Below are 265,866 nucleotides of genomic sequence, written 5' to 3' on the forward strand. Positions count from 1 at the left end.
AAATTAACTATGAAATTCGACGGTATCGTGACACCGTTCTTTAAAAGTTTCATAATGTTTAAGTTAAAAGCACGTGAGTTTGATGGAAATGATTAAATAGCAATGGTAATTTTATGGTAATAATGATAAGGATACAACCGAAGAAAGGAAAACGCTTTTGATCTGAAGTAAAACGAATTGAAAGTCAAATATCACGATTATTTCAGCGAAAATGAATGCAATTGTGAATGCGACGTCATAAACAGCTGAAAGAATCCTTTGTAATACATTTTTTTCCTGATTCATGATGAACGCGCGAAACGAGAATCATTGCATCAGTTTATTTTTTTTTAACTTAACAACATTTAGAAGGAAGGAACTTCCAGGAAATATAGTTAACTGCCTTTAACGATCGGTGTTGATATGATATTCGATAATTAACAAAAGGTGTAAATATTCTAGTAAACAAACAAGTGTATGTGGGAAAAAAAACAAATGGAATTACTACTTGTGTTTGGGACCGTATACATATTACCGCAACTGATTTTTTGTTATGATATTCCAAAAAATATAAAATTTCAAGGAAACTATACTTATGAGCCAGATATATACAGAAATGTGGTAAGTTGAAATTTTAAATTTATTCTGAATTAAGTTAAAGTTTCATAAATCTATTTTCAGGTGTTTAGAAATACCTAGTCAAAAGTTATTCTGTAATTTAGATCTTAGGTTTCTCAGCTGTAAAGAGAAACTTTTTAGGCGATCGCATGTCACTTCTCATAGCTCCTACACAATATCCGACGACTTGTTTTGAAATACTTGAGAGCTTTTTTATTCTTTGGATCAACGTTGCTCCAAAGTAAAGACGCAAATTCATTTTTGAGTTTAACTCAAGAAATAATCAAATCAAGTGGAATTTTGTTTGAAAATACATCAGAAGCAAGACAAAAATGATGATAATAAAAGGTAATGGCACGGACTAAAAGTTACGAGTTAGTAGGCATAACAGCAAGATAGTCCGAAAAGGATGGAATAAAAGGATGCTAGAGATGTGTTTAGAATAAGCAAGATGATGCAAGTTTCATCAAAAAGAAAAAAATAACTCTTATCATGTTGTTTATAAGGTTGAAAAATCTTTTAGAACAATAAATCTAAGATCCTGTACCAATAAGTCCCATTCCTCCATTTAAGCAACTCCTAGCCAGGAAGATTTTGGGGAGGGAGAAAAACAATCTACTATTGTTCTTCCTAGAGGATCACAGACATATTCTACGAGATTCAAGCCTAGAGATCTACCTAGCCTAGTTATTCTCTGAATCTTCGACTTTAAGGTATTCAACGACCTGTTCTGTTCGGCACTGTGTTGACGTATGTTGCCATTAATAAAAATTAACTGAAGTCCAACAACGCCTCTGAACAATGTTATATAGAGCTCTAATGTTTCAACCCTATAACTCAGAAAGTCAAGGAGCCTTTCTTAAAGGCGTGCAACCTTTCAATATCATGCTAGTTCAGACCATAAAATCTTGATCTTCAAATAGTGATCAACTTCCATGATATTTGAGGTATAATAGTGGGTCCCTTGCTCTCTTTGTATGAGATCACATTAATGTTCGTTGTTCAATATGGTTTGGTATTCGTCAGTGAAGACATTCAAAGTGGCCAGTCAGATCTCCAGATATGACTACCTTGAAGTATCTCTTGAATGACTTTGGCAGAGTAATGGCTCTTTGTCTAAGACGTTCGCTTTATTGTCCCAAAATATTTATCATCTTTTTTTATGAATGTCCGTTGTGAGACCTGCAATGCCACCAGACCTGGTGTCATATATCTTATTAAATTTCCTTTGGCATACAATTTCTTGATACCAACCTTTGACGCTCATGAACTCATATTTATACCATAGCCTTTTGTCAGTTTCGTTTTTGTCATGCTTTGATATCTTTTCTTTTAAAATTTCGTATGATTTTGTTTATTATTTGAGTTGCAGGCAAAAATGTGTTTATTCTTGAATTTTTGAATATGAGTGTATTTAAGGAACAGCTTGACAATTGTAGTATTCCTGATAATTGAATATGAATTTCAGATATATTCAGAGTAACAGTCACTAAACACTCACTAATGTGAGTTAAGTTTACAAAAAAATTATAAATTTCAATTATAATTAATTAAGTAATAAATAAAAGTAATAATTAATAACAATTCATTATAGTAATTAATAACAATAATAATTAATAACAGACATTAATAATAATAATAATAAATTATAAATTAATATTTTTTTGCACCAGTTCCGCTTATTTTAAAAAACACAAAATTATAAATTTTCAAATAGTTTCATGGCAAAAAAAATCACTTCGTTGTAAGGTTATTTGATTATTCAATTTCTATTGCTAAATGGGAGATTTTTTTCAAGAACAAAAAAATTTTGTATAAAAAATTTTTTGGTTTTCATTTTAATAACCAAATTTTTCTTCTTTAGAAAATGTCTTTCGTTTCTTTACTTTTTGGGTAAAAGAAGTTATTTAAACTACCTAGGCATAATGTAAGGGATTTTCAAATAGTCTATCTACATCAAAATCTGAAATAAAACCAAATTAAAAAGCGAGTGATAATCACCAGGACCCTTGGGCCATCAAATTATCTGTGCTGCAGACTTAATTTCTAACTAGTCAAATTTCCTCGACTAGTGTTTTAGACCAAAGCGGTTCTCGATTTCTTTCTCCCCGACTTTTAAAAAACGTTCATTAGCAGGTGTAAATATGCTAACTAAAAGAACGATAATTTAATTTAGAGATATTTAATGTGAATGAAATTTTTTTGTGTTTCATCCTTAAGTCTTTAAAATTAGGATTTATGTTAGGCATTTGAATTCGCTAGTCTGCAGCTGCTATGTTTCCGTTGTATAAGCTAAGTCTAGTAGCTTTTGCCGTTTAAGTTGAAACTGAACAAAATTAATAAGCTTAATCATGATTTTTGGAAAAGAACTGTTCTAAGACTGGTTATCAGAGAAAATTGATACTTATTCTTGAAGTTGTTTATTTTATTTTGAATTAAAAAGTTGGATGAGAAATACTGATGAAATCATTTGTAAATTCATTTTTAAGTATTTATTCAATTTATTGTTATTGAAAAAAAATTTTAATTTGCTATTTTTTTAAATAATTTTACATTTATAATTTCATAAAAATAACTTAATATTGAAAAAGTAATGGATTAGTGATTGGATACAAATATGTTACAGATTTCAAAAATCATGACTGGTTAAAAAAAAAAAGTCCCAATTCATGAAACCCTTGTGACCTTTCCACGGAACACTAGGGGTCCACGGAACACTGTTTAAGAACCTCGTTTAATACTTTCATTTCTTTTGGCTAATTTATTATATTTTATCTCAAGTCACGATGGACATAAGTAACTTGATTTTCTTGTAAATTTAGTATATAGTTTTGCAAATACTTCTTTATTACTCTTTTATATTACTTCTGTATTAACCTCATTATTTTACTAATTTCCATTTTTGTACCTGGCACCTCCCTTCCCCCACGCAATCCCCCAATCTAGAAATCCTTATTTCATGTCTTAATTAAATCGATGAATCAGTCACAGAGGTATTCGTTATTTCCAACATTCCGTCTAAAATAAAAATGAGCAATGTCTATTGTTTACGTTAAAAACAGGTTAAAAATTGCTATTATTTGATGATTAAAAAATAATTTTTTTTAACTATTATGTTTCAATCAAAAAGTTTTATAACTTTCTCATTAAAACGTTGCCGCACACTTTTAATTCTGGCTCAGAAACACACTTTTTACCCCAATAGTTTTAGACTGATGTGAAATTGCACGTTTGAATAAATTCACGTTTTGACGTGCAATTTCATGAAATTGTACGTCAATGGGGAGATCAGAAGTGAAAAATTATCACATTTTGTCACAGTTTTTCATGAAAACTGTCGACGTCTGTATCCATCATTTCAACGTCGTCTCAACGTTCTCATTACATTTTTTTGCTCACACACACAAAAAAAGAATTTTCTTTTTATATGCTGTCTAGAATATTACATCTCAGATGTATTAAATAATTAATAAATAAGATGCACTGGAGTATTAATAAAGAAATACATTAACACACTTTTTAATTTTTAAAATGCAGTTGTAGTTCATTTACGTCGCACTACAGCTGCTCAATGGGCTATTCGCGACAGTCTGGGAAACATCCTTGAAGATGATCCGAAGACATGCCATCAGAATTTTGATCATCTACAGAAGGGATGGCACCCCCGCTTTGTGATTGTTGACATTCACCGGTGAAAGTCGACATTCTCTCATTCACGGTAACATTAATATAAAATTTTTAAAAACTAGTTCATTTGTTTTACTATGTGTAAAAACTAATATTAAATCTAGCAACAACAAAAAATATTATTATCATTTTTTTATAAATAGCCATTTTTAGGTGAAAATAAAGCCTTTTTTGCATATGCGTTAAACGCTGTAAAAAATTTTATGACTTAAGACAAAAACTCCTTTGGTTATTTTATTTAGAAGGCTATCAACTTTGTTTTGAACTATTATCTTAAAAGAAGGTGCATATATTACTGAGTTAGTGATCAATGTAGTTAAAACAGCAAATTTTTAAAAGTTTCCGCACTTCTCTTAGCGAAAAAACATGAACATAGTTCACATGTTTTGAAATACAACTTAGTCTGCATTTCAAAACAGGTGAGTCGTAATCATGAACACTCATGAAAAATTGTCGACAATTATTTTAAAAACAACGTGAGATATTGTGTGTATGGTGGTGTAAAATGTGAAAATAATCTGATTTTTAGATAAACGCATTCAAACACTTAAAATTCCCTATCCACTATCTATCCATTGTCTATCCACTGTCTATCCTTACACAAAAACTGCTATAACTTTGTAAATAAATGGAGTAAGAACGAAAGTAAAATATTTTTAGAAAGCTAAGATTACAGGAATTCTAAATTTATAATAAACTTAATTTCGAAAATTTTGCCCAAAACCACGTTTTTGCACTAGTGCATGTATGATTCTTGATTTATTAAATTTGATTTATATACTTTTTATCACAACTACTTCAAAAAAATTTTTAATCTAATGTGATAAGTCACTTTGTTACAACCGGGATGCCACGGGCGACTAAAAATCTGAAACGTGGTATAAAATCAAGTCATTTTTGCTTATTTATAATGTCTTTTAAATTTCAATTATAACTACCACTTTCACTTGCATTTCAAATCATTCATATTCAAATCAAAAACATTGTTTGCATTTACTTTCATTAGTAAAATGAAAAATATTCGCTATAAAAAGTTCCTAACTTTAATCTTTTTTAATAAAATTTTTAATATTATTAGTCACTTTTTTCTGCCATTTTAGTCACCCGGGAAACCCTTTTACAGTTAATCGGCCTTTTAAAAAGTTGGCAAAAATAATCGAAAATCTGCAAATTTTAGTTTCTAGTTCACTACCGTTTCTTAAAATATTTTGAGGAATCCGGAGCAGTTGGCATCTATGGTTATTCAGTACCGGACATGGTGGACTTCCACTGATTCATCGGATCGGACATGAGTCATAGAGATAAGATAATAACATGGTCAAGCCTATAGTCTGGTATATGGACAACTTCTATCTATGGAATTAGAACAGAATTTTTTAAAATAAAAAGTATGCTTGTATTTGAAAAAAATTTAAATTTTCACACCTCTGCTTAAAATAATTCAACTTCGAAACCATAGTCACCGACAGTGCTCTAGACAAATGACGAGGGAATTTTTCAAATCAACAGACTATACCTGGTTTATAAATAGCTAATGTGAAAATAATTTTCGTCCAGTTATTAATATTTATAGGGATGTCTGAGGTCATTTAAGGCCTGTTTTTATCAATCTTGTAAATAGTGACATTGAGGTAGTACTTTTTAGTGACAAGAATGAAAATTGGAGTGAAAATTTTTTTATAATTTTCTATTCTAGATGAAGATGCATGCTACATAAAAAGCAACCATCAACCTGAGCTTGATTTCTTACTCTTTCAATTTTTCAAATACAAAAATTTCATAAAATCTTGCAGCATCACAATTTAAGGCTTTATCAAAGAATTTGCAATCAAAATTTGCGATATGATGATCTAAATCAGGGATTTCCAACTGGCGGCCCGGGGGCCGCATTCGGACCGCGGAGCCTTGTTTTGTGGCCCGCAAACTAAAATATATTAGTTGTCATTTTTTGTGAACAATTTTCGTAAAAAAATCTTTATGGGTTTAAAATACTTTTCTCGATAATAAAAACCTAATTTCTTCGTTTCTGTAAAATTTAACATACCAACGGTGCAAAAAAAATAAATTATTTCTCAGGTTTTGCATCCAAGAAAATATTTATTCAAATAAAAAAATAATTGTGTATGCTTCTCTCCTTTTATTTAATTTTTTTGTATTTTGTGAATATAATTCAGCATGTGTGTATCAGAAATTTTCTCGAAGAAATTCTCCAATTTAACTTTTTGAGACCATTCATTTAGGCTGAAAATATTTACACACACATTTGTAAATTTAAAATGTAAATATCTATTCTCTGGTGGTTGCAGCAGACAAACCTCTTTTTCTCATTGAACATTTTGTGTGGCACTGTGTAAGTTTTAATACCAACTTTTTTAAAGTTTTATATCTTAACAGTTAGATATCTGTTGCACATTAATTGCTTAATGCATAGGTGCACATTAAAGTTATTGTAGCCCGAATTTTTATTATTTATTTAATATTTTTAAAAATATTATTAATAACAATTAAATATTTTTAAAAATCTCCTTCTTATTTTAATTTGTAATTCAATACTTTTGTTTTGTACAACTTGGTAAAAATCTGACAGTAATATTTAATGTTGCTTCCAACATAAAAGAGTTCTACATAAAATTTTGACTAAGTTGCCGCCCGCCATTTGATTTGTGTTTTTAATTGTTGCCCCTGACCTCATGTAAGTTGGAAACCCCTGATCTAAATAATCAATGTTGAGATCATTATGCAAGTTTTTTTCCACCCGTTAACAGGTCTTCCAACTTACAACGCTTTTTTATAAAAATTTCTTCTAGTATCGATGTTTATGCTTTAATGCATTATTCTTTATTTCGTAAATTTGATTATAATTTGATTTGATTATACGTTATTTTACTCACCACTACATGGAAATGATTTAAAAGTATAGCGCTACATTGTTACAGCTGTCTCCTGAGGAGGTGTTTAAAATATTGACAAAACTACTTGAAATTATGAAAGCTTAATTAGTTTTGAATCGTCTACCACTTTGAAAAATGTTAAGCAGAAATCGTAGTATTTGATTAGATCTACGCACGTGATAGGTTTATTAAAAAATAATTACATTACCAAATAATGCCGGTCATAACTAACGTTTCATAACAACTTCTTGATATCAAGAAATACTTTTAATAACATAGATTTAGCTAACACAATAACTTTTTTGATGAAGTGAAGCAATGAGGTGGACCGGGTTCGAATCCAAGCGATGGCTGGTCGATACGAATTCCTCATCCGGCTTACACCAACTACAGTGCTGACGTGAAATATCCTCAGTACTAGACGGATCATGAGTTAGAGTCCTCTTGCCGTCAAGCTAACCGTGGGAGGTTCTCGTGGTCTTCCTCTCCATGTAAAGTAAATGCGGGTTAGCTCCATCAAAAAATTCCTCCACGAAGGCAACTTTCTTCCAGTACTCGATCCAGGAGTTCTCTTGTCTTCTGGATTGGGTTCAAAATGACAAGGCTACGGAGTTGAACATTGGTAGTCGTAAACCCAAAAATTGAGTCGGCTATTCAACGACGGTTATAAAATAAATATAAAAGGAAGAACTGAGGTTGGGGTCTTATTAAAAGGTTAATTAAAAATTTGATAATAAAATAACTTTGCTTTCAATGAGATTTTGAAAGAAATGAAATTGCATAACACATTCGTTATCTCTACAACATATTTAAGATAAGATATTTATATTAACTCATATTAGCCAAAAACTTTTTTCAGTTATTTACGATCTAATATCAAATAAAGAATATCGTTTATCAAGGTTAAGTGATAAGATAAATAAAAACAAAAATGTTATGAAATGTTTCCAATAATTGTAAATTGGTGTTTTTTCTTTATCGTTCGTATTTGATTATTGCGCATTCAATGGAAGTTGAGTTGAGTTGTCAAAAATATTGAAATGTTTAATGTGAAATGCATAAACAATGGGCTCGTTAAAATATAATCAGTAGGCTCGATAAAATTGTTTATTATCTATCCAACAAGATAAGGTATCTATAATGAATACAAATATAAAATTGAGCGAAAGGAATTTCAAAAATTATGTAAAAATATTTTGTGTTATCGATTTGAGAAAAGGGCAATGAATTTTATGCTAAAGACAGTTGTTTTATTTGTGTGCACAACTACGATTTTAAGTTATAGAATTCCTAAGAATATTAAAGATTTTGGGAAAATTGATGAGCCCGACATATACAGAAATGTGGTAAGATTTTATGAAATTTCTATATAAGTTAAAAGTATGACATCAAATTTATTTTCTACTTTTATTTTCATGATTATGTTATTATATTTATGCTATTATAATGTTATTATTATTATGTTATTATTATTATGTTATTATTATGTTATTATTATTATGTTATTATTATTATGTTATTATTATTATGTAATTATTATTATGACATTATTATTAAGGTGCAAAATTTCCACTTGCCATTGGCGACCGAATATTTAAGGCTGGCGAGAAAATTTTGTCCAGTAAAATAGGTTCACAATTAAACTGATTTATTTTTCTCATACCTTGAGTTTATGCGAAATTGATCTCGACACAATTTCAGCAAAATCTTCGAGGCTGCCCGGAACTCAAAATTTTCTAGAATGATTTGGTTAGAATTTTTATGAATGAATTTCCCATTTTCTTCACCAATTCTATTGGATAATTTAATTTCATATTCGTTAGAATGTTTTGATATCGGAGTCTGACTTTGGATATCACAAGAACGTGGTTCGTGTCGACATTCGCGCCTTTAAACTTCTCACGTCCATCACATTGCTGCGGTGTCTATACAAAACATGTACTAACATGTACAAAATTATATTTTGCATCTTATAAAAATAGGCAAAATTATTTTGTGCAACATATAAAGATATACAAAATTGTCTAATGCAACATATAAATACATACAAAATTATCTTGTGCAACATATATACCACCATCCAGCTGTTGCCAGAGCAGAAGCACTTTGATTTCAATTTTAATAATTTTCAAGAGAGAACGTTATAGTCCAAGTTCTTTGTGCATTGACTTGTAGTAATAATTAAAATTTGGTATTCAGCCATTAAATCAGGCAAACCATTGTAAGTATGAATTTGGGACCTTTCAGCATAGTATAAGCACCAGAAGTATTAAAATTATTTCCATCTCTGTCTTCCTCACGCACCTCTCGAGTCATAACTTGAGTATCTTATATTATGCTCGAAAAAGACAAGTTCCATCAACGTCCGTTGGTATGAAAGTATGTGATTCCACAGCACCGTTTATGTTTAAAATTTCTACTGACATTTTGAAAAGGATCAAGAATAATCTAAATAATTACCTCGTAACTAAGTTTTTTTTTCTTTGGAAATACAAAATTATTCTAAATAAATACTTTACCTATAAGTAACTATTTAACACTACCAAAGTTTTTACTTAAGGCAACTTAACAAGATGAATAATAACTATTATGTTGCCAATAGATAGAGATATAATCAAACTTATTATGCCACGAAAGCAAAATATATATAAGTTACTGTGAATGACCGAAATTGGTGGTTGTCGATTTTCACCGGTGAATGTTCACAATCACATTGTCACGTTAGTAAATGTCCAACATATATACTAGGTCTAGTTAAGTGCCATTGCTCGGTATGCCCCACATCAATTTTTTCTGAAGGTCAAGTACCCAGTATGCATTTAACGAACACTGATGTTTCTCCTAATTTGACCTCAGCAGATATTAAAATATCGAATAAATATATTAATATCAACTAATAAATTAATATCAAATCGTATATAACAAATATTTCGGACATTCACCGGCGAAAGTCGACATGGTACTACTTATATATATATATATATATATATATATATATATATATATATATATATATATATATATATATATATATATATATATATATATATTATGTAAGGTTGTATGAATGAAGAATAAAACCTATAAACGGTTTTCTATTCCTGTATGCAGGCTCTGATTTTTAAATAAGTCACCCTATGAAAGATGGATATGTGTAATCTGTAAAATTATGTAAGGTTTTATGAATGAAGGATAAAGTCTATAAACGGCTTTCTATCCAATTGTACAGACTGACTTTTAAATTAATTTCCCTATGAATGATATTTTTTTAGTCTGCTAATTTAATCAATCCGTTAAACATTTTTATTATTATTTCAATTTTTAATTTTTTCTCATAGATGGCAGCACTAATATTTTACTAAAAAAATTTTTTTCTTCTTCTTCGATCAAATATATATATTTTTTTAAATTTTATTTTATTCGATTCAAGCTATAAGCACAACTTCCAATATTTTACATCTTCGCGATTTTTTGTTAACTGTTTTATTATTGTACTTTTAAACCTAAACCGCGCTTTAATTCCCGCCAGTAAGTTCGATTTCTTTTTACATTTTTGTTTTATTTCATAATTTTTACAACATAAGGTTTTTTGCGATATCGACACATATAAAGAATAATTTTTATCTTAGGATAATTATTCTTTATTCAGAAATATCGCATTTATAGCAATTAGATGTGTCTTGATAACGACTATTTGCTTTTACCATTCTTGTTTCTCTACCATTTAGCTTTTATTTTATTCATGTTTTTCATGTTAATTTGTGTGTATATATATATATATATATATGAGAAAGAGACGGAAAATAAACTAAACAATGAAAGTCTTTCTCTTCTAGTTTTTAAAGGAAAAACGATGACACTATGATATTATGCATGGAAAATAAAACTGATAAAAAAACTATCTTACGTTTTGTAACAGTAATAAATGCAATTCAAATTTATTTATCATTTGTATGCAATCTTTAGAACAATCAAAATCTTTTTCTTATCGCAAAATGTGTTATCTTCGAAATGGCTCTTAGTAATCAAATTAGTAATCATTAATGGGAAAAAAATGAAATGGATAAAAAAAAAATCATCTTTCGATTCTGTCTTAAATATACAAGGGTTCATATTTGAAGGTCATTTTGAGAGATAAAAAATGAAATAACAAATATTTTGTTTGAACTTGAAAAATCTATCAATATTATGGTTTTACTTCTTTGTCATCACCCAACAATATCTCGTTAGAAACAAACTTTTCTCTTTATATCAGATTATCATAAGAGCCGACGCTGTTTCGGATGCGTTACTCTTTGTTATACTGCGCAAAACCGTTATGATTGCGTTATGATTTATAATGCGTTAAAGATTTTAAATTACGAAAGTGTGCCCGAAAATAATGCAGGGAGTAGAACCAGGAAATAATAAAAAATAACATTCAATAATTATTCTAAGAGTAATAATTATTTGGGTTACTCTTTGTTATACTGCGCAAAACCTATAGGTGTTAGATATTTTAAATTACGATAGTCTGCCGAAAATAATACAGGGAGTAGTACCATGCAATAATAAAAAATAATATTCAATATTTATTCTAAGAGTAATAATTAAGAATTATGTGAATTACTCTTTGTTATGCTGCACAAAACGTATAGGTGTTAGAAATATTAAATTACGAAAGTGTGCCCGAAAATAATACAGGAAGTAGTACCGTGAAATAATAAAAAATAACATTCAATGATTATTTAAAGAGTTATTAAATTTGCAATAAAAAATATCATGCAGATTGATCCGAAGCCCGCAGAGATGCAACTTCAAAATTGAAATTCAACATGCTGAAATATTCATATTTATTTATAAACTAAGCAACCTTTTTTTTAAAAATAAAATCTGAATTGTTCGAAAATTTTTTGCAAATTTTTTTTTCGTGAATATTTTCTCACTTGTTTTGCTTTTGCTTTACCTTAACGTTGTATTTCGCTTTACATATCTTTACGTTGAATTTTGCTTTACGTACCTTTACGTTACATGTTTCTTTGCATACCTTTACGTTGCATTTTGCTTTACTGCGCAAATACGAAAATACTTAATCTAGAAATTACTGAAAAACCTGTAGGGAGTACGATGCGATAGAAAAAAAATACATTAATTAATAATTAGCTCAAGAATTATTAACAGTTAAACTTGTAGTCAAAAATAACTCGCAGAAAGGCAAATACTGAATTAAAATTTGAAAGTTTGGGATTAGAAATTTTGCTAATGGTGACAATCAACTTTTTTTTTTCAAAGTTTCAATTTGCTTGAAAGTTATTGCAATCACAAGTACTTTTTTGCGAATTTATTTTCATTATTTTCCTTTAAATAATGACTTTATTAATAATTCATTGTTAAATAATTGTTGTCCAAAGCCTTATTCAATTCTCTCGAAATCTTTATTTTATACCCTCGAACTTCAGTTGATATCAAAAGCAACGAAAGAAAGAAAGATTAAATGTTGCCAAATATAAATCTTAACATTTATATGAACATTTAAAAAAAAAGAACTCAATTCCAGGGAGGTAAAACATGTTTACAATATGAACTGTTATGTTATGACTCTCGTTAACCCTTTCCTACTCAGTACAGCCAGTCTAGCAACACTAATTCAACAACAGTTACGAACAACCAGAAATGTAAAAGTAATTGCTTTGAAACATTTAGCAATCACTATTCTTTAAATCAGCTGTTCTCAATTTTTTTCAGCTACGGAACCCTAAATGACGGTGCATTTTTTGGCGGAACCCTGACTGCAAAAAAAAAAAAAAATTATTGACAGATATGAATATTACATTTAAGAAAATCTTCAAATTGATTTAGAAACATTTAATGTGAAAAATGATTTTTTTTTTCATTGTTTCATCAATAAGTGTTTAAATTAGGTTTTATGTTGGCAGTTGAATTCGAAATTCACCAACTGCTGTAAGACTATTATTTTTTGGCATATACATAAATCGAATTGAATAAAATGAGCTAAATTATGGTTTTTGAAGAGCTGTTGTAGAATATGAAAATGGTTATCGAACAATAATAATTCGTAATTCCTGAATTTGGTTATTTTATTTTGAATATTAAATTTCGATGAGAAATACTAATGTAATAATTTATAAATACACATCCTTTCAATAATTTACTCAAAAATTTGCTTCAGAAATGTTGTCATTTTTACCCATGCAAAATATACATTGTCCAAAATGAGCACATCAGGAAGTAAAAAGCTTCTTCCTTTCTTAATTACCACTATAATTTAAAAAAAGCATTTCAATATAAATATTGCGATCCAAATAACATAAAAGAGGTACACAAACTAACACAATTTAATTGCTTTAATTTAACTGTCACTATTAACACAACTTTTTTTTGCTATTTTATTGATTGGCTCATTTGTGATTTATTTTGTAAATATTTTTCATTTTAACTTAACTTATGTTAACGATTAACTTGCTTTCTTAACTCTTAATATTTTGTAAATATCTCTGTAAATAATTTTGTAAATAATTTCTATTTGTTTTGTTGTATATAATTATTACTGCATTTTCATGTTATTATCAAATTATTACTATGGCAAAGTGTCATTTTCTTTTTTCTAATTTATATTGTGCCATTCCCATCCATTCAAACTGCTTTTTTTTTTTTTTTTTTAATATTTTATGTATCTCTAATGCAAAATGCGTGGGTAAAGGGCCATTCTTGGCCTCAGGAGTCCAGCTACAACGAACAGACCAGACTAAATAATAGTTCAGAAAAATTCGAGTTTCGAAGGGATCGAAACTCGATAATTTTTGAGAAGTTATATGAAAATCTTCTATAATCATGGTGAAAGTTCAGAAATTTCCACTTCAAACCTATATAAATAGGACTTTAACCTATAGAAGCCTCGCCAAGCCTATATAGATAGGATTGTCCTCGTCAGAGGATTAGTCTGTTTACGACGACAATAGTGTTCAATAGTGTTCTAGTGAGTCTCAGGTTTCTAAGTCTTTGTTTTGTTGTGTAATATACTGTTATTTGAGCTGAAATTGAGTTCAAGAAATTGCTGTATTTTCAGGAAGATTATAGATTTATATTCTTTATAGATTTTTTGATGATAAATTCATTTTGGAGTCTAAGTGGCTGTTTCATTCATCTCCAATAGAAACGAACCCCTGTGTTCCGTTAAGCAATTATGCTTTTAAGTGTTAACGAAGTAGCTCAAGTATTAGAAAATTATTAGTACGTTAAGTATTATCATACTACCACTTAGTAAAATTTTCTCAACGACCATACATATTGCCAGCTATGTAAAGGTAATTCATTTTCATTGACAATAGGGCTGCTCTATCTTGGGGGTATTTCTTGGCGACAAAATATCTACTACGTTTTGAGGCTTAAAATGCATTAGTAGGACACGAGATATCCGAAAATCCGCTAAAAATTTGGCGACTTTCTTTCAACAAAAACGGCTCGTGATAGACTATTTTGATTTTTACTTATTTATCAAGCACATTTGGTACAGTCAGCAAAAAAAAAAAGATATCACCCTGAATAACTTTTGTTATAATGATCGGATTTTCACGATCTAAGTGTCAATCTTAATGGTTCCCGGGGGTGACCTCAAATATGCTAATTAATTAGTGCTAACTATTAATTAAGTTATGAAATCAGACACAAAAACGTACTTTCTCTGAATAAACATGTATTTTTTTTTACATATTTGGAATCCTGACCCTCAAAATAGGGGGGGTAGACAAAATTTCGAAAAAAATGGGTTGTAAATTAGGTCGCAATAGGGATTTATATATCTGGCGATGGTTTAAAAATATGCCAAATTACCTCGCCATAGAAGGGGAAATAATTTATAACAACCATAAAGAAACTGAATGAATGACAAGATGGGAAAAGATAGTGCTTCTCGTTGCTAAGCAACCAAAAGAATTTTTCACGTTGCTTTCTGGGCTTTTTTTTTTTTTTTTTTTTAAATCTCCTTTAAAAAGGAAATTTAAATAAATTAATAAATTATTTTTGATTCTCCAAGATTATAGAATCTTTGAATTTTTATCTGACATTATTTATTTTTGTAAAGCTGTTTTAATGTAATTTGTATAACAGTTTTGAATTAAAACCAAATTTTCATAAGTTATCATAAATTTATGAAGAGTTGTAGGGTTAAATGCTTTTGCCCCGCACTTCGAGTTTCTTAGGAAAGGAAAAAAAAGTTATCAAATGTGGACCTGAAAAAAGATAGCTATTCTGATGCATAATCGCAAAATTTTACAGAAATCACGGTATTTTATTTTCGATAAAATTGTAAAACTTAATAAATGTTATAAGGCATTTTAAAAGCATTTTGATATATATATATATATATATATATATATATATCATAATAAATAAAAACAAAAAAAACACGAAGAAAATTACGAAAAATAATAAGTTTTATTTATTGCGCATAAGCTGCAAGTAAATAGAACTCATAAAATAAGTAAATAAGTTCAAAATGTAGAAAAAACTTGGGAAAAATTACGGAACAATAAAAAAGGGGGGAAGAAAAATAATAATAAAAAATAAAACAGCAAGAAACCAGAAAAAAAATTCTAAAAATATCCGGAAAATAAAAGATATAATCTTTTCATCAGCTTACACGATTATATCAGCAAAAAAATAGTACTTTCTATTATTGTATCAATATAGCCAAAGTAAAATATATCAATGCAATAGTTTGAGAAGCACTCAAAAAAATTTTACAAAAAAATTACGAACATAATGGAACACAATAAGTAAAAATATCAAGCGAAATCAGAAAATTAAGTATAAAGAAGAAACAGAATAAAACATGAAACGAAATGTATAAAGCGAGCTGCGAATTCAAATGAACTTATTACATGAACGTGAAATTTTTAAAGAATTATTTAAAATATTTTCGAAAAAGATTGCCACATTACAAAATATGAAACCAAAAGCGGAAATTGAGCTAAAAGCTTAAATAGAGGGGTTTTGTATTAAAGTGCGTTCTTACTGCAGTGTTTTGGTTATACCTATTTTATATAATGTGATTATAATGCTTTTTGAATTTATTATTCTGTTTTTATCGGAGAAAATAGTAACTTCGTTAAATCATGAAAATTCTTGGAATTAGACATGAAAAGTTATGAATTTGAAAATCTAAAATGTAACAGATACCCTGTATTAAGGAAAATAAAATATTTCATTTGAAATCTATTTTTTTATTCAACATTATTTCATTTTATGCTTTATAGAATATTAAAACGGTGCGGAGATCAAGGAGGTATGTAAATAGGAAAATATATTAAAATCCATATCTTAAGTTCAGAACCTTTTTTCATGGCACTTGTTAACCAAAATGCTGTAATGATATTGTCAGCATTTCAATTAAAAGAACTAATTCGTTCTGTTTAAAACTATCTCTATCACACGACTTTTTTTTTCCCGAATGTCGCATACCTCCCTTAACTACACTGGTTATCATAAATTAAGGAAAAATCACAAAAATAGCGATAACTCTTTCAAAAGTAAGCCAAACCGTGCAAAATTTGCATATGTTGTCCACTAAGAGTAGCTGAGTAAAATTGCAATATGCAAATTAGTGGCGCTGCACTCGGCTTACGTCATCTGCCTGGAGCATAAAAGTCCAAGTTTGAGAGAAAGCACACAAATTTTACTGTGATTGCGACATTGAAAATCTGAGATAGCCAATTCGTAATAATGACCTCTAGGCATCATTTGCCTGAAGAACTACGATGGAGAGCCATCGGGAGACTAGAGGCAGGGCAGAGTCAATCAGAAGTGGCCAGATGGCTAAATGTGAGTCCATCTGTGGTTCATAGACTTTGGAGGCAATTTCAAACCACAGATTCGGCATCTAGGAGGTTCAGTCAAGGACGGCCAACTGTTACGACCAGTGCCGATGACCGATATTTGACATTAAGTGCACGCAGGAATAGAACCGCTACTCCGACACATCTTAGATCCTCTCTTGCTGCAGCCACCGGAAGGTTGGTGTCAACGTCAACTGTGCGCAGAAGGCTCCACGAAGGTGGTCTGTATGCGAGACGACCAGCCATTTGCGTGCCGCTCACATCACGCCATAGGAGAGACCGTTTGCAGTGGGCCCGACAACATGTCCACTGGACGTCAGATCAATGGAGGCCTGTTCTCTTTACGGATGAGTCCAGGTTTAGTCTAGAAAGTGACAGTAGACGTTATTTGATATGGAGAGAACCTGGGACCCGTTATCATCCATCAAACATCCGTGAAAGAGATGCATACGGAAGAGGCAGTGTCTGTGTTTGGGGAGGCATATCCTTAGGAGGGCGCACATACCTCCATGTCTTTCCAAGGGGAACCGTGAATGCTCAGGTTTATCGAGACAACATCCTTGATGCTTATGTGCGCCCATATGCCGGGGCAATTGGTGATTGCTTCCTGTTACAGGACGATAATGCAAGACCACACAGAGCTCGCATTGTTGATGATTATCTTCAACAGGAAACAATTACTCGCATGGAGTGGCCAGCTCGATCCCCGGACTTGAATCCTATCGAGCACGTTTGGGATGCTCTAGGGAGGCGTGTATCTGCCATCAATCCGCCCCCTCAGACCCTTGCCACGCTTGCAACTGCTTTACAAGAGCAATGGCTCTCACTTCCTATTGAACTGATAGACCGCATAATTGAAAGCATCACACATCGCTGTTTGTGCTGTATTGCTTCTAGAGGCAATCATATTCCATATTAAAGGTACTTTTTCTATTGCAAACCGATACTTCCAATTTGTTTATTTTATACATGTGCTAATTTCTATACTACTATTAATGTCTGATAATTTCTTTTTATGTTGTTTAATACCTTACTATGTGTTGTATATTGTGGGTAAGTTTCATAAAATTCCATGTGTAATTTCTTGAGTTATCGCGATTTTTGTGAATTTTCCTTAATTTATGATAACCAGTGTATATCCGTACTTCTTCAACTACGATTAAAATAAAACTTTATTTTAAGGAGCAAGTCAAGAATTTGTACTTCTTAATATTTGCAAATGATATTAAGTAAACTTAGTTTGCAGTAAAAAGAGTTGATGTTATTTACACACTCCTTTCGTTAGTTCTTTAAAAAACATGATTAAACTAAAATTAGGTTTATAATACCCTTAATTAAACAAGAGTAACAATTGTTACAGTTTTTACAATAATTTTTCAACTCTGACACTCTTTTCATGAGATAACTTCTTTTGCCAACGATTTTGTCCCTTTTTTTTTTGTTAGTTGAAACCAGCTTACGCATTCTTGTAATTTTTACATTTTATCTTTGAAATTTCAATCTCGAAAGACATGCATGAAGTGACGCCTAGTCCAAAGAATCTAAGTTAAATAGTTGTAAGGCCGATTATTACGAAAACAATTAACTACTCTGGTTCAATGAAACAATTACAGTAAAACTTGGGTAAGTTGACCACTTCATGTGCATTGTTTTAGTGGCCAACGTAGACAAGTGGTCAACTTATAGAAGGGGTGGGACATTGTTTACTTTTTCGTTTCCTACATGTTGCTATACATTAAAATTTTTTTTTTTGCTTGACTTAAAAATTTGATTTAGCAAATGGCCAAATGAATATCTCAAGAAATGTGTTTAAACCTAAACGAACTTCAATTTGTTACACAGAAATAATTTTAATATTTAACTAAATTTTAAAAAAAAATTATTTTGTTAATTATGCATGTGAAGTGTTTAATAAAAATAATTTCTTAAAATATCAGAACACGAAAACATTGAAAACTTTAACAAAACAAAATTATTTTAACACTTTAAAATTTATTCTGTTATTACTACGCATACAAGCCTATTTGCTCACTATTGCAACTGGAAGAGCAACTTTTCAACTAACACACCTGTTTTCAATGAATGAATGAAAGAAATGGTCAAAAGCTGACTCCCTACAGTTTCCCCAGATGGTCAACTCACAAAAAGGTATAGATTAGCTTTTTACACTATTTCACCAAACAAGTGAAATATTAACATACATTGCGAAATGACAGAAAATTTTCTGAATTTTTTTTTCTGGTCAATTTATGAGGGTTTTAGAATAGAATTTCATAATACTCCTAGACAAAATTAACTTATTTCAGTGGTCAACATACAAGATAGACAGGTGGTCAAGTTACAAAGGTTTTGCTTCTTTATTATGTAGGAAAATTTCCGTTCTTGATAATTGAGGTCAACTTATTCAGGTGTAAAACTTACAAGTGTGGTCAACTTGGCAGGTTTCACTGTATAAATAAATCATTAATATTCTTGTTTTTTTATTACGAAATATTAGGAGAAATTTGTATACATAATTTCTTCAAAACGTGTGTTAAAACTATGATTATAAGTTATTTAAGAAGAAAAAAGTCAAATGTAGTAAAAGAACAATTTTTGAGATGATGATTCTAAAAATAGCACATTTTTCAAATCTTTTTGCAATTTTTTATTTTAGTAGTTGTTTAACAAAACAAGGCATATCGAACATTTTCCTGATATAGCAATATTTTTTTGAACTGTGCAAAAGTTGAGAAATTATACAAACAACTTTTAAAGAAAATATTTTCAACTTTTTAAGACAAAAGGGTAACTTAAAAGGGTTAGCGCACAAGATTAACTTTGAATGTTGAATTAAAATTGCATGCCCATAGTTTTTTGTTCATTTAAAAAACAAAACAATCTGTTAAATTTTTCCCCTGTGCGCACATACGCATTTACTTTTCATTACTCGAATAAATAAGAAGTAATAAAAAAAATAAAATTAATAATTTATCTTCATTTTTCGTAAACAATAGTATTTTTAGTAAATAGTCAGCTGTTCTGCTTCGAATGATATTGAGTGTCATCAGTAGAATATTTTTAATTTCTTAACAAGATTTAATTCTCAGATAGCTGGCAATAATTTTAAGTTTTCTTTCAATAAGAACTTAGCAATAATTTAAAAAGTAATTTTATTTTAAAGAAAAACATAAATTAAAGTACTTAAACAATTGATTAGTATATTATTGGAAAAAAATATACATAATAGAATTTTTAAAAAAATGCATTAAAATTCAATAAAAAAGTTAGAAAAATAATTCTGCGAAACACGCATAGACAGGTAATTTATAAATTTATTTTAAGATTAAGGCGATATATAAGATGTAAAGAAGTTTTAAAAAACTCTACTCTAAACTCAGCTGCACGACAGCCCATGGAGGGCCAAGGCCTACTATGCCCATCTCAGTTTTCTGGACCTAGGGCTCTGGGGTGCAGGAGCAGATGTTCCGGTCAGGTGGTCAGCCGAACGCGGAACCCCCAGTGTTTAGTTCCTAATCATGCTTGGTACTTATTTATCGACCCACTGAATGGATGAAAGGCTGAGTCAGCCTTTCCCGGCCCGAGGAACGACAGGGCGAAGCGCTACCGCTCAGCCACCGGGGGAAGTTTTAAGATGATTAAAAATGTTGACTACGCATTCGTATTAATAATCATAAAATATATATTCAAGAAATTGATAAATATATTATTCCAAATCTATGCATACGTGTGTATATTATTGAAATTGTATCAGTTATTGAAAAAGAAAATCAAAAATTAAAAAATAATCACATTAAGTAAGCACAATCTGGTGCATAATCATATTCTATCAGAAGCACGCCTTCATAAAACTAGACATTCGTTGAATAAAGTGTTTTTTATTCAAAATGTTTTATTCATAATTTTTTTACTAAATTACAAATACATTATTAAATGACTAAAAAGAAACATCGTATTTTATAGTTTGAAAGAAATAAAAATAAAAAGATTAGCAAACGATTATTAGCGAAAAAAATATGAATGAAATTTTACACTACGCGCGCGAAGTCAAGTTCCTCGCAAGTTTATCACATTTTAATATTAATCGCCCCATTTAATCATTTTTTTATTGTCGCCAAATTATTTTTTTAAAAATAATTAATTTTAATTTTTTTCAGCTTCTAATAAATAAAAACAGTTGAAACTTTAGATTTTTCTATTGAAAAATATGTAGATTATTATGGTATAAAAAAATTCATACCTTATAATTCAAAATTTTTTCATCCTCAATTTAATTAAATAATAAAAAATAATTAATAATTATTAAAAATTATTTTTTTCATGAAATTATCTTTGGGTAAATGAGTTTTATGAGTGGGTGCAATTTTTTTTGAATTGCTTCATTAGTTTTGAAAATATGACTGAAAACGCAAAAAGCGAAATTAACATTAAGGGGTACGAACTTTGGATCGCTCTCCTGACCAAACTATGGGGACCACATTTCCCAGATTGCGGCTACCCCCTATATTTTGAAGGTTAGGAATCCAAATATGTAAAAAAAAATACATGTTTATTCAGAGAAAGTACGTTTTTGTGTCAGATTTCGTAACTTAATTAATAGTTAGCACTAATTAATTAGCATATTTGAGGTCACCCCCGGGAACCATTAAGATTGACACTTAGATCGTGAAAATCCGATCATTATAACAAAAGTTATTCTGGGTGATATCTTTTTTTTTTTGCTGACTGTACATCCTCCTCAAATCTGATATATTTTGACCAACTACAGTTTGGAAATTGTTATAAAGTAGTATCTAAAGTTTGAGAAATATACATACATTGAAGCATTCATATCTACTAAAAATATTTTCATTTCGTTTTACGTGGTATGAAAAACTGATTTTGTGAAACTAAATTTGAAGTGGACTTTATGAAATCTAAGCAGTCTTGAGAAAAGTTCGTCATCGCTCTTTAATTTTTCCATGTGATGGGTACCCTGTATTTGGTGAGTTATCACGATTAGTACCTTGGACGTAGAATGTAGAAGTCCAGCTTTTCGAATATGTAAATAAAGCTAGAAACTGCTCGGTGTACTATGCATACCAGAAAAACAACTTACGGGATGAGCAACATACTCAGATTTAGCAGAGTGTCATGTGTACCCAACACATGCGCATAAGATGCGAAGTGACAGGAGATACGTCACCTAGGAACCAGTCTTTGGAGACAACTCTACATGCATGGTTGGGTACACAGAATACCGCCACGTGCCATTTTATTCCTTCTTTATAGGTCAAAATGTCTTAGCATATTTAATCAACATGGCTGATTTAAATGTATTCTCAAAGAAATATTTTAATTAATAGTGCAGTACTGTTTATCAATCGTGTAAAAATGCAGAACAAACCGACAATAAATAAAAAGAGAAAAACTCTTCTTCGCCTGCTCTACCCCAATGGTGTTTGGGAGGAGGGAGAGGTGCAAATCCGTTACAAGAACCTGTGTCCCTAAATGTTGCTTTAACCTTTCTGCACAGGGGCCACATTAAGCCTTGTAGGACTGGTTTACAGGTGTGTAACCGGTTTGTTATGTTTAAGGAAGTAACCTTTGTCTCCTAAATATATTCTTTAGATGCCTGTATAATATGTTCCCCTATGTATAAAGGCCTGTTTAGACGATCCAATTTCTTGGACAGAGATTGATTGATATTGATGGAAACTTGTATTGCTCTGAGCTTGGATCGTGTAAACAAACATCCAAAAACTTGGTCCAACTTCTTGGACGATAGTAGAGCATGTTCTACTTTCCATCCAGGTTTTTTCTCCCTTAACCAATCAGCGTCTTAGGTTTCGCGACGTCAACAAGCAGGCAGCAAATTATGTCATTGTGTTGTCTGTTTTCATATATTTTAATCCAAATAAATTGATCTGTTGCGGTTTATTTGTGTTATTATGATTTTATTTGAATTTATTTAGTAATTTTAAACTAATGTAAGTATTATTTCATAATGTTGAATATGAACAATGCCCATGCGCAGGTTTTTCTTTCAACGAATCAGTGACATTCGAGAACTTGGATAGTGTCAACGAATCATCCAATTTCTTGGACAGAGAAATCCGTCCAATTTCTCGGATTCGAGAACTTGGACCGTGTAAACAGGCTCAAAAAGTTTCATCTAAGAAAAAAACACACTCAAACTTGTTGTAAAGTGTATTTTTAAATGTATTTTTGTATTGAGCAGGGCAATATTTTTTTTTCAGTCTGAATTAATCGTGTCTAAAGGTTATCCTTTGGAAGAACATACCATCGAGACTTCCGATGGGTATTTGCTCTCAGTACAAAGAATACCCAATGGTAGGAAACAACTGTACAGTCAGAAAAGCAAGCCAGTAGTCCTTATGCAGCATGGACTTCTGTCAGCTGGATCTGATTGGGTACTCAATTTTCCCCATCAAAGTTTGGGTAATTAAAAAAAACTTTTTAAACTTTAAATAGCTTTTAAATTTTTTAAAACTATTAAGTTATAAGTACCGAACGTTTTAAACTGAATAAATGACATTAAAATAACAAGTTGTGCATATAAATCAAAATTGAAAAGAGAAAAACTAGAAAGAAAATCATTTCATTATAGCTTGTTTTCGATAAGATAAAATTATCCATGACTATAAAAAAATTTCTTTACAGTTTATTTAGAAGTGAAGTGCAATTCATAATTTTATAAGCTTATTTTTACGCCTGACGAAAAAGAACAAAAATTAAATTATTTTACTACCAGTTATTTTTCTTTTCCGTCCTACTTTCAACTCTGAGCCAGATTTTGACAAAGACAGGTTTCTTATTCTCGAAAAAGCAACTTAAGGATAAAATTCATTTTGAAAAACAAAATAGCTCTATCTAGCATAATATGCTAGCAACATGAATATTTATATATAACAATTATGAATATTTATATTTGACTAATAGAAATATTTATTTTTGACTAAGAAAAATATTTATATTTTACTCACCAAGCAGTGCTCTTAAAAATTAAAGTGGTTGGCAGCCCTGGGGCAATACCTTCTAGAAGGGAGAAAGCCTTTGCACAGGTTACTATAAACGAGAAATCCGATAATTTAATAGTCCGATTATTTAACCCACACTGTACAGTTTGTGTTCATTCTTCCGGACTACTATAGAGATCCGTGCTTAGACCATCTCTCTTCTTGGATGAGTTGTGATATTGCTCGAAGAACTGACACTCGTATTAATTATCCAATTATAATCTTGTTATCTTGTTCTGGCCTGGCATCATTTTAACCAATATCTCTCTCTATATATATATATATATTGCATCATTTCTCTCTCTCTCTCTCTCTGTATATATATATATATATATATATATATAAATATATATATATATATATATATATATATATATATATATATATATATATAGAGAGAGAGAGAGAGAGAGAGAGAGAGAGAGAGAGAGAGTAATTAACACGTCGAACGCCACGCTAATTTTACATGACTTGCCCATCTGGCCATGGTAAATAACTACGAACTAAATTTGCAAATATTAGACGGATTTTGCTATTTTTTTTTAGAAGGTTTATCATGACATATCTGACAAAAGTGCTGAATTATATAAGCCTACGAATTGTTTAAAAATAGTGGTTTATAAAAATCTACTAAATTGAATCTGTTAAACCAAAAATCACAATAATTAAATAAATTTTGAATAAATTTTCTGCAATTCCATAAAAGAGTTAAAATTTTATAGTTCTATATCATGTTACACGCTGTCAGCCAGCTGTTTTTCCGCGGCCTATGAAAAAGGTCAGTATCAGCAAGCGGTGGCAGACGCAGCCTAAATGTAATTTCAGTGTCAGCCACCGGTGGTTGACGCGGCCTAAATGTAATTTCAGTGTCAGTCACCGGTGGCTGACGCAGGCCTAAATGGAAAGTTCAGTGTCAGCCACCGATGACTGACGCGGCTCTCAACGTGTTAATAATGCATAATTTATAATTAGGAAGAGCAAGAGTTTACTTTAATCCTACGAAAACTAGCGATAATTGAAATGATTTTACAACAAGTTTTTTTTCTTCACTTTTACGTCTAACTTTCAGGCAAGATCTAAGTATCAAACGTCTAAGAAAGAGACCACAAACATGAATATCAGCAGATTTCAGTTTGTTTGCAAAATCGAAAAAAAAGTTTACTCTATACAACTATCTCAAAAACTATTCCCGATTAAAAGTCTGAGTCGGTTTGCTGTAATGGAAATAAGAACAAAATCATTTCTAATGGGAAAAATAGAATAAATGACGTGTCTCTCCCATCTAAACCAATGCGAGACGGATGACCGTATATCCCCCCCATTCGAAATTCTAACTGTAATGTCAATAATCTTCATGTCAATAATCGCCATCTTGTGAGTCTGATGTCTGGAGGTGTTCTAGTGACAGGTGGACAGTAAAACTTAATCTAGCAGTGGGTTGATACTGTTTGGGGATTTTATAAATGCTCATAAACCATTTCATTTATTCTTAGTTCTTCTAGTGAGGATATTCTGATTTTGACATAAATAATACTATTGTAATATTTCTTGATTAACATAATTGTGAAGTTTTATTAAAGCTAAATGAATGTTGAAATCAGTGCGTGTTTCTGTTATTTTAATACCATAACTTATCGTTTTAATTTCAGGTTTTATATTAGCTGACCTGGGGTATGACGTATGGATCGCCAATTCAAGAGGAAATTATTACTCAAGGCAACATAAAACCTTGAAGCCAAGTGAATATGCATTTTGGAATTTCAGGTGAGCAGAATCCAAGATGCTTGAAAGAAATGAGTAGCATACCAGAAACAATCTGAGTACAGCCTTTAATTACTTTTTCAATGGTTTCAACTTACTTTTCGTTTCAAAACGGTATTTATGTTTGTGCAAGGGTATATTACATTTCATTTGAACCCTTCCGTTACGAGCGTCGTATTCAACCGTCATACTCGTGATGACTTATGTGTACGAGCGTCGTATTCAATCGACATACTCGTGATGACTTATGTGTATGAGCGTCGTATTCAATCGACATACTCGTGATGACTTATGTGTACTAGCATCGTATTCAATCGACATACTCGTGATGACTTATATGTAAGAGCGTCGTATTCAATCGACATACTCGTGATGACTTATGTGTACGAGCGTCGTATTCAGTCGACATACTCGTCATGACTTATGTGTTCGAGCGTCGTATTCAATCGACATACTCGTGATGACTTATGTGTGCGAGCGTCGTATTCAGTCGACATACTCGTGATGACTTATATGTACGAGCGTCGTATTCAATCGACATACTCGAGATGACTTGTGTGTACGAGCGTCGTATTCAGTCGACATACTCGTGATGACTTATGTGTTCGAGCGTCGTATTCAATCGACATACTCGTGATGACTTGTGTGTACGAGCGTCGTATTCAATCGACATACCCGTGATGACTTGTGTGTACGAGCGTTGTACTTAGACGGCATCAGCGTGATACTGTTTGATAATCATTACCTATGTTAGCATATTTTGAACATGCTTAATATGTTTAGCAATTCAATTGAGTTTTTATTAATAGTACTTGTATAGCCGTAGTGGCTTAGGGTATAGAGCGCTTCCATTCCAGTGAAGTGAACTGGGTTCGATTCCCAGAAATGGCTGGTTGATATGAATTCCGCCCGCGGCTAGCACCGATCACTGTGCCGATATAAAATATCCTCAGTGGTACGTGTGATCATGGGTTAGAATTCCCTTATCGTAAGAATAACCGTGAGAAGTTTTCGTAGTTTTCCTCTCCATGTAACGCAAATACGGGTTAATTCCATCAAAAAGTCCTCCACAAAGACAAAATTTTTCCCAATACTTCATTCAGGAGTTCCTTTGGATTGGGATTCGATTAGTTCAAAATTACAATGCTAAGGAGTTAAACATCTTTTTTTCTTTCATCATGCATAGCACATCAACGCTACCTCCTAATTTATTTTTTGAAATTTTGAATTCAGTAAGAAATACTATTGTATGTAAAGAAACAAACTCGTCTTCCAGAAATACTATTCGAGTAAAATTAAGAATTAAAAATTATATTTAATACCTTTATCTTTAAAACCTCTCAAGTTTACTCAACAGGGATCCTTTTTTTTTACAATTTATAACAGAAAAGAAGAAATAATTGGGAAAAAAACACATAAAATTACAATAACTTTTGTAGAGTCACGATGCCTCAGGGATCGAGCAATGAAGTGACCCGTGTTCGAATCCCAGTGATGGCTGGTCCGCACTTGGCTCAAACTGACCACAGTGCTGATGTGAAATATCCTCAATGGTATACAGATCATGGGTTAGAATCCTCTTGTTATCAAGCTAACCGTCAGAGGTTTTCGTGGTTTTTTCTCTCCTTGTAGCGAAAATATGGGTTATTTCCTTCAAAAAGTCCTCCATGAAAGTGAATTTCTCCCAATACTAGATCCAGGAGTTCCCTTGTCTTCTGGATTGGGTTCAAAATTATTAGACTACGGAGTTGAACATTAGTAGTGATAAACACAAACATTGGGTCGGCTGTTCAAAGACGGTTAGAAAATAAAATAACAATCGTAATAATTTAAATTCCAAAAAACATTTAATGCCAAATAAACCAACTAAATCACCAAGTAGTTTTATCCCTGTAAAATCATTTGACGTTCGTCTGAGCTTGCCGAACGGTCCGCGTGCTATTTTTAAGTACAAGCTTATTATCTATGTTGCAATTTTTTATCCATCTTTTGTGTTACAATTATGAAACAATTTTTTATCCATTTTATTCAATGCACCATAATTTCAAATTTCTAAGTCTCACAGAATAGTGAGTCCCTCCAGTTTCAACGTGCTATCGTTTAAGTAATACAACCTGATACAATAATACTGCATTCAAATTACTTATATTGTTCTTGATCTTATCATTATGAACAAATCTTATTATTTAGTATCAAACAATTATCACGATATAATACGTAACATATGTTGCAAACTAACTTTTTTTTACATTTCAGTTTTCAAGAAATGGCGGAAAAGGATTTGCCAGCGATGATGAATTACATGTTAAACAAGACAGAGCAGAAACAGCTATTTTATGTCGGTCATTCTCAAGGCACGACAGTTTTATTCGCACTTCTGTCGGAATACCCAGAATGGAACGAAAAGGTATCACTTGTTTTATGTTGAGTGTCCTGTTAAAGCTCTGTCACGTCCCTAATTTGTTGACAGCGGGAACATACCAAAAACCTGGTCCTGTCAAAATGGATACTGACCGATTATCACGAGAACTCCTCCAGACATCAGACTCGCGGTTACTATAGTTACGAAGATAAGCCTTTTTTGCACTCTTGTTCCCGCATAAACAGACTTTCAGATGGGAGTAGTTTAGACATTAAATGCTAATGAGTAAAAGTCACTGAAAGCGCCACCTAACGATGAAATGGCAATCCATAGAATAAATTATACGTTGCCATAGGAAAATATTCATTTCAAAACTGAAAAACTATTGGTTAAAATTCACTCTGATCATGACTAAGCGTTTGACGTACCGTAACGTCTGTTCGTAAGTTTGTCCATAAACGTATGTACATGAGCAAACGTTTCAATCAAAAATAACTATGACGAGGATACTGCAATTCTTAATTTTAAAACTGTTTTGACATTTTTAATACTACTTAATATTTTTTTTAATATTATTATTTCATTAATATTGTTTTTTTATATTTGGGCATTTTTTATAACATAGTATTATTTAATATTATTTTTATAAATCTCTACTTCTCAGACTTGCCTAAAACAAATGTGGTCGTAGCATAAAAATACTATTGCCAATTTTGCACAAAACATTTTCACTTTTGATATATGTATTTTAATATGCTGAAAAAGTTGAAAGTGGAAAAAGAAAAATAATTTTCTAGATGTAGATATCATCCTAAATATGTTTTCAAGTTTTCCTCTCCTCGCTTAAGTGGGGAAAAAACACGATATTGATTTCAACAATCGAAAGACACCTGAAATAAAACATTTTGAAACCAAAATAGTCACTAATCATTGAAACCATTTCTAAAATTGGTTTATAATTCCAAAATAATTTCATGAAGAAAGAATTTTTTTCACAGTTATTTATAACTTAAATTAATTTTAATAAAACAAAATAATTGTAGGTAAAAGTAAAATATTTCCGCAAAGTTCGTTGTAGTTGAAGGCCCACAATTTCGAGACCAAACGTGATTGTGGCAATTTGTTCGACAATGTGCTAAACAGCTCTTATTTCCCAGATAAGGGGATACCTTCCGATTTAATGCAGGGTGGACTTGACACCACTACTAAGGATCGAAGCCAAGTCCTTCACCAGATTTTTCTTGTGGGCTTAATTTGGACCAAATTTTAAAAAATACGGATATTTCAAATTATATATTTCTTTTTTTGTTTACAATTAGATTAAAGGTTTTTTATTTAAAATTTCATTTTATATTATAACACAATAGTTGAAGAATTAAAATTTAACTTTTTGGAAACTGGAGTTAAAGTTAAATAAACTTTTTCGACTCGAACTCCAGCAAAATTTTCTTCAACTTGCCTCTGACCTTATAATTACTCAACCACTGTGTAAGCAACGAAAAAATAAATAATAAATGATATTTACATTAGCTGATATGATAATATCCAATGTTGCTTTTTTTCCGAATAGTCTTCCAATTATTAACTCATAGTATAATTATCGGACCTAACTAATTAGAGAAAGCCTTAAATACCTCATCTAAACGTTAAAATTGAATTGTGAAGTTAGAATGTTAAGTGCACTAAAATTTTTATTTAATGACATTTGCAAAATCAGATGAATGTTTGAAATCGGATTATTAATACAGATTGGGGTTTGAAATGTCAGTATTACTTGATTGAAGTTAAAGTTGCGATTAACGAAAGAAAATATACATTTAATTACAACATATTTATTGACTAGCTTTCGTGTCTGTAACGACGAAATCTTTCTATCATATGTTTGATATCTCTCCGACTAGTTAGAGTGCTCCAATTTCTATATATTCTATATATTTCTATAGCACTATGTAAACAGATTACAGAAATTGAAACAATTAATCATCAATCCAAATTTCGATTCCTATTAAAGAAATAGAAGAATTCAGTAAATTCATTCCCTCTCCTATTTCGTTCGAAGCGTAATCTATGTGGACGCCATTCATTTCTTTGTTCTTCTACATAAGTGTGTCCCGCAGTGGACTGATCATTAAGACACGGTTCCCAGCAGATCACCGAAGTCAAGCATCACTGGCTACGGTCAGTGTGCGGGTGGGTGACCACTTGGATCAGTCTGCGTAGGGACCGAGGGTGTGCGGTATTGGTCCTCGTTAAACTGTGCTACCGTAAAGTGCTCGACTTCGCGCGCAGGTCGTCGGGCTACCGAAGCGGGGGTGCCATCCCCTCCGCAGAGGATCAAAATTGTGATGGAATGTCTTCGGATCATCCTCCGGGATGTTTCCCAGACCGTCGCCAATAGCCCATTGTGCAGCTCTAGTGCGACGTAAATTAACAACAACAACAACAAATCTACATAAGTGTTGTGCGTGTTTGCCCTATGTCTGTAGCAAATATACACAAACACTTTTCTTCAATTCTGTATATTTTAAAAGCTTAGTTCTATTGAAGGGACTTAAAAGGGGAAGATGTGAAGGGAATTTTCACATGGGTCAGAAATTAAATACGCTTTTCTTACTTAATTTGGGTCTAAGAAAAAAAAAACACGTATGACGCAGAATTACTTTTGAAAGATGTGGAGGGAATTTTTACAGGGGATAGAAATTAAGAACTTTTTTTTTTATTTAATTCTGACAAAAAATTATTTTCTTTTCAATTCTAGAAATGAATATTTCTCAAAAAGAAATTATTTCATTTCTTTTAATCAGTATCTTTTTTTTTTAACATAAACGCATTGACAGTTCTTTCTTATTCTGCAAAAATACATGAAAAGTTGCGAATTTAAAAAAATCTCACTTTTTTTCTTCCAATTGTTTTATTTTTAGATCAAACTTTTTATTGCTTTGGGTCCAGTGGCCACCGTAGGATACATCACAAATGCTATTAAATATCTATCTCCTCTAGCTATAAATTTCGATGTAAGTAAAATTCAAATTTACTTTGCACAAAAATTATTCTTAAAAAAAGTAGTTAAGAATTTGCTCACATTCCACATGTCCCCAATCACTTTATTTTTTATTTTTTTTGCACTGAAGACTCTGTCAAGTTCACCGCCCTTGAAACTTATTGACCACTACTCTAAAGTGACCACTTTTATCAAGAACAAAATTTATTCTTCATAATAAAACGAAATCTTTGTAACATGATCACCTGTCTTTCTCGTATCTTGACCGCACAAATAAGTCAAATTTGTCTGATACTTTTATAGTTTGTAATAATGTGACAAACAAAGGCCTCCAGCGATTGTCCTCTTGCGAATTAAGTCAGGGAAGTGCTCCTTTTTTTTAACAGAGTAGTCACCGCAAGAATGTAAGCTCAGAATCCCACGGATAGATGGCAGCACCAGCCATTTGTGAGGCAATTTTCTCAATTTAGACATAGATCTGAAGGGGGAGGAAATTTTAACCAGATCTCCGTATTCATGGTTCAGTGACGGATCACAAGACTCTCGATTCCACAGATTTTACGAACACGTATATCGCATGCACTCGGTGAGTCATGCTGAGTCCAGGATCGAACCTCACCCCCTCCAGACCAGAGTCTGATTACCTCACCACTGGACTACCACGGCTCTAATAGTACTACTGTAAGCCTTTCATAAATTTATCAACAACAAAGGAACATTTGTGGAAATTTTCTATGGATGGTGTTTTCAATTGAAATGCGAACAATAACAATCTCGAGCTCGGGACCTACTCTAGTTCCGGTTAAAAAGTTTGCAGCTGCTTACTACATGTTATTCTGATAGGCGATGTTTTCAAACGGATAATTTTGTTTTCAATAAAAGAAATAAACTAGATAATTTCTGAGCTCAAATCTGCCGTATTTCATAAGAAATTAATGTTATTATGTAATTCTAGGGAGTTTGGAGTGAAAATTTGTTTTAGTTATTTTGTTATTTATTATTAAAAAAGGTGACATGGTTGTTAAATTTTGAATAACTCGCTTTTTTGGCAGTCTTGATTTGACCTCTTTCCATTTGTTTATTACTGTTTGTTCGTGTTGCAAGCTGTGCACCATCTTACGTTAGTGTTAACACTTTTAGTATTGTAAACAGTATTGTTAGCATTGTAAACATAAGTAATAAGTAATCAAATGCATTGTTTGCAAGAATCTCAAAACACAATGATGCCAAATGGCTTTAAAATACAACTGAAACAGTAACCCGGAAATTTAGACAGTCCCGAGCTTGCAGCGCTCCCTAGTGTGGAAAACACCATCCATATTATTCTCTTATCGAATTTCCTTAAATTGGTAAAACAGTATTAAAAGCTAATCTTAACCCTTTTGTGAGTTGAACATATGAGAAAACTATTAACACCTTTCGTAACACTAGGAGGTTTGCCAACCTCTGCTATGGCTTCTCATTCATAATTTTTTTTTCTCTTCCAACGTCAAAATTTTCCAATGTTTTACCGAACATTTTGTTTTCGAAATATATAATTATCGTAGCTTCATTTGTGAACACCTTGCTAGTATGAAAATCGTAACGAAATAGATGATTACCTAATTTTGAAAAATAATCATCTGTACTTGGAAAAGAAATTTAACCTGAAGAATACAGATTATGCAAAGGAATACGAAGAAATAAATGAGAAATAATTTTATTCGTTGATGAGATATATAACACTTCAATAAGTGATCGCTTGTTATATACACGAGAACGAGTTTTTAAAATGAAGAAATAAAGATCTGGTGAGGAAAAAAAAAACTTTCGACAACAGAGGATAAATAGTCAAAGTTCAAATCTAAAACACTGAAACAGATTTGCGAAAAAACTCTTAAATTTGCATTAACTTTCGAACAAATTGGACAGCTCGATATAAAACAATATCTGTCCAATATATATCGTAATAATTGCTGTATATTGGACAATATCGATCGAAATAAAATTCACGTTAAATTCACAAATGAAAATGATTCTTTCAGTACGTCAAAATTTTAACTTCGTTGTTGCATTTTAGAGGGTTACAGATTATTCAAAAATGGTATTTTTCGACGCAACAAGCTGAATAGTTTATAATTGTTTAATAGTTTATTATATATTAATTAATTATATTAATAGTTTATCTTCCTTGAACTACATTGTCAAATTTCTTTTTTTTTTAATTTCGTCGTACTCTCTGTACTTTTTCTACATACCTTGGTAATTTCACGTTTCTAAATCTTATAGATTTTGTGCAGCATAGCAAATTGTTACAAAAAACGAAAAAAAACGTGTAAAAAATTCATGAAAAAAGTTTTCTAACCAAATAGAATTTCGAAAAAAAAATTGAGCTAAGTTCCTTAAACAAATAAGGCTCCTTTAAGCATGCAAAATTTCAACTCTGCAGTTGCAATCCTGAGGCCTACAGAGCAGGCTGTATGGTAATTTTTACGTCAAATATAACAGTTAATAATTCTCGAACTAATATTCGAATTTTATTTTTTTATTCTATCCTGCACCCTGTATACTATTATATAGTCTTACAGTTTTTTTTTTTATAATTTTTGTTATTACTAGTACATAAAACAAAATTTCAAAATGTGCAAGTGCGTTTAATATATTATAACTAAAATATACGGCACCCCATTCTTATAAAACACTTCTCCATAATATTTGTTATTTGTATATAAATGCACGTTTCATGCGTATGAAATCCATTTAAGTACTTTCATTATAATTAATAAGCACATTTTTTTAACACTTACGAATAATAATACTTAAAATCATAGAATCTAACAATATTAAATAAAATGTAAGTAAGGAGAAATTACCAAGCTCACCTGAAGGCATAGAGATGTCTAACCCAGTGGCAAAACTATACCAAACTATACCACTTAATACTTTACTACTTACTATACCACCATACTTTGTGTAATATTGTGGTTGTTAATGCCAACCAGTTTTTTTCGCTATTTTACTTTGAAATGAATCGTATTCAATTGGATGCCTACTAGCAACAAATTGTCTTTGATAATTTTTTTTTCTGTAAGCATGTAAATCAACTTAAACACATCTCTACAGGGAAATTAAATGACTGCAAGCGACGTCACGCGTATGCCGAACATGCTCGACACACGCATGACGTTGCTCGCAGGTATCCAATTAAATCTGATCCTAAAACTAATTCAGCGTGATAGTAAACCTGAGCCTTAAAACTGTGACGTTAACACACTATGCGAAACCACGAGATTAGTTGCAAGTACCCAATTCATTTAGTGGGACGGATAAGATTGTTCCATATTACCCAGGTTTTTAAATCGTGGTATAAAGTTATTGATATAGGCCCATCTCATTTCTTTTACGATATTTATTTTCGAGCAATATTTATTCTTTAAATCAGCAACTGCAAAAAAACCAGGTTCACACTAGCTTGAGTATGAGAAATATTAAGATTTTTTCCACCCGATCGGTTACTCATATCTCACATACATTCAAAACTCAAACAACTCCACCTAGAGCCATTTTCTTTTACTAGCAACCAATTACCATTTTATGATTCATACTAGACTTAAAGTCATGCACATCTCGTGACCCACTCGCGTCACAGCGTTGCTCCCTGGGGTGCAGTAGGAATTTTAAGAATGCATTTTGGAAACATCTGTATTAGACTCCATGTATATGGCTATAGTTTCAATTCGTCAGCGTCAAACAGAATTTTTATAGCACCTTATAAAGCAGTTCCATCTGCATTAAACACACTTTCAGAGAAACGTCAGAGCTGACGTCACTTCACTTGCCTGTCCACTCGAAGTCCATCACTGATCAATCAGTTGCAGATGCAACCAATAGGAATACGTTTTTATTGGGATAAGAACACAATTCATCCAATAGGAATAATGCGAATGAAAATTGATTGAATGATAGTGGAACACTGATCTAGTTCAATCTCTGACTAGGACATCTCTATAGCTATAAGGAAAATTAAGTGGGAGATTCGAAAATTTAGTCAGCAGCCTGTATATTAAGAGTGTTTATTCCGAATAGCACTGTATAGAGATGCCTAAGCTGACGCCACTTCACTCACCTGCCTGTTGAAAGTTTATCACTGATCAGTCAGTTTCTAGTCGCAGCCAATAAGAATACGTTTTATTTCAATGTAAAATAGTGTAAACTGCTGCCATTAACGATCAACAAATGAGATAGATTGAATGGTGAAAGTCAAATGATGTAGTTCTGCCACTGGTTTGGACATCTCTGTACGAAAACTTATTATAATTGACCAGTAAAATTCTTGTCAAACATTAATGTTTAATTTTTTTCATCAGTGGTTCTTAAAACTAGTGGGATACAATGAATTCTTGCCCACTTCTGAACTTATGAAATATCTGAGTGATAAAGTATGCGAGTCGGAAGCTAAACCAATCTGCGATGAGATGCTCAAATTGATATATGGGTGGGAGCCAAAGCAAATGAATGAGGTAAGTTATAATTTTTGTTAAGTTCAAATAGTGCGTACTCGTTACAAAGCTCAAAATAAAGCAAAAATTGAACACCTCTAAGATTTCTGACCCAGTGATTGTGATTTTAGCGTAGAAGTAGGATTCAGTCTAAATGGTTCAAAGGTCTAACCTTAAATATGCTAATTACTTTTTGAAGATAATAATATTTAAATTAATGGAATTAGACACAAAACGTCTTAACTTTGAATAAACCATACCCTTTTTTTGATGATTTTAGAGTCTTGACCCTCAGAGTCGAGGGATAATAATCCCTATCACTATCTGTACCCCGATCCAAATTGTCATAGTGTTGTATGCGCATGACCCCAGAACATCGTCTATAGCCAACAAATTCAAACTAACCAGATCTGGTCAAAATATTCCTTAAGTCTTTTGTGAAGATTTTAATCTGTTTTATTATAGTATTTTACTTTCATGGAATTATTTTAAATTTTCATTGAACTAACATTACTTAATAAAGAAAACACTATGAGTTAGGTCGAAACTATTAACTGGAATTTTCGGAAAGTAGGTAATCAAACTATTTGCTTTATTTAAAAAGTTGAAGCAATTCGAACTGGGTCCCCATTGGCTCCATTTCACGAAACTCTCCTCTATGTTGCACGCTTAAGATATAACTATAGGTTAACTACATTACATGTTTATTTCTTTTTTATTCCATTTAGACGAGACTTCCAGTTTATCTGTCACATTATCCATCCGGAACTTCAACTAAAAGTATAGTTCATTTTGCTCAAGTAAGTTTAATAATTTTGTGTGCTTTATATCATCACATTTAAACGATTTTCACACTTTATCTGACCAAAAACATCCAGGCCCCTAAATAAAGAAGTGGAAGAAGCATCATGGCTGTTTTCATGATTCGGCCTGGGTCCGCTAGCTCCTGTGGTTGAAAAGATGAACTCTAATATGCATCTGGAACTCTTGAACGGTACTGCTCTACCAACTCTACGGCAATATTTCGGGAAATGCCCATTTTTTTCCAGCAGAATAACTACTGTATACACACATATGGAGACTTGTGCAGCCATGGTTTGACAAAATAGTTGTCTCAAGAACTGGACTGGCCTTGTCAGAGACCCGATCTAAATCTCATTGCACACCTTTTGACGAATTAGAACACGAATTGCGTAAACCAGCTAAATCATCGTCACTATTCTGCAATCACGTCAGCTGTAATGAACGCCTGTAAGTCAATCTCTATGGTCACCTGTCAAAAACTAGAGAAAAGTCTTCCCAGGCATTGCGGAGGCTGCCATCCATGAAAAAAAGGGAACCGGCATTCTATCAATATATGTATGTCTCAGGCATGAGTGTCGGTGGCGAGGGAGACGATCGGCATATATGGCTCCCTCATTAATTAGAAATCTCTAAAATTCACCCTTAGTAATTCGGACCAATAGAGAAAAATCTCATGCATATTCTTCGATTTAAATTTAGTTAAGTTAAAAACAAATTAAGAAATTTATAAAAAAATAAATAAATAAACTTCTAGCAGATAAGAGAGAAAAGAAAGATCGATCTGCCATTTTTTAAGTGAAATTTAGAGACACATTCTAATTGTGTATTTGTCAAAATCAGAGTCAAAAGTTTTCAGTTTTCAAAAACTAAGTCAAGACCAAGTGAGATATAGGTGTCTCAGTCAGAAACTGAGACACCTATGTCTAAGCACTCTTCCAACTCATAATATCCGGATACTTATGGTCAAATGATGTTCTCTCTTTAGCTTGCATAATTTTAAATTTGTCAACGGCAATGCGTGAAATGCCCGTTAGAGTAATGCATTGTATAGAATACCTGACATTTTTAGAGGCTAATTATATAATATCACAATTATTCTTTATTTAACCTAGGCATTGTATATAATGATAAATGAGCTTGAAGCAAAACATGACTGTTTGGTGGATGTAAATCACAAAAGAATGAAACAGTGTACTATTATTTTATTTTTATTTCAAGAAAAAATAATGAATTGATGATCAAAAACGAATTTTATTTTTCAATAAATAACTTTTTTATGAAGCAAACATTTTACTTTAACCAGCTTATTTAATTGTTATCAGTTATGTCCGATTAAGAAAGATATCAGTGTAGAAAGTACCAGGCAATGGCCCTTAGACTTGAAAAAAGCATCAGCGTAACAGTACCAATTAGGTTCTTCACCTTAAGCATCAATGTAGCATACTCCGGGAAATGTCCAATATATCTCTGCCAAAATTATTTTCTCTGTTAATTTTTTTTTATTAATGCATGGTGATTACTACTAATTTATGCCCTTCTTATTAAAAAAAAATTGTATAATATGAACCTATTGAAATATATAGATGATAGATGATTTTCATAGGTGAATGTTGACATTGTCAATATGCATTCGCCCCTCGTTGGTGACCTGGACGTGATCTGAACTCGCCTACCTCGACAGACACGTCCACTTTTTGAACACACCTACTTCGATGAATGGTCCACAATGAACAGTTGACTTGGGACTGCCACATTATCCACCTCCTCATGCTGTTGCTACTCAGTCTCCATGACATGCAACATCGGCCTGTATACACTCGACTGCTAGCGGCAACACGGGAGAGACCGTGAATTTAATACAGCTCTCACGATCAGAACTCTAAGTCCGGTGACCTTAATGCAAAAAGAAAATTTTCGAGTGACTTGTAATAACAATTAATAAGTGACTTGTAATAACAATTATTTCTAAAATTCATTTAAACTATCCCGAAAATGAGGACTGTCGTGTGAAAATATGGTACTATTTTTTTTAGATTCCTAATTTATACTGGTTTTAAAATATAAATTTTGAAAATCTTAATCTTAAAATATAAAATTGATATTAATTATTACATATCGATTTCAGATGGTGGAGTCGAAAAAATTCCAAAAATACGATTATGGAAAGCACAATATGGATCATTACAACCAGGTAAGTAAAATTAAAATATCCACCAATTTGATATTTTAGCGTGCCCCACTTAAATAAAATTACAATGATTTTATGTCATAACTGCACTCAAAGAAAACCAATGAAGAGCAATGTATATTATGTTAGTCTCTAATCTAAACTATAATCTATATCTAAACGATAGTCTGTATCTAAACGATAGTCTATATCTAAACGATAGTCTATATCTAAACGATAGTCTATATTTAAACTCATATTTTATATATAAACGATAGTCTATATCTAAACGATAGTCTATATCTAAACTCATATTTTATATCTAAACGATAGTCTATATCTAAACACATATTCTATATCTAAAAGCATATTCTATATCTAAACTATAGTCTATATCTAAGCACATATTCTATATCTAAAAGCATATTCTATATCTAAACACATATTCTATATCTAAAAGCATATTCTATATCTACACGATAGTCTATATCTAAACACATTTTCTATATCTGAAAGCATATTCTATATCTAAACGCATATTTTGTAGCTAAACGCATATATATCTAAACGATAGTCTACATCTAAGCGCATATTCTATATCTAAACGCATATTTTATATTTAAATGATAGTCAATATCTAAACGCATATTCTGATATTCTGTATCTATACGCATATTTTATACCTAAACGATAGTCAATATCTAAACGCATATTTTATATCTAAACGATTGTCTTTATCTAAACACATATTCTATATCTAAAAGCATATTCTGTATCTATAAGCATATTCTATATCTAAAAGCATATTCTACATCTAAACGATAGTCTATATCTAAACACATATTCTATATCTAAAAGCATATTCTATATCTAAACGATAGTCTATATCTAAACATTTCTATACCTAAAAGCATATTCTATATCTAAACGCATATTGTATAGCTAAACGCATATATATCTGAACGATCGTCTACATCTAAGCGCATATTCTAATCTAAACGAATATTTTATATCTAAACGATAGTCTATATCTAAACGCATATTCTGTTATTCTGTATCTACACGCATATTCTATACCTAAACGATAGTCTATATCTAAACGGATATTCTATATCTAAACAAATATTTTGTATATAAACACATATTCTATATCTAAACGATAGTCTATATCTAAACGCAAGGAGCGACTCATTTCCTGCTCCTCCTGGACAGGAGAAAATCGAATAATCAAAAAAGGAGAGGAAAAAATGTCCTGTTCAAATAAAACAACTTCTTATTTTAGCTAATATATCCACCATGTTTATATATTACTTGAAACATATAATGACGCGCTCCATTTACTGAACCCTAGAGGACATTAGCATCAATATTACCCCAAGTTTCAATGATGGCAGTCTTAATTCTGTCATAAACTGAAACTGCTACTTGTTAACATATGCAGTCCTCCTGAGGATGACCTCCACGTTTTCTTGGGAATATATATAAGGTAAAAAAACAGCCTCTTCATGGCGTATACATCCTATTATCCAGAAACCATCACTGTGAAGATTTTGGAAAGGTAAATTGACATTGCCCTGCTGAAAAATCTATCTTGAGCCATCAATTCTCCATACAGCCTTGGGGAGCAGCTAGGTCAAGTTTACCACCATATCTGCATACTTCCTATTATCCAAAAACCATCACTGTGAAGATTATGGCAACGTAAATAGAGACATTGCCCTGCTGAAAAATCTGTCTTGAGCCACCAGTTCTCCATACAGCCTAGGGGAGCAGCTAGGTCAAGTTTGCCACCATATTTGAAACCTTCCTCCACAAATAATGTGCCTCCACCATGGAGAAGAAATCCTTTTCTTTTCTCATACTATTGTAATAGCACACAAAATTTTTTGGGTCATCTTAATTCTTTCATTTTACACCATGGGCATCGTTGAGGGCGGGATGTTCCCCTCAGTTATTACAAATCTCTGCCCCCTCAATTTCTCAAAGTAAATTTTCATGAATTATCATCCATGTAAGCTGATAAAAATTAAAAATCAAGAAAGAGATCAATGTTTCCGAAGATGTTTAGCAAACTTAGGAAATATTTTTTGTTGGGTGCAAAAATTTTGGATAGCTAGTGTGACTGTGTATTTTAATCAAAAATTCATCTCCCTCAAAAATTGAACACTCTCAATGTCCGTGTTGTTTTTTTACACTTCTTTGCATGATATAGCTTTTGGCATGGACTACTGCTAATTTTTTTTCCGCAAATTTCTTGTAAAATATATGAGACAAAGCAGTGATAATTGACAAAAAGAGAAAATCGTCTCTAAATGGACAACAATCTAGAGGTTTATAAATGCTGTGGAATGGCTCATGGTTCATGGTAGTAAATTTAATATGACCTTTCCTCCAGGCCGCATGAAGACTGCCGATTACCAAAGAGAAAAAAAATGCTAAAGGCTCATTTACTCGCATTTAGGGAGAATTGTGGGCATAAGCCGGATTTTCGACCAAGAGAATGCACTCGTTTACGTTGCAAAAAACTTCAGAATGGTGATTCTTGGATAATAGGGTGTGTATATGTCATGGGGCCGAGATAGCCTGGTTGGTAGGACGTTGGAATCGTGTTCATGAGAATTGGAGTTCAAATTCAGCTGGAAGATGCCCAGTGTATTAAATGGTGACTGGTGCACGTTATATCTGCCTGAGCCACAAAGTCAAGAAGTTCCCATTACAAATCAATACCACTGGGGGAGAACCGTAGGCGCTCAGGGGACAGAGCTCGTGTGTCCCAACGAGGTGAGCCGGGTTCGAATCCCAGCGGTAGCTGAGATTCGAATTCCGCAGCCGGTTCGTACCGACCACAATGCTGACGTAATATAAAGTGGTAGACGGATCATGGGTTAGAATCTTCTTGCTGTCAGGCTGAACATAAGAGATTTGCTTGGTTTTCCTCACAATGTAATGTAAATGTGGGTTAGTTTCAACAAAAAGATCTCCACGAAAGCAAATATCTCCCAATACTTGAACCAGGTATTTCCTTGTCTTCTGAGTTGAGTTCAAAATTACAAGGATACGGAGTTGAACTTTAACAGTTTTGAACATAGAATTGGGTTGGTTGTTCAACGACGGTTGTAAAATAAAATAAAAATAGCTTTGAAAGCACTGAATTGGAGATTGATCGTTCTCTGTTCCAGGGCAAAATTACAATCTGTGGTTGGATAAAAGGTGAGTCCTCCCTGTGAAAAGGGTTGTGACGCATGTGTGTGGCTAAATCGTATTCTTGGCCATAGATGAAGCATGAAGCCACTGAAACAACAAGAAGCTCATTCTGTGCCTTAAAAATTAGCTTGATTTCAAGCAGGCCTGTTGATGTTGGCAATTGACACTAGTAGTAAAGCCGCGATGGCTCAGGGGATAGAGCACTCGCCTTCCAATGCGGCGAACCGGGTTTGAATCCCAGTCAATGCGAATTCCGCTTCCGGCTTCCGCCGACCACAGTGCTGACGTGAAATATCCTCAGTGGTAGACGGATCATGGGTTAGAGTCCCATGATCCGTCCCAAAATTACAAGGTTACGGTGTTGAACGTTAGTAGTCGTCAACCCATAAAATTGGGTCGGCTGTTCAACGACGGCCATAAAATAAAATAAAGTGACATTAGTAACAACAACAACATATGCCATGAATGGTTTGCCCTTCCTCATGATCTCAATTCCCAAGAAAACGTGAAAGGCTATCCTCACAGTAAGTCTGTAAAGATAAACAAAATTAAGCAGTTTCAATTGTGGCAGATTTGAAGACTGTCATCATTGAAGCTTGACAGAATGCTATTGTCCCCTTAGAATTGGTAAATGATATGCAGCATCATATATTTTAGTCATATAAAAATATGGCGGGTGCCTTTTCTATAATCAGAAGTGACTATTTTTCGGTGGGACAATATTTTGAGTCATTTTTTTTTTTTTTTTACTCGTGGGTGGTGTAGGAAGAGTAGGAAGTAATAGATATAGACATAGATATCCAAAGAATATTGTTAAGATATAGATTTTCTTATTTTTAGTTTTCAAAAGTTTCTTTCTTTTCTTTTCTTTTTTTCCTTCCAAATATGAAGTAGCTTTATTTGAATCGGACACATTGCCTGTATCTACTTGTTCCATACCACATTTCGTTGATAATATTTTTATTTAATTCGATTAAATTGTAAATTGTCTCCTAAAAATATTCAATAAAAATTAAAACTGATTGATTTTGGTAAGTTTTGACTATTATGTGTTGGCCATGAGCAATATCCTCGAGTCGAATGATATTGAATATAGTAGTTAATTTTTAATTTGATGAAATGAACCTTTAAGAACTTGTTTTGTTCAATCTAATAACGTAAAGCCATCAGTAAGTCAAGCAATTTACAATAAATAAAAAGACTGTAATTACTTTTAGCTTTATTGTGTCAGCATTTGCCTTTTAATTACGTGCATGATTTCGTAGTATGAATTAAAACGAATTCATTGATTAGTTATTTATTTTTTTATACAAGTAAAAAGAACGGATATTTAATCATAACGGGCAAACTGAAAGTTTTTGCGATATTCTCTAATGATATGAATTACTATATCTCTAATAAAATGGGTTATTTTACCTCCAATGAAATAAATTGCTATGTCACAAATGAAATGAATCACTATGTCTCTAATACAATGAATTATTATGTCTCTAATGAAATATATTACTATTTCTCTAATGACCTAGAAATATACTTTTATTAATTTCCATTTGTTAGATTTATTCATTGTTTTATTAATCCGATATACCTAATTAATTACTTCCTTCGCTAATAAAAATTGTTAGTATTCGTCTCTAATCTCTTGATTCAGATTGCTAGAATTAATTTTCTAAAAATGTATAGTAATTGCAGAAATCCCTTCTCCGTTTTAGGATACGCCTCCTGAATACAACGTCACAAAGATAACCACTCCCACAGCCCTTTTTTGGGCAACGGCTGATTCATTGGCCGATTTCATTGACGTCAGCTTGCTCGAGAGGAGACTGAAATGTCTTGTATTAAGCTACTGTGTACCCAACCGGGACTTTATCCATGGAGAATTTGTGTATGGTATCCATGCTCCTGAACTTGTATACGATGAAGTTATTTCATTAATGCAGAAATATCGTTGATTTTTTTTGCGAGAAGGGATTGTACGAATTGCTGAAATAACATATTTGTTGTACTAACGCAGGATACTCCGCAATGACCACCTTTATACATATATTAAGAACCAAAACCAGTTTGATTACCTGGTGTAGCTTGAAGGGCCATTCCAATATTTCGGGTTTTGTGATTTGCTAATTTCTGCTGACAAGGTAGGAGAATGACATATTCTGCTGACAAATGAGCATTGCTTACATAAAACACAAAAATCTCCGGTTTTTTTTCGCTTTTTTTTTTTAAGAAAGAAAATTTAAATGCAACAAAAAAATTTGGAACACTGGGAGCATTTAAATTAAATTAACAATTTTTTTTTTTTTTTTTTTTTTTAGGTAACTTCAGTAAAATTCAAATTTAAAGCGAAAACTTTTTTACGTAATCCTAAAAAGGTTTTTTTAATTTTTTTTTTAAAAAAGTGGGAGGGGTCATCAAAAAATACTAAAATATTCGTGATAGCAGCGCTGGAATACGCCATCTAGGGAGAAGACCTGTTCTATGGCTTGACCCTTCCCTCTCCTCCTTTTCTCTGTTGAATAGGAATGTGCTAAGACATTTTCCCCTTTCTTAATATTTTTCGTATTTAATTGTCACATATATTTTTTAAAATTTCCTCGACTCCCTCTTTTGAAACTATGTTCAATGTAATTTTGAGTTCCATATAGTTTCTTAACTTAAAAGTTTTTAATATATTTGAAAATCAAGACAGAAACTAACGTATTCTTTCTCCCATGACTCTCCACACGCTAATGGTGAAAGCATGCGAAGTGTTGCTTAATATGGAGAATTCTGCTCTAAGCCACCTGTAGCTCATTTCAATCGGCAATATTTAAACGGCCCCTTTTTAATCTTTTTTTAACTCATATCTGTTTCATCCGGCAATCAAACAAATTTCTATGTTTTCAGTCCCTCCATCCACTGTAGTGATTCCTTAAACTTCGATAACCATTTCGTTTTTTTCTCGTTCAACATCTTGCTGAACACTCACATAATTTTAATGTTTCCTTTCTAGTCACAAAATATTTCAAATCTAACAGAGATTTTTACAACAATTAACTAAAGAATGATGTTAATCTTAGTTGAACAATAATATAATGAAAATATTAGTGTACATTAAAATGCAACAGCCCTAAGTGAGTCTACAATATATTCATTTATGACCCTAAATATGCATACTGTATTTTCACTCCATTTTGAAAATTGAATTCTTAAAATATATGTGAAGGGTGGTCATTACCAAACACTCTGTACCTCATCCATGTTTTACTTGCACTTTGTATGTCCTATTATTGTCTCATCATAAATGTCAAATATCATTTCCCATTTCATTATGAAAAATATTAAAAATATGTATTGTTAAGTCTTATTTTGTATTATATTTTTTTGGAAATAAAAGTATTGTTTCCGCTTTTAATTTTATTTTAATGTATGTTCACGAAGGAAGTATGGAACAAATAAATATTTTTCTGCGGAGTTTGAAACGTTGTAATATAGCTTATTATAAAAACGTACAGTGCACAAAAAAATGGACCACTCTAAATAACTTTTAATTTATGGATCGGATCTTCACGTTCTAGGACTCTGTCTTAATGGTTGAAGGGGGCGACCTCAAATATGCTAACTAATCAGTGCAGCCGATATTTTAAGTTACGGAATCCGACACAAAAACTTACTTTCTCTAAATAAACGTGCCTTTTTTTTTTACGGATTAATGTCTCCCAAAACATAGAGGGTAGCCGCAGGACAGCGGTCAAAAGTTTGATCCCCTTAATGTAAATTTTATCTTTTGCATACTTCGTCGTATCTCGAAAAGTTTTCGCACCCAATTATAAAATCCGCTTACCCATAGATAATTCCATGCAAAAAATAACTTTGAGTAAATATTTGTTATTTTTTATTATTTTATTTAATAATAGTAATAAAAAAAATTTAATTGTGAGGTACCTATGCAATTTTTGTTACACAAACTGTAAGGAATGTAATTCCAAAAACAAAATTTGTGCGAAATCAGCGACTGAGAAATAGAATTTTAAAAATATTACTTACAATTATTATAATTAACTGTAGTTAATGTTAATTATTAATATTATTATTAACATTAAGGGGATTTGAACCACTCTCCTGACCACACTATTGAGATCTACTGTACTGATGTACAAATATTTTGTTTCCTACTTACTTTTTATCATTCTCACGTACAATTCTTACTCTATCAATTTTAGTATTTTTTTCATCGTTAAACTAAATCAAATTTTAAATTCCTATATGATGTACTTCTACATAAGGCTCCAGGTTGTTGCAGTTGAGTAAGAATTTTTGCCCAGGGCCCTTAAATAAGACCAGGTCATTATACTCGTGATAACTTCCCTTACTATTGATCAACGCGTAATTAGAAATTGGTACAAAGTCACCACTTGAATATCAATATTCTCGGTCGGCAACATCGAATTTTCAACTATAAAAACACATTCCATTTTCTGGTGGTTGTTTTGTAGATGACCCACATTATCCACTTTTTACCTTATTCTTATTACGTTTTCCATTGCCGTCTATGAATTAAATAACTGAACCCCAACCATCATCAAACATTTATGATTCAGCTAAAAAAATGTGTCGGAAATTCGTCTATATTTGATCTACGACATTAATTTGTCTCTATTGTAGAAATCTAGACGTATAACCGAATTTTGCTTTTTGTGTTTTGTTCTAATTGGTCGTTTATGAAATATATAGACCTCAAGCAGCCTGGAACATTCATGATTGAATTACCAAAAAATAAAAAAAACAACGTGTCGGAAAGTCAACCATTTTCATCTACGAGATCAACTGAACTCTGTGGTAGAAATCTGGATGCCTAAGTAGAATTCCAAGCGTAACAGGGGAAATCACACAGGTATTTTATCCTAAAAAATGTATTAAATATATGTGAAAACAAAAAATTGTGCTATAATGTGCTACTTTAAAGTGCATTGTTTAATTTAATTGCGTAAAATAATGAAAGAGCCTCACCATTTAATTGCCAGGTAATTAAAAGCGTCCGTAACAGAGGGGACAAAGGAAATCCCACATTTTTGACATGCACTGTTATTTCCGCTATATTCTGTGATTTGGAACATCCTAAACATTATTTGTAATTTTTTTTAATGATCACATTTCAAGGTAAAATAAATTATTATAAGACTTTTTAAATTGCTTGCACATTTTTATTGACTTCAAGAAATGCAATGTAACAGAGGGAACATTTTGCAAATTTGATAATAAGTTACAGGGAAATATCACGCCATTTAATTAAACATTGTACCTTAAAGTAGCATATTATTGCAAAATGTTTTGTTTTAACATATATTAAATACATTTTTTATGATAAAATACCTGTGTGATTTCCCCTCTGTTACGCTTGGAATTCTACTACTGTTTCCAGTTGGCATGGAATTCAACTTAATCGACGAAATTCAATTTGTGTGTTTTGTTCCAATTGGCCGTTAATAAAATGTCTAGACCTCAACCAGCCAGTAACATTCATGATAAAGCTCCAGAAAAACGTGTCGAAAATTCACCATAGAATGTCAACTGGACTTGGTGGTAGAAATCCGGACGTCTAATCAACGAAATGTGCTTTGGATGTTTTGTTCGAACTTAATATATTTATTTCATTTCGTTTAACCGTGAAAAAATTTATCTTTCACTTTCTTTAAGATAAAAAAAAAAGTACGAATGGATGGTTGACTGAATGTAAACAATAACTAGCTTCCTAAAACCGGAAGAAATTTAGAAAACTTCCGGTGTATCCCTCCGCTTATGCTTACGAGGCGATGTGTGAACAGGCTTAATATTCTTGGAAGCTTATTTTTGTGATTTGTGTTTAAATTTACTCATAATTTTACCATTCGTAGGAGTTTTCTGTAATTTATAAAATTCTAACAGGCTGTGAGCCTGTTAGCCGGATCATAGCAAGCTAGCTGTGTCTTCCGAATTTATTTGTTGTTTGTTTCGTTGAAAGTTAGATTTGAAGAACGTGTTATATTGAAAACACACTACAAGTATAATAATATTGTATGGTGCGTTTTTTCAAGCTTATAGGCATTAAAATAAGTCGGAAGTGGTAACCCGGAAGTCTTACAACCAATTTTAAACCCCTAGCGCCATCTGCGCTTAGCTTTACTCAGTCAACCATACATACGTAAAGGTATAAAGAGATAGGTCATTTTTAGTGATATATAAATAGGTGGGTGTAATATGACGGGTAATGTAGTTTAATCTCTAAAGCAAAAACAACTAAAATCTTCATAACGTATTTTGACTTTCTAATACCCCAGAAAAATATGCCAGGTGATAAAACATTTGTGATCACTTTTATTTAGCGAGCATGACTAAATATTCTTATCTTTGAAAAATGATCCTTTGTTTTATGAATGTCTTCCGAGGATTTTATTTTCAAATGGGTGGGGTAAAGATAAAACGTGCCTATTTACTTATGACGTCAATGATACTTTTATTTTTTGGAGAGAAAAAAATTTAATTTTGTACATCTACCATTTTTTGCACGTTTTGAGTGAGATTTTTACTAGTCGTATTGCGACATTTGATTATTGTGTAAAACCTTTTTATACCGGAGCATAAAGAGTCTGCAGTGAAGGGCAACCAAAAGCATTGATGAACCTATAAGCTTAAATCGCATGTACCCCAATAGTAGGTCCCAGGGCTCTGGCCACAAAGCCACATGGGAACCCTCTAAAAGGGTCGATATGTTTCAATTAACATGTATGGTTTTTATTCACAATATCAAAAGACAATCTTTTAGGCAAAAACAGATAGTAAAGAACCTAATAATTTATTTAGAAGTACATCATTAGTATTCAGTATTTAATTTAGCTGAAGTATGAAAAAAATTCTTAAAATTTAATTGATAGTGTATGTGGGAATGATGAAAAGTCTGTATATTCGTTCTAAGTACGTAGCAAAGCATCTACAGCATTCTAAAAAATCATTTTCAAGATTTATTATTTACATTAAAAAAACACTATTTATCAAGTTTATTTGAAGTTGTAATAATTTTATGAAATGGAGACAACTCACATTAAATGTATTTTACACTTTAAAATACTTGGATGACGTTATACTTGGTTGACGTTATGATATGAAAAAGTAAAAAAAGAATTTTGGGGCCCTTTACAAGTTAAAGGCCAAACTAGTTTTTAAAAAAATACTTCCAATGTGATTTGGGGTGGGTCTCCTCACAAGTTTGGGGTCCTGGGTACATGCCCGGAATGCGCCCTCCCACAAATCAGGCACTGTAAATGGCTGTCGTAAATGATGTCGAATTTCGTGGTAGGCTACTAAACAACATATAGAGGTGTGGGAGAGGTTAAAAATTACAATGCAAATTCACTTACTTTCACTTAACATACTATATTTCTTTTAGTTTTTTATTTTATTACCGGCGTTTAACAGCCGACCGAGACTGTGAGTTTACGTGAACTTCCCATGGTTAACCCGACGACATTCGGACTCTAACCCATAATCCATCCATCTACCACCGAGGATATTTCACGTGAATACCGTGGTCCGTGCGTGCCGAGAGCAGAATTCGTACCAGTCTCCGCTGGGATTCGAATCGGGATCACCTCACTGTGAGTCAAACTCTCTATCCCCTAACCCAGTGTTCCCCAACCCCCGGTCCGTGGATCAAATAGTACCGGGTCGTCCATTTCATTGAAATTAAATTTAAATTCCTAAGTTTGTACCCCAAATTAAAAATATCTGTGTTCCATTAAAATTTCATTTATTTAAAAAAAGAGGCCCCCGAGGGCAGTGACATAATTTTTTAATGTTTGTAATGCATCATTGTCTCCGTTTACCCCCAGATGGAACCGTGTCCTTGCAAAGAAACAGGCTCAGGGTTCTTATTGTTTTTACTTTCTAGTAAGTTAAAATGTTAAATCCCTTTACATTTATTTTTTATGGAAACTGTATTTTATTTTGAAGGCATGTTTAAATACAATTAAATAAAAATTAATAAGTCAAAATAATCTAAAATATAAGCAATCAACATCTCCCTCCCCCCCCAGCGGGCCGCGTTAAAATTATCAAACGTTGACAGGTCTGAGTTGATAAAAAGGTTGGGGAACACTGACCTAACCCTCCACGGCTCAGTAGATTCCTTTTCTCATTAATTGAAGAACTAAACAAAAGTAAATGTTAAGTGACATTTTTAAAAACACAGGAATATCTGGAATTAGGAATATTGTGTAGCCCATTATCAATTTATCTGTCGAATATTAATTTATTCCACAAAGTCTGGCATTAATACCAGGATGTTTCCTAAAAAAATTATAATTTGTTAACAACTTTCTTGTTAGTTTTATATATTCTAAATATGATTTTCGAAAAGTTACTAAATCGTGTTTATCCCATTCGTTCATTAACTCATGTGTCCTGTTACAAGAAGAGTTACTTTTCCAAAATAAGAAAAAAATTATAACGCAAGTATTTAATTGTAATGAATTAATTCGCAGAAGTAAGATAATTCTGCAATAATATATTAGTATTATAAATATTTCTTTTTGAATCTGAAGCCAAAGCAGATTATAAACAAATGCACTGCCATTTTTTCACACCAGCGTTTTTCATATATAGACCATTTTCTTTTTTTTTTTTTTTAATTTCCTAAGAAAATCCGTTCTAATGAAGAAATTTTACTGGAGATTTCTGTTCTGAAAATGTGATAAGAGTAAAATGTTGAGTTTCTGAATATCCTTTTAGAAAATAAATTGTTTTAGTCACTAAATTCCAGTTTTTTTTTCTTTTTTTTTTTTTTTAAATTAACGTCCTGCTCATTTTATTAAATGTTTCTGACATAATGTTTTAGATCCTTCGGAAAAAGATGTTTTATTCTACCGGAATTACTTTAATTTGAATTAAGCTTTGTAATTTTGTTCGAGATAATTTATGATAATTTTCAGATCATTAAAATGGAATAGTACGTTAAGAAAAAATAGCATTTTGGGCATCCCCTTCTCTTTTTATTTTGCGTTTAATCAAGATTCCAAGGCCGCAATAGCTATTCCTGACACTTGTGCTGTGTATAGAGAGAATATCATAGCCGAAAAAACCACTCGTGTAGTTTAATAACGGAAATTTTAACCTCAAGGGCGCATCTCATTCTAGTCACACTATTGAGTTCCATGAAAAACGATAAATTGTGCGAAAATGCGTGTCCAACCAATACCTTCCAGAAAAGAGAAGGCCTCAGCACACGTTACCATAAACAGGAAATTTGATCCTTTAGTAGTCCAAACGTAACGACATCTTTCGTATTTACCACCACTGTGCAGCTTAGAAGTTTGAACGTAGTAACATCTGTGCGAAAATGCGTGTCCAACCAATACCTTCCAGAAAAGAGAAGGCCTCAGCACACGTTACCATAAACAGGAAATTTGATCCTTTAGTAGTCCAAACGTAACGACATCTTTCGTATTTACCACCACTGTGCAGCTTAGAAGTTTGAATGTAGTAACATCTTTCTTATTTTTCATCCACTGCGCAGTTTATGTTCGTTCCGTCACACTACTAAATTGATCCCTTTCTTTCTTCTAGGAGATGTTGGTCATACACAGTTGTGTATGACCAACTATCGTATTGTTATCGTATCGTATTGATCAACTATCGTATCATATTGCTTATTGTTACGCATGCGTATACAGGCCTTAAGGCCTGTATACGCATGCGTAACAATAAACCTCCTTCCATATGTATGTGTAACAAAAACTTTGCCCTTCAGGAAACAAAGCTTAGATAATCATCTTTTCGCAAAGTATAGGGCTATCATATTTTGAGAGCTGATAGGCATCATAAAGGTGGTGGAAGACTAGATTTCTTAATAAGCGATGTACAATATCAACGAATCAACCTATCATGAATGATTAACTCAGATTTGAATATCCAGGAAATTAAAATAAACTAGAAAAACAAGGATATTAACATTTTTAATTTATATTTGTATCAAAGTAGTATCCCTGTTGAACTCTCCATTGACTTCTACCACTTTCCAAATAAATGAACGTATTCAATTTTTAAAACTAACAGGACATACAAAAAATTGATAGGCACGACAATTTTTATATTTAAAAAAAAAATTTAAAATTATGAAAGATAATAATTTTTAACCAACAAGAAAAATAACAAAATTGATAGAATAGTACGTAAGATACATAAAAATAATACAAAAACCTAAATTTAAATTTTTATTGCTCTCTAACTCGTTTTGGATTTTATTAAAAAATTTTTTTAAAAAAACATTATTTTAGAGCATGTAAAAATGTTTATGTTATTAAATTATTTTTTATATGAAAGGATCCATTGCAACCATCTTTGAATAAACGAATTTTACATAAGAGCGGAAAATTTCTAGTTTGTGTTTCATTAATGACCAGATAATCCTTCAGCTGTATTTTCACACGTTCGCTGTGATCCGAAACCTCCGGACTATGGAGATAACGGAGATTATAAAATAAAATAATATCCAGTAACTAATTCAAGCTGGCATTAAATATGCAGTAAACGTGTAACTAGAAAAAAAAAATCGAGAAATGAAACGTATCAATATTTGATATCATATTCCTTAATTACTGTCCTTTATACAAATTTTTAGAATTTCTTAAAAAAAATTTAATTGAAAAAGGTTTCAAATTAATATTTAAGCGAGGAAAAGCAAAACACAAAACATACACTAATGAAATCCAATGAATCACTACTAAGGAAGGTGAGACAGAAAAAATCGAAACTTATTCGATTGCCAGCCGTGGGAAACAGAGGGAGAAAAGGAAAGATGTTCCCTAGAGATATATACAGTTTTTATTGGGCAATCAAACTGTTTTTGTAGTTTTATCGATAATTTTCCTAAAACAGAATTAACGTTTTTCTTCTTCCTACCTTAAACATTGAGACCATTAATGCATATAGCTTCTGTTACTTCGTTTTTGAGAAGAATTTTAATTGATTTCTAATTGGCGATGATTGCGAACCGGACACTCTGTAGAGTAAAATAAACAAGAGACGATTGAAAAAATAAATAATTAAGGTTTAAAAAAAGCTTCTGTATAAATAAAATTAACTGAAATTAGCTTAAATAAATTTTAAAAAAGTATTTTTCTTCTTGATGACTTTACTAGTTTACCTTGATGAAAAATAATGCCAGATTTTTACCCCTGTAGATGTTTAAAGAAGATAACGACCCGTTGAGTACACCTACAAATCGCCAAGCATTCAAATATGATTAATTTTCTAAAAATATTCCATTGCTGCAGCTAATATTTTGTCTATTCTATATTGACATTCTGCTTTTATATCGTAAACATAATAAATAATAAGTTATCAAGTGAAATCGAATCCAACTTCTCGATTTCCTGCTGTAGTTGCTGCACAAACTGAATGTATCTTTTTTTTTTAGAATAATTTCATTTTTGTGATGGCAACAAGTTCAAAACTCACATCCTATTTTAAGTTTTTATTGGCAATAAGTTTTGTATGTCAGGTACTGAACTGTGTTATGTTTTGATTTCGTGTAAATAAAGTTTTAAAAATCGGTTATGCCATGTGTACTTGTTTTTACATACGTGATGCTTGAAAAATATAGAGGTAGCTATGAGTGACGAAAGGCAAAAGAAAATTGAAACTGGAAAATTGAAAGTATGTTTATTAACAATTAATTAAATAAAAGTTTAATTTTTATATTTTAATTTCTACTTCATAAATTAGAGTTTTATAACTCCAAGGCACCGTGAACTTAATTTATAAACGTATTGCGATTTTATATTTTACTATACATTGCGTCCCAGAATAAAATAATTTTATTTTAAAGAATATACTAATAACTGTTTATTAACATATATGGTAGAGTTACTTTGTTTTTTATCCTTGCAAAATAGTCGATAATTTTTTACGTTCTTTTTCTTGAACAGCTGGTTTTTAAGGGGCTAAGATAGAATGAGCATTTTTTATTTATGCACCGTTTTTTAATTTCACCATTCAGATTAATAATTCGTATGAAATGGTAAAATAAATTAAGCATTGGTGGCAATAGTATGAATATTATTTAAAACTTATTAAATTCCTATTTTAATGTTAATTGTTTACACTTTCATTTATTAAAAGAAGTAGTGCAAACAAATGCTCTAGAACTTATGTCACAGGACTTTCATCTACTTTCCACTAAACAGTATGCTTATGTCTTCCACAAGAACTATTTTAATTTTTCCCAGAATGACATTAATTCTAATATTAGATACCCAGTTATTCTAAAATTACTTATTAAATAAATACATATTTTATTAATATTCTAGGATTCTTGCAAATATTCCTTTTACACTAATCAAGGCGATGATGTAGTTTTACAATGCTGATTTTTCTACATGAAATAATCAATTTTTCTTGAGTTGATCTCTTTTTTTTTATAATCTATTCTAGTTTCTATTTCTGTTGTTTTTGCATTTATTACTATTTTTACAAATATGTTAATCTAAACTTAATTCTCTGAGATTATTCACAGGGGTCTGTCCAGGCCATATTTACTACCGTTTAGCAGTACCTTCACAAATTCCACTTTAGGAAAAACTGTAGTTTCACAAAATACTTTTTCTTAAAATTTTATTTTTGCATCCCATAAGAAATGATAAATCTATGTTTTTACCATATTTTTGTGATGACTATTTTATATAATTTTTCACAAATTGTGTCTAAATTTTCATAAAAAAAAAGTACCTTTCAGAAATACCTAAGACCTCTGATTCACCATAATGTTGTTTTTTAACCTGAAATTTATATAAGTATAAATATATTAAAATAGGATTGAAAATTATTGCTTATTTTACTTTTTTTTTTGTTGCCTTAAATAGTTTTTTTTTTCCTTTTGTCTTTTCTTTAATAGTTCTAAAAAAGAATTCAAGAAATGCCAAAAAGTTATCAAATTTTTGGAGTTTTAATATTTGGAATATCTAATACTCTTTAATTTCTTCTAAAATGTAACTAATCATTGAAAGTTCAGCTGATACACTTGCATACGATTGGTAATGATCAGATTTAAAGAATTAATTGCATTTGAACCTTGTTTCTTTACTAAAATTTAAAGATAAATAAAAACATATACTTCTTGCTTCATCCTACTTTCAGAGATATTTCTATATTGTGATTTGTCACATTAACTACAATCATCAGGGGGCCAAATGGATTTATAACTTGTCAATATTCAAAAGAAACAACTTGTAGACGATTCCCTGAGTGTAAATACGAGTTATACCCTCTGAGTTCGTCCTTTTCCATTATAATTATTTTTAAGCTTTTTGTAAGCCTAAATCCAGAAGTCGCCGGGACTTAATTGTTATGTCGCCGATCAGAAAATCGTGATGCACAAACATTTTCCTACTGCTTTTAAAAAGTGATGCATTACACTAAAAATTAAAAAAAAATTTCACAATAGTTTGTAAAACATTAGTTCCAATGACTGATAAAAAAAATCTTTGTTTTGTTAATTATTTAAGGCAGTTTTCAGTGTTAATATAGGTTCATTTACAATTTTCTAAGTTATTAGCCTCTAAATCTCTTCAATCATGTACTGGAAGATTAAAGGATATATTGTGGTAAAAATATTCTTCTCTTATACCTACTCTAATAACTACCATTTATGTTATAATTTTCTCGATTTAAATATTTTGTTCACTTATATGCTTGAATTTTTTTATAGATGGCTGAAAAGGTAAGATTATTGGTTTGTTTTAAGTTTTAAAAAGGTGTTGGGATTATTGAATTGATATTTTACTTGTTTGCTTTTGCTATATTCCATTAATAAAATTACAAATGTTCTTTATAAGTTTATTTCAGCATAAATCGTGAAATTTGTTTTAAATTTATGAGTAATAGGGATGTAACGAATATTCGGCCACTATTCGGTATTCAGCCCTTTTGCCGAATATTCGGCCTAGCCGAATACTGAAGTTATTCGGCCGAATAATGAAGTATATGCTATTATTAATTATTTAGATTTGTGAAAGCCTTATTGTTGGCATCAAGATATTTAAAATATTACAAAAAATACATCAAGTTGTTAAATTTTTTTTAAAATATACAAAGTTTAAAAAAGCAAATTTGTTAATATTTATTTCATTTTTAATTTAAAATTTGAAAACTATTTAATCACAAAATTAAAATTTCAAAAGTGAAACTTTTAAAAAGTTCTTAATTTTCTGAGTTTTAATAATTTTTCTGACAAAAAAAATAGTTAAGAATACATTTAACAGTAGTAAGTAATGACTTCTTATCTTAAATAAAATGGCATATAAATTACAAGTATAACTATAACTAAAATATGCTATTAATTATTTAGATTTTTAAAAGCCATATTGTCCTGTTATTGGCATCAAGATATTTAAATTATTACAAAAAATAAATAAAGTTGTTAAAAATTTTTTGAATATACAAAGATTAAAAAAGCAATTTTGTTAATATTTATTTCATTTTTAATTTAAAATTTGAAAATTACTTTAATTACAATCAAAAGAGAAATTTTTAAAAATTAAGTATTCGGCCTAAAATTTGACCGAATATTCGGCCCCATCACTATTCGTTACATCACTAATGAGTAATACATATGTGTCTGAAAAATTAGATGAAGTTTGGTAATTTTGCAAAATAAAACCTATGCCTTTTCTTTCTTTCTTTTTTTTTTAAATACATACTGAAACAATACCTCGATATTTTTTACCAATACCTTGTTAGTTCAGCTAATGTTAATATTTAAATAAAATTTGTAGTTTTTCTAACACTTAAAGAAAAACTTCTGGTTTAAATAGTCACAGTGCTAAATACATTTTTTAGCATATATTAATAATTTTTTTAGGAGGTAACGAATTGTAATTTTGCTAAATATTCGATATTGGATGAGAAACAGGAAAAAAATTCTCTTAATTCTTAAAACAAAACTTTAATGCTGAAAATAATATTTTTCAGAAAAAAGTATCCATAAAACGTTAAGAGATATATAGTCTATCAGAAACGCTTTTAAAAGTGCCACACTATGATAAAAACACCAATGGAAACAAAATATTATATTTAAAAGCGAAACAAAAAAATCGCTTTAAATTCTTGAAACAAAATTTTAAAGCTGAACATTCCAGTTTTACAATTTCTGTATTTTTAAGAACAAGTAGAAAAAAGAATTAAGTCTAACAGAAACCCTTTTAATTTCTGTGTCATAAAAACAAAAGTTTTTTAACAAAAGCTTGGTGGGAACTATAAACAAAAATCTGTCTTTATTTTTAAACAAAAATATCTGTAAAAATCCTACTTTAATTTTTTCACATTTGCGCATATTTTGAAAAAAATATGGCAACTGATAATAAAAGAATAACGTTCCTTAGAAATGCTCTTTTAAAAAGCTGTTTTATAAAAAAAAAAAAAAAACGTTGCTAAAAAGAAAAGAAGAAAAAGTTGTTCTTAAAATATAGCACTATGTTAGGTGGGCCAACTTTCCTCCCACAGTAAAGACAGATAATACTGAGAATGAAAGATCCTTGTCCGGTATTCGAATTTAGGATCTTTCTGATGTGAGGTCAGCTCTCAGATCACTACACAGTCCGTTTGGCACCTTTTTAAACCTGAAAATCTAGATATTTTTAGACGTCCTGTTTACTATAATTGACCCTGGCTCCTTGCATTTTTGTTGATCTTGCTTAAAAAAATTTTTAAATGATGGTTAGCCAGTTTCATTAAAAAAGACTGGATTTCTTTTGAATAAGCTAAAATTGACTTTTTTTTCTGTTTTCTACATTACTTAATATCTGTGTATTTAAATTTAATTTATTATTTACTATTTAGTTTTAATGATAAAATATTTTATATGATTTTTAGCCTGACTGAAATTGGAAAATCCTGATTTTTGTAGACTCCAGTGTTAAAGATTTCACTTAAACTTATTTGTGTTTTTTTTCTCCTCTTTATCTTGTTGTGTAATTATTATTGTTTATTTAATCCTCTTTATATATTTTCTTTTACAGTAATATATCAAGGCATTTATGACAAATATATAACCTAGTTTATATGTGCTCATTGATAATAAATTGCAGTTGTATAATTTAAGTGTAGGATTCATCAAGAAACAATGTATCATACTTTATGTTTAGCATCTTTAATTTTAGTAAGTTTTCAGATATATAATTTTTTTATTGTTCATAAGTGCATAATCAAACTTCAGTTTCTCAATTGTGCTCTAGATAAAATAGCTCGTTCACAAACTAGTTGAACTTCAGCCTTGGTTACCTCTGTTAACTATAATCCATTCCCAATCATTTTTGTTGTAGCATTTTGCTCGCTATGCACCTTACCTCACAATATGTATTGAGCACCGTTCTCTCTGAGCTGCTCAAGCCCCTGGCTGTGTACAAAAGACTTTGATAAAATAAAAAAACTTTCCGCAAACACAAAATCTCAAAAAAATTTCAGTAAGCGATTTATTAACTCCTGTAACTGGTTTCAACCCATTCTTTGCCACCTAATTTTGATAAATTCTGTTCAATCATCTGATTTTTTTTTTTGTTCAAAGTATAAATTTTTATAAAACTCTACCCTATATTGATTATTATGCATTAAATTGAAATCCAGTGGTTCAATTTTGGTTGAGAGTGGTTGGTGATGTAGTATTTCCTAACCTGATTCATTCATTTTCCAATGTTTAGTTTTCTTGATAGATGCAAATTGAAAAGATTGAATTTATCAAATTTGAATTTTGAAAACCACTTTAGGCATTTGCAAACATCTAATGCACCTAGATAAATATTGCGAAAAGTTTTTAGTACCAATGCTGACTTTTTTTCTTGGGGTATCTTAGAAAGTGTACAAGGCTGTTATTGTGCCTTTTTAGATTTATTTGTTACTGAGTAAACAAGTCACTCTTACCTTTAAAATGTCTTTGTTATGACTTTGAAATGCTCAATGAAGTGATGAAGGGTAAACGAGTGTCGAAATTTGCTGGTTTTACATTTTTTTAACTCCCTCCCCATTTAGAAATTGCCTATATGAAACAAAATTTTAGTATAGTTTTGCTTTTACCAAGTAGATATTTTTTTCTGCTATGTAACACTTTAGCTTTAAAAAAAGGAACACAGTGCAAACTAAAATTGAATCCTTGTTCTTTCGGATTAAAGCTTAATAATGAAACACTTATGTTACCATTTTTTTTCCTTCATATTTTGAAAAACTTCTTTTAAAAGGATTTGGTATTGATAGATACGCCTATTTGTTTTGTTTCTCTGTTTTTTCGTACAACGCTAAAGTAAGTTCCATTTTCTGTACCATTCCATTACATCTGAATTTCCTGAAAAGATTCCCTTTATTTTTTTTTATGTCATTAAAAAGCTTTTCATTTTCTACACCATTATTTTCTTTTTTTTTTTTTCTTCTATATCAATAGCCATTGTAAAACTTGTATCCAAAATATACTAGTAGTCCAGTAAAATTAGACATTTTCTTCAATAAATAAATACCCATCTTTTTTTCCCACAGAGAGCTTTGTTATGTTATAATTGGTGCCTGATGCATGTTAAATCTGTCGAGTCACAAAGTCCTCCATGTTCCCATAACAAATCATACCTCTGGTGGTATAGATCCAGGAGTTTCCTCGTCTTCTGGATTGGTTCAAAATTACAAGGCTACAGAGTTGAACATTAGTAGTCCTAAGCACAAAATTGGGTTGGTGTTCAACGCCTGTTATAAAAAAAAAAGTGTACAGGGGGGATTAGAGAGTTTTTAGGTAACATTTATAATAACATAAGAAAGCTTTTTGGTCAAAAAATAATTTTAGGTATTAATTTTTCTGAAGAAAGATTTTTTAATTATTAGGCTGTACACGAACAAATCGGAATTAAAATTTTGATCCTAAATAAACTTTAAATGCAAACCTTAATCAAAACAAACTCAACTTCTTTGTGATATACTTTTTATTCTAGCTTATATGTTTTGACCCTTGCTGTAGATTGTTAAAGAGTGCGACAAGCTGTGCATTAGCTTATAGCTCTGCATTTCCAATTTAACCATTGTTCCTTTTTTTTTTTTTTTTTTTTTTTTTTTTTTTTTTTTTTTGAAGTTTTAATAGCAAGGAAAAATTATTAATGGAAAACAGCATACTTTTGTTAACCATTCTCAAAAATTATTAACTTTAACATAATTACTATTTTATTTTGCAACTATTTTAATAATAATCATACTTTTAACAAAAATTATTTATATCAGTGTGACAAAAAGTTTTAATCACATTATTTCTTTTTTAGTTGGCTAAATTTCAAAAGAAACAAAGTGCTAAAAATAAACGCTTGCCTAAAAGCACTGATACAGATAGTTCATTTCAATGTTCCAGTCTCAAAGATGCTGATGTAAGTATGACACTGTTATAATTTTTTTTTTTTTTTTTTTTACTGTTTAAACAAATAAAATTTATTTTAAAAACATAATTTATGATTTTTGATCAATTAAAAAAGATGGTACTGAACTTGTTATTTACGGTTTTTAAGAGTTTATTCTTATGCCTTTCCCAAAAAAATATTATAAAAGTATTAATGCAATAAGTTATACTAAAAATTAGTATATATTTAACTATATAATATGTGATTTATATAATAGATTGAAAATATTATGTAAATATTAGTCTAGTTTAAGGTTTTAATATGAGATTTACTTGGCCTTAAAATTTCACTGGGACCAGGTACCCGTTGAAAATTGAATCCTTTAAACCCAGTCAGTTCTGACATTACCATTGAGACTAACAATACTTTTTGATAGGCTTTATTTTAAATCTTTTCTTCTATAATAAATATTGAATAATTTTTTTAACAAGTTATATGGATTGTTTTTCAATAGCCTAGTATTATTACAGGGTTCCCACGGTCCTTGAGAGTCCTTGAATTTTGTTTTGCTAAATTCAGGTCCTTGAAAGTGCTTGAAAAACTTGATAGGTCCTTGAATTTGTCCAAAGCTGCCGACGGCCCTTTTTATAAAACACCCGCAGATCTTTCTTATTCTTTCTGTTTTGTTCCCGAGCTCTCTCACGTGGTTTTTAACGCCACCGTTTCTAACCGGGCCTAGTGTCTTGGTGTCTGCCTAGCGCGTGGAGCACAGCAGACAATTAATGCGTTCGGGGCGAGACTCCACTTCATCTTCTGTCGCATATGCTTAAATCTTCTCTTTTCTTATCGAAACTGGAATAATCTCGAATTTCGTAGCAGTATGCTTCTTGTAGTTTTCAATAAATTTGCCGTTTTACCATCCGCACTTGTCCTTACGTTTGCGTCATTTCAAAACTTTATTGTAAAGCGTATTCGCAAAGGCACGGCTTCGTATTTGTGTTATGTAGTTTAGACTAGTTATGCCTGGGAAGTGCTATTTTAATCCCCAATGGATGGATAATCAAGCTTATAAAGAATGGATTTTATCGATGCCCAAAAAGAAGTTCAGAGTCAAGTGCCGCTTGCATGAAGGAGATCGATATCGCGAAAATGGAAGAATCTGCTCTTAAATCACACATTCTCTCTTAATTCCAAAGACATCAACATTTAATTCATCTGGTGTAAATACTCCTTCAACATCGTGTGCCCCATGTGAAACAGAAACTTTAGTGGCCGAGGTAACATTGTCTTCAAAAGGAATGTGTTTGATTCTGAAATTCTCTGGAGTCTGAAGTGCATCACTAGTAATTATTTATGTAACTCCTGTGAAGGGATTAGTAAATTGTTCTCCAAAATGTTTGCTGATAGCTGTATAGCGAGACAATTTTTTTGTAGTGCCACAAAGTGAGCCTATTTGGGCTCCTTTGGATTGGCACTATACTTCAAAGGGATTCTTATAAATGAGCTGAAGAATGTTGATTGCTACACTACTCTTTGATGAGACGTTAAATCAGTCTCTACCATCTAAGCAGATGGACATTATGGTAAGGAATTGATAATAAAGTTTGCACTAAGTATCTTACCTCCCAATTTATGGGTCATGGAACTGCAGAAAATATTTTGTCCGCTTTTTACAAATGCATGGATGATGGTTAAAAGCTCTCTAAAATACTTCAATTATCCATGGATCCCTATGTCAATTGGAAATTCTATTAGAAGCTTCAGTGTGAATTAAAAGAGAAATATTCTCACCAGGTCATATTCATTGGCAGTTGTGGATTACACATAACGAATAATACTTTTAAACATGGTGAAAATGGGATATGTTCCTCCTAATTTTTATTTTCAGAAAGAATTGTTGCTGCATAACATTTAGAGAAGGTTGTGTAAATTATGGATGAATAATTTCAGAAACGATGTTTAATAGAGGAGAGGAGGGGATTATGGAATAGTCATGGAATATGGAATACCTAAGATTTAGCTCTGTCTTTCATGCAGCCTTCACATGGAAATACACAGGATTAAAGGATTTCACCATTAACACCTCATTACCATTAGTTATAGATTGTGCTGAAAATGATTTTGTGAATTAATATGTAAAACCAGTAGGGTTGTTTTTAAAAAAATATAAATTTTAGTCCATAATGCATATACTCTCTTCTCTCTATATAGGCAAAGCATTTAGGTATTATATTTGAAATTAATTATTGCCACAACAAGCATTGTTGCTTCTAGTAAAATAGAAGAGAATAATTTTTAAAATTGGTCTTAGATTAAGGTCCTTGAAAATTTTGTTGAGGTCCTTGAAAAGTCCTGGAAAGTCCTTGAATTTCAATCTCATCATAGAGTGGGAACCCTGTATTATGCATTTAAGAAAAAGAAGGAAATTTATAATTGTTTAATTTAAAATAAAAATATGATGTTTTATTTAAAATAAAAATATGAAATGTGACAGATATTAAGTAGAAAGGATATGAAATAAAACATCTTATTTTTATTTAAAAAATTCTGCTTTTATAAGCAATAATAGTATTATTTAAAAATTTATTTTAAAAAGCTTAACAGGAAACTTTGAAAATACACACACATAAAATGATGGATAGAATGTAATTTGCAATTAGAGAAAAAGCTCTTGTGAATGATGTTACAAATACAAACTGTTTCAAAATTTTAAACTTCTATTATTGTTATAAAAAGGTGATTATTTAGTATCGGGTGCCCCTCTTATATGTGGCAATTTGAAAATAAACCAATATTTATGAACATGAACCAAGAATTAATCACATAAGGTTAAACAAACATAGTGGTGACCCAAAGCTAACACCGTTGAAAGAAAAGGGCAGCAAAGACTATCTTGATAACTAGAAACTAGTTTCAGGAATATTGAATGAAAATTATCGCCAAACCAAGGGGTTTCCACTTCTGCACCTTTACAATAATCTTACAAGATACTGAAAAGCTACAATTTGTGATTTTATGGCTAAAACAGTCAGTAAAACAGACAAAGAAGTTGAAGTTTATTAATGGAGGGATGCTATTAAATGTTTATTTTTCGTTATGTTGTCCTTTGTATCATCGAGTTGTCTGTTCCGGATACCCAGAAGAAGAAGAAATTTGTTACCCAACCAGTTCAGGGTACCTAGTATATTTATTACCCAGCTGAGTATTATAACATTTATGTCTATCCTAGTAATATTTTGAACCCCAAAAAAGGTAAAAACAACCCCTAGATGAGGCAACAAAAAGAGGTTTTTCTGAAAAAACTGAGCAAAAAAAAATCTCTAAACCTCCTATGATTATCCTGGTGGTAAGCTCAGTGACTGGTTGGGAATTGAATTTATTAATCTAAACACACTTCTGGTAAAAATTTAAAGTTACTGATGGCCAGTTTTATTCATTACTGTTCCTTTTCTATCTTAAATGTAAACTAACTTATACTGAAAATGCAATAAAATGTTTTAAATAAGTTTTTTGAGTTATATGAAAATAGTAAGGTTTTTTGTTTTTAAAATAAGGGCTACCCACAGAAAGTTTTTTTATACAATTTTTATTACTGTTTCTTGCACCATTTGTGAGTATCTTTAGTTCTGTGAGCTGAGAAACATAATGTATAATCCACCTATTTTCCAAGCACATTTTTTGAAGTGTGCTTTGATCAATACTTTTACACAAAAAATTCTAAATCTTAGGAGGCATATTAAGAATATTTGGTTTTAAAGTTAGTCCAAGTATTTCCTGTAAGCGCCAGTGTACTTATCTAGGGTTGCATATTTTTTTCCAAAAAATTAGGCTTCAATTTTAATTAATCTGCATATCTTTTGATGTCTCACTAGTTAAAGGTACTGATCTGTAATTGTGAAAAACCTCTGTAATCCTCATTGGCAGCTTGCTTCAAATTCATGAATGAGTCTGAGAAAGTAAAGTTGACTTGTGTGCAATGAATACATTGCCACTATCATACATTTGCTCCCCAAATTGTGTAGTCTTATTGGAATGTTTTTTTTATTACATTAGGATAAGTCTGAAGCTACTGATAGCTCTTCCAACTCCAGTATTAATACTATGAAAGAAAAATCAGAAACTTCACTTGAAGCTGTGATGGATTCTAGTCCAATTGAAGAAAGTGCCTTTCCTATTGCTGAAGATGTAAGACTTTAATAATGTATTTTTAAAAAGAAAGAAAAGAAACGATAATTCGATATATAGGCTATTGACTATTTGTGAATGACTATTTTCTTGCATTTGAAAATTTTTTTTCCATATATAGATAAAATCTTTTTTGCTTCTGGACTTTCACAAATTTATTAAAATTTCAAATCTGTTACTTTTATTCATTTTTTTGTAATCAAATTTAAAGCTTAGTTTATTGTTTTGGAAAATATAGTCATGCTTTACTTTGCTAAAAATAACAAAATATGGGTACAATAACAACACACAATTTGTCTAAAATACAACAACAAAAAATTAGCTGGTATGTTTAAATTTCACTTTTAATAGTGTCTTATTTTCTGGTTCAATTTTTTATTTTTATTTTTTCAGTGGGAAGGAATAGTGTTCTAAGACTACTTCCACAACTCAAAACCAAAACGTTCACCCGTATTCAATACCGTATAGTAAATATGAAATATATATGTGCATAATTAATCATTATTCTATAATTATGTATTATAAATTATACATAATTGTAGAATCTTTTTCATTTTGACTCAAGTCTCAATTATTTGGCGACTTTTTCCTTGCGTACTGCTAACCCAAAAGAAGTTGTTTTCTTTTTTTCCAAATTCTGGTTAAATATCTTAGTAATGTTTTCAACTTTTTGCTATTGGTTTCAATTTTTCTTTCTCTTTGTTTGTCAAAATTCGATTCAAAGCAATCTTGTTGATATTTTTCTAGATTTTTTTTATAAAATTAAATTTAAAACTTTTTTTTTTTAATGTAGCCTTGTATCAGTTTGCTATGAATAAGAAGTTTGAGATTGCAGCTAATAACATGCGCTGGTTGACATTGCTTATTATAATTTCTTATTTTAGGTTAGTGATGATGGAGATCCATTGTTGCATGCCAAACAAACGGCTCTAGTCTCTTGTTTAGAACAAAAAGTAAGTATTTTGTTTTGAGAAATTTACAGATCATTCCAAATATGACGCAAAATAAATTATAGAAATTGGTTTAAAAGGAAAACTGGAAAAACTTATTTAAGAAAAAGAAAAATTTATAGTAAATTATCCACTTAGATAAAAAGGGAAAGAATTTGCATGTTTTGAAAAATGGTAAAAGGTTGTTTATTGTTTGTAATTAAAAATATGAAAAAATCATCAACTTTAAAAAAGCTTGTGGTTAAGAGATTGAAAATAATGTTACTGAGCATAAATGACTCTGTGTCCAGTTATGGAGAAGTAATCTTTGAGGAAAGGGTACGTAATGGTGTATTCATAGAAGATTTACGAGGAATTGGAAAATAATTCTGTAATGAGAAATGTCGCTTTGTGGTTGTGTCTGTAAACTGGCGCTGTTTGCTGTGTTTTTAAAATATTAATTTATAATGCACTAATAAATAAATATATGCTAGGAACTATAATTTTGGGCTGAAGAAACAAATTTTTTCCTAATGTTCATTTTATTATTATATTTGGAGAGCTCTCATATTTTTAATGAATTTCAAATTGACTTTATTAAAATCTCAACATAGTGCAAATATTATTTTAGCTCTCATGTTTTATTTAATGAGAAAGAATTTTTTTTTTTAATTAAATATTTTTGTTTCCCTAAAAGTCTCATATTAATCCAAATTAGAACACTAAATAAATTTATGAATGAAATAGTCACACAAAAATTAGCTTATGAATACTGAAATTTTAAAATTAGATATAAAAGATAATTATTAGATTGTTCAAAATTATTTTTCTAGTAGAATGTATTTTCTAAAGTAGTTTTACAATCATACTTACTTGCCAAGTCTCCTGTTTTTTAACAAAGACTCCTGTATTTTGCTACTATCTATTTACCCGTATATTCGGAAGAAATTTTTGGCACTAAAATTACCCGCTAATGGCAAAAGTACTTCTCTTATTCCTCAATAGATGGTGCTATTGTCAGTAATGCTGTATGTTGAGAGCTTATAGTTAAAGTAATTATAAATAATGGTTTTAAAAAAGTCTCATTTAGATTAAGATTTATATATATATTTTTTACTTCACTAAATGTAAGTGTATTATTTCCAATTTTGAATCTCTCTTTTTGAATAACATGATTATGAATAATGCATCAAAACTTTACTCGTAGTTCAAAAAAATTATGCTAGTGAAATATCTGTTATTTCATTTCTCCAATGTTGACAGGTATGATAATATAGCTTCCAGTAGATCTTTTGGCTTATAAAAAATTATGTGACAAAAAAAATTCTCAATTTTTTTTTAATGTGCATTAATTTTATATTAATAAAAGTGGATAACACAGCTCCAGGCATGATTCAATTATAACAATTTTCTTTTTAAATTTCATTTTAATTGCTCTTGCTAAGCTTTATTTAATTTTAAAACTGATATGCTTTTGCACCTGATCTGTGTTATATATGTTGTATTTCTTTTCATAGCTCTCAAAATATCAAGATGCCTGTAATAAAAAAGATGCAATGATAAAACAGCTTTCTCATCAATTGGCATCTTCAGTTAGAGCATCTGAAGCAGAAAGCTCAGAAACTGTAGAGAAATTTAAAGAAGAAATGAATATGCTTCATTTACAGTTGAGCAAAGTTAGTAATATACAATATATATATTTTAACTGTGACTTTTTATAATTATTAATTTGTTTTTAATTTACTGAAGAAGGCATATCTATGCAATTGTGAACTAATCCAAACAATATCCCCCCCCCCCAATCCAAACAATATTTTTAGGTTGATTTGCCTGACACTAAATTAGACTAAAAATAGAGTCAAAATACTGAATAATCTGTCCAGCAAAATGGTAATAAATAATGGTGTGCAGCAGAGGATGCATCGGCATGCCTACTCTCCAATTTAGCATTAGAAAAAGCAATGAGATTCCAACATTAACACCAAGGGAAATATTTTTAACTAATCTGTACAAGTAGGAGCCTTTGCGGATGACATAAACATTATTGCTAGAACACCTATAGCATTACGACACACTTTTATTTCTTTAGAGAATGGGGCTCTCAGGATGGGCCTGAGAATAAATGAAAGCAAAATTAAATATTTGCTCTGTACTGAAACATGCTTCTCCCACTTCGAAATTGAAGATTATAAATTTGAGGTTGTTGACAATTTTGTTTACTTACATTCTGTAATTAACAACAAGAATAATATTACAGTGAAAATACAAGAGCGAATTACTATAACCAATAGCTGGTTTAATGGAATTCGAAAATACATAAAATCTAATGTAATTCATAGAAAAACAAAAGTTTTATTGTATAAATCTCTTTTAAGATCAGTTTTAACATATGCTTGTGAAACCTGGACCATGTCTTGTACGGATGAGCTTATGTTGAGTACCTTTGAGAGAAATGTCTTGAGAAATATTTTTGGAGGAATTCAAAAAAATAGTGTGTGGCTTAGAGCAAATTTAGAAGTTTATCACTCATATAATGAACCTGACATTATTAATTTCATTAAACAACAAAGAATAAAATGGACAGGCCACATTATCAGAATGGATAAAGACTGTACCACAAAAAGAGGTTTTAATACCAGACCAGTTGGCTCTCGAATAATAGGCATTGCAAATTTTCAGTTGGAAAGATGGCCTAGAAAAAGATCTTTTGGTTTTAAAAACTGGAAAAAAGTTGGCCTGGGAAAAAAACCTCTTTGAGAAGGCCTAAGCCCACCCTGGGCTTTGGAGTGATTGATGATGATGTTAATTCAAAAGCAGATTTGCCTGGACCATGAAATATTATTGTAGTGGATTGAGTTGCATCGGATATTGTTGTGATGAGAATTTGCTGTAATAAAACAAAATACACATATAGTGCTCATAGTATACTAGTTTTTTTTTTTTTTTTGTATGATTAAAGATAAAGTTTTGTTGTAAAATAACCACTTTGCTTACAGTTTACGATCACACATTTTAGGATTTTTATACATTGGTACTAGTATAATACATTGGTAAAGTCAAGCTCTATCAAGTGGGATTTTTTAAAAAGGGTTACTGATGAAGAATTCACTAGTTTAGTGTTGGAATGTTATTCTTTATGCCAATTTAATTAGATGATGCTAATTTAGTTGAAGTTTTTTAGAAAAATGAATTATTTAAAATTAAATAGTTTTAACAACAGGACATTTTTAAAACTACCCTGCTTATAATTTTCTATCTTTTACTTTTCAAGATATGTAAAAACCAGTTCAATAAAACTTTAAATATTGATAAAGGGGAAGTTAAGTGTTGGATCAATTGGATTTTTCAAAATACCTATCCTTATCTCACATACACTAATTTATTTTTACAGAGTTACATTTTTTTACTAATTTAACTGGGCTTATGCTCATTTAAATAAAAGATATATTAGCTCAGTTGATAAAAGATATATTATTTAAATAATGTAATAAACCATTTTTTACAAATGAAGGGCTCTATATCAAAGAAAAACTTTTGTAAAATAACTGTTCAGCTTTTTATTTTGTCTTGTACTATACAAAATATATATTATTTTGGTATATGTTAGTTTGGTTCGATTTTTTATTTTGTAATGATACATCATGATAGTTAGATTAGTTATTTCATTAAGTTAAGCTTATAACTGAAAAGGAATAAAATTGTACCTATTATAGCAGAATTTAAAAACTAGTCTTGAAAAAATGTGTATAAATTCTTTAAATAAGAATTTTTTTATTTTAATATTTTACATTTTCTGATTTTGTATGAGGATTTTTTTTATTATTTCAATATTGTACCTTTGCTGATTTTGTTTGAGATTTATCTTTTATATATATATATATACCCCCTTTTAATATTGGAAATCAAATTATTTTTTAAAAAGGACTCTCTTTGGGAATTAGTCAATAAAAAAAAAATTTAAAAAAAAACACTTTAGTTAATTCTCACACCCTTATACTTCTGTCTCAACTTCAAAATTTAATATATTTATTAATTATCCTGTTCCCCATATCTTTATTTTAAAAAATATTGTCAATTTCTAATTTTATTTTATAAAACTAAACATGACACTGATCATTTCAATACTTAATTGCAAAATCCTATATTCTCTGATTTTATATTTTTCTGTTTGATTAGATTATTACTAATAGATTAAAATCCAATAAGTTAATACATTTTAATCCATTTCTTTAGTAGATTGTTAAAATAATAGAATGCTTGTTATTGTTTTTTAGACTACCAGTATGATCCAGAAGCAAAATTCTAAGTCAAATGGCAAAGAAACACTTCAGGTAAATACTCAACTTTAATGTGTTTTTTTATTTATTTATTAACATTTCTGATATTCTTTAGAATCAATTGTATTTTATAACCGCCGTCAACCAGCCGACCCAGTATTTGAGTTTACGACTCAGTGGCTACCTTTGTGAAGGACTTTTTAGTGAAGCAAAACTGCATTTATGTTATATGGCTAGAAAAACCACGAAAACCTCTAGTGGTTAGTCTGACAGTAAAGAGACTCTAGCCCATGAGTCTCTTTGACTACCACTGTCTCTATTTTATGTCTATTATACTCTATTTTATGTCAACGCGGTGGTAGGTGCAAAATTTGTTTCGACCAGCCATCACTGGGATTCATGTCTGAGTCACCAAGGCTTGAATCATTCGTATTACATTTGTTGCTAATTTTACTACTTATTATCTGTCTATTTAACATATGTTTTTATTCCTTTTAGGGGCCATTGTCTGATCAAGTGCCATGTTCTAGTGAAATTGGTATACAAGTGGAAACTCCAAATACTATCAATTTAGAGAATAACGTAATCAATCTTTCTAAGACTTTAACATCATCTGATACGAATGACAGTATTTACAAAGAACAATATAAAACTCCCGGTGACGTCTTATCTGTTTTAAAGAAAATTGATTCATTGACTGCGATTACAAAATTAATCGAATCTGTTGCCGACATATCAGTCCAGAGTATTAACGAGAGTAGCGATTTTTCTCCCAGTAAATTTCAGTCACTATTTCTGAAGCGTTTGAATTCAGCGGAAAGTGAAGCTACACAAATTGACATTTCAGAAAGTGAAAGTCAGTTGTCAGATATAAACTATGCTGATGAACTGTTTTTTAAAGATAACAGCCAGAGTCATGTTGAAAAAATGCACTGCCGCACTGTTCCTCAGAACTTGAATCTTGTGACAGATTTCTTGCATGGTGAAATGGAAAATATTAATTCTATACTTTCATCACTAAGAGCAGGACCTCAAGGGGATATGCTTTTCTTTGACAAATCCACGAGTTTTAAATCAATTTCAGAAACTGAAGATTTGGGTGATAAATCATTGAACAGCTTGAATTTTCATGAAGTTCTTCAACAGAAATCAAAGCTAGAAGCAAAAATATTACATTTACAGCATCTGGTAAGAAGTTTTTTTTTCCCATCCTTTAATCTCTTCCTTGTTGTGTTCCCATTAACAAACATACCATCATAACAACATAAAAGTTTCAGTGCACATGATATTTTGATTTGTCTGTAAAATACTTTTCTGGAACAAGCATAATATTAAGCCTTCATCTTTTCTTCATAACCTATTGTAAAATTTGCATGATTACGCCATCCTCTTTAGCAAATGTATGATTTTTGTAAGAATATTATCTTTCATAAAAAAAAAATAATAATAAATAATTAATCCTAAACTTCTTTTTTTTTTTCTTTTTGCCATTCACTTGATAAAGTTAGAAATGTTTAATAGTAATTGTCGGAGCTAATAGAGTCTAGTGGACTGTAACGTTTGGTAATTTTTTATTGAATGAGAAAAGAATGTTAGAAAGCTACGCTTGGCGCATTACAATCTCGCCAATGAGGGCGCGGACATCCCGGCCCCCATTGAAATATTCTGACATTTGAATGTTTCAATAATCATAAAAATAACAATAATAATAGAAATAATAATAAAAATACAAATTTAAGCAATATTAATACAATTATTTTTTCACATTTTGAATTCAACATATAAATTTAAGTATTGTTAACAATTGGTAATACAGCAATATTTGAAATGCTTCTTTTGAAAATTCCATGAGGTGTGCGTACGAAAACCACACGGACATTATAATCCTTACCGGTGATAATTTCAGAAATTCGTCCTATAACCCATTTACATATAGGTAAATTGCTTTCTTTTACCAGAACCATCATACCTGGTTTTACATTTTGTTTTTGAAACAACCATTTTGATCTTTGTTGTAAATGACTGAGATAAGAGTTACACCAATTTTTCCAAATTGTTTGAACAATTTTTTGAGTTTTCTGACATCGGTTAAGCAAATTTTCTTTAAAATCAATCAAATTTTGCTCAGGAAGTGCATTAATTGCTCTTCCAATTAAAAAATGTCCAGGAGTTAAAATTTCATAATTTTCTGGATCAGATGACATAGGAGAAAGAGGACGGGAATTAAGAATACCTTCTATTTGAATAGTTATAGTTAAAAATTCTTCAATTGTTAATTTCGTAGAACCAATGGTTCTTATAAGGTGATATTTGAATTGTCCGACTCCTCTCTCCCATAATCCGCCAAAATTTGGTGAACGAGGGGGTAGAAATTTCCACAGTACTTGCTCCGATGAAAGGAAACCAGATAAATTATCTTTTTTAGCATTTAAAGACTTTAAGAATTTGCTTATCTCCGCCGAAGCGCCAACAAAATTGGACGCATTGTCACAAGATATAGTACAACTTTTACCTCTGCGGGCAAAAAACCGTTTAAGTGTAGCTATTAAAGCACTAGCTGTTAAGTCAGACAATAATTCAAAATGTACAGCTTTAGTGACCATGCATATGAAAATAGCTACATATACTTTGTTATATAACCCCTTTCTCTGGTTACGATATTTAATCCAAAATGGACCACACAGGTCAAGTCCTGCGTTCGAAAAGGGTGGGCTAGGAACCACCCTCTCAGGAGGGAGATCACCCATTATTTGAGAAGAGACTGTTGGCCTTATTTTAAAACACTGCACACAATCGTGCACAACTTGACGAGCTAATTTTCTGCCACTGATTGGCCAAAAAATTTGTCTTACCGTATTTAATAGTCCTTGAGGACCAACATGCAAATCTCTAAAATGAAAATAAGAAAAAATAATCTTAGAAAGTTTATGACCAGGTGGTAATATTATTTGATGAACAGAATTATAATTCAAATTAGAATTGGTCAACCGACCACCAACTCTAAGCAAACCATCCTGATCTAAAAAGGGATTCAAAAATTTCAATTTACTATTTACAGGAACAGGCTTACCTTTTTTTAAGGCTGAGATATCTGCAACAAAGTACTCACCTTGCACCTGTTTTATAATAACATTTCTGGCTTTATCTAATTCTTTTACATTGAGAGGACCCCTAAATTTATTCACATTTCTACAATTTGAAAGAAACCTAAAAATAAAAGCTAAAATTATTATTAGTTTCATGTAATTATTTGAAAGATTTAAAAAGTCATCAATAAAGTCATTGTTGGTGATTGAAGTCAGTAGCAGAACTGGTTTCAGTTCTTTCTGAAAAGGTTCACAATCAGGAATTAAATCTAGTTCAGGTTCATTGTTTTTAATTATGTTCTCACTCAGGAACACAGGGCCTTTCCACCAAAGTTTATTGGTAGAAAAAACAAAGGCATCTTGACCTCTGGACAAGGCATCTGCCGGGTTTTCTGATGCAATGTGTTTCCATAGAAAGTCCTTGGACAGTTCTTGTATCTGTACCACTCGATTGCTGACGAAAGTCTTAAGAAGATGGGGTGAGGTCTTGATCCAAGCTAATGCGATCGTGGAATCGGAGTACAAGATGACTTGATCGAATTTAAATTTTAGATATGAAATAACTCGATGCACGAGTTGACACAATAGTAAGCAAGCTGAAAGTTCAAGTCTGGGGATACTTATGGTCTTAATAGGAGCCACTCTGCTTTTGCTGCAAATTAGCTGACTGGAAGGCACATTGGAATTGGAAACAGTTTGTATGTAGATGCAGGCACCGTAGGCCTTTTCACTGGCGTCTGCAAAGCCATGAAGTCGAATAATCGTTAGTTCCAGGATCATAATGCATCTTGGGATATGCAAAGTTTCTATGTAAGAAAGAGATCGTAAAAATTTGTCCCATTTTTGGTAGACGTGAGGTGGAATCATTTCGTTCCATTCACATTTTAAAAGCCACAATTGCTGCATGAATATTTTAGCACTGCAGATAACAGGACCAAGTAGGCCCAATGGGTCAAAGATTTTGGCAATTTGGCTTAGCACTTCACGCTTAGTGTAATTCGAGCTTAAAGCCGTTGTGACATTGAAGTGAAAAGTATCCTTTCTACTATTCCACAGTATTCCCAGAGTTTTTATGGTAGTATCTGCACAATCTTGTTTGAAGGGAAACGATTGAGATGATTCCGTTGAAGTATCAATGGCATTACAACGCCATTTATGTAATTTCATTTGACCCTTTTGAAGGAGCTTAGTTAGTTGTTGTCTTAGTTCATTAAATTTCTCAATACTGCTTGACCCCGAAAGGCAGTCATCCATATAGAAATCCTCCATTAGAACCTTAGAGGCAATAGGAAAATCCTTTTCTTCATCGGTTGCAATTTGATGTAGAACTCTTGTAGCAAGATAGGGACTGGATGCACAACCATAGGTAACGGTTTTCAAATTGTACACCTTGAGAGGTTCCTCCCTCCCCTCTTTCCACAAAATTTTTTGATATTTAGTTTGCAACGGATTTATTTCGATTTGCCGAAACATTTTATTTATATCGGCCGTAAATGCGAAAATATGCTTTCGAAAACGAACCATAATTGTAAAAAGATCGTCCTGTAGGATTCCGCCTTTACATAAAAAATCATTTAAGGACATTCCATTCGTAGTTTTACAACTCCCATCAAAAACAACCCTTAATTTAGTTGAAGTGCTGGACGGTCGCAATACACCATGATGGGGTAAAAAATATCCTTCATCCGGAATTGAATCATCGCAAATTTCTTCCATGTGACCTAAAGATTCGTACTCGCGAATAAAACTAATGTACAATTCTTTTAATTTAGGATCACGATCTAAGCGATTCCATAATTGTTTTAATCTCTTAGACGCAATTTGTTTTGAATCACCTAATGAAATATTAGCTGAATATTGTTGTTTAATCGGCAATTCAACCACGTATCTACCATCTGTTTTTCGGTAGTGAGTATTTAAAAAATGCTCATTACAATAGTTTAATTCGTCATCAACTATTGGTTTATTTTCGTTTACGTGTTCTATTTCCCAAAAGGAATTTAACGCCTTATCAAGATTTTCGGTTCCAGCAAGTAAAAAACACGAATCGTTAATTTTCTCTAAATTAGAATTAAAGTTGTTCGCAACTCCCGATACAACATGACCAAAAAACGTTTCAATTAATATTAATTGGGAATCTTTAATTTTAATTTTATTCGTACCCAATAGTTCGAAGAATAATTCTGCTCCTAAAAGAGCATCAATTCGTTTTGGTTTATTCCAATTATTATCGGCAAGTTTTATTCTTTCAGATAAACTTAAATTCGATATGTTTACAAATGTGGGTGGAAGAACCGCAATTTTTGGAACTATTAACAAGTCTAAATAATAAGATTTATTATTTTCTTCATTTGTTAACTCGGTACGAACAAATGATTTAGCTGTAATGCACGAGTCATTAACACCAGAAATCGGAACATTTGTTTTTTGTTTCTTTAAACCCAATAAATTAGCAGCTCTACTGCTTATTAAATTCGAACTTGAACAGCTATCTAAAGTGGCTATTAATGGTCTAAATATGCCCTGCCCATCTTTAATATAAACAACCGCCGTATTTAAAATCACGCAATTAGCATTTTCGTTTTTATTCGTAAACAAAGTGTTCGAAGGAGTGAAAGGAGGGGAGAGGGGTGACAAGATGTCTGTCTCCCTTTTCTCTTCTACTGCTGTATCGAATGTAAATGACTCATTTCTCATATTTTCATGAAGTAAAGAATGATGATCTTTGCTTTTACAAAAGCAAGTGTATTTAGACATGCAAGGATTAGGAAAGTGCTTATTTAAGCATGAAAAACACAAATTATGAGTTTTTACTATTTCAATTCGCTGATTTACACTCATTCGTTTGAATTTATCGCATTTATAAAGTTTATGACTTTCCCTACAACCTAATAAACATGGGTTATTCACTTTCGATTTAATTAAATACATTTTCTCTGTATTTGGCCTTGAACTAAAATGGGGCTTCTTTCTTTCCTCTTTAATATTAAGACCTTGCATAATTCTAGAACGTTCTTCCAAAAAACTTAGAAAATTGTCTAGTTTGGGTATTTCGTTTTTCGACAATTTCATTTCAAAACTTTTTCTAACTTCTGGATCGAGTTTTTGGAATAAAATGTGCATTATCAATGTATCTGATAGTTCATTTGATTTAAATTCAAGCAAGTTTAATGCTCGTAAATTACATTTAGTGTTATCGATTAATTGCATGAGCTGATTAGGAGCGTCAGGGACTCTTGAAAAATTTAATAATTTATTAACATGGCAATCGATAACTGCTCGTTTGTTTTCGTATCTATCTTCAAGTGAAGACCATAAAGATTCAAATGTATCTTGGGCTGACTCAAGGCGTTTTGCTTCACCTTTGAGGCAACTTTTAAGATAGCACAGTCGTTGTGTGTCGCTCAACTCTTTATTATTTCCAATAATAGAATTAAATTGAATTTTAAAATTTTGAAATTCTTCATATTTTCCGGAAAAGAAAGGTAGGGGTAAATCCGGAATTTTATATATATTGGTACATAAAGCATTTGATTCCGTTTCATTAGGTTTATTATTATCAATTTTAGAGAGTAAAATATTAATCTTTACCTCTATTTCTTCGATTTCATCTTCTATATCTTGAGCAACATCTAGATTATCTTTCAGATCAATTTCTTCCGGAAGTAGCGTATATCCTTTTATCAGTTCTGATATCGATGCTTGTAGTTCCATTGCTACTTTCAGTTTCTTTTTGAGAATGATGGCAGCGGCGCTTGCATCCTGCTGCGTTGAATGTTCTTCCAAAAATTTTTGGATTTTGTTTATTTTTGTTTTAATTGCCCCACGTTGGCGATTAAGATTTGTTATTGAGTTAATTGTGCTCATATTGAGGCTAGTTCTGCTCCGGCTCGACGGACCAAAGATGTCGGAGCTAATAGAGTCTAGTGGACTGTAACGTTTGGTAATTTTTTATTGAATGAGAAAAGAATGTTAGAAAGCTACGCTTGGCGCATTACAATCTCGCCAATGAGGGCGCGGACAGTAATGACACTTTACTCATAATAAATATACTCACTTAAGTTTTAAAACAAAAAATTTAAATGTGAATTAGCTAAAAATCAGTACTGACTAGTGTAAACTGGACTTTTTTTTCCTTAATAGTTTTGTGAAGTCAAATTATTGAAGTAACTCTTAAATCTCATTGAATTTTGCAAGCATTAGATTTTATCACTTATTTGAAATTTAAGAGAATTTCTTTTATTAGGCATTATAATTTAAGTTACTTTGTTTTTCATAAATTTAGGAAATATAAAAATAAGCAAATTTTTAATTCATTGTCTACAGGTGAAATAGTTAGCTAAAAGCAAAATTGATTTTAGTTTAATTGCCTACAGTTGAATATTTATTTATAAAGTAGAAGCGTGCACTTACTGTATGTAATTTCATTATGTTCTGTACATATTTTTTATAGTTTGTAACAAGTGATTCGGGAAATTGAAAAATGCTCGATAAATCCTAATTCATGATTAGTACAAAATATTTAAACATAAAAAGCAACAAACTTGTATTGCTTACATATTGCATGTGGAAGCATTTTTTCTCCTTTATCTAAGAAATTTGTGCTTTCAATCTTTTCTTTTATTAGATAAATCTTTTTCTTTTCAATATTTTAAATATCTTAATTAAAAGCACACCTTTACATGAATAATCTTTTCTAGTAACTCTGAAACTGAAAATGCTCTGACGATATTAAAACCAAAAAATTGCAAGAGTAAATAATCCTTTGTGATAAAATTAAATTTCGTTGAAAACAAAATTTAGGAAATTATGAATGATGATAAAAATATGTTTGATTTTTAAATGGTTTTTATTAAATTTGATATTAAAAACCTCTTAATATTCTATCCCAATCTTCTAAAAATGAGACAATAAGCTGATCTGGTATTGAATTTAGCTTCTCTTAAGGTTGCACCCTTCAGTGAATATTCTTTCTTAAATGGCATCAAAGCATATTTCATAATAATTCTGTATACCTAAATACTTTTACTGAATTTAATTTTATCATTCAATTATTTTTATCATTTTTTGATATAATTTATCAATAATGCTACTATTTCATGCTTTCAAAATTATTTCTTTCTTTAAATCCAAGAGAAAGTGAGAAAATTACTCATTAAAAGAGTGCATGTACCAAGCATAACATTCATTCATTGAATCCTGAATCTCGTTAAATACTTGCACATTATGTGCAAGCTTTCAGAGTTCTCCCTAGGAATAAAGAAGGACAGGGTGTTTCTTCACAGAAAAAGGTACTTTGAGTTTTGAAAGGGCACACTCGTAACACCGTAAAAATTTATCAAAATCATAAAATTTATAAAATGAAAATATCATGTAATAACTGAATTTGATCCTCAACAATTTTTAAGTTACTGTCTTATACTATATTGTGTGTATATTTTAAAAAGTAATTTTCACTCATTATGTAAATAAGAGAAAAATTTGTAGCTTATAGATAATAATTAAAGGCATTCCAAGAAACAATCTATGTACATAATTTTTTTTTTTTTTCCAAAAAAAAAAAAATAATAATTTTTTTTATTAGCAATTTGCATTTTTTCTGTAATTTATACTGATAATTATTAGAAAACAAACATTTAAAGGTGAATTTTTTTCTAAAAAAAAAAAAGTAGGTATTTATTTTTAAAATATTTAAAATCACTTAAAAAATTTATTAATGTACCCCTTGAAAAAAAAAGATAAAAATAATTTTACTAGTTGAAAATAATCCTAATTAATAAAGTAAATATTTGTAATAGTAATCAGAAATAAACCTATATGCTCAGGTAATTTTTGTGTGTAATTATTATTTTAACGGTTAATTAATTTAAGGCAAGGGACATTTATAGGGATAAAAGGGCAGGCAGGGTGTGTCGCCCTTCTAAAAACTCTTAGGAAGAACATTGGTAATATTGTGTATTTTACAATAATTATAAATTATTTATTTTTAGTTATTAAAATTAATATTTTACAGATTTACTGCAGCTTATAATTTTTCTCCTGTTATGACATTTAGACAAATTTTGAAGATACATTTTGCTTACTATTTTATTATGCAGTCCTTATCATTTAATCCTTCTATATTTTCTTTTATAGCAAAGTGGTCTTAAAGACATATCACTAGAAAATAGAACAATTGAAAATGACAATTTCACAAATTCAGATGATAATTTAATTATGGAGGAACCTCCTTTATCCTGTGTCAGTCTTTTGTCCTTGACTGATAGTGAATATCGAACTGAATGCATTACTACTGACTCAGAAGCAAACTTCAGCCGCAAAGTTTCTTTAGATTCATCTAGGCCTGCCTATGACAGAGATTATTGTCCAAAGTGTGATAAATATTTTGAACTTGTAAAAGAAAAGTATGATGACCATCTTTGCTTGCTCAAAGAATCGCTTGAAAATAATTTAAATCTAGAAAAGAATGAAGCTGTAAAAAAGTTAGAATTAGAAATCGATAAAATAAAAAGTGATAAAGATAATATGCAAGAACAGATGGCGAAGCAAATTGAGCTGCTATGCCAAGAGCAGGAAATGAAAATACAGCAAATAATTAATGAAAATCAGAAACAGTTGTCAGAAATTCAGAAATGCCAAGACGAGTGGTTAATTGAAAAAGAACAACTTCTCTCTGATATCAAAGAATACGAAAAATTATTAAGCGTAAAAGACAAAGAGCTTCATGAAGCGTGGGATGAAAAGAACAATATAGAGATTTCTCTTCAAAAACAGATAGCTGATCTTGTTGAAGAGCATCAAGAGGATTTAGAGGCTAGACACTTATCAACATCAGAACAATTTTCACAAGAACGTAAGAAACTTGAACTGGAACATCTATCTGCATTGAATGATTTAAAAAGGCTGCACGAAGATACAACAGGGGAACTTAGGATGTCCTGTGCCAAAGAGCTACACAAACTTAAAAAGTCTCATGCCGAAGAACTGGATGAACATAAAAAGTCTCTTGCCAAAGATCTTAGTGAACTTCAAAAAGCTCATGCCGAAGAGCTCGGTAAACTTCAAAAAGCTCATGCCGAAGAGCTCGGTAAACTTCAAAAAGCTCATGCCGAAGAGCTCGGTGAACTTCAAAAAGCTCATGCCGAAGAGCTCGGTGAACTTCAAAAAGCTCATGCTGCTGAGCTCGGTGAACTTCAAAAGTCTCATGATGAAAAGCTTGGAGAACTTACCAAAAAGATTGATGAAGTGAAAGTGTCCCATGTTAAAGAGCTTGAGGAATTTAAAATGTCACAAGTCAATGAACTTGATGCACTTAAAATGTCCCATGCCAAAGAGCTTAAAGAAACTGAGATGCGTCTTAGAAAAGAACATTCTGAGTCCATCAACTTCATTGAAGCTAACCATTCTGAGGAGTGTGTCACATACCAGAAAAGAATCGAAAATCTCTTGGAAGAGAAGTGTGAACTTCTGAACAAAACTACTCAAGAATACGAAGCTCTTTTGAAGAAGAATCACAAAGCTCTAGTGAAGTTGTGCAACCAGTTGCGTACCAAAATAGTTGTACATAAGAAAAAGATTCTTGATGATAGTTTTCAATCTCTCAATAGTGAGTTAGATGTAAGTGTTGCTGATACTTTAGATGTGTTGAACAAAAGCATTGAAAATGGACTTGTGAAATATTTAGAGAGTAATTATTTTGCCCAAGAAATATTTGAAGAAACACAATATTTGGAATTACAGTAAGTAGAAAACTTTTCCTTAATAGTTAGTTTTTGGATTACCCACAAGGCATGCAAATCTTTATATTGATTTACTGGGGGGGGGGGATTTACTACAGGCTTGACGTTCTTGCTGTTGAAGCACATTATTTTGTGACGGGCTTAAAGGAAAGCAATATTTCTGTTGATATGTTTCGAATCTTCAATCTGTTTTGTTAGTTTGTGCAAATGAAACAATGTCCCACAGAGACCGACCACAACTCGTCTGGTAATGATGGTTTTTTCGTTGAAGTAAATTGATAAAGACATTTACATGCAAACAAAAAGAATATAAAGTGAAAAAAATTTTCCTTTGTATAATATTTTCTTTTAGCATTTACAATGATATAAAAAAACGTAATGTGATTATCATTTATTTAGCTTTCATACTGTTGAAAGGGATATATTTCACTGTGTTATAATTTGTAATCATTTTCTTTTTAAGTTTTATATTTGTATAAACCCTTCAGGATCGACAAAAGGAAGAAGTAACGCTTCCCCATACTCACACACTCTGAGTTTATACGTTCTTATAAGAGATGTAGTACAAGACTATTGAGATCATATCCGTATGATTTTTAGCCTTGGGACAATAAGTGATTGGCTTACTTAACCATGATAACATTAAGGGGTATTTAAATTATACTTATCTATTAAAACGAAATTTTCACCACATAGAAAATTATGTACTAAAAATAGCATTTTATATTTGACATAAAATACTGCCTGCAAAATTCTATTTAAAATATGAAAAATGTAAATTTTTTTGTCATAAGAGTTTTTAACATAAAATTTTTTTAATATGAGTGTTCTTACTGTAGATAAAACCATCTCTTGTAGAAAGTTGTGACACATTTCGAAAACGTGCCAACCCTGAATCCTTAGAATCGATGAAAATGCACTATAGGCTGTTAAGAACATTTATAAATATGTGACAATTACCTTTAGAATCAATTCTAATTTAAGTCTAATTTTGTTTTTCCTTAATGTTTATTTTTGTTATATTTTAGATCACAACTATATGAGGATGATTTACCACGTATAATTGTTCCAAACAAAAGAAAGGAAAAAATACAAAAGGTAAATTTTTTTTTTGAATCCCGTATTTTCTTCTTTTTTTTTTTAATTTGCTGATTAATTAAAGTTTTTGCTTGATGAATTAAAGTTTTTGCTTTGTGAATTAAACTTTGCAGTGTTTAAATTTTGGTGTGGTTGGATAAAACTTGACAAAATTGATCTTTAAGCAGTTACATGAATATGCTTAAATTTTTATTTCAATGAAAAATTAATGCTTTAGTTTTGAAAATAAATATTTAATGCAAAAAAAACTGCGCATTATAATTTATGTATGCAAGTTTTTAAGACCCAGTATTTTAATTTCATGACCAATTACAACCCTGTAACAGTTGTCCTGTTTTTTTTATGCTAAATATTTTGCCTTTATTCACATTTTTTTTTTTTTTTTTACCCCAAGCCTTCAGACTTTTTATCTAATAGTAAATCTTAAAAAAAAGTATTTTTAATTGTCAATAAGATATGTCAGCATCGAGTTATTACTGTACATGGTACAAAATAAAAACGGAACACCCTGAATAACTTTCGATCTAATGATTGAATATTCAAGTATGAAGACTCAATCTTAATGGTTTGAGGGCCTAATATTAGATATGCTATTGACGATATTAATTTTACTTTTTGTATATTATGTCATGTCTAGAGAATTTTTTGATGGAATTCAAAAAACCTTTTTAAGAATGTATCCTTAAATAGCAAACTACAAAAAGTTATATTTATATTTTAATTTTGATTTCAATAAAACTATTTTGCAGATTTTGTTAAAATTTTGTATTTTGCCACTTTAAATTATCTTCCTCAAAAGTTTATATACCTAACAATTAAAAAAAATAATAATTATCTTAAAAAGTTCTCATGATACGGTGAAGTATGTGCCAATAGTGAAATTAACATTGTAGAGCTCTAGATTAATGGTCGCCAGTTTCCAACAAGCAATCATTACATGGAGAATGGCTACAAAAATGTCAAACCTTAGTTCCCTAAACAATAGCCCAAGATACATAGGAATATTTAAAGCCTGTCCATTCAAACCTAATACAGTGAATTCTTGCTACTACGATATCCAATACAACAATAACTCCTTTATTTGGATAATGTTTCATGGTCCTGACGAGCTTGCATATGAATTAAAGTCGTGCTCCTCTCAATATTACAATATTCTTTGAAGCAATAAACCCCTGTAAATCGATCGTTTTTCTAAATTTCAACCTTATTTTCTCCATTTATTATTTATAATAAATTTTTTACTTATGAAATTTTAATTGCTTACTTAGTAATTTTTTGTGATCAGCGATAACAATTGAAATAAAAAATTTTCTTGTTTCTTCCTTGCTATTTTATTTATAAATTTTTATTTTCATAATTAGATTGATGTAGCTATTCAACATGGTGGTCCTGCAGACGTTGAAAAATTGTCAGCATCAGAAGGTTCATTGTCTAGTATCTCTCTAGGTGTAGAAGATATTGAACTAATACATTCAAAAACAGCTGAACTTCAAAAAGATTTCCAGAGAGACATTGCTACTTACATGGAAGTAAATGAACAACTGCGCAGTGATTTATTATCTCAGCAAGATCATAATCAAGAGGTATTTGGCCATTTTGAGTATATATATATATATTGTGTGTGTGTATATATATATATATATATATATATATATATATATATATATATTAGCAGCATAGTCTCGAGTGGCTGTCAATCCTGCATTTCTGCTCTGAGACTCAAATCTTCTGCGTTTTGCACCTTAAAAATTCTTGTTCGCACACATGCACTTGTGAGGATACTATTTCCTGCTTGTCTCTGACAATGAAGTCTTGAATTTTAGTTATGTTTCAGCCTGATTAAGGTTGTAGGTCATTAAGTAATACAAAATGATGTTTCTAGCATCTAATAGTGCTAAAAACAGAATGAGAAGATAGTGGTTTTATTTCAGATTGATCGTGACACTAAATTCCACTTATTATACCCCAATAACTGTACTGTTGATTCTTTCAATAAGGTATAGAAATAAAAATTTAAAATGTGTAAAATTCTGCAATTGTATAGTAAATATTTTTTTTTTTAATGGAGGTTAACGAGTATGCATTCTTTGAGGTTATACATATTTCTGAAATTGAAACTAAGTCACACTGACGGAGTGTAAATAATTGTTTATTTTTTTTCATGTGCTTTAAATTGCAAATAAATGAAAATTTTATTATTTTATTTATATTATTCAACTGTATGCCTAGGTTTATAAAACATTTTGTGAGTTATATTTTTAAAATATGTTTCATAAAAACTCTAATTAACCTCTGTAATAATTAAATAATGAAACTTTTTAATTAAATAATGAACACTATTTTATCACATTATCTAATTGCTTAAAATCATATAACACTATTTTATCACAGTATCTAATTGCTTAAAATCAACTGTCAACAATTTAATAAAATAAACAGATGTACAAAATTTCCAGTGTGTCAAGGTATACAGTATAAAATTAGATACATTAAGATATATGTACATTTAAAATAGCTACAAAACAGTTGATACTATGTCCCTTAATATTTCAGCTTGAAAAACGAGTGAAATGTCTAGAATCAAAAATTCAAGAAAAGGATAAAGAGTTAAGTGAAAAAGAATCACAACTGCATTCAATGGAAAATGGATCAATCAAGTAATGTTTTTTTTTCCCCTTCTATTTAAAATGTTAGTGATTGAAATGCTAAACTTATTTATTGTAAATATGTTTAAAGATTCAAACTAAATTCCCTAATATTTATTTTATATTTTGCCTTATATCCTGGTGTGTAATTCAATTCATAATAAACAGTGAGATGGATATGAATAACTCTGTATCAATTCACCCCTTTAAAAATTATCTTTAAAATGTCATATACAATTAATTTTGCATTTTCTATCAGCATATTTTCTTTCCATGTAAAAGTTTTTTTTTTTTTTTTTTTTTTTTTTTTTTTGAAAAAGCAATACTTTAATTTACATTCACAAAAAATGAAGGGTGAAAACATAATACAAGCTTGTAAAAAAGAAATTTTTAATAAATTTTGCTACTATTGTGATAAATTTAACTCTAAAAATCTTTCGTATCTTAATCGTACATAGTTTAATCATCATTTTTTCATGTTACAAATACAAATATTTAAAAACTTAAAATTTGATTTAATAAACATCTCAAGAATCATGTCCTAAAGCAGAATTTCTTTTCACATTTTTGAAGATTGTATCCTAATTAATATAACAAAATATTTTACCTTCTTATTTTCTCTCCTAAATTATATTTCATGTAATTTTATGTTTTGTATATATTTTTCTTTTTAAATTGCTTTATACTTTTGCTTATTGCTCATTGTCCTTTTATTTTGCTTGCTAGTTTTTTTTATAATAAAAAATGTGAGTAGCCCGTCTCGGTCAAAGTTTTTATAATTTAAATTAGTTAGTCTAAATATTAATAAAATTTTTGTTAGTGCAAAAGAAGGTGCAACTAAGAATTCCCATTGTTAATGCTTAGTGAGTAGTTTCATTGTAGATATTAATGCATAAATTTATATTAATTTTAAAACTTACACTTTTTGCTATATTTTTTTCTGAACACTTTTCTGAGTCACATATATTGTCTAAAACATGCATAGGAGTACAAATAATAAAGTTGTGATGAATCAAGTTGTTCATTGAAGTACTATTATAGCGTAAAGTAGTTAGGCAAGACACTTATTTCTGTAAATGTTCTTCGATTGCAAAAACCAGTCACATAATAGTGACAATGTGGTTGCCCTTGTGGGCTGCATTTCTTAAGCAAGCCTGTGTCCATCGCTTCTTTCTTTATTTTTTGAAGGAAATTTAGTATTTTGAGTGAGATATGTTATGTACAATCTGCAGTCTGCATAGTTTCCAACAGTGTTACAATGTAGCTCTTAAGAACATGTGTTTCTGAAATTACTCAGATTAATTTTAATTTTTGCTTCCTTACTTTTATTTTAACTTCCTGGTAATTTGAAAATTGTCTATCGTTTTTGAAGAGGATAATTGATTTTTCACTTTTAGGGGTGGCTTAGCAGGTTCCCAGCTTTCATCTTGTGATATTAGGTCTTGGCAGGTGTAAGTGATGTTTTTCAATCTAATTTTAACCTCAATAACCCCACTGGCCTACTAACAGCTATGTTATGTGTAATGTTAGCATCTGGTCTTCCTAATACTAACCTGCTGTAACATTAACAAATTTTCATAATTAACAACAACAAAATCTCCACTAACACCTAACTGGTATTTTGCTCTCTATGGTGAGTTGAGAATTATAATTCTCTGTGAGTTCTTTATTATTTGTTAATATATTTTGAGATAAATTATATCATAGGTGTCAGCTCTCTCATTTCTTTAAAAGGAAAAAAAAAACTTTTTTTTTCACGTTCGAAAAAGGAGAAATGTTTTTATTACTTTCTTGTCAATTATAATTTATTTAAATCTTATTTTTAAAAATAAAATCTGGGTAAGCTAATTCCTTAATTTACCTATAATTTTTTACCAGCTTTGTAAAGTTTGCATTAAAAAAGTTTAACACTCATTGAAGATTTTTTTAAAGGCAAAAAAAAGATAACGCCCTAAGTAACTTTTGTTTTAATGCAAGGATTTTCATGCGCTAAGTGCCATTCCTACTAGTTTGGAGGGTTCTAGTTTTCATATGCTCTAATTAATTAGTGCTAACTAATAATTAAGTTATAGAATTGGATGCAAAAATGTACTCACTCAAAATATGCATTTTTTTGACAGAATGGTATTTGGACTATATTAGTTTCAATTTTTGCACTGTCTCAAGAATTTATAATACTGATCACAATTTTTTTTTTTTTTTTTTTTTTTTTTTAAATTGTAAAGCTTACTTGTCCATTGTAATTCTATGCAAAATAATAGTTTTTAATAACTTATTTTTATTATTTGGTACTGGTCAATAAATTTTGAACTGAAAAATATATTTATTTTAAACTTTGTAATTTTAAGTGACAAAATTTAAGCAGAATTAATAGATTCTGCTTTATAAAGTTTTAAAAATATCATTTTTGAAGTTTGAATTCTCTAACTATTCAATCGATTCTATTTTAATTCTATATTTCATAATTTAAAATTATAGTTTCTCTTATGAGTAAACTATTGAGACCAAATTTTCCGCATTGACCCCTCATATTTTAATGATCAAGAATACAAAACCGTCAATAAAAAAAGTGTTTTTTCAGAGAAATACATATTTGTGCTTGTTTTTATAACTTAACAGTTAGCACTAATTAGTTTCCATATATGAGATCTACCCTTTGAACCATTTAGATTGGCACTTTAAGTGTAAAAATTTGATCATTAGATGTGAAGATTTGATCATTTTTGGCGATATTTTTTAATTTGTTAATGTGAATCTTTTTACGGTTTCGTAGTGTTGACAGCTATACTTATTGGCATATGATTCAGTTTGAAGTGAATGATAATGGTCATTAATTTTTGTATTTCCTGGTGTAGTGATGTTGCCCAGACAAACTCCAGGTTGCTGCACGTGCTGTCAGATTTAGTAAAGACCTTCATGGACATCGAAAGTGACATCAATCGTCATTTGTATGAGCATGGTTTAATTCCATCTCGTACTGGAACATTAGGACACCATGATGAGGAAACTGGTGAGTGCAAAAACTAATAATAGAATTGTCTATTTTATGTATGTGTCTATTTTTTGCATTTAAGCTTAATTTATTATTTTACAATGGCTGACGATGAATTAGTGTAAGTTGATTGCAAACCTAGGCTTATAAATATTAAAGTTTAAGTTAATAAACTTCAACTAATATTTATGAGTGAAGGTAGCCTGCACCTTTGTATAAAACTACTTCTGAACTTTTAAATTTTTATGTAAAGTGAATTACTCTAGATTGGAAAGAATGTAGACAAAATACATTTTCACTGATTCCAGGGATGCCACAAGTGACTAAAATGCAACTATTTCTGGCATGAGGCGACTATGGCAACTTTTTTTGCATGAAAAGGTTTAAAAAGTAGCTATTTTCTGGAAAAGGAGACTATTGGGAGGCTTTTCTGTACTCTTAATGATGTTTTTTAGCATAAATTGGGTTGAAAACCTGCTGCCCACGGGAACTGCTTCTGAACACACTAAAAAAAAATTTTCAAAAAAAAATTTTAAAATTTAAATTACAATTTTGAGTCATCTCTTTTCAATTCATTCAATTTGCACAGATTCCATTGTAAGTCTTATTTTGTTTCTCAAACGCATTTTCAGTGGTTTTTGCTATGAAATTCCGCATGATTTAGAAAAAAAGTGAAACAAATATTTAATTCGATGTCTCAATTATCATGAAATTTATATTTCGTATAAGTCTACAGGATTTTTTCCTATCCATGTTGGCGGCTATGGACTTTAAATGATTGCTTTAGCATAGGTGAGAAGGATAAATACTGCTATTAATTCATTGATTATTCACTTGTTGTGGAATGAGTACTACTAGAGTTAAGTTGCTCAGAGATGTTCATCTGACAAGTATTAGAAAGATTACTACAACCCCACATGACCATGCTGAGTACTTAAAAGATGAAGGCATCTTGTTATTACATCCTTCCTCTTTTCCTGTTATGTAATTTTCTTTTCCTGATGTTCTTAGCCCTGTCTGTTTCCTTATATCGTATGTTACACCCTTCAATTAATTTTTCAATTTCATTGTTGCATCTTTTTGTCCATGCATTATTTTCAGAAATGGCCCCATATATTCTTTGAATTATTCTACATTAAAAATTTCTTTGTTGGATAAAACCAAATTTTTGAATTAAACCAAACCTAAGTTTCAGATCCATATATTGTTATTAGTCTTATTAGGGTTTTATATATCTGTATTTTGTTTCTTAATTTATTTATGTAGTCATTAATTTACTTATCTTGATAATGAAATAAATAATAAATGTAAAATACTTGTACCTTTAATTTTATCATTAATTTTTAGATCTATTTTCATTTTTTTCCCCCTCATTAATCTCTAGTTTCTCATTTACTTTTCCTCAAAGTTCCTTTATTGTATTTATCAATTTTTTTTGTCCTTGCAATTATTACAATATCGTCTGTGTATGTGCAAATTTGTTTAGACTTAATGAACATAACCTACAAATGAAGAACTTTTTTCGGCACAATCTGGTCATTTCTGTAAACAATGCTAGAGAAGGGGGATCATTTCTGATTCCTTCAAAAGTATAAAACTGAAACACTGACTGGGGTATATATGAGAAGTTGGTAGGTACCAATTTATAAAAGATTTTAATGCTTGGTTTTATTTAAATGCAGGTCACAGTGTGGGTTCCAGAGAAGACTTTGCTTCCCTCAGTTTTGGTGAATGTCCAAATCTCGAGTTAGCAGAGGATGGACCTGATCTCACACCCAGAGCCTGGGACTTGTTTTCAGCTGTTGGAACCTACGATCATGAAATGGAAGGAGAAGATGTAGTTTTGGGTACTTGAGATTGCTTTTAACATGCAAACATGGCATATATTTTATTTGCTTTTAACACCGAGACTTCTGAAAATTTGAAAATAATATAACTATACATTTTATTTAAACTAAATCTGAGGTCAAAGATAAACTGCAATGTCACCACAGTACCTACATCACCACCTTTGGCCATACCATGTTGTTTCTGTTATTTTTTAAGATTTAACTTATCTCTGCCTATAATTATAGTGATAAGCTAATGGAAAAGGTTGATAATATCACCACAGTGACCATTATCTACCTTTTCCATTAGCTTATCTCTGCCAAAAGCAGTAAAAAAAAAAGCTATAAGAGAAGAAGCAATTTTCATGAGCCTAAACAATAATTTTATGATTTCTATGTTATGATTTTTACAATAATAAATGGCTTATTTAACAATTTAGTCCCATTAAATGTGGAACGCTGTTTTATGCGCATTTTGATTGACTAAATTTTAACGAAAGTAAATCTATCCATTGATGTATTGTTTTTCAAGGACATTGGTACTATTTTTCTGTGTTAAAATATTTTTATTTTTCGTTGTTTATGTAGGTGCTAGCCGTAGGCTGAGGCAAGCAGTTGACCATGTTTTGAATCTGTTAACTCGAGCTCTGGATAACCAGCAAAATCAAGATTTGAAGCTTTTACTGAAACGTAATGAAGAACTTTCTCAGGAGCTTCAGGATGAAACGAAAAGTAGAGATGATCTGCATCTTCAATTAATAGCGACTGAGGGTAGGTTTTCTAGGTTATTTGTTCTATTATCAAGCATTAGATTTGTGTATTTATATTTTTTTTTTCTTTACCTAGCATATCCGATGATGTAAAATAAAAGTCTGTACCTAGAAGAAAAAATATCGGACAAAAGCAGTCAGGGTTTTGATTAAAGCTAAGAGTCTGTTGTACTTAGGATTTCCCTATTTCTGGGTCCCTATTTAAAATATAAATTCTCTACTTCTTTATCCTTTTATTAATAAAGTTAATGATTATGAATTCATTAACTTCAACTTATTACACAATACTCTGACTTATTCTTAAACTACTAATATTGATAATTATTTTGTCTATAGATAGACAAAGCTAAGAATTTTGAAACCTATATTAAATTTTAATTATCAAAGCTTTTAATTAGGACTCACCAAACACATATTTCTAGAAAAAAGCTGATATGTAATTTGATACTCAATATTCTAATTTTCTCCTCCTTCATCAGATACGTATTCTGTTTTTCTCCCTCATCAGATACGTATTTTATTTTTCTCCTACGGTTATTAATGAAGAAGAAAAGGAAATTTTTTATATGTATTTCAAGCTCTTTTATTTATTTATTTTTGCGTTGAAGAATTATTTTTTCTGGAGGATGTGTAATTTTATTGACGATTTTAGGACGTATTTGAATTGTTATACCTTACTGCATAAGTGAATTTGCTTTACCTTTTTCCCGATGAAACATTCTTCCCTTCTATAGCAAACAACTTATTTATTTAATTAGTTTATAAGTCATGAAACAATTGCATAATCAGTATTTAGAGCATTAGTTGAAGAATACCACTTTTATTTCCATCTGTCTTTCCGTTAACTGATATTTGAACCCTGCCATATCTTTTCTTAAAACAGCTGATTCAACCTGTAAAAGCGGTAAGGTCTATTTCATTTTGCTCTTCTGCAATTTTTTTTTAAACATAACCTCATATAATAGCATACAAAACTACAGAAAAAGGTTTATTTAAAATTGAAATAAGAACTATCATTTAAATATTACTGTTTCCAGCAGAAAGAAATACTATAGAAATTTGTGCCACCAATTAATTATATTAAGGATAATCATGTATTTTTAAAAGAAAAATTTATTTTCAGGTACTTTGCGTAAGTTAGAGAATGAAAAACAAAAACTTCAAGATACAATGGCTGATCTTACAGAGAATATTGACATGCTGAAAAGGGAAGTGACCATTGAAAGAAACAAGGTCACTTATTTGACTCAAGAAAAAGAAGCTGCCAATGATGAAGTTCAAACCCTAAGGAATCAATGTGAACTATTGGCCAGTAGATTAGGAGATCCAGAAAAAAGTATGAATATTTCATCAATTTACTTAATTCTGAATTTTAATTGTTATTGAAAAATAGTTTTCAAATTAAAAAACCAACTGAGCTTAGTGTGTTTTAGATTTCCATTGAAATAGAACCTCTATTTCAAAGGATTAAATTTTAAATTCTTTGAATATTTTTAAAATTGTTTTATTTATTTAACTTTATGTTGGAACATCACTTTTAGAATTATGACTAGTAAGGATTGATGTTCATTTTAAGAGGTTACTTAATACAGTTGACATCAATGTCAATCAATGTACAATTGATATCAATGTCAAAATATTACTTTTATTTTTTTTAATTATTTTTTTAAATAAAAGTTTGAAAATTTTCCTTTTTTATGAAAATCATTTAAAAATGTATGAGGAAGTAAACTAATTCTTTAACAAATAACAGGAGATAAGCAATTTCTTTTTCATTTTTAATTAAAAGTAATAATGGTAAGAATTGTTGTTTTCGCCCCACCCAAATAATGATAAATTATAAGAAAGTACTAAAAGATAAACAACATTCCTCAAATATGGTAGATAAGAAAATTTAATTTTGTACAAATTTTTAAAATCTATTTATCCTATTATCTAAGAGTCAGTTTGAGTATTTATACTTAACCGTATTTGATTAGGAATTCTATTATTAAATAACTTGGATATTAATACTATTAACTTATTTGTAAACTACTTAAAAATTGTTTTAATATTAGATTTTTTTTTTTTTTTTTTGAAAAAGAGTTTCTATTATTTCTCCCACTTGTGTTGGGGAAAACCTGTTTTTTCTCTGGGGTGGTTTTCCCCACTGTGGAAGAAATTTAACATCTCTTACTCTAAACAATTATTAATAATAGTAGTGATGAGATATATTTCTCTTCCTTAAAATTTCTCAAAGTTTAAATACCGACCATAACACTTAGAATGGAAAAAAGTGGAAATGTGACAAAGCAGAAGAATATCAAAAATGGAGGAAAATAGAAAAAACTTATTAGGGAGTTACTAAGATTGTATTGAATAATTATACCAATAAAAAAAATGTTCCTTGTTTCATTTGTTGGAAAATTTGTTCTAAAAATTTTGGATTACACTTGATAATTCTAAATAGCTAGCATAGTAATTGATCCTATAAATTTAGAATTACGCATACGTTTATCTGTATGTAATCAGTAGCTATCATTTTTAAAAAGATTAAATATTAGTAGGGTACAAAACTTGTCATTAAGTGAAACTTAATTTTAGATACATTTGTTATTCTAACCTCTATAATTACGTCAATATTCAATTATTTTTCGACCTCGGTATGCTTTTTGATATTTCTTTATGAAGTGATGCTAAGTTGATGTTTTAAATACCTGATAAGTTAAAGAAAGTACATGTACTGGTGATTCAAAACAGATTTGGCATGATAATTTCTTTAAAAATAATTCGAGTATTTAAGTCAGTATTATAAATATTCAAATCCTTGATCCTTAATCTCTAAAATATCTATCGGGATAAAAATTACAAAAGTCAATTTGATAATTGCATTATGAAGCAACAGGAGAAACGTGATAACTTCTATGAACTCTTTAGTGTTAATTGAAGCAAGAATAATTAGGTATCACCTTACAAAAGAGAAATAGACTCTACTGTTTTAATTTGAAAGATGATGTAAATCTTATTCAATCGCCATAATAAAGCAAATTTTCATGGGTCGTTATACTCAACTGGATGATTATACTTTTGGATTTTGGTCTTCTCAAAATTTTGATTAATGAACTAGGTTTGAACCAAATTATTTCTTATAATAAAAGATCGTGTATCTATATTATTAGATAGTAGTTCTTAAATGAAAGTTGTTTTGAAGCTTAATAATGACGAACTTTTATAACGGCAATAAGGAAGTTACTAAACATTATTAAGAACTTATAAAAGTTAGATATCTCATTTTATATTTATTCATATTTAATAATTATAATAATTTTCTAATGGGCAAAAATCTTGAATTTGAAGTTAAAAAAGTTTTAACAGCATTAAAATTTTAAATGATAAAGACTACTATGTAATTATTTTTATTTTCTATTTTGCAAACCTTCTTGAAATGTCTTTTTCTTTTTTTGAAATTTAGTTGCCCTTTTGCACAATAGAATGTTTTATTTAATTTGTGAATGAATTATTATTAAAACATTCTATGAGTACCATTATAATTTAGTTTATTTTAACTATTTTAACACTTCTTTTAAATAAGTGTTTTTAACTTCTGCATTTTTGATGTTAGTTTAGTTTGATTTTATTTAGATATAAATATTTGCATTTTTTAACAGGTAGGTTTGTGCGAGCAATCAAATTGTGGTTTTTTGTTTGCTTGATTTCCAAATGCACCTTAATGTATTACTATTTTTCGTTTTGCATGAAGTTACAGAATAGATGCATGTACATGGAATTTTGATCACTAATATTTTTTTCTTAAGTTGGGTTTTTTGAAGTTTGAATTTTGTATTTTAATATTGATATTATTTTTTTTTCATAAATTGAAAAAATAGTATTACTTTTCAACTAAATAGTTTAAAATAACTTCTTTTTTTTTTAAGGGAAAGTTTTTTTTAAAAAAAAGTAAAGTAATAATATTGTATATTTCAACAAAAAAAAAATTTCCTCCTTTAAAAGTTTTTTGAAAAAAAAAATGTGGACAATTCGCTCTTTTTGTTCTTAATTCTGTATTGAAGTTTATTTATCAGCAAAATTCACACTAAAAAAAACATCAAAAAATCACATTATAGCCTGTAATATGCTTGCTTAAAATTCCATAATAAAAACAAAAACAAACAAAAAAATCTTGACAGCTATTCACTCTACACACTATTTTCTATATAGTTCTCTGCTTTTATACAGGGTAAATGATAATTATCTTTGTAAATTTGTTGTGCAACATCTGAAAAAAAATCAAGATAGCTAAATACCTATTGTTTTACTTGAAAAACATATCATTTGATGTAAGGTAACTTATTTTTGATGTAAAATAAGCAACATAACTTATAAATCTACTTCATATTAGATTTTTATTGTGCAGTAAAATTTGGAAGAAAATTGCCACTCACTCTGCCTTACATTAAAATTAAAAAAAAATTATAATAATTTCATGCAATTCAATAAATAGCCAAATTTTGTTAAGATTTGCACACCTTTCGTAACAAGCATTTGTTTTAGTTTCTCTTATTATGTTGCTTTGCTTTATTGTTTAAATGGATTTTTTGTTTATGTAAAATTTTCATTTTATTTGTTTACTGAATGCAATCTTTTTTTTTCTGATACTATTCAGTCTTTTGTTTCATAGTATTTGTTTACTTGTTCAAAAAAGTTAAATTTATTTACGTATAATTAAATATAAATTATTTTATCTTTTTATCATCTTGATTATTTTATCTCTTCAATGTGTGAAAATCAAAATTTTTATATCTCACATACGATCTATTCTACAAAAATGTACTGCAGCTTTTTACTGATATGTATTGCGTGTTTTCCTCTTGTTCTATTTTATTTGTAATGCTTAAATTTTATATATTTTTATCAAAAACATTAAAAAGATAAAAATTATTTTTTTATTAATTTAAATATTTTAACAAATCAAATAATTTATATGTAACCACTTTTGCAACCAACGTAAATTATCTTCTTTTTTGTGGTGTTTTTTCGTCTGAATTTCAAGTACTTTTTTTATGGTGCTTTCTGCAATTTTTATGCTATATTTTAATCTAATTTTTTTTATCAAGTAGGCACAATTATTTTCATTAATTAATTTTCAGTTACTAAAAAATATGTTGCAGGCTGACATTAACAATATCATGAATTTAGTGGATAATAAAACTAAAACTAAAGCCCAGATTTTACATTTTCCGTTGGACTAGCTTTAAAAATGCAAAATGCGGGATAACGTAAAATCTGGATAAAAAGAAAAATTTTGTGCAATTTTTTCAGAACTTGACGCATGATAAACTAGAAAAAATATGTAATCTTTACAACAAAGAAAAAAATTCTTTTTTTGGTATTTCAACAATATTTTGCTAAATACTTACTGTTTGCAAATTTGCTTAATGGTTTATATTCACAAATGTTTCAGAGTTATTAGACTTAAAAACTCTTGGCACCAGATAATTTTATTCGATAGCACTTAATAATTTTTTGAACTTCTATTAATTTTTCCTCAGAACTTTAAAGCAATAAAATAATGCGATTTGTGGTTTTGAGTTTTCCTTTGGACAAGCTTTAAAAACACATGAAGCGTGATAACGTAAAATCGGGTTAAAGAAAATTTAAGAATGTTTTTCAAAAATTTACACTTACAAAATGAACTACTCGAAAAAATGTGTTTTTAGATACCATTTTATCAGTATCGCTCTTAATTCTTACTATTGTTTGCTTTATAGTTTACATTTGCAAATGCTTTGTTTTAGCATTTTTATGCTTTCATACTATAGGTAAGTTATGGGTGTGTCCTCCGATATTTTTTTACTCATCTTCATCGTTTTTATCACAATCATTGGGAGCAGACATTAAATCAGATATTGAAGGAATTGGAAAGTAATGAGATGTGGATTTGAGAGTTAATATCCTTCGAAAGATCAGGCATGCGATTTTATTTCGAAGGGCCAATGCTCCCTTTGAATACGGAAAAAGGTGCATTTGACCCTTAGGCGCTTCATTAAACCCATTTGTAATGCATTTGAGTGGACACTATCCGGCGCTGTAGAAATCAAATTTAGAGCTTCCAGAACATTTATTTTTGTTTTCGATGCATCTTGCTGGTCTTTGGAATCAAGAAAAAGAAATGATTGGTTAATTACAAGATTCAAAGGCTGAAGTTTGCTGGGGAAAATTCCATTCGCAAATTTTGCAATTAAGCTCACATACTTCCTTTCACTGCCCTTCTCATGCCTACCCAATCCCACTACATTTCTAATTTTGGCTAAAGGAGGAAATCCCCTCTCCCAAACATCTAATAAAAAAGTCTTTCTTAAAAAAAAAATCTGAAAAATTTTTTGCAGGCTTTGTAGCAAAAGAATGGTTTTGATCTGTTATAAAAACGTATAAAGAAGAATTTTCTTTTAAAGGGTAACTTAAAATTTAACATCATCAGTATGGGCAATTAAATGAATATTATTGCCTAAGGCAATTTTCACGTACCACCAGGAAATGACGTAGGAAGTGGGATTAGGTACGAAACGGGCAGCGTAAAACTGGGGTTCCACTATTATATTTACTGCAAATAAATTGCACAGATATAATTATAAGTATATATACTTTCATAATTTTATTATTTACAAGAATTCTAGGACTATGTCCATAAGCTATAACAGCAATTTCAATCTAAACTTTAACAGAAACTTGTGCAATCAAGGTCGTCTAAAGTTTCGATTGTCTAAGCCTTGCTAAACTGAAATTTTCTATTCGTCTAAAAGAAGTTTCCAGAAACAATCTCAGGGTGCGTACAGACTCCTTATACGCCTTGGAAATAAAAAAGTCTCCAAGGAGTACTTGGAACTACAGTAGGGAACCGATTATCCGGAACGGTCGGGACCAACGCTATTTCGGATAACTGATTATTCCGGTTTTCTGAATCGCTACAAAAAGCCGTTTTTTTTTATTGTTAAACACAACTAAAAAAAAAAAAAAAAAAATGGAAATAATCTTAAAAGTAAGAAAAAATGTTGGTAAGGTAAGCATCTTTAAAAAAAGAAGAAAAAATCATAAAATCTTATGAGGAAAAAAAAATTTTTTTAGAAAATGGCGAGAAAATTTATCGAATATTGTTCCGGTTTTTTGGTTTTCCGGTTTTCTGGGTTCCGGATAACGGGTTCTGTACTGTACTTAGATTTCCAAATAAGTCCTTAGAAACTCCTTAGGGTATTGTGTTTCATAGATTAACTTACTAAGTCCGCTGATGAATCTACTGTCCAAGCAGGGAAACTAAATTATATGACTTAGCTGTCAAAATATAATAGTTTACGAAAAACTTTAAAAAAAAATTTAATTGCAGGAGTTAGAAGAAAAAAATAACAGCAAATAATTTTAATTTTACAGGTAACAAGCAAACTTAATTAATAATTTACTGTAATTTTTTTTTTTTTTTTTGCATAAAATCCCTTAGATTTTCTTATGTATTCAAATTTAAAAATGTAAGATTGGATGGTTTTTATGTTAATCTTTAACATCTGTACTATTAACGTTAGCAAGAGTTATTAAAATATTTAAAGCTGTAAAATGTATTTATGTGTGAAATTATAACTTTATTTTTCTTGATGAAGTTTGACGAAGTCAAAATTTATTTCAAAAGGGCTATAAATAAATATCTTATGCAAAATATACATTTTTGCAAGTTCTTTATAAAAACTACTTTTTAATTTTAAAGAAAAACCTGTTTAGTTATCTTTCACACAAAGTTTTTAAATTTTTGATAAATCCTTAAAATTTTGGACTCCTTGGATTTCTTTTTCTGATCTCTGTATGAACACTGCAATCTTTTTTTCCTTTTTTTTTCCCTTTGGCCATTTTACCGATTTCTGACCATCAAATCTCCAAATTTAAGCAATCGTCTTTTCCATACAATATTGGTGAGGGTTTTTTAAACAATTATGTTTGGATTTAGTAACTTTTTTCCTGTTTTAATATATAAATTGAAAATAAAATTCATGTTTTGTTTTTAAAATGACATTTATTTTATGTTACTGTGCTTCTTTTTTCTTCCTGTATTTTTTATATAAATGTTTATTTTTATTTTTTGTTGCTAGCTTTACCTAGTTTAAAACAAGGCTGCATAATAGTTTTTATTTCAAGGAGTAGGAGACCATGAATTTAGTTTTAATATCAATTAATAATAACTTAATCATTCTTGTACTAAGAATAATTCTGAGATTATCTTAAAAATTTAATTTCTTTGAAGTTTTGCATACTCTACCTTCTTTAATAAAATAAAGCAGTAAGCAATTTTTTCTACTTTTTCTGTGGAAAAGATTATTTTATTATTTTTTAATGAACATAAATTACTTCTTTATATCTTTGATTTTGAATAAATTCTTCAAGTGCATTTGTTATGCTTAAAAGCAGGGGTGTCAAACTCAAAAGCAAACTTGGGCCAAATAAACAATGCTTGACTTTAGGTGGGCCTAAAAAAAAATCAGTGTTTACAGAAACAAATATTTTTATTTTGAATAGTACATTGTAATAAGCATATATAAAGTAAAATTATTGTTTGGTATTTGACATCTCTTCTCTGCTACTATCTTTCCTATTTCGGGAGAAATTTTATTGGCCGAGACTACTTTCAAAATTGACCCAACGAGAGCTATTAATATGGTTTCGGACAAGAGATTTATTTTCATTCATAACAGAAAAAAATTTCTCGCACTGATAAGTACTTCCAAACATGGAAATAATTTCATATGCGAATTTTCGAGTATTTTCAAACCTTGCGGGTAAATATTTATAAAATTCAGGCACACCCACTTCAATGAATTTTGTCTTCAAATTTGAGTCGCACTGAATCTCAATGACTTCCGTTTGCATATTACTGAGTACTGAGTCTATATTTATTGAGGAAATCCAACAAAATTTGTCTTCCAAAGAATTAAAATCTTTAAACCTTGTTTCAAATTCTGCTCTAAGTTTTGAAATTTTTCTATGTATTTTTGATAAGATGCAGTATCCCTGGAATGGCAGGTGCCGCAAGCCAATTAGAATTTTACATTTTCGCGCATACAATTTAAAATGATCCGTATAGTTTATAAATAAAGTATATTATAATTCTATATGCTAGTTTCCTTTCTAATTCTTATTTCTATTTTATTTTTACTTTGCGTTGGATATATTAACTGGGTCGCAAAAATGTTCATCTCGGGCCGCGAGTTTGACACCTCTGGTTAAAAGTGTTTTCTTTTGAAGTGATTGAAATGTTAAAAGATTTTTTTTGTCTTTTAACTGTAAATTTTTTAACACCTTTATTGAATCCCTCTGAATTTTAAAATTTTAAGTAAAAATGTTGGTGTTTTGTTCTCTAATTTACAACTAGTTTGAAAATCAGCTGTTAAATTTCTTATTACTAGTTACTTAGTATCTTCATATTAATTTTTGGTTGGCAGGTTGCACATGGACCATTCAAAGGCTTCATTTGGCCTTGACGCTTCAAGTTGTGTGTTGCTATGTTAATTGTATCCCATTTAACACATACCCCCTCCCCCATTCCTTTAACAAAATTTATAGACTAATACAAATTATTTTCCTTTTCATTCCATTTTGTTTTGCTATTTTCACCTTGCTTATGCCCATTTATGTTTGCATGTTTCTACTTAATCAAAATATATTTTTAAAAAAATGTATGCTCATTTTGAAAAAATACAATAATTCCAAAACAAAATTGGGTTTTGACAAGTTTTTTTTTAAAGTAACTTTTTATGTAAACAATTTTAAAATTGTTTTATAACTTTTAAGATCATTCTCCCTTTTGTGCAGTTCTTAAAACAAGTTGGTAATGACTACTGTATTAATATATGTATCGCTGTACAAAAAATTATAAACACAAGTGAAAAAAACTTTTCATGTAATTTTTCTATTTTATTGATATGGGAAAACTTTGATTTTACTTGGAGTTTAGTAACTGCATTTTTAAATTTTGTTTAACAAATGAACTTCTAAATTTTGAACTACTTTAATTTTTTTAAAAAATCTAATTTAATATCAACTAACTCATTAATATGGTGGTGGAATCAATGCCTCTACGTTAAATTTGGCAGCTCGCACATTCCTAAATTATGATTTAAGCTATGTTTTTTTTTTCTTATGACACTTTTCCTTTTCTTTTCTATGTTTTGTTGTCTGGTTAACAGTGAGCACAAATAAAACATTGCAATCAGAAGTCATCCATGTGCATGAGAAGCCAGGTTTGTTTTTATTTTGGTAGTATTATTCTTCAGTTTTACGTAGGAAGCAAGGGAAATCTAGTTTCCAGATTATATTTTTGTGGTAATATTTTTAAAGGTTTACTAAAATAAAGTTAAAAGAAACTTATCATTTTTTAGGTCTGTATTTTTATTATTATTAATTTGTAACCGATCTTAACATGGCACAAAAATCTGATCCAAGGTTAGCATAACTCTAAATAATATTTTAACTTATCACATTACTCTAACTTTTCTTCAGAATAAATATATTTTAATAATAGAAACAAGTTCAAAGATTTGTTATTGTTCTTGGATTTTTTTTTTCTTAGTCAAAATTGAGTAAATATGCAAGTAAATAGTTAGCATAAATAATTAACTTTTATGCATATAAATAGCTCACTTTTACTTCTGTGATATATCCCCTAAGGCATTTTAACTTTAGGACACTATATGCTTATTTATTGGTAATATGTTATATGTAGGCTTTGTGTAAGATGTTCAATTACATTCAGGTGCTTTTGACTTTCTTTTTTCTTTAGTTTTTTGGTTTACATATAATTTCAAGCACCATTTTATTTTGTTCTCATGAATGAATGTTACTTTGTGTTAAACGTGTCAAATCTGTATTCGACATGTGTGCCATTTAACTATATGCAGAATCCTGCAAAATATCCCTGGCATATTTTGTACATGAAGTTGATAAGGTGATAAAAGAAGAAATTCATATTGCATGTTCTTGTCAAATCGCTTTTTTAATTAAATATATATTTAATGTATTCATTTTAAAAATGACAAAATGAATGGTCGGATTTTTATAGACTTTTCAAGTTGGTTAACCGTAGTTGAAAAATGGTTGATATCAGCAGTTGTGTAAAACAAAGCCAAAGTCAATTGCTAGTCAAGTCCAGATTGATATCTTTTTAATCTGTCCTAATTATCCAGATTGATATCTTTTTAATCCATGTAATGACTTTAAAAACTGATATAAATAAAAACATTTCAGTTTCATATTACAGAAACATAAAATAAGAATAAAACTAGCTATTTGTGAATCTCTATGTCAACGTTAGTAACTACAGTAATTTATGCAATTAGTAAAAACACATGGTTTATATTTTTTTACCCTTCCAAGTGGAGAACCATAATTTTATGATAATAAATACTATTTACTGTTTTTTATATAATTCAATTTATATCAGATGTTTTTTACTAATATGAAAAGTAAACTTAATCATAACTTTTATGTATATATTCATCTTGTTTAAATACTGCAGAATTGAGAGGAAACTGTTAACTGTAATTATTCTTCTGCGATTATTCCAGAACTTTTGCACGAGAACTCAAAACTTTCTTCAGAGAAACATAATGTCCAGATAAACCTCAGCAAAGAGCGCCAGTCATTCCAAGACAGACTTCAGCAGATGGAAATGGCCATTGAGGACTTGACCGCTGAGAAGGAAGAAATTATGGAGAGGATGTGTAAAGAAATCAGAGATTTAAAAGCTGAAATGGAGGCCATGGAGAAGCAACTTCAATCTAATAAAAAGTTTATTGAAGTAAATACCATTAGTTTTATTTCTAAAAATTGTCCTCAAAACGTTTTTTTTTTTTTTTTTTTTTAGATACATGTGGGTCCTATGACCATGAGTTTTCCTGCATCTTTTCCTTTTGATTTTACAGGATTAAATTAACGATAACCACGCCGCACAATGAGACTAAAATCCACACCATGTGCATTTTATTAATTTTTTATAATAAATGTGGAATTATTATAAATATTTTGTAATCTAAAAAATATTTTATTTAGGACTTGTTCCTTTATTTTAGAAATGGACCTTGTATTGTTTTTAACATATTACTGTTTAGAAATGAGAATTACCTTACATTATTAGCATCAGCAGTTTTTAAAATCATTTAAAGTTTTCATTTTTTGAAAAAGTAGCTTGGCCACTGATAAAAAGAACATCTGGCCAGTAGCAAAGTTTCTTAATTTTGCCCTATAATTGATTTACATTTTAGTTTTTACTTCAGATTTCTTAACGTCTTTTAAATGCTTTACACAATGTTTATAAGATTTCACTAGTCTGTACCCATTTTCACTGGTCTGTTTGCATGTTCCTTATTTGATTTTTAAAATTTATTAGATAAAAGAAACAAATATGAAATTCGGGGTTAATACTTGGGGAATTTTAAAGTACCTAGTTTAATTCAGGAAAAATATTTAAAAATCTGAGGAAAAAAAGTTGAAAACTTTTTTTAGAAAAGTTTTTAAAAAAATGAATGAAAGCTGTCAAGATTTTTTTTCTTTTACCAAAAAAAATTTTTAAAAATTCCTCTGAAAAATGTGTTATTTAGCAGCAACTATATACTTAGTGTGTTTGTATTCAGCTTAGCAGAAATGCTTAAAGAAGTGGTAGTGATTTTGTATTAGTGTTAACTTTTATTTATATTTTCATGCTTGTAAAGTTCATTAATATGTTTTGTGTGCAAATGTTAATATTTGCTCTTAATTGATATGCTGTTTTATTATATATACTGCAAATGGTTAATTTGGGGAACATTGGCAAAATTGTCAAATTTCTGAATTTTATTATGAATTGAGGAAAATTAATGCTGTGCCCAATATTAATTTTTCTTAATATTTCTCCATTAGTTTGTTGCTTACATTATTATTTTATTCTCGGCAATCATAATTCATGTATAAAGCTTAACAGTTTGACTGTCAATGTTCACACTCAGTAGGAAAACTTTAAATAAGTATGTAAATAGTTTAAATGTTTTCTTTTTGTGCAAAAAAAAAAAAAATTCTGATTTGAGTTGATAGATATTTTCAGACTTTTTTATTATTTCCATGTTCTCATGTCTTAGATGCTTAGTGTGATCCCTGTATGTACAATATTTAATTTTTGTAAACTGATTAAATGATGCTAATGAAGTCTTAATGTATATTGTAATATTATTGTTTTTCTTTTGAAGTTGAACTATTTATATTAATTTTTATGTATAGGAACAAGCTCAAGAGAGAGAGCAAGAAAGAGAAGATTATCTAAAAGAATTGAACAAAATGCAAGAAACACTTCGAGAGAAGGAAAAAATACAAAGTAATGAAGCCAAATTGATGAAAGAGGTACGTTACTTACTTTTCCTATTCTAACCGGCTCATGTTATTGTTTCTGAGAAATAAAAATTAAATTATCCTGTATTATCATATTGTCCTCTCTTTTTTTTCAATTTCCTTGTTCATTTTTTGAATTTTGCCTTACAAAAGATTTGCCATTGGGTTATGTAAGTTTCACAACAATGACATGATATGTAGCATTTTTAAAAAGTGCTTAAAGGTGCTTATTTTCGTTTTTTAAAAGCTCTTAAAGGTGCTTTTTTCGTGGGGTGTTTTTAAAAAGTTCCCTTTTCGAAAACTAGATTTTTTTTCCCTTAACAATGTCGATTTTTGCCACGAATTATGCAAAAGCTTGCTTTTCGCATTGTTCTATTCAACGTTTTCACAATTCATTCAACTGCAATCCATTTCGGTCTACCGTTGTCATTCCTTTTACATGTTTTTAAAGTACTTGCGAGTCCGCATGTGTGTCTATTGAGCTGAGTTCGGTGAGATTCTAGCACTCTCGTGTGCAATTCTGCTGCATTTTGCAAGATAGTCCCAATTTCAGACTTCATTTTCCCAAGGTTGTCAAGTTTCTGTCGAGGTGGTTAAAACCACTGGTAGAAACCGGTTAAAACTGGCATGGCAGAAACCCTTTTCTGCCACATTTGTGGCAGAAAATGACATAAAAGTAAGTACTGAGATTGACATACAATGGATAATTCATAGAAAAAAAACAATTAAATGTTAAAAAAAGTACAATTTATTTACAAAATTATCACCATTAAAAACCAAATATTACAATGTTTGCACTCTGCAGTAATCTATAGCAAAAGACAAGTTTTGATGCAGTTTCTAAACCTAAACAATTTCTCAATTTGCTATGCACGAAGAAATTTGAGAAGATTCTCTCAAGTCCAGCAGAGCTAGCAGGAATTGCCATCAAGGGACAAGCAAGATTTGTGAAACTTTCATCTCTTGCATAACTAGACCACCATGTAGCAGCTGGGGTAATTAAAAAGTTTGTTACAGTTACCTGAAGTTATATGGATTTTTCAGTTTACTTAAATAAAATGTCATTATGCTATAGGCGTTTTCTTAGTTTCTGCCGGTTTTTACCGGTTATAACCAGTTTTTACCGGCAAAAAGCCAATCCTGCATTTTCCACCCCCTAAAATAAAAGGGGAAAATCTCTAGTGATCATGTAAAGTCTTTAAAAATTGTTTGGCATTTTGTTAATGTATATATTGCTTAAAAATATTTTTTGAGTGCTTGAAAAATACTTAAAAGGTGCTTATTTTTTGTTGAAAGATTTGACTACACCACTTGAGGTGCTCTAATAATCTCACACTCTTTTATATGTTTCTCTTATTTAATACCAGACATAGTTTATAAAATTTCCTTTTATTACCCTCAGCTGGGATTCCTTACCCTAATTTTAAATTTCTGAGGAAAAGCTCTTATACTTCTCTGCATTAATTGAATAAAGGAGAGTTGATTTATAAAATCAATGAATCTAGTTACCCTAGAATTCTCAACAAACATGATTTTGAAAACTCTAGAATTCGCTGAAATATTTATCCCTCTAGTATTTTTCAGTCACGGAAAAAAATACTGCTGTGTTTGAAAATTAGTTTATTTTCTTACTGGTCACCTTGCTCTTTTATTTACTTATTATTTTAGTGCAAGCTTGCACCATTATTTTTCGAATTTTATTTATGGCCATGACCTCAGTGTTTTCTGAGAAGTGTCATTTTTTACAAATTGACATTTTCAATTAGGACATAAATGCACCTTGAATTTTTACTTTTCAGGCTGCCTGCATGTCATTTTTTAGTTTTGTGGTCAGCTTTTAGAAAAAGGTTGTGCATACTTGCTGTAGTTAATAAATTTACTAATTGCAAAATAGTCTTCTCACTCTTCTTTCATCAGTGTTCTTTTCGTAGTTTTTATTTATTATACGCTCTTTTTTTGTTTTTTTGTAACTTCATGCTTGTAAAAAATTTAAAAATATATTTCATAAATTATATTAGCTAAGATTCATGTTTGTGTGTGAAAATGAGAAGAAAATAAATTTTTTTTCTAGATTGAATCACTGGAGCAATCTCTCCGCTCCAGAATAGAGGACCACAAGAGCACGATGCAGAAAAAAGATGCTGTAGAAAATGAATTGCGTCAACATGTTGATAAAATCCGTGATCTACGAGACGTCATTGAAGAACTTGAGAAGCAGCTTAACATAAAAACTAAAATGGAGATGGAATTACAGCGGGTAAATATCTGGTTAAAATAGAGATATTTTCTTTACTTATATCCAGTAGATCTTTATAACGCAAATCCTGAAACTAACCTTGCGTTTTGCAGAAATTTTGTGTAATGTAGACAGTATTACAAGGCAACTACATTTCTTTAAATACAATTACTTAACACACAGATGTGCACATGATTGAAAAATGGTTGCATTTATTATTTACAGAAAAAATCATTACTTTTGGTTTGCTTAGCATTTGAAATTCAATTTTTTCAAATAATTAAACAAATAATATTAAAGGTTAATAGGTCTAGCTTAGTTACAGAAATTTCTGCAATTTTAAATTTTTACGCCTGCAAAGTTAATATGGTTTCTATAGAATTGTGGCGTATAAAAGTGTGTTATATGAATATTCTATTGTACTTATATTTTTTTGTTCTACATTCACTTACTTGTTGTTCACTTACTTTCATGTACTTACTTTTGTTCTATATTCACTTACCCTCTGTTTGATTTTTATGCATAAATAACAATGTTTGGACTTAAAATTTTCTCGAAAGGTTTTATAAGCATGTAGTGCTTTTAAACAAGTTTCTATTGCTTCTTACCCATATCTCTTGCCTTTTGTTTTCAGTTGGCTTTTAAAGTCAAATTTTGACTTGACTTTAATATAATAAATACCTTGGAATGTAAACCCTAAAACATTGCGCTCCAACTCTAAACTCCTCTCATATAATAAAATCTATTTCTAAAAGAATGAGTCAAAAATTGCTTTGTTTAAATCTTGTCGTGTAATAAACACATTGTTTACTTTAATTTATTTTTTTAAATAAAAAAAAGTTCAAGATAAGAACAATAATGAAAATTAAAAGTACGAAGTATTCATATGTGTAAAGCATGTCGATAAAAGCTGATCTGAGGATATTTCTTACAAGTTGTGCTGATTTTTTAAATGAAATATTAGGTTTGTGAGAAAGAAATTTTGGCTATTTTGTGTAAAATAAAGCTTTTTTTACTCAAAAAAGAAATACCTCCATTCTGTTTGATGATATTTTGCCATAGTTTTGGTAACTTCATGATTCCACGCTCATTAAACTAATGATCCTTATCTACAAACAAACTGAACTAAATGCCACTTGAGGTCATTGTTATTATTAAAATGTTTACCTTTTAAAAGTTTTCTAAACTTCAAAATAAATAATAAGCTAATGGTGCTATGTCAGGGTTATATGGCAGTTGTGACCAAGCTTCATTAATTTTATATGTGTTACTAAAGATGTATAAGGCCTCACATTGTCTGAATTATTCTTTTGCAATTTATTGCATACTGAAATTACTTTCTTAACAAACCAATAGATTTTCAACTTATATCTATGTTAATTTAGCATATATCTATAACTTACTAAACAGACCTTAAAAAATTTTATTAGAGGTAAATAATTTTTCATTAATGCTAGATTTTTTTTTTTTTATAACAGTACAACTTTCTAGCTTTGCAATTTGAAATCAGAGGATTTTTCTCATAGGCTTATTTCCTATGAAAAATAACATGCAGCGGTTTTTACAAAAACATAAAAGTATTCCTGTTTGATTCATATGTATTAACGTTTTTAGGAGTTTGAATGCCTGTGAAGATCCTAAAGAATGTTCAAACTTTTAAATAAACAATTATTAAAATTATCAGAGAATACTAAAGGCTAACTAATGATTGTGTAAATAAAATTCGGAAATTTATATGGGGAAAAAAATCTGAGCTAATAGAACTCATAATGTTAATCTCTGTGCCAATTTATAGGAATTTTTATTTTCAGTTATTACCTCATCATTGTAATGTCAAATAGAAGCTTGATAAGCACTTTTTTTTTTACTTTTAGAAGTTATCCTCTTTGACCGAAACGGTGAATGCTCATGAAAGAAGAAATTCCCTTTTGGATGATGAATTGACTATACCAAAAGATATCATTACGGGTGATGAGTCTACTGAACACTTTCAGAACCTCAAAGATAAATTAGCTTTCCAAAGCCAGGAAATTGAAGAAATGTCTCAGAATCGAACATTATTGCAAGAATTGAGGGGACAGGTATTGTAATTTTATCATATTTATATTATATATACTATTTAGGTTACATAATTTTTATATAACATGGTGCATAGCTTTTTTAAAAAGTTCTTAAATGTGCTTATTTTCATTTTTTAAAAGCCCTTGAAGATAATTTTTACTTTGGGAGTTTTTAAAAAGTGCTTAATTTTCCCTTTTCTAAAATGAGATTTTTTCTTTACCGTGTCGATTTTTGCCACATATTATACAAAAGCACGTTTTTGATTCTACTTAGTAGTAAAACTAAATGTTTTTTTTAATTAATTATTAAATCTTCAGGGCATACAAATGTACCCTCTTGACTCAGAATCAACACCTAAAATTTTCCACTACGCTCAGTGGCGGGACAGCCCATAGAGGCCTGGCTTTTTTTTTTTAATCAATTAAAGAGATACAGAAAAACGATTTTGTTATAAAAAAATTTTAATAAAAATATTTTTATTCAAAAACAAATAATTAAGTAATTATTAATACATAACAATTAAAGAATGGTTTAATCAAACAAGAATTGTAATCGTCTTGTTTGCTGTCCAAATATGTTTATAACTTTTTCAATGAATTCGAGTCATCTTTGATTCTTTTCTTATGCACACTGAGCATGCACAAATTTGGCAGATATCTAAACTATATTTTTAAATTTCATTTAATAAAATAATTATAATATTGTATTTCCTATTAGTTATTTAGTTTAACAAAGGTGTATAACACAAACTGACTTCTCACAACTGTAAAACTTCATCAACATAATAAATACTAATGTTAAGCGTGTACAAGCATGTTAGTATACGAAACTACTGTTTGTAGTTACTTGTGTTTCAAAGTCAGTAGCTATGCCAGCACCATCAATACAGTTTCTCCTGGCAAAATTTGCAAGTACAGGAAATTCGTATTTATTTTTAAATATCTTGTTAACAATGAAGAAATGTATCTTGAAAAAAATTAACAGATGAGAGTATATGTATAACAAAACAAAATGTAATAACAGAATATTTTAATTTTTTTGGGGGTGGGTAGTTTGTTAGAGGGTTGCACCCCCTTTTATATTATTCTGCCGGCGCCCTTGGCCAAGGTCTACTGTGCCCATCTCAGTTTTCTGGGGTGCAGGAGCAAATTTCCAGTCAGGTGGACAGCCGAACACGTCAGTGTTTAGTTCCCAAGCATGCTTGGTACTCTTTTATCGACCCACTGAAGGGATGAAAGGCTGAGTCAACATTGCCCGGCCCGAGGATCGAACCCAGGACCTGTGACACGGGAGCGTGAATCGCTACCACTCAGCCTCCGGGCACCTAAAATTTTCCTTTACACTCCATTTTTTTTTGTTTTAAGTAGGACAAATGTTTAAATTTTTCTCTGTACAACTCTGTAATGAAGAAAATGTTATAAACTTTTCATTTTTATGAGTAAAGTTTGATCTTTCTCTTTCTAGATTCATTTCTTGGAAGCTAAGGTTGAACAAAGAGTGAAGCAATTAGAAACAGCTTTCCTCAGCTCTGGCAGTCCAATCTTGAGCTCTGATGCTTCCCCCACAAGCTCTCATGAGAGTGAGACGATGCATCTTCCTTGTGAAGACGGTTGGGAAATGTCTCCCAGGTCAATTCATTGGTTGGAAGTTAGACGGTTGGAGGAGAAGTTCGGACGGTTGACACACATTGATGAAGAACTTATAAAAAGGAACAAGGAATTGGAAACAAAACTCAAAAAACTTCTACATGCTCATGAAGTGAGATAATTTTTTTTCCTATTTAGGCTTCTGTCTTCATATGAAATAATGTCTTTTAGCAAATAATATATTGTTTTTATAAACATAGTGGGGTTCTTTGTGACTGTTAGGTTAAATTTAGTCCATTTTTAGTTAACCTCCTCTATGCTAATTTTTAAAAAATGGTGCAAAATGTATGCCTGAAGGAAATCCATAATCACATGAAGAGGAAATAATAAAAATTTTTGATGCCTAAAAAATTGCTGCAGTGCAATAAAAGATGCAGAAATTAAGAAGATTCTAATAATTTTTATTTAGATGAACAATTTAGCCGAATTGGCAGTTTTTAAAAAAGTTTAATAATTTTTTCTAGTATTTCTTGTTAGTCTCATTTAAAGTTCAGATAATTCTAAACGAGATCGCATAAATAGTTTAATTGCTTCAATTTTAAAGCACTGTGGCTTTTTTATTTGTCTTGGAGAAAGAGCTTCAAATACATTATTAATCTTATTAAATTAAGAAGAATAAAATATCAAATCATAAATGTTTCAATTTAAAATGGAAAATAAAATTTTCACGAGGAACCAAGAAAACAAACAGCTATGAAGGTACTGATTATTTAATAATAAAATCAACCTTCAAATAATAGTGAAGGATTCAATCTTTTATTTATTAATTTTTATTTTATATCTTACGTATGTTTCTTTTATTTACTTTTTTTTTAAGCTTTTTATTACACAATATTATATGTCTCTACATTATAATCCAGCTGTAATCCATATTACATAAAGCCCTGCTATCTACCTATATTGTTAAGAAATTTATGAAATTTCTTCACTTTTTCTTTGACTTTTATACATTTTATGAGTTCATTATAAAATAAAGGACTAACTGTTATCGATCACTAAAATTTAGAAGTATGCACTTGGATATTATATTTGGAGCAAATAATTCATAGTTTCTTGAGTTTCAAGGGTTATTAAAATGTATTTAAATAAAACATATTTAAACTAAATTGTATGTTTCATAAAATGTCTAAACTAATGGTTTTGGGGTAGGCATATTTTGCAGATTTTTATGACTTTATTTTTAAAAGGTTAGTACTATTTACAGTTATCCAGTTGCCGGAGGGTTGGTAAACTCAAGGAGTGGGGCTCTCTTGTAACTAATTATTACCTATGAGTATTACCTTTACTTGATTTTATAGAATAATTTTTTTTTTCAGGAATGTGAGCTAGAAAACGGTACTCTCCAAGAAAAGCTATCTGATCAAATGATGCAAGTATCCATTTTAAAATCTCACATTGAGGAACAAAAACACAGACCTATCACACCACTTAAATCTCATGCTTTGAGCAAACAGCTGGAAGAGCTCAAAGAAGCATATCATTCTGCATTAGAAAAAATTGACCAAATGACATCTCTGGTATTTACAATATTTTATTTTTTAAATGTTCTGTTAAAGCACAAAATAACTTTCGAGAAGATGCTTTATCCCCAGTTAATTATTTATGTGTTACTGCTGTAAGTATTTGGACTGTACTGCTTACCTGAAGCAACAGTTGACAAAACTGTTAATGTGTCTATATTGAGCAGGAATACCTTAGGTACCTCAGAAATATCTCCAAAAAATATTTAATTGTTAATTGTGAGGATTAATAAAAGTCGGAAATATCTTCTTTTTCTTTCAATGGAGTGATAGATTGCTCCATATATACTTGCTTAATATTTAATATCCGGATTTTTATAAAGATTAACGACCCTTGCCCAATATATAATCTCAGTATTCCTTAAGATGATTTTTTTTCTTTTTTAATTAAAGGCTTTTGCCCAGTATACCCTTTCCCTAAGAGGGTATACATATATATTTATTACACTTTTCTTTTAAAGCTGATAGCTATTTCTGGAGATATACTTGCCCTGTATTCCCTACATTGATATTTTTTTTGAAACAGTTAAGGCCCATTACTCTGTATATGAGGCTCATTACACTTGTCTTATTTTATCGCCACTCATGTTTGTTTGTTTTTTAAGGTAATTGGCCATAGTCTAATACTCTTGACCTCTATTCCTTATACTTATTATTTTTTTTAAGAATAAGAGCCATTGGCTGCCATTCACTAGCCTCGTATTTCCCAGCTTTGATGTTTTTTATGTAAATTTAACGCTCAAGATAACAGTTGAAATGTTTCTCTACCCTGATGTTTTCTTAAAGTAAAAGGTCATTGCCTAATGTATATCCACTAATATGGTGTCAATTTAAAATTAATCCAAATGTGTAATGTCAGGGTTTCAGCATTCAAAGTATTATCCATAGGGTTTTTAATGCTAGCATTTTTGTTAAGTTTGCAGTTGTTTCTTTCTTTGTTTTGAAATTGAAACGAACGATAAAATATTAAATTGACTTAATTTTGTGGAGGACTTTTTTTACTAGAACTAACCCACATCTGTGCTATATGAAGCTGTAAACCACAAAAACCTTCCATGGTTAGCCTGACAGCAAAGAGATTCTAATTCATAATCAGTCTGACTTGTGCAATATTTATGGTCAGTGCCAGTTGAAAGCGGAATTTGTATTGATTAGCTATCGCTGGGAATAGAACCTGGGTCACTTCATTATGATGTGAGTGATGTATTCCCTGAGCCACCATAGCTCCAAGCAGTGATTGGAAGCTGTGTTCTGCCAAAACAACAGTAATATTGTTGTTTTGGAAAATTTCACTATTTTATTCAATTACTGTTTAATGTTTTATGATATAAAATTGCTAATAGTTAAGTGTAATTAAGTTACTCGACCAAAAAGAATTTGAAGCTTTTTGTTATCTGATTTTTTTTTTATGCTGTTATGTTTTTAGCTTGATGAAAGATCTGATGAAATCCGGGCGCTAAACGAGGAAGTAGCTAAGGGCAATTATACACTTGCCTCATTGCAGAAAACTATGCAAACTACAATCAATGAAAAGGTAAATAAAAATTTAACTTTATAACATAACACGTAAACTTTTTTTTTTTAAAAAATGTATCTTTGATGACTAAAATTTTTATTTAATTTTCAAAACAAACTTCAATCCTTTGTATTAAACTTTGTTCCCCTGTCCAAAGTTAATTACAAAAATCTTAATTATTCATTAGTGCCCACATATATATTTTATTTTTTCACATACTTTATTTTAAAAAATTGAATGACATTGCAGATTGCTTCAGACCTCTAAGCTGCACTTTAGAGAAAAGATAGGCATATTGCCAAACTCAGATAGTACTTCACAATCATTGGAACAATTGTAATGGAGAATTTTAAAATCCCTCTATATTTATTGTCCCTAAAAATTATTACTGAGCCCCTAAATAAAGCAGTATGTTAGGCCTTTTTTTATTCCAAAAGAGAAGAACAGAAATTATTTTAAAGCTTTCTGTTTGTAAACTTCTCATTTTCTGTAAACTTCTTTTCTTAAACTATAATTTCAGCTAATTATTTTTTTGTTAACTCAGATCTAAAACTATTTTAAATTTGAAAAAAAAAGACTAAGATTATTTTTTGAAAGTAAGACATACTTGCCCTTAATTTTTGTCATAATTTCAGTAATTTGACATTTAGTTTCATTTAATTTTCATATCAAAATGTTTCTATCTAATAGTTTTTGCAACATGACAGTACAAACCACTTGTTGCAACAAAATAAATTGTTAAACTGCTGTGAAGAGGTTAGAATTTGTTAAACAGAGACACAATCTATACATATTTTAAATATTAATAATAACTGTATAAAAATGACTTACTATGGTTCTAGATTACTTGGTTTTGAGTTAAGATATCATTATATGTTTGATGACATTGTTTTTATATTTTTCATTAAATATTTTCATTGCATTTTAGGAAGAGATTGACAAAAGCAAGAAACAAATGGAAAGTGACTTATCTTGCTTTAAATACCTTGTGCTTGAAAAAGATGAGGAACTCAAGAAAAATTCTGATTTGGTTAAAAAACTACAAGATCAAGTTGAAGAACTCCAAAACCAAACAAACTCTTTATCTGTATGTAAACATATTTAATTTATTTTTCAAATCTAGTACACTTTTTCAAAATACCTCCTTATTTAAAATCAGATACAGTGGAAAGTCTCATATTTAGAATTGTTGGGACTTAATCTATTATCCGGAAAATAGATTTTTCCGGATAATAGATTTTTAAGGTAAACAAACATCAAAACATCCTTATTCAATAAAAAGTAATAATCAACATCAGTTACAATCAGCAACAAATAAATCCACATTTGGTTGCTCTATTTTTGCAGCTTTTGTTGCAGATTTCCACATGGTTTTTAAAATCTCCTTATTTAAAGTGCTATTATAACATACTGAAAATTCCTAATCATGCATTTTAGTTAGTAATTATTTCTCGATTAGTGGCAATTCTACAGGGAATCCACATGATTTTGATGATCTTTTTTTAGCAGTTATTAAGGCAGATTTTTACTTGATTTTTAAGTTTTCGATATTTTAATACCATATTATTTTGTTTGGCAAACTTTGAATCATGCATTTCTCTCACATAATTATTACCGATTCGCCCTGAATCCCACATGGATTTACGATTGCGTTTTTGTCAGTTATTGCTCCCGATTTTCATAGTTTTTTGTTACTACACTTATGTTGGAAATATGATCGATAATCCTATCAAATCACCCAAATCTATGCTCGTTTATTGATAGTTGTAACAAACCACACTTGTGAGACAAAGTTTTCGTCACAGGAGAAGCCAGTTACTACTCACCTCTTTATCTACATGTTAAATAATTTACTCAAGATACTCAGTAGCTTGTAATTGGTCGATGTTGCCTAATCTAGATGTTTAAGAGACTTAACTATGTCTCTCTTTCTGTTTGATAAAGCTGCGTTGTAAGTTTTTCGGAAAAGAAGTCCCTGTGCTCCGGTGTGGAACTCAATGATGTGTAGCTATTAGTATGTTACCTTTTTCTTTCATCTAGTCATATGTATTTTATTTACATGTCACAATCGTCAAATAAATATATGTTTCTAAAGGAGCTGCTCTCCGAAGCTTATTTCCAGAGTTCCCCCATTGCGTTAGAATTCACTTTGCTATCTACACTTTTTGGTGCACTCCATTTGTGACGAATCTACTATCCAAGTGGTTTGGCTCAGCAGTTTGGGATTTCTATATAGTTTTTAAAATTTTGATTTCATTCATAACATAATATTATGATTTGCGAATTTTGAATCTTGCTTTTTAGTAACCCCTAATGATTATGATCCTAATGATTTCCTCATCTCAAATCTGCAAATTTTTTCAAAATGTGAGATTTTTGCTCACTCTGAAATTGAGTGTGTGATTAATCCTTTATCCTGGTAATAATAATCCTTTCCTGGAAGGCATGAGAAAACAAATACACTATTGTTTTTACACACTGTTGGGAAATGAATTTTATTTCCATTATATCCCTCTTTTTTTTCCATATTGTCGTGGAAATTGGATTAAAATCAAACAAAAAGTTGAAGTCTTGTAAAAGTGATAAAGAAATGGAGGATTCTCATCTCTGCGTACTTTTTTAATAGGTGGCTAGTGTAAAAAAAATATATAAATTAAAAAGGGAAAAGAGTTTTGTTTATTTTGATTGTTAAAAAATGTCTGTTAAATGGACGTCTGGATATGGGACCTCGTGCTGTTGATAAATTATTTTGGCATTACTTTGTTAAAGTAGTATTTGAAAATTTTTTCTTATTTTCCATTAAGTAATAACTCCAATTGCAGACATGATTAAAATGTAAGTAAAAGGTAATTATTTGGAAACATAAGAAATTATCTTAAGTCTTTATTTATTGAAATTATTCATAAGTTAAAGCAGATTGGATTATGCATAAATTGCATATTTTTTAACATACATTTTTATGGAAATAATAAATTATTTACTTTTTGGAGTTCTCTAACATATATTTATAGACAGTGATACTGTATGTTTCTGAATCTTAGTCGAAAAACTTTTGAAATTTTTCGAAAGCTAAAATGGGAGAGTTTGCTTACAATCGGATCCGTTAATTTCCCAAAATTTCACTTGAACATTGCCAACAAAAATGCTTATACGTTGGTTGAGCATTAGTGATAGATCGTTAAATATCACAAAACGGCACTTACAAAACATATAAATTTCAGAATATAACTGTTAAAAATAAAATGAGCACTTGATTGAAAAGGAAATGCCTAAAAAAGACATTTTTATTATTAAGATTTTATTTTACTTATCATCTTTTCTGATAAAACAGCTAACAGAAAAAGTTAGGCATGCTAATTTCTGAATTCAAATGTCTTTTTGCTGAACTGAATTGTAGACGTCGATCTGGACTCATAATTTGATGAATGGTGGACAGAAATGGGACTTTCGGTAGTTTTTTATTTCTGAACAGAGGTTAACAAACTAAAATAGCTTGGCAGTCCAAAAGAGGCGTCAAGTGTTAGTCACAAATATAATGGCTTATGTATGGGTTTTAAATCTTGGGGAAATGTTTGAAGAAAAAGCATATTCTCGACACTGAAAAGAACAGTGCAGAATACATTTGATCAGACGAATGAGGTTTGGGGAGAAATCTGGCAGTTCTGGAGAAATATTTGGTCTAATTGAAAAAAAATTTAAATGGAAAACTATTCCTGTAGAAAATTTACAAGAAAAAAGAACGAGGACTGCCTTGATGGACAAAATTTTGTGCTTTTCCCCCTTTCCTCGCCATACATGCCTAACAAGAAACATTTTCTCTTGAAGGAAGGAATGAACTGATTGTTTGTTATGTTATATTATCGCTTGTTGATCTGTTATGTTAAATATAACACAACTACCTTTATTATGTCAATTTGTTTATTTATTAGCTTGAGTCCCTTAAGCTTATAAGTGGGACCTTAAATTTAGTTTTGTAAATTATTACTATTTCAGTATATTTTGATTTCTGTTATTAACAAATATGCTAGCTGATTCGAGAATTTTTTAAAGAAAAAATTTTAATATTATACGAAATTTACATTGTACAAATATTTTGGAAAAACTATTGCAACTGAAAAAAGGTGCTTTAAAAATGAAATTTTTTTTTAAAGCATTTAGAAAGATTAATTTTTTTTTTAATAATTGTTGGGGCAAAATATTAGAATTGAAATTTTCTGTATCCCTTAGTCCATCCCTCCCATTTTTTTCATTTTCGGTCATGGAGAATGTAGCGGCTTCGATTAATGCGCGATTCAGACTCCTTAGTAAAATTAGTCTTCTACTATAAATGGGAACATATAAGTAAATCTATTGAGCTCCTGAAAAATTATATTACGAAACAGGACCTATTTTCACAAATTCATGAAATTATTAGATTTTTCACAAAAACTCTAGATCGATTTATTTGCAAACATTAATTTTTTTTTTTAATGAATCTAATCTATATATCAATGTCATACTTTTATAAATAAAATTTTTATAGGTATTGCCAGATGTTGAAAAAGAAATGATAAGCAAAAATGGACTCATTGAAAATTTGCAGAAAGAAAATGCAGATTTAAAGGAATTGATTGAAAACTCTAAAAAAGAATTAGACTCTGAAAAAGATCAAGTAGAAGTTCTTTTCGAACAAATCGCCACCTTGTCCCAAGAAAATGTAAGTCAATGTTTACTTTTTTTAATGTAATCTTTAAAAATTATTGTTACTAATTTTGAGTTTTAGAATATTTTAAACTAACTATTTTAACTTTTTAGGTTGTAAACAATTTTTAGCATTATTGCAGTTGAAACTTGAATATTGCAGCAAAATTATAAATATATCAATCTAAATATTTTATTATATATTAAGCATTGTATTGTGTGATTGATTATAATCTAGTTAAATTTTCAGCTTATTGTAAATATTCTTACTTATAAAAAATAAAGCAGCTGCAAACTTGAATTTTAAAGTTATTTTAATTTAATGCTTTTACAATTTTTTCTAGCATTGAAGTCAATTTTGTTGTATTGATAAACATTTTAGATTTCAGAAGTGTCTAGTTTATCTGCTTGGCTATTCCCATTTTTTTTAACAAAGTGGATTTGAAAAACTTATGAATGGTTCCATAGTAGAAAAATAATGATAGGCTCACACAGTTACAATGAGATATGGGAAACTGTGTGCTGTGACCAATTTAGTGTGCAATCAGTGTGAGAAAACATGTTACTGTACACCAGAGCAGAGCATGAATTTTAAGTTAAACTTTTTTTAATTTACTAGGAAAAATGGTTTTAGATGCACGTAAAATGTTTGTTAAAATTCACTTTACGAAAGTAGAGAATAATAAGCGAGTTTATGAGTAGTTTAAAGGTTTAGAAACATCAAGAAATATGTCTAATATGATAACTGTGCTGATACTGCAAAAACCTATACTGACATATTCTGACTGTAGAAAAATTTATTTCAAAAGCTTGTTTTGCCTACTGATTACCTTGAATGCTAGTTAAAAATAAGACAAAATTTTGCTACTGACCAATTGCAACATTTTTAACAGTGGCTACTAGTTAAAATGGGTAGCCACTTTTTCAAAAATTAAGAATTTTTAAAGTAAAACTGTTAATTTTATTAATGTAACGTGTTTCTTTTGAAACATTTCTTAAAACATGGTTAAATGTAATTATGTTCATTTATGAAATAAAGAGAAATTGATCGAAACAAATTTAAATTAAAATAATTTTTTAGAATGTTATAAAATATTCATAATTCCATTATTTATTTAAAAAATAATATAACAAATTGCTCTTATAGAGTGTATTTTTGATATGAAAAGAGCCGATTGGTAGACAATTTTTTAATCGTCATTTTAAATATTTAGTGGCTGCTGGCGACCCTTAATTTTTCCCCAATACTAGCAAAAGTGTTTCCTTTATTTCATGAGACCATTCATCTAGTTTTTTGAACACACCTCGCATTAAATTTTTTATGCATACTCTTATGTTCAGGTAAACAACAAGCTATCACCTTGCAATTCAGAAAGCACTCACAATTCTATCCAAGCACTAGAAATGGCAAATTTAAGATTAAATCGTAAGCTGGTTTTCTGGGAAGAGCAATTAAAAGAAAAAAATGCTGAAATGTCCGTGCTGAGAGATACAGTTACAAAACTCAATGCATCCCTTCGTACTTCAGAAAGGGATCTGAATTATGAAAAGGCACAAGTGGAGATCTTATTTGAAGAATTAGGTAGCCTGACTGTTTATCAGGTACTGGTGGCTTCAGCCTTTTATTGCATGTTGCATGTGCAAGACTATAAAAGTGATTTCCTGTAGGAAGCTTCTGACTGTGCCTATCTCTCTCTCTCTCTTCTGGCTTCAAGTTTGCAATTAACAGATGGTTTGTAATTACGGTTTGCAGCTCTATCTAGAATGCCATATCTTCACGCTTTAGTTTTCCTTTGGTACTGGAGTAGCAAAAGTAACAAGTTATGCAGTTCACCTAGACTTGGAATAATAATTGCTTTTTTTTTTTTAAATTTAGAAATGGGTGATTTATTAAGAGCATTGCATGGTAAAATCAACTGATGTGAACTAACTCATATTATAATTCATTAAAAATCAAATAAAAATGTAATCACAGCCTGAAGTAAAACATTCACAGTATGCTGTTGTTAAACATATATTGGAATTGAAGCTGTATTTTGATTTTAAATATCTGAACTTGGCTACCTTCAGTTGAAGCATGCATTTTTCTTCTAACTGAATGTCCTACTTGTCTATCATAAGATTTGACAGAAATGCTTTACATAACTGCAATTTGCCATTTGTGGATCTTGCTAAAAATTCAGTAATTAATGTATCAAATGATTGAATGAGTTTAATAACACTAATTTACCAGATAATTGACTTTGATAATGTGATGTGCTACATTTGCCATATTTTATAGCAGTGCATGTGATGAAAATTTCTGTCTGGTTAAATTTTTTACATAAAATTAAAATGATGCTTTGTAGAGAATGTTTAAAAAAAGAAATAAAATTTGAGAAAAATTATAACTTTTTTATGCTCAATGTATTGGCTATCCAATACTTTTTTATTAATCTTTACCGATCCTTTTTTTAACAGCTCAGAAAATAATTGTTTCTATGCTACCACAGTATTCTTATACGATATTTATTCTGATTATTAGTGTTAACAGGGGTCTGTCTAGGTTTTTCTGAGAGGTACCTATTTTGTGAAAATTTAGACATAATTTGTGAAAAATTAAAAATTATATTTAAAAATCAACACAAAAATATGGTGAAAATATGGATTTATCGTTCCTTAAGGGATACAAAAATAAAATTTTAAGAAAAAGTATTTTGTGAAACTACCGTTTTTCCTAAAATTGAATTTGTGAAGGTACCGCTAAATGGTAGTAAATTCCGCCTGGACAGACCCTGGTTAATATCTAATTTTATAGCTTTTGTAATAATTGTAGCTTCCTTAAATAAACTATATGCGAGATCTATCAATTCCTCAATCAGTTATGGGTAGTATTGCTATTCCTTAATTTTAATTTAAATAGTATAATTATGTTAAACATTATAATTATATTAAACATTATAATTAACAGGAATGATTAAAATATCACTTATCGTATTTTTCTTGGGGGAAGATATGATCGTTCTCCAACGACTGCGGAATTTTGTAGTCTTAGAAAGCGTTTTTCCTTGAGTTATCAAAAGTAACATATTAATGTTTGAATTAAATTCACTGTACATACAGTCAAACTTCATTTCAAAAGTGTTAATGGACAGCAAAGATCTTTTCACATTAACCCATAAAGCAACAAAATTCATTTAACTATAATTACAAGTTATGAATAACAAGTTAGTAATCATCTGCAATTGCATATAGTTCCTTTTTATTTCGTCATCAAATTATAAAAATATGCCTTTAAAACACTGTGAAAGTTGAACAAGTCAAATAGAAATATAACTTGTGTTATCTTTTACAGTATATATCAAAGAATTATTTTAAAAAAGGTTATGATTTCATAATCTTACTGAAATTCTAGACTTAACTACATATTTTGATAAATCAGAAGAACATTTATTATTGAAAATGATGCAGCTCTATGACGTTGCAAGAGCATTGAATTTGATTAAACCACTAAAATTGATGCATCTTTTTCTGATATGTTCTTTGCAAATCAAAAGCGAGATAAATAATTTTTACTTTTGTTTTGCTGTTGAAGAAAATCGTTAGCTAACTACAATATTGATTACTCTTTCATCAGTTTCTTTAAATGTGAATAGAAAGACATATATTTGTTCCGTGTTTGAGATATCTTTTTATGAGTTCTTATTACTTGTTAATTGATTATTGTTGATAATAAGAAAACAAGAAAAAAGAGGTTTTGCAACTTCGTTTTTAGAGTTGGCGATATTGATATACATTGGCGCTGGGAGCTTCGCTTCCATTTGGCTTGCACTTAAATGCAAACAAGCTTTCTCCATTTGTATAATGGATTTTTTTAACTTGCAACAAAGTATAGAACTTAGATATGAAAGATATCTGCAAAGAAATATTTAATGGCCATTTTTAGTTAATCAATATGCTTGTACAAAAATTTATATTTTTTTTATTATATTACCTTACAAACAAGCCTATACTGTGCTTACATGTTTTTTTAACTAAATACATGACAATTACACATATATACATAGGGCAAAATTAACGATTGTCACTGGTCCCAAGACAACCAAATTTAACACTGGGCAGTTTAAAAATTGTCTGCTAGTCGCCACCTAATCCCCACTTTCTTTTTGGTCAAAAATGTGCTCCATGTTCATTTTATTATTTTTTTAATTTATAATTATAGTTAATATTTAATGATATTCTAAAAATTGGGTCATTTCACACTTGTTTCTTAAAATTTTTCTTTTTTTTTGCACCATACTTTGATAAATGCTTTAAATTATTAGTTTTAAGTTTATGTAATTGTTTGAAACTGTTAAAAATGCTACAACTGACCACTGCCCAATAACAAGATTTCCTAATTTTGCCCTGTAACACATATTATATGTGCTGTAATATTCTCATTAAAAAAATTAATGACTGAGGAGAAATGAATAGTAAAAATATATTTATCTCTTGAAGGATTCGCCCTCAGTGTTGTCTCTTCTTTTAAAAAATGGAAAGAACTAAAAGTGTTCACTTTTCAAAAGAATATCTTAACGTTTTTGACCGGACATACTCTGTTTGTTGCACTTTTGGTCTAGTTCATGAGTAAAGATATTAAACTGATTAAAAATAGTGCTTTTTGTTTCTAAAATTTCTACTGCTGTCTTGCCTAAACTGTTGGCATGTTTTCCAAATTGCAGCTTAATTCATAGTAATCTTTTTAAAGGCAAAAATGAATGTTAGACAATACATTTTTGTGTCTGATTTCATAACTTAGATTTATTGCCTGCCCTAATTAATAAATCTATTTAAAGTTAGGCGATCTAATTAAGATTTAAAACCATCAACATTGCATCTTAATCGGTGAAAATACGAATATTAAATAAAAAGTTATTAATATATTAAGTTTTTTTTTTTCAATTCTGTGCACTTACATTAAATAGTATTTGCTGTTTAATTGTGAAACATAAATTTATTGATGTCAATATAATCTAAAGTTTTATACAATTAAAACACGTCTCCCAACTGTGGCCAACTGCTTTGACCTGTTTTCAGACCTCTGTTTTAATGGCCATGGTAGGAATGCCAAGTAACTTTAACCCTTGTTAGATGACTTGTTTAAAGCTTGAACTGATACCTCTGTTTCTTATCTTTCATACCTTTACCAAAGAGAAGTTGAGCCACCTTGCCGTGTTTAGACCCTGTTTAGCTAGATCAATTTCAGAGCCATAGCTCTTTACCAGCAATGGGAGCAACTCCTCAACCAACTGTACCACCCCAGTGCCTACAGTTTCAATATTGAAAAATATATAATTTGTAAATTATTTTATTTAAAAAAAAAAAAATTTGAAAGAGTTTTACTTATCACCACTTTAATGCTGAATTGCTTGTTTTAATTTTAAATATTACATTATATAATGCTATATTGTTCTTTAACTCTAGAAAAAACTTGAAGAAGATTTAGACATTGTTCATAGTATGATGCAACAGAAGGAGCGAGAACTGGCAACATTACATGAAGAAACAGATCCTCAAGTATGTAATTCATTTTACATGTGCAATACAGAACCCATTATCCGGAAAACCAGAAAACTGGCACAAAATTCAATAAATTTTCCCGCCATTTTTTTTTTCCCTTCTGAGTTTTAAGAATTTACATTCTTTTTTGAAAGATGCTTACCTTACCATCATTTTCGAAATAATCATCAGTGTATTACTTCATCGTTTTTTTCTTCTTTTTAAGATTATCTCCATATATAAATTTTTTTTTTATAGTTAGGTTTAACAATAAAAAAAAACGACTTTTTGTAGCAATTCAGAAAACCGGAAAAATCAGTTATCCGGAATAGCGATGGTCCAGATCGGTTCCCTGCTGTATTTCCATTATTTCTTAATTCTTTGGTATTAGTGCATTTTTTAAATTGCTCCCTCAAATATAGAGATTATATATTTTTGGCCAGTTTTATAAGTTATATAGATAAAATGTTGGTCAAAAATTATTGGACCACATTGTTGCTTTAAAATGGCTATACATTAAAATTATTTCTTTGAGTTTTTCAATAAAAAAAATACTAGTTAATAGTATTATACAGTAGAGAACCATTTATCCGGTATCCAGATAACCGGGAAACCAGAAAACCGGGAAAAATTTTGCTCGATTTTCCCGCCATTTTAATCTAGAACGAAAAAAGCGGAAGTTGGACTCATCCTTGAAGTTGAGTAGAGGAAAAATGTAAGGAAGGGGAAATTTTTTTCCCCCGTTTTCCCAGAGAAACGTCATTTCCTCCGTGACCTTGAAGGGAGGAATGTTTTATTTTTTTTCATTAGGCCGTCAATCAAACTCAAGGGTGTGGCATGCTGATTTCGTTTTTTGCCTGATTTACGAGGGGGGTGGGGAAAATGCATTGCAAGCATATCAGTGAACAGAAAAAGAAAAGAGAAAAATATATTTATTTGACATCGACTAATAAAAATAATTTTCTTTTGAATAAATTCTCATTCTTTGGAAGTGCAGTATCAATTGCAAGTTTTTCTTGGTGTGGAATCACATCTGCTGTAATTAAAAATCTTGTTTTTATCAACAAAAAAAAATAAAATAAAAGGAGAATTGTTTATTAATTTAAACAGAGGATTATTTTATGAAGCAGATTACAGTTTTGTTTTTCTAATTCCACTACGTTTGATTTTTTTTCTTTTCGCGATAAATTTCGCACTCAATAAATTAATTCTTTTTATTCATAAATTTTATCTTTTTTTTTTTTTTTTTTTTTTGAATTCCGTTGATCTTGCCTTGTTCCGGGTTTTAATATTTATTCTAGTGCCTTTTTTAACTATCGTTTCGGTTCGATAATTTTCAAGTGTTTTTATTTAGATTAATAAGTTTTCCTTTTATTTTATCGTTTCTCCCCGTATAATTAGGTATGAAATATATTGCGTTATTTAATCATTGGTTTTGTTTATATTATTTAATTTAGGAATTGTAATTATTTTTAAATAATAAATATGAGAATTTTGTATTTTTTAAACTTGATTTTCTTGTCTAATCTTGCAATTTTTTTTATTCTTTTAAATGTTATATTTCTACCATTTTTTTTTTCTTTTTAAAGTTAGTAGTACCTTTCTTTTTTCTCTTACTTTATGCATTACACTTTTTCCTTGTACTTCGGGTTCGATAAAACATCGATTAACGACACTTTTTGGTCGATCCAGAAAACCGGGAAATTCAGATATCCGGGATAGCGATGGTCCCGAGTATCCCGGATAATTGGTTCTCTACTGTAATTATTTATTTATTGTATTATATTTTACTAGTTAGCAAGGCTCTTTTTAGTAGCTTGTCAGCACATGGAGGCTTTTAGCCACCTTTATCAATCTAAAACCAGACATCAAAAACCTCCTAATTTTTTACCTTAAAAACTGTAGAGGCAATATGCTACTAAGGCAATTATGCTACTAAAACATGCTAACTTTATTCAATCATGAGATACCTTTTGATAGATGAAGGTTGGCATAGTCGATAACTCCGCCCTCCACATGTTATATTATTTAACTTTAATAAGTTAAAGTAAATTATTTAAAAAATATCAAATATTTATTAATACATGTAATTATTATGTGTTCAATGGTTACACCTATAGAATTCTTACATTTTACCAAAGTTCAAGGTTTTGGACAGTTTAAGACAGTAAAACCCATGTGTCCTGTCCAACACCAGTTTAGGGCGTCCAAAGCTCCAACCCTGTTTAGCATTAAATACACCAGTATAGTTAAATTACCAGTACAGAGTTAATTTTATATTAAAGCGATGGTGTAAGTCACTCTGGGTCAATATGGCCCACTTTCACATCTTTAGGAATAAAGACGGGCAGTGGGTTTCCTCACAGAAAGGGGCACTGAGTTTCGAAACAGCACTCAACACCTTAAAAAATTTATCAAAATGTGTAATATTATGTAATAACTCAATTTGCTCCTTAACAATTTTTAAATTACTCTCTTATACTATTTTATGTGTGCATTTCAAAAAGCAATTTTCTCTCTCGTTATCAAAATAAGAGAAAAATTAATAGCTTATAAAAAAAAAATTTTAAAGCATGTAAAAAGACTGCACAAATTTTTCAAAAAAGGGTTAATGAATAAATAACTTGAAAGCTTTTTTTTTATAATTTAAACTAAAAATTATGAGAAAAGGAACATTTAAAAATAAATTTAGAATCACTTAAAAAATTTGTTCATATACCTTGAGAAACTTATAAAAATTTAGCCTGTCAAGAATAATCCTTACTAAGTAAATATTTAAAATCAGAATTAATTCTGAAATAATAAGTAATTGAAGTTAAACTTATAAACACAGATAATTTTACTGGTGTGTAATTATTATTTGGAGAGTTAATCTTTTTAAGTGGGATATGAATAAAAGGTTTTTTAAGGGATTGGATTACAGTTTATTTTCACAAAGAGGTTGCATCAAAGAGCAGGCAGGACTGGCCACCATTCTAAAAATGCTTAGGGAGAACATTGGTATGAAGTTAAAACTTTAGGTTAAAATTAAATTTTATTTCCTTTACTGCATTAGTTTTATTCTTTTTAATAGATAAAATTGGAAGCAGAGTTAGAATCTCTTGAAAAGGAATTGGAAAGTCAAAAATTCATTGAAGAAGATCTAAGGGCTGAATTGCTAAAAATGGAATCAGAGTTAGAAGCTTCCAACAATGTTCTGAAACAGGAGAGCGAACAATGGAAATCGCGGTTAAAAGACCTTGAAACATCTCATCAACTGGAAATTGAAAATCTAAAAAATCAACTCGAAATCTATAAAAAGACTATTTCTAGTGTGGCATCTGAGGACATTGCTTTGGCGTCTTTACGAAATGAAATTATGGTATGATATTTTTTATGCTCTAAATAGCTTGCTAGGTTCATTTCAGGTCTTGAGAAATCTCAGAATTTTAACTTACCCCACCAGGTATGTTAGTTTTTCAAGATACAGGATGTTGCAATAAAAAAAAAAAAAAAACAATTTCCTATATAATTTTATTAAAAGTAAATAAATTAACAAAAAATTATAAGAGTAGGCTTTTACTTCTAAATAAATTTAATTTGTTACAAAGTGTCTGCCTTTTACAGCGATGCAAAAACTTAATGTAATTTTCAGCACAGTACTGGGCACAAGTTTTCTATTTTATATATCTATCTTTAATCTCGCTGATGCCCTGGTTCAAAGTTTTAGTGAGTTCAAAGTTTTGTGTGGTTTAGTGCAGAGCCCTGGCTCAGAAATGGGCCATGTACTGTAATCCTTTGGATTGAGATCTAGCGAGTAGAGTTGCCATTCTTCAGATGATATCGTGTCCAAAAATGTTTATTGTACTACTTTTGTGCCTTTTTGACCTTGTGAGCAGGTGTGAAGTCTTGTTGAAACGTTCAATTTTAATTGCAGTTCTTTTTGATCCAAAAGCTTCTAGAATGGCAGACTTTTGATTTTAACATGCCACTTGCGCAAATTATGTCCTAGACCATGATAGACTTTGGATTTTGGCAATTACATTATAGAAGTGCTTTTTGGCCCACAGCCTATAGTTGCCTGGAGGATCCAGAAACCAGATCCTATGTCTTTGATAGTTATGAACTTGTTGAATAGTAAAGAACTTCCCATCGGTTAAAAGGAATCTCTCCCAGTGCTGACTTGCAAGTGTCTTAAAGTTTTTCCGCATATCTGGGGCCACACAAGTTCATTTCTTTCAGTGAGTAGCTTTACTTTTTGAAATTTGTAAGGCTTCAGTCCAAGATCTGTTATTGTCATTCACAATAACAGACCGCACTGATCGGTCCGTCATTCCTATTTTGCGAGTGATCTTTCTTTCTCTTGAAAACTCTCTAATTCCTTTGAACTCACTGATGGAATTATTGGAATTGTTTACATCCATTTCCTGAACGTCGGCCATCGTTGTCAAGCTCTTGGAAATGGCCAATTGCATCGGACATGTTTTGTCTAGGCACATTGAGCAAGCTAACAATTTCACACTATAGTTTTCCCTGCTTAAACAACTCTATAATGGTAGATATTTTGTTTAACATTGTATATCACACTGAAATTTTCCGTGCTTAAAAAGCTCTAAAATAGTAGATATTTTCTTTAACATTGTAAAAAATTCAATAAACAATGTGTAGACTAAGAGATACATTATTAAATATTTTATTATTAAAGTGATAAACTAAAAGAAGTGAACACACAAATTAAGATGAAATTAAATTCTATGATGCAATAACTTAGTTTGAGTTTTTTTGGTTTAAGTATATGCCTGAATCAAACTTTGACATGCTTAAAGCATCTTTGTCAATTGCATAATAATGAAGACATATTAATACGCAGTGAGCCAAAAAAATATTCATATTTTGTCGTTTTTGTCCGTCTGAATAACTTTTATTCCAATGATGGTATTTTCACATACTAACTGCTGATCTTAACACATTGTTGACCAGTGACAGTGTTTCCGCTATGTTCCATTACAGTGTTTCCGCTATGGTAGCTTTTTTCGCAAAATACGAAAAGACCCCTCAAAAATGCTAAAATTCAACAAAGCATTTTCGCATTTTTGCTAAAGGACTTTACTAAATTCCATTAAAAAGAAGCTTCCGCGAAAAACCATGATGCTAACATCCATGAAAAAAACTTGATCAAACAAGAAGGAGAAAAAAACTAAATATCTTTCTCAAGAAGAACCATGACGCTAGCGTTCACAAAAAAGCGAAGTCTCTTTGTGAAAAATGGGGTATTGATGCAACAATACGTGTTAGAAGACGCTGCAAAATGCCCGGAGAATTGGCTCGAAATGTCAGTCTTTCCGCAGAAAGTGAAATTTCTCGCGTTATGAAAAGTGTTCTTGATCGTCTCCAACAAGAAATATATACACGATTAAGTGACCTTAATTTCAAATTTGGATTTCTACTAGACGTTTAAAATTTATTAAACAAGGATAATGTTGATAACGACCTTGAAATTTTTTTTAAAAAATTTGGGTGAATTTTATAATACAGATTTCAATGGAATAGAACTCTTTATCGAAGTATGTGACTGCAAAATGTTGCTCCGCAGTAGAAAAGAAATTGAACTTAATTGAATTGAATTGAAATTGAACTTAATTGAATTGAACTGCTATTAGAATCTCTCACTTTTATAATCCCGTATGGAGAAGATGTTTTTCCAAACCTGAGAGTGGCACTTCAAATACTCCTGACTATCTCAGCATCAATTGCTAGCTGTGAATGGTCATTCAGCAAATTAAAATTAATTTTGGCATATCTACGATCAACGATGGGACAAGATCGCCTAAGTGACCTAGTATTTTTAAGTGTGGAAAGAGAAAAATTTGAAATGATCAACTTTGATGATATTATTGATAAATTTGCTTCATCAAAAGCGGAAAATTTATACTTAGTAATTAGTTTTATTAATGTATTATAATCATATTATTAAATATATGTATCTCCTTAGAGATAATAAATATTTACTTTTTTATTGTTTTAAAATATTTCTTTATAAATATGTAAAATAAATAATGGGTATCTTTTGAACTAATTCTAGATGATCATATGCATTTCAAAATCCAGTCTTGTTTTCTCAACTACATTTTTTGTCTCAAATTGAATGCCTAGCTTGAGCCTAAGACTTTATTTATTTTACTTTATTTATTTATTACTTTGCGAGTATATTTTACTTATAATATTAAATGGTTTTCGAGTGGGGGGGGGGCGCTTAAAAGGTATTGTGCCCCGGGCGCGAGTTAATCTCGCTACGGCACTGTTGTTAATTATAAACCAAAATGTTTTGATAAATAATAAATGTGCTTTTTTTTTGTTATAGGTATTCTTTTTGATATTCTTGTACATTAAGCTATTCTTTGTCAGATAACTTACAGTGCTTGTTTGATATAAAGTAATTTTATAAGCCTAATGGCATTTTAGCATTTTGCTAAAACTTTTTTTCAGATTTTAGCTTTTTTGCTAATGAATTTTTAGACTCAGCTTAAACCCTGTTGCATTATCCATTTCAATTTATGAAACTCGGGTCGATATAGAATGTTCCAAAGTGTTATTTCATTCCTTATAAATAATATTTATTGGAGTTTATTTTGAATGCTTTACTTCCATATTTTATTACAAAATAATAGCCAGCGACATGACGTAGTTTCTGCTGTGTGAAATTTCCAATCGAAACATGTTAATGTTTCAAAGGATTGATCTCAAGCCTGCTAGTGCTTTAATGCTAACTAAATAATTAGAAAATCTTGATTTCTCTCAATAAATATACCTTTTTTCAGGGGGATTTGGTTTATTAACTTCTGATATATGGTTATTTCTGAACTGTTAAAAGCTACATTCTGTGAAATAGTCCCATTAGTTAAGTCAAGGAGCAGTAAAAAGCTAGGGCTTTTTGCGTTAAAAGGTCCTTCTTTTTTTTCCTTGTATTATGAATCAAGAAAAGAAATTCACCCAAATTAAAGTTCGTTTATCTAAAATAATTCTTTTTAATAAATAATTTTAAACGTTTATTATTTTATTTTATAACAGATTTTTATGTTTATTTTAAAGTATGTGACTTTAAATGACGAAATATGAACGAAATAAATTTAATGGGTTCTGAGTTATAACATTTCTACAAAATCCATGTTTTTAAATTTTTATTTCTCAGAATCTCTTTTTTGAAATTTTATCATTTAAAAGTGCATACTTTAAAATTATGTAAAATTTTTAAACTATGCAATTTTTTGACCATTATTAAATAAAACTTAATAATTTTATGTTAGAATATTTTAATATGTTGAAATTAACATTTAACGACCTAAACTTATGGCTCTTCTGACCTAACTATTGGGACCATTTTTCCCAGATTGGTGTCTTCCACTTATCATATTTCAGTTGCCAAGATTCTAAATCGATTCAAAAAAGGGTTTATTCAGGAAAAATTTTGCGTCTTTCATAACTTAATTGTTAGCACCTGTCTTTTAAGATATTGCTAACAACCTTAAAAGATTGATGCTAACTATTAATCAATGCTATTAACTAATTATAAAATACTATTAATTAATAGTATAAATGATTGTGTTTGACTTAAGATCATTAAGATAGTGACGTAGTCTGTGAAGATTGAATCATTAGAACAAAGATTAATTAGGATTATTTCTTTTTTTTTCGTACTCACTGCATTCTTGTTGATTGAACAAGCGTTTAAATATTTATTTATATATTTTTATTATTTTTTTTTTAATTAGCTATATTATATTACTTAAATATCAAAGTCATTTATTTATATTTTGGGTATCTTCCTTTGAGGAAAAGCAATAAAATTTTATTTTTGTTTAAATCATATTTAATCTTTATTATGCACAATGTAATAAGTACATATATTATTCAACTCTATATCTTTTGTTAAAATTTTATTTTTTAGGAAGCTACCAAAATTATAAGGTTCGAAAATCCCAGTGATAACAAAGACTACTCCAATCTTGTTTACTCTGTTTTAAAAAAAGCTGTTGACAGCAAATTAATGCAAACACAAAAAGAACATGAGGCTAATGTGAGTAGTATTCATGAAAATTGGCAGCATAAGATTGAAGATGAATATGTCGACAAAAGTAATGTAGAATCTCTTCGTAAGAAGTACAAAAAAGAACTTCATGAAAGATTGAAAAAAGAGGCAGCAGACAAAGATTCGTACTGGCAGTCTAGATTAGAAGAACTTAAAAATTCTCTAAAGGAAAGTTACGATGAGCAACTTTCTAAGGAACTGAACTTTCTTCAGAGTAATTTGAAGGAAATAACCTCAGAAAAGACCCGTCTTGAGATTCAGGTTCGAAAGTTGACTCAACAGGTCGAGAAACTCGTCGAAAGCCTTAAGATTCAAAAAGAGAAGATTCCTGCCCTGAAGGAGAAGTTCACCGAAAAGTATGAAAGAGAGCTAAAAATGTGTGAAGAAAACTCAAAAAAGAAGCTCGAACTTGAGGTCAAATGTGCTCTAGAACAAGAAAAAGAAAGACACCAAGAAGAAATTGCTGAACTGCAAAAAATGTACGAAAAACGTTGGAGCAGTGAGATGCAAAAAATAATGACCAATCAAATGGAAGAGCTTAAAAAGTTGAGCAATAACAAGAAAATTAACCTTCAAGCAGTTTACAATCAGTTTTCCACTGAGTTCAATGAACAGTTAAAGAAAGTTCAGAGTGAGTGTCTCTCGCAAATGAAAGAGGAACGTCAGCGTTTTCATGCAGAGCACAAAGAAGATCTTCAAAAAATCGAACTTGATTTGCAAAAGCAGTTTGAAAAGGAAAAGAAATCTCTCCTTCTTACCAAAGAGAAGGAAATTGCAACTTTTTCTCAAGCATTGAAAGAAAGGATGGCAGAAATATCTAAATTAAAGGCTTCACTTTTGAATAAAGACATTGATAGTTGGGAAGAGGAAAAGACAAATCTTGTATCTGAGCACAAAAAGGAAATTGAAGATTTAAAGCATAAATACGAAAGATTTGTCCAAAACCACAATGCCGAGGTTAAAAATATGGAAGAGGCTTATAACCATCTTTTGGAAGAAGTTTATGAGCTGTTAAAAAGTAAGTAAATTTGTATTTCCTATTAAACTTATAGAGCAAAAAATTTTCCATTAAACATGTTTTATTTATTTATTTATTTAATCAATACAAATTCAATATAAAGGATCCTAAGATATTTAAGGTAATGTATCTTTTCATTTAAAATAGAATAAGGAAAAGGAATGAAAATAATAAATGGACTACATAAATTTAAACATTAATAATAAAAGCATGTTTTAGTTATAACAGTTTGAGAAATAAATTACTTTTTGTTATTTATATTAAAATAGAGCAAAACTTAACAATTATCGACAATGCCAACCTTCATCTATCAAAAGGTACTTCAAGATTGAATCACGTTACCCTGTCTTATATACTAATAAATTGATGTTTAGTTTTCATAGTGGTAGTTACGCCACAATACTCCCCCACCAGAATTTTATCAAGGATAGAATTCGATGAACGGATACCACTAGTTGCTGTGCTTGTGAAAGACCGGGAGAGCTGGATTAACAGTGTTTTCATCATAGAAAAAAAATGGGTGAGAATTTCTCACCCTTTCTCAAAAACAGGGTGAGATTTCAGAAAGTTAAGTGAGATTTCCAAAAACTTAAAAAACACAAATAGACTTGGAAAAAAAATCATTTCTTTTATTATAATACATTTTTAACGTCTTCTATTTTTTAAAGCATTGAATATTCTTGCTGCATCATCATAGAAGATTTTGCCTTTACTAGGTATTTGTCCATCTTACATTAGTGCATAAAAAATTTGAACGTCTTACATGAAAAAACCTTACCTACGGTAAACACGTGGTTGCAGAGAAATGTGTTCTGAAAGGGGTTCCGTGGTTCGGTTGTGTTCTGTTGTTCGAAAAGGTTCTGAACAATACTGGTAAATAGGGAAGCTAGATAACGGAGCAAATGTTGAAAATAATGAGAGATCCAGGAAGAAATTCTAAATAGCGTAATTCGAAGCTTCTTCCAAAATGCGAGAAATTCGCGAATTTTGAAATTGATTTATAGAATGCGCGAATTTCTCGCAGTAATAATTTTTTAATGCGAGAAAAGAAAAAAATATGCGAGATTCTCGCGTTCTCGCGCTGTAGTGAAAACACTGATTAAGGTCACCCGGTTTTTTTTAGTGCTGAATGTGGGAGGTGTATTAACTTCTCTGTCGTAGTCGCTCCTGTGTTGCCTTTAGCAGTCGAGTGTATACATTGTGTGTGATTGAAACTGAGCAGCATTAGCGCCATTAGGTAAATGATGTTGCAGTCACAAGTAGCAAGTCAACTGTTCAACGTGTACCATCCAAAGAAGTGGGCATTACTGTCAAGATAGGCGTCATCATATCACGTCCGCGTCACCAATGTGGGCAGAAAAGTTATCGACAATGCCAACCTTCATCTATCAAAAGGTACCTCAAGATTGAATCAAGTTAGCCTGTTTTATGTACTAGTGAATTGATGTTTAATTTTCGTAGTGGTAGTTACGCCACATTACTATTTGAGAATATAACAGTGATAAATATAAACATACTACATATATGCCATACAAATTTACACTGCTAGCAGAAAATTTTATTTTAAAAAAATAAATTTTAGAAATGCTCCTTTATTTTCATTTATACAGTTGATTGTAGTATAAATAATTTATTTAATAGGTAGATAATGTTTAAAAAACTTTAACTCTCTCAATAATTATAATATTTAACTAATTTTATAATTTAGCAGAACATACATTTAATGATGGTATATTTTATTTTAGTATTTTCATCCATATTGTTTCGGCGCTAATTTTAATTTAATGTTTTCAGAATGTGAAGGAGCATATCTTACTGATAATATTTGATTTGCAATACTCCATAATTAGTTTTTGATTTGAATTGTGTACTGAGTTGAACTATATTGTCATACTTCTTAAACTTGATTACATGAAACTAACACCTTGTAAAGGTTGCAACAAATTTACGTTGTTTTTTTTTTTGTGAAGGGTACTAATAATAGTTTTTTTTTTTTTTTGAAGGGTACTAATAATAAGAGTCCAGCATTTTCCTGGTTTTTCCAGGAGTGTTCTAAGAGTATTTTTAATCTAGATTAATTCGTGTCTTACAGAGATACTTTTAACTCCTTTGCAAGCATATTTCATGCATTGAAAATCAGAAGACTTCTTGAAAAAAACTAGTCTGGTTTCTTTCATGTTTTGTATTTTAAATTAAAACTTCATTGATTTTTTTTTCTCTACATCCCAACTCTGCTATAGCATTACACTTGTAAACAGCTGAATGTGCAAAAACGTTTTTATCATTAGTATTAGTTGTAGTTTTAAATATAAGAACTATAGGCAAGGTTTGGGTATTGGACGTCCTAAACTAGTTTTGGACAAGACTCGTGGGTTTTACTGTCTTAAACTGATTAAAATTGTCTTAAAGTGCCCAAAACCTTGAACACTGATAAAATGGTAAAAATTCTAGATGTGTAACCATTGTACACTTAATAATTGCATATATTAATAAATATTTGATACTTTTTATACAATTATCCTTTAAATATAAATAAATATGCTTTTAATAGTGATAAATTATGTTTTTGCATAAGAATAAATAATGCAATATTAAAAATAATTATAAGCATTTTTAATAAAGCAAAAACTATTCTTCATTTTGTTTCTTATTCAAAAATTTACCTTTTATTTTTCTTAATATTTTTTTAAATTGTGACATAATTTGAGTAAAAAGGTTTTGGACAGGATGGTGTAAACTATCGGTTTATCCATTCTGTCCTAAACCTTGCCAACTCTGACTATAGGTTTTTGTTTTCTAATTAAATATATGAAAAAAATTACTCCACCACTACAAAATATTCTCTAGCACTTGCCTGGAAAACCTGAATTGGGCTTAAATGCTACAAATAGTGCCTTTAGTTACAGGCCTTAATTATATATTCTGAGTACAAAATTCCTCCACTAGATGCAGCAAATATTTACACTGGTCCTAGTTATAGTTAATATTTTTTTTATGTCAGAATTATAAAACTATTGTTTTTAACATTAAAATCTATCAATTTTAAATGTATATAATTTGTCTTGTAGTTGCTAAACGTGCTGCAACAGGAAGTGTTCTCTCTGACTCTGGTTCAAATAGGACTGCTACTCCATCTTCCGAAATAACTTCTTCCGACGAAGCTTGCAGTTCGTGCCGAGACGACATGCTGATTGGAAATAAAAATCTTTTAGCGGATAAGATTTACCAAGAAGGCAAGAGGGTGTGTATGACTTCATGTAAAAACAATTTTAGTTTTGTCATGTCTATCCCAGTAGCTGAAATTGTATGAAATGTTGGTGACTTATAGCATTTAAAATACCAGTGGCGTACGCAAGGGAGGAGTTTAGGGGTTTAAACACCCCCCTTGAGCTCAGACAAAATGGCAAAAATAAAAATTTTAGTAGAAATTATGCGAGCTATTATTTTTTAAGACTATATATTTTTATTTGTCTTATGCCTACTTTTTTTTTCTCACGGCGTTTCTCAGAATACTGAAAAAACATTTACTATAATAGGGTTGTACAATTGAAACCAAATTCACGTGATACTGTTACGGACTGGTTCCCTTCTGTCCTGCCAGTATAGTTTTCGAGACTGGCTGTCATTCGCGAGGTCTTTACGCGATGATTCTGGAATCCTAGACCTTCTGTCGTGTTTGAGACAATTCGAGAATTTTGGAGATGCGGTGAAAAATTGCATAAAAGGGGGGAACGGAGTACAGTGAAGTTAGTTAGTCAGACTAAGATCGAGTTATCTCTGCCGCTTGTCGCTAAATCTGTTTTATTTTGTCTTAACAAAAAGTTCATTCAATCGCCGAACCCGTCGTCACCACTATTTTGACTAGTGAAGAAATCAGTAACAATACCATTTGAGATACTGTACTCGTTGAAGTTATTCATTCCAGCTCGAAACTTTGAGATAGTAGCATAGTGGATATCTCTGGGCCAATATATATATATATATTTGCTGTTCTTGGATCTTTAGGATGTCAAAACGCAAGAATTTAACAATTTTTAATTATTTTGAGAATAAATCAAAACCTGAAATTAGTGAGGTGACAGCATCTAGTACCAATGTAAGTTTTTCTGTTGTACAGAAATGTGATACTTCCGTTGAAGAAAACGTTTCTAGCATAACAAAATCTGGTGAAAGTGGCCCTCAAAGTGCTATTTCTCACCCATATGACATTGGACTTTTTTTAGAAGATATTACCTTATGTTCTTAAACTTAAAAAATCAAATCAAAATTTGACTAAACAATGTTGTCTAAATAAAAAGTCAAAATTGTCTAGCTGTCTAAATTAGGGAAATAATAGTGCTTTATTACAGACTCTAATTTCTTTTAGTAGTTTCAGAAAATTATGAAAATATTCTGCGTACGCCACTGTAAAATACAATATATAATTTATATTATTAAAATTTTATTCAGACAGGTTTATTGCCAGATTGAATTATCTTAAATACATTTTTTGTTTTAAAAGAAATTGAGCCATTAGTTTAATTATTTTGTTTGAATTATTTCCATTAGATCTTAAATTTAGTTGATTCATCTGACCTAACCTCAGGAGTGGAAAAAGAAGCCTGCTTATGGTTGGAAGAAAGAACTTATGTTGATGGAAAACTGAGACACTTAATAAACAAAATTTCTGTAAGCAACTTTCATTTTTTATTTCAATTTTAAGACTGCTAGGTTCTAAAAGTTTATCTGATTTAGACCCACTTAGTTAAGTGGCCTCATTGTTTAACCCCTTCCTTCTCGCTCCTGTGAAAATGGCGGGGTGAGGTTTCGCCCTCTATTTCTCGCTTCCGTGAAATTTCCGGGCTGTAGTGTTCAGTAGTAATGCACCAATAAGAATGAAACTAATTAATTTCTTTTGCCCAGAAAACATTTTATTTCTCATTTTACACACCAGATGGCAGTACCAGGATATTTTTAAGGTAATTGTATAGAGTTAGTTTATTTTAAACTAGATATCAGCACTAATCAAATACATGTTTTTGGCAAAATAGGCAGTTTTATGACCATTTCCTTGAAAATTAACTGACTAAATTCAATCAACCGTCAAAAAAGATTAGAGATTGAGGAAAATTCTGAAGCCTATTTACATGTGATTTATTTAGATGATCTTTTTTCATACCCGGTAACAACCCCGGAATTTCCGGAGTATCTCCGGAAATTCCAGTGTACTCCGGGCACTCCGCAAAGATATACATTTTACCCGGAAAATAAACCCAGTAGCTAATTTTCACATTTTTCTTAAGATGACGTCACGTAATCCTATTCCCCGCCCCTTTCATGTCAGCTCCTTCTCCTCCCAATCGAGAACGGTGTTTCTTTTCCCCGCGCTCTTGTGGTATAGTGCTGACGTCACCGAACCTGCAGAGCTAGAACTGGTCGAATGACGTCACCATTACATTAAAACTGTGGTGCGAGCCTGTCGAGTTTACTTTTTTCTGCTGCCGACGCTAGGCTTAGTTGAAGTTAGTTGCTGTTAGAAGATAAGATCATGGCTTCCAAAAAACATTCACAGATGTATAGAAAAGAATATTCTGTCGAATGGCCAGTTTTTTCTCGCTCGACTAAATCTATGAATCATGTATACTGTAATATTTGCAAATGCGATTTTTCTATCGCTCATGGAGGTCGGAATGACTGTTTACGGCATGTGGAGGGATCGCGCCATCGAGCGAATGGTGCCGCTTCTTCCTCCAGTAAAAGTATTAGAGATATGTTCTCTAGTTCCTCAAAAGAGAGCCAAAGTGTCATTAAAGCAGAAACTCTCTTCACCAATTTCATAGTTCAGCATAATTTACCTCTATCTGTTGCGGACCACGTAGGCCAGTTATTTAAAAGAATGTTCCCGGACTCTAACATAGCGGCCAAATTCAAATGCGCTAGGAAAAAAACAACAGAAATCTGCAAAAGTCTTGCAGAAACTACTCAAAATAATTTGTGCTCCATAATGAGGAATGGAAAGTTTTCTCTAGCGACAGACGGGAGCAATTCGTCTGGTTTCTTTGATGATACCAACGGTAGAATTAAGACTACCCTTTTCTCTCTTCCAAAATTGGATAAGGATGGTACCGGGGAAAACATTTTCATGCTCCTTGATAGTGTGTTGTCAAAAAATAGTGTTCCCTGGGAACACTGCATCGCCTTTTGTGCAGACAATGCTTCAGTTATGCTTGGACAACATAAAGGAGTCGGGTCATTTATAAAGAAAAAGAATCCTAATGTCATCATTCATGGTTGTGCTTGCCACTTAATCCATTTAGCTGCTAAACATGCTACAAAAAAAATCAGTTTCGATGTAGAAAGTTTTTTGATAGATGTGTTCTACTATTTGAAGAAGAGTTCAAAGAGAATCCAGCTTTTAAAATTCTGTGAAGAACTATGTAATCTTGAAAACAGCAAGGTTCTTAAGTATGGGGCTACAAGGTGGCTATCAATGGGCAAAACCATTGATCGATTTTTAGAGAAATGGGATGCCTTAAAAATCTTTTTTTGTGAGGAAGAGAAGGGCTCTTCGGAAACTTTTAAAAAATTGAAGACTATTTTTGAGGATAAATTGACTCAACTCTACCTTTTCTTTTTACAGTCAGTCATCCCATTGTTTGAATCGTGCAATACGATGATGCAGCAGCAAGCTCCATTGATTCATAGATTTCAGAGAGAACTTATGAATTTATTTAGCAATATTTTGTCTCGATTCATAAAACCAGCATGCATAGCAAATGCAAGTTCTGTTTTTGAAGTCAATTTTAATAAATCAAAGAACCAAAAAGATGATTCTGAACTTGTGATAGGTGGCAAGACAAGACAATACATAAAAGATTCAGACCTTTCTTCAGAAGAAATGAGGCAGTTTTATTCGTCAATCAGAAAATTTTATACCGAAGCACTCTCTTATATTTTAAAAAAATTTCCCCTGACCACTCAAGTTTACAAGCACTGTGAAGTGGCTGATATAACCATTCGACATGAAGCTAAATTTGCTTCTTTGGACTATTTTTTGTCTCTGTTTTTTGTTTCAGAGGAAAAACGGAGTCAAATTGAGCAAGAGTTTGCTTTATACCAAATGGACAAACTAAATGAAGAGATTTTATCAGCCGAACGATGTGACACAGCTTGGACTCTTATATCGGGTTTAGTGGATATGAATGGTGCAAGGAAATATGAAGCATTGCCATCAATAATGCTGACCATATTCATTTTGCCTCACAGCAATGCTGCTTGTGAACGGGTGTTTTCTATAGTTAAAAAAAATTTAACTGATAGTAGGTCCAGCTTGGCTTTGCCAACCTTGGAGGCACTGCTAATAGAGAAGTGCAAAAGTTCCGAAACATGCTTCTATGATGCAGTGTTAACTGAACAAGACTTAATAAAAGCTAAAAAAGCTACTTATGTTTCTTTAACTGGCGAAAAAGTTTAAGTCTTTGATATAATTATGTATAATGATAACAATATAACGAGGAAAGTGTTCGTTTTATTAAAATTTATTTTTCATTTGCTTTATAATTATTTTGTCTACAATTCTTTCATAGTAATCTCATTGCATAATGTAAGTTTAAAAAATAATTATACTTTTTTTAAAATCATTAAAAAAGTGAATAATATAGTTAATTTTAATCATGATTTAATAATCTAAGATGGTCTATATATTGTTCAGTAACTAGTATTAATTTTCCATTTTCAATATTTTTCTATTAATTATACCCTTCTAAAGTAATGTATCTTTAAATTTATGCACAAAAATATGAATAAATTTGTTCCGAGTTACACTCCTGAAAAGACTCCCAAAACTCCTGATGTTTTTAATAATATCTCCTGAAATCCTTTTTACAAAGTTACCAGGTCTGTTTTTTTTTTTTGATTTTCACAAACCGATTTTACATGTTTACTCTTATCAACAGTAAATATCATGCCTAGTATCCAGATTGTTCAAGACTGAGGTTGATTTGTTTAACAAAGAATCAGTATATTAGGCAAATTTAAAATATTCTAATAGTGATGTTTTTTTAAATTGTAAATTCTTTCAAACTTATTCCAGGCAATTATGGTAGTACATTTTAGCATATTACTACACATACAAAACTTATTAGATTTAAAATGTCTTTATAATGACAAAGAAACTATTTTAGATATTTACTCTGATTGTCAGTACATAAGCTTGCTGATCATCAATACTAGGGACCCTGGTCTATTTATCTATTTAAAAAAAAATAATAATAATTGGACAAGCTATTTTGGTGTTTCTCATATTACTTTTCACATTAATCCAGACAGTAGTGCATGTTTTTGCATTTTACTACCCCCTACTAAACTTATTAGAAAAATAGCATATATAGTCTAGCACATGTTTTAAAAGCAAATCAAACTGGACTAAGGAGAAACTGGTTTCCTCTACTTCCCACCTTCATTGAAATCATCTTACCGACGCGGTCAGGAAATAATACAATTTTGTCCCAAGCCTGAAAAATAACCAATTTTAAAATTAATGTTAATGAACGATATGTAAATGATTTTCAAAATAAATTAATTCTAACATCTATTTTTATAATTTTTTGTAAAAATTCTTCTATAACATAATAAAAAAAATTTAGGGGTTTAAAATTTAGTTAATACAGTAGGGAACCGATTATCCGGAAGGATCGGGACCACCGCTATTCCGGATAACTGATTTTTCCGGTTTTCTGAATCGCTACAGAAAGCCGTTTGTTTATTGTTAAACCCAACAAAAAAAATGTTTTTTTTTTTGGAAATAATCTTAAAAAGAAGAAAAAACTATGAAGGAATACACTAATGATTATTTCCAAAATGATGGTAAGTTATATATCTTTCAAAAAAGAAAAAAAAATTTAAAAATGGCTCGAAAATTTATCGAATTCGTTCCGGTTTTTTGGTTTTCTGATTTCCGGATAACGGGTTCTGTACTGTATTTAAAAATGCTCTTTATTTAACAATTTCTGGTTTCAAAATTTCTATTAAATTTAGCCATATTTGCAATTTAATATAGCAATGTTTTTAAAAATTAAACTTTTTGTATAATTTAATTTTGCTTCTTAATTAATCATAAGTAACAGAGATAGAAATTGAGAAAATTTAGGCATTGGTCCAAAAGACCAATAATTAAAACATTACTAGTCCTTACATATTTTTGTTAACAAACCCCTATTAGCTCTTTTTCTTTCTTTCTTTTAAAAAAAATGTCTGAGTGAGCTTAAATTTAAAATTACAATACAAAAATGTATTTTGCCTTGATTATGATAAAAAAAAAAAAAAATGCTATTTTGTGATAAAAACCCAGATCAAAACATAAATTAAAAAATCAAAAATAACAAAACATGAATTCCTTTTCCATCAATTGATGCTTAAGAGGACCACCATTAATTTCAAACCCTGAGTAAGATATATTTTGGCGGGCTCTTTGGACCATGTGACTCTTCAGTAAATTTCTTTGTAATTTTGAATTTTTCCAGTTTTTCTGCAAAATTTTGCTTTTATTTATAACTTAGATAATAAAACCTACATAAACCTTGGTCTAAAAAATTTTGCTTTTATATATATATATATATATATATATATATATATATATATATATATATATATATATATATATATATATATATATAAAATTATGTAATACAGTCAAACCCCGCTATAGTGAACACGGTTTATAGTGAACTCCCGGATATAGTGAACGAAATATTCGGTCCCGTGCCTTGCTATACCCGTATAATGTTATTTTTTGTGGATATAGTGAACCAAAAAAGTGATGAAGTTGGATATAATGAACTTTTTTCTGTCTTCGACTGATTTTTTTCTTCATTTTTTTGTAATAATTTTGAAATTTCTACTTCAAAATAAATACATATACCGATTTTTAAAACCATTTATAGTGGAGAAGGTTGCGATAAGCATTTTTTTCTTGTTTGCTTCTTTTATCTTACTTTCCCATCCCTAAACAAATCAAGTAGATGTTTCCAACCCAGGCAATATGCATTTTCTGTCAGAGGGAATGAGTAATTATTCATTATTGGTCAAAGAGTTGGACACTAATATGTGATGATAAGGACCTCATTTCAACTCCTTTTTTCTCTCAGTGTAGTTAAAAAAGGCCTGCAAACAATTGTCTCAAATTTAACTATCTTAAATTTAACAAATTTATTCAAAGAAGCCGCAATCTTCCAGTATCTGGACAAATGTCGATGAATTTGCAAAGCGATTTTATGAGATTACTTTTATGTGCTCGAATGGCAGGTTAGACAAGTTTAAAAAGTGGACCAACAGAAATTCAGGAAAAATTATCTGAGAGTCGGGAAATGTTTCCATATCTGATGTTGAGAACTGCTCAACAGCTAAAGATTACTAATTATTATTATTTTTTTTTGTATGCAGGACGAAGAGTAATAAAAAATAAAAATTTTTTTGCTACTACATAATATTTTTCAGTCATTTATTTGAATAACGTGTAATAAAAGGGAGGAATTTGGGAACCATTAGTCAAATTGCCTGCATAACGGATATAGTGAACTCCCGGTTATAGTGAACCAAAATTTCGGCCCCTTGAAGGTTCACTATAGCGGGGTTTGACTGTATTTGACGTGTTTTCTATCAAAAAGTTAATAATTGAATAAAACAAAATAATATTTGTGATGAAATATTGCTGTGTGTTTTAAATATATAATCTGGAATTCTGTTGAAACTTTCCTGGAAAACTTAGAAAAGACAGGAAATTTTATTTTCTATAAATTAAGTGGAAACTCTGTAAAACAGATAAAATGTGAGCAAGTAGGAGGACCCTCTTTCAAAGGACAAGTGATTGGGGGTGGGGGATTTTTTTGGGGGGTGGGACGCTCTTCAAAGAATATTTTGATATTTTTTGAAGAAATAGATTTTCAGGTGAAAAATTTTGGAGAAAGAAGAAGAAAAACGTTTGGTTCATGATCCATTCAGTTAATTTGGCTCTGGATCGATAGCACTTTGCTATATCTTTCAAAACATGCATAATTCAAAGTTGTTGTCCAGTTAAAATATGACAAAAATAACTCGCATTATTCTAAAATTTTAATGCAGTTCTTTCTGGCTAAATCATTGTTTCTCAACGGGGCGATACCGCCCCCCGGGGGGCCGTTGGAGTATGCTGAAGGGCGGTGAGCTTGTTTTGGGCAGTAGGGGGGCGGTGAACTTGTTTTGGGCGTTAGGGGGTGCTGACCATGTTTTGTCATTCAAATTTAATGTTGAAACTCCCAAATAAAATTATTAAATTACTATTGATTTAATAATTAAAATTAATCTAAAATTAATGTTAAAAGAAAGATTAAATCATTATATTAAATTAAGATTATCCGATTCACCATTTGTTCCAGCAATAAAACGAACTTATGTGATCTATATTCTGGAATTCGAACCAGCGCAACGCATGAGACAGTTGTTTTTGCCTCTGACTCATACAAGTCATTTGGCGAAAATTGAAATGCATATGCTTTCAGTATGAATGTTTGGTTTGACCCATGTTTCTTATTAAGGTTTTCGTTAGCTCCTTTTAGTATTTTCCCCCAGTTTCGATTCATTTTCACTGTTTATTTGGCTAGGAACGTGCACGAATTAGTTCTTCATCGTAAATTATTTATTAATTTTGAAAAATTGTTTATTATCTTTCACCGTTTGTATTTTGCTGCCTCCAACAATGTCGGTTAACAGAAAGAATTGTCGTTAATAATTGAATACTCGTCAGTGTCATGTACTTGAAGTTCGTATTTGTTCAATCGCCATTGAACTCTCAACTTCACAAATGTTTACTTTGTTAGAAAGTTTTATCTAATGAGGCAATAAAACCTTTCCGTTTGCAGAAGCATTTGAAAAAAATTCATCCTGACAAACAAAATAAAGATCTGTCATTTTTCACGAACATCAAGCACAAGTTTCTGACTGGCACCATCGGTCTCGGGCTTGCTAGCAAACTCCTCACAAAAATAGGATAGATTGATAGCCTCTTAAAATATATCAAAATTAATTTCTAAATCTGGTATTCTTTCATACCAAATGCAAAGAGTTGATACTACTGGCTGACAAGGAAACTTTAGAAGCAGTTTTACAACATCCAGCTGTATCCAATGCAATCAAAAATATCCCATTAAGCAACGATAAATTACAGCGACGAAATGATGAGATGGTTGAAGATATTGAAGTTTCTTTATGCAAACTTTTGATATCCAACATATTTTCCCCTCAAGTTTATGAGTTAACCTTGCCAAGTAATGAGGCTTTACTTTTGGCGTACGTCCGGTTAGTTAAAGAAAGAAAAATTATTCAAGAGATGCTTTTTACAAGAAGCTTGATTGTAGAAACCAAATGTTAATCTATTTTTAATACTACCAAAGATTATTTTAAACAGAAAACATTCGTCTTGCGAATATTACCTCTGTCGCCCCTGATGAAACTCCTGCAATGGTGGGTTGACATCATGGGTTTATCACCCTTTTGAAGAGGGAGGTACCAGATATTTTAACTGTTTTCTGCATGATTTACAGACAGCATTTAGTTGGAAAAAATCCCAGTGATTGTTTGCGTCAGTCATTGCAATATGTCGAGCTCTGCTGTGAACAAAATTAACTGTAATGCTCTCAACGATCAAATATTCATAAGCTGTGTAAAAAAAAATGAATTCAATCGCTTGCTACTACACATTGAGATTCGCTGGCTTTCCTAAGACACCTGTCTCAATAGGTTTCAGCTTCCTTTCGAATTTGTACTTGAGTTCCTCGAAAACAGAAATGTAGTTCTGAAAGACGGATTGCTAGAATTTAAGGTAGAAGTTGCATACATGATAGATTTATTTGCAAAATTTAGCTGCGTTAATTTACAACTTCAAGGCCACAAGTTCAATTTGATCACTACAAAATTAGTTAATTTTTGCCTTTCTAAAAAAATTATTTTAAGGAAACAAAATTTTGGTTGGAATGAGTTTAACCAATTTCCAATCTAATCGGATCTTAAAAAGAATAGTGAAATTCCCTCTGGTGATACACAAGAATATTGCTAACACCTTGAGTTTTTACACATGAACTTTTCCGACCGCTATAAAGATGTTTTGTCCCTGGAAGTCCCTAAATGGGATATGAATCCTCTTGTGAATATTGAGACAACAGAGGTTCAGATTCAGGAGGAATCGGTCGAACTTTCAAGCAATGAAACTTTGAAATGGTGATCATCTCTCTGAATTTTGGCTCCAAGATAACACCACTCACCTGGACTATAAACTGTTCTCAAAAAGTTTAAGTTGCCTTCCCTTCCTCCTACCTTGTCAAACAAAGATTCAGTGCTGTGACGGATCTAGTCACAAAAAGATTTGCGTCTTTATCTAACTAAAAATATTGAACCGAATGTTAAGAAACTAGCTCTGAACCATCAAGCACAATCATTCCACTAACATGGTTATTTGATTGTTTCGTTGATAATAATTTTTAGAGTAAAAAAATTATTTTTGTGTGTTTTTTTATTATCTAATTACTGTATTTATTTTGATTACAACAAATAGAATGCAATTATCTGCCGGAAGAAAAATATCGAGTTAACGTGCACATTATTTTTTTTTAAAAGAACGAAGCAAATTTTACTCCTAAAAAATTGCTTAAAAATGTTGCCTCTTATAATTCAACACCTCCCCTCCACCCCTTTGCTTAAAATAACTAAATTTTTACAAAGGGGGGCGTTGAAACTTTTTTTGCTCCTTAGGGGGGCGGCAGCGTTAGAAAGGTTGAGAATCTATGGGCTAAATGATATCTTCTTCAATCAGTATTTTTTGAAAATTAGTTAAGTATTATACATTTGTCAATGTTTAGATTTTTGATAAATATCTTTTTTGCATCGTTTAGGTTAAACAAAAATTTCAGAATCATTCTTGTTTTAATCAGTTTAAACAATAATAAAAATCAATTTTTAAATGAAGAATTCTAAACACGAGCAAGTTTGCAATATTAAATCACTTAATCAATATTATTGATCAATATTTATCCTAATTTTTAACCTTTTTTCATAAGTATACTGCTACTGAATGATGCTTGATACTCTATCATCAGAAGATTGCTAAGAACGAAAAAGAAAAGAAAAAATGAAAAAAACAAATATCAAAATATTTTGTCCAAGATGTCAATTCCTTTTGAGGGTTAAGTCACTCTATGATTTATAAAAAAAAAAAATTTCTCCCCCCTCCTTAAACGTGCCTTGATACCTTACTTGACTTCAACTGAACATTAGAATAAGCCTTATATTAGTATACCTTTTATTTTTGTTGTATATGAGTACTAATGCAAATGCTATGTATGTTTTATATGTCTTGTTATATGAGTATTTTAAGTTGAAGATGGCAAATGAAGAGGACTCTTAAAGGGTTATCAACCACTCTAGGATTTATAACATTTCCTTTTACTTAAAGGGTGCTTTGATACCTCAACCTGACATTAGAGATAACCTTATGCTATTACACTTAAAAAAAAAATCTATGTGAACTAATGTAAGACTATTTTTTTATTTATGTTTTATTTATTACTGTTTTCTTTAGGATGCTAACTTACTTAGTTTAAAAGAAGTTGTGGATGTTTTATGTGAAGAGGTGTTACATTCACGAGAATTAATTGCAAATTCTGATCAAGAAATAAGCTCTCTTCAGAAGAAATGTGCTGAACTTCAAGATCAGGTTACTGATTACAGTAAGCAAATTTGCTTTTGTGCACTATTATTTTTTTATTTATTTACTTTTTTTATTAACCTTTATATGATCAAAGTAATAAGTTAAATTACTTGATTAAAAACTTCATTCGCTTCGAATATATTCCAATTGGAAATAACAGTCATCTTTCCAGTACTCAAAGATAGGTGCCCATTTTAAAGACTTGAGAAACATGAAAGAGAAGAAACAAAACTGATTTGATGAAATGTAAGGTTGCCAATGAAAAATGGAAAAATAAAGGTGAGAAATAAAACTTGAAAAACCACAGAAGTCAAGAGAGAACAAGAAAAACCACCGTAGGCGAGAGGAAAATCAGGGTAAAAAAAATTTTCATGCGCTATGGAGAAAGAGAATCAAAATTCATATGAATGAAACGAGACTCCAGGCACCAAGATAAGCTTATGTGGCTAGGGTGAAATAATTTCGGCATTGTTGAAATTCAATTTCTGACCAAGATTCCAACAATGTGCAGCAATTGATGATTTCTCATATTCTTGATATCTATCATCTTCATTAAGTCTAAATTTTAAAAGGGTGTCTATTTTGTCCGATGGAGCCAAGGTTGCAGTTACAAAAAGTGTTATAAATGGCCTAGCAATCGTCAAAAGTAGTAGTATCTTTAAGAGACTTTAAATTTGTTAACAGGCATAAAAATGACTTTAAAATCAAAATAGGTGAGAATATTAGCAATTTTATAACAGACGGGAGAAGAGAAACAGTAAAATAACAAATTCTCGATAAGGATTAGAGTGTAGTGAGTTTAGCAAGAGCTGAATCAACTATTGAATAGTTAAATCCTCAATTAGCAGCAAGCAAAGTGCACAGAGAACAAAGGTATAAAATGCAGACATTTTTGACAGTTAGAGTGATTAAAATAAACATGAAGGGACAAAGAGAGCAAAATGTTTACTATAAGCAGTGGTGGAAAATTATCAGAGTATTTAATTGCAAAAACATCTAAAAAAGGTAAAGTAAAATTAATTTCTGCATCTAAAATAAATTTAATGTTTGGGTCATATGAGTTGACGAAAGAAAATAACTCTTGAAAATCAGTATCGCTGTGTTCTAAGCAAACATATTGTCAGCATCTTTTCCACTATGAAAATTTAAACAGTTTAAAAACTTTTCCTTCAAAATAATACATGAATGTGTCGCAAGGAATGGAAAAGAGGAGGTTGTTCATTAAATCCTCAATTGTTTTCTGGAAATTACCGTTGTATTGTGATTACCATTTTTAGTCACATATTCATGCATTACTTTGGAGAAAAAGTTTCTAGGGCATTGAAATTCTCATGTTGGAAAAGATGTTGACAATACATTCGTCTTAGTATACAGTGATACTGATACAGTGGCGAAACTATAACCTCTTAAAGATCCCATTAGTTTTGATAATTGCTGGGGCATTTACCACATTCCTTGTCAGTGCGACTTGGGAAAAATCAGACAAACAAGACATGCTTTAAAATTTCGACATTACCAAAATTATTTAGTCCCTATTCACATCAGCTCGTCTTGATTCTCTGGAATCTTGTTTTTTAAGTTTTGTTTCTCACCTTTATTTTTCCATTTCCTGTTGTCAACTTTACGTTTTGTATTTCAAATCAATTTTGTTTCTTCTCACTCATTTCTGGCAAGACTTAAAAATGGTTATCTATTTGTGTATGCTCTTGAAACATCAGCTCGTCTTGATTCCCTGGAATCTTGTTTTTTAAGTTTTGTTTCTCACCTTTATTTTTCCATTTCTTGTCGTCAACTTTACGTTTTGTATTTCAAATCAATTTTGTTTCTTCTCACTCATTTCTGGCAAGACTTAAAAGTGGTTATCTATTTGTGTATGCTCTTGAAACATCAGCTCGCCTTGATTCCCTGGAATCTTGTTTTTTAAGTTTTGTCTCTCACCTTTATTTTTCCATTTCTTGTTGTCAACTTTACATTTTGTATTTCAAATCAATTTTGTTTCTTCTCACTCATTTCCGGCAAGACTTAAAAATGGTTATCTATTTCTGTATGCTCTTGAAACATCAGCTTGTCTTGATTCCCTGGAATCTTGTTTTTTAAGTTTTGTTTCTCACCTTTATTTTTCCATTTCTTGTTGTCAACTTTACATTTTGTATTTCAAATCAATTTTGTTTCTTCTCACTCATTTCCGGCAAGACTTAAAAATGGTTATCTATTTCTGTATGCTCTTGAAACATCAGCTTGTCTTGATTCCCTGGAATCTTGTTTTTTAAGTTTTGTTTCTCACCTTTATTTTTCCATTTCTTGTTGTCAACTTTACGTTTTGTATTTCAAATCAATTTTGTTTCTTCTCACTCATTTCTGGCAAGACATAAAAATGGTTATCTATTTGTGTATGCTCTTGAAACATGTTGACTGGTATTTCCAATTTGTATATTTTTGAAATAAATGAAGTTTTTAATAATATCTTAACTCTTCAGTTTCTAAATTGTATTGAAACTCTTTACATTATGCTAGAAAAAAAATCCTTCATCCACTTTTCCTAACCACTCATTTTTCATTAAAAAAAACCCACTTATTTTATCTTTTTATAGATTTTTGACAATTAAATGAGTTCAGAATGCATGCAGTATTTGTAAACACAAAAAGTATTGGTTTTTTGAAAATGAACCAGGTTGATCTAAAATCTGCAGTGACTCAAACTTTTAACCCTTTTCTGATTTACTTAAACATATTTTTATCATTAACTGACATAATTAAAGGGACTTCAATTAATGGGGAAAAAATAGTCAATTATCTCAAATGAAAATTATGATTTTACAAGTACAAAGCTTATTGTAATGTGAAAAACAAGGATTTTTGATGCCCAAATTTCTGGGATTTTCTTAATTGAACAATTTTTATGCAGTCCTGATTGTTTAGTTTTTACTGTAATCAGGAATTTTGGTAAAAGATCATTTTATTTTATTAAATATTTTTTTGTATAGTCTGTTAATTATTTAATTCTGCATTTTAGATCCTCATCTTTGATGCACAAATAATAATTTAAAAAAAAATTATGCTTTTGATCTTCCTTTTATGCAAGAAAAGAAATTTGGGTCATTAATGAAATCAAAATATTTTGGTTGTTTTAAAAAATGTAATGCTCCTTTTTTTCTCCCTTTTAGATGCAAAGATAAACTTTCTTACAACTAATTTGACTCACCAAGTGAAGCTTAATACAGAACTCGATGCACAATTAACATTTAGTGTTAATGAAGCTTCTGCATTAAGAAGAAGCATTGAGGAAAATAGGTAATCTTGATCTCTGTTAAAAAGATATTATTAATAATTATTTTTTAATGTCAAATAAAAATAATGCCTAGTGGCTGAGCAGTAGGGCGGTGCGTTCCTGTGCCACAGGTCTGGGGTTCTATCCTCATACCAGACAAAGTAAACTCAGTCTCTCATCCATTCAGTGGGTCAATAAAATGAATACCAAGCATGCCTGGGAACTAAACACAAGGGTTTCTGCATTTTGCTTTTCACCCAGCCATAATATCTGCTTCTCCACCCCAAGGTCAAGAAAACTGGAATGGACACAATAAGTCTTGACCCTTCACTGAGTTAAGTTTTTAAATAAAAATGAATCCAAACAAGCTGGGGCGTCCTCATGCATAAATAAAAGTTTTACTATTATATTTTTCTACAAATACATCTTTTAATGGTAAGAAAAATGCAATTTGAATTTAGATCCGGATGCTGTGTATTCTGGGCATTCCTTTTTACAACATCGAATTTAAAACTGTCTTTTCTATATTTTTTAGATTTTTTTTTTTTTTTTAGCCATTTTCACATGGTTTTTCAAATTCTGGTATTTTTGATACAGCAGTATTACAATAAATCATCACTTTTGGACATGCCCATTTCATGATAATTCCAACGTAAATCCATATCGTATTTCAGTATTTTTTGCTATTTTTTACACAGTTTTTCAGACTGATATTTTTGTGCAATGTTATTTGAACTTGAGTGATCACATTAATCTATCATCAATTGGCGTCATTTCCGATAATTTTTCTGCAGTTGTTACAGCTATTTATCATATTTTTGGCCAATTCCACATCGTTTTTTATTTTTTGTATTTTTCACATCTATACGGGGTTTTTATTTGACTCGGTGACTTCGCTTTCAGAATAATTTATGATGTATAAAATGTATATCTGTTTATGTTATTTCCTTAAATTGAATTAATTTTTACATCCTGATTAACTGCTCTGTTCTTTTAGAGTGACCACTTTAGAATCTACAGGAAGTACACAGGTAAAGTGTTATATTATTTGATTTACATTCAACTATTTTAGGGATAAATGTTAAATGTTGATTTTCTTAAAATGATTATTTTTGCAGAAACAATCCATTAATTCAAGCTCTTCTTCCTATGATATGGGCAGACTACGAAGTGCTGACACTCCCAAGTAAAAATTTTAAATAGAATAATTCTTATTTTTGAAAGGTTTTAATTTCTCTGATATAATTTTAATTAGTACATTCCTTTTTTTAAATTATTTTTTACAAAACACTTTTCTTTAAAAAATAAATATTTGCTAAGAATTTTCTTCAAATTTGAATAATTCTACTGAAACCTTTTTGAGTACTACTTAATATGTTGTTTTAGGTGCTGAAGTGATTTAAATTTGTGTCAATTGTAAAAATTAAAAAGAAAAATATTTAATTATAATTTTTTACTAAGTTAGTTAGTTTTATTTTTTTTACTCTGTATTTTTTAGATTATGATAATAAATTATATGTCCCGTTCATGTTGGGGGTACCTGGGATCAGAAAGAAATGTTTTTTTTTTTTAATGTAATTATCCTCTTTGTTAGGAACCTTGTTTCATCATTCAGTATGCAAATTTTTGCCACTTAAAAATGTTTCACCTTTAGAATAAATAAAAATCCGATGGTGCAATATTGAGTGAAGCAATACCTCAGACCGGAATTCATTAATTTTTTTTTAGATTTAGTCTTTCTAATCAATACAAGTTGAACATTTCAAAAATACAGAATTTTAGTTTGTAAAACCTTCTTTGGTATTTATGAATGCATAATACACTTGGATAAATGTCAGAAATATATTTAATGGCAAATGTTACATTGCAGCCATTTTAAAATGCAAAACGCATACAATACATTTCTGTTGTTCGGCTAGCCATTTTATCTTTAAATTAAAAACTTCTCACAAGATTTTAAATTACATGTTGTGATTTGTATTCACACAATTTAGAAAAAAAGTGAATTATGCAACGAAATTTTTAATTTAAACATTGATAACACTGTAGAACAAATTTATTGTTGTATCCGTACAGATATGTGATCTTACTTAATTCGATTGTGGGGATTTTAAATCTGAATTTAGTTTTGTTCCTAAGGCTACACATTTTTTTATTACATTTTTATTCTATTTTTTATTGAAATGCACAAGTTGAAAAACTTTATATATAACAAGGATTACGTAAATATTGCAACAAACTTCTTCGAAAGTTAGGACACATCATCGGGTTTTAAATTGTTACTTACCTAAAAGTAATGTTGTACTTCCTTATTAACTGTTCAGAAGCACATAACGAAACATTTCATAATAGGGATGCGCTCCCGGTGGTGTATGATGAAATTTCTAGGCACACGGTGCCTAGTGTTTTTAAAAAGTGTTTAAAGGTGCTTTTTTTTTTCATTGGGTGTTTTTAAAAGTGCTTAATTTTCCATTTTCAAAAGGATTTTTCTCTTTAACATGCTTATTTTCGCCATGTATTGTGCAAAAGCGTGCTTTTCACACTATTCTATTCTATTCAACTTTTTCACAATGCATTCAACCACAATCCATTTCTTCGTACCATTAATCGGTAGCGTATGAAATCGCTAATCATTTTACATGTTTGATGAAATACTTGCAAGTCCGCAACTCTGCTGCATTTTGCAAGATATTCTCAATTTCAGGCTTCATTTTCTGCTCTGATATCGAACCAAAAAATCTCTTGATCATTTTATCATGATCATGTAAAGTATTTGAAAATAATTTTGCATTTTGTTAATGTATTTAAAATTTGTGCATCATATCAAAAATAACGGTATTTGAAAAAACCACATGAATAACCACTTAAAAAACAAATGGCGTGGATTTACGAAAGAATCGGATGGGATTTAGTGCTTCAAAAGGTGATAACTCAAATTTAAAATTCATGTGGTGTTGTAACATCATGATAAAAACATCACTTTTTAAAAAAAAAAATTTGAAAAAAGCTATTGGAACTGAAATCTTATTAAAAATATTAGAATTTAAAGTAAGCAAAACTCGAAGGGTTTGAAAAAATTACATTTAATTAGGCGGAAATCATTGCGAATCAGGCATATCAAAAAATTACTATTCATATTCCTGTATAATAACATATTCAAATTTTTGGAATCCAAACATTTCAACTTTTCTATACTTGTTCAATAACTTGTTGGTAAAATGCCTAAATATCAGGGTTTGAAAAAACCCGGGGATTTTTGAAAAAACCCAACCCGCCTGGGTTTTATTGAAAAAACCCGGGGAAAATTGGGTTTTATTTGAAAAAACCCGGGGAAAATTGGGTTTTTTCATTTAGGGCTCATAAATTTTACTGTGAAAATATTTTTATTTATTAAATAGTATTGTATAAGTAAACACTAAAATTTCATCTGACTTTTACCTGTAATAAAATTAAACTGGAATAAATATTTAATGGTCTTCAATGTTTTTATAATATTATTAATAGAAAGTGAAATTAAAATTATGTATATTTATAAAGAGTATCAGTTACTTGTCCCTATTTTCAAATATTTAGATAAATATATGCATTTTAACTTTATAGTTTCAAAAAACAAATAAATCTTAAAATTATAAAAAAGCATATATAAAAAGTTATAGCTCATTTTTTTAAAATCAGATAATAAAACTTTAAATTTGTTTATTGTTGATTAATGTATCACTTAATAAATTTTTTTTTGTTTGCTTTCAATATTTTTAAACATGATTTAAAGAAACAAAATAAATTGTATTCAAATAAAATCTTAAAAATATTTAAAAAATCTTAAAAGTAATATTTTAATTTTTAACTGTTTTTTAATTGTGATAAACTTTCTCCAAATAGTTAAAAATTGTCAGCAGATGTTAAGAGTTAACTTTAAAAAAAAGGTCAATTTTTTCCTTTATTATTATTATCATACAACAGATTCAAAGTGTCTACTTTTCTCTCTTAGATGGCAATACACTTTTACGAGTTTTGTAGCTTTATCTATTCCTAATCTATTTCGAAGTTTACTCTGCACCAAACCGAAAGTTGAAAAGTGTCTTTCGATAGAGACAGAAAATGCTGGTGCTGAGTGCAAAGAAAAAAGAATTGACAGAAATTTTGTGGAAGCTAGGAATTTTATTTATTTACTTATTTATTTATTTTTTTTTTTGCCATAATTTTCCACTATTTTTTGATGAAAACTGTTCAATAACAGTGTCAAGCATCATTGATTTTGGAAAGTATTCAGGATCGGAAATTTTGGATGCCATAACACGTGACAGAAATTCTGGATGATGCTTAGAAAGACAGCTTTCTGCTAATTGGTCTTGTTCATCATTTAAAAATTGTCCCCTTGTTTCGGGATCCAGGATGCATATGCTGATAAATGATGTGGCTGAACAGCCTGATCTTTTAACAAAATGTTTATGGGATTCTAATTCATCACACGATAGTAAGTTAATTCATATTTCAACAGGTTCTAAAATTGAAATGTTTTCTGGTTGAAGCTTTTTTAAAGCTTCAGAAACAATTGATATCTGTTTTTCCCAATTGATAGTTTATTGGTAAAGCCCAACATTATTTAATTTTTTTGACACATAAAATTGTTCAAGAACAATCTCTTCATATTTATGGTAATTATTGGCAAAAGTTTTTACGCGCTCACAATATGAATTCCACCTAGTATCATTTGGTCATCAAGCAGTTTTTTTCATTTGCCCATCCATGTGCTTGATGCACATTTCTAAAATATTTGTTAACTTCAACGATATGTCCAATGATAGTATTAGGAGATACTTCTTTTTGAACCAAATTTTAAAAAAAAAAACAATTTGTGAAAAAAACCACCAAGTGGGTTTTTTCAAAGTGGGCCCACTTGGGGAACCCTGGTTATATGTATTTTATATTAAGTTTAAATAACGCATTATCACTAATACATATTTGAATCTTCTTTATTTTTAAGTACATTATGTTTCATAATTTTTTAACTCAAGAATTATAAAATATAAATGCAGTAATATAAAAGGAACAAGTTTATTTATCTTTTTGTTTTCACACACATTTATTTACTATATTTATTAAACATATGGATATTACCCATTATAAAATTATAATCTGTAAATATTTATAATCAGTAAAAACTAAAATTTCATCTGACTTGAGTTAAATAAAAAACTGAAATAAATATTTAATGGTCTTACATGTTTCTATAATAAGATTAATAGAAAGTGAAATTAAAACTACGTATAATTATAAAGAGTATCAGTTACTTGTCCCATTTGTTTTCAAATAATTAACCCTAGAAAAGGATTTCATTCTTAGATAAATAATTTTAAAAAGTTCTCCTATAAAAAGTTTTAGCTTTTTTCATTCTTAAGCTAGAAAATAAAACTGTTTAAATTTGTTAATGTATCACTTGGTAAAAAAAGAAAAAAATTGTTTCTTTTTAATTTTTTTTAATATATTATATTATTATATTACCTGTTTATTAATATATAAAGCATGCAACTATAGTTGAAAAATTGATCTTTTCAGACTATATTATTTAAATTTTTATTTGATTTAATATCATTAAAATATTACTTTTTTGAAAAAACCCACTTGAAGTTTTCAATAGCACCTACTATAAAAATTATATGAATATTTGAGTTTCTTTTACTTTACTAATATTAAAAACTTAATCATATAAATCATGCAACTCTATTTGACAAATTTATGCTGCACAATAAATTATATAAAAATAAATGTGAAACAATAAGTTCTAGTAAAAAAAAAAAATTTTTTTTTTGAAAAAACCCACTTATCGTTCCAAGTGGGTTTTTTCATGGTGGGCCCACCCAATAAAACCCGGGCGGGTTTTTTCAAAGTGGGCCCACTTGGCGAACCCTGCTAAATATAGAAATTTTTGTAAAAAAATAAAGAGCAAAGTATTCTAAAAAAAAGTCTTGAAAACTTGATTAATGGTCATGTATTTTTTGTGTCGATTAAGAAGTGTTAACTGTTCTTCTCTAATTTTATATTCATAGATCTGCTCAAAACTTTTCCATGTTTTTACCAGAAATTGGAAGTTCACCACCTGTTAAATTGAACAATACAGAAGAGGTATTATTTTAGGTTTTTACAAATTCTTACTTTATCCTTTATTTTAATTAGAATATTTGTTATGTTACTTATTTTCTATAATAAAAGAAAATCTCCTCTTCAACTTCTATTCAATTTGTTCACTATTTTAACTATTTAACATGTTTTAACTGAGAAAATATTCAGAGATTAGCGAACTCGAAAGCGTCGATTTACTCCTTGAAATTTGGGTTTATTTACATTAGAGGTCTTTTTATACCTCTTTCAATCATGGGGTGGTTTGCCAGATGGTAATATTGTCATCACATTGTGTGCCAAATAAATAAATAATTAGCATATCTTATGTTTAAGTGATTTTTAGTAGTTTATTTTATCTGTAAGTCATTGGTTTGGGTATTATGCAGGGTTTCCGCTACGGTAGCTTTTTTCGCAAAATGCGAAAAGACCCCTCAAAAATGCTAAAATTCAACAAAGCATTTTCGCATTTTTGCTAAAGGATTTTACTAAATTCCATTTTAAAAAAAAGCTTCCGCGAAAAACCATGACGCTAACATCCATGAAAAAAACTTGATCAAACAAGAAGGAGAAAAAATCTAAATATCTTTCGCAAGAAGAACCATGACGCTAGCGTTCACGAAAACCAAAATGTTTTGATAAATAATAAATGTGTTTTTTTTTTGTTATAGGTATTCTTTTTGATATTCTTGTACATTAAGCTATTCTTTGTCAGATAACTTACAGTACTTGTTTGATATAAAGTAATTTTATAAGCCTAATGGCATTTTAGCATTTTGCTAAAACTTTTTTTCAGATTTTAGCTTTTCTGCTAATGAATTTTTAGACTCAGCTTAAACCCTGGTATTATGTAAAATAGATAGGTTAAATACTACTTTCAAATTAGCTTCTTCTGTCTTTCCTTTATAACTGGGACAGTGTCCATAGCCTTTCTGTTCAACAAACAAAACAGATGTGTTATCATTCTATAATCATATTACTTCTGCGGAAATGAATTGTCTCTGATGAAAGGTTTCCTGTTAGGGAAATGGCTACAACAAAATAGTTAATCTTCCTAATGAGGGCTCTAATTTAATGTTGGTACAAGACCAGCGATCAATATAAAGGGATGTGCTGACTCTGTTTCATACTTTGATCTGAGTGTTTGTTGTAAAACACATGTTTCATCTTAATAAAGCCATTGCGCATTCTCTGCATTGTAATTTTTTTTTTTTTTTTTTCCTTTTGTAATTCACTTTAACTTTAAAAAAAAATAATAGGTACTTGTAAAAGGGTCAGTGAATATATGTCTGGACTAAGAGTCTTTTTTACTTTCTGGTCCTTAGGACAAGTGGCTAAATTTTATTAAATTATATTCTTGCACATAACTTTGGAATTCTATGCTAAGTTTCATAATGATGCTTGTTAAGAAAAATTAAACTCTGAGCATGAATCCAGAGCTGAATCTTGACATAGTCACAGACTATGTCATTTAATCCATATAGATATAAACTGTTAAATGGCTAGGAGAACTAATAACACCAGTTTTTGATGTGTTTAACTTATTACGAACTACCCAGCTACAAATTTTCTGTAAGGAATTCTGTCCTAAGCTTCAGCCCCTGTGTATTGCTATAATTTCAGGCAAACCTACATTAATAAATTTTGTTATTAATGTTTCATTTCCTGATTGTGAGACATTTAGTGTGTGTGTAATGTTCTATTTCCAATGGTGAACTAAGAACCTCACAAATGATGTATGTTCTTGTTTTATTTTATTGCTACGAAGGAAATTCCAAAAGTAAAGCACTCACATCACAGCCAATTGTTAGCCAAAGAGGTCATGGAGGTTAAGACTTCTTTTTTACAGCTTGATGGTATTAATTTGATTTGTATTGCACATGGGTCTCGGATTAGCTGGTACCATTTGATCTGAAACCCATTGAGCTTCAAGCCACCATCATAGTTATTAATACCTTTTTCTAACATTGTGCCCAGAAGCAGAATATTTTCAAATGTTCTGCAACAGGACTTATTAATACATACAAATGTTCTGCAAGGATTTCACAGCGAAAAGAAGTCAGTTTCACATTAAAGTACTATATTTTCATCTATTAAAATACAGGATCATACGCAGATACTCTACATTATTTTTAAGCCAAGGCAAACATTCTTGATTTGTTACTTTTTCAATCACTTTTGAGGTGTAAAATTTTGTTAATGACGAGGAATTATTAATAAATTATTATCGCAGGAATACGCTGTCACTTATTCAAGATACAAATTGTTCTGCGGGACTTCGTTTGTTCTGCGACGTACGTCACAGTTTTAGGCACTTTCTGCTTCTGGGACATTGTGCACGCAAATTAAAAAAGAAACAATTTTGTTGTTTAGAAGAGCTAAGCTTTCTGACCACTGTATCATACCTGCCTGTTTATTAACGAAGTCTGTTTTATTTTACGACTATCTCCTGTTTACCTGTATATTCTCAAATTTCTCTGTATGTGTTGAAGAAATTTAAAAAAAGAATAATGACAATTAAATATCCACTAATGGCAAAATACTTCTCTTATTCCTCTACTGATGGTGCTATTGCCGTTACTGCTGTATGTTGAGTATTTATAGTTAGAGTAATTATAAATAATCATTATAATTAACAATCATAATTATAAAAATCTTCTTTAGATTAAGATTTATATACATATTTTTTACATCGCTGAATGTAAGTGCTTACATTATATTATTTCCAATTTTGAATTTCACTTTTTGACTTACATGATTATGCATGATGTATCAAAACTTTACTTGTACCCCAAGAAATGTTGCTAGTAAAATCTCCGTTATTTTATTTCTCCATTATTGGCAGGTATGCTGTATTATGAAAAATTCATTTTCTGAATATTGTATTTCTGTATTACAGATGTATCCAGAAAGTGTGAAATCTCTTTTAGAGTTAACAAATGAGATTTTGAATACCCCGGAAGAGATAGAACTGCCAGAAAGTAGCTTGTCCTTCACAACGCAAATGTCTAGCATACCTCAACAGCTATCAAACATCTTAAAAGAGGAGGGCATAAGCTCCAGTTTTGAAGTTATGGTAAATATGCATATTCTTCCCCTTATCGGAATACTTTTACATTTACTTCAATTACATATCATTTCTGCATATGTTTGTTTATTCATAAAATTTTTTTTTAATACTTTTTGGGTTTATTTTGCCTTTAATTGTTCATAACTTTCAAAAAAAAAACTTATCAAGGATAAGTTATGTTTAATATTCTCTCACCTCAGATTTTTCAATGAAAAAGTTTCTACATTAGCTAAAATGCAAAACTCTTGATAGTTAAGTAATACAACTAAAATGCCAGCTATAAATGTCACTCTCTACTTTTGTGGACGATAACTCCACAATAAGTGTTTTATGCAAATAACGCTAGCAAAGGTAGAAAAAAAGTTAAAATATGAAAAAGAAGAGTTTTTTTCCTCATTTAGTATCTAAAAATTTAATTGCTCTTTTAAAAAAAAAATTAACATTAATTTTACAAAAAAAGCGCTATTGATTTTTGTTAAATTGGATTTAACAAATCAATTGTTTTGGCCCATATGTCTTCAATCACAATAAGCTTTACTGTTCCATGATGAACAAATATAACATAAATTTCAATAAAGAAAGCTTTAAAATCACAAACTGTAAAATTTTTACTCAAACTTCAATGGATTTTGGTGTCACAATGGTACACCTTCATCAGTTGGATAAAATCTGTGGATGATATTAATCAAACAGAGGCAATATCATACTAAAGAAAAAAATATATGGTTAAAAGATAACATGACTAAAGATTAAAAAATTTATCATTTTCAAATATTTGGAGAGAAAAAAATCGCATTGCAGTCATTAACGATAGTTTTCATTTTTCCCAAAATTCCAAATCAACACATAAAATACATATATGGATTTTTTAATAAATATTTAAAAATTATTTAATTTTTTAATCTTCTGTCGTTTTATTTTCTTTTAACTGTATATCTCTTTAGAATAACTGTATATCTCTTTAGAATAATATAACTTCTGTCAGATTAAATAATCCCTGTTTCTACCATTCCTGTCTTTTATACTACAGGTGAAGGTGTTCTATTAAGACACCGAAACGTGTATAGGTTTTGATAAAATTTTAGCATTTTGGTTTTAAGTGTTATTTTTAATGGATTTAAATATAGTATACCAAATTATTTTGTATGTTCTCAGTTGCATTTACACAGGTTGCTACACTACTGCTATGAGAAATGTGCTACAATGCTGATTATTATCTTTTCTTTCCAGATCCATGGCTTGTACTGGGTGTACAGAAAAACTTTGAGTCACAATAAATCTTTATTGTACCAAAAGAAGTATTTACTAATGCTCCTTAGAGGTTATCAGTTGACTGAAAAAATGACTTTATCGTGTGTGAATCAAATGGGGAAGAACATTATGTTTGAGAACAATAGTCACAGTTCTTTTACATCAGTGGATTCTCCAGTCCGTGGACGTGAACTCTTCCGTTCTGTTGCATACGTCGTAGTGGCCATTCAAAGAATGAAATATTATGTGCGAAGGTGGAAACTTTTTGCTAAAGTTCCTACTTCAGACATTGTGAAAGCAGAAGTCAATTCTGTATTTCAAAATTGTAGAAGTTCATCACCAAGTAAGTTTAAAGACAATATTTAGAGTTTTTTTTTAAAGTGTTTAACATTAAAGGTCTAATTTGTTTGAATTAATAGTTGGTGAATTGTAAAAGTTTTAGAATTATTTTAGCTCTCTTGGAAAAATAGATGTTCAGTTTTTCCACCCATTGCATAACTTCATTTTAAAGTTTATGTAGGGTCTTTCTTCTGCATTTTTAAGAAGTGTATTTTCTCGTGAATTTTTGAAACTTTCTGATTTTTGTTTTTTACGAAGGGTTTTCTTTCCTTTTTTAAGTTACGACTTTTTTTTTTATTGTTCTTGCAGAAATAAAAATTTAAGTTATTGAGAAAAGTGCATAGAAATCATTTGTAATTAAAAAAAAAATTTAATGTTAAATGTAGAAGAAATTAAAACAGGATTTTTTTTTTTTTTTGTAAGGTATTGCAAGATTTGCAAATCAAGTGAATGAAGTTAGACTTTTATTTATTTTTTTTTCAATTGTCAGGGTGTGTAGCGTTTTTAGGAAGTGCTTAAGGTGCTTATTTTTGATTTGCGTTTTTTAAAAGCCCTTAAAGGAGCTTTTTTTATTCGAGGTTTGTAAAGAGTGCTTAATTTTCTATCTTTTTTTTAAAAAAAGATTTTTTCTTTGCGGTATCGATTGTCGTTTTAAACTACAAAAAACTGCGTGGTTTTCACAAATTTTCTCCAATATTTATCACTTATTTTTATCATGATTACATAAAGTTTTTGAAAATATTTATAAATTTTATTGATTTAATGTTTATTAATTAAGAACTTTAAATGATAGGGGAAAGAAATAATTTTTATTACTGCACAAATCCTAATTAGGAATTTTTGTTTTTTTGAAAACGGATTAAAAATATTTTTGAGTGCTAAAAATGTGCTTATTTTTTATTGAAAAATATGACTAGGCACCCTGTTTATACACAGTATAACCCAAAAGTGATTAATGGAAATATATGTATCAACTGTAAATTAGATTTCATTTCCTTTTAGAGAATAGTGATCTGTTTCATTTAATAAAATTGTGATAATTTGTATCAAATATAATCAATGAAAACATCAACTTGACCAATGGGAAATTAGACTTATCATTCGTTGTGGTTTTTGACTTTCAAATAAGAACAATTGTCATTTTGAAATTTAGTTCTTAAATTCATATCATTACAAAAATCTGTCCTTTCTTTTAATATTCAAAAGAGTCTTTCAAATAAAGAGAGGGTATACATTATGTCATATATGAATAAAACTAAACATTTTTAATAAAGCAGAAATAATACTTCATTGGCAGACATATTATAGTTTTGATTTGATTCTAATAATCAAAAACCTTTTTTCATGTTTAAACATGGAATGAGTGAAGAAAATATTTTAATGCAGAAAAAAAAAATCAGGAACAATTTCTATGGTTGTTAAGTCACATCATCAGAATTAAAATTGCATACGAACTCCTGCTGGAAAATGTTACACACTGCTACGAACCGTTTCTGCTTGTGTTTTCGAACAAGTCGTAATAGGAAAGCACTCCTAGCCGTGTCCAACGACATTCCCGGGCATGAGCTCCAATTCAAATTTAATCCTGATAATGTGCTCTAACTAGGGGTGATTGTATTCCGGGTTTTTAATTTCATTATTCAGCGTCTAAAAACTTGTAGCAGGGCATGTGATTTTTCCAGAATTCAGAGTATTGCATTGTATCTCAAGACCTTTGGTTTGCAGACTTCTGGGAAACATTATCAAATAATATCAAACATTGATTTTTGTATTTATATGTGATTTAAAATCTATGCATTAGGACTTGTATTCACACAATCTACAAGTTATGTATTGTGAATTGTATTTGGGATTTAAAAATTTAATTTTGCCGTTTGTATCTTTGCATTTTGAAGTCCAATAACTCTTTTCATATTCACGCTATTTTAAAATCCAGTATCTCAATTCTTGTAAGAAGTAAGTTTTTTCTTGAATTAATTATTATAAAGATTTGGTATTCTTCATTAGTAGATAATTTTATTATAAATGTTACTTCATAAAATTATGTTAAATATGAAACATGCATGGTATATAAATTGTTATCTTGATATCGATTTTTTTTGCACATAAAATTTTCAGGTTTTTTCAATTTGTGTCACAATTACCCCTTCCTAACTGCCCTAGAAGTTGTTGCAACATTTACATGATCCTGTTTTATATATAACGTTATTAGACATTTTTTTTTTAAAAAAATTATCTAAAAATGTCATTTCGAAGAAAAAAAATCTATAGCTTCAGGCGCATAACTACTTTCAGATTTAATATTCACACACTCCAATTAGGCAAGATCAAGTATTTGTGTAAGGGCAACAAACACCTTGTTTCCTCGTTTAATCACACAATAGAAGGAAGATAAGAAAGTGTCATTGCATTAACGATCACACAGTGCTCAAAATTTTAAAAAAAAAAAAAGCAGACCACTCTGAATAAGTTTTGATCTAGTGATCCGATCTTCACAATCTAGGAGTCAATCTTAATTATTCAAATGGGTGACTCAAGTGTGCTAATTAATTAATGCAGATGATATTTTAAGTTACAAAATCGGTCACAAATATGTACTTTCTCTGGAATAAATATACCTCTTTTTTTGGGGGGTGGGGGACAGTTTCTGATTTCTGACACCCAAAATATAGGAGATAGCTATAATCTGGGAAATACAGTCCCAATAGTTTGGACCCCATAATGTTTTTTTGTGTGTTTTTACTTAAAATTATAAAATTCATTCATCAAAAGATAATTTAATGCAAGAAATAACTTTTAGTCAATGTTTATCTTATTTTACAATAGTCGAAAAATTTTGAGTTGTTAGATATAAAAATTTTTACATCATTTTAAAGTTACTTAAAATAAATCAAAAATTTGAGCAAAATCGGTCTAATATGATTAAATGATTTAAAATATGATTTTCCTTCTTAACTCGATTTCTTCGGAACTATTTGACCGCTTAAATTTTGTATTTTGCATTAAAAGTTACGTTCTTTAAAATGATTTAAAAAATTTATACCTTGCAATTCAAAATTTTTTAACTATTAAATAAAGTAATATAAAATAGTAAATATTTACAAAAAGTTACTTTTTGCATGGAATTATCTTTAAATAAACAAATTTTATAATTGTGTTCATAATTTTTTCAAGTTGCTTAAAAAGTTCTTGAGATATGGCATAATACGCAAAAAGAAAAAATTAATATTAGGGGGTCTTATCTTTGAACAGCTCTCCTGAACAAACTATTCTGACCTTATTTCCCAGATTGCAACTATCCCTTATATTTCAGGGGTCAGAAATCCCCAAATCCGTTGGAAAAAAAAGGTATGTTTATTCAGAGAAAGTATGTTTTTATGTCTGATTTTGTAACTTAAAATATCAAAGCTATTTAGGGAAGCTGGTATTTTGATCACTGTACATTTTAATTTCTACATATTGCAAACCAAAGGTTCTCCCTCTACCTTTTCTGCATTTTCATGTTTTATTCTCCCTTTCAGTGTTTCAGTACTATACTGTACTAAGGTTCTGAATTATAGATCTGAAACTATAATATGTCTTTTTATGGCATAATTTGTGTTTATTTCATGTTGCTTAGCTTTATCAGAGTTTATGGAGGAATTTTACTCATCAATCTCTGTGCTAAAACTTACTTTCATCATGTTTGAATTTCTATTCATACTATCAGATAATATGGCAACTAATCTAACGAAACATACTAATTCAAATCTGCTTAAAAATTTTAATTGCTTAAGTGATTTGTCTCTGGTATTAAATTTTAATATTCAATTTTTTCTTTCTCCGTAAAATATATTGCCATCATTAAGTTTGAGATTGAGTTTGAATTTTACATTTTTATATGCACCTAGCTTTTGAAACTGATTTATTCATCTTATTGCTCAAAATATAAAAAATTCATTTGTTGGTGTATACTTTTTAGATTTAAAAAAAAAGGATTTTAGGATGTACGCAACAATTTAAAATGACTTTTTTTATAATGTACGTTGTAATGTTTTATAATGTATAATTTCATTATTAGATAGTTTCAACATGTCATATCTATCATTATCATCAAGATCTGCATCTGTTTGTGAAAGTGAAAAAGTACATGCCGGTATTAACAGTAGTGCTTCTTCAATAAGTTCAAGGTATGCACAAATATATTTATCAGAGATCCTATGAAGTCTGAATTTGTTTTATTTTGTGACTTTTTCAAAACTGTTATGAAAGATTTTTAAATATACTTACAAGCAGAAAATTTATATCTTGGTAACTAAGTTCAATAGAATACATTACAAAGGATAAAATATTCAAAATTTATTAGTTACTCAATCAATAACTAAATTACATTCATACTAAATTCGCTAAGTTAATGTGGATGAAGTGAAATTGTTTTTGAAGCTGGATTTTGCCAGTGTCTTCTGTCAGAAATTATCTTGTTTTTGCATGTTTTGGATAGTTCTTGAATATCGGGAAAGTTCCAGCAAAAAATCCTTATGTAACTTTAAAATAATAATCCGCTTTTACGCACAGAAAATATTCTCCGCATTTTTACCTCCCGCCAAGATAGCTCGTATTTTCGTAATTCAGACGTCGCTGCTTTAAACAAGCCTTTTGGAAGTCCCAAGTCCGGACCAGCTAAAATTTCAATTCTTATTCACGCGATTTGAATATCAAACATATATTTTCGTATTTACATGGTTTGAAAGGTGTACATTGCAATTCTTATTAATAAGATTTAAAAATGGATATCACGATTTGTATTTGCGCGCTTTTAAAAACCTATGTAGAGATTCGTATTCACACGAGTTTAAAGTCCAATGTCGTGATTTGTTCATGCGGTTATGATATCAAACAGCGATTTTCATATTTATATGTGATTTAAAAATTACGCATTGTTATTTGTATTTAACGCGATCTAAAAATTATGAATCGTGATTTGTATTTACGCAATTTAAAAATTCTCTTACGCAGTTTGTATTTTCTCATTTTTAAAATCCAAGATCGCTATTTGTGTTCACACGATTTTAAAATCAATTATCGCGATTCTTGTAAGAAGTAAGTTTTTTTCTTGAATTAGTTGCTATAAAGGTGACTGTTTTTCTGTCAACAATTATTAGTGTGTATAGGCATTACAACATCAGCGAAACTGGAAGAGAATATATTCAAAACTTACATTCTGTACTAGAAAATGTGACACACGCAGGTAAAGAAAGAAAAAATGGGATTTGTCAAAAGATGTTTGAAAATGGGTTAATGCATCACCAATCTGTTTCCCCTCATTCACAAGCTGCAATACGAGCAATATGACCTTGTTAAGGGATTTTTTTGCTTGTTTTGTGAAACTTGAATCATTTGCAGCAAATTAAGCAGAAAGAAAAGATATAGAAAACAAAAGCAATCTCTTAAAAAGTTATTTAATTTCTTTCTTTTTTTTTTTGGAAGAAGTACCTTTTTTTTTTTTAACTCAGCACCAAAATCCAAAATTTTAAAAATAATGCTGATGTTTCACGGGGCTTTAGCTAGATTAGATTATAATATGAACATAGTGATTTCAATTGTAAAAAAAAAATTTATTTTCTAAATAATTTAAAAAGTCATGTTACTGATATATTTGCTATAAATCACGTAGCAGTATTTATTAAAAGCAAGGGAATGTTAATGTATGTTCTCAGTAATTTCAGTTTGCTAAACCAGGCAGTTTCTCAAATAATAATTGTCTTCTTTATGTGAACTGAAGAAAAATATTATTTCTAGCTTTATATTTTCAATTGGTAACTTTACTTTTTACTAAATGTTAAGTGTTGATGTTAAGTGTTCATTCATATATTAATAAATTAGTACCGTCATGTGGGGCTACTTTGTGCAGGATTTCGCAGTTTTTGAACTTTGACATGTAAAAAAACTATGTTAATTCAAACTTTAGTAAAATTTATCAATATTATATTCCTAACTGGACTAAGACGAGTGAATTTGATCAATATTGGCATTATTTGTATGTAATATTTACAAATAATAAGTCAAAACATGCCTTGCACAAAGTAAGTGGGGCTACTAAAAAATTCCTATCGCTGCACAAAGTAGCCCCCAAGTGGGGCTACTTTGTGCAGCGATAGGAATTCAGTTTAATAGTCATGTTTTTAGTAAAATATTGATATAAAATTGTTAAAAAAGTTAATTGTTGACATTTTTAATAACAAAAACATCAAGATATGTAAAGATATTAGTTTGATAATAATTTTCAGCGTTAAAAAACCATTTTTTTAAAGAATTTTTTCTTAAAAGGAATGTTTATTTCATTTGAGTTTAAACAAAAGGAAACCATATACATTTTTGAACATTGAAATGGAGGAAATTTAAAAAATAATAATTATTACATATTCATTAACATTTATAATATTTATAAATTTGAACATAACATGCTTGAATGAACATGACAGAACTTGCTCTTCAGTTTCTGTCAAAATCACCTAATGTCCTATAAAATATATTTTTATGTGTTAAATCATTTGATTAATTCATTGGAGAAATCTTTGTAGAAGAAAAATAATAGTTTACCAGCACTTTTCACGTGATTCTTGTGAATTTTATTAGAGATAGTATTTCTGTGGATTTTGTACTTCCGAGAAGCTTCTGCAATCGACATACCGCCAGCAACTGCTTGCAAACATTGTTGCAGCTTTTCTAAAGTGTAATCACGTTAATTTCTCGTTCCAGGTATTTTTTTATAACGTCTGACAATTTTTCTGTCGGAAAAAAAAACTAATGAAACTTTGCACAAAGTAGCCTCACAGTGCATTTTTTTTTCATTTTCCGTTTATTTGTTATTAATTTTCAAATTTTTTTAACCCTAACATGATATGATTGTTTATTAATACATAAATAAAAAAATTTGCACTTACGACAATTGTTTTATCAGCGTCTTTGCATTTCGCAGCTAAAGTTTCCACGCGCACTTTTCGACGTCCGACGCTCTCGGAAAGTTGTTGACATTGGATAAACAAAACACACTCTGAGATTGTTTTAAAATTCGAAAAAAAAATTTTAGTAATAGAGGAGACTTCTATCTTCAAATTCCACACATCTTTAGCATGAAAAAAACATAATACTGAATAGCAGCACTTGAAAAGTGCCAAATTCGAATTTGCTCAAAGTAGCCCCACATGACGGTACACAATTTTATGTCAACACTATTTATTATCTTAAAATGTCTGGAATTTTTTTTTAAACTATTACACACATGTAAAATTTATTTGTGTGGAAATTCAGCTTTTTTGCCTTTTGACCATTCTCATCCCTGATTTTAACGTAAAGTTGACTTTTTTTTGCTGTGAAATGCTTGCAGAACGTTTGTATTTGAGTCCTGTTCCAAAACATTTGAAAATATTCTCCTTCTGGGTGAGCCATTAAAAATATCCTGTTAGCTAAAAAAATTCTTACCAATAAGTGGGGAAATCAATTCTTGTATGATTTTAAAACATGAAGAAAAAAACTCAAACCATTACGATGACAAATTAGAAACTTATAGGCTGATAGAGGCAAGGTAGCATGGAATGGAATTCTGAGGAAGGCTAGGTCCCCATCAAGGCTGTTGCTTGCGCCAGTGGAGATAATTTTATTGGCTACTAAAGTCCTTAAGATTTCGTGTATCTAAAATACTTCAGATATTATAAAATAGGATATTCAGAATTGCCAATATATTTATTTCTTGGGAATACAATACAATTTAACACCAAGAGCTTTTAAACAATATAAAATCTTAAATTTAAATTATGAATGAATTTCTGCTTTAATGTAAGACTGAAGAGATACCTGAAAAGGCTGTGTCATTGAAAAAATAACCCGAAGTTTATTGAAAAATGATCAAAAGAAGGAAAATAAATCCACCTTCCAACCATCTAGATTCAAATATTGTAGTCATCGTGAATTAGATTTTCCTATATGAACACTAATATGTAATCAATATATATTATACAATATATTGGAAATCAAAATATAATAATTATTATATTATGGTGGCAAAGTGTGAAGAACACTTTGAATAAATGCTAAAGGTTTTTTTTTTTTTTTTTTCATCTTTCAAAAGTCTATTTTTCGCAAAAAGTGTTTACTTTTCTCTTTTCCAAAATGCGATTTCGTTTGTCATCAAGAGTTATGCGAAAAGCATGATTTTTAACGTTATTACGATTCATTTAGCATATACGGAAGCACCGTTCACTTTACATATTGGATAAATTAACATGCAGATCCTCGTGTACATACACTGAGATGGATTCTTGCACTAGTATGGACCATATAGTTTCTGCTTGACCGTGCAATTATTTTTTTATGACAATGATGTTCAGCATCACTAATCATTATATTTTTATTTTAAGATTATTGGGAAAAAAATATTTATATCATTTCGTTAAAGAAATATTGAACCAATTTATAAGTTTTGATAAAAAGTAAATAAGAGACCATTCACTAATTTAGAATTGTGATTTGAATTTACTTAGGTTATCGTAATTTGCTTAATTCTCTACACATCTATATCAGTATACATTTCTTGTTTTGTAAATATCAAGATATTCATCTCCTAACTTTTTTTTTTTTTACAAATTTAAATTAACTAGTTGTATTTTTGAATTATAAGTTATTACTTTTAAACAATAGAATAACAAATCTTTTCTGAATATTCTTCGAAAATTAATTTTTTGCATTCTCTTGATTTTTTTCTATTTACATATGAGAAACTTTCAACGAAAGGAAGAAAAAAATTTCGCAAGTATGCATGTCCTAATTTTTTTTTCTTTTTTAAAAAACTTGAATATTTTTGATAAAATATTTATAAGTGTTTAAGAGCTTTTTTTTTTTTTTTTTTTTTGAAAATTTGATTACATGCCTAATGGTGATTGTTGTCGACATATCGATGGTAATCAGAATGTGTAAAATACCAAAACCTTTGTAAATGCCCTACTTTAGTATTTTATTCTACTTTTGATTATGATTCACTTTTTTGAGGTACTATTTTGAAGATGTGATTATTTGAATAGTTACCGTTTATAGTCTGTTTAGTGTGCATGAAATTTGCATAGAGTCACATAACCCTAAGATATACACTACTGATATCTGTTGTCCAATTATTATATTATATTATGTTTTAAGAAATCTTTTTTTCTTGCTGGTAATTATGTACTATTAACATTTTTCAGATCTGGTACAAAATCTAAAAGAAAGTCCAAAGCGGATAAAGGAAAACTTCTTGAATATGTGCAAAGATTAGACACCCTTCAGAAGCAACTGGGACTTGACAGCCTCAGATGATAAATCTGTAAACATCCCCTTGTGCCTGCCACAAACGAAGCGTTCAATTTTACTCATGCCAAAGATGTAAAATATATCATTCACTTTTTTGTAAAAACTCTAAAATTTTTTGCGAGTGAAAGATATTTATTTTATTTTTATGTACAAATTTGTAAATTTTATATTTATGAAACAAATTGACTATATCATATGTTTTTCTATTGTGCCTTGACTGACTGCTGATGATATGCTGATAGCAATTAAAGTGCATTGAGAGTCATTTTAAAGTTTTATCGAAAATTAAGTCATAATCTATATCATTGTGCATGTTTTACATTTTAATTTGCTGTGACTTTATATTTAATGTGTGATTATTTTTTAATCAGATTTGTTGTGGTCTATGCCTGCCTTTGAATAAAATGAATATATTTGTTTTGTTTAAATGTGTTCTTTATTTATTTTGTATTTATCAAATTGATATAATAAAATATATATCAGATGTAAGAAAAATTACTGAAATCTATATCTTAAGAATCTTACTCAGTCTTAAGAACAGGAATGCTTGGAACAACATTGTTCAGCAAACCAAGGCCCGGAGGTTTGCCATTAAACAAATCACCAAAAAAAGTAATCACATTAGGGCTCATAAATCAATATGTAAAAGAGAAAGCTGTGACTAAAATTAGATAAACCAATTTAATTACCCAATAAAACTTAGAGGTATTTTTATTAATTGACTTTTATCTTCTCTTTGTTTTTTTGTTTTTGCTATCCAATAAAACACGTTTTATGTTTTAAAAAAGGTGGATTTTTTAGTCGTATGTAATATGATTTTTAAAAATAGCGAAAGAACTTTTCTTTGGTTACGAATGTAATAACTTGGCTGGCAGTTATCCATGCATTACTTCAAAAAAAATAAGGGGGTAAAATTTTAAAAATTATATAATAGGAGGATAAAATTGAAGGGAGATTTTGTAAATATTTTGAGCAAATTAGAAGAGTTTATCCATGCTAGGGCTATTGTTGTATCTGAATATAATATAACTTAGTCTATTTCGAGTCTTATTGCAGTCATGACCTGTGTAAGTTGTGAGAGAAGTAGATAGGAGGAAAGCTCGAACCTAGGGATTGTGATGGATTTGGTTGGTGCAACCCGCGATTTACTACAAAGAAGTTGGGTAGTTACATCAGTGGAGTTAGATACATTTTGTACGTAAATGACTACTCCCAGAGCCGGATTATACCTTTCGTAGGCACAGAGCCGGATTATACCTTTCGTAGGCCCTAGGCATAGCCGCTTTTGGGCCCTCCCCTCTTTTCAAAATATATGCTAACATTTTCTTGCATATTTTTTTTTTACATTTCTATTAATATGGATTTTAATTTACGAATTTGTTTATTGAACTTTATCTGCAATACCGACATACTGCCGATATTGCAGTTGATATCGATAATACCATTATGATTAGTTCGATCGATAACTATGTAAACACTTCACGTCAACAATACAACCACAAACCAGCAAAGAAAACAGTGAAATTGATAGTGAGATTAATTGCAAGAAATATTTATACAGTAGAGAACCAATTATCTGGGATGCTCGGAACCATCGCTATCCCGGATGTCTGAATTTCCCAGTTTTCTGGATCGACCAAAAAGTGTCATTAATCGATGTTTTATCGAACCCGAATTACAAGGAAATTACACAAAAATTTGTCAGAATCTGAGATTAAACTAAAAACGCAAAATTTGGTGAAAATTTACTCATCCGTTTTAGAGAAAAACTTTGTAAATGAATCGTTACTATTTTCAAATATGAACTAATGAAATAATTTATATGAACATAAATCTGCACAAGAAATGTTGAAGGCTCAAATTAAAGATAAACTTGTGAATACTTTTCCTAACGTTCACATTGCGTTAAGAATATATTTGTCGATTCTTGGTTGTTGCTTGTACTTTACGTCGCACTAGAGCTGCACAATGGGCTATTGGCGACGGTCTGGGAAACATCCCGGAGGATGATCCGAAGACATGCCATCACAATTTTGATCCTCTGCGGAAGGGATGGCACCCCCGCTTCGGTAGCCCGACGACCTGCGCGCGAAGTTGAGCACTTTACGGTAGCACAGTTTAACGAGGACCAATACCGCACACCCTCGGTCCCTACGCAGACTGATCCAAGTGGTCACCCACCCGCACACTGACCGTAGCCAGTGATGCTTGACTTCGGTGATCTGCTGGGAACCGTGTCTTAACGATCAGTCCACTGCGGGACTTGTCGATTCTTGGATCAAATGCAGAAGGAGAAAGATCTTTCTCCAGATTAAAATTGATAAAAAATTATTTGCGTTCAACAATGAATCAAGATCGTTTGGCATCGCTCGCACTTATGTCTATTGAATACGACATTTTGCGTAGTTTGGAATTCGACAGCATAATACAAGATTTCGTTGAATCCAAAAATCGCAAAAAAGTAATATATTCGATCATAAGATTCTGCAAAATAATTTATTACCGAAAAATATTATATTTTTATTTGTATCTTCATAATTTTGTGCGAAATACACTTGTTGTTTTTAAAGCTAAATTATTTTTGTCAACAAATTTTTTTCTCCCAAGTTTTTCGTAGGCACGTGCCTATAGGTTAATCCGGCCCTGACTACTCCATAAGCCTTTGAAGGTGCGTCTGCAAATCCGTGCAACACTGCGAACCTTGCATGAAACATCTAGGAACATGAATGGATTCTATATCTGGAAAAGTTTTCCCATTGTTTGGACACATCTGGAGATAGTATTTCATTCCAGTCCAACAGCCACAATTGCTACATGAATATTTTAGCTTTGGCAATGACAGGTCATAGATACAAGCTATTTGTGAAAGCACATCTCGTTTGGTGTAGTTGTAATCTGGAGGTAACCTTATAAGTAAATGAATCAGTTAAACTGTTCCAAGACATTCCTAAAGTTTTGACCATTATCTCATCAGAATTTCGGTCAAGCGAGAATTTCTGAAGTTTCGTTGATGAAGTCTTGTTGGAGCACCATATGTGCAAAGTCATGCCTCTTCGTTGAAGCAGCTGTGTTAATTCTGATTTGAGTTTTTCGTACTCGCTAAGTTATGGAGCACCAGAGAGGCAATCATCCATATAGAAATCTTGAAGTACTGTCTTTGACCCTAAAGGAAAGTCCTTTTGCTCATCTAGGGCAAGTTGTTGCTAAGTATGGAGCGGATGCGGTTCCGTATGTAACAGTTCGCAACTCATGAACCTTAGTTGGTACGGTTTTACTGTTCTTCCATAGAATTCTTTGAAGCTTGGTTTGCGAAGGATTTACCTCTATCATCCTGAGCATTTGTTTTATATCTGCTGTAAAAGCATAAGCGTGTTTTCTAAATCTAATTAGGATCGATAAAAGATCTTCCTGAAGCACTCCTCCCTTGCACAGTAAATCATTTAAAGAATGTCCACTAGACGTTTTTGAACTCGCGTTGAAAACTACACGAAGTTTAGTAGTTTTGTTTGATGGGAGTAACACACCGTGATGTGGTAGATAGTATCCAGTTTCGACATCTGAATTTTCCTTCACCTCTTCTATATGTTGTAATAATTTATATTCGCTGAGGAAATCTGAATAAAACGTTTGCATGGCGTGATCGCGTTCTAAATGCGTCCATAACTGATCTAGTCTTTTTGATACGACTGTCTAAGAATTTCCTAGCATTTCTTCGGAAAAATCAAGTTTGAATGGCATTTCTACAACGTATCTACCATCCAGTTTTCTATAATACGATTTCGCGAAATGTTCGTCACAATACTTTCTGCAAGTTTCGTTTGTTTCGATTTCCCAAAAGTGTTTGAGAGTTTTATGAAGAATGTTTAAGTTTCTAGTTAAAAAAACAATGTTTTGGAGTGTTATAAAAATTATTGTCTGAAACAAGATAACCGAAGCAACTTGATTGAAAGAATAAGCTGTCTGCCAGTTTCATTTTATCGTCATTCAATAATGAAAAGATAATTCTACGCCTAATAGAATGTCTATTTTTTTGAGGAATAAAAAATGATGGATCAGCTAATTTAACTTCCCTGGGAATGTTTAAGTTCGAAGCATTTAATTTTTTAGAAGGTGTGAAATTTGTTTTATTGGGAACAATTAATAAATCTATTTCGCTATGCGAATCCTTATTTTCATTCGATAAAAAAGCAGATACTTTTTTCTTTATATTTAATGATCTATCATTCAAACCGCAAACCGGAGTGATTATTTTTTCTTTTTTCAATCCCAAGAAGTCTGCTGCGAAAGAGGAGAGGAAAGAACTCTCGCTAGCTGAGTCAAAGGACGCCTCTTCAGGGTTTGAATTATATCCCCATACATCTCTGACCTATATTATTGCTGTGTTCATCAAAATGATTGTATTTCCGTTACAGAACTGGTTTCACTCTCTTGAATGTTATGACTAATGATGATTTAATTTTTTCTTACAAACGAAACAAGAACCCTTAGAGTTACATTTGGATAATAGGTGAAAATCACTTAAACAATTTTTACAAAAGCGATTCTTTTGTAACTAAATCTAACCTTTCGCATAACTTCATTTCTTTAAATGCATTGCAATGATATTGCACGTGTTTGTATTTCATAAGCGATACACAATTTAGGACATCTTAGGAGATTTGTTTGTTTTGATAAAAAAAGATTTCGATGTATCGGGATTAAATTTAGATGGAATGTTAGTTCGAATATTGTTTAAAATTTGACATCTCCTTTCTAAGAATTCGAGAAAATTATCAAATTCAGGCATATCGTTGTGTTTCTATATTTAATAATAAGAGTTGAATAATTTATCTCGTTCGAAATCAAAGATTTTTAATGATCTGAGGTTCTTCAAAATGTTATCCAATATATTACGAAGATCTTTGCCTGATTCATGCTTTAAGGGATGGTTATTTAAAATGTTTTTGATGTGACAGTCAACAATTATTCTTTTGTTTTCGTAGCGTTGTTCTATTGCTTTAAATAGAGAAGGAAAGTTATCGTCAACAGGCTATTGAATCGTCAACAGGCTCGAATTTTCCGCTGAAAAACGGAAATGGGATTTTCGGAAGTTTAAACGCTTTTTTAGGCTGATCAGTGATAATAGAACTATCACCACTTTGATTTTGCGCATTGTCAATGTTTATAGTTTTTAATTAATAGAGGTTTTGAGGCTTACCTCTAATTTTTGAATGTCGTCATCCACTTCGAAGAGAGAGACCTGGACTTTCTGAAAATCTTTTTCCTCTACGATTTTGTAGTAGTCATCTTTTAGCGTTTCGAATTTTTGTCGGATACTAAGCACAATATCCAATTGAGCCAGGAGCTCAGAAATGTCCATATTGTCTTGTCTTTCTGTGAGGGCATTATTTAATTTCGTCAGTTGGCGTTTTATGCTGCCACGCTTGCGGTTTAGCGCTATTATATTTGCCATATTTTAGCGGAATGAATTAGTTATTAAATTCAATCATAAAGAGTTAAGTATTCCGTATTCCATAGGATCTGGATCACCTCCGGCTCGACGGACCAAACTGTGCGGAGGTAGCATAAATGAAGAGTAAGCTTTTTTTTAAAAATTAAAATAAGTTTATTAGCGTTTTCCCTTTCGGGTGTAGATGAATGGACTGTAATGGCGTACAAAAACATAGACTGCTTGCTAAGTTGGCGTAATTACAGTGCGCCATAGGGAGATGCTCCATCACTAAGAGCGTAATTTACAGATACGGAACAGTCCCTCAAGACATAAAAATAGTGCATGCTAAAAACTCATGGGTGTGAATTTTGAGAGGCAAACGAGACTTCACTAGTGAAATAATTTACTCGCAAAAAATCTCCCTATCCTTTTCTCAATCGCATCTTTGGAAACGCAGTTGCGGTTTTCTACAAAGCAGTATAAATGCTTTCGTAAAATAATGCCCCAAGATTCTGGACATCAGGTGTGTTGAAGTAGGCAACCGATAACGTAAACAACTCTTACCGCAAATATGCACTTGTTTGTTGAATAATTCTTTGCTGAGATAAACTATTATACCATACTTTCTTACCTATACCGATAGACGACATTAATTAACCCTATTTGTCTAAAGAAAAGCTTTAAAAAAATTGCTTCTGATTTGTTCCTACTTGGCTTAAATTTATAAGCCTTGGTATCCATAATCATTCAAATGTAAAGTGAATTACCATCGTAGTAATGGAAACAATATAGAAAGCGCTTTAGAAACGTTATTTTCACGTAGATCTAATTCATATATTATCTTCTTTATGCAGAGAAAAATAGATGTGAATGATAAAATATCTTCTTGCTGACAGTAAATAAAATTCATATTTTGCGTGCATTTTTTTTTTTAAAAAAAGGACAGTGTTTTCTGTACTATTTATATCATCAATAAACTATTCATTAAGTGTGTGTCGTTTCTTTCTGGCAAAAGGCAACAATATTAAAAGCAATCTCATTCTATGTTCCCAGTAAAATTCTATGTTGTGATACTTACAGCAAATACTATCTGTGCAATGTGTGTCATAGTTGCAATGATGTTCTGACGGGAAAATATTTACACGTATGGAAATTTAATGTTTGTAGTTTGTGTGTTCATAAGTTTCCAGGAGTAGTTCATAATTATACTTTATTGTGAAACATTATACTTCGGTTCTAAAAAGTGTACCTAAAGAAGTAGTTTCATTTACTTGTTTTGAGTTCATAATATGAAAATAATTTATTTAAGCAGTCATTGTGATCAAAAGAATAATTTGATTTAAGTAACACTTTAAACGGGCTTTTCATGCAGTGCATTATTAAACAGTTGCAGATAATTAAGATGTCTGTCACTTTCATAAAACACATATGATTTGACATTTATACACAAGAAATTTATATTGTGATTTTCCAGTTCATACTGAGAAAATATTTTCTGTATTCTGTTAAGGCAATTTAATAGAATTAAACGTTTTTGGCCTTCTCATATTTCTTTTAAGTTTGTGAAGGTAAAAAAAGAATTTTTTTCTTCTTTTGATTTTCTTCATTTATAATGAATTATATTTCTGCAGCGTCTGTGTGAATAAATTACTAATGAAATCAAATTTAATAATTTCATGTTCAAAACATTTAATATCATTGTTCATGTTCATTTTTATATAATATGTCTTCCTAATAGCAAATAACATTAATTTTACTCGTGATAAGAAAACATAATGTGAAATAATTTAGTTTTGTATCTGGTATGTTCAACAATTATTAAAGTAAATTGAGAAAAATAGAAAATATTTATATCTCAATTTAATTTAAATTAATTTTTTCACAGATGCATCTAGAATATCACAGATGCAATAGATCTCAACAGATGCACAGAAATCATATGCCTGCAGTAAGGTGATCATATTTCTACACTATTATATTTTACTTAGTTAAAAACTCAGTCTAAGTAAAAACTTGATACAGCATGCTCTTTTTTGTATCATGTTATTAAAGATCTAATTTAATTCAGAATAATTATCACCCTGTAAGTAAACCTTATTCTTGTTATACTAACAAGAGTTTTTCAGGAAAAAGACCGACTAAACACTAAAATTCAGTCTGGTGAAAAATCTTATTCTTGTAGTTATTTAAAATACGGGTTTTTCACAAAAAAGTAATCTGACAAGTCGTGTTCATACTGGTGAGAAACCTTCTTGTAGTATATGTTATAAGAGTTTCAGAAAAAAGTAATATGACTAAGCATAGTCATACCCATACTGGTGAGAAGCCTTATTCTTGTAGAATATGTAATAAGAGTTTTTCAGAAAGAAGTGCACTGACTAAACACAGTCTTGTTCATACTGGTGAGAAGCCTTATCCTTGTAGTATATGTAATAAGAGTTTTTCACTAAAAAGTAATCTGAAAAAACACGGTAGTGTTCATACTGGTGAGAAGCCTTATTCTTGTAGAATATGTAATAAGAGTTTTTCTCAAAGGGAGCATTTGAATAAACACAGTCTTGTTCATACTGGTGAGAAGCCTTATTCTTGTAGTATATGTAACAAAAAATTTTCACGAAAAAGTCATCTTACTACTCACAGTCGTGTTCATACTGGTGAGAAGCCTTATTCTTGTAGTATATGTAATAAGACTTTTTCTCAAAGTGAGCATCTGAATAAACACAGTCTTGTTCATACTGGTGAGAAGCCTTATTCTTGTATTATATGTAATAAAAGTTTTTCACTAAAAGGTAGTCTGATAAAACACAGTACTGTTCATACTGGCGAAAAGCCTTATTCTTGTAAAATATGTAATAAGAGTTTTTCTCAAAGGGAGCATTTGAATAAACACAGTCTTGTTCATACTGGTGAGAAACCTTATTCTTGTAGTATATGTAACAAAAATTTTTCACGAAAAAGTCATCTCACTATTCACAGTCGTGTTCATACTGGTGAGAAGCCTTATTCTTGCAGTCTTTGTGATAAGAGTTTTTTTCAAAGTGCGCATCTGAATAGACACAGTGGTGTTCATACTGGTGAGAAGCCTTATTCTTGTAGTTAATCTAATAAAAGTTTTTGACTAAAAAGTTATCTGAGAAAACACTGTCCTGTTCATACTGGTGAGAAGCCTTATTCTTGTATTATATGTAATAAGAGTTTTTCAGAAGGAGTGTAACTGAATGAACACTATCATGTTCATACTGGGGAGAAGCCTTATTCTTGTAGTACATGTAATAAATGTTTTACAATAAAAGGTAGTTTGAGAAAACAGTCATGTTCATACTAGTGAGAATCCTTATTCTTGTATTACATATGTTATAAGAGTTTTTCACGAAAATTTTGTTTGACAAACCACAATTGGGCTCATATTGGTGAGAAACCTTATTGTTTGAAATTAAATTATAATTGTAAATAAACGGATCATTTTGAGAAAGGAAATATTTTAATAAAGATTATAACATGAGAAAAACTTTGTCTGAAAAAAAAGACGCTTCTATTGATATTTTTTTAAAATTACAACAACAACTGTTGCCAAAAACAGATGAACAAATAAGGCAATACATCATTTAGATAACTTGCAGTAACCTGGTTGGTTGATTCTATCATCGTTGGTTTTATTGATTAATCATTACTTTATGTGTACAATATTTGGCTAAAAATATGCCTTATGCCCTGTTCTGGTGTTTTATATAACTTTCACTCCCCCTTACCGGGGCACGGGAATGATCATTACACATATACATTATATATCACAGTTATTCTATAAGACCTAACTGAGTCTTCGAAATGTTTTTTGTTAAGAGGTCAGCTACATTATCCCTAGTGAATTAATATATTGAAACTCAAAAATTTTTTGATCTACATTGTCACGTATGAAATGATACCTAAGATCTCTGTGTTTCTCCAATCAGATGTAGTTTGATTTTTAGCTATGAACATAACTGCCTGGTTATCAGCATTTATTAGCATGGTAGGTGGTACAACATTTCTTTACCGAGCTCAAACAGTAAACTCTTTGTCCACAATACTTCTTTGCTGGCATGGGTCATTGCCAGGTATTCAGCTTCTGCAGAAGACAATGCAGTGCAATATTGTTTCTTACTGGTCCAAGACACCGCAGCACCCCCAAGAATGACCACGTAACCACTAAATGATTTTCTGTCAATGCAATCTGCTGCCCAGTCTGCATCGGAAAAAACTTCTAGCTTCTTTCGAGTTTCTCTATATGTCAAACAAAGATGTTTTGTATGTTTAAGATACTTGAATAAGTGTATGACACTTCGCCAATGGTTTTCAGAATATCTTTCGTTAAACTGGCTCATATAAGTTGAACTATAAGCAATATCAGGGCGGGTACCACAGGCAAGGTACAGTAAACTGCCTATGGCCTGTCTGTATGGAATTTTGTTCGATGTTTCTTTAGTTTCCTTCCACTCATCATCGGTTAACTTATAGTGTTTAACGCTAGGGTCTAAGGGAGTTGATGATCCTCTGAGTAAGGTTGCATCACAGGTTTTCAATACTTCTTCAACATAGGATGATTGGTCTAAGGTTAAAGATCCATCAGCATACCTTTTTACTTTCATCAATAAAATTTCACCTGCTTCTCCAAGATCTCTTGCTCTAAACTTTTGTTTAACCTTAAGTTTAAACATATCTATGACTTCTGGATTTCCAACAATAAGCATATCATCAACATATATGCCATGGTAAAGTGTTTAATTTGAATGATAGTAAATGCATGGATCACTTTTAGAACGTGTTAAGCCATAATCTTTCAAAAAGATGTCGAGACACGCATTCCACTCTCTTCCAGATTGTTTCAATCCATATAGGCTTCTTTTAAGGTGGCAGACAAGATGTTTTTTGCCTGCCACTATGGCTCCTTTAGGCTGTTTCATGTAAATGTCTTCTTTTAAAGTACCATTTAGGTAAGCAGCAGTTATATCCATTTGATGAATATTCATTTCGAATTCCACAGTTAGTGCCAATAAGATCTGATAAATTTTAATTTGATCACAGGAGAGAATGTTTCTTGAAAGTCAATTCCAGGGACTTGCATGTAACATTTTGCTACCAGTCTAGCTTTAAATTTATCACAATCTCCTGTCTAAGCGTTCTTTTTCCGAAATATCCATCTAGATTTGATAAACTTGACATTTGGTGGTTTGGTAACAAGTTCCCACATTTGAGCACTACGTAAGTTTTTAATTTCTTCATCTATGGCTCTTTGTCACAAATTTGCTTCTTGTGATGTTAGAGTTACCAATGTTACAGGGTCCCTTTGGAATTGTTTTGCATTTGCGGAACATGCTTCTTTTGCCTTGTAAAATACATAATCTTGCAAGAGTGCAGGGGTTTTAATAGCTAAAGCTTTTTCAAAAAAGAATTATCTAACTAATTACAGTTATGTTCACGCTTTTTAAAAGCCATATTCTTGTTTAATGTTAAAAGATTCCTCTTTTTTTTCCGCTAAAGGTCCATCTAATTTATTGTAGTTTTATTCAGACAGGTAAAAACTTTACTGTTTTTGTTTTCACTGGTGAGAAACCTTTTTGTTGTAGTATAATGGAATGAGAGTTTTTCTCAGAAATGTCATCTGACTTAATACAGTATTGTTGATACTAGTGATACACAATATTTTTGAAGTATGTGATAAAATAGTTTTTTTTAAATAACAGGGATCTAAACGTTTGCATTCATGTTCATATTGGTTTTAATTTACCTTGATTACTGGATTATATTACTTGATTTGCTACTAGTTATGGTCCCGCAGTGATCGTTAAGACATGGTTCCCAGAAGATCACCGAATCAAGCATCACTGGCTGCGGTCAGTGTGCGGGTGGGAGACCACTTGGATCAGTCTGCGTAGGGACCGAGGGTGTGCGGTATGGGTCCTCGTTAAACTGTTCTACCGCAAAGTGCTCGACTTCGCGTGCAGGTCTTTGGGCTACCGAGGCGGGGTATCCCCTCTGCAGAGGATCAAAATTGTGATGGCTTGTCTTTGGATCATCCTCAGGGATGTTCCCCAGACCGTCGCCAATAGCCCATTGTTGTAAATTTTTTTTCTTTTCTTTTAAGGAGTAAAAAATAAATACAGATAAAAGTAATTTACATTTTTTATTTATGTATTTGTTTTCTTATTTAGTTTGATAAATGGAGAGGCAAATTACAGAATCTATAGTAAGATAAAAGAAAAAGGGTAGCAGGAGTACAAGAAAAACTTGGATAACTTCAGATGATTCGGTAATTACATTGACCAAAAGTCATTTTTTTATAATTTTAAAGAGTCAATCCTTTTCTGTCCCTCTCACGATGCAATGACTTATGTTCCCGTAAAAATATTAAGTTCTTCAACACTGTGGCTAACCACTTTGATCAGTCTGCGATGGAAGGGTAAGCGGTATCGTTTTTTTTTTTCTGGAACTGTTCTAATGTAAAGTGCTGGACTTCTCGCTCAGGTTGTTGGGCTACAAAGCGGGAGAGCCATCATATTCAGGGTTGTTTTTCTGACCGTCTCCGATAGCACTTTGTGACGCATAGTGCAACATCGACTGTTGTAAGACAGAGGAAATTGTAAATTTTGCAATGCATGATGGGAAATCTCATAAGTTTCAATTCAACTGAAACACTTGAGTCGAAAATGATAAATTGGTCTATTTGTTGTAGTTCATTTACGTCGCAATAGAGGTGCACAATGGGCTATTGCAGTGCTGATAGTGTTTCGGAAAAAATCCATATTTTTCGCTAACCGTGATCCGGAAGTTTCCGGAGATCGAATGTTCAGACGTTTAAAAAAAGCATTGATCACAAAAGTTTCCGGAAATCAAATTTTCAAAGGTGGAACTTTAAAACACAGTTTATTTTATTTGTTTGTAAGGGAGAGCCAGATACTTCATAAGCTTATATTCAAGATTAATATTAATTTTTTATCAGTAAATAGTTATAATAAACTCAAGAAAGAAAGACATATTTGTAAATTTCAATTACTTCTCCAGGTCATCATAGATATGTGTAAAATTTTAAATATATTTTAAGTAAACTAAGAAATATTGAGAAAAAAGAAAAAACCTTGTTTAAATTTTTTTCTAATTTTTCGATTTAAATTTTTTTGTTACTTAAGAAATTTTCCGGAATTTTGACTTGGGCTCACAATCACCCTTACTATTGGCGACTGTCTGGGAAACCGCCCTCAGGATGATCCGAAAACGTGCCATCACAATTATGATCCTCTGCGGAGGGGATGGCACCCCAGCTTTGGTATCTCGACGACCTGCACGCGAAGTCGAGCACTTTACGGTAGAGCAGTTTAACGAGAACCCATACCGCACACGCTCGGTCCCTACGCAGACTGATCCAAGTGGCCTAGTCCCGCAGTGGACTGATCGTTAAGACACGGTTCCCAGCAGATCACCGAAGTCAAGCATCACTGACTGCGGTCAGTGTGCGGGTGGGTGACCACTTGGATCAGTCTGCGTAGGGACCGAGGTTGTGCGGTATGGGTCCTCGTTAAACTGTTCTACCGTAAAGTGCACGACTTCGCGTGCAGGTCGTCGGGCTACCGAAGCGGGGGTGCCATCCCCCCTTCAGATGATCAAAATTGTGATGGCATGTCTTCGGATCATCCTCAGGGATGTTTCCCAGACCGTCGCCAATAGCCCATTGTGCAGCTCTAGTGCGGCGTAAATTAACAACAACAACCAAGTGACCGCACACTGAACGCAGCCAGTGATGCTTGACTTCGGTGAATGTGGGAATTCTGAGATGCAAACGAGACTTCATCAGTGAAATACTCGCAAAAAATCTCCCAATCATTTTCATCCTTGGACAAGCATAGGTGGTTTTCTACAATGCAGTATGAATGCTCTCTTAAGAAAGAATAAGCTGATATTCTGTAGTAGCTTTTTCTACTTTTTATAAAAACTGTCCCAAGATTCTGGACATCAGGTGTGTTGAAGTAGGCAACCGATAACGTGAGCAGATATGCACTTATTGGAGAGGAGGACCGCAGAGCTACCCTCTTCATCCATAATTTTGTCAAGCACAGAAAGAATGCCATGCGATAGAGAAATTGGCTATCAGCCAATTTCCCGATGAAAAGTAGAGTTCCACAGGAATCAGTTCTATCCCTTTTCCTCTTCATGATATACTTGTCCGACCTACATCTTAATCTCAAAGGGGACGTATTGAACCTTATCTTCGGGTACGATATCTATCTCATTGCAGTCTCAGAATCCAGTTACGAAGTGCAGCGCAAAATGCAATTCTCTCTCCACCAAATTCAGAAATGGTGTAATGATTGGAACCTTGAAATTGTTCCAGAAAAAAGTGCTACCGTCAACTTCTCTGGAAGACATCCGTCTTCAGATTATTTTAGCTTCAACATCTTCTATAAACCCAATCCTTTGGTCCAAAACCTTCGAATATTCGGCCTACATTTCTGAGCAACATAACCTTTCCCTATCACTTCAAAATGCTAAACAAAAAATACTTAATAAACTTTCTGTGTTCCATTGCATCTCTAACACACGTAGGGTTGCAAAATCAGATCACCTGCCCAGAAAAGTCAACTCTTGCATCAGGAGTGTGTCCTGCAGTGGACTGATCATTAAGACTCGGTTCCCAGCAGATCACCGAAGTCAAGCATCACTGGCTGCGGTCAGTGTGCGGGTGGGTGACCCACTTGGATCAGTCTGCGTAGGGACCGAGGGTGTGCGGTATTGGTCCTCGTTAAACTGTGCTACCGTAAAGTGCTCTACTTCGTGCGCAGGTCGTTGGGGTACCGAAGCGGGGGTTCCATCAAGCCATGCAGAGGATCAAAATTGTGATGGCATGTCTTCGGAACATCCTCAGGGATGTTTCCCAGACCGTCGCCAATAGCCCATTGTGCAACTCTAGTGCGACGTAAATGAACTACAACAATATCAGGAGTGTCCTTGACGTTGGAAGTTACATCTCTAGCCAAACCGATCTCTGAACCTTAGACATTTTATATAATGCCGCACTTCGAGTCGCAGCTGGTCTGCCTCGATGGACACCTCTCCCACTCCTACTTAAAGAAGCGGGAGTGAGTTCCCTTGCTTCGCGGCATAAGTGGCTATCGGCAAAATTCTATTTCACATCTCCCTCCAACGCAAACCCCTTCAAAAGTTTCAATTTATCTTGACAACTTACCAATCCAAACCAAAAATCTATCGAGCACTATTGAAGACTTTCCTCTTAAATTGTATTATTCTGGTAACAGATGGATCCAAACAATCAGACAAAATTGGCGATGGAATTTATTCCTCCAAAGGGTACACAATCTCAGGTCGTTTTCCTTCTCATTCTCTTATCTTTAGATCTGAAGGATTGACCATACTTTTAGCCCTCAAACATTGCGCTACAAGCAACGACCACTATATTTGTCTAACGGACAGGCGTTCGATCCTTCTGAAGAAGGCAACCGGAAATCTCCATGAATCTCCCTTCTTCTTCTTGACCTAATTGCCAAAACAAGTCAGGCATTGATATCTCTCTCTCTTTTATTTAGGTTCCAGCTCATACAGGAATTAAAAAAAAAACGAACACGCAGACCAGCTAGCAAAACAAGCACTAAATCAAAACTTCATAAGTCGTCTTTCATCCCCTCAAGACCTCTGCCAAGCCTTCCTTAATGAACTGCTGAATGGAAGGGTTGCAAATACTTCCTTTCCCTCTCTCCTTGATGGATCTCAAGATTACCGTCCACTAATCAGCTCCCGAAATCTCAGAACTAAATCTCTTCCAACAAATGTTGTCTTACACAATTGTACATTGATACAAAACCAAAACTGCCGTACTGCGGATATATCGACACAAACGATCACTACCTCCTGGAATGTCCCTCTTTCCAGGACGCTGGGAAAGAACTTTACCAGTCTTTTGTAAAAGTGTGCACGTGAACATTAATTATATTCTTATTGCATATTTAGTATTCCATGTTTTGGCAACAGCAGTTCTTGTGTACGACATAGATTTTGAGTTTTTAGAATAACGGTGTGTGTAAATTTTAATAAAAGTATTGTTTTTTTCTTTTAAAAGTTGTTTCTTACATTATCAGAAGTGGGATAAACAGGCAACTGTAATTAATTTTGAGTTTGAAATGTCATTTTTATCGCGACTTGTAAAGATCAGTTACGTTACGTAGCTAATGAGTTATCTGAAGATGTTTCGTCTACTACTTTGAAAATCCCTGACTTGAGAAAGTTAATATTGAATAGCGAGAAATACGATGAAGAAATGGTTCGAGGAATGGTAGAAAATTTAGTTGAAGACGCCGAGCGCCTTCGTCAAGAAGAGAAAGAAAAAGCCGAGCTCCTTCGTCAAGAAGAGAAAGAAAAAGCCGAGCGCTTTCGTCAAGAAGAGAAAGAAAAAGCCGAGCGCCTCCGTCAAGAAGAGAAAGAAAAAGCCGATCGCCAACATGCATTGGAAAAAGAAAGAGCCGATCGCCAACATGCATTGGAAAAAGAAAAAGCCGATCACCAACATGCATTGGAAAAAGAAAAAGCCGATCGGGAACATGAATTGGAACTCAAGAAGTTAGATATTGCTGCTAAAACTTCAGAAGTAGTCGAAACTGAAGTAATAACATCGTCGCCAAAAGTTGATTGGCAGTCACAACTGAGAAAGTTTTCTACGAGTAATGAGGATATCAGCCTTTATTTAGTACATTTCGAGAGAGTAATGAAAAGAGTACAAATGCCAAGTTCATTGTGGATGGCATGTTTAATTAACCAGTTACCAAGTGAAATTGTCCAAATGATAATGAGAGAACCAGAAGAACAGTCAGAAAATTATGACTATGTTAAATCTCTTTTGCTTAAGTGCTACAGACTAAGTCCTGAAAAATTTAGACAACTTTTTTATTCTCATGAGAATACTGATGGAAAGTCATGGAAAGAATATTACCACGAGCTTGAAACGTATTTTAATGGGTGGACTGCAGGACTTAAAATAAGTAGTTTTGAGAGTTTAAAAGACCTGATCATCACAGATCGAATGAAAGCTCGGGTGCCGCCAGATATACGAGAACGTTACTTGGATCAGTGGACCCATATAATTTCACCCTATACATTAGCTGAAAAGGTAGATGAATTTATTGAACTCAAAGATGTTTTTAAGAATCATAACTAACTAACTCAGTGGCGCGACAGCCCATTAAGAGGGCCAAGGCCGACTGTGCCCATCTCAGTTTTCTTGACCTTGGGCTCTGGGGTGCAGGAGCATATGTTCCGGTCAGGTGGTCAGCCGAACGCGGAACCCCCAGTGTTAGTTCCCAAGCATGCTTGGTACTCATTTTATCGACCCACTGAAGGGATGAAAGGCTGAGTTGGCCTTGCCCGGCCCAAGGATCGAACCAAGGACCTGTGGCACGACAGCGCGAAGCGCTACCGCTCAGCCACCGGGCGTCTTTTAAGAATCATATTCAGTATAATAATAAATATAGTAACAATAATTTTTTGAAAGAAGAAAATATCGCCAAGGGCAAACAAACAGAGCCATGTCGAAGTACAACTAGTAATCAAACTGTTTGCTACAATTGTTATGATACCGGCCATTTTGCCCGTGATTGTGTAAAGCCAAAACGTCCAAAGTTTTGTACTGCCTGCAAAACAGAAGGACATGGTACAAAGGAATGTCCAAGGAGAGCGTCTTTCCCATTAGTCAATGCAGTTTCGTTTTTACCCAGTTCCAGTAATAGTACAACGAAGAATATTATCATAGAAGAAGTAAATATTAGTGCTCTTATGGATACCGCTGCTGATATATCTATGTTAAAATAAAGTTTTGCACAAACGCTTAATAAAAATATTCATAAAAATATAGTTACACGAATTCGAGGTATTGGAGGTGTAAGGGAGTCACTAGGAATTATCATACTTGATGTGACTATAGACAGGGTAAAGCTGAGGGAAGTTCTGTTTTATGTAGTAACTGATGATACATTTGAAGGCCCGGATGTTCTCATCGGAAACGACATCATTGACTCACCCGAGATAATAATGGTTAGAAATCAAGGCAGGTCCAAGTTAGTTCACGTGGAAGAGCTGGATTTTTTGCATGATTTCCAGATTAATGAAATGCCTGATAGGGTTGTGTTGAAGACCCTCGAAAAGTGCGCGATTGAACCGCGTACAATTGGTTACTGTCTTCAGTGCATGCAAATCTCAAAACGGATTTATTTCCTGCAGTGATCGAGATGGTCTAAGCAAGGATGTTACGTTTGCTATCCACGATGGTAAATCCCAAGTGCCCGTCGTGAATCCTAGTAGCGTAAAATTACAATTAAAGAAAAATCGTGTTATCTTGCGAGGAGATTTGGTATCTGAAAAGAGTTACAATTCAATGGTTAAAGAAGATGCGGATTCAACCCCAGCCGTTTTATTAGCAAAAGAAATTGTGCGAAATCCTATCGATAGAGAATGTGTTAAAATTGGACCATCAATAAATAAGGAACAGCAGCAAATTTTATGCGATTTGTTAAATGAATTTAGGCTGTGTTTTGCTTTAAAACAAGATGAACTAGGATGCATTAATAATACTATAATGCGTATCATTGAGACACCAGGTAGTAAACCTGTTTCTCGTTCACCCTACCGAGCTTCGAACTACGAGAGACAAGTTTTAAGAGAAATCGTTCAAGAATTAAAAGATCAGGGTATTATTCGTGACAGTTCTTCTGAATACAGTAGCCCTGTTTTGCTTGTATCTAAGAAAACTGGAGTTCATCGTATGGTAATTGATTACAGACATTTAAATTCACAAACTATTAAGGATAAATTTCCATTACCCTGCATCGATGATTTACTTGAAAGACTGTCTGGTTTTAGTTTATTCTGCATCCTTGATGCATGTCAAGGATTTAATCAGATAGCAATGGATGAAGAATCCTCACGAAAGGCAGCTTTTACAACTCCTGATGGACATTATGAGCCTACACGTTTGTTTTTTGGCTTATCGAATGGACCACCTGTTTTTCAGCGAGCGATGTCATTAGCTTTGGGTGATTTGCTTTGGAACGGTGTATCATGTTATATTGACGATATATACTTCGGTTCGATCGGCTTTGATGATATGATAGTGAAGCTTCGACAAGTACTTGAAAAGTTGCTAAAAGCTGGGGTAACACTGAAGCTATCTAAATGTGAATTCGGAATGTCAGATATTGAGTATTTGGGATTTGTAATTGATAAAAATGGAATACGACCAGGTCCAAGAAAACTTGCTGCCATTGCTGAATACCCCGCTCCTAAGACCAAAGATGAATTGCATCGTTTTCTTGGCTTAACAAGTTTCTTTCGCCGATTTATAACACGATATGCTTCAATTGCTGAACCCCTCACAAGGATGCTAAAGAAAAATTCATCGTTCACATGAACTGATGATCAAAATGATGCTTTTGAAAACTTACGTTCTAAATTAGTATCGAGACCAGTGTTGAAACTATTTGATCCACGCGATGAAACTGAATTACACACTGATGCAAGCTCTGTTGGATTAGCTGGAATGCTCTTGCAACGAAATAAGTCTAGTGCTTTTCAGTTAGTTTATTCCGTAAGTCGCCGAACAACTCCTGAAGAAGAAAAGTATCATTCAAGTCGTTTAGAACTGATAGCTGCGGTATGGTCAATGACTAGACTTCGTCCTTTGTTGTTGGGTTTGCAATTTACATTAGTCACCGATTGTTTAGCAATAACATACTTGAATACGCAAAAGAACATTAAACCCCAGGTAGCGAGATGGACTGAACTGTTGAGCGAATTTAATTATAATGTTAAAGACCGAGATGGTACTAAAATGGCTCATGTAGATGCCCTTAGTCGTTCACCAGTTGATGAAAGAATTTGCACACCATTGCATGAAATAGACATTACGAGTCCTGTAGAACTAACAAGAGAGCCTACGGTATTTTACATCTCTACTGAAGAAGACAGGGTAGCCCTCATACAAGCTCAAGATCAAGATTTGCAAAAAATTGTATTTTCCTTAAGAAAAATAAAGACAAATAGAACACTAGAAGAAAAACAACTAGCCGATAATTTCGAGTTGATTAACGGAATACTTTATCGCCTCCATTATGAATCAGGTGATAGAAACAAGACACGAAAGTTGTTTGTAATGCCAAAATCAATGAGAAAGTATCTTGCTGTTCGTTTCCACGACTTTTCTGGTCATTTTGGAGTTGAGAAAGTAATTCAAATGATATGTCAACAGTTTTGGTTTCCTCGTATGGCAAGTTATATCAAGCAGCATATACGTCAGTGCGTCGTAGGGAAAGCTCAAGGTAAACTTAATGCCATTCCACCTGGTAGTCGCCCATTTGAAGTTGTGCATATGGATTTCCTTGGCCCATTTCTAACAAGTTCAGCTCGCAACAAGGAGCTTTTGGTTTTTGTCGACAATATGACTAAGTTCGTGCGCCTTCGTCCATGTCCTAGTTGCTCAACTAAAAGCGTTTTGAAGTACCTCGATGAATTTACTGATGATTTTGGTTCTCCGAGGCGAATCATTACAGACAGAGGGAGCTGCTTCACGTCCTCGGCGTTTGAAGGCTATTGTAAGCAATTAGGAATCAAGCATACATTAAATTCCAGTCAAAGACCACAAGCTAATGGACAAGTTGAACGCATCAATCGTATACTTATTCCAATTCCAATGATATCTTCCAATGTCCAAACGGAATCTCACAAGGATTGGGATAAAATATTACCAGAAGTACAACGGTGTATTAACTGGTCTCCGAGTAAATCGACTGGAAAACCTCCTTTTGAACTCTTGTATGGATACACGCCAGTAAAGCCTGGATATTTTCCTCAAGATCTACTACCAACATCAAATGACTACGTAAATCCAACAAAACTGCAAAGAGATGCTCAGGAACGTATTATCATTGCACAGGAAAAGATGAAAAGGAATTATGACAAACATCGATGTGATGCACTTAAGTACAATATAGGTGATGTTGTGGTCGTAAGACGATTACCTGAACAAACTGCCTTATCTAACACTAAAACCCAAGTTAAGTACAGAGGTCCTTTAACAGTCATCCAAATATTACCATCCGACACTTATCAAGTTACTGATTTACGCGTAGTTGGACAAGGAAGAAGAAGGCAACATAATTATACGACTACCGCCCACGCTTCGCAAATGAAACTATTTCATCTGGTCAACGACGAAGATCTGTCTGATGATGGGGACAATATTACTGGAAGTAAGGAAAACTTCATTGCTTGTGAACCCATAAACGACAACAACAGTACAAATCAATGCAACGACGATCCAAATAAAAATTTAAGCCAAGATAACAGTAGACCAAAGAGATGTAAAAAAGTGCCGCATTACTTGAAGGATTATAAGTTGTTTTGAAGGGTCGAGTGTAAAAGTGTGCACGTGAACATTAATTATATTCTTATTGCATATTTAGTATTCCATGTTTTGGCAACAGCAGTTCTTGTGTACGACATAGATTTTGAGTTTTTAGAATAACGGTGTGTGTAAATTTTAATAAAAGTATTGTTTTTTTCTTTTAAAAGTTGTTTCTTACACTTTATCGCTTCTGAATCCAGCATATACCGATATCGTGAACTTGTCTTTCAATCTTCGGAAGTCCCGCAGTGGACTAATCGTTAAGACACGGTTCTCACCAGATCACCGAAGTCAAGGATCACTGGCTGCAGTCAGTGTGCGGTGAGTTACCACTTGGATCAGTCTGTTTAGAGACCGAGGGTAACCTTGAGGGTCCTCGTTAAACTGTTCTACCATAAAGTGCTCGACATCGCATGCAAGTCGTCGGGCTACCACAGCAGGGGAGCCATCTCCTCTGCTGAGGATCAAAATTGTGATGATACGTCTTCAGATCATCCTCAGGGATGCTCCCCAGACCATCGCTAATAGCCCATTGTGCAGCTCTAGGACGACGTAAATGAACTACAACATAATCCTCGGAACAAACTCAAATCCCTCCACAAATTCCTCCAATCCATTAACCGCTTCTGACTTTTTGCTGCAACCTCCAGCTATCAATCAATCCTCAACCCTAAACTATATTATCGAAATTAGAGAGCTATAAGCTAAAGCATATAGCTCCTCACTCCCTTCTTAAATCAATCAATCAATCATTATTTGTTGAAAAATTCCATGCCGAGAGAAAACTCTAAGCTTGAATTCATAAGCCTGGGTATCCATAATCTTACAAATGTTAAGTGAATTACCATCGTAGTAATGGAAACAATATAGAAAGCGCTTCAAAAGGTTATTTCCACCCAGATCTAATTCATATATTATCTGCTTTGTGCAGAAAGAAAAATAGATGTGAATGATAAAATATCTTCTTGCTGACAGTAAATAAAATTCATATTTTGTGTGCATTTTTTTTTAATATCTTTAAAAAAGGTAGTGTTTTCTGTACGATTTATATAATCAATACACTATTCATTAAGTGTGTGTCATCTCTTTCTGACAAAAGGAAACATTATAAAGGCAAAATAATTCTACGTTGGCAGTAGCATTCTATGTTGTTATACAAACAGCAAATACTATCTCTGCAATGTGTGTCACAGTTGCAGTGATGATCTGACGATAAAATATTTACACATATGGATCTTTAATGTTTGTGTGTTCATAAGGTTCCCAAGTGCAGCTCATAATTATACTTCTTTATTGTGAAACATTTTACTTCGGTTCTAAAAAGTGTGCAAAAAGAAGTAGTTTCATTTAATTGTTTTGAGTTCATAATATGAAAATAATTTATGCAGTACAATATTAAACAGTTGCAGATAATTAAGATGCCTGTCACTTTCATAGAACACATATGATTTGATGCTTATACACAAGAAATTTAAATTGTGATTTTCCTGTTCACACTGAGAAAATATTTTCTGTTCTTCATTTATAATGAACTATATTTCCGTAGTGTCTGTGTGAATAAATTACTATTGAAATTAAATTAGATAATTTCATTTTCAAAACAAATATCATTGTTTGTTCATGTTTATTTTTATAATTCGTCTTCCCAATAACAAGTAACATTAATTTTACACTGTCTTAAACTGCATTCATTCACAGTGTATTGAATCTTATGCATGAAGTTGTACATTATTTCTGCAGTTTTTTTGTGATAAAAAAACAAAAAGTGAAATAATTTGGTTTGGTTTGTTTAACAATTATTATATTATTAAAGTTGTTTGTGAAAAATAGAAAATATTAACATATCAATATAATTTTAATTAATGTTTTCACATAGGCATCTATTAATAAACCATATGCCTGCTGTACGGTTTCTACACTATTATATTTTACTTCGTTAAAAATTCAGTCTATGTAAGTGACTTGATACAGAATGCTCTTTTTTGTATCATGTTAGTAAGGGCCTAATTTTATTCAGTATAAGTATCATCCTAAGTAAACCTTATTGTTATTCTAAAAAGAATTTTTCAGGAAAAAGATCGTCTAAACTCAAAATTCTTACTGATGAAAAATCTTATTCTTGTAGTTAAATAAAATAAAGGTTTTTTGCAAAAAGGTAGTCTGAAAAAACACAGTCGTGCTCATACTGGCGAAAAACCTCCTTCTTGTGGTATATGTAGTAAGAGTTTTTCAGGAAAAAGTAATATGACTAGACACAGTCATGCTCATGCTGGGGAAAAACTTAATTCTTGTAGTATATGTAATAAGAGTTTTTCAAGAAGAAGTGCGCTGACTATACACCGTCTTGTTCATACTGGTGAAAAACCTCATTCTTGTGGTATATGTAATAAGAGTTTTTCAAGAAGAAGTACACTGATTAAACACAGTCTTGTTCATACTGGTGAAAAACCTTATTCTTGTAGTATATGTAATAAGAGTTTTTCGAGAAGAGGTGACCTGACTAGACACAGTCTTGTTCATAGTGGTGAAAAACCTTATTCTTGTAGTGTCTGTAATAAGAGTTTTTCAGAAAGAAGTATACTGACTAAACACTGTCTTGTTCATACTGATGAAAAACCTTATTCTTGTAATGTATGTAATAAGAGTTTTACAGAAAGAAGTACACTGACTAAACACAGCATTGTTCATACTGGTGAAAAGCCTTATTCTTGTATTATATGTAATAAAAGTTTTTCTCTAAAAGGTAATCTGAAAAAACACAGTCATGTTCATACTGGTGAGAAGCCTTATTCTTGCAGTACATGTTATAAGAGTTTTTCTCAAAGTGATCATCTGAATATGCACAGTCTTGTTCATACTGGTGACAAGCCTTATTCTTGTAGCATATGTGACAAAAAATTTTCACGAAAAAGTCATCTCACTGCTCACAGTCGTGTTCATACTAGGGAGAAGCCTTATTCTTGTAGTATATGTGATAAGAGTTTTTCTCAAAGTCAGCATCTAAATCAACACAGTCTTGTTCATACTGGTGAGAAGCCTTATTCTTGTAGTATATGTAATAAAAAATTTTCACTAAAAAGTTCTCTCACTATACACAGTCGTGTTCATACTGGTGAGAAACCTTATTCTTGTAGTATCTGTAATAAAAAATTTTCTCAAGGTGAGCATCTGTATAAACACAGTCGTATTCATACTGGTGAGAAGCCTTATTCTTGTAGTATATGTAATAGGAGTTTTTCAAGAAGAGATACACTGACTATGCACAGACGTGTTCATACTGGTGAAAAACCTTATTCTTGTGGTTTATGTAATAAGAGTTTCTCAAGAAGAAGTACACTGATTAAACACAGTCTTGTTCATACTGGTGAAAAACCTTATTCATGTAGTATATGTAATAAAAAATTTTCAAGAGGAGGTACACTGAGTAGACACAGTCTTGTTCATAGTGGTGAAAAACCTTATTCTTGTAGTGTATGTAATAAGAGTTTTTCAGAAAAAAGTATACTGACTAAACACTGTCTTGTTCATACTGGTGAAAAACCTTACTCTTGTAGTGTATGTAATAAGAGTTTTTCAGAACGAAGTACACTGACTAAACACAGCGTTGTTCATACTGGTGAAAAGCCTTATTCTTGTATTATATGTAATAAAAGTTTTTCTCTAAAGAGTAATCTGAAAAAACACAGTCATGTTCATACTGATGAGAAACCTTATTCTTGCAGTATATGTAACAAAAAATTTTCACGAAAAAGTCATCTCACTGCTCACAGTCGTGTTCATACTGGGGAGAAGCCTTATTCTTGTAGTATATGTGATAAGAGTTTTTCTCAAAGTGATCATCTGAATATGCACAGTCTTGTTCATACTGGTGACAAGCCTTATTCTTGTAGTATATGTAACAAAAAATTTTCACGAAAAAGTCATCTCACTGCTCACAGTCGTGTTCATACTGGGGAGAAGCCTTATTCTTGTAGTATATGTGATAAAAGTTTTTCTCAAAGTCAGCATCTAAATCAACACAGTCGTATTCATACTGGTGAGAAGCCTTATTCTTGTAGTATATGTAATAAAAATTTTTCACTAAAAAGTTCTCTCACTATACACAGTCGTATTCATACTGGTGAGAAGCCTTATTCTTGTAGTATATGTGATAAAAGTTTTTCACTAAAAAGTTATCTGAATAAACACAGTCATATTCATGCTGGGGAGAAGCCTTATTCTTTTAGTACTGTCAACCCTACTTAAAGGAATACCATTGGTTCCAGCCAACTCTATTCTATTAAGCAGGTTATTCGATTAAAAGGGTAGTGCATTATTTAATCTTAAATCTTATGTTTTAACAAAATTTTACTTCTAAATGATATTTAATACATAGTATAATGTTTTGATTAAATAATTATAATTAAAACTATCAATATTAGTATTATTAAATACGAATCTCATTTAAAGTAATAATAAAATAAATTAATGCTGATGAAAAATATAATATATGTACCATAACATTATTTTATTTTATTTGAAAAAAATCTGAAATGGAAAACTGTTTTGATACACGTTTAATTGAACATTTCTCTACTTTTTTCCCCAAGTTGTACAGTACATTATTGTCCCCTCCATTACATTTGAAATGCTGTGCCTATCATTGAACGAACTCAAGAGTTATTCACTGAAGTAAGCAATTATTATTCTACTTTAAAGGGAACCCTGTATAGTGTGAAAGCTGGTTTTTTGAAACTACATGTTATGAAAACAAATAACGCAAGGGGACTAGAAGTTTTGACCATAAAATAAATAAATCACTCTATACCTTCCGGCTGTGCTAGTGAATAGTGTCAAAAACCACTCTGTTTACTCTAATGTACAACTGCCTATAACATTTGATTAATGCCTTAACCATTAACACCTGTTTAGAGCAGCAAATAAATAGGAAGTGCCATTGAAGTGATTACCGAATGTATCTTCTTAACTGAAATTCCATTCTTTCTATCTGGTGAAACTTTTCGTACAAATATATTAAAAATTTTCATTACTGTACCTCTTCTATATACAATTAAGCGAGGACTAGAAGCAACAAATAACCATTTAAGCGGGGAAATGTAACATTAGTTTCTTATAAAATGATTTGGTTCCATTTAATTTTATTCGTATAAGCGGGTTATGTGATTAAGTGGGGGCGACTGTATATGTAATTACAATTTTTCACTAACATGTCTGATAAAACACAGCCTTGTTCATACTGGTGAGAATCCTTATTCTTGTAGTATATGTGAGTTTTTCAGAAAGAGTGTTTCTGAATAAACACTACCATGTTCATATTGCAGAGAGACCTTATTCTTGTTGTATATTTAGTAAAAGTTTTTCACTAAAAGGTAGTTTGAGAAAACTGTCATGTCCATACTGGTGAGAGGACTTTTTCTTGTATTATATGTTATGAGAGTTTTTCATGAAAATTTTGTCTGAGAAAATACAATCGTGCTCATACTGGTGAGAAACCCTATTCATGTATTGCATATAATAAGAGTATCTCACAAAAAGTAATCTTGCAGATCACAGGTGTGCTCATACTGGTGAGAAACCTTACTCGTGTAGTATATGTAATAAAGCTTTTTCAAGAAAGAATTATCTAACTAGTCACAGTCTTGTTCTTGCTAATTAAAAACCATATTCTTGTTTATGTTAAAAGTTTTCTTTTTTTTTCTCACTTATGGTACATCTAATTTAATTGTAGTTTTATTCATACTGGTGAAAAACCTCATTTTTTAAATATATTGAATGAAAAAAAGAGTATTTAATTTTTCAAAAACTGACTTTACTGCTTGTGTTTTCACTGGTGAGAAACCTTTTTGTTGTAGTATAATGGAATGAGAGTTTTTTCTCAGAAATGTCATCTGACTAACTACAGTATTGTTGATACTAGTGACACACAATATTTTTGAAGCATGTGATAAAATAATACGGAGCATGTGATAAAATAATACGTATAATAATAATGTGATTTTTAAATAATACGGATCTAAATGTTTGCATTCATGTTCATATTGGTTTTAATTTACCTTGATTGTTGGATTATATTACTTTTTTTACTACCAGTTATGTTTGACTGAAATATAAATTGTTATTTCTTTTCTTAGCATTAGAATCCAGAGTTCAAGTGACTAATGTTTTTTTCAATGAAAAAAAAAAAAAAAAGACTTCTAGCAACTTTTAATTAAAATTATTTGTAACATCTTTTATTTAATAAATCTTTTCTAACACATGTTGTACAATTACTTTTATAAAAGTAGCTCTTGTAATATTATTACTGAATGTTTATTTTTCTTTTAAAAAAGACAAGTGGGGGAAAACCCAAATTAATCTCTAAAATTACTTTTGGTATTAATATTTGTAATGAAAATTTAACTAATTGAGAAAAAAGTTACATTATTGTGCTATTCGGAAAGAAAATTTGTTTTTCCGACAGATGATTTAATTGTATTTTTTATTCTACACAGTAGTATTTGGTTGGTGCCCTTTTAAATATGGAGAGCAATAAGCAGCATTTTTGTCATATTTTGCTGTAGAAAAGGTAAAAATGCTGTTCATGCTAGAAAGAAATTAGCCAATGTGTATGGAGAAAATGTGTTGTACTGTACGCCAGTGCCAGAACCAGTGCTGGATTACTCATTAGGCCAGACTAGACTAGACATGGCCTGGGGCCCCTTTGAAATGGATTTTTTGAAAATAAATTTTAAATCATTAAGCAAAATAATGATTTTTTAAAAAAAAAATCAATTTCAAATATATATGTTATGATTATACAATGTTATGATTATTTTTTAGTTCTAATTTAACAAAATTAAGGTAAATTTTAATTTATTTTAATTTTAATTATGCTTTCTTAAATGAAAAGATGTATAAATACTTTTATATTTGAATAAATAAAAAAATTATGAGAAAAAAAAAAATTTAATCTAAGGGCCCCGCCTACGCTTAATCCTGCACTGGCCTGAACTGGTTAGCAAAATTTTGATCCGTCAATTTTGATGTCGAAGATGTGTACCACGTTCTGGAAGGCCGATTGACACTGATAAAGACATTAGTTGATGAGAGGTTAAATTTATCGAATTCAACTGTTAATGACCACTTGAAAGGCCTGGGTTGAACCTCGAAGTTTGATATATGGGTTCACCCTGTTCTCAAGGAGAGAAATTTGTGTCATCGCGTTGACGTCTGTGATTCGCTTCTCAAGCATCACGAAAATGATCCATTTTTGTAGCGCACCATTACTGGGGATGAAAAATGGGTTGTCTATAGCAATGTCAAACGCAAGAAATCATGGAGCAAAATAGATGTGGTATTTAAATAGATGCTCCTAGAAACATTAGAATTCCAAGTAATTAGTTTATTAAAATTAAAATAATTTCTTTTATCGTATAAATCAACAAAGCAGATATTTTCAACTTTTATAATACCCAAATCCAGAAAATTGAAATTAATATTATCATCATGATTACGAAGTAAGATTAATTCCTCAGGGTATATATCACTCAATAAAACAGTAAAATCTTAGAAATTAAAGATAATTAAGTCATCAATATATCTAAAAACAAATTTAATACTAACAGTATAATTTTTTTCATAATAATGCAAAAATAAGTTAGCTAAGAGAGATGAATTATTAGATCCTTGTGGTATTCCATTAATTTGAAGAAAAATATCCTTTCCATTGTAAAGATAATTGCTAAAAAGACAAAAATTAATCAGTAATAAGACTATCAATAACCTGGAATTAAATCAATTTAGAGTACATTAATTTAAAACTATCAAAATTAATATTTTAGATATTATAGAGGATTTAGATTTAAGACTACAGAAAGAAAATTACTACATGTTTTTATACAAAACAATTTTACCGTATGGGCTAAACGATACCTTCCAACATACACAGATTAACTTCAATAACTCATCAACTTACTCACTTTTTCATATTAAAGATAAGCGTACAAATCGAGGTAAACGGGGTTCAAGAAGTAATAGAAACTCTCTTAATAATGACAAATTAAATATAAATTTTCTTTCGAATATGGAAAAAGACTTTAATAAGCAATATAGCATTAAACCAATTAAAGATTTTGTCTTCTCCCTTAAGAATTATGAAGTATATAAGTTCTACGATCTTATTATTAACTTTTCTTTCATTAATTTACATTTCAAAATTCTTTGTTTCGATCTTATAAAAGCCAAAATGAGCAAAATTTCGCCTAATAAAAAGAAAAGTTTAGACAATTTATATTTTGTTATTAACTTTCAAAATCCTATTTTCGATAAGATCAAATTTCACAACATTTTTGAAAATTTTAAAGCTTTATTTCCATTAAAAGATTTTAACATAATTAAAAGTTTTGAATCTAGCAAATATCTTGGTACTCGTCGAACCATATTTAACTATAATAATATAAGCAAAAATTTAGGGAGTATTAATATATCCGATTATGAATGTCCCTGTGAGGAGGATAAATATTTTGATTTTGTTGATAAACATCATAAACATATTATTACTGGTAATTTAAATACTATAGAAAACTTGGAACATAGGAATTTAATGATAAAAGGCACAAAATTTAGACCCATTTACCATATATCAATCGATAAAATTCTAAAATACTTTCTTAATGATCTCAATAGTTTTTGTTTAAAGATACAAATAGATTCTCTTTACCTTTAGGTTTGCTAACAGAATGGTAATGAGGAGTTTATTATTACTTTAAAAGCTTTATTTTCAATAATAAGGATAATTTAAATAAGAATAACAATTCAACAAATTTTTTTAATATTGTTCAATCAATTAAACAACTTCAAAAAAATTTTGTAATTACTCCCATAGACAAAGCTAACAATAATTATGCTATATTCTGTAAAAAATTCTATGCTGAACTTTTAAATACGGAATTAAAAAATAGTAAAAATTTTGAACTTAGTAATTTCAATAATAGTATTGTCATTAAAAAAATTTTAGCTTTTTACAAGAGATTAAAAATTAAAATTAGCAACATACAATTTCCTTACTTAATTATCAAGTCCTAAATTTCATAGAACTCCAGTAAAATTTAGAACTATCACATGCGGATCTAATACTTATTTAACTAAACCTGGCACCATTTTCTCTAACTACTTAAATAAGATTATTAACAATATTACTAAAGAAGGTTTCTCTTGGATATCACTAATAATCAACCGATTTTAGATTTCATTAAACATAATAAAATTAATTCTATTGCGACTTTTGATTTCCAGGATCTTTTCAATAGCATTCCCCTTTCTAAACTAAAAGATGTCCTTTTGAATTATTACTATGATTTTAAAAATATCCTTTGTTGCGATTTTGATTATTGGGAAATTCTGATAAATTTTTGTCTTTTTAGCAATTATCTTTACAATGGAAAGGATATTTTTCTTCAAATTAATGGAATACCACAAGGATCCAATTATTCATCTCTCTTAGCTAACTTATTTTTGCATTATTATGAAAAAAATTATACTCTTAGTATTAAATTTGTTTTTAGATATATTGATGACTTAATTATCTTTAATTTCTAAGATTTTACTGTTTTATTGAGTGATATATACCCTGAGGAATTAATCTTACTTCGTAATCATGATGATAATATTAATTTCAATTTTTTGGATTTGGGTATTATAAAAGTTGAAAATATCTGCTTTGTTGATTTATACGATAAAAGAAATGATTTTAATTTTAATATTAATAAACTAATTACTTGGAGTTCTAATGTTTCTAGGAGCATCTATTTAAATGCCACTTTTAATGAAATGAACAGAATTAAAAGAATATGTAGTAATGTTTATTTATATAAAAAACAAATCGATAAACTCTTTCAAAATTTGATAAATAACAATGGATACCCAACTAAAGTAATAAAATTTTATATAAAATCATTGAATTAATCGTATATTTTTGTGGATATATTTACTTAACATTTTTTTTGTTAATTTTATAATTTTCTCATGTGCAAATCCATTTCGGGTAAATCCATTGCCAAAATTATTTACTAAATAATTTCTTTGTCAACTTGTATAATTTTTCCATGTGCAAATCCATTTCGGGCAAATCCGTGTTAAAATTATCTATTAAAATTTTTTTTCTTTGATAATTTAGATAATTTTTCTATTTGCAAAACAGGCAATTTATGTTTCTATTTTATATTTTTTCTTAAATAAACATCTATTTTCTAAAACTTTTTATGGTCAATTTTTAAAATTATCCAGTATAATATTACCTTGCGCACATCCATTTCGGGCCCATCCTTGGTAACTAACAAATCAATGCACAGAATAACAAATCACTTCAGCAGTGCAGTAAGTACGACACTTCAAAACCCTCTTGTTACACTCAAATTGCGCTTTTGTTTTCATATTTTGTAATCCGGCAATCTTTCTGCGAAAACATTTTTAAATCATTCTTGAAAAATTCCCGTCCATGTAAGTTGATCTGATTTCGCTACTCACTTTATAGTCCATTTTTATACTGTTTTTTCTTTTTATTTTCTTTTCTTTTCTGTTTTTACATGTTATTTTTACTTATTTTTACTTTTTGTGTTCTATTTTATTTGTTGTAATTTTCATAAAAAAAAATTTTGAGTGCTCCTCACACTATTGTATTAATGTATTTTGATTGGGCTTTATTGATACAATATCAGAAAGCACTCTGTTTTGCGGATATATTCGTGTGGGCTGATGAAAAGATTACATCTTTTTTTCCGGTTTTTTAAATAAAATTTCATTTTTTTTAAAAAAAAAACTGTTGTTTGTTATAGTTTTACTTATTATCCCCCCCCCCCTTTTTTTATATGTCTATAATTTTTCTTTGTTTTATTCTACATTTTGAACAATACAATATGCCCCTAGCTTTTGATGCTGATTCATTCATTTTATTGCTCAAAATATAAGAAAAGTAACATGCTTGAGGGATGACTAAATTTCTAATCGGTTTATTAAATATCATATTTAAAGTAGTACACAACAATTTTTACTATAATTTGTTATAATAGGCATTTTTTTTTCATTATTATATAGTTTCAACATATATCAATCATTATCATCAAGATCTGCATCTGTTTGTGAAAGTGAAAAGGTACATGCCGGCATTAACAGCAGCGCTTCTTCAATAAGTTCAAGGTATGCACAAATATATTAATCAGAGATCCTATGAACTCTGGATTTCTTTTATTTTGTGACTTTTTCAAAACTTATGAAAGTTTTGAAAATTTTTTAAATATATAGTTGCAAGCAGAAAATTTATATCTTGGTAAGTAAGCTCAATAGAATACATTGCAAAGGATAAAATATTCAAAATTTATTAGTTATTCAATCAATAAAGAAATTACATTCATACTAAATTCGGTAAGTTAATATGGATGAAGTAAAATTGTTTTTCTGTCTGAAGAAACTGGTTTTTGCCAGTTTCTTCTGTCAAAAATTATCCTGATTTTTGCATATTTTAGATAGTTCTTGAATATCGAGAAAGTGCCAGAAAAAAATCCTTACATAACTTTAAATTTCATATTTTTATTAAAACTGCGTTTTTAAATTAGTTTAAAAATAATAATTTTTGTTATTACGAAAATCTTTTTATTTATTTCTCTTTCGAGAATAAGTTACCAACCATTAAAATAAATTTAATATCTAATATTGTTGAAAATTATGAATTAAGGACCATAATAAACGTAATATAAAAATTTTTATTTAATGTATCTCACGAATGGAAAATGTGGTAGACAATTTAAATTTGAAGTAATTACTGTAACATAGTTTTTACGTTTCAATATTTAAAATTCTGTTGTACTATAGTTCGTACACGCTATCTATTTCATAAGGTCTTAGAATTTCACGGATTTTATTTTTAAGTCCATTTGTCCCCATATTTTAAGTCCCATTAAAGTCAATCATAAATGGATATACTTCTGTTAATTTCATTTTATAATAATGCAGTTTTTATTTATTATTTGCTGTAGCTATATAAAAAATGATGGTCGATGAGCCATTCGTAGCTGAAAAAATTCCTACCAATAAATGGGAAAATCAATTCTTGAATGATTTTAAAGCATGAAAAAAAGACCTCAAATCATTAAGATGACAAATTAGAAAGCTACTAGTGGGCAGCGCCCCCTGCTCGCTAACGCTCGCCAACTCCCGAAAATTGCTACGCAATCTTATATAATCTCGCTTCGCTCGCTACTAACTTAGGTACATTACAAATGCACAAAATTCTAAGAATTCAAAACAATCATTCAAATTCATATAACAACTTTTTTTTAAAAAAAATTACATCTTTTTAGTAAATACTAAGTTATTGAAATAAATTTGAATTCAAATAAATGACATGTAATTCGTTAAACCTATTAGAAGTGTGGTATAGTATAAAATCTTAAGATAAAATTTCTGAAACTGATATCTCTTAAAAAAGGTTAAAATTTTGGCTATAATTAAGTCTATTAAAAATTGAAATAAGTGAATTGCAATGGAAAATCCTGCATAAACAAATAAATTCTAGTAAAACAAATAAATTCGTGATATAAATCAAAAATCATCAAATAAATTCGTAATGAATAAATTCGTGAAAAAAAGCGCTTTCGACAAATACTAAAATAGAGATCTATCGACAAAGACTACTCACTTCTGCCTAGCTTATGCTCTCTCTGGCTATTTCAGTTTCCGTTTTTAAAAGCGCTATATGTTGAGCCATCTCAGCTAGATTTGGCATGTGACATTTTTAGCGGCAATCATTGGTCGATTTTCTAGCGTTGCCATTCGGGGAGTTGTAATGAGGTTTCTTTTTTGTCACCGTGTAAGAGGAGGTTTCTTTTAAACAATATAAAATCTGCCCTTTTCGATTTTGCATCATTAATCTGCAAATTTTGTTGAATATATCTATTTTGGTCCATTTAAAATTTAAATTATAATAAATAAATTTCTGCTTAATATGTAAGGCTTAAGAGATATCTGAAGAGGCTGTGTTATTGAAAAAATACCAGAAGTTTATTGAAAAATGATCAACAACGAAAAAGAAAAGAAATCCGGCTCTACCATCCATTTAGATTCAAATATTGTAGTCATTGTGAATTTGATTTTCCTATGTGAATTATATGTAATCAATCAATATGTAATATACAATATATTAGAAATCAACATATAATAATTTACTATATTATGGTGGCAAATTGTGAACTCTTTGAATAATTGCTAAAAGTATCTATTTTTGATTTTCATCTTTCAAAAGTCTTTAAAAGTATACTATTTTTCACAAAAAGGGTTTATTTTTTTCGTTTCCAAAATGCGATTCCGATTGTCAGCATGAATTACGTGAAAAGCATGATTTTTTACGATTCCTTTTAAAATCTCATACGGAATCGCCTTTTATTTTACATATTGGATAAATTAACATGCGGATCCTCGTGATTCACTGAGATGGATTCTTTCACTACTATGGCCCATATAATTTCAGCTTAACCATACAATTATTTTTTTATGACAAAGATGTTCAGCTTCACTAATCATTGCATTTTTATTTCAAAATTATTGGGAAAAAATATTTATATCATTTCATTAAAGAAATATTGAACCAAATTGTAGTTTTGATAAAAACTAAATAACAGACCATTCACTAATTTTACAATTTGAATTTACTTAGGTTATATTAACTTGCTTAATTCTGTACAAAATCTTTATCGGTATACACTTATTGTTTTGTAAATATAAAGATATGCATCTCATAACATTTTTTTTTCCGAATTTAATTTAACCAATTGTATTTTTGAATTCAAAGTTATTAATTTTAAACAATGTGAATATTTTTGATAAAATATTTTTTAGTGTTTAAGAGGTGTAATTTTTTGTTGGAAAATTTGGTTACAGGCCTAATGGTGATTGTCGTCGAGATGGTGATCTGCATGTGTAAAAATACCAAAACATTTCTGAGTGCCCTACTTCAGTATTTTATTCTACTTTTGATTATGATTCACTTTTTTTAATGTACTCTTTTGCAAATGTGATTATTTGAATAGTTACCGTTTATAGTCTGTTTAGTGTGTATGAAATTTGCATAGAGTCACATAACCCTAAGATATACACTACTAATATCTGTTCTCCAATATTGGCAGGTCGGAGATATGATTCAATTATTATGCAGTCAAACCCCGCTTGTAGTGAACACGGTTTATAGTGAACTTCCGGATATAGTGAACAAAAATCGATCGTGTAGTGCTCGATCCCGTGCTTTGCTACACACGCATAATGTTATTTTTTGTCTTCGACTGATTTATTTTCTTCATATATTTTTAATAATTTTGAAATTTCGACTTAAAACGAAACACATATACTGATTTTTAAAACCATTTACAGCATGGAATGCAGCAATAAGTAATTTTTCTTCTTTGCTTCATTATTGGACAGCATTATTGAATTGGTTCAGCATTCAAAGAAATCGCAATCTTCCAGTATCTGGACAAAGGCTTCAAGTCAAAGCCGATGAATTTGCTAAGCAATTTGGTGAGGCTACTTTTATGTGCTCGAATGGCTGGTTAGACAGGTTTAAAAAATGGAATTACTTAAATTCAGGAAAAATTATCGGAGAGTGGGGAAGTGTTTCCATATCTGATGTTATGGGTTGCTCATCAGCTGAAAATTAATATTTTTTTTTTTAAATAAAAGTTAAGACATTTTTGTTACTAAATACTATTTTCCGTCGTTTTCGTATTTCATTTTTTTTTTTTTTTTGTCGTGTGCCTGTTTAAGCAGAGGGGGTGCGATTGTTCTTGTTTTTCAGTGGCGCCATCTATGGCCAAGAATTCGACTTCTGCCACACCATTCACACAACCACAATCCCGTTTATAAGACGGGTTACATTCACACACACAAAGGAGAGAGGACATAGAACACACACAGAGAATAAGAAATATCCATGCCTTGCCCGGGATTCGAATCCAGGATCTTTCTGATGCAAGGACAGTTCCCTGCCCCCTACACAGGCCGGTCGGGATTGGACATTTAAATGTGTAATAAAAGTGGGAATTTGGAACCATTAAAATTGTTTGCAGAACGGATATAGTGAAGTCCCTATTATAGTGAACTGAAATGTCGGTCCCTTGAAGGTTCATTATAGCGGGGTTTGACTGTATTATATTTTAAGAAATCTAATTTTTTTTTCCTTTCTTGCTAGCAATTATGTACTATTAACATTTTTCGGATCTGGTGCAAAATCGAAAAGTTCAAACCAAAGCGGATAAAGAAAAACTTCTTGAATTTGTGCAAAGATTAGACACCCTTCAAAAGCAACTGGGACTTGACAGCCTCAGATGATAAATCTGTAAATATCCCCCTGTGCCTGTCACAAACGAAGTATTCAATTCTACTCAATGCCAAAGTTGTGAAATATATCATTCACTTTTTTGTAAAGACTCTAAATTTTTTTTCGAGTGAAAGATATTTATTTTATTTTTATATACAAATCTGTAAATTTTATATTTATGAAACAAACTGACTATACTATATCATATATTTTTCTATTGTTCCTTGACTGACTGCTTATGATATGCTGATGGCAATTAAAGTGCATTGAGAGACATTTTAAAGTTTTATCGAAAATTAAGTCACAATCTATATCATTGTGCATGTTTTCCATTTTGATTTGCTGTGACTTTATATTTAATGTGTGATTATTTTTTAATCAGATTTGTTGTGGTCTGTGCCTGCCTTTGAATAAAATGAATATAATTTGTTTTATTTAATTTTGTTCATTATTTATTATGTATTTATCATTTAAGACACATACCAATAATAGTAGCCAATGGATTCATTTAGTATGTATGGAAAATACTAAATGTCGCTCATTTAAAGAAACAATGACGTAACTGCAAAATCAACCTAAATAGAGTAAGCACGTCAAGAGCTTTAAAAAGGCCAAATTTATTTGTAGAAACAATGACAGAATTGTACATTTTGTATTACAACACTAGTAGGTAATTGTGTCGTTGTTGAAATTAGCGCAAAATTGGTATTCGTGTGAAACGAACTATGTCGCATCAGTTGTATATGTCAGTAATTTAGTAAGACCAAAACGGGGTTGGTTAATTAATGTAATAAAATATATAACAGAAGTAAGAAAAATTACTTACTGTTGAAATCTAAGTTTTAAGAACAGGAATGCTTGGAATAACATTGTACAGCAAACCAAGGCCCAGAGCATATATGGCAACGTTACTTTTAAAAAGTAACGAGTAAAAGTGCAAGTATTTTTAAAAAAAGTAACGAGTAAAAAGTAAAAAGTTCTTATTTTAAAAAGTAACGAGTAAAAAGTACAAGTAAAAGTACAAGTACTAAACAAAAAAAGTAACGATTTAAAAGTACATTTCTAGGAAATCGAAAATTCAAAGTAACCTAAAATTTTATTGAATAATATTCTTGTGCTCTTTAATGTTTTTGCAAAATTGTTGTTATTTATTTAATTAGTTTGAATTTTGAAAGTTATGGACATTAAATTTATTTTTAAATTCGGAAGAATATTATAATATAACTTTATAATATAATCGTATAATATAATTTTAAAATCAAATATAATTTTAATATCAAACTTTTTATGGATTTGCACGAAAAAGAAATTTTATCTATTGATTTTAATTTTCAGTTTATTATTTTTATTTATTTAAATTACCATTGATTTAAAATTATTTTACTCAGTAGAAACGCGTTTTAAAAGCACAAACATAAACAAAGAAAACACGGAGTTTCAAATAGCTTTGCGATCTTTAAGCTAGTAAAAAGTAATTGAATGTGCAGTATAAGTTGAAACAGAACAGTCTACAGTTTTATTTGTAACAATGCCTAATGCTGAAGTCATGTGAGAAAATCATTTTCCGAACATTTCTGCCTAACGGAATAATTGAAATTTGTAAACAAATTTTAGTATCAGTGGCTAAATTAATAACTTTGATTTTTCAAGAGTTAAAATAGTAATTATTATAGCTTTCAGTAGCACAAGTAGTTCTGAAGTTCCTAGACATTTGACTGGGCGTTGTTTGACAAGGTCGGGCATAAACATAATTTTAGTAAAAAATGTACTAGGTAAAAATGTATTTAGTACAAAACGTATTATGACAAAACGTATTAGTGAGTTCAAAAAGAAAATTGAAAAACGTAATAACAAAATCCAAAATTTTTTTGTTTAAAATGTATTAAACAAATGCATAAAGCTCGAAAATGAATGAAAATAACTTGCTAAATAATATTTTTATTCATTTTGCAAAATAATGGCATTTTGAAAGCAATTTTTTATTTATTTATTTATTATAATTTTTTTTAAGAAAGCTTACCGAGTTTTTAAAAAAAGTAACGATTTCATTCGACATTTCCGTTACAAATACTTGTACTTTTTCCCTAAAAAAGTAACGAAAGTACAAGTAAAAGTACTAAATTTTAAAAGTAACGAAGTACAAGTAAAAGTACGTACTTCTTACTTGTACCGGCGGTACAAGTAACGAAAGTAAAAGTACTGCCATATATGGCCCAGAGTGAGATGTTTTGCCATTAAACAAATCACCAAAAAAAGTAATAACCCTAGGGTTCATAATCAATATGTAAACAAGTAAAAAACAGTCTTAAAATCAAAACTGAGAAAAGTGTGACTAAAATTATATAAACCAATTTAATTACCCAATGAAACTTAGAGGTATTTTTAATAATTGACTTTCAACTTCTCTTTGTTTTTGCAAGCCAATAATACACGTTTTATGTTTAAAAAGGTTGCTTTTTTTAGTTGTATATAACATGTTTTTTAGAAAAAGCGAAAGAACTTTTCTTTGGTTACGAATATAATTACTTGGCATTGCTTTAAAAAAATAAGGGGATAAAATTGTTGAAGGAACAATCGTTCGTTTTTATCTTTCTGCATTATGCCAGAAAATTTCTTCCATTTGAATCTAAAAAGTTTTCCCGTAGTAGTGAAAGGCTAACCATTTTCCACTTATAAACAAACAAGTAATTTTTGTATCTTATTATAACTGTTTTGACAGTGACTTGAAAATTTGTCATAACACCGGAAGGCTAGTTGCTTTTTACTCTTCAACATACAATCTTAAATATAACTATTTTGATTTGGAGTAATAGCAAAGCTCCTTCATGTGAGCTATACTCACTTTATCAAGCTTATTCTATACGCTTCTTGTCCACTGTTGTTGCAAATTATTTTCTTTGAGGAAAATACATTTTTCTGATGTTTAAATAAAAATACTGTCACTCAGTTTTGAAAAATGCACTTTCTGTTTACCACGCATCTACCGCACTCCTTATTTCCCTTTTTGTCCACTCACTCTTTAAATCTACATTCAATGTTCATGTGTCTTACAAAACTCGTTTCTGTATGGCATCTGCTTTATTTCATCTCTCAGCCATTTTTTTGTTGTTATTTTAACATTAAATATGTGCATTTGCTTAGTACAACAATTTTATTTGCCATTGTGAACTGTCAATATACACAATACTGGAAAAGTAATTTTCTAGTTAGAAATATCTTTACTTTTTTTTCTTCATATGTGATACCCTGAAATTACCTATTACTATCGCCATATATAGGTTGTATTTTGTTCTGAGATACATGATAACTATAAATAGCAACCCAGAAAAGTTTTATTACATGGATGCAGCTGAAGTCTGTAAATAAGTACCTGGATCCATCTCTTTTGATTCATTTATTTTAATTATCTAGAAATATGAAATTATAACCAATCAAATGGAGCCATAAATTAAATTTTAGGTAAAAGAAAAAAAATCATTTCTGTGGAAATTAGGAAAAATAATTAAAATTTAGATTAAATGACTTATCTTTAATGTGTGGACATTTTGAAGACTATGCTTTTACAAGGTGTGCAGTGTTTTTAAAAAGTGCTTATTTTCGTTTTTTTATAAGTTCTTAAAGGTTCCTTTTTCATTGGGTGTTTTTAAAAAGAGTTTAATTTTCCCTTTTCAAAAAGGAAATGTCGATTTTCGCCATGTATTATGTAAAAGCGTTCTTTTTTACATTGTTCTATACAACGTTCTCACAATTCATTCAACCACAATACCTTGTGGTACCATCGGTCGTTAGCGCATGAAAGCGCCAATCATTTTACATGTTTGATGAGTCCCGCAGTGGACTGATCGTTAAGACACGGTTCCCAGCAGATCACCGAAGTCAAGCATCACTGGCTACGGTCAGTGTGCGGGTGGGTGACCACTTGGATCAGTCTGCGTAGGGACCGAGGGTGTGCGGTATTGGTCCTCGTTAAACTGTGCTACCGTAAAGTGCTCGACTTCGCGCGCAGGTCGTCGGGCTACTGAAGCGGGGGTGCCATCCCTTCCGCAGAGGATCAAAATTGTGATGGCATGTCTTCGGATCGTCCTCCGGGATGTTTCCCAGACCGTCGCCAATAGCCCATTGTGCAGCTCTAGTGCGACGTAAAGTAACAACAACAACAACATGTTTGATGAAATACTTGCAAGTCCGCATGTGCGTCTACAAAGCTGGGTTCGGTGAGATTATTGCACTCTCATGTGCAACTCTGCTGCATTTTGCAAGATATTCTCATTTTCAAGCTTCATTTTCCACCCTCTGATATTGAACCAAAAAATCTCTTGATCATTTTATAATGGCTAATATAATCAAGAAAAGGAGTTCCTTGTCAGAAACTAGTTATTTTATCATTACTAGTTATTTTATCATGATCATGTAAAGTCTTTGAAAATTATTTTGTTGATGTATATAGTGCGTAAAAATATTTTTTAAGTGCTTAAAAATGCTTATTTTTTGTTGAAAAATTTGGTTACCGTACCCTATTTTACATAAGACTCTGAAAAAAAAGGTCAAGAATAACCTCTAGGCTATCGTGGAACCTGTGTATACATAAAAAAAAACAAATCCTCTTATAAAGTAAGAAAAACTGAAGTGACTTTTTCAGTAACTATTGAATGAATGTTAAATATTACTTAACCAATGTCACTTCTATAATGAACTAAATTTAAGTGTGAAATAATTTCACTTACCTTGAGCAGGTTCTTTTGAAATATATTTTTATTAATAACATAGACGGCACGAAACACAAAGAAAAGGGTAGAAGATGTAACAACAAGAGTTCATGGGTCTCTGGTCCCGCGCAACATTCATCAGCGCCACCAGAGGAATATTTCTAAATTATCATTAAATTACAACACACTCCCCCCCCCCGATGAACTCACAGGAGTTCATCAAGGGTAGAGTACAAAGTTAACTTAAACATTCTTTTCTTAACTCTGAAAAACACAAAAAATACTAAATATGTATAGTTATGAACAACAATAATGATGATAATGTACTGAAAGTATAATGTAAATTCACATTAGAATATTAATAGAATATAAAGTTTAAAGTTCCAAATTATATAGAAGTTGAACTGGACGTTTAATAACTGATGTATCAGTTTTCACTTTGCATGCTCTAACCTTGCCGTCTCTTCCAGGAAACAATTCCAAAATTTTACCAAGTTTCCAAAAATTGCGTGGTAGAAAATCATCCTTAATTATAACTATATCGTTAACGTTAAAGTTAGGTACATTATTTTTAATTAAACTTAAATGTGCTGATCTTAAATTTAGGAGATACTCATTTTTCCACCTTGACCAAAAGGATTTCATTAATCTCTCACGATAATTATGAGCTTTAATTAAAGTTTTCCTGGAAGAGAAATTCGTATCAAGGTTAAGCTTGACTGATGGTAAACAAGTAATTCTTTTCCCTATAAGGAAGTGTGCAGGAGTCAACGCACATAGTTCCTCAGCATCAGTCCCAATATAAGTTATTGGACGTGAGTTCAGAATAGCTTCTGTTTCCACCAGCAAAGTTTCTAGTTCGTCGAAAGTTAGCGAAGTTTTTCCTATTGTCTTTCTCAATGCAGTTTTCACCGATCGAATTAGTCTTTCGTAAAAACCACCCCACCAAGCGGCCTTTTCTACAATATATCTCTATGTAATTCCATGGAGAGCGTAGAATTTTTTAACATCTGGGTGATTGATAGTTTTCCAAATGTTTTTCAAATCAAGCTCAGCCCTTTTAAAGGTTTTAGCATTGTCTGAGTACATCACTGAGCACAATCCTCTTCTTGCAATAAATCTTCTAAAGGCTAATAAAAAGTTTTCTGTAGTCAAACTGTTCACAAGCTCCAAATGCACAGCTCTTGTGGCCGCACAAGTGAACAGTAAAATGTAATGCTTTACATCGCTGTTTTTGATGTAAAGAGGCCCGGCAAAGTCTAAGCCTGTAGCGTTGAAAGGATGTGATTGTTCTATTCGAAATTCTGGAAGAGGAGCCATCGGTTGAGTGCCAGGTCTTGAACTGAACCGTTTGCATATGACACATCTGTTCAATGTAGCTTTAATGCACTGTTTTGCTTTTACAATCCAGAACCGTTGTCGAATTTGAGTAAGAGTTTCTGCAACGCCAGAATGAAATAATTTTTCATGTGCTCTCCAAACAACCAATTCAGTGAACTTATGTTTTCTTGGAAGAATTACTGGATGTTTTTCATCAAAGGTAAAACTTGCTTTCTGTAGCCTACCTCCTACACGAATTATTTCTTCATTGTCTATAAAAGGATTGAGGTCTTTAATACTTGATTCCTTATTTAAACATCTATTTCCTTTTATGCAATTAATTTCTGACGAAAACATTTCTGCCTGTACATATTTAATCCAAGTTTTTTCTGCATCTTCAATTTCCTCGGCAGTCAATTCATCTTTGATTCGATCATCTTTCTTCAATTTTAAATTATTCAGAAATCTTTTTATCCAAGCTGTTATTCGAAAAACTCTTGTAAGAGAACTGATTTTCTCAATATCGAACATTGGATTTTTTATCTTGTCATTGCTTACATAATTTACTGCAATATGGTCCGATTTTTTTTCTTTGTCAATATTTTCTCCTTTGAAAATTCCTTTGTCTTTGGGCCATTTTTCTTCACTTAAAGCTAGCCATTGTGGTCCGTTCCAAATCCTTTTATTTGAAACTAAATCCTTAGGGCTACATCCTCTAGTTTGAAAATCCGCCGGATTTTCCTGCCCTGGGCAAAAATTCCAAGATGAAGGGTCAGTTATTTCCTGGATCTCCGTGACTCTGTTACTGACAAACTGTTTCCATTTATGAGGATCACCTTTCACCCAATGAAGGACAATGGTGGAGTCAGTCCAATAAAAGCATTCGCGTATTTTACAGTTTATTTTGTGCATGATATACTTAGTGAGTCTACTCCCTATTACAGCTCCCATTAACTCTAAGCGAGGCAAGGTCATTTTTTTCAATGGTGACACACGTGATTTAGATATAACGAATGATGTTTTTATTTCGTTTGATGTAATGTATCTCAGATAGATAACTGCCCCATAAGCTTTCATACTGCTGTCGCAAAAACAATGGAGTTGAATGTTAGATATCTCACTAAAACTGGCATTTCCAAAATAGTACCTATCAATTTCGATATCGTTTAAATTAACTAAATCTTCACACCATCTTTTAAACTGGCTCTGAATATCTAATGGTAAGGGATCATCCCATTCTAATCCGGCTCTCCAACATTCTTGCATAAGGAGTTTAGAAGTAACAGTAAATGGGTTAGTTAATCCGATTGGGTCGTATACCCTACCAATTATTTGTAGCATCATTCTCTTAGTGATTTCCTGATTTGAGTCCAACATGTTGAGTTCTGGGATTGGAATTCTTATTAAATCGTTTCTATTGTCCCAAATATAACCTAAAATCTTGCAGCAACCTGATGAAGATTTAAGTTCTGTGGTTTCTTCCAGATCCCACTTTTGCTGCAAACAAGATGAGTTTGTTTTCCACTTCCTCAAATTGAAACTACCTTTCTGCATAACCGTTTTCATGTCCTCTTCGTATTTCAATGGCTTCAATTTCACTATCAGTTCCACATATGAGGTCATCGACGTACATACGGTTTTCAATTAATTCACTAATTTTCGGAAATTCTTCTTTACTACTTTGAGCATGATGCTTAAGCGTTGCTGCTAACAAAAATGGACTCGAGGTTGCACCAAAAATCACACGAGTCATTCGCAAAATCTTATATTCTTTTTGTTCTCCTATTTCACCTTTAATCCAAAGAAATCTAACTGCGTCTCGATCTGCTTTTGAAAGCAATATTTGGGTAAAAGCCTGCTCAATGTCAGCCGATATTGCGACTTTATGCATTCTGAAATTAATTAATATTCCCAACAAATCAGGATTGAGATTTGGACCCGAAAACAGACAGTCATTTGGAGATGGTACACCCTTAGCATGCGACGAGGCGTCGAATACCACACGTAATTTAGTTGTAACTTTATCCTCTCTAAGTACGCCCTGATGAGGGAGATAATACAGTCTTTTCTCAGTATTGTCTGTAACTTCCTCTGCTATTCCCTTTTCGAGATACTCTTCGATAATTGTTTGATACCTTTTATGAAATTCTGGATTTTTTCTAAATTTCCTAGTTAAACTATTCATTCTATTAAAGGCTATCTCATAGTTATCTTCTAATTCTTCGACTCTTTCATTAAAGGGAAGTTTTACTTCATATCGATTGTCTTTCAAACAAATGGATTCATTAAACTCATTTAATACTTCGTTTTCTCTTTCCTTGGTTCCTACATCATTTTTAATCCCTAGAGATTCTAATTCCCAAAAGTTTCTTAAAATCAAATTTGACTCAATATCGGAATTACTCTCTATTGTATCTACAGCGATTTTCATAACGTTAGCGGAAGATTGAGTTATCATCTGATTTGGCATAGCACTGGAACCGTTAACTGTCCAACCGAGTATTGTTTCACATGCAACTAAAGTTCCTGACAATCTTTGAATTTTCCCTGTAACCACCTTCCAATAATAATCACTGCCTATCAAAAGCGAAAGTTGCAAATGTTTATCACGAAAGCTTTTATCAGCTAAGTGTATTTTATTTTTATAACACTGAGTCTTAATGTCTTTCGCTGGTACACAAACAACAGCATTACTGATATTCGGTGTTTCTAATGCTTCGAGGACTAACTGCTTATGCGTAAATGGATGTTTTATTACAACTTTCACCTTATTTCGCTTTTCTATCATTGGTTCAGTTGAACCAAAGGTGCAAATTTTTAATTCTTCTTGTCCTACTATTTTTAAATTTAATTCCTTAGAAACCCGCTCAAGGATAAAAGTCCGACAGCTACCATTATCAATTAAACATCTGAATTTCTTAATTTTATTATCTCCTAAAATAACCTCCGGTTTGTAAATAGATATCATTATTAATTTTATTTTCCTGAGAAACAGAAGTTACAGCAGTATCTGATTTCGTTTCTATTTTACTGCTGCCACTATTACTACTATTATTTACATGTAATAAACTATTATGCCTTCCCTTACATACATCGCATCGAATTTTTGAATAACAATTATAAACAGTGTGATTATTTTTAAAGCATAAAAAACATTTCCTTTTCTGTTTCAGGGCATTTCTTTTTTCCTCGACAGATTTAATGCATTGGTCACTGTTATGACTAATTCGCGAAGAATCACTTTGAAAATCGCAAAACACGCATCTAATTTCCTTCCCCCCTTCTTCTCCCACACTTAATGCCAATGCAGCAGGATTTGTTTTCGGTTTCGAAAAGGCGCGCCATGAATTATGATCTTTATTGACGCCGTACTTAGGATAGCTTTTAATTAATTCACTTTTTTCTTCGTTGGAGCTTCGAAATAGCTGGGTTTTTTCTCTATTTTCAATCTCATCTCTTAAAAACTGCAAGAGTTTAAAGCAGTCCCATTCGTCATTTTTATTTTGCCTATTATAATCTAAAACTATACTATCGGGCATTAATTTCAATAAAATAGGAAACAAAAGACTCCCATAACTATTTAATTCTACTCCAGCTGATTCGAGGGAACGAACCTGAACATAACAAATATCACACAATTGACGCAATTCTTTTAACTGAGTACATGATTTAACAGGATGCATATTTAATAATTCATTTACATGAGATCTAACAATAATATCTTTCTCACCATATCTTTTTTTTTTAGGAGATCTATAGCAGTATCATAATTCGTTTCTGATAGCGTTAAACCCTGAATCGAAACTAAGCAGACCCTTTCAAAAATGATTTCAAATAACTGAATTTATCCGTTCTAGATAAATTACTATTTTCATGAATGGATCCCTCAAATTGTCCCCAAAACTCCTGCCAATTTTCATATTTACCATCAAATGGTTCCAACGTTAATTTTGGCAATCGGACACTCGCTTCGTTTCGTACATTTGATACCGATGATACATTATTTATCGCTACAGCTTCTGATACCGAGGGTACATTATTTATCGTTATAGCTGACTCTGATTTTAAACATGCATTAATTTTTGTTTTAGAAGATATAATTTTTTCTCTTATTTCTTGGCTCGAAATTACTTCTGCCTCTAACTGATCTAAATCATCGATATAACTTTCGATTTGTATATCTAACTCATAAATTTGTTCCGATTTCTCACATAACAATTGAAGAAGCTCATTTAGAGCCTCTTTGTCAATTACATCTAACAATAATTGCTCGTTAATCTTATTAAGCGTTCTCGTTAATAAGCCCCTAATAGTTGAACGCTTTCGTTTTAATTTATCGAGCATCAAAGCACGAGTAGTTTCATTAACCACATTCTAATTTGGAATTGACATTTTAACTTTAAATATGTTAGAACAAAAATAATCAAAAATTCTCATAAGAATTAGAAATCAAATACTGCTATATTTCTGCTTTTATACCGAAATTATTATCAAATCTAGTAGCGTGCCGGGTTTTCGGCACCAATGTTAAATATTACTTAACCAATGTCATTTCTATAATGAACTAAATTTAAGTGTGAAATAATTTCACTTACCTTGAGCAGGTTCTTTTGAAATATATTTTTATTAATAACATAGACGGCACGAAACACAAAGAAAAGGGTAGAAGATGTAACAACAAGAGTTCATGGGTCTCTGGTCCCGCGCAACATTCATCAGCACCACCAGCGGAATATTTCTAAATTATCATTAAATTACAACAATGAACAAGAATGCTACAATGTACCTGATCTCCTAACTTTAATTCCTTCTTGTTACATGCTACATTCTCCACCACTCGACAAACTGAAACCGTATTAAGTAATCAGAAACTAATCAATCAGTGCTATAAACTAAGTGTGTCGCCAAAAAAATTATGATTGCTGCTAAAAATGCGAATAAATTTTTTTTAAATTCAAATACGAAACCACTATCTCTTTTAAGTGGGTATTTACTTATTTCTGCATTTTAAATGCAATTTTGGTAAGTTTTTTTGAGGAGTGTAATTAACTAAGACACAGAAAATTAAACAAATGATCGCGGAGGCTCTTGGAATCGCTTTACTTGCTATCCGCGATTTCTCGTATAACTTAGAGAGAGCGTGTCTAAAATAATATCTGCCGCAATTTTTTAATAAAGAAAAATGTCTTGAGGAAACGGTTTTAAACCCAGAACCTTTGAAGCACTTGTAAAATACCACACATCATATGTAAACGTTATTACGTAATACTTGGGTATGGATCGAACAGGTAAGATTTTGCCTGTTCCTTTTAATGAAGTGGAGCCCAGCTCCAGAATTTTAATGAGCATATGATATACGAACTAATTGAAGAATAACTTTGCTAATGTTCTATTAAAAAGCAGTCAATTGTAAAATGAGCAAAACTTTTTAAATGGAAAAAAACAGTTTGATCAACAAGTTTTGTTATATATAATTTAGAAATCTGTTAGCTCCTATGACGTAAACTGATTTTTTTTTCTCTTTTAAAATGTAACAAATAAATACAGATAAAAGTAATTAGCCTTTTTTATTTATGTATTTGTTTTCTTATTTTGTTAAATGGAGGGGCAAATTACAGAGGCTACAGTAAGATAAAAAAAAAAAGTAGCTGGAGTACAAGAAAAAACCCCTCCGATGTCCGATGCAATGACTTACGTTCGCGTAAAAAAAAATTAAGTGTTTCAAAACTGTGGCTAACCACTTTGATCAGTCTGTGAAGGAAACAAGGCTACGCGGTATCGTTTTTTTTTTCGGAACTGTTCTAATGTCAAGTGCTGGACTTCTCGTTTCAGGTTGTTGGGCTACAAAAGCGGGAGCGTTATCATATTTAGGGTTGTTCTCCTGACCGTCGCCAATAGCACTTTGTGACGCATAGTGCAATATAAGGATGGAATGCAACTGCAACATCGACTGTTGTAAGACGGGGGAAATCGTAACTTTCACAATGCACGATGAAAAATCTTGAAAGTTTCAATTCAACTAAAACACTTTCGTCGAAAATGAGTCCCGCAGTGGACTGATCGTTAAGACACAGTTCCCAGCAAATCACCCAAGTCAAGCATCACTGGTTTAGGTCAGTGTACCGGTGGATGACCTCTTGGATTAGTCTGAGTCGGGACCGAGGTTGTGCGGTATTGGTCCTCGTTAAACTGTTCTACCGTAAAGTACTCGACTTCGCTAGTGTGCGGACCGTCGCTAATAGCCCATTGTGCAGCTCTAGTGTGACATAAATGAACTACAACATAATCCTCGGAACAAACTCAAATCCCTCTACAAATTCTTCCAGTCCACAAACCGCTTTTGATTTTTTACTGCAACCTCCAGCTATCAATCAAGCCTCAACCCTAAACTATATTATCGGAAATATAGAGCTATAAGCTAAAGCAAAGCGCTCGTCTCTCCCTTCTTCAATCAATCAATCAATCAGTATGCTTCTATTTGTAGAAAATTCATTACTGAAATTTATTGAAAAGATAAACTCATAGAGGAATGATGAACTATATTAAAACATACTTTCTTACTAATACCAAAAACGACTTTCATTAACCCTATTTGTGTACGGAAAAGTTTTTAAAAATTGTTTTTGATTTGCTCCTACTTGGCTTAAATTTATAAGCCTGGGTATGCATAATCTTACAAATGTAAAATGAAATACCATCGTAGTAATGGAAACAATATAGAAAGCGCTTTATAAAGTTCATTTCCATGCAGATCTAATTCATATATTATCTTCTTTTTACGGAAAAGAAAAATCGATGTAAATGATAAAATATCTTCTTGCTGACAGTAAATAATATTCTTATTGTGTGTGCATAAATCTTTTTATTTTAAAGATTGCGTTTTCTGTACGATTTATATAATCAATAAACTATTCATTAAGTGTGTGTAATTTCTTTCTGGCAATAGGAAGCATTATTAAAGGCAATATCATTCTATGTTGGCAGTAACATTCTATGTTGTGATACTGACAGCAAATGCTATCAGTGCAATGTGTGTCACAGTTGCAGTGATGTTCTGAGGGGAAAATATTTACACATATGGAAATTTAACGTTTCTAGTTTGTGTGTTCATAAGTTTCCAAGTGTAGTTCATAATTATACTTCTTTATTGTGAAACATTTTACTTCGGTTCTATAAAGTGTACAAAAAGAAGTAGTTTCATTTAATTGCTTTGAATTCATAATATGAAAATAATTTATTTAAGTAGTCATTGTAATAAATTAATCAAGGAAAGAAGAATAATTTGGTTTAAGTAACACTTTAAACAGGCTTTTCATGCAGTGCATTATTAAATAGTTACAGATAATCAAGATGTCTGTCACTTTCATAATACACATATGATTTGATATTTATATGCAAGAAATTTAAATTGTGATTTTCCTGTTCATACTGAGAAAATATTTTCTGTATTCTGTTAAGGCAATTTAATAGAAACTTTTTTGACCTTCTCATATTTATTTTAGTAAGAAATTTATTTTTTTTCTTTTGATTTTCTTTATTTATATTCTGCAGTGTCTGTGTGAATAAATTACTAGTGAAATCAAATTTGATAATTCTATGTTCAAAACAATTAATATCAATATTTATTCATGTTCTTTTTTAAGATATGTCTAATAACAAATAACATTAATTTTACACTGTCTTAAACTGCATTCGTTCATAGTGTATTGAATCTAATACATGAAGTTGCACATTATTTCTGCATTTTTTGTGTGCTAAAAAAACATAAAGTTAAATAATTTAGTTTGGTATGTTCAACAATTATTATATTATTAAAGTTATTTGTGAAAAGTAGAAAATATTTAGATATCAATATAATTTAAATTAATGATTTCACAGATGCATCTATTATAATAAATCATATGTCTGCAGTAAGGTGATCATATTTCTACACTATTATATTGTACTTAGTTAAAAATTAAGTCTAAGTTAGTGTCTTGATACAGCACGCTCTTCTTTGTATCATGTTATTAAAGGCCTAATTTAATTCAGAATAAGTATCATCCTGTAAGTAAACTTTATTCTTGTTATTCTAACAAGAGTTTTTCAAGAAAAAGACTGACTAAACACTAAAATTCACACTGGTGAAAAATCTTATTCTTGTAGTTATATAAAATTAGAGTTTCTTACAAAAAAGTAATCTGACAAAACTTAGTTGTGTTCATACTGGGGAAAAGCCTTATTCTTGCATATGTAATGTAATAAAATTTTAATTAATTATATTTATTATAATTAATTATATATAAATTTTAATAAAATTTAATTCATTGTATATGTAATAAAAGTTTTTCACTAAAAGGTAGTCTGAAAAACAAAGTCGTGTTCATACTGGGTAGAAATCTTCTTCTTGTAGTATATGTAATTTCAGAAAAAAGTAATATGACTAAACACAGTCGTGCTCATACTGGTGAGAAGCCTTATTCTTGTAGTAAATGTAATAAGAGTTTTTCAGAAAGAGGAACTCTGAATGAACACTGTCGTGTTCATACTGGGGAGAAGCCCTATTCTTGTAGTATATGTAGTAAAAGTTTTTCACTAAAAGGTAATCTGAAAAAACATAGTCGTGTTCATACTGGTGAGAAGCCTTATTCTTGCAGTATATGTTATAAGAGTTTTTCTCAACGTGAGCATCTGAATAAACACAGTCTTGTTCATACTGGTGAAAAGCCTTATTCTTGTAGTATATGTAATAAAAAGTTTTCACGAAAAAGTCATCTCACTGCACACAGTCGTGTTCATACTGGTGAGAAACCTTATTCTTGTAGTATATGTAATAAGAGTTTTTCTCAAAGCGAGCATCTGAATAAACACAGTCTTGTTCATACTGGTGAGAAGCCTTATTCTTGTATTATATGTAATAAAAGTTTTTCACTAAAAGGGAGTCTGATAAAACACAGTAGTGTTCATACTGGTGAGAAGCCTTTTTCTTGTAGTATATGTAATAAGAATTTTTCTCAAAGTGAGCATCTGAATAAACACAGTCTTGTTCATACTGGTGAGAAGCCTTATTCTTGTAGTATATGTAATAAAAAATTTTCACGAAAAAGTTCTGTCACTATACACAGTCGTGTTCATACTGCTGAGAAGCCTTATTCTTGCAGTATTTGTGATAAGAGTTTTTCTCAAAGTGCACATCTGAATAAACACAGTCTTGTTCATACTGGTGAAAAGCTTTATTCTTGTAGTATATGTAATAAAAGTTTTTCGCTAAAAGATAATCTGAAAAAACACAGTGGTGTTCATACTGGTGAGAAGCCTTATTCTTGTAGTATATGTAATAAGAGTTTTTCACATAGAGTGACTTTGAATAAACACTGTCGTGTTCATACTGAGGAGAAATCTTATTCTTGTTGTTAATGCAATGAAACTTTTTGATAAAAGTTGTCTGAGAAAACACTGTCCTGTGCATACTGGTGAGAAACCTTATTCTTGTATTATATGTAATACGAGTTTTTCAGAAAGAGTGTAACTGAATGAACGCTATCGTGTTCATACTGATAAGAAACCTTATTCTTACAGTACATGTAATAAAAGTTTTTTAATAAAAGGTAGTTTGAGAAAACAGTCATATTCATACTAGTGAGAAGCCTTATTCTTGTATTATATGTTATAAGAATTTTTCACGAAAATTTTGTCTGACAAAACAGAATCGGGCTCATACTGGTGAGAAACAATATTTGTTAAAATTAAATTATAATTGTAAATAAACAGATCATTTTGAGAAAAAGAAATATTTTAATAAAGATTATATCATGAGTAAAAATTCTTGAAAAAGAAAAAGACTCTTGTATTGATATTTTTTTTAAATTACAACAACAACTGTTGCCAAAAACAGATGAACAAATACGGCAATACATCATTTAGATTACTTGCAGTAACCTGATTGGTTGATTCTATCATTGTTGGTTTTATCAATTAATCATTACTTCATGTGTACAATATTTGGCTAAAAATATACCTTATTCCCTGTTCTGGTATTTTATATAACTTTCTTTCCCCCTTACCAGGGCAGGGGAATGATCAATACACATATACATAATATATCACAGTTATTCTATAAATTCTAACTGAGTCCTCAAACTATTGAGTACATATGAAATTATGTCACATATGAAATGATACCTAATATCTATGTGTTTACTCCGATCGGACGTAGTTTTATTATTAGCTATGAACATAGCTGCCTGGTTATCATTATTAGTACGGGAGGTGGTACAAACATTTCTTTACTGAGCTCAAACATTAAACTCTTTATACACAATACTTCTTCGGTGGCGTGGGCGCCATTGCCTGGTATTCAGCTTCTGCGGAAGACAGTACAGTGCAATGATGTTTCTTACTGGACCAAGACACCGCAGAACCCAAAGAATGACCACATAGCCACTAAATGATTTTCTGTCAATGCAATCTACTGCCCAGTCTGCATCAGAGAAAATACTTCTAGCTTCTTTCGAGTTTTTCTATATGTCAAACAAAGATGTTTTATATGTTTAAGATACTTAAATAAGTGTTTGACACTTCGCCAATGGTTTTCAGTAGGTCTTTCATTAAACTGGTTCATATGAGTTGAACTATAAGCAATGGCAGGGCGAGTACCACAGGCAAGGTACAGTAAACTGCCTATGGCCTGCCTGTATGGAATTTTGTTTGGTGTTTCTTTAGTTTCCTTCCTCTCATCTTCGGTTAACTTATAGTGTTTAACACTTCTAACGTTTTATGTCTAAGGGAGGTCTACGTCTACTGGAGTTGATGATCCTCTGAGTAAGGTTGCTTCAAAGGTTTTCAATACTTCTTCAACATAGGATGATTGGTCTAAGGTTAAGGATCCATCAGTATACCTTTTCACTTTCATCAATAAAATTTCACCTGCTTCTCCAAGATCTTTTGTTTAACCTTAATTTTAAATATTTCTATGACTTCTGGCCTGGATTTCCAACAATAAGCATATCATCAACATATATGCCAAGAAGGTAAAGTGTTTTATTTGAATGATAGTAAGTGCATAGATCACTTTTAGAGCGTGTTAATCTATAGTCTTTTAAAAAGGTGTTGAGACATGCATTCCACTCTCTTCCAGATTGTTTCAATTCATATAGGCTTCTTTTAAGGTGGCAGACAAGATGTTCTTTGCCTGGCACTATGGCTCCTTCAAGCTGTTTCATGTAAATGTCTTCTTTTAATGTACCATTCAGGTAAGCAGCCATTTGATGAATATCCATTTCACATTCCACAGTTAGTGCCAATAAGATCTGATAGATTTTAATTTGATCACAGGAGAGAATGTTTCTTGAAAGTCAATTCCAGGGACTTGTATGTAACCTTTAGCTACCAGTCTAGCTTTAAATTTATCACAATCTCCTGTCTAAGTTTTCTTTTTCCGAAATATCCATCTAGAACTGATAAGCTTGACATTAGGTGGTTTGGTAACAAGTTCCCACGTTTGGGCACTACGTAAGTTTTTAATTTCTTCATCTATGGCTCTTTGCCTCTCTATGGCCTCTTCCAATGTTACCGGGTCTCTTTGGAATTGCTTTGCATTTGCGGAACATGCTTCATTTACCTTGTAAAATACATAATCTTGCAAGAGTGCAGGGGTTTTAATAGCTAAAGTTTTTTCAAAAAAAGAATTATCTAACCAGTTACAGTTATGTTCACGCTTTTTAAAAGCCATATTCTTGTTTATGTTAAAAGTTTCCTCTTTTTTATCGCTTAAGGTCCATCTAATTTATTGTAGTTTTATTCATATTGGCGATCGAAATGGGCTGCAGGTGGCGTAGAGCAGAACTCTTTTCCTATGGCAACACTTCACATGCTTTCCCCATTAGCGTGTGGAAAGTCATAGAGGAAGGAAGTACGTTAGTTTCTCTCTTGATTTTCATATAGATTAAAATCTTTTAACTTGAAAAACTATATGGAACTGAAAACTACATTAAACATAGTTCTAAAGAAAAGTATCACGGAAATTTTAAAAAATATTTTTATTAAGTAAAAAGGAAAAATATTAGGAAAAGGGAAAATATCGTAGTACATTCCTATATAACTGAAAAGAGGAGGAGAGGGAAGGGAGAAGGGCTAAAGGCATGAAACCGGTCTCTCCCCAGATGGCGTATTCGAGTGTTGCGATCGCGAATAGGTGAAAACTTTACTGTTTGTGTTTTCACTGGTGAGAAACTTTTGCGTTGTAGTATAATGGAATGAGAGTTTTTTCTCAGAAATGTCATCTGACTAAATACAGTATTGTTGATACTAAGTGACACACAAAATTTTTGAAGTATGTAATAAAATAGTTTTTTTAAATAACAGGTATCTAAACGTTTGCATTCATGTTCATATTGGTTTTAATTAACCTTGACTACTGGATTATATTACTTGATTTGCTACTAATTATGGTCCCGCAGTGGACTGATCGTTAAGACACGGTTCCCAGAAGATCACCGAAGTCAAGCATCACTGGCTGCGGTCAGTGTGCGGATGGGAGACCACTTGGATCAGTCTGCGTAGGGACCGAGGGTGTGCGGTATGGATCCTCGTTAAACTGTTCTACCGTAAAAAGCTCGACTTCCCGTGCAGGTCTTCGGGCTACCGAGGCGGGGAGGGGTATCCCCTCTGCAGAGGATCAAAATTGTGATGGCTTGTCTTTGGATCATCTTCAGGGATGTTCCCCAGACCGTCGCCAATTGCCCATTGTTGCAAATTAATTTCTTTCTTTTAAGAAGTAAAAAATAAATACAGATAAAAGTAATTAACATTTTTTTATTTATGTATTGGTTTTCTTATTTAGTTTGTTAAATGGAGAGGCAAATTACAGAAGCTGCAGTAAGATAAAAGAAAAAGGGTAGCAGGAATACAAGAAAAACTTTGATAACTTCAGATGATTCGGTAATTACATAGACCAAAAATCATTTTTTATAATTTTATGGAGTTAATCCTTTTCTGCCCCCCTCACAATGCAATGACTTACGTTCCCGTAAAAAAATTAAGTTCTTCAACACTGTGGCTAACCACTTTGATCAGTCTGCGATAGAACCAAGGGTACGCGGTATAATTTTTTTTCCGGAACTGTTCTAATGTAAAGTGCTGGACTTCTCGCTCAGGTTGTTGGGCTACAAAGCGGGAGAGCCATCATATTCAGGGTTGTTTTCTGTTCGTCTCCGATAGCATTTTGTGACGCATAGTGCAACATCGACTGTTGTAAGACAGAGGAAATCGTAAATTTTGCAATGCATGATGGGAAATCTCATAAGTTTCACTTCAACTGAAACACTTAAGTCGAAAATGATAAATTGGTCTATTTGTTGTAGTTTATTTACGTCGCACTAGAGCTGCACAATGGGCTATTGCAGTGCTGATTGTGTTTCGGAAAAAATCCGTATTTTTCGCTAACCCTGATCCGGAAGTTTCCGGACATCGAATGTTCAGACGTTTAGAAAAATCATTGATCACAAAAGTTTCCGGAAATCAAATTTTCAAAGGTGGAACTTAAAAACACAGTTTATTTTATTTGTTTGTAAGGGAGAGCCTGATACTTTATAAGCTTATATTCAAGAATAATATTCATTTTTTATCAATAAATAGTTATAATAAACTCAAGAAAAAAAGACATATTTGTAAATTTCAATTCCTCCTCCAGGTCATCATAGATATGTGTAAAATTTTAAATATATTTTAAGTAAACTAAGAAATATTGAGAAAAAAGAAAAAACCTTGTTTAAATTTTTTCTAATTTTTCGATTTAAATTTTTTTGTCACTTAAGAAATTTTCCGGAATTTTGACTTGGGCTCATAATCACCCCTGCTAATAGCGACTGTCTGGGAAACCGCCCTCAGGATGATCCGAAGACGTGCCATCACAATTATGATCCTCTGCGGAGGGGATGGCACCCCAGCTTCGGTAGCCCGACGACCTGCACGCGAAGTCGAGCACTTTACGGTAGAGCAGTTTAACGAGGACCCATACCGCACACCCTCGGTCCCTACGCAGACTAATCCAAGTGACCGCACACTGAACGAAGGCATTGATGCTTGACTTCAGTGAATGTGTGAATTCTGAGATGCAAACGGGACTTCATTAGTGAAATACTCGCAAAAAATCTCCCAATCATTTTCATCCTTGGACAAGCATAGGCGGTTTTCTACAATGCAGTATGAATGCTCTCTTAAGAAAGAATAAGCTGATATTCTGTAGTAACTTTTTCTACTTTTTATAAAAACTGTCCCAAGATTCTGGACATGAGGTGTGTTGAAATAGGCAACCGATAACGTGAGCAGATATGCACTTATTGGAGAGGAGGACCGCAGAGCTACCCTCTTCTTCCATAATTTTGTCAAGCACAGAAAGAATGCCATGCGATAGAGAAATTGGCTATCAGCCAATTTCCCGATGAAAAGTAGAGTTCCACAGGAATCAGTTCTATCCCTTTTCCTCTTCATGATATACTTGTCCGACCTACATCTTAATCTCAATGGCGACGGATTGAACCTTTTCTTCGGGTACGATATCTATCTCATTGTAGTCTCAGAATCCAGTTACGAAGTGCAGCGCAAAATGCAATTCTCTCTCCACCAAATTCAGAAATGGTGTAATGATTGGAACCTTGAAATTGTTCCATAAAAAAGTGCTACCGTCAACTTCCCTGGAAGACATCCGTCTTCAGATTATTTTAGCTTCAACATCTTTCATAAACCCAATCCTTTGGTCCAAAACCTTCGAATAATCGGCCTACATTTCTGAGCAACATAACCTTTCCCTATCACTTCAAAATGCTAAACAAAAAATACTTAATAAACTCTCTGTGTTCCATTGCATCTCTAACACACGTTGGGTTGCAAAATCAGATCACCTGCTCAGAAAAGTCAACTCTTGCATCAGGAGTGTGTCCTGCAGTGGACTGATCATTAAGACTCGGTTCCCAGCAGATCACCGAAGTCAAGCATCAGTGGCTGCGGTCAGTGTGCGGGTGGGTGACCCACTTGGATCAGTCTGCGTAGGGACCCAGGGTGTGCAGTATTGGTCCTCGTTAAACTGTGCTACCGTAAAGTGCTCTACTTCGTGCGCAGGTCGTTGGGGTACCGAAGCGGGGGTTCCATCCCCTCTGCAGAGGATCAAAATTGCGATGGCATGTCTTCGGAACATCCTCAGGGATGTTTCCCAGACCGTCGCCAATAGCCCATTGTGCAGCTCTAGGGCGACGTAAATGAACTACAACAATATCAGGAGTGTCCTTGACGTTGGAAGTTACATCTCCAGCCAAACCGATCTCTGAACCTTAGACATTTTATATAATGCCGCACTTCGAGTGGCAGCTGGTCTGCCTAGATGGACACCTCTCCCACTCCTACTTAAAGAAGCGGGAATGAGTTCCCTTGCTTCGCGGCATAAGTGGCTATCGGCAAAATTCTATTTCACATCTCCCTCCAATCACCCTCCAACGCAAACCCCTTCAAAAATTTCAATTTATCTTGACAACTTACCAATCCAAATCAAAAATCTATCTAGCACTATTGAAGACTTTCCTATTAAATTGTATTATTCTGGTAACAGATGGATCCAAACAATCAGACAAAATTGGCGATGGAATTTATTCCTCCAAAGGGTACACAATCTCAGGTCGTTTTCCTTCTCATACTCTTATCTTTAGATCTGAAGGATTGACCATACTTTTAGCCCTCAAACATTGCGCTACAAGCAACGACCACTATATTTGTCTAACGGACAGGCGTTCGATCCTTCTGTCTCGCAAAGAAGGCAACCGGAAATCTCCATGAATCTCCCTTCTTCTTCTTGACCTAATTGCCAAAACAAGTCAGGCAGTGATATCTCTCTCTTTTATTTGGGTTCCAGCTCATACAGGAATTAAAAAAAAAAAAACGAACACGCAGACCAGCTAGCAAAACAAGCACTAAATCAAAACTTCATAAGTCGTCTTTCATCCCTTCTAGACCTCTGCCAAGCCTTCCTTAATGAACTGCTGAATGGAAGGGTTGCAAATACTTCCTTTCCCTCTCTCCTTGATGGATCTCAAGATTACCGTCCACTAATCAGCTCCCGAAATCTCAGAACTAAAAATCTCTTCCAACAAATGTTGTCTTACACAATTGTACATTGATACAAAACCAAAACTGCCTTAGTGCGGATATATCGACACAAACGATCACTACCTCCTGGAATGTCCCTCTTTCCAGGACGCTCGGAAGGAACTTTACCAGTCTTTATCGCTTCTGAATCCAGCATATACCGATATCGTGAACTTGTCTTTCAATCTTCGGAAGTCCCGCAGTGGACTAATCGTTAAGACACGGTTCTCACCAGATCATCGAAGTCAAGGATCACTGGCTGCAATCAGTGTGCTGTGGGTTACCACTTGGATCAGTCTGTTTAGAGACCGAGGGTAACCTTGAGGGTCCTCGTTAAACTGTTCTACCATAAAGTGCTCGACATCGCATGCAAGTCGTCGGGCTACCACAGCAGGGGAGCCATCTCCGTTGCTGAGGATCAAAATTGTGATGGTACGTCTTCAGATCATCCTCAGGGATGCTCCCCAGACCATCGCTAATAGCCAATTGTGCAGCTCTAGGACGACGTAAATGAACTACAACTTAATCTACGGAGCAAAATCAAATCCCTCCACAAATTCTTCCAATCCATAAACCGCTTCTGACTTTTTGCTGCAACCTCCAGCTATCAATCAATCCTCAACCCTAAACTATATTATCAGAATTAGAGAGCTATAAGCTAAAGCATATAGCTCCTCACTCCCTTCTTAAATCAATCAATCAATCATTATTTGTTGAAAAATTCCATTATGAGAGAAAACTCTAAGCCTGGGTATCCATAATCTTACAAATGTAAAGTGAATTACCATCGTAGTAATGGAAACAATATAGAAAGCGCTTCAAAAGGTTATTTCCACCCAGATCTAATTCATATATTATCTGCTTTGTGCAGAAAGAAAAATAGATGTGAATGATAAAATATCTTCTTGCTGACAGTAAATAAAATTCATATTTTGTGTGCATTTTTTTTAATATCTTTAAAAAAGGTAGTGTTTTCTGTACGATTTATATAATCAATACACTATTCATTAAGTGTGTGTCATCTCTTTCTGGCAAAAGGAAACATTATAAAGGCAAAATAATTCTACGTTGGCAGTAACATTCTATGTTGTTATACAAACAGCAAATACTATCTCTGCAATGTGTGTCACAGTTGCAGTGATGATCTGACGATAAAATATTTGCACATATGGATCTTTAATGTTTGTGTGTTCATAAGTTTCCCAAGTGCAGTTCATAATTATACTTCTTTATTGTGAAACATTTTACTAAAAAGTGTGCAAAAAGAAGTAGTTTCATTTAATTTTTTTGAGTTCATAATATGAAAATAATTTATGCAGTACAATATTAAACAGTTGCAGATAATTAAGATGCCTGTCACTTTCATAGAACACATATGATTTGATGTTTATACGCAAGAAATTTAAATTGTGATTTTCCTGTTCATACTGAGAAAATATTTTCTTTTAAGGCAAAATAATAGAATTAAACTTTCTTGACCCTCTCATATTTCTTTAAAGTTTGTAAAAGTAAAAAACAAATTTTTTTTTTTTTTGATTTTCTTCATTTATAATGGACTATATTTCCGTAGTGTCTGTGTGAATAAATTACTATTGAAATTAAATTAGATAATTTCATTTTCAAAACAAATATCATTGTTTGTTCATGTTTATTTTTATAATTCGTCTTCCCAATAACAAGTAACATTAATTTTACACTGTCTTAAACTGCATTCATTCACAGTGTATTGAATCTTATGCATGAAGTTGTACATTATTTCTGCAGTTTTTTTGTGATAAAAAAAACAAAAAGTGAAATAATTTGGTTTGGTTTGTTCAATAATTATTATATTATTAAAGTTGTTTGTGAAAAATAGAAAATATTAACATATCAATATAATTTTAATTAATGTTTTCACATAGGCATCTATTAATAAACCATATGCCTGCTGTACGGTTTCTACACTATTATATTTTACTTCGTTAAAAATTCAGTCTATGTAAGTGACTTGATACAGAATGCTTTTTTTGTATCATGTTAGTAAGGGCCTAATTTTATTCAGTATAAGTATCATCCTAAGTAAACCTTATTGTTATTCTAAAAAGAATTTTTCAGGAAAAAGATCGTCTAAACACAAAATTCTTACTGATGAAAAATCTTATTCTTGTAGTTAAATGAAATAAAGGTTTTTTGCAAAAGGGTAGTCTGAAAAAACACAGTCGTGCTCATACTGGGGAAAACCTCCTTGTGGTATATGTAATAAGAGTTTTTCAGAAAAAAGTAATATGACTAGACACAGTCATGCTCATGCTGGGGAAAAACTTAATTCTTGTAGTATATGTAATAAGAGTTTTTCAAGAAGAAGTGCGCTGACTATACACCGTCTTGTTCATACTGGTGAAAAACCTCATTCTTGTGGTATATGTAATAAGAGTTTTTCAAGAAGAAGTACACTGATTAAACACAGTCTTGTTCATACTGGTGAAAAACCTTATTCTTGTAGTATATGTAATAAGAGTTTTTCAAGAAGATGTGACCTGACTAGACACAGTCTTGTTCATAGTGGTGAAAAACCTTATTCTTGTAGTGTCTGTAATAAGAATTTTTCAGAAAGAAGTATACTGACTAAACACTGTCTTGTTCATACTGGTGAAAAACCTTATTCTTGTAGTGTATGTAATAAGAGTTTTACAGAAAGAAGTACACTGACTAAACACAGCGTTGTTCATACTGGTGAAAAGCCTTATTCTTGTATTATATGTAATAAAAGTTTTTCTCTAAAAGGTAATCTGAAAAAACACAGTCATGTTCATACTGGTGAGAAGCCTTATTCTTGCAGTACATGTTATAAGAGTTTTTCTCAAAGTGATCATCTGAATATGCACAGTCTTGTTCATACTGGTGACAAGCCTTATTCTTGTAGCATATGTGACAAAAAATTTTCACGAAAAAGTCATCTCACTGCTCACAGTCGTGTTCATACTGGGGAGAAGCCTTATTCTTGTAGTATATGTGATAAGAGTTTTTCTCAAAGTCAGCATCTAAATCAACACAGTCTTGTTCATACTGGTGAGAAGCCTTATTCTTGTAGTATATGTAATAAAAATTTTTCACTAAAAAGTTCTCTCACTATACACAGTCGTGTTCATACTGGTGAGAAACCTTATTCTTGTAGTATCTGTAATAAAAAATTTTCTCAAGGTGAGCATCTGTATAAACACAGTCGTATTCATACTGGTGAGAAGCCTTATTCTTGTAGTATATGTGATAAAAGTTTTTCACTAAAAAGTAATCTGAATAAACACAGTCGTATTCATGCTGAGAAGAAGCCTTATTCTTTTAGTACTGTCAACCCTACTTAAAGGAATACCAATGTTTCCAGCCAACTCTATTCTATTAAGCAGGTTATTCGATTAAAAGGGTAGTGCATTATTTAATCTTAAATCTTATGTTTTAACAAAATTTTACTTCTAAATGATATTTAATACATAGTATAATGTTTTGATTAAGTAATTATAATTAAAACTATCAATATTAGTATTATTAAATACGAATCTCATTTAAAGTAATAATAAAATAAATTAATGCTGATGAAAAATATAATATATGTACCATAACATTATTTTATTTTATTTAAAAAAAATCTGTAATGGAAGTCTGTTTTGATACACGTTTAATTGAACATTTCTCTACTTTTTTCCCCAAGTTGTACAGTACATTATAGTCCCCTCCATTACATTTGAAATGCTGTGCTCATTATTGAACCAACTCGGGAGTTATTCACTGAAGTAAGCAATTATTATTCTACTTTAAAGGGAACCCTGTATAGTGTGAAAGCAGGTTTTTTTAAACTACATCTTATTAAAACAAATAACGCAAGGGGACTAGAAGTTTTGATCATAAAATAAATAAATCACTCTATACCTTCCGGCTGTGCTAGTGAATAGTGTCAAAAACCACTCTGTTTACTCTAATGTAAAACTGCTGGTAACATTTGATTAATGCCTTAACCATTAACACCTGTTTAGAGCAGCAAATGAATAGGAAGTGCCATTGAAGTGATTACCGAATGTATCGTCTTAACTGAAAAACTAAAATTCCATTCTTTCTATCTGGTGAAACTTTTCGTACAAATATATTAAAAATTTTCATTTCAGTACCTGTTCTATATACAATTAAGCGAGGACTAGAAGCAACAAATAACCATTTAAGCGGGGAAATGTAACATTAGTCTCATATAAAATGATTTGTTTCCATTTAATTTTATTCGTATAAGCAGGTTATGTGATTAAGTGGACACGACTGTATATGTAAATACAGTTTTTCACTAAAATGTCTGATAAAACCAGGGCTAAAGAGAATACAAGGGCTAGTTCACTCCGCTCTTAGAGCTGAAGCTACGATTTCCCTCCTCATGACGTCACTGTGTCCACAGATCTCGGAGATCGCAAGCAAAGATATGATAACTTTGCATCTTTCTCTTTGTAAAAATAAGTTAGACTTTTTCTGGTTATTAGCCTTCAAACTTTACGTAATTAACACATTATTTCCGTTCATAAACATAGTTCAAAAAAAACTTTCTTGGTTATTATATTAAAAAAATACCATTTTAAACTTATTAAAATGTTTTGCTAGTTGGTGAAAATGACACGATAAATACTTTATTTTAAAAAGTTCAGTTTTAACTTCAACTATTAAGAAAAATGAAGGCATATATCGACACTTTTTTTATCTACATATTCTTTTATAAAGATAAGTTAAATTTAGAATCCCTGATTTTAAAATATGTCGTTAATAGCAATTTGTTGATACTTAATCATTAGGAAACATCAACCTTAAACGCTAATTACTGAAACAAAATAATAATTTAGGTTCATAATGACATTAGAAATTTTACAATTGTTTATAGACATTTAAATTTACGATGATATAATTTATAGATATTTAAATTGAAGAGAATATAATTTTTTTAAAAAATCATAAATATTTAGAATAACTACACTAAAAAATATGTTATGAAATTAGGAGAATTTCAACTATATATTTTATTTATACTTTTTACTTACATTTTAATTTTCTTTGACTTTATCTATTTTTTAATTCTTTTCACCTGCCTTTCTTTATGAAGTAACGAGGCGGTTTCTATTTAGATAATGAATTTTTATAAAAGTTCTTTACGACAGAATAAACGTATTGCTGTTTTATATTAACTGTGTCATTTCGGAATCCATTCTTTACATAGTTGTTCATTTACTTTAGGGAACACGCGAAAAATTATACTTTTTCCTTTTGTTTTTATATCAGAATTTTTGCAAGTTGCAATCGCGCTAACTGGCATTTCGATAAAAGTTTTAAATTCTTGTAAATTCACTGCAAAAACTGAGGAAAGTCATTGTAGAAAATAACAAATGTCTTAGAATATCTCGCAAAAATGAAATGATCCAATATTAGTTAGAGCTAGTAAGGCCAAACGCTCCGTTCTTGAGGTAAAAGTGCGAGCTTTGCGCCAAAGTGACGTCAATAGAGTGACGTCGGAGGATCGGCGCGGCGCGAGATACTTCAAAGGAGTGAACCAGCCCTTCTATTCTCTTTAGCCCTGGATAAAACAGAGTCGTGTTCATACTGTTGAGAAGCCTTATTCTTGTAGTATATGTGAGTTTTTCAGAAAGAGTGTTTCTGAATAAACATTGCTATGTTTAAATTGGGGAGAAACGTTATTCTTGTTGTATATTTAATAAAAGTTTTTCACTAAAAGGTAGTTTGAGAAAACAGTCGTGTCCATACTGGTGAGAATCCTTATTCTTGTATTATATTTTATAAGAGTTTTTCACGAAAGTTTTCTCTGACAAAACAGAATTGTGCTCCAACTGGTGAGAAACCTTATTCTTGTAGTATATGTAACAAGAGTTTTTCATTAAGAGGTAGTTTGACTCAGCATAATCGTCTTCATATTAGTGTGAAACCTTGCTCGTGTAGTATATCGAATAAAGCTTTTTCAAGAAAGAATTATCTAACTAGTCACAGTCATGTTATTGCTATTTAAAAGCCATATTCTTGTTTATGTTAAAAGTTTTCTTTTTTTTCACTTAAGGTCCATCTAATTTATTGTAGTTTTATTCATACTTGTGAAAAACTTCATTTTTGTAACATATTTTTAAAAAAAAAAAACAGTATTTAAGTTTTCAAAAGCTGACTTTACTGTTTGTGTTTTCACTGGTAAGAAACCTTTTTGTTGTAGTATAATGGAATGAGAGTTTTTTCTCAGAAATGTCATCTGACTAAATACAATATTGTTGATACTAGTGACACACAATATTTTTGAAGTATGTGATAAAATAGTTTTTTAAATAATAGGGATCTAAATGTTTGCATTCATGTTCATATTGGTTTTAATTTACCTTGATTACTGGATTATATTACTTTTTTTACTATCAGTTATGTTTGACTAAAGTATAAATTGTTATTTATTTTCTTAGCATTAGAATCCTGAGTTCAAGTTAATATGATTTTTTAAATGAAAAAAAAAAGACTTCTAGTCACTTTTAGTTAGAATTATTTGTAACATCTTTTATTTAATAAATCTTTTCTAACGCTTGTTGTAGAGTTATTTTTATAAAAGTAGCTCTTGTAATTGTATTACTGAATGCTTATTTTTCTTTGAAAAGAAAAAAATACTAGTGGTTAAAAACCCAAATTAATATTTAAAATTACTTTTGGTATTAATATTTGTAATGAAAATTTAACTAATTGAGAAAAAAGTTACTTTATCAGGTTGTTCGGAAAGAAATTTTGTTTTTCAGACAGATGATTTAATTGTATTTTTTTTCGAACACATCTTCAAACTTAAGCCGCATTATCATTATATGTTTTGAGAGTGCATATAGCAAGGCTTGTGTGTGAAAAAGTTCAATTTATTCTACACAGTAGTATTTGGTTTAAGCCCTTTTAAATATGGAGAGCAATAAGCAGCATTTTTGTCATATTTTACTATAGAAAAAGTAAAAATACTGTTCATGCTAGAAAGAAATTAACCAATGTGTATGGAGAAAATGTGTTGTACTGTACGCCAGTGCCATAACCAGTGCTGGAATACTCATTAGGCCAGACTAGACTAGACATGGCCTGGGGCCCCCTTGAAATGGATTTTTTGAAAATAAATTTTAAGAAATTAAGGAAAACAGTGATTTTTTTCAAAAAAAATCATTTCCAAATATATATATGTTATGATTATTTATTAGTTCTAATTTAACAAAAGAAAGTAAAATTTAATTTATTATTTATTTTAATTATTCTTTCTTAAATGAAAAGATATATAAATACTTTTATATTTGAATAAATAAAAAATATATGAGAAAAAAAATTTATTCTAAGGGCCCCAAAAATCTGAATGGCCTAGGGCCCCGCGTTCGCTTGATCCGGCACTGGCCAGAACTGGTTTGCAAAATTTCGATCCGGCACTTTTGATGTCGAAGATGTACCACGTTCTGGAAGATCGGTTGAAGCTGATAAAGACATTGGTTGATGCAAATCGGCGAATAACAACACGTGAGATTGGCGAGAGGTTATATTTATCGAATACAACTGTTTATGACCACTTGAAAGGCCTGGGTTGAAGCTCGATATATGGGTTCTCAAGGAGAGAAATTGGTGTCATCGCGTTGACTACTGTGATTCGCTTACCAAACGTCACGAAAATGATCCATTTTTGTAGCGCATCATTACTGGGGATGAGAAATGGGTTGTCTATAACAATGTCAAACACCAGAAATCATGGAGCAAAAAAGATGAACCGGTTCAAAGCATTTTGAAAGCCAATATCATTTTTAAAAAAAAGGTGATGCTGTCAATTCGTGTTTTTTTTTTTTTTTTTTAACTTTTACCAGATAACACGACAGTTAATTCGGAAGTCTATTGTCGTCAGCTGGACAAACTGAATTTGAATCAACAGAAAAGGTATAGTGTTCCACCAAGTTAATGCAAGACCTCGTACAAGTTTGGTCGCCAACCAAAAGCTTTTACAGCTTGAATGGGATACACTGCCACATCCACCATTTTCTCCAGATATGGAGCCCGCGGATTGTTATTTATTCCGGTCACTGCAAAATTTTTTGGACTGTAAAACCTTTACTTCAAATGAAGAGGTCAAAAATCACCTGGATCAGTTTTTTGCCAGCCAAGATCAAAAATTTTGTGAGCGTGGAATCATGCTACTACCAGAAAGATGGCAAAAGGTGTCGAATCAGTATGGGCCATTTATAATTTAATAAAATGTTTATTCATTATACTAAAATTGTTTTTCATTTTCCCAAAATAAAACGAAATTTCTTTCCGAACAACCCAAATAAGAGTTTTCAATTTTTGCAGATTAGCAAGTAGTTATTAAATATGATTTTTAAGTAAATTTGTTTGGATACATAAAATAACTTGTATATAACTTAATAACTTGTAAAATAACTTAGGCTACCGGTATACATATTTCTCACGAGAAAGATCAATAATATTCAACCAATTTTAAAATCTATTGAGCACTGACCTACTGATTCGAAGTCTCTCATAATATGATTATATCTAAGTTTGACTAACTTCAAAATGTCTGTTAAATGCAATTTTACTCGAAACCAAAAATACAGTTTCAAAAATAAAATAAATTTAATCAAAGATTTAGTAGTATTGAATAGTCTTAAGATAAATAAGAGTTATTCATAGAGTTTAAATGTTATAACTAGGGCTGGGCGATATAAGAAATTTTATATCGTGATGCGTCGTCAGTTTTGCATCGCGATATAGTATTTTTGAAATTCATTTACTTGTAAGTCGCAGAAAGTCAGATTTCTACTAAAACTTCATACTCAGATTGATTTAACTCAATTTATGAATTTGATGTATAAGTTTTGCTTAAGAAAGATAGTAATGTTATATTTTCTAAAAATGATCGCGCAAATAACGTAATAAGATTTCCTAGTTTAGAAATAAATAATTAAAAAATAAATAAGATTGAAATTTATCAATATATTTACCTAACAATATAGAAAGAAAATTTAAAAAATAAGTTCGTTAAAAATTATTTGTATGCTTAAAAAATAAAAACATTCACATTTAAAAATAAAAAAGAAAGTTTTGTTCCAAAAAGAAATATTTACCTAATTAATTAAGAAACACTTCTTTATATATTCTTTTCAATAATAGATTACGTTCAGAACAAGGTAACGACGGCGATCACAAAGTCAGTCCCACTGAAAATAATCTACAAGAAACGATATCAAGTCGCGACAAAGTAAACTAAGAGGTGCGGAAACGAACTCGCGAGATCACGATATATGTTCTCAAAACTGATTCTGATTCTACTGCTCATAAATTAAGGCCGTTTCGATATAACGATATGAACATCGTCTTCCCCAGCGCGAGTTGGCATCGGAAAGTAAGAGATCCTTGCGTGTCTTGTATCGTTATATCGTTCGTCTTCCTTACTCGACGGCTTAAATCAGATTTCTGATGCATCGCCTGGAACGAAAGTTGCTGTATCGACCTGCCGATACAGACGTTGAATCGATATGTCGCTATATAGCCCAGTCCTATTTGTAACGTAGCATTGAGAATTTACATTAAAGAAATCCCGTGTAGGTGGTGACTGATGCACGTTGAAATTCTGTTGGGTTGCAAAGTCCTCCACGTTCCCATAAATCAATACCTCTGGTGGTATTGGATTGGAGATCGATCGTTCTCTGATACTTATGCAACTTAATAGAGAATGAACGTTCACTAATCTAGCGTGGGTTAAAAAAATATGAATTCTTACACAAACAAAAAGTTTTATCTAGCGGGCGATTTCAAAAAGAGGTCATGATGACCATTTTTTAAAAATTAATATAGATTATGGTTGATCGACAGAACGCACCTTATCTGTAGCACAGGAGTATAGAAAATTTAAAAATTTCTCAAAACCAGTATATTATAGAAAAGAAACAAAACTGCATTTTGTTTTACTAATTTTTTTCATTTATTCTTTTTTTTATTTTTATATTTATTTTCATGTTGTTGCTTTTTTTTCATAGTTATTTTCAATTTAATATCTAAAAAATAAAGTGGTCTAAGGTGTGCTTATTACTTGTAAAAGCCAGAAGCCCTAATAGCAGCCCAGCTTGGAGGAATCAATTATAATGAGGAAGTATATTTTTACTAAATTAAGTTCCAGCTTTTCTGTTCAATTTATATTCATTTGAAAATAAAGTTCTTTGAATCAAGTTAAAAGGATAATTTAGAATTTATTTTTCAAAAAAACTACTCTTCTTGAAGTTTATTTACGCTGTAAGAGGGACAGGTTAACTTAGTCTGCAAAAATAGATATATGAGATGCACAAGATAAATTTAAACAAACTGATAAGCTTATACTCATGTATAAGAGTATCTACAGCTTCAGGTGCAAAACTAATTTCGAATTTAAACTCCTCACACACCCCAATTAGACAAGTTTTTGTACAAGTGCAACGAAATTCCCCTGTTTAATCAAGCAATGGAGGGAAGATAAGGAGCAGGTGTTGCACAGTGTGCAAAATTGAAGAAACGGACCACCCTGAATATCTTTTGATCTGATCGGATCTTCACAATCTCAGAGTCAATCTTAATGGCTAAAATGGGGGACCTCAAGTATGCTAATTAATTAATTAATGCAGATGATCTTTTAAGTTACGAAATCAGGCACAAATACGTACTTTCTCTGAATAAACGTAGGTACCTTTTTTTAGGTGGGGAGGGGCTATTTCAGATTTCTGACACCCAAAATAGGAGATAGCCACAATCTGGGAAATACAGTCCCAATAGTTTGGTCAGGAGAGCGATCCAAACGTTGGACCCTTTAATGTTAATTTTTTCTTTTTTGTGTGTGTGTGTGTGTATTTCGCTATATCTGGAGAATTTCTTAAGCAAAATTAAAAATTTTTGCACCCGATTATAAAATTCGTTTATTGAAAGATTATTTAATGCAAAAAGTAACTTTTAGTTAATATTTATTATTTTATATAACAATGGTCGAAAAAATTTTGAATTGTTAGATATACAACTTTTATGAAATTTTACTCAAAATAAAACAAAAATATGAGCAAAATCGGTCTTAATAGTTCCTAAAAAATTTGATTTCAAAAATATGATTTTTTTTTAAACTCAATTTCTCAAAAACTATTCAACTAATTTTGCTTAAATTTTGTATTTTGCCATTGAAAATTGCATTCTTTAACCATTATTAATGATTAAACCATTATTAAATTAAATAGTAAATCTTTACAGAAAGTTACTTTTTGCATGGAATTTATCCTTAGATAAACAAATTTTATAATTGAGTTCAAAATTTTTTCAGTTTGCTTAAAAAGTTCTCGAGATATGGCAAACTACGCAAAAAGAAAAATTAATATTAAAATGTCCTATCTTTGGACCGCTTGAACTGGTCAAACAGTGTGATCTCTCTCCTTTATATGGGTTCAAGCTGATTTAGGAATAAAGAAAAACAAACACGCAGACCAACTTGCAAAACAAGCACTAAACCAAAACATCATAAGCCTTCTTTCATCACCTCCAGACCTCAGTCAAGCCTTCCTTAATGAACTACTCAATAAAGAACTCTGTGTATGGAAAGGTGGCAAATACTTGATGGATCTCAAGATTACAGTCCACCAATCAGCTCCCGAAATCTCAGAACTAAATCTCTTCCAACAAATGCTATCTTACACAATTGTTCATTGATACAAAACCACAACTGCCGTTCTGCGAACTTATCGACACAGACGATCACATCCCCCTGGAATGTCCCTCTTTCCAGGACGCTCGGAAAGAACTTTATCATTTCTGAATCCAGCATATACCGATATCGTAAACTTGTCTTTTAATCCTCGGAAGTCCCGCAGTGGACTGATTGTTAAGACACGGTTCCCACCAGATCTCCGAAGTCAAGGATCACTGGCTGTGGTCAGTGTGCAGGTGGGTGACCACTTGGATCAGTCTGCTTAGGGACCGAGAGTGTGCGGTATTGGTCCTCGTTAAATTGTTCTACCGTAAAGTGCTCGACTTCGCGTGCAAGTCGTCGGGCTACCTCACAAGGAGAGCCATCCCCTTTGCAGAGGATCAAAATTGTGATGGTATGTCTTCGGATCATCCTCAGGGATGCTCCCCAGACTGTTGCCAATAGCCCATTCTGCAGTTCTAGTGCGACGTAAATGAACAACAACATAATCCTCAGAACAAATTCAAATTCCTCCACAAGTTTTTCCAATCCACAAACCGCTTCTCACTTTTTGTTGCAACTTCCAGCTGCAACCTCACCCCTTAACTATATTATCGGAAATAGAGAGCTATAAGCTAAAGCATTGAGCTTGTCACTCCCTTCTTCAATCAATCAATCAATTTTATTTGTTGAAAAAACTCTAAGCTTGAATTTATAAGCCTGGGTATCCATAATCTTACAAATGTAAAGTGAATTACCATCGTAGTAATGGAAACAATATAGAAAGCGCTTCAAAAGGTTATTTTCACGCAGATATAATTCATATATTATCTTCTTTATGCAGAGAAAAATAGATGTGAATGATAAAATATCTTCTTGCTGATAGTAAATAAAATTCATATTTTGCGTGCATTTTTTTTTTAAAAAGATAGTATTTTCTGTACGATTTATATCATCAATAAACTATTCATTAAGTGTGTGTCATTTCTTTCTGGCAAAAGACAACAATATTAAAGGCAATCTCATTCTATGTTCCCAGTAACATTCCATGTTGCGATACTTGCAGCAAATACTGCAATGATGTTCTGACGGGAAAATATTTACACGTATGGAAATTTAATGTTTGTAGTTTGTGTGTTCATAAGTTTCCAGGTGTAGTTCATAATTATACTTCATTGTGAAACATTTTACTTCGCAAAGAGAAAAAGTGTGCAAAAAGAAGTAGTTTCATTTAATTGTTTTGAGTTCATAATATGAGAATAATTTATGCAGTGCAATATTAAACAGTTGCAGATGATTAAGATGTCTGTCACTTTCATAAAACACATATGATTTGATGTTTATACACAAGAAATTTAAATTGTGATTTTCCTGTTCATACTGAGAAAATATTTTCTGTATTCTGTTAAGGCAATTTAATAGAATTAAACTTTCTTGACCCTCTCATATTTTAAGTTTGTGAAAGTGAAAAACAAAATTTTTTTTGTTGCTTTTCTTCATTTATAATGAACTATATTTCGGTAGTGTCTGTGTGAATAAATTACTATTGAAATTAAATTAGATAATTTCATGTTCAAAACAAATATCATTGTTTGTTCATGTTCATTTTTATAATATGTCTTCCCAATAACAAGTAACATTAATTTTACACTGTCTTAAACTGCATTCATTCACAGTGTATTGAATCTTATGCATGAAGTTGTACATTATTTCTGCAGTTTTCTTGTGATAAAAAACATAAAGGGAAATAATTTGGTTTGGTATGTTCAACAATTATTATATTATTAAAGTTGTTTGTGAAAAATGGAAAATATTAATATATCAATATAATTTAAATTAATGTTTTCACATAGGCATCTATTAATAAATCATATACCTGCTGTACGATTTCTACACTATAATATTTTACTTTTAAAAATTCGGTCTATGTAAGTGACTTGATACAGAATGCTTTTTTTTGTATCATGTTAGTAAGGGCCTAATTTTATTCAGTATAAGTATCATCCTGTAAGTAAACCTTATTGTTATTCTAAAAAGAATTTTTCAGGAAAAAGATTGTCTAAACACAAAATTCTTACTGGTGAAAAATCTTATTCTTGTAGTTAAATAAAATAAGGGTTTTTTGCAAAAAGGTAGTCTGAAAAAACACAGTCGTGCTCATACTGGGGAAAAACCTCCTTCTTGTGGTATATGTAATAAGAGTTTTTCAGAAAAAAAGTAATATGACTAGACACAGTCATGCTCATGCTGGGGAAAAACTTAATTCTTGTAGTATATGTAATAAGAGTTTTTCAAGAAGAAGTGCGCTGACTATACACCGTCTTATTCATACTGGTGAAAAACCTCATTCTTGTGGTATATGTAATAAGAGTTTTTCAAGAAGAAATGCGCTGACTATACACAGTCTTGTTCATACTGGTGAAGAACCTTTTTCTTGTAGTATATGTAGTAAGAGTTTTTCAGAAAGACGTGCATTGATTAAACACAGTCTTGTTCATACTAGTGAAAAACCTTATTCTTGTAGTATATGTAATAAGAGTTTTTCAAGAAGAAGTGCGCTGATTATACACAGTCTTGTTCATACTGGTGAAAAACCTTATTCTTGTAGTATATGTAATAAGAGTTTTTCAAGAAGAAGTGCGCTGACTATACACAGTCTTGTTCATACTGGTGAAAAACCTTATTCTTGTAGTATATGTAATAAAAGTTTTTCTCTAAAAAGTAATCTGAAAAAACACAGTCATGTTCATACTGATGAGAAGCCTTATTCTTGCAGTATATGTAACAAAAAATTTTCACGAGAAAGTCATCTCACTGCTCACAGTCGTGTTCATACTGGGGAGAAGCCTTATTCTTGTAGTATATGTGATAGGAGTTTTTCTCAAAGTGATCATCTGAATATGCACAGTCTTGTTCATACTGGTGACAAGCCTTATTCTTGTAGTATATGTAACAAAAAATTTTCACGAAAAAGTCATCTCACTGCTCACTGTCGTGTTCATACTGGGGAGAAGCCTTATTCTTGTAGTATATGTGATAAAAGTTTTTCTCAAAGTCAGCATCTAAATCAACACAGTCGTATTCATACTGGTGAGAAGCCTTATTCTTGTAGTATATGTAATAAAAATTTTTCACTAAAAAGTTCTCTCACTATACACAGTCGTATTCATACTGGTGAGAAGCCTTATTCTTGTAGTATATGTGATAAAAGTTTTTCACTAAAAAGTTATCTGAATAAACACAGTCATATTCATGCTGGGGAGAAGCCTTATTCTTTTAGTACTGTCAACCCTACTTAAAGGAATACCATTGGTTCCAGCCAACTCTATTCTATTAAGCAGGTTATTCGATTAAAAGGGTAGTGCATTATTTAATCTTAAATCTTATGTTTTAACAAAATTTTACTTCTAAATGATATTTAATACATAGTATAATGTTTTGATTAAATAATTATAATTAAAACTATCAATATTAGTATTATTAAATACGAATCTCATTTAAAGTAATAATAAAATAAATTAATGCTGATGAAAAATATAATATATGTACCATAACATTATTTTATTTTATTTAAAAAAAATCTGAAATGGAAAACTGTTTTGATACACGTTTAATTGAACATTTCTCTACTTTTTTCCCCAAGTTGTACAGTACATTATTGTCCCCTCCATTACATTTGAAATGCTGTGCCTATCATTGAACGAACTCAAGAATTATTCACTGAAGTAAGCAATTATTATTCTACTTTAAAGGGAACCCTGTATAGTGTGAAAGCTGGTTTTTTGAAACTACATGTTATGAAAACAAATAACGCAAGGGGACTAGAAGTTTTGACCATAAAATAAATAAATCACTCTATACCTTCCGGCTGTGCTAGTGAATAGTGTCAAAAACCACTCTGTTTACTCTAATGTACAACTGCCTGTAACATTTGATTAATGCTTAAACCATTAACACCTGTTTAGAGCAGCAAATAAATAGGAAGTGCCATTGAAGTGATTACCGAATGTATCTTCTTAACTGAAATTCCATTCTTTCTATCTGGTGAAACTTTTCGTACAAATATATTGAAAATTTTCATTACTGTACCTCTTCTATATACAATTACGCGAGGACTAGAAGCAACAAATAACCATTTAAGCGGGGAAATGTAACATTAGTTTCTTATAAAATGATTTGGTTCCATTTAATTTTATTCGTATAAGCGGGTTATGTGATTAAGTGGGGGCGACTGTATATGTAATTACAATTTTTCACTAACATGTCTGATAAAACACAGCCTTGTTCATACTGGTGAGAATCCTTATTCTTGTAGTATATGTGAGTTTTTCAGAAAGAGTGTTTCTGAATAAACATTACCATGTTCATATTGCAGAGAGACCTTATTCTTGTTGTATATTTAATAAAAGTTTTTCACTAAAAGGTAGTTTGAGAAAACAGTCGTGTCCATACTGGTGAGAAGCCTTATTCTTGAATTATATTTTATAAGAGTTTTTCACGAAAATTTTCTCTGACAAAACAGAATTGTGTTCCTACTGGCGAGAAACCTTATTCTTGTAGTATATGTAACAGGAGTTTTTCATTAAGAGGTAGTTTGACTCAGCATAGCCGTCTTCATATTGGTGTGAAACCTTGCTCGTGTAGTATATCTAGTAAAGCTTTTTCAAGAAAGAATTATCTAAGTAGTCACAGTCATGTTATTGCTATTTAAAAGCCATATTCTTGTTTATGTTCAAAGTTTTTTTCTTTTTTTTCACTTAAGGTCCATCTAATTTATTGTAGTTTTATTCATACTTGTGAAAAACTTCCTTTTTGTAACATATTTTTAAAAAAAAACAGAGTATTTAAGTTTTCAAAAGCTGACTTTACTGTTTGTGTTTTCACTGGTAAGAAACCTTTTTGTTGTAGTATAATGGAATGAGAGTTTTTTCTCTGAAATGTCATCTGCCTAAATACAATATTGTTGATACTAGTGACACACAATATTTTTGAAGTGTGTGATAAAATAGTTTTTAAATAATAGGGATCAAAATGTTTGCATTCATGTTCATATTGGTTTTAATTTACCTTGATTACTGGATTATATTACTTTTTTTACTATCAGTTATGTTTCGCTAAAATATAAATTGTTATTTATTTTCTTAGCATTAGAATCCTGAGTTCAAGTTAATATGATTTTTTAAATGAAAAAAAAAAGACTTCTAGTCACTTTTAGTTAGAATTATTTGTAACATCTTTTATTTAATAAATCTTTTCTAACGCTTGTTGTAGAGTTATTTTTATAAAAGTAGCTCTTGTAATTATATTACTGAATGCTTATTTTTCTTTAAAAAAAAAAAAGACATGTGGTAAAAAACCCAAATTAATATTTATAATTACTTTTGGTATTAATATTTGTAATGAAAATGTAACTAATTGAGAAAAAAGTTACTTTATCAGGTTGTTCGGAAAGAAATTTTGTTTTTCCGACAGACGATTTAATTGTATTTTTTTCGAACACATCTTCAAACTTAAGCCGCATTATCATTATATGTTTTGAGAGCGTACATAGCCAGGCTTGTGTGTGAAAAAGTTCAATTTATTCTACACAGTAGTATTTGGTTTAAGCCCTTTTAAATATGGAGAGCAATAAGCAGCATTTTTGTCATATTTTACTGTAGAAAAAGTAAAAATACTGTTCATGCTAGAAAGAAATTAACCAATGTGTATGGAGAAAATGTGTTGTGCTGTACGCCAGTGCCATAACCAGTGCTGGAATACTCATTAGGCCAGACTAGACTAGACATGGCCTGGGGCCCCCTTGAAATGGATTTTTTGAAAATAAATTTTAAGAAAAACAGTGATTTTTAAAAAAAAAAATCAATTTCAAATATATATGTTATGATTATTTATTAGTTCTAATTTAACAAAAGAAAGTAAAATTTAATTTATTTTAATTTTAATTATGCTTTCTTAAATGAAAAGATATATAAATACTTTTATATTTGAATAAATAAAAAATATATGAGAAAAAAAATTTATTCTAAGGGCCCCAAAAATCTGAATGGCCTAGGGCCCCGCGTTCGCTTGATCCGGCACTGGCCAGAACTGGTTTGCAAAATTTCGATCCGGCACTTTTGATGTCGAAGATGTACCACGTTCTGGAAGATCGGTTGAAGCTGATAAAGGCATTGGTTGATGCAAATCGGCGAATAACAACACGTGAGATTGGCGAGAGGTTATATTTATCGAATACAACTGTTTATGACCACTTGAAAAGCCTGGGTTGAAGCTCGATTTATGGGTTCTCAAGGAGAGAAATTGATGTCATCGCGTTGACAACTATGATTCGTTTCTCAAACGTCACGAAAATGATCCATTTTTGTTGCGCATCATTACTGGGGATGAAAAATGGGTTGAAGAAAGATAAACCGGCTCAAAGCATTGTGAAAGCCAATATCATTTTTTTTAAAAAAAAAAGGTGATGCTGTCAATTCGTGTTTTTTTTTTTTTTTAACTTTTACCAGATAACACGACAGTTAATTCGGAAGTCTATTGTCGTCAGCTGGACAAACTGAATTTGAATCAACAGAAAAGGTATAGTGTTCCACCAAGTTAATGCAAGACCTCGTACAAGTTTGGTCGCTCACCAAAAGCTTTTACAGCTTGAATGGGATACACTGCCACATCCACCATTTTCTCCAGATATGGGGCCCGCGGATTGTTATTTGTTCCGGTCACTGCAAAATTTTTTGGACTGTAAAACCTTTACTTCAAATGAAGAGGTCAAAAATCACCTGGATCAGTTTTTTGCCAGGCAAGATCAAAAATTTTGTGAGCGTGGAATCATGCTATTACCAGAAAGATGGCAAAAGGTGTCGAATCAGTATGGGCCATTTATAATTTAATAAAATGTTTATTCATTATACTAAAATTGTTTTTCATTTTCCCAAAATAAAACGAAATTTCTTTCCGAACAACCCAAATAAGAGTTTTCAATTTTTGCAGATTAGCAAGTAGTTATTAAATATGATTTTTAAGTCAATTTGTTTGGGTACATAAAATAACTTGTATATAACTTAATAACTTGTAAAATAACTTAGGCTACCGGTATTCATATTTCTCACGAGAAAGATCAATAATATTCAACCAATTTTAAAATCTATTGAGCACTGACCTACTGATTCGAAGTCTCTCATAATATGATTACATCTAAGTTTGACTAACTTCAAAATGTCTGTTAAATGCAATTTTACTCGAAACCAAAAATACAGTTTCAAAAATAAAATTAATTTAATCAAAGATTTAGTAGTATTGAATAGTCTTAAGATAAATAAGAGTTATTCATAGAGTTTAAATGTTATAACTAGGGCTGGGCGATATAAGAAATTTTATATCGTGATGCATCGTCAGTTTTGCATCGCGATATAGTATTTTTGAAATTCATTTACTTGTAAGTCGCAGAAAGTCAGATTTCTACTAAAACTTCATACTCAGATTGATTTAACTCAATTTATGAATTTGATGTATAAGTTTTGCTTAAGGAAGATAGTAATGTTATATTTTCTAAAAATGATCGCGCAAATAACGTAATAAGATTTCCTAGTTTAGAAATAAATAATTAAAAAATAAATAAGATTGAAATTTATCATCATATTTACCTAATAATATAGAAAGAAAATTTAAAAAATAAGTTCGTTAAAAATTATTTGTATGCTTAAAACAAAGTGCTAAGTAAATTAAACAAAAAAAAAAAAACACTTTTAAAACAACACTAATTTTTATCATTATTATTTCACATAAATAATAAAGTTAAATTGAATAATTACCGAATTCTGCACGAAAAAACAAAGTAAGGTTTAATTTCTTAAAAATAAAAACAAAACAATTATGATATTCGATAATATATTCAACTGACAATATTGAAAGAAAATTAAAAAACACGATTATACTCTTTAATAAAACGAAGTGCCAAATGATTTTATAAAAAGAAGCCGCAATCGCAAACATTACTAATTTTTTTGAATAAACAGAGTTGATTGACTTATGTCTAAATCCAAAAGAGGAAAAATAGTTTTGTTATAATTTTATTTATAAAAATGAAAACAACTAAAGATTTATAAATTTAAAATCAGTAATAAGAACCCATTAAATTATTATTTTATCCAAAAGGTTTTTAATAAATTAAAATAAAGTATAAAATAGCCTGAGAAATTTAATTACTTTTTAATTTAATTCTTTATGGACACCTTAAATTAGATTTCCGTTTGTAAGAAATTCAGTAATGTAAAATAATACTTAAACATATATCAAAATTAATTTTCACATTTAAAAATAAAAAAGGTTTTGTTTCAAAAAGAAAAATTTACCTAATTAATTAAGAAACACTTCTTTATATATTCTTTTCAATAATAGATTACGTTCAGAACAAGGTAACGACGGCGATCACAAAGTCAGTCCTACTGAAAATAATCTACAAGAAACGATATCAAGTCGCGACAAAGAAAACTAAGAGGTGCGGGAACAGAACGCACCTTATCTGTAGCACAGGAGTATAGAAAATTTAAAAATTTCTCAAAACCAGTATATTATAGAAAAGAAACAAAACTGCATTTTGTTTTGCTAATTTTTTTCATTTATTCTTTTTTTATATTTATTTTCATGTTGTTGTTTTTTTTTCATAGTTATTTTCAATTTAATATCTAAAAAATAAAGTGGTCTAAGGTGTGTTTATTACTTGTAAAAGCCAGAAGCCCTGATAGCAGCCCAGCTTGGAGGAATCAATTATAATGTGGAAGAATATTTTTACTAAATTAAGTTCCAGCTTTTTTGTTCAATTTATATTCATTTGAAAATAAAGTTCTTTGAATCAAGTTAAAAGGATAATTTAGAATTTATTTTTCAAAAAAACTACTCTTCTTGAAGTTTATTTACGCTGTAAGAGGGACAGGTTAACTTAGTCTGCAAAAATAGATATATGAGATGCACAAGATAAATTTAAACAAACTGATAAGCTTATACTCATGTATAAGAGTATCTACAGCTTCAGGTGCAAAACTAATTTCGAATTTAATCTCCTCACACACCCCAATTAGACAAGTTTTTGTACAAGTGCAACGAAGTTCCCCTGTTTAATCAAGCAATGGAGGGAAGATAAGGAGCAGGTGTTGCACAGTGCGCAAAATTGAAGAAACGGACCACCCTTAATGTCTTTTGATCTGATCAGATCTTCACAATCTCAGAGTCAATCTTAATGGCTAAAATGGGGAACCTCAAGTATGCTAATTAATTAATTAATGCAGATGATCTTTTAAGTTACGAAATCAGGCACAAATACGTACTTTCTCTGAATAAACGTAGGTACCTTTTTTTAGGTGGGGAGGGGCTATTTCAGATTTCTGACTCCCAATAGTTTGGTCAGGAGAGCGATCCAAACGTTGGACCCTTAAATGTTAATTTTTTCTTTTGTGTGTGTGTGTGTGTATTTCGCTATATCTGGAGAATTTCTTAAGCAAATTTAAAAATTTTTGCACCCGATTATAAAATTCGTTTATTGAAAGATTATTTAATGCAAAAAGTAACTTTTAGTTAATATTTATTATTTTATATAACAATGGTCGAAAAAATTTTGAATTGTTAGATATTCAACTTTTATGAAATTTTACTCAAAATAAAACAAAAATATGAGCAAAATCGGTCTTAATAGTTCCTAAAAAATTTGATTTCAAAAATATGATTTTTTTTTAAACTCAATTTCTCAAAAACTATTCAACTAATTTTGCTTAAATTTTGTATTTTGCCATTGAAAATTGCATTCTTTAACCATTATTAAATTAAATAGTAAATTTTTACAGAAAGTTACTTTTTCCATGGAATTTATCCTTAGATAAACAAATTTTATAATTGAGTTCAAAATTTTTTCAGTTTGCTTAAAAAGTTCTCGAGATATGGCGAGCTACGCAAAAAGAAAAATTAATACGAGGGCGTTTCGAAAAGTAAAGATACAATGGATCGCATTCCTTAAAAAAACATTTATTTTGAAAACGTCAGTTACATCTCATTAACTCGATTATTTATTATTTTTCGACATAATCACCCCCGTTATCCAAACACTTGTTTAGTCGGTGCGCAAGCTTTTGTATCCCACAGTCATAGAAGGTTGTCGCCTGTTGTCGGAACCACATTTCAACTTCATTTTTCATCTCATCATCGTCGTGGAACAATTTTCCACCAAGATGTGACTTTAGGTAGAGGGAATAAATGGAAGTCGCTTGGCGCAAGGTCCGGGCTGTATGGCGGATGGTCCAATACTTGCCATTTGAATTGTTTGAGTAGTGCTTTGGTTACGAGCGCTGTGTGAGGCCGAGCGTTGTCATGAAGCAAGCGGACTCCATTTGTCAGCATTCCCCTGCGTTTGCGTTGAATTGCCCTTCGAAGACGTTTCAAAGTCTGGCAATATGCAGCAGCATTAATCGTCGTTCCGGGAGGCATAAATTCCAACCGAAGAATGCCTTGTCTGTCCCAAAAAACAGAAGCCATGATTTTTTTCGCTGAAATCGAAGTTTCGAATTTCTTGGCTTTGGGTGAATTTGAATGGCGCCATTGCATTGATTGTTGCTTGGATTCAGGTGTATGGTGATAAACCCACGTCTCGTCACCTGTCACAATGTGATCAAGGAACTCATCACCTGCTTCTGCATAGCGTGTGAGGAAGTCGAGTGCAAAGCCCATCCTTTTCTTTTTGTGTTCTTCTGTTAACATTTTTGGAACCCAGCGAGCACACAATTTCCTGTACCCTAACTTGACAGTCACAACTTCATAAAGAGTTGTCATTGACACTTCCAGTATGATCTGAAGCAATTCTTTCAATTTGAGACGTCTATTCGCACGAATTGCTTTCTCTGCTCTCTGAAGAAGGGCATCACAGATCACAGATGGCCTACCTGTTCTTTGTTCGTCATGAATATCGGGCCTACCTTCAGAGAAATGACGACACCACATCGCTACATTTTGTCTATTCATAACGTTCCCATAAACAGAAACAATTTCTTTGTGAATATCCGCTGGTCTCTGACCTTCTGCATGAAGGAAACGTATGACGGAGCGCACTTCGCACTTGGCGGAATTCTAAATCGCCGCAGCCATTTTAAACACGACCTACTCCAACCAGAATCAACGTTGAAATGCCGAACGACCGCGAGGAGAAAGCTAACGGTTCAAGGTTAAAACCTGCGTTGCCAACTTGCTCGACAAAACTTTTCTTTTCCTCTGGCGTACGGTGTATCTTTACTTTTCGAAACACCTTCGTATTAAAAGGTCCTATCTTTGGACCGCTTGAACTGGTCAAACAGTGCGATCTCTCTCCTTTATTTGGGTTCAAGCTAATTTAGGAATAAAGAAAAACAAACACGCAGACCAACTTGCAAAACAAGCACTAAACCAAAACATCATAAGCCTTCTTTCATCACCTCCAGACCTCAGTCAAGCCTTCCTTAATGAATTACTCAATAAAGAACTCTGTGTATGGAAAGGTTGCAAATACTTGATGGATCTCAAGATTACAGTCCACCAATCAGCTCCCGAAATCTCAGAACTAAATCTCTTCCAACAAATGCTATCTTACAGAATTGTTCATTGATACAAAACCACAACTGCCGTACTGCAGATCGACACAAACGATCACTTCCCCCTGGAATGTCCCTCTTTCCAGGACGCTCGGAAAGAACTTTATCGTTTCTGAATCCAGCATATACCGATATCGTAAACTTGTCTTTTAATCCTCGGAAGTCCCGCAGTGGACTGATTGTTAAGACACGGTTCCCACCAGATCTCCGAAGTCAAGGATCACTGGCTGTGGTCAGTGTGCAGGTGGGTGACCACTTGGATCAGTCTGCTTAGGGACCGAGAGTGTGCGGTATTGGTCCTCGTTAAATTGTTCTACCGTAAAGTGCTCGACTTCGCGTGCAAGTCATCGGGCTACCTCACAAGGAGAGCCATCCCCTTTGCAGAGGATCAAAATTGTGATGGTATGTCTTCGGATCATCCTCAGGGATGCTCCCCAGACCGTTGCCAATAGCCCATTCTGCAGTTCTAGTGCGACGTAAATGAACTACAACATAATCCTCAGAACAAATTCAAATTCCTCCACAAGTTTTTCCAATCCACAAACCGCTTCTGACTTTTTGTTAACTATATTATCGGACTATATTATATCGGACTATACCCCTTAACTATATTATCGGAAATAGAGAGCTATAAGCTAAAGCATAGAGCTTGTCACTCCCTTCTTCAATCAATCAATCAATCATTATTTGTTGAAAAATTCAATGCCGAGAGAAAACTCTAAGCTTGAATTTATAAGCCTGGGTATCCATAATCTTACAAACGTTAAGTGAATTACCATCGTAGTAATGGAAACAATATAGAAAGCGCTTCAAAAGGTTATTTCCACCCAGATCTAATTCATATATTATCTGCTTTGTGCAGAAAGAAAAATAAGTGAATGATAAAATATCTTCTTGCTGACAGTAAATAAAATTCGTATTTTGTGTGCATTTTTTTTATATTTTTAAAAAAGGTAGTGTTTTCTGTACGATTTATATAATCAATAAACTATTCATTAAGTGTGTGTCATCTCTTTCTGGCAAAAGGAAACATTATAAAGGCGATTTCATTCTACGTTGGCAGTAACATTCTATGTTCTGATACAAACAGCAAATACTATCTGTGCAATGAGTGTCATAGTTGCAATGATGTTCTGACAGGAAAATATTTACACGTATGGAAATTTAATGTTTGTAGTTTGTGTGTTCATAAGTTTCCAGGTGTAGTTCATAATTATACTTTATTGTGAAACATTTTACTTCGCAGAGAGAAAAAGTGTGCAAAAAGAAGTAGTTTCATTTTATTGTTTTGAGTTCATAATATGAAAATAATTTATGCAGTACAATATTAAACAGTTGCAGATAATTAAGATGTCTGTCACTTTTATAGAACACATGATTTGATGTTTAGTTGTGATTTTCCTGTTTATACTGAGAAAATATTTTCTGTATTCTGTTAAGGCAATTTAATAGAATTAAACTTTCTTGACCCTTTCATATTTATCACATTTAAAATGAACACTATCACATTTATAATGAACTCTATTTCTGTAGTGTCTGTGTGAAAAAATTACTATTGAAATTAAATTTGATAATTTCATGTTCAAAGCAAATAATATCATTGTTTGTTCATGTTCATTTTTATAATATGTCTTCCCAATAACAAATAACATTAATTTTACACTGTCTTAAACTGCATTCATTCACAGTGTATTGAATCTAATACACGACATTATTTCAGCAGTTTTTTTGTGATAAAAAAACATAAAGTGAAATAATCTAGTTCGGTATGTTTCACAACTATTATATTATGAAAGTTTTTTGTGAAAAATGAAAAATATTTACATCTCAATATAATTTAAATAAATTTTTTCACGTATGCATTTATTAATAAATTATATGCCTGCTGTACGGTTTCTACACTATTATATTTTACTTAGTTAAAAATTTAGTCTAAGTAAGTGACTTGATACAGACTGTTCTTTTTTGTATCATGTTATAAAGGGCCTAATTTTATTCAGAATAAGTATCATCCTGTAAGTAAACCTTATTGTTAATCTAACAAGAATTTTTTAGGAAAAAGACCATCTAAACACTAAAATTCTTACTGGTGAAAAATCTTATTCTTGTAGTTATATAAAATAAGAGTTTTTCACAAGAAAGTAATCTGACAAAACATAGTTGTGTTCATACTGGTGAGAAACCATTTTCTTGTAGTATATGTTATAAGAGTTTTTCTCAAAGTGAGCTTCTGAATAAAGGCAATCTTGTTTATACTGGGGAGAAGCCGTATTCTTGTAGTATATGTAGTTTCAGAAAAAAGTAATATGGCTAAGCACAGTCGTGCTCATACTGGTGAAAAACTTTATTCTTGTAGTATATGTAATAAAAGTTTTTCACTAAAAGGTAATCTGACAAAACATAGTCGTGTTCATACTGGTGAAAAACTTTATTCTTGTAGTATATGTAATAAGAGTTTTTCAAGAAGAAGTGCACTGACTATACACAGACTTGTTCATACTGGTGAAAAACCTTATTCTTGTAGTATATGCAATAAGAGTTTTTCAGAAAAGAGTAATATGACTAATCACAGTCGTGTTCATACTGGTGAAAAACCTTATTCTTGTAGTATATGTAATAGGAGTTTTTCAAGAAGAAGTACACTGACTATACACTGTCGTGTTCATACTGGAGAAAAACCTTATTCTTGTAGTACATGTAATAAGAGTTTTTCAACAAGAAATACACTTATTAGACACAGTCTTGTTCATACTGGTGAAAAATCTTATTCTTGCAGAATATGTAATAAGAGTTTTTCAACAAGAGGTACGCTAACTATACACAGTCTTGTTCATAGTGGTGAAAAACCTTATTCTTGTAGTATATGTAATAAGAGTTTTTCAGAAAGAAGTATTCTGAATAAACACAGTCTTGTTCATACTGGTGAAAAACCTTATTCTTGTAGTATATGTAATAAGAGTTTTTCAAAAAGTATAAGACTGACTAAACACAGTCTTGTTCATACTGGTGAAAAGCCTTATTCTTGTACTATATGTAATAAAAGTTTTTCACTAAAAGGTACTCTGAAAAAACACAGTCGTGTTCATACTGGTGAGAAGCCTTATTCTTGTAGTACATGTTATAAGAGTTTTTCTCGAAGTGACCATCTGAATAAACACAGTCTTATTCATACTGGTGACAAGCCTTATTCTTGTAGTACATGTTATAAGAGTTTTTCTCGAAGTGAGCATCTGAATAAACACATTCTTATTCATACTGGTGACATGTCTTATTCTTGTAGTATATGTAACAAACAATTTTTACTAAAAAGTCATCTCGCTACTCACAGTCGTGTTCATACTGGTGAGAAGCCTTATTCTTGTAGTATATGTAATAAGAGTTTTTCTCAAGGTCAGAATCTAAATCAACACATTCTTGTTCATACTGGTGAGAAGCCTTATTCTTGTAGTATATGTAATAAAAAATTTTCACGAAAAAGTCATCTCACTACTCACAGCCGTGTTCATACTGGTGAGAAACCTTATTCTTGTAGTATCTGCAATAAAAGTTTTTCTCAAAGTGAGCATCTGAATAAACACAGTAGTATTCATACTGGTGAGAAGCCTTATTCTTGTTGTATATGTAATAAAAGTTTTTCACTGAAAAGTTATCTGAATAAACACAGTCGTATTCATGCTGGTGAGAAGCCTTATTCTTTTAATACAGTCAACCCCACTTAATACCATTGGTTCCAGCCAACTCTATTCCATTAAGCAGGTTATTCGATTAAGTGGGTAGTGCATTATTTAATCTTAAATCTTTAACTAAATTTTACTTCTAAATGGTATTTAATATATTATAATGTTTTGATTGAATAATTATAATTAAAACTATCAATATTCGTATTATAAATACAAATCTCATTTAAAGTAATAATAAAATAAATTAATGCTAATGGAAAATAATGTATACGTAACATAATATTATCTAATTTTATTTTAAAAAAATCTGTAATGGAAGACTGTTTTGATACACGCTTAATTGAACATTTTCCTGCTTTTTTTCTCAAGTTGTACAGTACATTATAATCCACTCCATTACATTCGAAATGCCGTGCTCATTATTGAACCAACTCGGGAGTTATTCACTGAAGTAAGCTATGATTATTCTACTTTAAAGGGAACCTTGTATAGTGTGAAAGCAGGTTTTTTTTAAACTACATCTTATTAAAACAAATAATGCAAAGGAACTAGAAGTTTTTACCATAAAATAAATAAATCACTCTATACCTTCCGGCTGTGCAAGTGAATAGTGTCAAAACCCTCTCCGTTTACTCTGATGTACAACTGCTGGTAACATTTGATTAATGCTTAAACTATTAACACCTGTTTAGAGCAGCAAATGAATAGGAAGTGCCATTGAAGTGATTACCAAATGTATCTTCTTAACAGAAAAACGGAAATTCCATTCTAGCTGGTGAAATCTTTCTTAAAAATATATGTATTAAAAAATGTTCATTACAGTTCCTCTTCTTTATGCAATTAAGTGAAAGCTAGAAACAACAAATAAACATTTAAGTGGGGAAATGTAACATTAGTTTCATATAAAATGATTTGGTTCCATTAAATTTTATTCGCATAAGCGGATTATGTGATTAAGTGGGGACGACGGTATATGTCATTAGAATTTTTCGCTAAAATGTCTGATAAAGCACAGCCGTGTTCATATTGGTGAGAAGCCATATTCTTGTAGTATATGTGAGTTTTTCAGAAAGAGTGTTTCAGAGTAAACATTGCCATGTTCATATTGGGGAGAAACCTTATTCTTGTTGTATATTTAATAAAAGTTTTTCACTAAAAGGTATTTTGAGAAAACTGTTGTGTCCATACTGGTGAAAAGCCTTATTTTTGTAGTATATGTTATAAGAGTTTTTCTCAAAGTCATCATCTGAATAAACACAGTCTTGTTCATGCTGGTGAGAATCCTTATTCTTGTAGTATATGTGATAAGAGTTTTTCTCAAAGTGAGCATCTGACTATCTCGTTCATACTGGTGAGATGCCTTATTCTTGTAGTATATGTAATAAAAAATTTTCACGAAAAAGTTCTCTCACTATACACAGTTGTGTTCATACTGGTGGGTTTTAGTATAATGGAATGAGAGTTTTTCTCTGAAATGTGATCTGACTAAATACAGTATTGTTGATACTAGTGACACACAATATTTTTGAAGTATATGTGATAAAATAGTTTTTTAAATAACAGGGATCTAAATGTTTGCATTCATGTTCATATTGGTTTTAATTTACCTTGATTACTAGATTATATTACTTTATTTGCAACCAGTTATGTTCGACTAAAATATAAATTGTTATTTATTTTCTTAGCATTAGAATCCTGAGTTCAAGTTAATATATTTTTTTTAATGAAAAAAAAGACTTCTAGCAACTTTTAATTTAAATTATTTGTAACATCTTTTATTTAATAAATCTTTTCTAATACATGTTGTGCAATTATTTTTAATAAAGTAGCTCTTGTAATTGTATTACTGAATGTTTATTTTTATTTTAAAAAAAAGAAAGGTGGTGAAAAACCCAAATTATTATCTAAAATTACTTTTGCTATTAATGAAAATTTCACTAATTGAGAAAAAATTTAAGCCATTTTAAAGGGTTGTTCGTGATGTATTGTCATTTTTCCGAAGAGGATTTCATTGTATTTTTTTCGAACCCAACTTCACGCTTAAGCCACAATGTCATTACATGTTTTGAGAGCTGATATGGCAAGGTTTGTGTGTGAAAAAGTTCAATTAATTCTACACAGTAGTTTTTGGTTTGTGCCCTTATAAGCAGCATTTTCGTCATATTTTACTTTTTTACTATAGAAATATACAAAAATGCTGTTCATGCCAGAAAGAAATTAACCAATATTTAATAAAGCCTACCTTAAAAGAAGCATCAGTAATTTTTGAAGTTGAAATATTGAAATTGTCAATTATTTAAAATATGTTACATTTCATTTTTAAGACTATGCATTAACCAATATGAAACTAATAATAAATTAAAGGTTCTTTTTTTTTATTTAATTTTTAAATTTTTTTTATTTATTTCTCTTTTACTATCATCATTAAATTTATTTATGAATATTTGTAAACCCCTTAGGAACTAAAATTGTATTAATTATGAAAATATATATTTCATAGACATAATAAAAATGTTATTAGATATCTGCATGATTTTGTTTAAATCTTAATTGTTTTTCTCTAGTTGGTTCGCATTGAAAAATTTCCATAACTACTATTTTTGTAAATATTTTTCTAATTTAAATGTTTATTTTATTAATCAAGCAATAATTATATTTCCTAATAAATTTGAAACATTGGTGATTTGAAATAAATGGAAAATTTATCATCGAAACCTTAAATAAGCCTTATTACGGGAGTTGCGATATATGCTTGTAGCTTTCTTTTCTTGTTTATTCACTGTGCAAGAAAGTCTGATTGGATACCAAGTAATGCCTTTTGAGCATGAAACTGAGATGCTGAAAGTGCCTTCGTCAGAATGTCTGCTCGTTGCTCATCACTTCTGCCGTAGCCTAGTTCAAACTGTCCTTTAGAAAACTCATCTTGGACAAACTTGTATCTTTGATCGATGTGCTTAGTTCGAGCGTAAAACATCAGCTGCTGCCATGAACTCTGCTTCTGTTGTTGAATTAGTTATAGCCTCCTGCAATTTACTTCTCCAAGTAATTGTACCGCCACCACAGAAAAATATCACACCTGTGCTTCTATCATCTGCACTGCTATATACGATGCCATGTGCAACGGTAGTACGAAGGTATCTGAATGTAGTCTGCACGATTTCCCAATCAGTTTCTGTGGGATTGTCCAATTTACGAGACACCAAACTTACTGCATAAGCAGGGCCGGATTTAAGTTTGACGGGGCCCTAAGCTGCTGAAAATGATGAGACCCTTATAAGTTCAATTCTATTTCTATACATCTAAAGTAAACTGTCATTATTTTTTATTGTTAAGTATTAATATTAAATTATTAAAAAATGTGATAATATTACTTGATTGTTAAATGTGATTGTAATGAGACAATAATGTAGAACCTTTCTTTTATTGCACATATTTTTTGAGGGAGGGAGAAAAGTTACAACAGAAGCACATTTTAAGATCATCATAAGCATATTTTAAGCAAAGAGTGAAAATTTGGCATGCTGGAAGGGACATTATATATTTAACAGAGGTTTTATTTTGTTGAAATTTTGAATACATGTTATTTGCAATTTTATATGATTTTTCGCAAATTTTTTCCTTTTTACATAACATTTTGCTTTGCTGCTCAAAATCTATAAGACTTAGAAACATGAAGTCTAAATAATAATTAGGAGCCGCTCTCTTAGAGCATGGCATGATAATCATTAATTCGGTTAATTTTATTTTTCAGTTTTGCATTTTTATTAAATGATTGGTAATAAGAGGTATAATTTTTAAAAGCATAATTTGTGATAAACTGTTGCAATGCGAACGGAACAATTACCGAATGAATGGTTTAAGTACCATATTATTTTGGTTTTGTTACCATAATTTTTTTTTTTTTTTGCGAGAAATATCGTATTTTTTTTCGTACGTAATTTTGTGTTCTACTATTTCCGTACTAACTATTTTGACATAAAAACTAAAAACGGACCTTAGCATTAAATGTCAAATCCGATCTTGGAAATAAGGCTATTGTCTTACACTTTGACTTTTACACTTATTTTAAATATGAGTTAAAATTTAATATTGCAGAGAAATAATTTTTATAAAACAATGAAATTAAACTAAGTATATCAAATTCATTTAATTTTCTTCTGTATATCTAAATAAATATTTCGATGCTATAAATTTAGAAATAGTAAGTAATTAGAAATGAATACCTTATATTTTATTTACACTAAAAGTGTGTATTTTTTGAATAAAAGTTTTTTTTTTTTATATATTCCTGATTTTGGTACAGATCTCAATCAATAACTTTATCTTTTTTTTTCTAATTTATTAGATAAGAATGAACTATAATCAAGTAGAAATTATGTAGTAGTAAAAAATAACTGTGCAAACCTTCCAACTTAACCGCAACCAAAGTTGATTTAATAAAAACATTTGCTTACCTCCAAAGGTGAAAAAATTATGTCTTCTTAATATCCTACGAATATTTTGATATAAAAATTCGGCCTTCACGGATTCATGCACGATTAATTTGAAAAATAACAAAAAATCAATTACAATAATTAAGTAAATTAAACAATTGGGCTTGTTGAAACATTTTGGATAATTAAAGGGGAAAAAACTTTCAATTATAAATTAGAAAAAATATCTAAATTTTGTAAAAAAAATTAAAATCGAACGAGGACCACTTTAGCGACAATGTGACACAACAGAAATCTCAAGACAGACCCTCCCATTTACTGCCCAAGAAATTCTTTGTTCCAAGCAATTTATGACTATAAATCAGAAAAAAGGATGTTTCTGTCGATATCCGAAGTAAGGACAAAAATGCCCAAGCAATTTAAAGAAGCTAAAAACATTTTCCCCCAGTGTAAAATGAGGCGGCTATTTGACAACTCTGTGTGTGGTAGTTGCGAAATCGGAGATATTTCGTCAGTCAAAAGAGCGTTTTATTGCTCTTTTGGTTAGAAAAGTGAAGAGTAACAATTATTTTATATTTGTAAACATTTCGGATTAGATTTTGAAAAGCGTCCGATAATGTAAAAAATAAAATAAATGTATTTTGGGCTTCAGAAGGCCCCAGCTCTGACTAAAACTTTAAAAAAAAAAAAAAAAAAAGTGAGATCTCGGGGCCCCAAGCTACAGCTTATGCGTAAATCCGGCCTCGATGTTTCGCGTTGATATATGGTAAAAAATAATTAACTGTGTGAAAGGTTATTCGTTGCAGGCGTATGTCAATATGTAAAAAGTTTCTGCAGGGGGAAACAGAAATCTTGGTAGAAAGTGTGCTTTGCAGAGAAACGAAAACAATCAGACAAACGGCAGCCATGTTTCGTTTCTCGGGCGCATGTATTCGTTTCTCGGACGCAAATTTAAAAATTTTAAAATAATTACAAATTTAGGGCGACAAAGGGCTTTCAAATTTTTTGTTGAAATTATCAAGGGATTTGCTTGAAATTTTCAGGATACATTTATATTGCTAAAAACAACTTTTATACAAAATTTCAAAAATATATTTCAAAATTTAAGAAATTAAAAAATTTAAATTTTTCAATTTTTTATGTTTTTTTTTTATATTACTCCTCGCGTCTGAAATTTTATCAAAATGACAAAATTCTTTTAAAATATTACATATTAGGTAATATTGAAAAAATTGTTGGAAGTACTTTTTTTATTTTTTATTATAGAAACAAATAACATTAAAAAAACAGTAAATAACCTACATTTTTAGGAAAAATCATGACACCTCTATAAAATATCATGAATAAAAAAAATACTATTCACTTAATTCGAAAAACTTTTCCAACAAAATGTTAATAATATTCATAAATATGTAGCATTAAATTCTCAGGTCAATAGAATGAAAATTCATTACGCTGGAACAGTTTGAAAATTGTAAATTTCTCAAAAAAGACATTTTGAGAAAAATGACTTTTAGTACTTTTTCATTGCAAATTTTACATCTGATCAAATATTTCTTGTTTTTAATATAAATACCTATAAATATTGTCTAATGAACTAGTTTAATAATTATATACTTTAAATTTTTTTTAAAAAATTAACAAAATATTCAACTAATTTTAAATTAATTTTAAACTAAACTAATTTTAACAGTTACCTGCAGACAAAAAAAAGGGGCGTGGTCAAAACTGAAATGGCCATAACTTCATCAATTTCGCTCTTATTCCAGAAATTTTTTTTTAAAAATGTTCAGTTAAATGCCTAAAATTCAAAAATATAAAATGTAAAATATCGATTTTTTGACAAATTTTTGCTTCTTTGAAAGTCCCTTGTCACCTAAGCTATATTGTTTGAATCTTATATTTTAAGCCGATGGACTTCTCGAATGGAGACATTAGCATTTTGCCGGACATTCACTTTAAAAACATCTTTTAACATTAAAAACGGCTATGCCTAGGGCCTACGAAAGGTATAATCCGGCTCTGTGCCTAGGGCCTACGAAAGGTATAATCCGGCTCTGCTTGATGTTAATATATATTGTAAATAAACAGAAATAAACTTTTAAAATTTCTCCTTATGATTTCTTTTTCTTTTCGAAGATGCTTTTAAAGTGAACATCCATGTTCGGCAAGATGTTAATTTCTCCATTTGAGAAAAAGAGTGAGTACATCGGGTTAAAATATAAAATTAAAAAAATATTGCTAAAATTTGTAATGATTTTTTATTTGACAAATTTTAAATTTGCGTCCGAAAAACAAATATTAACTAACTTATATTTTAAAAATAAATTGCCGCATATGGTTGCTGTTTGTCTGCCTATGTTTTCGTTTCTCTACTGAGCTGAAACCAAACTTACCACAAAAAATTTCTGTTTTGCCCAGCAGAAGCATTTTACATATTGGCATACGCCTGCAACGAATAATCTTTCACGCATTTAATTATCTATTGTTTATCACATATCAACACGAAACATTCTTTCCTCTGCGTTTTAAAATTTGCTCCTGCTTTTATAGTTACGAATTTAAAGTCACAAAAAAATAGACACAAAAGATTGGAGTTAGGAGACCAAATGTCGAAAAATACGAGTTTTTCTTTAGTTCTCAAGATTTATTTGCCCGATTTTGCTTAAATTTTGTATTTTGACATTTAAAATTGAATTCTTTCAAATGATGAAAAAAATTGTGTACCTTAAATTTCTTAAGTTTTTCGGCTTTCATTAAGTAAAGTAATAATAAATGTTTAATAAAAGTTATATTTTGCATGAAATTATCTGTAGAAAAACGAATTAAAATTCAAAACTTTTTCAATTCGCTTGAAAATTTGGGATATAGTGAAATAACCAAAAACTAAAGTTGACATTAAAGGGTCAAATCTGTCAAACGCGCTCCTGAAAAAACTATTAAAACAATATTTCTAGATTGAAACTACGATATTTTGGGGGTTAGAAATCCGAATCAGTCGAAAAAAGGTATGTTTAATCAGAGAAAGTACGCTTTTATATCTAATTTCCTAATTTAAAATATCGTTTGCACTAATTAATTAGTATATTTGAAGTCACCCTTTCGAACCATTAAGAACGAGTCCTAGAACATGAAGATCCGAAATTTAGATCAAAAGTTATTCTGGTGGGTCCATTTTTTTTGTTTTTTTTTTGCATACTGTACATTCATTTGAAGTATATGTCAATATTATTGGTAATAGCAAAAAATTTTTTCATTTTTATATAGAAAGGTATTTCAGCTGGTGATCATCCACATATGATGCTTTGATAACTTCAAGGATTATGATTGGAGGAGAAAAATAAGGTGAAATGATGTTCACTTTCAATATTAATTTCAGATATAAATAAATAAAAACGCCTTCCATTTTGTCCTCTTTCATTAGTTTTAATAATAGAAAAATGCATTTCTCTCAAACGAATTTTTTTCACTATTGCGGAAATTTTTTTTTACTCGTTATAAGCAAAGAATTTTTGTATCTTAAATATTAATGTTTCAAAGGTAACGTAATATCGGACATCTCGCAATATGAATCTCGATATATCAAGTTCTTACTGTACTTTAATTTGCAAAAAAACGAAAGGAAATTTTGGTTTTTAAGAATAAATATTTGCATCTATGGAAAGTGTATTAAAACTATACTAAACTAGTTTTGATATATGTTACAAAAACTTTCCAAGGAAAAAAAAAATTTAAATCTTTATTTTTCATTTTAATTTTAAAAGAATTTTAATACGTTTTTTTTTAAATTTTTTATAACATATTAAATTTAATCTGTATTAATCGTCAATCGACTAATGAAAAAGAAAGGGAAGATGAATAAACCTTGCAACGTATGTACATTTATAAAGCAAAAATAAGTTAATTCTGAATGATTAATATTTTTCCTTTTTGTTTCATACAAAATTCTTGTTAAATGAATAAATATAATTTAAATTTTACCAAAAATAAGTAAATAAATAATAACAAAAAAATTGAATAAGATTAATTTATTGCAAGACATAAGGTTTAAGGCATTTATTAAGTTGTAAAAAACAACGGAAAATTTAATATGCAGTATTATAAATTTCGTTATAATGTAAACGCGTTATATGTCGATTAAAGCAGTTGCTGTGCAGTTTTGCCATTCCTCCATAGCACAATTATGGAGAAAGCGGTGTATATAATACAAAAAACGCATAAATAAATAAATAAATAAAATTAGGCATAATTGAATAAATTATTATTTTCGTCGGTTTTTTTTTTAAAAAAAAAGTTTCGACAGGAAGATGAACTTTTCCGACGAGAGCAGAAATTACAATCCTGATTTGTAGATCCATTTCATTAATCCTTATTTTTTTATTGTATTTAAAAAAAATTATGTATTTTCATGATTAGAAAAACTATTTCTGGTTGAATAGCACGTGCATTTTAACTACAGAATGATTGATGCCCTCTTTATTGTAGTTCATAAAACAACTTGGTAGTTATTACTACCAAAATTTATATTATTTAAATACTTTAGTCTATTTAAATATTTTAAATCTTATATAAGCAATTATAATTGAATTTATTAGGATATATAAATATATACACTATTTAAGAGCAAATTTAAAAAAAAAAAAAAAAAAAAGATTGGCAGATCAAACTTAGTTCTTCACTACTTCCAAATAATTTAAAAATCGAATTCTTTACATTAAACGGCGTGACATTTAACAAAATACTTTTCTTCATTGAATGCGGAGAAAGTGTACATGCATTATGGTCAGTCTCAAAAAGTGTGGTAACATGAGTATCATGGGGTGTTGAATGACTTTCCATATGGACACAAACAAAAGACATGTCCCTCAGAATTTTCAGAGGAAAAGTGAACAGGAAGTAGGAGGTAAAGTGCAAGTAAAAAGAATGCATTTTCGTCTTTAAGTTTTTTATTTATTCTCAATTTCAAAAAAAAAAAAAAAAAAAAAATTACTTCTTAAAAAAAAAATTATTTTATTTCTTTTCAAGACGGTATTGTTTTCCCGACGACATTTAAATTCGTCCCGACAGGGGGGCAATTGCCCCCTCCTACCCCCTACTGGCGCCGCACCTGGTCTCTTTGTATTTATTTACAATATATATTAACATCTAGTCCCCTGATTAAAATAGCCCCTTTTTTTGTCCGTAAAATTATACTATGTAACAATTAAAAAAATTCCAATTTTACAATTTTATGGGCATAACCATTTCGAAGTTCGTTCAAAACGGGGGCATGATATCTTTAGATAGAATACGCGGATGCAAAAAATGCACTTATGTACTTTATTTGCGAATGAGCTTTATTTGCGAAAATGTACTTTATTTGCGAAACATTTAAACTATTCAAAAGCCAATCGATGCATATAAAAATAAAATTTTCAAATGGCCCTAGGCCATGGTCTAGTCTGGCATAATGGGTAATCCAGTACTGGCGCACTGTCAACACATTTTCTCCATACACATTGGTTAATTTCTTTCTGGCATGAACAGCATTTTCACCTTTTCTATAGTAAAAAAGTAAAATATGACGAAAATGCTGCTTATTGCCCTCCATACTTAAAAGGGCACCAACCAAAAACTACTGAGTAAAATTAATTGAACAGATAATATAACTTTAATTTTTTTCTCAATTAGTGAAATTTTCATTACAAATATTAATACCAAAAGTAATTTTAGATATTAATTTGTGTTTTTCACCACTTGTCTTTTTTTTAAATTACAAATAAACATTCAGTAATACAATTACAAGAGCTACTTTTATAAAAATAATTGTACAACACGTGTTAGAAAAGATTTATTAAACAAAAGATGTTACAAATAATTTTAATTAAAAGTGACTAGAAGTCTTTTTTTTTTTTTCATTTAAAAAATCATATTAACTTGAACTCAGGATTCTAATGCTAAGAAAATAAATAACAATTTATACTTTAGTCAAACATAACTGATTGTAAAAAAAAGTAATATAATCCAGCAAATCAAGGTAAATTAAAACCAATATGAACATGAGTGCAAACATTTAGATATTATTTAAAAAAACTATTTTATCACATACTTCAAAAATACTGTGTGTCACTAGTATCAACAATATTGTATTTAGTCAGATGACATTTCTGAGAAAAAACTCTCATTCCATTATACTACAACAAAAAGGTTTCTCACCAGTGAAAACACGAACAGTAAAGTCAGCTTTTGAAAAATTAAATACTCTTTTTTTTTTTTAAAAAATATATTACAAAAATGAAGTTTTTCACAAGTATGAATAAAACTACAATAAATTAGATGGACCTTAAGTGAAAATAAAACTTTTAACATAAACAAGAATATGGCTTTTAAATAGCAATAACATGACTGTGACTAGTTAGATAATTCTTTCTTGAAAAAGCTTACATATACTACACGAGCAAGGTTTCACACCAGTATGAGCACACCTGTGATCCGTAAGATTAATTTTTGTGAGATACTCTTGTTATATCGCTTTATTACATATACTACATGAGCAAGGGCGCCGGCAGAATAATATAAAAGGGGTTGCAACCCTCTTACAAACTACCCCACCCCCTAAAAAAATTAAAATATTCTGTTATTACATTTTGTTTTGTTATTACACATACTTTCCTCTGTTAATTTTTTTCAAGATACATTTCTTCATTGTTAACA

At 30.8% G+C, this 265,866-nt stretch overlaps 8 protein-coding genes and 1 pseudogene across 15 annotated transcripts; 7 read left to right on the plus strand and 2 right to left on the minus strand.

Annotated features, from left to right (window-relative positions):
- The first annotated feature begins 278 nt into the window (after positions 1-278).
- Positions 279-45,198, plus strand: LOC107446577 (lysosomal acid lipase/cholesteryl ester hydrolase). 2 transcript variants are annotated; one of them, XM_043053970.3, is made up of 9 exons: positions 279-600; positions 23,248-23,449; positions 25,677-25,791; positions 28,045-28,195; positions 31,072-31,164; positions 35,498-35,650; positions 36,358-36,429; positions 38,559-38,624; positions 43,517-45,198. In XM_043053970.3, the coding sequence occupies exons 1-9, from the start codon at positions 457-459 to the stop codon at positions 43,754-43,756; spliced, it is 1,236 nt and encodes a 411-aa protein (XP_042909904.1). In that variant the 5' UTR covers positions 279-456; the 3' UTR covers positions 43,757-45,198. The 2 variants fall into 2 exon arrangements, with proteins under 2 accessions (XP_042909904.1, XP_042909905.1); XM_043053971.3 differs by lacking the exon at positions 279-600 and adding an exon at positions 8,034-8,521.
- Positions 45,199-53,271: 8,073 nt separating this feature from the next.
- LOC107446576 (uncharacterized) lies at positions 53,272-169,856 on the plus strand. Of its 7 annotated transcripts, XM_071186738.2 has the most exons (41): positions 53,302-53,471; positions 57,830-57,969; positions 60,098-60,199; positions 64,223-64,354; positions 65,239-65,307; positions 66,801-66,959; positions 69,558-69,614; positions 70,059-70,748; positions 78,782-80,385; positions 81,414-81,483; positions 82,845-83,066; positions 84,037-84,140; positions 85,526-85,579; positions 86,984-87,138; positions 88,803-88,967; positions 89,538-89,720; positions 90,843-91,055; positions 99,919-99,972; positions 101,296-101,528; positions 102,980-103,099; positions 105,159-105,344; positions 107,198-107,404; positions 108,849-109,142; positions 110,347-110,547; positions 111,977-112,084; positions 112,995-113,153; positions 116,589-116,762; positions 122,192-122,284; positions 125,340-125,627; positions 130,191-131,349; positions 134,418-134,590; positions 135,898-136,017; positions 145,934-146,081; positions 149,227-149,353; positions 150,328-150,361; positions 150,449-150,516; positions 155,378-155,453; positions 158,347-158,523; positions 159,748-160,111; positions 164,168-164,276; positions 169,323-169,856. In XM_071186738.2, exons 2-41 carry the CDS (start codon positions 57,934-57,936, stop codon positions 169,432-169,434), a joined length of 8,799 nt encoding a protein of 2,932 aa, XP_071042839.2. In that variant the 5' UTR covers positions 53,302-53,471; positions 57,830-57,933; the 3' UTR covers positions 169,435-169,856. The 7 variants fall into 7 exon arrangements, with proteins under 7 accessions (XP_071042838.2, XP_071042844.2, XP_071042840.2 ...); XM_071186737.2 differs by lacking the exon at positions 57,830-57,969 and having other exon boundaries at positions 53,272-53,471; XM_071186743.2 differs by lacking the exons at positions 57,830-57,969; positions 125,340-125,627 and having other exon boundaries at positions 53,272-53,471.
- Positions 169,857-172,611: 2,755 nt separating this feature from the next.
- LOC139426806 (uncharacterized) lies at positions 172,612-173,061 on the minus strand. The gene has a single exon (XM_071186888.2). The coding sequence runs from the start codon at positions 173,059-173,061 to the stop codon at positions 172,612-172,614; it is 450 nt and encodes a 149-aa protein (XP_071042989.2).
- A 2,004-nt stretch (positions 173,062-175,065) lies between these two features.
- On the plus strand, positions 175,066-178,374 carry LOC147804316 (uncharacterized). Its single transcript, XM_087152325.1, has one exon. The coding sequence runs from the start codon at positions 177,150-177,152 to the stop codon at positions 177,957-177,959; it is 810 nt and encodes a 269-aa protein (XP_087008451.1). The 5' UTR covers positions 175,066-177,149; the 3' UTR covers positions 177,960-178,374.
- A 486-nt stretch (positions 178,375-178,860) lies between these two features.
- LOC147804317 (uncharacterized) lies at positions 178,861-179,586 on the minus strand (annotated as a pseudogene).
- An 11,448-nt stretch (positions 179,587-191,034) lies between these two features.
- Positions 191,035-221,268, plus strand: LOC107443064 (uncharacterized). Its single transcript, XM_087151522.1, has 2 exons — positions 191,035-194,531; positions 219,951-221,268. Exons 1-2 carry the CDS (start codon positions 192,534-192,536, stop codon positions 221,049-221,051), a joined length of 3,099 nt encoding a protein of 1,032 aa, XP_087007648.1. The 5' UTR covers positions 191,035-192,533; the 3' UTR covers positions 221,052-221,268.
- Positions 221,269-228,470: 7,202 nt separating this feature from the next.
- Positions 228,471-234,342, plus strand: LOC147804318 (uncharacterized). The gene has a single exon (XM_087152310.1). The coding sequence runs from the start codon at positions 230,033-230,035 to the stop codon at positions 231,107-231,109; it is 1,077 nt and encodes a 358-aa protein (XP_087008436.1). The 5' UTR covers positions 228,471-230,032; the 3' UTR covers positions 231,110-234,342.
- A 5,787-nt stretch (positions 234,343-240,129) lies between these two features.
- On the plus strand, positions 240,130-244,720 carry LOC147804319 (uncharacterized). The gene has a single exon (XM_087152311.1). The coding sequence runs from the start codon at positions 241,680-241,682 to the stop codon at positions 242,754-242,756; it is 1,077 nt and encodes a 358-aa protein (XP_087008437.1). The 5' UTR covers positions 240,130-241,679; the 3' UTR covers positions 242,757-244,720.
- A 7,020-nt stretch (positions 244,721-251,740) lies between these two features.
- Positions 251,741-256,537, plus strand: LOC107453823 (uncharacterized). Its single transcript, XM_087152312.1, has one exon. The coding sequence runs from the start codon at positions 253,367-253,369 to the stop codon at positions 254,777-254,779; it is 1,413 nt and encodes a 470-aa protein (XP_087008438.1). The 5' UTR covers positions 251,741-253,366; the 3' UTR covers positions 254,780-256,537.
- The last annotated feature ends 9,329 nt before the right edge of the window (positions 256,538-265,866 follow it).

The sequence above is a fragment of the Parasteatoda tepidariorum genome, chromosome 9 (assembly GCF_982258835.1).
Source record: "Parasteatoda tepidariorum strain Cologne lab strain chromosome 9, Ptep-v5.0, whole genome shotgun sequence".
Taxonomy (NCBI): Eukaryota; Metazoa; Arthropoda; class Arachnida; order Araneae; family Theridiidae; genus Parasteatoda; species Parasteatoda tepidariorum.

Excerpts from the sequence above, each read along its gene's own strand:
- LOC139426806 (XM_071186888.2), bottom strand. The coding sequence starts at position 173,061 with ATGCAAACGTTTTATTCAGATTTCCTCAGCGAATATAAATTATTACAA.
- LOC147804319 (XM_087152311.1), top strand. The coding sequence starts at position 241,680 with ATGACTAGACACAGTCATGCTCATGCTGGGGAAAAACTTAATTCTTGT.
- LOC147804316 (XM_087152325.1), top strand. The coding sequence starts at position 177,150 with ATGACTAAGCATAGTCATACCCATACTGGTGAGAAGCCTTATTCTTGT.
- LOC107453823 (XM_087152312.1), top strand. The coding sequence starts at position 253,367 with ATGGCTAAGCACAGTCGTGCTCATACTGGTGAAAAACTTTATTCTTGT.
- LOC107446577 (XM_043053970.3), top strand. The coding sequence starts at position 457 with ATGTGGGAAAAAAAACAAATGGAATTACTACTTGTGTTTGGGACCGTA. Across the intron at positions 23,450-25,676 it reads TTTTCCCCATCAAAGTTTGG|GTTTTATATTAGCTGACCTG; the intron begins GTAATTAAAAAA and ends TTTTAATTTCAG. Across the intron at positions 31,165-35,497 it reads CTCTAGCTATAAATTTCGAT|TGGTTCTTAAAACTAGTGGG; the intron begins GTAAGTAAAATT and ends TTTTTTCATCAG.
- LOC147804318 (XM_087152310.1), top strand. The coding sequence starts at position 230,033 with ATGACTAGACACAGTCATGCTCATGCTGGGGAAAAACTTAATTCTTGT.
- LOC107443064 (XM_087151522.1), top strand. The coding sequence starts at position 192,534 with ATGACTAGACACAGTCATGCTCATGCTGGGGAAAAACTTAATTCTTGT. Across the intron at positions 194,532-219,950 it reads TTAGTACTGTCAACCCTACT|AATTTAATTCATTGTATATG; the intron begins TAAAGGAATACC and ends AAATTTTAATAA.
- LOC107446576 (XM_071186737.2), top strand. The coding sequence starts at position 53,427 with ATGAGTGACGAAAGGCAAAAGAAAATTGAAACTGGAAAATTGAAA. Across the intron at positions 149,354-150,327 it reads AGAAGCATTGAGGAAAATAG|AGTGACCACTTTAGAATCTA; the intron begins GTAATCTTGATC and ends CTGTTCTTTTAG. Across the intron at positions 150,517-155,377 it reads CGAAGTGCTGACACTCCCAA|ATCTGCTCAAAACTTTTCCA; the intron begins GTAAAAATTTTA and ends TTATATTCATAG.